General features: G+C 39.1%; 1 protein-coding gene across 1 annotated transcript; it reads right to left on the minus strand.

Moving 5' to 3' along the window:
- Positions 1-6522: 6522 nt before the first annotated feature.
- CNTNAP5 (contactin associated protein family member 5) lies at positions 6523-207066 on the minus strand. The gene is made up of 24 exons (XM_053983157.1): positions 207006-207066; positions 206484-206594; positions 198838-199031; positions 153672-153819; positions 146685-146888; positions 144582-144766; positions 140834-140977; positions 129880-130144; positions 127402-127551; positions 126159-126330; positions 112567-112673; positions 99509-99628; positions 86425-86625; positions 58986-59142; positions 50225-50352; positions 49873-50043; positions 47577-47795; positions 41562-41801; positions 40016-40240; positions 25062-25192; positions 23454-23538; positions 13700-13918; positions 8440-8511; positions 6523-7461 (listed from the first exon to the last, which is right to left on the minus strand). The coding sequence occupies exons 1-24, from the start codon at positions 207064-207066 to the stop codon at positions 7265-7267; spliced, it is 3906 nt and encodes a 1301-aa protein (XP_053839132.1). The 3' UTR covers positions 6523-7264.
- Between the last annotated feature and the right edge of the window lie 81292 nt (positions 207067-288358).

Consider the following 288358-nt stretch of genomic DNA (forward strand, 5'->3'; position numbering starts at 1 on the left):
GGAGCTCAAGTTCATTGCCTTATCCCAAATTTTATCCATAGTTTTGCTAGAAAACAACACAATTTCAGCGAATGCAACTCTTGTTGACAGCAGTAAAGAATGACAAACATAAGGTCCTGACTTGGATTCATGTACGTCAGCCCCAGTTTGCAGATCATCAAAGCAAGAGCAATATGAGGCTAAATTCATCTGTGATGTAGCTACATTAACCTAAACAAGATTACAACCAGGTCTGAAGCTGTGTCTTGTTTCTTTCACAAAGGGGGGTTTCAAAGCAGGTCAGGTATGACAATGTTAAGGTCTTCACTATCATTTAGATATAATGGTCTGTGTTACAGATTTCATTTGCAAAAATCACAGAGTATAGATTTTTATGACTGGATGTTTGAATAAAAAAATGTACCTATTTGCTCTCCTTAGCTCCTGAAACTTCAATTCCACTGTGTTGTGAATGGAAAGTGAGGCTGTGACTGGCTGTATCTAAGCTTTACCTAAGAAACAATTCTTCTTTCTTGACAAATATGGGTACTGCATTGGCAGCAATGACAAAACACATCAGGAAAGGATGTGCCTAAAGGACACAAGAAGGAGCTGTAAAGGGCATGCAAAAATGGATAAATAATTTCCCACGCAGAATTACTTCCAAATGGACTCTGTTTAGGGCTGTGGGATTGAAGTTTGTGAAGAGAGTTATGACTAGCATATCAAAAAGTAAGTAGTGTTGCAATGTGAACAGCAGTCAGTAGTTTAGAAAAAAGCTGCCACAAGCATCCTAAACGAGGGAGTGGAAATTCTCTAAGCAAACATCATTCTTTGGATCAACTGTTGTACCCAACATTTGATTAAATATTATGATTGTTTGAGGGAAACCATCTCCAGTTCTCCTTTGGGCTACCCAGGAGAGTTCCAGCAATCTAACTGGGGAGATTCAGATCTGGTATCAGCCAGAGCTTCGAAATCCTCTCCCATGATTGAAGCATGATTGAAGAGATGTCTGATACTTCTGGACACTACTTCAGGACAACTAAGACTATGTTTTGGCAGACTAAGTAGCAGCAATTCATTCAATGGCAAAAAAACCTACCACTGAAAAATACCTGAAAGCCTCATATCCACCTGATGGTTACCATGCATGGCTTCAAACAGTGTCCATTTTCCAAGAGCTTTTGCCTCCTTCACTGCCCCATCACAATGGTAGTTTGAAGTGCTAATGTCCTCTGTTCCCCTTAGATGTCACCACCTCTAGGTGACTACATTTCCACGGTGGAGTGCAGTCTACCTTCTGGTTGAACACCCAGCTGACATTTTGGTTTCTGTGACTGCCAGGAGAAAAACCATAATCTTAATTTGAATTGTGAAACAAGCTTCTCTGACTCCTACCAACAATTTGATAGCTCCACATGTTAAAGAAAAAGGAGGGATGAAGAAAACAGAGGTGAACTAGATATGGAGTGACACTGTCAACACAAACTGTTGCCTTAATCCTTCCTTAGCTCGGCTTGTAGACTCAGCACATTACAAACAACAAACAACGAGCTTACAAATTACAAGAGTTCACCAGAAAGTGTGCTTTTTTTCCAACTTTTGTTTTTTTTGTCAGAGTAACTTAGTGCAAAAGATCACAAAAATAAGCACCAATACACTGAAATATTCAAACTCTCAATATGCATGTCTTGAAATAAACAGTCAAAGAAAAAAGCTAATTCAGACCCAAAAGAAGAATGTGTTTAGAAGTTTCATGTACAAAAGTAGCAGGGAGGAGGGGGCCACCCACACTGAAAGAGGACATGAAGAACTTTCCACTAGGAAAGAAAGTGCATCAAACTGCAAACCCCAAGGGAACAAATCATGCTGTGAAGCTGTGATGGCAACCTGTGAAGAAAACACCCAAAATTTTCAAGGGCATGGTGCAACTCTAACTGTAGTTAAGCAAGAGGCTTCCCACCAACCTCTAAAGATGCTGGCTAAGGCCCTTGATTTGGCAGGGGTGTAACTATATCGCTTGGTTTGTTTGGTAAGTAGGCATTAAAAAACTGCATGAAAGCTTTGAAATAGCACTCACAAGGTCTCAGACTTTGCTCAGGTCTTTTACAAAGTGTTGTTTTCTGAAAAATAAAATGGAAAAAAACTCCTTTGTGTCTGTGAAAAAACAGCAGTGCAGAAGAATATTTGAAACTAGTCTTGTTCAGGGTAAACTTCATTTAGGTGAGAGCAACAGACAACAATGGCATGAGATGGTGGACCACAAAGATGTCAAGTTCTGCCTCCTCTACACTCTTGTTAATTTGAAGTGGAGCATACATGTCAACTGACTGGCTTCCTTACAGAAGGAAGGTTGATTTTGTTCTGAAGATTGGATTTATTTTTTCAGGGATTTATCTCATTGGGAACTTAGGGTTCCTGGATGGGAACTTATTATAATTTGAAAAGCCAGCAAGTATCAGACATAGCTACTTGGGGTTAACAGACACCAGGATATGACACACAGGAGACTTACATCCATCCTGGAGCTGCAGAGGTACCCAGTATCATCTCAAATGGCACCAGACATGTAGAAAGGCATCTGAGAGGGCCGAGTTAGCTTTAGATTCAGAAATGTGTGGATCTGGCTTCATGTATGCTATCTGCCAAAGCTCCCATGTGAGGCAAAAAGTGGATGTTGGATCTAGAACAGACTGAAAGGAGAATTATCCACTTCTCCAAGGATTACTGATCAGATTGTCACTGGTGAAACTCCATTTTCATGCATTTGGCTACAAGGAGATGTATACATTTACTAGGCAGAGATGTTTAGAGTAATTTTTAGAGTAATTTAGATGCAAGGTGTCCTCCTTGATCCCAGCTGTCACCTCAGTGAAAAAAAAGTCACTTGTAATACCCGTGGAGATGTGTCTACTGGATCTTCAAAACTATTGCAGAATTTGGATTCATAGGCAAATTCTGCTAGAAGTAACTTCTCCATTACCAGGAGACTACCCTGTCTCTATAATCAATGGAGAAAAATGGACATCTCTTGTGATTCATTTAATCTTACAGGATATTTGAGACATTTACCCTATCCTCACTAACGACAGGGCTGGCTGGACAGGACTGGATGACAATTGTGAAACAGACAGTTCGTAAAACCAAATGCAAAATGAAACAAACCCGAAAGACTCAGATAAAAACAATATCCAAGTGCTTCACAGGTCTTGGACTCAATCTTATCATCAGCAAAATCAATAACTGACTTCATTAGGAAAAGATTCATAACCCCTCACCATAGTGAAACAATATGATATATTGATTGCTCCTTGCCCAAAATGTGAAATATGTGATCAGCTAAATGCTAATAAAGACAAGGATCTCATTAAAATAAGGGTTTGGATTACACTGTAAAAATTGAGCAATTGATTAATAGGATGAGTTAAGTCTAGCTAGATCAAAATAAAGCCAGGAGAAAACATTTTATTTTTGTAATCTGGTTATAGTTTTAAGTTAAATATCAGGGGCATCTCATGACTGAACACACTCTGATAACCACACTGCTCTATATGTGTCATTTTTACAGTCATATTTACCCAGGTGGGAATTCTGGCTTAGCCCATATGAGTTAAAAGTATGTCTTTTATTTGGCTTTTTCAATGCAGACATAACCTAAGTGTGGAGCCATGGCAAGAACAAGAAGAAATAAAAACAGCGTACATCTTAAAAATTGACCCAAAACACTCACACTGTCTTGTTTCTAGTAAGTGAATATGGACAGATGAAATACTAACTGACAATTACATAGATAACTTACTTAGGACCAAAGTTTTATTTCCAAAAGAGAAATGGGACTCAAATTTCAAAGGTATTTAAATGTCTTGTAGTATATTAGAACATTCCACAGCAAGGCAGACACAGAAATTAATTTGAGTTAAATGCTCATTTTGTTTCGTCACTTAAGCATTGATCCACATCCTCAAGAGACTGAATTCCTTGTAAAACCTATCCTTCACCCAGGTGGCAGCCAAGTTAGTTGGAGTTAGCTTTCTAACATCCAGCCTTCCTTTGTTTTCTTTCCCTGGCATTCACAGAAAGTCCTTCTGGGCATCCAGCTCAGACTGCATGATTAAAAATCTTTATAAGCATGGCTATTACTGGTCGAGTCTTTTCTGGAAAACAGGAATTTGCAGTGCTGAAATACATATCTAAGATAGTTCATAATTTCACAGCCTGCCTAGCAATAATAATTTTATAGGTTATATATTGTATCACCAACAGAAAAAAAAAAAAATCCTTCTACCAGTCCCTTACTTTTATTATGAAACTCGTCTTGGGGAAGGAAAAAAACCCAAACAATGCCTCCAAACAACTCTTTGACAGTCTCAGGTTTTCAACTGAAATGAGATCTGAAAATTTATGTATAAAAAGTATTATCCTCTGGCTTTACTTAAAAATATTATCTAGAATGACAGCTTAAAGAAAAAGGGAAAACAGCCATTTAAAAAGAAACATTAACAAAAATAGCAGAAATGGCTTTAAATAGATGGGAAAATGAATTTTAGCTCTAGTAGATTTTTTCAAAACTGTATTTCTTTTATAAAAAAATATTAATTGCTTTCAACTTGTATTGAAGGAAGTCCAATTATGCCCTCACTAAAGAAAGCATTAGAACAAAACAAAAAATAAAAAGGAGTTTATATTTAGAGTACTTCTTTTAGTATATTTTAGCTATATTTAATAAGAATAATTTTGACATCCTGATTTAGAAGACCATACAAATGTGTTCATTTGTTCAGCCCTGCAGCATAAAAATCTTCCCATCTCAGTACATCCACAGGTATAGATGCACATCTCTATATACTCATGCATACATTCATATGAAGTTCTTTCTTTTTACAGATACACCCCAACCTAGCTCAATTTTCACAGTTTTACCTTCCTATTCCATTCTTCATGTAGCCAATTAAGGACATTAGCACATCAGAGAGGTCTCATACAGAGGCCATTTCAGAAAAAATGCAGGCAGAGGGGCCCATGAACTCTCCTAGTCCTCCCTTCTGCCATGCCAAACAAAGTAGCTTGATCTGCATGAAGGAAAGAGAAAAGATAATTGCTTTGCCAGGATTTTACTGCCAAAGACAAAGCAACATAAAGAGAACCCAGCTACTCAGTCCATCATTCCAATACTCATCACACAGAAACACTGTCAAATAATTGTGTCACCCAAACAGCCAGTGTGTGGCAAAACACCTGCAGTTGACCACGGCTGAGGAAGAATGGCACCAAACTAGTGTCAATATAGACAGCTTTATAAAGTTGCTTAGTGAAAAGTTCTGGTTATAGGGCTGGCCTCATACTCCTCTTCACATAAGAATAATGTCACTCCAAGACTGCTTTCTCTTCCCTGAATGCTCCAAAAGAAGTGGTAAAGAATCACCATATCCAAATAAATAAATTTATTTATTTATTCTTCCTTGTCTGCTCTCTCCTCTCATAAAAAAAACTCAAATGAAAATCTCGAATAAACATCTACATACCTTTCCAATGGACTGCCTAGAAAAACAGCACCTGTTGCAAGTGCAAGCACATCTCTAGTTTGCTGTGGGTTAATATCTCATACTGGGACTCCTTAATTTTTAATCTATGTAAAAAGAATCATGTGGAAACCCCAGGATGACTGCACAGGGCAAAGGAGGAGATTCAGCTGCACAATCAATTGTCTCAAATTAAATCAAGAGTATTGCAATGAATAAGATTTTTCTTCCCCTTAACTTTAGGCTTAATTCTACCACCAGCAAATTCTACATCCTCTTTAGAAGCCCTGCAAAGGCAGATGTCACACGGACATAACAGGGTGTTCAAAACCTCACTGGGTGGGACTCCTTCATTTCTTACCCTTAGGATGTTTGTGATTGAAAAGGAGGTTTTTCATCCTCACACTGTAACCATGCAGCACAAGTAAAATGGGCAGAACTTGATTCTTCAGTTGTGTTCCCAATCAGGAAAGGACAGAAGACTTTAAAGAAAAGGAGTGAAGATTAATTTGAAGTAGAGTCTTTGTGATCTCTTTGTTTCCCTAATGTTCTTCCTTATAAAGACGGCTTATCAAATATTCATCTTTTTACACATGACCTCAGACCTCTCTCTATTTAGTTTTGGAGAAGTTATTCCAATTTCTATGAACAGGAAGTACCAATCAATATTTCATGCAGTTTTGGGAGGTTTTTTTGAGCTTTGAGTAGTAGGATTTATTTGTTCTTTTTTTAGAAGAGCTGACAGAAGGTGTGAGTCATGTTAAAGATTAAACTATTTTGGTTTTTTTTCTCATCTATGTTCTTTTTCTTTTCCACAAGGGCAACAGCGTTTAACCTCAGTGTGTGATAATCCTCCATGTGGCATGAACAGGCATATGCTGCATTTCTAAAATTTCAGACAAATATAGAGCACCTAAGTCCTAGCAGCTTCCTAAACCCCTTGGAGATTCAAGCTACTATTTTCCATGCTTCAGCTAGGGTTATACTAGTGTATGCTGGGTCTACGTAGCCAGCTTTATGAGATGGAGGTGAAAGAGGTGCATGAATGATATTTATTGTTGATACATATATTGTTGGAAAAGTACTGAGAAGCCTAAAAGTTACAGTAAAAGGACAGGAGGTTGGGGGAAGGAGCTTAATGAGGACAGTTTTATTTTCCTTTATGTCATACCAGCTTTTCAACCGGTAGAAATTAATTTAACACCATATAAATCAATAGACAATATATCAATTAATAACATTTGAGAATTTGGCTGGTTCTTTATGATTATTGTGAATGAGCCCGTGAAATAAATCAGGTGTTTTGATCTCATTCTTTCCCTCTATCCTGTCCCAGTATCTGCAGAGCTATGTGTTCAGCTACTTTACCTGCACTTTACATAGTCCAGCTCTAGTGTAAAAGCAATGACTTAAATGGCTCCAGAAGAAAAATAACAACAAAAAAATGTAGGGACTTTGAAACATCGAAGAACTGACAGCAGAAACCAGGTGTGCATGTGGATCTTATTTTATGTAGGATGGGATAACATGTCTCTTGAGCTGCAGAAGTAAACTGTGATTGCCAGGTTCTTGTGCAGAGAATGAGGCACTGTGATTGTTCTCAGTGTTTCCTGTGCAGGGTGGTCTTTTCCAAATGAAAAAGAAGCTAGCAAAAAATGAGTGTTAAAAAAGAAAAAAATTCAAAAAAATTCAAAAAAGAAGGGAGAAAGGAATAAAGAAAGGGAGGGTAAGGGACGAAGAGTAAGAAGAAATTGCATTGTCCATCAGATAAAATATTCCCGTTTGCACTCGCTCACTGTGTTTTGCAAGTCAATGTCAGCTTTAAAGGAGCTCTCAAGGTTTTCCGGGTATTCCTTCTCCTTTTTCTGGCTATTTCGATGTGCTTGTTTGTGTTGATAGAGGAATCTGCTCATGATAGCAATGATGCAAAAGATGATGAATATCACAACTGCTATTACACCTGTAAAGGGGTAAAAAAGGAAGGATAGAAAGAGTGAAAACCAAAACAAAAGGCTCAGTTACCTCAAAAATGTGTTACCAATGCACAGCAGCTAGTTGGTATGATAGATCAGTTCATCTCAGTCCATACACAGCCACAGGCCTCTATCAAACCCTCCCTGGTAGTTTTTATTTCTATTTTGTCACCTTAAGAACTCTAAAAATAGAGCGTGTATTGATATAATTGACCTAATTTCTGTAAAATTATGTTTTCACTGGAAATGAAGTTAGTTTAGTGTGTTTGCTTTTAAAACACTAGATCTGCTCAAACAAATTCCTGCTCTTGTCATATTTTCTTCTGTGTTATCTCTGGGAACCTTGCATGAGCCTTGTACACTTTGGTTTATAGCTTATAGACCTTATCAAAGGCGGCTTACTACAGGGCATGCTATAAAATAAACAGAGATGTCTTCTAGGCCATTACAGGAAAATTAAAACCATACATGAAATTATGAGGACAATATTCCCCAGTATATAAATACTTCCATATGACCTGGTGAGTTCCACTACACCACCAGATCACAAAGAGCGAGCTCAGGAAATATGATACATGTGAATACTCTGCAAAGTATTCACCAGGGAAGTGCGTCAAAAAATTGCTACTTAGCTGGGTCTTAGAACACAGATTCACATGGAATCAGAGAACACCTGGAACTTCTGGAGATCATCTTGTCCAGATCCCCTGCTCAAGCAGGCAGGCAGACAGAGTTCAGTTGTATTTTAGGAGACTCAGGTTCCTGATGATCAATGTGTGACCACAATAATCCATAATGCAGTTGCTTACCTAGATACGTTCTAATAAACAGAGCAGATACAAGACCTGCTTCAGATTACAAAAAAACTCCTTGCAGTAGATTTCATGGAGCACGGATTTAAAGTCTCCTATATTTTTGCCTTGACAGAATTATGTTTTGACTGTAGTCTTTAAAAATGAAGTTACCTCCAATCACAGCTGAATCACTTCTGACTGCATTGGTGAGAGGTTCTCTTTCATCTGTCTTCCCAAAAGGATCTGCAGTTGGTTAAACAAAAGAGAACTTATTTTCTGTATCAACTGTTCATTTTCCCTGTGGCTTAGACAGAAGTATCCTCTTGCTCTCATGAATTCTATCTGTTTTCAGAAGATGTAATTTGGGGGATTGGAGAACTGAACCAGAAGGGTCTGAAAAATAAAGTGAGTTTGCAGAACAATTTTCTTCTACACCTCAGGAGCAAATTCTATGAAGGGTATATTTAAAAGGAAACAGAAAGTTTCACACTAACAGCTGAAAGTGTTGTTTCAGTTCACCAGAAGAATCAGAGACATTTCAACTAAACAGTCTGTTGGGAGCTTTTCTCAGTCAGAGATGTATTATTAACTTTTTTGTTGTTACCTAAGAAATTATATCAGACAAAAGCCAAAAGAAAGGGATGCAGGGCAGATTTAGATCTGACCTATACTTGTAGATGAGATATACAACTTGAATTCAATCCATGAAGAGAAGCAATCTCTGCTTGGGACAGCTTCTTGGAAGGGATGTTTTAATCTCTGTTACAGAAATGTAGTGGTCAGGATCAGAAATTAACTCATATTAAAGGCTCCTTGATGTTTGAGCTCTCTTGTACTCTGTCTCTAAATGACTATCATAGAAACACTGAAACAGCATGTCAGCTATCTGACTCAAATTCACATCCAAATCTGAGAGGTCAAGGCCTTCCTGACATCAGTGGAGTTAGAGCAGTGGACTTACTTTTTAGTCTGGCATGTTTCAGAAGATGCCCTGTTTTCTACTGCTAGCTGAATCCAGCTTTTTTGCACCTTCACATTATTCTCTTCAGCTTACCCTTTCCTTTGAAGGATTCATATTTGTCTGTCTCTCCTTTTTACGAGCCTCCAGGCTATCATACAGAGAATATACATAGGGAGAGAGTCAGGGATCACTGTCTCTGCTATGTATTATGTAATGCTCTGCCAAACTGATCTTTCTGATGCAAGAGGTGGAAGTCTGACTGAGAAATTTTGTGTTGCAAGGTTTATTTTAATTGAACATCCTCACCTTAGTAACAGACTCAGCCCCATTTTGGCATGCCATTGCTGAAGAGGATGTCTTTTACTGAAGCAAACAACAATTTTTTGTTTGTGCATCAAGACACCCTGAATCATAATGCTGGTGGGCTTTAGGTTCTTAAAGGGGACACTTTTTCCTCATTATCTATGTCACTGATAGCAGCCCCAAGGGGGTGCAAAAACATGAGCTTAAAAAAGGCTTTGATGTTTTAAAAAATGCAGCTCTTCTTGCAAGTTTTAGGGGTGGAAGGATTTCTGTTCAATCACACTCATACTGAAAAGATGCAGTCCACTAACTGAGCTACAGACACAAAAGGGACTTCTGGGGCCCAACTGAACACCTCCAATACACCCACTCCCACATGAATGGTAATCACCAGTTCCAGACTTGAACCCTCAGCTTGAAACCTATTGACAAATGTCCCCTTGCCTGGTTCTTGTGTGCACAGAGAGACATTCCCAAGAAACAAATAGTCATGGCAATGCTTCATCTCATCTACTACATTTGTGGGACTGGAACAGGAATAAAACTTTAATACACAAATATAGAATGCATCATAGAAAAGGTTAGACTGGAAAGGAAATCTGGGGTTATTTAGCCTAATCTCAGGCCTCTGATCATAAGCTCAAACAAGGCCAAATTCAAAATTAGATCACAGTTGGTAATAATTTTGTACATCATCAGTAGATTCATCTCACTTTATTTTTCAGTATACATGAGTTATATAAATCAAAACTAGTAATTTAGGTGTTTTTTTTTTTTTAATTTAGTCGAAGAGGAGAACAAACTTCAATTATTTTATACCCTAAGATGGCTGTGAAAGATTGATAGGGTGACTCACTTCTTTTCATAAACTAGAAGAGGTGAGCATTCATTATTTCAGACTGAAGATGAGTTAACTTTCTGGATAATTGAAGTTTGGTGAGATATTTTTTACCCCATCCCTCAGCTGAAGCCAGTGAATTCAGCGACAATGAAAAATTTACATCTTTTCTACAACAGTTCTCCTGTACTACAGAAAAAATCGCAACTGGAGCCAGTGCATGGCACTAGTCAAAAAGAGGCATGAAAAATTATTAACTATGTATAAAAGGTATGAAATCATTTTTTTTATTAAAGTAATATAAGATGTTATTTGTGCCTAAAAGATTATTTAAAATTGACACCTAATGCAATCAGCACTCCACTATTTTTTGGTTACCAGAATTTAAGCACTGAGAAAAAAACCAGAACAAATGTTGAAGAGCAGTTTCAGAATGGAAGCCAACAGCCATAAGCCCCAAGAATTATATTTTGCCTGAGAAATAAGATCAGGATACAAGGAGAGGATGGTTTGTTACAGTGCAGCAGATGGCCTGTAATAGCAGAGCCATCTCCACTGGGAACACAATACACTTCAAAACCAAGGAATAGCAATACTGGGTCTCATCTAAGACCTCAACAGGACATCCTCCTCCTTTTACATAAAACTGATGGCATTACAGCTTGATTCACTGAGGTTGGAAGCCCTGCTGAGGTCACAAGGCTCCCTAGAAATCATCTAGTCCAAACCCCTACTCAAATCCAAGTCTATTGGAGGAAGATTTCAGAGCTGTATCCATCTGAGTTTTGAAGATATCCAAGGATGAAGACTTTACTACCTCTCTGTGCCTCATACCACTCTTCTTACCAAGACTGTATCCTGTGGGATTCTTCCCAGCAGGTCCATGAGAAGGTCAAAGGTTGCAGTCATGCATTTCTGCCTTTTTTCCTTCCTCTGAGGATCCTCAAATTCACCATCTCATAGTTGCTACAGCCAAGGCTGTCCTGGCATATCCCTAACCAGTCAGAGCTTATTTGGAAATACCAGGTTCAGTACAATTAGCACAGTGAGACAGAAGTTCACTGTTTAAGGTGCCTTTCAGATGCAAATCTTTTCTGTGTAGTTCCAGATTTATGAAAGTATCTGACACTTTTTACTTTAAATGCTTGAAGAGCTGCTCTCAGAGGACAGGCAGCTCAAGACTCCACCATTCACACAGCTGAATCTGCTCTGTATTTACAGCAGTTTAATATTAAGAAAGAATACCACAGGAAAATTCTATTATCTCTATACCATCAATACAGAGTTCAAAATAATAAGATCTTTACATCTGCCTCAGAGAGGAAGGTGATCTGCAGATCTTTGTTAAATATCGAAAACCACAGTAAGTCACCTCTCATTTTGTGCTTTTTGTGCTTCCTCATCAGAAAAAGTGTGTTCAGATAACTGTGTGAATAGATTTTATTCTATATCTGTCTGTGATTAAACTTTTTTGAACACAAGTATTCCTTTCTGGAGAAAACAGCTTCAATTGTTTTCAAGTTACAAATATAGAAAGCTTTTTTAACACACTTTAAGAGTTTTCCTAGTGGGCTTTTTTGTTGTATCTGCACATTAGAATATCGACACAGACATGTACAGGCTCCTTTGAAGTTCTATTTTTCTTCTCAGACATTCAATAATGAGAAATTGGAAGTGATGAATTGCGATATGAGCACTAAATTTGAAAGTTAATCCTTGACTCTGTTTTCTTTTTATTTCTTAAAATGTGTCCTTTGCATGTAAAAATGTAATGCTCAAGTACATCTATAGAAATTATAATTTACTACAAATTGGAATTTTTTTTTAAACAAGAATCAACCACCCATTGCTTTTACTTTAGCATATAAAGACATGAAGTCTTCAGAGCTCACTTGTTCTAAAGATCTTATTCAGGCTTTAATCAAATCCAGTGTGAATAGTGAGACTGGAATGTCAGATAATTCATCACATTGAGAGGAAATCATATTTTAGAGCACAGAGTGACAAGACAGGCATAAGTTTTTATAATAATTCTGCATTTCTGATGCAACAGTGCTTAACCTTAACAATAGACTGAAACTGATTGTATGCTTTAAATATTTAAGTTTGAATACTCTGCTCTGTGTTCTGCCCTGAAGTTGTGAGTCTCGGGTTTTGCTGCTTTCTAAACTCCTTAGAAAAATTAGATCACTGAGGTGACAGATCACAGGGCAAAGAGTTCATATTTTCAGTATCATTGCCCATTCAGGACTCACAAGACACATTTGTCTGTGCATCAGAGCAGACATCTCAGACAACTCAGGCAGTGAGAAGGAAGTGGGGGGCTGAGGAGGAGCACATTCACACTGGCAGCCACTCTCCAGAGTAATCAGCAGCCTTTTTCCTATGCAGAATGCTAATAGCATCATTTGTTTTCCGCTGAATGTCTTAGGCAGAAGCTGCAGGAAATGGGGATTTGATGTAAGTACAAATGTGAAAGGAATTGTATTATGATCTAAACCAGAGTTTTATTATTTATCAAAAAGGATAAAGTAGCGTTATAGGTCAAGGGGCAAAAAACAGCCTTTAATTTGTACCCTTTTCTTATCATTAAGAATTCTGCCACATCCACTGGTGACTAAAGCAGCAACTTGATAGTCCCTGTTCATGGTGACAACACTTCCAGCTGCTCTCAGTTTCCTTCTCTGCATACAAATTCACATATGCAAAATACTTAAGGTTCCCAGAGGACAGCTTCAGGATTGCAAAAGATACACAAACGATTGGGATCATCTTGCTGGTACTGCTCAAGTAGTGCTCCCTCTCTTTAGTCTAAGAGAATGAAGTACAAGCATTCAGTGGAAGTCACACATGCCAAGGGGTTTGTACAAGAATTTTTGCTCATTTCTGTTAGAGTGGGAACAAATTTGAATTATTTTTATATGACTTCTATTGCTTTATCACCACTAGAATAGAGAATCTGTGTAATGTTTCTGTTCTCTGAGATCTGCAGCACCGGAATTCTCTGGAGTGGATAGGAATGACAAATCGGGTGCATAACCAACCTTTCAAAGCTTTTCCACTACAGCTTAGGGACTTTTTGTTTGTTCTAGGTAGGCAAGTTTTAGGCAATTCAGGAACTTAGTCTGAAAACATTGTTTCAGAACAATGACTTTTAAAGGGGCCTTGGCTAATCCTGATGCCCACCCTCAACACTCCTGATTCTGAGAGAAAAGGGAACTTCCCAGTTCCACTATTCATACTGTCACAATTGCATTACAGCGAACAGGAAGGAAACCTCACTCTACAGTATCCTTTAAACTCCCCAGTGCTCTCCCAGCAGGACATACCTGATGAGGAATATATTGTGGTTGCTGTGTTCACGTCAGCTTCCATGATGGATGCACAGTTGGATTCTGTCAAGGAACCTTTGATAGTCACGGGAGCAATGCTGGGATGGCGTAAGGCAGCTTTCAGGGGAGAAATGTGGTTGTACTGAACAGAGGACAGACAGCCAGTGAAACCATAGGCATTTGCCTTGGAGACTTCAGGGTCCAGGGACAAACTGTCTGCAGTGCAACAGAAAAACACTCTGGCAATTGACTGTTTTAGGAAGGCATTAAGAAAATGAATCCTCTTTTGCCTTACCCACCCCTTTTACATCTACTATCCAATTTCAACTGTTCAGGTTCTCCTTCAGCAGCCTACAAGTCCTCCCTGGCCTGACTCATGAGGTTCCCAAAGTCTTTTCTCTATTATGCTACTTACCTTGAATTGTCTTGCACATGAGAGCCTGCACTGCACTTTTATCCTCATCCATTTTCTCTACTAATGGACAATATCTAGCATATCATATTTACTAACCACAACAATGACAACAAAAACAACAACAGTAACAACAATAATAATACTAATACTAAGTAAAATAGCAACACTAAATACCATAGAATTCTGGGGCTGATCTTTTTAACCTTTTTTTGCATCTGCTAACAGCATCAGTTGCACATATATGAACCATACCTTCACACATTCTGCCTCCTCCACTCTTTGGATGAAAGACCCTGCTCTCTATTTTCTGTCATAAAATGCTTTATGTGGCCTGTCACTGAATGACTTGTTACCTCAGCTTCCCATCCTTCTTCAAGAGTTTATTATTCAACTTTTCTGAAGCACCTATTCATGTTACTACTTTTTTACTATCAGAGTTCCTAGGAATCTTCCTAGTTATTAGACAGGCTCTCACTGTACTAGCCCTATTTCATTAATAAAATAAAGAGTAAAAATATACCTTTTCTTATCTAAACCAAAATTAAAACAAATATCACTTTGTTATTTTCCAGCTTGTAGACAAAATAGCACATATAACTTATCTATTGGTATATGTTCAGTTAAATTTCACAAAGAGAAAGCAAATCAAAGACAAGGTTTTTTTGTTTTTTTTTTTTATATAATCATAGAAGGGTTTGGTTTGGAAGTGACCTTAAAGATCATCTCATTCTAAGCCCCTGCCATGGGCAGGCACACCTCTTACTGGACCTGGCTGCTCAGGGCCCCGTCCAAGCTGTCCTTGAACACTTCCAGGGATGAGAATCCATAACTTCTTTGGGCAGCCTGTTCCAATGTTCCACCTTCACAGTAAAAAATTTAGTTCCAAAAGGTTTTATATCAAACTTTTAAAATCAAAGACAGTTTGGGAAAGTCAGAGAAGGACAGTGAAGCCATTTTCTATTTTCTCCAAACTCACATTATTTACTTTCCAGAAATTGAAATTCATGCTGCTCAGAGGTCTCAAACATGATGTGCTTTATATCTAGGTCAATCAAACAAGAAAAAGCCTACAAATGCACACAGACACAGTGTCAAAACCCATTCAAAGTCTTAAAAAATACCTGCTATCAGAAAAAAACCCAACCTCCTAGCATTGAAAGTTTTGGGAATAATTCCAATGGCATTGGGAAATAAGGATTCCTAGCTTTTCAAGTTTGTTTTCAAGTCTTGAAAAAATAAGATGCTAAATTTTAAAATAAGGTCCAATTTTTCATTTTTATTCAAATACAATGGTTCTACAAGTGATCAGAAATTAGGAAAAAAAAAAGCCTTCTCTGAAAGCTGATACCACTATTTTAATTATACAAACTTCTTTTTTGTACAAGAAAATGCAGGGAAATCTCAAAGCCAGCCCAAATCACACATTATTTTGTGCTCAAGATCTGTGACTGTTATGCCATGCACCCAGAGGGAATTAGCCAAGAAAGACTTCTAATTATGTTTGAGTGTCTTTGTGGAAGTATAACACAGAAGAGTGTGGCTGTTTCTCAGCACAGCAAAGTACAGTACCAGCTTGCTCTCCCAGGAGCCTTACAGGAGAGATGCTCAGTTTGCAGAGCTGTCAGGGGCACAGCCTCTGAGCTGTGAGATGGGAAGGAATACAGTAAGGCTTTGCCACTGGAAAACCTGCAATCTTGCAGAAGTTCACATTTGCTCTTCTGAAAGTATGTAGGAATTGACTGCATTCAGATTTTTAATGAGATTTTGGCTGAGGTGTTATAAAACAGACAAAGAATTGCTTCCAAGTTCCTGCAAGAAGGTTTATATATACTAAAAGACCGATTTACCGTATTTGCCATCTTTGTTGAATTTATAAAACCCTTTGTAAACATTCCTACACTCAGCCTTTATTGTTTTCTTAGCTCTGACACAAAAGGTGAATTGGTTGCTATCTTTTATAACCAGGCAATCTACGTTGCTCTGTTCTACCCCGATGTGCAAAAAGTAAAGCCTAAGAAATAATGTGTTCCTCACTCATGGTACAGCAGTTTGAAAAGTCTAAGATTCAGTACTTTTCTAGGCATTTTTAAGAGTTATATTAAGGGTCAATTCCTTGAGCTTTTAGTCAAAGTAAGCTTTGCATAAGTAAGAACTCAGAGATTTCTTGTTGAAAGACTTTGAAATTTGAAAAAAAAAAAAAAAAAGATATCAAAAGAACACACCAAAACCAACTCCAGAGTCCTGTTAAAAATTCCACATGCATAGATGCAGTTTGCTTTATCATACAGCTTAGGGTGTGTGCCTAATGTCTGTCAGAAAGGAGGGCTTTCACTGTTCTCAACAAGAAAGCTGCACAACTTGGTTGTGAATGACTTGTGCTGCCCTCTGAATTCTTCAGAGGATAATGTAAATCTGTGATTATGACACGGTTAGCTCTATGAAAACTTATGAAAGGACTCTCTGTCCTTTGGAGGTTTTGCATCACAATAAAATGTTTTGCCAAAAGATGTTTTCATTACATGACACAGTGCTCAGTGAGAAAAGCAGCTCGGTGAAGTTCTATGGTCTGTGTTGCAGCCAAGGTCATAAGAAACTTCAGTGGCCTTCCTCTGACCTGGCAATGCTGGGAATCTTTCCACGCATTTCACTGGTCTGGAAAATCACACTGAATTGCTGCTGATGGCTTGGTTTGATCTTCTGACATTTTAGCATTTCATTTCTATTCCCAGAACTGGAGAATAAGTTATTTTGGCTAATTTCTACATGGAGAATAAGAAGGCAATCTTTTTCAGCTTTTAGTAATTAAACTGCTCATTCTCCACAAATTAAGTTTAGGAAGTAATTTTTAAGCTTCATCTACTGAGTTGTGCATAAGTTGGCCTGGCTTCTTGTTGGGTCCTGTAGCTGATCCCTGGAAGCTGTCTGCAATGTCACAGCTCAGCAAGCTTTATATTGGTTTTCCATGTATTTACAATGGCTTTCCATGATAATGAGGATTAAGTCTAACATGTGGTTGTCTTTTTTAAGCTTTATAGATTGTATCTATATTATATGTAACAACATAACTTATGTGCTGATTTATTCCTATTCAGAAAATCAGACATCCTTTTCCCCTGCTGTTTCACACCTCTGCCACATACAACACACTTGTTTTAAGATTTTAGATAAAGCAATTTTTAGTCTTTATGTCTCAGTAATGGGAAATTAATTTTCATCATGAATAGAATTCCACGAGAATTCTCTAGGACCAAGCATCGATCTGCTCAGTAATGAAGCAGCAAATTGACATAATAAGTAATAACAAGTAGGACAGGTAACTGGAATCAAAGAGAAATCAAAAGCATTATTTTTGTTCAGGGAGAGTGGGTAAAATACTCTTTTTCTAAAGGTATCAATGTGTAAAACAGGACCATAAATATTTTTCAATACATTTTTGTTATTTCCTTATAAACATTATTTTCATGTCACTCAGAAACTTAAACCTCATTTTGTCAAGGTGCTGAACAGGACTGGCAAGATTACTTGGACATTGTCACCAGATTTGAAGCCATGACCTTGAGATAAAAGACACTTGTAGTCTCCACACTCTGCACCTGTCTCAGAAAAGCTGACTACAAGGCATTGTGCAGGTACCTTGAAAAATGTGCTGCTGTGTCCATCAACAATCTCAGTAAACATTGCTGACATTAACTATCCACTTAGAAAGGGCAGAAATCGTATCTTGGGTTAGCCTGGAACCCAAAAACATAACTTTGGAATAATCTCATTTCCTGATGTCAGTCTGCCACAAAGACAGTGGAGTGAAAACCACATTAAGTTTTCCTGGTTACAACTGAAGTCAACCAGTTTGACTAACTTAATGAAAGGATGAATGTGAACAGGGGACAGGCTTCAGACATTCAATGCCCCCTCCCAAGCACTTCTGAAAAAGCAAGGAACAGCAACAGCAAAATAAAGGAACTCCTCATGAGGCTCCCCAGGAATGAACAGAATGCCCAGACCAGCTCAATGAGCCTGGATTTGTTTTGTTGCAATTGAACATTTTGTGCCAAGTGTAACATTTAAGGATTTTTGTTTCATTAGGCTTTGCAGAGATAACTTAAGGCATGCATTTATTATCTTTTCTCAAAGACAGTTTATCATTGAAAATGAGGCACTTGGAGTTGCAATGTAAAATCTGTTAACATGTCATATTTGACATGTGAATACTAATCTGTCACAACACAACCAGTCCTCTGCGATTCTGCACGGGCTGAAAACATAATCTATCAAAAGAAGAAAATATGCAAGAAGATGGAGAGATGATATACAAAAGCATATATTGATGTACAATATATGCTTGTCCCAGAAGCAGACAGCTAAAATCAACTCAAGTAGCAAGAGTTTAGTCTAAAAATAAAATTTCTAGGTAGAAGCAGATGACCTTGGACTCCTATTTAGGCAGCATTGTCATCAAGAAAACAGGCATTTAAGCATGATGTTATGATTATAGGGTAAATGATATTGCTGGGGAAAAAGTTGGACTAGATCTGGCCTCTTTTCAATAGAGATTTGATGGCATTAGTAGCTGACACCTTGGATTGCTTGGACTGCCTGGGGTAGCCAAACTTTGCTTATTTTAGGTCTTGCTATCTCAGTCTTTTATCTTATATAGTAATTTCCATTTTCCTTAATGCTTTACTATGCTACTAGGAGGAAAACCAATGACTTTTAAAGGCACATTAAAATTCACCTAAGATATCTTTGTTCACAATATGGTCTAAGAAATAGGTATTCAGGGTAAGAAGAGTCTGAAGTAAAGAAATTATCTTTGCAGTCACCAGAAAGTCCAGCCAATTTCTCTTGCAGACATTGTTGTATTGTTTAAATTGTAAATTGTGATCTGGTGAGCTTAAAAAATGGATTTAAGCATTTTTCATAGAAACTCTCTAAAAGGAGGTACTTCTTTAAGGCAACTTTTGTATTTCAGAGTCAATGACAATTTACCCCTTGTGATTTAATTATCCCATTATCATCTACCCCTATATAATATTCTTGCATGAGCTGCTCTGTGATCTCTTCAGTGTACAGATTCCATTTGCTCCTCATGAACTTTTAATAAGAATAGCTATTGTAGAAATCATAAGAATTGTACTGCACCTACATAATGATTTTAATAAAATTACTTTCCAGATAAACCTTCTTTTATGTACACTTTATATCAAAGCTGAATGACTCAGTGGAAACTTGAGTGTGTTTTAGCTCAGGGTTTTAGAGATAAAAAATATAATGTTCCTGTGCTAGAATACACAATGATTTATGCTACCAGTGTGGGACGATCTGCTAATTGATCACTTTGAAGACACAAATAAATTAGCTCAACACTAATAGGTTCTAAAGAAATACTTGCAACCATTTTCTTCAAAATCCTCTTGAATCCTTTCAGTCCTACCCTTTTACTCTGGTATTCCCACACAACTACTGTATTAAATTGCTCAGACACAAATACACAAACAATGAAATTCACTTCTCTGCATCAGAGATTATTTTTCCCAGGGATAATAATGGTGAAAAGACATTGTTAGACATGTTTGGGCACAGTACAAAGTTTTCAAGGATTCATAGAAGTAAACCCGCAGACAAATAATTTATATTTTCCACTGGGATAGTAGCTTTTTGTAGACAATACCTTAAATACATGCAAATGTGTCTCTGAGATCAGAGAACTACAAAATAATTTACGTTCAAAGACACCTCTGAAGGTCATGCAGTTCAATCCCTTGTTCAAAGCAGAGCCAGCCTCACAGTCAGGTCAGAATGTTCATGTGGTTAAATACAGCAGTATGATCTCTGCAAGGAGCACTTAAAGTAAATGAACTGGGACTCTGGTTAAAATTTCACTGAGGCTTTGCCATAAACGGTATGACCCACTTGGGGCCTGAATCCAGTGCTCACTAAAGTGCATGGAAAAACTCTGGTTGATACCAATGAGCTTTGGATAGGTCCTTTTGTATTCTGACTCTATATTTGTGAAGTAAAAATGACAACAAACTACAGGATAATAATATTTTTCTATTGCTGTTGGGTACAGTGAGGATGAATTCAACAGATGTCTGCTGGCTACTTGAATGATGCTTCCTTTTACTCCCTTGTCTTCAAAGCCACACTTATATTTAGATTGATTTTTCCAAGGCAGCTATATGGTCCCATTACTGTGTATCTGAAGAGCTCACAGCCTTTAATGCTTTTATCCTCCCAGCACCCCTCTGATACAGTACTGTTCTATTATCTATGCTTTACTGATAGAGAAGGGAGATAGTAAAGCTCAGGCTGGTTCCAGTGGGAATAAAATGCCTGCTTACCTTTATATCTGCCCATAAATGGCTTACCCAAGGTCATTCAAGTAGTCTGTGGCAGAGTGAGTGTCCCTATGTTTTGAATTCCAGGTGACTCCTCTGCCTAAAACAGAGGGGTTTTTTTTTCCCAGAATTCACAGCTGCATATAAGGCAGCCATTGATAAAAATATAGCCAGTTTGAAAAGGAGAAAAAAAATATTAGAGTGTGAGTACCTAAAGAAAGTGTAATGGGGCTGGGGTGGGGAGGGGTCGAAGCAGGAGAAACACTATTATTTAAAAAACTGGTCCTTTTATAAAAGTGCACTTTTCAAAAGTTCCAGCTGTGCTGAAATGACTATCATAAGAAAATCTGGTGAGGAAGGAGTTTCAAGTTTTCATGATATCCTGCTGGAATTCCTCTTTGAGATTTCCCAGTCAATGGAAAATTAATGGTGGAGTCAAAAAAGAAGGTAGTATGATCATCTGGTTAGGCAGCCAGGATCAGGCTGTTAGAGCAGACAAATGAGCAGTGGTGTGACAGGAGAGAGACAGATTTCCAGAAGATTATAGCATGGATATGTAGGACATGTAGAACCTAGAGTTTTTTACATGGTTCTCTTTCAGTGGACACTTAAATTTTCTAATGAATGCCTTTAGGTGTGTAACCTCAGTGGCATCCAAAATAAACACTACAGGAAGTCTAAGTCTACTCCAAAGCATCATATGCCTCTGGAGTTTATGCTTTGCTGAGGGCATGAGCAATAAGAAGGAAAAACTTGGCAGATACTGGTTTAAGTCGCCTGTATTCACCTGGTGAGCCATCATTAAAAGAAGCTATAGTCAACATTTTATCCATACAACAGGATAAATAATGATTTAACATACTTATGTAAGTTCCACAGTCCCAAAAATGACAATGTCTAGCTCTCTTCTTTGTACAACAAAGCAATACTTGTAACATTGTAGCAGTAGGAATTTCTGGTTTGGTTTTGTTGCGTTCTCTCATGGAATAGTGTGTAACCTGAGTAAGTTTGGAGAATGTAAAAAATGGTGGAGAGCAGTTGGTAGCCCAGATGGTTGTGTTACCATTTAGAGGGATCCACTATGGTAGCTGGTGGAATGAGAAAACAGGAACACTGCATTTCAGCAAAGGAAATGTGAAGACCTGCACTTGGGTTAGAAAGAACCCCATCCAGCAGCACTGGTTTGGGGCTGAGCAGCTGGTAAGCAGCTTTGCAGAGAAAGACAGCTTCCCAGTTGGAGGAAAGCACGGACTTACTGGAGTGAGTTCAGTGAAGGGCTGCAAAGATAATTTAGGGACCAGAGCATCTCTCCTATGAAGAGAGGATTGATAGAGCTGGGACTGGTTATCCTGGATGGAGAAGACTGAGGAAGGTCTGTGATTTTCTGAGGGCACAAGGACTCTACTCAGCATAGCTACAGCTGTGCGATAAAACCTGGAAAATTAAATCCCAATATAGAAGAAACAGTTTGTGGATATTCACTTAACATATGAAAAAGAAACTGGAATTAGGATTAGGCTGGAATTAAAGTGACTTGCTGGAATGCATTGTGTCATTTCCAGTATGGCAATAGTATTTCACCATCTGGATGGCCAAGTTTATGGCTTTAGTGTCATTACAGAATATGAACTATTGCTATACTAAAACAAAACCCCAATAAACTTTGGGGCAAGAGAGAAATAAAAGAAGGATAAAAGTTGATGGTGTTCAGTGGAACAGAATGCCTGACCTTTGGAGATACATCTGGGCTTTTTGGCTTTGCAACAATTTGCACTTTTGAAGTTAATCATATTTTTGTGACTAAATCTAGTTTCTCTCCATAATGCTGAGCTGCACCATGTCAGCTTGCTGGCTACATTTTTGAAGGTCTTTGTGCTACCTTCCCTCTTTCTGGTTAAAAAAATCCTTGCCTTACTGATTTGGTGTCTATAGCTTGAGTTCTAAGTAGAGGTCAGGATGAGTAGTGTTCTATTAGATTTTTACCAGTGCAGCTAAACATTGACAAAGTGGGAATTTTAGCTTAGCTCTGAATTGGACTGAAAACTGTCACGTTGCCAAACCTGTCCACAAAGGCTTGGAAGATGTCTTCATTCTGAAAAAAAAAAAACCTATTATATATAACTAAGGGGATAATCAGGTCCTGCTCTTAATCTACTTAATAAAACGTGATGCAGAGTCCACCACTGTCATTCTAGGGAGTTACACTGCACAAGAAGGCACCAGGGGATGTCTGTAGTGCCTATCTAGCTGCCAATCCCACAGGCCTCATGTGCTAAGAATGAAACATATAAAATTGCAATAGTGACTCAGATGTCAGGCTTGATATGGAGGTCCAATTTTAACAAAGGACTGAAATGTCTGTAAAGAAGGTTGTATTTAGAATCTTACTGGGAAAGAACAAGACTCTTATAAAAAGGAATATGACATACTTGACAATAAAAAAGAGCAGCTCTATTTTCTAAATTTCAGGCAGCGTTTTCCTGGTCTTGTAATGGCTTTGTAGTGTGGAGGAGTAAAGATCAAGAAGGTCCATGTACAGAACATGCAGAATTGTGGCCTAAGTGCTATATGCAATATTCCTTGCAGAATTCAAATGGAAAAAGACTAGCAATGAAAAAAAGGGCAGAGAAAATGAAGGCTCCATTGTGCTGTTCTTATCATTAGGAACCAGAAATGGCTGGAGAAGAGGAAGCTGCAGTCAGCAAAATGGTATCATGAGGCTAAGATGCTGCCCTGTACAGCCACACAGGCTGTATGAATCACTTCACTGGAGGGAGCAGTTGGAGTATTTAATATTGCAATCGATGCAAATAAGTAAAGCTGCCAAAGTTTTGCATTGATGTGATATATAAATAGAGTACTGGAATGCTCAGGGCAACTCTTACAGCAAAAACCATCCCAACAAACCCCCAATTCTATCAAAAACCCAACACACAGTACAGACTAATTCCAGCACTGTAACATCTCATGAATCAGGAGTATATTTTGTAGAACCTACCTGTGACCTTGCCCAAGGTGAGTGACTTAATGGCCTTAAAATCAGTCTCAGAAAAGTTGTGTTTGAGTTTGAGAACTTGATCAACCTGGAAAAGGTCAATAAAATTACTTCAGTACAACAGCACATGGACACTCCTAGATCTCATTGTACTGCAAACTTCTGGGAATGTTCTCAGCTGCCAATCCATTAATTCTGCCCCCAAGCATGATTCAGTTTCTAAAGATAGCAAAGTGGATGTGCTTTGATCTTAGCATGAGAAGCTGAAAGGTATACCAGAATAGTCATATAAAGGACTTTGAAGAAACTTCCCCTGTAGAAAAGCTTAAAATGTTTGACCCTGAAATCCCCCTGCTTCCCAAAATCCATGTCTAGTCACTTCAAAATACACTCAAAGGAGGCCACTCTAGAAATGTATTGTGAAGAATTAGCTCTGCACAGAAGAAAACCACAGAGCAGCAGACAATAGAAGACTGGTACTTGAGGAAAGCCCTGGCTTTTAGCATAACCCTTCTTAGATAATGAGGCCTACCCACTGTAGTTGTGTGATGTGTTATTTTACCACCCAGAGATGGAAACTATAGAGAGAAAAAAAAAAAAAAAAAAAAAAAAAAAAAAAAAAAAAAAAAAAAAAAGGCAGTGCTGTGTGTTTCTATCTTTTCATTCTATTCCTTAAGATACAACCTCTCTATAGACTCTGCCACCCTTCCTTGTTAAATGATTTTTGCCTAGATCTAGCAAACCTGTTTTGCAATATGGATGGCTATAATTAGTCTTAGAAGAAAAGCAGAAGGAGCAGCAAGATGGTCCTATTCTCCCTGCCTTGGAAAAACAGTTGATGCAGGGGAACAAGGCAGAGCAGGGCTTTTGTCCCTCATGAGGTTGTCCCACTCAGCATGGCTTGCTTCTAGTTTCTAGGATGGGGCAGTGCCATGCACATGGTGACTGCACCCTGCATTCCCTCAGCTTTTCCTTTTCTGTGAGAGGATAAGGCAGCTGGGGTCACATTCTCTCTTGGGAAACATACCCTAACTGAAATGAAATTCCTCAGCTTTTTCTTTTTTTTGCAGCTTTTCCATGATCCATACTGTGTGTTTCAATGGAGACTACAGATCACACAGACATTCCTAAGCCCCAGAACCACTTCAGTGGTCCAGATGAACTTCTGGCCAAAGGTGTTTCCTAATTCACAGTTTGTCAGAAGCAAGGGAAGGACGCTTCAGTGGAAAACACCACTGCTGGGCACTCTTTGAATAGGTCCAGATGGAGCTCTGCATGAAGCTACAGGGCTGTTCTGCTGCTGAATCAGTGTGATTCAGCCTCCTCCTTTGCCTCCTGCCAGTGATGAGGCATTGAGATGAGGGAGTCTGATTCCCAGAATTCATAAATCATACAATGGCTTGGGATGGAAGGGACCTTAAAGACCATCTCGTTCCAGCCCTCCTGCTGTGCACAGGGACATCACCCACTGATAGACCAGGCTGCTCAGAGCCCTGTCCAACCTGGCCTTGAACACTGCCAGAGATGGCAATCCACAACTTTTTTGGGCAACCTGTGCCAGTGTCTGTGGCCTGAAGTGTTATTTAACACTCAGCATAAGCCATGGAATACCTGAATGACAAGCTCTCTGCCTTCCCTGTTAATCTTCACACGGTGCAGCTCTCGGTTGGCAAAATTTCCAGAGTCAATGGTGAAAATGAGGAGCCCATCCTTACTTAGCTTGTATCGGACCTGTAAACTTCCTTAAAAGCAGAGAAAAATTGTACATATAAAACCTGTGTCAGTAATGTGATATCATTCAATAACTTTACACAACAAATATCTAATTTTCTTTTTATTGCTATGGAGTAACAAGGTTAATAAGTCAAGAAGCAGGTTGAAAGAGATCAAGCTGTAATGAAAAGTGTGACGAAAATAATGCACTGGAGGAGCTTTCCTTCCTACTGGGTTAACAAACTGCTATGGAAACACATAATGAGTAAGTAAGTATATCAAAGGTGAGTGTGTCTGTCTGTAGGTCAGACATTGAGCGCTGCCATAGCTGATCTACATCATCCTGCGAGGGATCACTTCCAGCAGAGGGCATGCAGGGCTTGCACTGCTCTGCTAAACTAATAATGCTGGGTTTTTATCATTTCTTTTCATCCAGATGTAACAGACAACACAGAAGACAAGTGTAAGAATTATAACTTAAGTTATAGGCCTGTACTTACATTATCATATGAAATAAAGAAGTACCTTTACTTCTAACATATTTGAAGGAATTAATGTAATTCATATAAAAATTAATGCAAACATCTCATTCAATCTTGCTATCAAAAAAAGCATTGTGACTTCTGATAAATAACAGTACCATAACAAATCAAAATGCACAAGGAAATGAGGAATCCAGTATGAATTTTAATCCTTCAACAAATGACTACAGGAAATGTGTATAGATTATAGATATAGATAGATATAGATGATATAGATATACACACACATGGAGCTACATATGGCATAATCTAAAAGAAAAAGGAACTATTCTAGTAAAATCCTTTCAAGCATACTTTTCTTGGGGGATTAGGTAGCAGAGCAAAACAACCTGAAATTTCTGAACTCTTTTTATGCATCAGCAACCAAAATTCATGGAACTTTAGTACCAGAGAATTCAAAAGCTTTTCAGGTGCTATTTTTAACTGTCTCCAAAGAGAAAATAAATGCTGACAGCACCCCAACCCTGAGAAACGATCCTGCATTTATTCCCTGTTCTGAAAATCATCAGGAATTTTTCCACCTCTACAAACCTCACAGTGAAGTTGGTAGTCCTTCAAGATGGAATCCCTAGTGCAGTTAAGATCATTCCCTCTCCTTTTCCCTTGCCAGGATGTTTTCCTCCTAAGAGCTGTACTTTAAAAACAAAAGTTTTACAAAATTCAGTATGTCCCAGATGAGCACTGACACTCTCTGGGATTTGTGGGATAGAAAAAAATCTTTCAAAATCAAGAGGGAAAATGAGAATGATCTACTAGGATGAAGGCTTTTTAGCTGATTGAGAAGTCTGCTGGACCAGGAGAAATTTTAAAGTGAAAAAAAAAAAAAAAGCTATAAAAGACATTTAAATTCTCACACATAGCTATGGACATTAGAGGGGAATTTTTGAAGACATCAAGGTCAGTAAAAACTGCTAAATTATTCAGTGTGATATTATAGGTCCCAATTCAGCTGCCCCAAATCATAGTGAACAGCTCCCAGCCCTCATTGCATAGTCAGGGCAAGGAGGTGCTGTCTATCACCATGACTGTCACACTCAAAGGTCCAAACCTAAATCACCATCACATTATCTGGTACTGAGTGGAAGGTGCATCAACAGGGATTAACAGTGTAAACATCTTAGAAACACTTTAGAAATACATGAGAAAAGAAGCCCAAGTGCAAGGATTTGCTCTGGGCAGTGGGAGAGCTGATAGAAAGTAGAAAGGTTGACTGGCCCTGCACACCACAGCCAAAATAACCACACAGAGTAAGATGGAACTAAAATATGGTAGTCTAACAGATTGGTCCAAAATAAAAATGTCTCAGCAGAAGCACTTTATAGGCTGCCTCTTACCTGGGGCCTTTACAAGGGATGTAAAACAGAAAATGGAACTGGGCCTGGACATGGTCTGTGACTTTAGTTTGTAAATGTGAAAAAACCTTTGCTCTTTTTGAAGGCTATGAACACACATGGATATAAAATTAAAACTGGTACCACTGTATGCAGGTGATCAATAACAACAACCAGCACGTCTGTGTTCAAAGGGACCCAGCATGACATGTAGTCTATGCAGGCTCTCAGCTGCAGCAAACAGGGATTTACCCATTGACTTTGTCAGGGAAGCACTGTTTTTAAACCAAAACCCACCTGTTCCATTTTTGGGAGACAATGGAGGAGGCTCTTGGCATCCATTAAGAGTAGAACTTACTTTCTAAAATGGTTCAATTTCACATCAAATCATGTAAAGAGATCAGTGAATAGAAATTTATTTTGTTAAATTGCTTTGAGTTCCAGTGGCAACTCTTTTTATGGACAGCTGCTCTTCAAAACTATTGAATTCAAGCTGGCATTTTGCCTGGGGTCAAATTTGTATTAATATAAACCAGAAGTACATGAGCTTATCTACCGAGGTGCTTTCAAATTTTCACCATTGTAGATGAGAGTTAATTTTGTCTTGCTTTCAATACTGAAACTTCTGTGTTCAGATTACAGTATAATTTTCCTGGCAGATTAAATTGTTATTTTATTACTTGACAAGTAAAATAAATGGATTGTTAATTAGGATTATTATTAAGAATTTTATTTTGTCCTCTGAATTTTGATTATCTGGTCCACTGACTTTCTCCATCACATCAGCCCAGTGTCAGTAACTGCAAATGGAAATCAGTGCATAAACCAGCTCTATTCTCCCTATTCTCTATTTTGCATCATTTTTGCCTCACAACAGGGGTTCACACTAATCATGAGCAGTGCAATTTCTGCCAGTCTTGTTGTAGTCATGCCTGTCATCCTCTTTTCAACTCTCCATGTCTGAGCATGCACACCTGGAGTATCATAATGCTCAAGCAATGCACAACCAGTTGCATTCCTTCTCTAATGTATGTTGAATTGCTCGAGCAGTTGTTAAGACAATAAGGGAGAGAGAGAAAAAGGAAAAGAAAGATATCCTTCTTTTGGCCTTGGGATGAAAAATTTTAGTGGGCACATTACCCCAGCAGTATTAGATAAGAGACATTCACACGATTATTGTAGTTATCCATCCCCTTCAGCTTTGAATTCTGCCTCTAGAGCAGCCTGAGTGGGGGGGGTAGGCTTAGCTTAGCCATAGAGTTAGCACAGCATGGCTTCTTTTCAGCACTTCCTGAGGAAATTATTCCATGTGGGCTGCCATACTGCTGGGATGAGGACACTGCCAGTGTCAAAGTTGGCTCGCCACACATCACTGTGCTCTTCAGTCTGCAACCTGCAACAATAAAATCCACGATTGTGGGGCTGAATGACATCCCCCTGATGGTATCAAACAGCTAAGAGACATTTTAACAGAATTCCTGGGGGTTCCCTTGTGCAGAGGGAAGTCCTGGGAAACAGAGAGCAAAGGGCAGTATTTATGTCATCCCATGCTGGTGACTAAGTCTGAGGTGGCTTTTCTGAAACAAAACACTCCTAGGACACTCTTTCAATGATGATGGAGGCCAGCACTTGTACTTGCTAGAAGAACACTAATGATCAGTGCCAGCATAACCAACCTCCAGGCAGCTACAGGAACAGCATGGTGCCTTCAAACTGCTTCTTTTTTTCTAAGGATAAGCTGCTGTAGCAGCTCTTATGTCTAGTGGTAATAAGGATACAAAACTGATTAGAGATGTCAAAGTGTTCAGTCTGAAGAACAAAAAAAAAAAATATTCCTAGACTGCACAGTGTGAAGAAATAGTGTGGCCATGGTGTTACATATTCTATGTCCCAAACCTGTGCTGATTGAACATGTCAACAGGAGAGCTGCCTTTCTTCTGTCTGTGTCTACAGCAGGGTCTGAGTGGAATGTCAGAAATAACCTGTTGGCTTTGTGGCCTATGCCCACCAACTTTACATTCATTCTGGACTGCCAAAGCTTGTGTTGAAAATCAAACAGTGAATTTTAAATCATCACCCAGAAAAGGGAAAATGTTACACAGAGTGTTCCAGCTCAGAAAAAGACTCCCTTGTTTGAAAGACCTCAGCCAGTGCTAGGTACTTGGCAACAAGATTAAAGCAGCTTTGCAGAAAAGAGAAATGGATTATCAGGAATTTGGTCTGTAAATCCATCATTCTTAAGTCAAATTCTTGTCACACATGTCACCAAGACCACAGGTCTTGTGTCATTTCATCTTGAAGGACCAAACAGCAAGGAAGGGAATCACATCTGTGTAAGTCTGAGACTTCTCTGCAGGACCTTTATTCATGGAAACTGGTTTTAAACAAGCCCAAATTGAACCCAATGACTCTCGCCAACTTCAACAGCACTTTTTAATGACTCAAACTGGCTGGAGCAGCTGGTGAGACATCTTGCTCTGCTCAGAGAAGCTGAGGTTAATTCAGGGAGCACATGTGGGTGGCACATATAAAACGTACAAATTTATCACCATAGTGTAACATCATTTATGCATTTAAACCAGGGCAGCTGACAACTCTCATTTGGGGTAAATGTGTATGCATGAAATAGTGAAACACTGCATTAGATAAAAGGGCATTGGACAACCCCTGCACATCTTGCTGCCTCAGAGTCACCCAGAAAAGTGTTTAGGAGTAGCAAAACTTGTTACAGCTGTCTCAAATTGGCAGTCACCCTTGTTTGACTGCTGGACTTTAACTACACCACCACATGCATTCTCCAGACTCACCCAAGCTGTAGCTAAAAGAGAAAATAATTAAGGAAAGCACAAATTAAACAAAGGATGGAACATATTAGTGAGGCTACTGATGTTGCAATTATGAAAAAAAAAATTAAATTAAAAAAATGTAAAGTATTGGTGCAAAAGACATTTGCAGCTCATGAGGTATAAATGTTTGTTCACTCCTGATTGCAGAACAACACATGCCACTTTTCAGTCATCTCTACCACAAAATATATCTCTGGGAACTTGCACAATTTCAGTGTGGCAGTGTCCCTCTTCATAGCCTAGATATTTAAAAATGAACCACCATTTTCTCGGTTAGGAGCAGCTGGCTTAGAAACATGTTCCTTAATTAGCAGCTTCTCCCCAGGGATATTTACTCAGTAAATTTACTCTCCATTGGAAGTGCTGCTGGTGATTTTAAGAACAGAGCTCATCTCTTCAGTGTCCAGTGGCATTTAACTAAGAAAGTACTTGCATTTATTTAGGGGGTGGCTCTTGCTATTTGTTTTGCATGGAAAAAACAAAAAAAACTGTTAAGCGTGTTTGCTGATATCACTACTCAGCTATTACACTTGCTTAGACATTACTGTTTCATAGGGTTTAAAAGAAAAATCCACTATTTAATTTTTTTCAGTCTCTTCCTGTAATAAAAAAAAAAAAAAAAAATAGAAAGTTATTTGAATGCATCTCACTCAATGCTTGAGACATTCAGGACTCAAGGATCATTTCAGGCCATCCTATATCTAAGGGAAAAAAAAAAAAAGAAAAACAACACTTGCTCTTCACATTGCATTTCTTCAACTTAGAAAAAAAAAACCACACACAGCAAAAGGAGCTGATCTGGAGGCCCATGACCTCAGTTCACTTTACAATCCTGCTAGACAGCTGGACCCAGATTGAGATTGTCACTTAAACATCAATAAATGTAGCTGGTTCCCTTACGTGACTGAGAAATGTGTTTAACCTTCACAGACACCTCATTCCCACCAGCTGCCAGTTGGCTGAACACAGACTGACCAGCAATTAACAAGGAATGGGCAGATGCTTCTTGCTTCAAAGGTAGAAAATATAGCAGACTCTAAAACATTACCCAGAGGACCACAGTCAGAGAGCTCGTGATGCACACACTGAGTGGCCTAAACACAGAGCTTATTGCAATGATTTTAAGGGGACATTTTATCTGAACAAACCAGCTCGTGGTGATGTGGCTGGGTCTAAAATGGGAATAGGGCTAACCCATGGATGTGGGAGAATAATAAAAACTGTCTCTCCAGTTCAGCTCATGGGGAAGCATACACAGTGGTGCTTTTATGTACCCTGGAGGCAATAGAGCGCTGCCACAATTTGGGATCTACCAGCTTGATGGCTGCTGTCTTCCTTTATGCCACAGTTTATCCACTGGTAAAATACATGAATGTTCATCCATTGGAAAATGACATGAAACCTCCAAGGCAGGAGCAATTTAAAAAAAACACTATTAGTCATTATCATTATCTCAACATTCATAGGTATTTCTTTTTGGTGAAGGAAGTGTTTACTGTTTCTTTTACAAAGTGATGCAACATTAACTACCATTTTTTCCCTGAAGGTGATTGAATATAAAGATGAAGAAGAGAAATGAGGGTTTCAGTTGCAGTTAAATCTCTCTGAAACCACCTGATTTCTGATGGTAAGTTTATTCTAGTAAATTTTAAACCATACCTTTTCTAAAGACTCTTTGAAATTTTTAAACACTTTCACTTTAAGACTTGTCATTAACAAAGCCTATCACAGAATCATAGAATGGTTTGGATTGGAAAGGACCCTAAAGATCACCTAGCTCCAACTTCCCCGCCATTGGGAGAGGGACATGGGAAGGGACACCTTTCATCAGACCAGCTTGCTCAAAGTCATATCCAACCTAGTCCTGTACACTTCCAGGGATGAGTATCCAAAACTTCTCTGGGCAACCCATTCCACGGCCTCAGCACCCTCACAGTGAATTTCTTCCTAACAAATCTAAACACACTCTCTTTCAGTTTGAAGCCATACCCCCTTGCCCCATTACTCCATATCCTGGTAACATGTCCCTCTCCAGCTTTCTTGTAGCCCCCCTCTAAGACCGTAAGGGGTCCAAGTCTCCTCAGAGCCTTCTCTTCTCCAGGCTGAACCCCAACTCTCTTCCAAGCCTGTCTTCACAGGAAAGGTGCTTCAGCCATCTGACCATTTTTGTAGCCCTCCTCTGGACTCACTCCAACAGGACCATGTCCTCCTTATGCTGGGACCCCAGAGCTGCTCGAGTGCTCCAGGTGGGATCTCACTATAGTGGAGTAGAGGGGGAGAATCCCCTCCCTTGACTTGAAGGCCACACTGCTTTGGATGCAGGGACCATGCAGGGTCTGGTTGGCTTTCTATCTTGTGAGATCATACTGCCAGGTCACCTTGAGCTTCTCATTAACCAAAGCTCCCAAGTCTTTTTCCCCAGGGCTGGCCTCAACCCAGCCTATATGTGTGCTTGGGATTGCCCACAGTCATGCTCAGGACCTTGCACTTAGCCTTGTTAAACTTCATGATATGAAGCCTCTGTGTCATACTTTTAGACCTGATACTCATATCTCTGCTCAAATCTCCCTTTCTGTCTTTAAACACTGGATGCTAATTGTCTCACACTCAGACATTCAGAAGGCCCTATGGTTTACTCACCTTTGTGTGAAGAAGAATCTTGAATCTTCCATCTCCTGCTATACATTTTACTTAAGACTCACAGAGCAGCCAGGATGGCAGGAAGAGTTTTTATGCTTTACCCAGTGAATGGAATATAAAGTATCATCCTAGGAATTTTATTCCAAAAGTTCAACCTTGCTTTGCAAATTTATGCAACATCATTAATGCTGTGTGAACAGCTCTTGGGAAAAAAAAGACCAACCTGTTGTTTTAATACCCTGAGAAAGTCATCCCAGCCTGCCCTCACAGAGATTCTGGCTCATTTTTCCATTTTTCCTAATATCTTTTAACCATTCTTCTTTCCATTTTGGCAGTACAGATGCCTGTTCAAGCAAGGACTTGTGTCATGCCGACCTAACAAATAGCCATTATGTTCCGCAATGAGAACACAGAAAAAAAGATGGTATGAACAGGAAAAAAAGAAGCAATTTGAGCACTGCACGATGCCTGAGCAGAAGAGCGAGCAATAATCTCTTAGACAAAACTAGTGAAAAGTAATCATATGCTGCTTCTAAAATGTCCTTTTCATTCTTAACTCATAATACAGGCAGCACAGAACTTTGTGGATTAATGGCTTTCTGAGGTTAATGATCCTTGTTTGTGTTGAGCTCTAGAGGAATTGCCTGGCTGATCAGGAATCTCTGGGAAATTTTCTGCTCCTCCGACCAGCAAGTCGATCTAAGGATTGCCTATTTCATGGGTTTTGCCAGTCTCTGTGAATGGAGATGTTGGATCCTTTAGTGAGTGACCTCGTGATTATAGCAACCTTTCAAAAACTAGCTGCAACCACTGGGATACAAAGAACTGACTCATGTTCTTAAGTCATCTAAAGGGAAAAATTAGAGACAGAATGAATAATTTACCTAGTAAAAATCCTTTTGCAAGAACCATATAATGGTAGCATTGTAATGACGTTTCTCTAGTAAAATATATGCTTATACATATTAACTTCTAGTAATATACCTTCAAATGCATACTTTTGTGATTTTTCACAAAATGATGGGATGGCTGAGGTTGTAAGGGATCTCGGGAGGACATGATGTCCATCCCTGTCCCACTAAAAAGACTCTTCAAGGGCAGGTCAGCCCTCCAGGGCCATGTCCAGGTAGCTTTTGAATACCTCCAAGGATGGAGACTGCACAATTTTCTAGGCATGATGTGCCAGTACTCAGTTACTCTCACACTAAAAGTCTCACGTTTTTGGTTTGTGCCCATTGCCTTTTGAGTGTCCTTGCAATGACATCTTCCAGTTCTCAGCACTTGTGGGTGCATCCCACCAGGGCCCATGGATTTATGTGTGCCCAGTTTGCTTAATGCCCAATCCCAGATCTGATCCTCTTTCACCAAGTGTACATCTACCTTGCTCCAGACTTTTGCCCTGCAGTTCCTGAAGGCCACTCCACTTGTAAAAACTAGGACATAAACACCCAATTCCACCAAGAAAGGCAAGAAGGAAGGAATCACCTGTTCATGATGCAGACAGGATAACTGATAAGCTGATACTAAATGGATACTATATGGAAAAATTAACATGTTAACAGGAACACCACATACAAGACAGAGGAGGAGATTTGTTTGGACCCAGACTCAGTCTTCCAGGTATTGGTCTCTCTGTTGTGTACAAAGAGCTGCACTGCTCCAAGGCAGCACTTAAATCAATGGTTCTGCTGAAGTACAGTGCTTAGTACACAGCTCAGTCTGTCCACAACACAGATAATCTTAAATTAAAAGTAACTGAAAATCGACACCTATCAATTTTCGAGGCTAAAGCTTTCAATAAAAGGAGTCCTGAAATACCCTTCTTTCAGAAATACTGGAGAGAATATATATATATATATATATATATACACATATACATACACACAATATATGGAGCATCTATTCAGACAGGACCCTCTGCCCTTCCTCTCATTCCTTTCAGGAAAGTTCCAGGGAAATCCAACAATAAAAATGACTTATCAGCTGGAAAATGTGAACTAGGAACTCAAGTCTTCTGGGATATAAACACCTCCTATAAGCAAATTGGAACACAGGTTTTCTTCCCAGCTGATTATCTTCAGCCAGTGGTCTGGAGTTTTATGCCAGGCAACAGTAAGTTCAAAGTCAGTCTGTACATAGCCAGAGCACAGATCAATTATTCAGCCTGTTCAACCTTTCCTGCTATACATAATCTAATTACAGTTCCCTTGTTTTCCCTTGTGGGTCTCCAGAACATCTATTGGCCCTCCAGTATGGCAAAATAATCTTCATGAGTACAAACATGTCCATGAATTCAGCTAATGAGACGGATCTTTCAGTTCTCTCCTCTTGGAAAGCAGAGATAGAGATCTGCCAGAGTCCTTGGCTGAATTTTATGGCAGCTTCTTCTTTCAAGTTAGTTTTGCACACTTAGAAATTTAAAGTGCCATATGCTAACACAAACATAAGACAGAATTGGGTTTGGGTGCCAAGTCCACCTTTTTCCTCAAAGACTTTTCAGTAGTGGATTTGAAGTGAAAACTCTAATCAGCACTCCTATTTTCTGTGAAGTGTGCTTACAGCAAGGAAACATCTAAGTGACCAGAGTGATTTCTAACAACAGAAGTCTCTCTCTTTAGATAAATAAGCTGACAGATCTCCTGCCACCCCAACCCTGCCTACTCCTGGTACCAAAGCCAGCTTCTCATTTAAGGCAACTGGGGAAAATTTCTTTTATATTCATCATCACTGATCAAACTGTCTCTGGTCCCTCACTAAGTAAATAACATAAGATTTCAGGGGCCAACTGCAACAGTTGCTTGCAATTATATTTAGAAGACATACATGCTATCTGCCACATAATGGCTGTGAACCAGAGTTAGACTGGGAACAATCCTCAGTCACTCAGTTTTTTGTCTCCTCTACAAAGCTGACTCCCACACTTCCCAACATCACCTTCTTTCCTGCTCCTGATCTGTTAAAAGTAACTATACCTGAACCTTGTCACCATTTCCCACTTCAGTCACATAAACTGTGCAGGTTGTTCAATGCCTCCTGCAAGTCTGTAAGGCACAAGGTGCTTTCAATAGAGAAGATAACTGCACAAGCAATAGAGTAGTCGAGAGGGTCCTTCTGAAGCAGTTAGTTCATGTTCCAAAACTAAGACAGGAAGGAAAGTAAGGAAAAGGAACCAGAAGATTCACCCTCTGAAATCCACACAAGTCCTATTTCCCATTTTAGTTTTGACCCATTGAACTTCAAAGTGTACAGTGTGAACAGGATCAAAAGATTCCTTGCCTCAAAGACTGAACTGGATTTTTTGCATCTCTTTTCTACTGAGTGACAAAAGCTTTGCTTGTTGGAGATGCAGCTCAACATACTTGAATGTAAAAACAATAAGAATTTCCATGCTTTCATTAGAAAAGCTGTTTCTGACTCAGAGACAGGAGAATATTACGGAAGATTATGAGTTTATAAGAAAAAATGAATCAGTAGCTTCTCACTGACAATATTTGCTTCTTTGCTTTTTTAGAGTGTTAACTCAGCTTACCTCTGTTACACATTGTGATTTCTTTTCCTATTCACTTCAAATATCAGCTGATTTCAATACTTTCTAGGTCAGGGAAGTGGAGCTGATATAAGTTCTGCTACTGTATGCTGAGTATCAGAGACTTAAGAATTACTTGAGATGTTTTCATTTGTACTGCTTTTTTTAACTGTGCCTTTTTCTTTGACTTTAATCTTTCCTATGCAAAATCAGAGTCTTGCTTTCCAAAAGAAATGGAGAACACAGCTCAGTGTGATGGCAATGGATGCTGGAAACGTGGAAAAAGAAAGAAAGGACTCAATTTGTTTAATTTCTTATGATATTAGATAATAAATACAGATAATTTTTCAATCACTCTAGCATAGTTTGAGATTCTATCTCCCTTCTTTGATGCTAGCTATCTGCTTTTTTTCTAGATTAGGAATCATATTGCTTCCATGAGAAAGACAACAAAACTGAGAATCAAGGACTTGTTAAAACAATTTCTAGACAATATATTTCATCATATTCATATTGCATTTGATTATTTGCAGGGGGGTAGGAAAAAATAAGAAAGGAGAAATGAAGTTTATTTCAACTCTCTGTTTTAAGACTTTTCTCTCTGATCATTTATTACCCTTAGGGAGCAAGGCAAAGATAATAATTCAAAGGTACTGGTTACTGTGTGAAACCATATAACTGCAAAAATGTACAGTGAAAAGCTAGCTTGGAAAAGAAAAAAAAATGCTCTTTTCTTGGTAGCATCTTCCCATGATATGGATCATTTCTGTGGATTGACACACTGAGAAGATGTTTACCCATATTCTATAGCTTAGTAACAGGCACTATAATTTGAAATTTCTACAGAACGAGATATTAAAAATGCCAATCATTACAGTACTGCTAATCTCTTGGATGTGGGGCCAATGGGACTACATGAGTTTTGCATGCACACCCACCCATATATGTGTACATGTATATGTACATATACACACACCCATCTATATACAATACATACACATATATATGTAGCTGTAATTTAAAAATCCATGAAAGATTGGAGAGGAAAGGAAGATGCTCTTATACGCATACAATTTTCAAATCACACGCATGATTTCACGGCATCAGGATTAACTAATGGAGGAAACAATCCCTATGTCATCTTTAAAACCATCAGCATTTGAAACCTTACCTGTAAACTTCTAGGACATGAGTCCATTGATCAGAGGTAAGAACAAGCTCTGTGGTATGGAATATGTTCTATAGGTGGAAACTGCTTCTAAGTATTATATCTATAAAAATTTACTGAAATCAATAGGTTTAGGAAATGTTTCACACCTGACTGAATTAGACCATAGCTGCCTATACAAGTTAACTTTTATATAAGCCCTTTTAGTATACTCTAATTATGAATAATCCTTGCAAACAGTTTCACTTCTTTAATGTCAAATATTTAACAAGAGAAGTCAGAAGTAGGAAAAACATTCTTCTCATAGTCACTTTTATTAACTAATACTTTGCCTAGTTATTTTGTGCATAATAGAAAAGAGGAATAACAGAATACATGAGTAGTAGCTTCAAAAATAGTTACAAAAAGTGAAGTATTGAATTATTCATTGACTGTTCCTACATATTTTTTTAACAAGTGGAAAGGGACTTGGGATTATGGTAAGGAGTATTACTCCAGAGTTTGTTCACCTCCTAAGTGAGAATGCCCATTCCCATTTCTTCAGGAGCCTAACCTTTATTTAACCAATCAGCTATCCAGCAGGGACCTGCTTATGTCCTACTATACACTGTCAGACTCAGCAAGATTCCTTGAAAGTGAGCCAATAAGAGAGAAGGAATCACACTCACTTTTAATGCTACAAAGGACATTGATATTCATAGTCCAGTAACTTTATGGCAAGCATAAACCTCTTGGAGGAAGAAAGAGTAACATATCTGAACACTATTTTCATTGGAATAATTTCAATTCCAACAAGACTAAAAAGTAAAAGGACATGAAATTTAATGAATTATTCCATTTGGGAAAAAAGTCAAAAAAGGGAGAGAATACACATGACTGAAATGTCTGTCTTGTAAAAATGTCACAGAAGCATGCACTGAGTAATTCTGAAGGAGATTTTCAGGAGTTAACAAAGGTCAGCTAGTTATCTTAATCATTCTTTGCATAAAGTGCAAATAAAGTGCTACACTTTATTGTCCAGAATTTTGGAGCCTGATGTCTCACCAACCCTCTAAACAACTGTTACCACCATATTGCAAGTGAATAAAAAGAGGTGCAGATCTGAGGAAAGCACCATGGTTTGTACTGCCTGACGGTGCCGAGACCTGCTCCACCTAATTTCCACATGTACTGAGAGTTCCTGTTTCCATCTAAGTCAAAGGGAAATGATAGGACATTTGCAGCTGACAAAAGAAAAGGTCATTTTCATTGTCTCAAGCTCTGCTCCTGCTGAGCTGCTACAGGACATCCTTATGTCTTGATCCCAACCCCAAGCACAGAGACCCCCTTCTAGAGCTCCACAATTATAGGTTGCTTATAGTGTATTCCATCAATAAAAGTCAATTGACTCATGTTTTTAAGGTCATTTCAGACTACTCTGGCAGCAATAAAGGTGATTTAAATGATATTACATTGTGATTAACTTTAGGGCTATTTCCAATTGCCTGAGTGGCATCAATAGACCTGAGTGTAACTGAGAAGCAGATTCCAAGGTTTTACCACAGCAGGGGCTAACCTCTATCACCCTGGAGCTACACACTAGAATATTCATACATCTGAAAATCATAAACACATGTCTACAGGAGCAAATTAGAGATGGAAATCTGGGACTGGACAGGAGAGGGTTAGGGTCACCTCAGGAATCCCACCTCCCTGCCAAAGCTTCACTTGGAGTAGATCTGTTCACGCAGTTACTATTCCAGTGGCCTCTCCCAGGGATTAGGGTGCCAATCCACTATCCCATGCCAGCCTCAATGCTAGCCACATGACATAACCAAGAGAGAAACTACTGCAAACTCCATACTGAGAAAAAAAACTTTTTTTTTTTTTTTTTTTCCTATGGATTTTTTTACAGTACTTGAAAGCTTACTTATTTTGGAATTTTCAAGGCTTCAGAGTGGTCTGGATCATTTGGTCAAATCTACATATTCAGCCACATTACATTAACTTTCTATTGTTCTGCCACAGGCCACTGAGTCACAAATAAGCTTACTCATCACTTGCAGTACTCCAGTGCCTGATAACTCTTGGAAAATTCAAATTTCACCATTTGTCTAGGATGATGTTTGTCTGGATTGATTTTTTTGAAAGCACTGCAAGGACTCAGGAGCCCAAGTTTTAATGAGAAGACAAAGGTATATGCCCCTAACATCTTTACACATTTTCAAAAAGTACCCACATTAAGTATCTTTAAACAGGAAACAGGATTACACCTCATGTTTGGGTCAATTAACCGAGAAAATTTTGACATATCCTGGCTTTAATATTTAGACAAAATGGCTTTATTCCATTGAAACAATCCAGTGAGGAGCAATACATGTCCCAAGAAAGAATGAAGGATAAAATTATAGTATATTTCTGCACCAAGTGCTCTTGTACATACATTGTATTTCTCACTCCCTTATCTTGGTGGCCTAATGGATCTCACTATGGAATAAATAGCAAGGAATTGCTATTGTAAAACCTTGCCAAATGGAAGTCAAAACACATTTTAAGCCCCAACAACATGATTACTCAAAGACTGAATAGGCAAGTGTAGCACTGAATGCCAAATAAAGGGACATAAACAAGAGCGATGGCCATTTCACAAACTGAACACCATGAAGTTGATAAAGTTGAAGACACAGAAATGAACTTAAGTGCAGAATTCTATACTATTCTCCCACAAGAAAACCCTACAAACAAACAAACAAACAAACCCCCGAAAAACTTCACAGAGTTGCATGGGTCTCCCTTGGGTAGCAAATCAAGACTACTTACCATTCTTGGAGAGAATCACAGCCAAATATTCATGAAAGTAGGTGTTGATGTACAGCAGAAGGCTTGGAGTGTGTGCCGTGAGAAAGCTGAATGCAATATTCTCCTTGGACACGACAGCATCCACATAAATGGCAGAGCTTGAGGTGCTTGCATTCTTTGTGACAGGATAAGGTTCTTGGAAAGTATAGGTAACAGAAGTGCCAGCTTCAAATAATGCAGACACCTCTGAAAGTAGATATAAACCAAAGGAATTATTTCAGCTACTGCATTTTCAGATGTCCCAGGCAGGAATGGACCAGAACTAACTGCTTCAGAAGTAGAACACTGCAAAACACCCTTGATCCAGCTGACATCACCCTTCCTTCACTTGTACAACAGTGTGTCCTTCCTTGCAGATTGTTTGTCTGGCACAGAGAAAAACACTATATGGAGACATAAACTCAACTATTTCAGTGCTGGAATCAGAATTCCACAAGATGGAACAGCCCAAATGTTTGTCAGGCAAAGAAATGCTTTGTTCACCATCTTCTGATAGTGTCACGAAAGGCAATATTCTCTGTCTTGCCCCAAAAATAGATTTGGTCTTTCCAGTCTCCTTTTTAAAGAAATTAATTATGAAAGCAACACTTTGCCCAAAGACAGCCAGTAAGAGAAGCTGTCTCTGGGAGCATCAAATAAAGAGAAATATCTACCTGTGCATCCTCAGATCCTTAGAACTCATGCTTCTGTTTTCATTAAACAACTAAGCCAATTTACACTAGCAGATGATACAGCCCATTTAGCAAACCTGTTGCATTTGTGAGGTTGGGGGACAGCCATGGAAATTAAAAATTCACACTGCACCTTGCTGTTCCTGAGTAGTGATTTTGTTAGTTCCAGAAAGCATGTTCTATAAAAAATTAGATATTCCATATTTGCCCTGCTTTTTTCTGGTGTTGACAGCATCTCCTGTAAGCCACCAGAAAGTTTCACTGAGGACACATTCACCAAAGACTGAACCATGCAAATCAGTTTTCTCCTGAATGCTTCATGCTTATTTTAAAAATTTCTTAACGTTCGGGTGAGTTGTTGCAGGAATGGGAAAAAAAAAAAAAAACAAACAAAAAGACTACCTCTTTTTTGACACATCACTGCTCTAAAACTTTGTAAAGAAAAACCTTAAGGATTTGTTAAGGTGAACAAAAGAGGATGAGGTTTAAAAAACAAGCAACCTAAACATTCAGACATGATCAAACACTTGCTATAAAACATTTCAGCCCTATTTCCTAATGTCTGGGGACAGTTACATGCAATGGAATACAGGAATCATAGTGAGATATAGTGGTAAACTATGGTACAACTAACACCATTTTAATTTCTGAGACCAACAGAGAAGTCAACAAATGGAGGTGATGGAGCCTGCTTAAGAAAAACATTTAAGAACACTGAAGGGACAGCTGATTATAGAACAACTTGAGATGTGGGGGACACCAAGCTGACATGAGTGAAATGGTGCGGTAATTCAGAGTTATTGCACAAATAACTGGGATCAAAGCTTGCTGCCTACCCTCCTTGCAGAAAGGTCCTTCATAGGCCGAGTTGGTACAGTCACAGAAGTAACCATTATACTTTTCCACACATTTTCCTCCATTATGGCACAGGTTCCCATAACTGCTGCAATGTCCTGGGCATCCAGGTTTTACACCAGGTGTCATTTTAGCTCTCTCCTCCAGGTCAAGTTTCTGTCCATTTAAATGTAGAGATCGAATACATCCCAAAAAGCCCTTCCGTCTGGAAGCTGTTCCCCCTGATAAAGAGAGAAAAATGGACATGCACGTATTGATGAGTCTGAACAGTAACCAAAGCCATGAAGCTCAATCCTGAGGTACACTGAGGTACAAATATGAATCCACAAATTAAAAACAAATACTATATATCAATGCATACAGTGGTAAAATATGACAGATCGACAGCCCTGGAAACTAAAGGTGTCTCTATTTTTATGAAAGAACTAGAAAGCTGTATGCGACACTTCCTTTTTGCCATTCTTCTCTTTTTTGGCTTATCTACTGCCCTGTCTGGCATTGAAACCACAAATTCATTTAGGAGAAAGATTAGCTTCTTTATCTTATGTCTGCATATCATCAAATACATGAGAAAACCAAACCGAAAATGTTGGGGTTTTGTTGGTTTTTTTTCCTATTTGCTGCCTTAGTACAAACAACACTCTAATCCCACCAGCAGGAGAATTGTACTTGCTGATGAGTCCAGATAGCAGGGATGAGTCATGTTCAGCACCAGGCCTGCTGGCTGAAGGGAAATGACTTGAGTCTGAATTTATGCATGATTGCCCAGCCTGATGTGTTGCATGTCAATGGCTGTTGTAAGCCTGAAACACAAGTTCAGTTCACAGATGTGTTATTTAGTACAATGGTTAAACAATTGCATTTCTTCCTGGAGACCAGAGCTGTATGCAAGAGGGCAGTTCAGTCTCTACAAGCTAACTAGCATCATATCTGTCAAATGAAACTGCTAACAGTGTTACAGTAAAGGCACTTTTCCGTAAGTGGTAATCTCTGAGAATGATAATAATGATGATTGTTGAAGTTCTCTATGAAAATATAACCATTTTTCTTATCATACACTTTTTCTTTTTGGCAGTTGCCAATGTTTTGCTTTTGAAGATACTGCAATTTTGATTGCTGCTAGGAAATCTAATTCTGGTTCAGGAGTTATCAGCATTTGCAGACTCTTAAAAGCTAGCTTTATTGGTGATTCTCCTGCAAAAGTAGTATGAAAGAAGTTATTATTCTTCTGTAGAAATTGGCTCTCTTTCATAGTCTACGACTTAAGAGATTACATCACTTGATAATCCCTAGCAGAAGAGCATTTGTTTTTTTCTATAAATTAATTAAAGCAAGACTTCTGCAAACTAAAGAGAATGCAGCAACATTCTGAAAAGGCATGGTGTTCTACTACACCATTCTGTCATACTTTTCTTTCTGGAACACTAATAGCAGAAACACTGGATGTGAATTAAAGCAATTGAACTATAGATAGTATGCATGAGACACATTTCTTTCATGCTCATTTCAATGCCTTTCTCAGAGAAATAAATATTTTCAAGTTTCTCTTTAGCTAGCTATTGTTTTCAGATGAGCAAATGTTAGCTCACTTATGTTAAAGGCCCTCTGAGGACAAGAATCAGGCTTTCTGCATTTGCTGCACTGCACACACAATCCTTTTGTTTGAACAGTAATCAAACAAAAGCAAGACCCAAAACAAAACATACCACACAGATTTTTCAGTGAAGTCTATATAAGTAGAAATGGGATTTCTCCCTTTAAGACTACTGGTTACTCTGTTCTCTTTTGCATTGGAGACCACCACAAATATTACAAGGATGAATGAGAGTTTCCTTGCCTCCTCTCTGCACACATGCCAATCCCAGCTGTACCATACAAAAAATGAGTAAAAATTATTGCTAACTGTTCTACGGGTGTCATGTTTATTGCACTACTCATATTCTTACTGCCCTCTAAAGCACTATGGAAAGCCATGTAAAGTTTCTCACTCTTGTCTTCTATTTTCTTGAGAGTATACAGCTTAACACAGACCAGCTATATGATCCGAGACACATGCAGCCACACAGCATTGATTAAGCAAATATATTGCTTATTTTGGACAGTTTTCTTCAATTGACTAGACCTAATCTTCATATACATTCATGCAAAGCAAAGGAAAAACTGAAAACAAACACACTAAACTCTTCCCCAAATTAGGCTTTGCAAATTCTTCCAACTCTTATACGAGCCTGATGGACTAGAGACTTTAATGGATGAGAACTAAATGTTTTATTAAAGAAAACATATTTTAGGATAAGCCTAAGGACCATAAACACCAAGGTTAAGGGTGTATTTTGCTGAGTAGAGGTAACAGTCAAATGAGCCAAGCTGTTCCCAGCAAGGTGTTTATGCAGCTGAATTTTTGTGAGGAGCCCTTGGGAAAGGAAGGGAGAGTCTGAGAGGAGGGGACAAGAAGCTCACAACTGAGCATTCACAGCATAGCTTGGTTTCACAATTGGCTAAATAATTAACATTCTAGCAATGAGTTGAGGATTTACTTTAAAAAAAAAAAAAAAGGACTTTTTGTTAGTAGAAACTGGATTAGGGAGGCTGAAAATAAGTATTAGAAGCATTTGTGTAACTGATACAAAGAAAAGGAAAGGGCAGAGAAGTACAGGAATCACAATCAGGAGTAGGAGAACTTGCTATGGTGTTCCTCAGAAGACCTTGAAGGCTGAAATATATACAAAACATACAGGATACACGAAGAGTTAGGCATTAATTCCTCCTCTCGGCCTCCAAAATATTCCAAGGTGTCTACAAATGCTTTTAAAACCAACAGCAGTAAATAAACTCCTTGTTTTCCTATCATTCCTTCTCTCTGTCTCCAGAGAAAGTTTCTCAGATGTTGACTTTCTTTGGGTTTGGACTGTCTACAACAGACAGAGGATATTCACCTAAGGATTCATTCCTTGCTCAACTCCTCCCAAGACAAAAACAGGAACACAAACGCTTAGCTTTGCTAATTTCCTGAATGTACCAAACAAAAACTTCTGACCAAAGCTTTGTACATCAGATTGATTTCTCAGGATTTTTATTTTGCTTCTCTGATGTTACCAGTCTGAGTTCAAATCCTATCCTCAAAGTGGTCTGTGAGGACAGCCTTTCCCATCCCCATGATGGAATCTTATGCTCATGCCTTCACCAGTAGGTAAGACAGGGCTTCATCTCAGACCACGCCACAATGACACAACTACTCACAGGGAGAGCTGCACTATACAAAACCATGTCACACATACTGAGTGCTGAAAACGACTGTCCATTGAAAGGAATGGTTTTTGCCTGCCCCGTCTGAGCAAGTAATTTGCTGAATTGGCTCGTTACTGGACAGTTTGGTGCAGTTGATGTTACTTAGCTGCACATTTGTTTGGGGTTTGCTCCTTCTACTGTACTTTTTTCAAATTTACAGAAGAAATCTGGCAAGGTACAAGGACATCCATGCTCTGACAGGATTATAATGCAGCCAGAAGCAGTTAGCACCCAAGAACTACTAAAAGAAAATGAGAAATGGTTTTCTAATTCCTTTCTAACTGCATTAAAATCCAAGCTTGTTTGAGTGTAGTGGCAATGCAAAGTCATTTTTCTCTTCCACTTCACAGACACACAGAGCTATCTCAAAAGCCTGCCACACACAGTCATTAAGGCTGGAAACCCCTTAATCATTGTCAGTATGCAGAATACTGCAGAGACAAATATATTGTAGATTACAGGGGGAGTAGGGAGCAATATTATGTGCTGCTGCTTCTGTCCTTTTTACAATGGTGTTTATACATTTATTTTTCAGATGGGTTAAAACTCTCTCTGCATGGCTGAGGTATTAAATCAGTAGCTTTTTATTACGAGATTCAAATGAGACTTTCAGGAGAGACAAACTATATCTCATCTGTGTATTGCTGGATTTCTGCCACCTTTCCCTGGAGCACCGAGGGACAAATAGTGCCAGAACCAGGAGGCAACCCAGGTTTCCAACTCTTCTGACAGCTCTCAGGAAAACTTAGCAAGTCACAGATAATTCTAGCCTTCAATCTGGCAGAGTTAAGGCCTGAAAAAGCACTCCCAACCTCTTTTTTTTCCCTGTCTCTTTTGTTCATGGTTCAGTAAAAGTGTGGATGGACGACAGAATGCAACGTATTTATTGCACTGTGAGTACTTTTCACCTCTTGGCTGAAATAAATACCTATATCCTAGGGTTTTCTGTAAACACTCACTACAATCAGAATACAATCAGTTGGAAGTCCCTGCTGGTATCAGGGACTAGCTTCCAACCTATTCCTTAAAGCATAGCTACATTCAGATGAGGTACAAATTAATTTCTCCACCAAAACCAACGGGACTTTTTTGGCAGAGCTGCTCTCCATCCACTCAGTCCCCAGCTTGTGGGGATGCTGATGCCGTTCTGCAGCAGGTGCAGGGCTTTGTGTTTGTCTTTGCTCACAAGGGCTCCTGTTGGCACATTGCTCTGGTGAGGTCCTTAAAAACCATGGATTTTCATGACACAATTCATGAATTATGTCACTTTAAAACCACCATGAAATTCACACAGGTAACTTGTTTATTTTGCTGAAGCTGAGCAGCAAGCTTACAGGCAGATACTGCTTTTCAGATGTGAGATGGCAAACAGTTGATATATATGACATATCTAATAGATGACCTATGATTAACCCATCATATTTAGTCCTTTAGAAAGAAACAACCAAAAAACCACGAAGTCTATTCAGTCACAAATTACCTAATTTTCCTAACTGGAAACAGTATGTTGGCTAAATTTCTCTGATGTTTCTAAGGTGTCTGGCAGCCCAAGCTTGCTGCCTCCAGGCCTGGCCTCCCACAGAACATGTTCTTAGGATCAATGTAGTATTTGAAAAACAAGTGATTAGCAGCATGCTTCATACCAGAAAACAGAAACCTTGCACTGTGATAGTCTTAAGCCTCCTTTCTGTGTGTTCTCCTCTCCAGCTGAGTCTAACAGAGATCATTTTAGGTATAAATCAACAGCTGTGTTGGAAGGACCTCTGACATTGATGCAGCCATATATATTTATTAACAGATTAATTCTTTACATTCAGAGCCCAGTAATTACTGCACACATACACAATAAAAAGATCAAATGAATACCCTGAAAGCTACTTAAGTGTAAGAGTATGAATATAGAGGTAAACATTATTAAAATGCATTGACAGATTGAAGTTTGCTACAGCATTTCAGCTAAGTAAAAAAATCCATTTTAGTGAAGGAATCAGAGGTTACCTGAATGGCCCTGCATAAGAACACTTACATCCCACTCCATCACTGAGCAGATTACTCAAAAAGACAGCATTTGAATATAAAAAAGAGATAATTCCCTTCATAACTCATTATCATCTTATCAAAAACAAACTAGTTCCAATCCAGGTTTCTGTGTGAGGGCAGTAAGTAAACAAAATATATGCAGAGATTTTTCTTTCCCCTTTTAATTTTCTTTTTTCCTCTTTGAAAAATCACTTTGTTTTGACTGTGCTCATACTTCTCTCACTCATGGACTCTCCAGCCAAATAAGGGTTTTGGTGGGCATGCTTGACAGAATAGAATTTAAAGACCATACTGTCTTCAGGCTTTGCCTCAGAAATTTATATGACAAATTTTTGACTTTTGAAATGTGCCTAAAGAGACAGGTCACATTTTTTTTACAGCATCTTACACAGCCAGTGCTGCATAAGAAGAAAGGTTATCAACTCTTTGGTAATAAATACATTTCAGGAGTTTGACCCCAAAAATACCATCAAGTATAGCGTGGTTAAACTACAGTTTGTGCTTTGTTGTTAGAATTGTTTAGGTTTACTTCATGTTGCCTGTGCAGGAGTAGAAGAAGAGAAAGCAAAGTCAAGCCACCACATGCAAGCTCGATGGTGAGATAAGAGCATTCATCACCAAAGTATTTGAAATACTGTTATCTACAGGAACCCTTGGATTGTCCCTACCTACAAATAACTGGCTGTTAAGCTGCAGGCGGAAGTGTCCCTCAGCAGGGGCCTCCAGGACCTTCTTGGGGAGGTTGTCCACCTGCAGAGAGGTTTGCTTGAGGTTCCTCTCTGCCCGGACGTAGTGCCACTGGTTGTCATTCAGGGCTGTGGGAGACTGCACAGTGGCTTCCGTGGGGCCATTCCCAACATCTATGGAGAAGGTGATCTCCTTGGGGGCTGCAATAGATAAACAGATGTGAAGAGGAAGTGAAGGTCTGGATTAAATAGTGGTTTTGACATCAAGAAATCTTACGTCAATATGGGGTCCATTAACTTTTATGTCAGCAAATAGTACAGGATCATTTACCTCCCATCTCCTACACAGCAGCTTATACGTAAATTTAAGCCTGCAGCCTCACTGTTTGATCTCTGCTGTGATTAGGCTTGGTTGTGGGTACCCATCCTTTTTTTGCTATAAAAATCACAGTGCTCTAGAAATGGCACTTCTCTTTTTGAAGTAAAAGTGCCAAATGCTGCACAAAAGTCTCATAATGGTCCCAGAAGATTTTGGACAAATAATGATGGGAGAAAGGATGAAGATCTTTTCAACTAGATCTTTTCAAAATGCAGGTAATTAACCATTACATAACTTGGCTGCATGTGGTGCAAGAGAATCCTACAAGCATTTGTTTGCCTAAATCTGACCCAAGATGCACAAAAAAAACCAGGTGAGCAAAGCTACTTAATAGGTGATCCTAAACTAAAGCTGTATATATAAAACACATCTAGAAATAATAAGGCTCCTAGAAACAGGACAATAGTTGAAAAACAAAAACGACATAAAAGCTCCATAAAGGAGTCCACCTTCCTCTGCTGGAAGCCTGAAAGGGGCTAGAACTTTTTAACATTCTTGCTACTGATTATTTTCCTCTTCCTAAAATGCTAGATGCACTACAAAGACAAAGAACCAGGTCCACACATCACACAACCAGACGGGTGTGGGCTGAAAATTCCTAAAAATCTTGTTATTTCAAGTCCAAAAAATTGGATAGGTCTGGTTTTGGAAGCTGTTTCTTAGATAGTTAAGATACGAAATGCTCCATAGGGATAGACAAAGATCTATTCTGAGCACCTGCATCTGCTAAAAAGTTGTTTCCCTTTGAAGCAGCTGCTCCATGGAGCTTCCTTGATACGAGGCCTTTAGGCTGCAAATTCCATCTGGCAGCAAGAAGCACAACAACAAACTACTGATGAGAAGCCTAAATCTAAATGATTTTTTCCCAAACTTTTAAATAACTCATTTCTCTAGGAGTACAGATGTAACACACATCCAGAAGCTTTCACTGAACAATCCTCTTAGTTTACAGCATTTGTTATATTCAATGCCATTTTTACTTCTGCATCCCTGAGAATAAAATGCACTACCCTGAAGTACAACCAAATTGGACCTTGATGTGCAATTAAGAGTAAATCACACCTCATTACCTTGTGATAATCCACCATGACATTTACCACTGGTTTAATGAATTGAAGGGCCTTGGGGCCCTGTTTTATTAAATTTTATTTTGGGGTTATTATAAGCATATTATCAAATGCGTAGCACTCAGTTTGTTTTCCCTAAGCTTGACAGAATTTGGAATACACATGTCATATTTCATGTCAAAGCTGCTGTACTCTTTTGTCACTAATAAATACTTGAAGTCATCGCAACAGGAGTGAAGCAAAATCTCACTAATTAAATTCCCTGCTATTTCCCTTATACACTGAGTAGCAGTTACACTGCACTCACTTAATAGATTTTGAAGTATTCAAGATCCATTACAACTGTGACTAACCTGTATTGCATTAGTGTCCTGTCCTTCAAAAATTCTCACCTCGTAGCTGCACTATACATACTGAGTTCCTTTGAAACACTAGGGCTGCATCAGACTGAATATGTTACTGATATGAAAATAAAAGTAACCATCAGAATGGCTGCATTAAATTTTTCAACTTTCAACTAAAAACAGCCTATAGGTACCAGTAGTTTTTTCTCTAAAGAGCAAAAAATATCAGTGTTGGGAAAATAAATTCATACTCTTGTTTAAGAAAGATAAATCTAGCCATAACAAGATTAAGTGTAATGAACAAGTCTATACAGGGAAACTCTGGCAGGAGAGGTAGGTAAGTCTTGATAAAAGAGTCTTTATGTCTCCATCTTATGATCTCCAGGCACTTCCAGCCATCTAAAAATGGCAGCAAATATGTCCTTCCCAGTTCTCTGCATCTGTCAAATTGGGCAAAACCACCAAGATTCCTGAGCAGTGAAACTTACAGCTTATTTCAATTCGTATGAAGTCTTTAATCCCAAGGTTTTCCAAGAATACCCCGGACACAGCGGTAGTTTTGAAGAAGAAGGAGATGTCCGCGCTGACCTCGGCGTGGAGCGTGGGGAAGTGCAGGTAGGAGGCCTCCGTGTTGAAGGAAGCAGCATTCCAGAACTGCCCTGCAAACACAACCCCCTTCTCTATAGTTAATTGGCACAGGACAGCAGCTGCAGGCTGCATGTAGAAAGCCACCTTTTATCAGAGAAATAGTCTTTTTTTAAAAAAAGACAACAACAACAACAACCACAACAAAAAAGGAACATTCTGTACCAATGGAAATTGGGAAGAGCTAGTACTCACTGTCTCCATAGCAACGCAAAGGGCCGATTTTCCAAGCAGCCTCAGAATTTGATCTGTTTGTGTCAGTGATCACAATCTGAGTTACAGGCAAATGGTCTTTGAAAGCAAGGAGGCCAGTATCGTTTGTCCTGGATTTTAATACACAAACAGAAAGAGACAGATTAACCACAGACAAACCCTTTCAGCATTCGTCATGTAAGACAATATTTAAAAGATGCTTACTTAAAGAGCTTTTGCAGAATTACCTGGAAGAATTATGACAAGTACACACTGTTTAAGATAAATGTGCTCCCATGTATGCTCTACCATGCAATACTGACCACTGAAGACACCATTTGGATACACGATACTGGCTGGGCTGGGCTGTAAAGCGGCTTCAGCTGTGCAGAACAACTGTGAAGCCAAGGAAGAGCACTGCCATGCTGACTAATGGGCATTAATGTAAACTGGGCTCTATGGGGTTTCCTCAGCAGGATGTATTTGCCGTGGATCAGGTCTAAGTCCAAGTCTGCATTTCTGTAAAGTTAGCTGGAGACAGATAAGGGTGTTTTATGCTGGCTTTATGCTTTACCCGAGCAGGAAGAGGACAGGTGATGCCTGATCCAGCCTGCTGTTAGCAAGGGGAAGCCAGACAATTACTGATCCAGCTTCAAGATGGCTGGGACACGACTGACCCTGCACACTGCAAAAGTAGCTGAATTGGCAGAGTGAGTCAGACTGAATTGATCCTTTGCACTGCACGCTGGGGACATTTTGGTTCAGCAACTGAAATAGTCAAGGCAGATTTACTGCATTGTCAAACTTCTCATGTTTGGTTAGCTGGGCTTGTTCTTCAGCTGCGACTAACTTACACATGGCTGCTAGAAAGGAAAAGGAAGTTTGATTCTTAAAGGGTAATTTCTTTGTTTTTATTCTGAGTCAGTTGGACAAAAAAGTTGTCCTCAAAATGCAGTGTAGTGTTTTGTGGCAGGTCCTTAAGCCGACCGAGTGGCTTTGGCTCTAGCAGAGTACACAGATGTGCATTCATCCCACTGCACTTCATGAACCCAGCTGAGTCCCTCAGGTACCAACCCTGACCTTACCAGAGCAGACCTGCTCTTTTGAGGTCTCTCTCTAGTGACTGATAATAGAGAGATGAGTGCTACTGAATCTCATCTCCACAGTGATGTGTTTTTTCTTCTTTTCTCCAAGTTAAGGTTTGCTGTACATCTGGGCACATAAGAGTGGCAGAGCATGCTTCATAGAACCAAATCTCAACAGCTTTGGAGAAAGGATCTCTACCTCTGTGCAGCCCAGCAGGGTTTGGACTCAACTCACCTGTCTGCTTGTAGGTGAAACACTACATCCTGCACATGGGGATGGCAACACATCCAAAATACCAGTAACCCCAAATTTATACCCACTGCTCTTCCAGGCAGGTGTGAAACAATGCCTCAGAAAACACATATCACTATTAGAGTGATGACAGTATTTGAGAGTCTAATGTCCCAGGCAGGATCCCAGACCTGTCCATATCCTGCTTGTAATGCCTGCTTCCATAAGCTCTTGGTGTAGTTCCAGTTACAGGAACACACACAGACTTCTAGCAAAGAAATAATCAGGACAAACACTGCAGCTGTGCTCTGACACACAACCTCAAATGTTTGCTTGGCTAAGTGCTCCACTCTGATTAATGTTAGACAAAAATAGGAGCATTTTGATCTTTTTCATAAAGGCTGCACACATTGCATTTATTTTTCATTGCTTATAATTGCATGCAGCATAGTTAATTGTCTCATATTGCCAAGGGGAAAAGGAGAGGTACCCTCTCAGACGCTAACATTTTATTCTTGCTCCAGTGGGTGTCTGACATGCAAATAATTACAGACAAAGTGCAGCAAGATGAAATTCCCAGGCATGAGGCAGAGTAAGGCCTTGAGTATAGACTCAGAAGGAAAACTATCATGTGTGAAGCAAAGGTACCTGGTCTCCAAATCTCTTCAGGGCAGACTCTCAGCATCACACTCAGCTTATTGTATCAATATTTGAAAGTCAGCGTAAATACTCTTAACAGATTATTAAACTACTGTGACAAAAGCTTAATTATTTGAGTATTAGGAAGATAATTAAACAGGGTATTCCAGTGATGGAGGAAGAAGAGTAGGCAGAATGAATGAATAAAAGGCAGAAAGATGCATAGCAATGGGACATAAAATATTCAATATACACATGAGTAACTAAGGTGGTGTTTTCTTTTTTAAAATAAATTTTTTCAAAAATTGCAAATATATTTAGGGAGGTTTCCTGCAAATTTATTTAAATTTAGAAAATGGTGCAGTCTTTTTACTAGCTATGATCAGCATTAAAATAAAAATCAGTATCTTTCTACAGCTAGCACTCAAAATATCTACAAAAAACCATGAAATGGTGACATTTTAAAGATATCTATTCCACATCTCTGAAAACTGCATTGCTTATTAGATATTCTGCTGTACTGCATGAAGTTCTTTTATATCAAATTTTATGACTGAATTTTTACTACTTATATGCCAGTGTCACAGTGAACTTTAGTAGCATAGCTCAAGTGTGAGAGAGAAATATATTCTAGAATTAATAAAAATCTTCACTTCTTTGTTAATGCCTTGAAAACTCAATCAAGCTTCTCTTCAAACTCAAAAAGAACATTTTATGCATTTTGTTCTCTCACACATGGAAAAAAACCCTCATATAATGATATGTATTTTCACACAAGCAGACACTGAAATAAAACCTATCAGAAAAACAATCTGTTCTTCAGAGAACATGTCAGTGTGAGGAACAACATATCTATTATTGTAGTTAATTATTATTATTATTTCATAGTAGGAAATCAAGTTTTTGGTGAAAGATCAACACCTAAGTGATTTTAGCTATGAAAAGCAGAAAAAAGTGGAAGACACTGTGAGTGTTTCAAATTCCTGGTATTCCTTAAATTGAACTTATTTCAGACTCCATTTCTTACAAAGCACCACAATTCCTCTTCTCTATGTGCTACACCATGGCAGCCTCTCAAATACAATGTATTACTCCTGAGAGAGGAGCAAAAGAGCTTCATGTACCTGTACAATAACTTCCTGGAGGCACTGCTGTGGCACTACAAAATACAAATATACCAGAGTTTGGACAAAACATTTGAAATTTTGCCTGAAGGGGGCCTGGGGATCACTTTTCATGCACTACACTTTTCAAATAAAATTTCTATTTTCTGATAAAAAGCATCTGCACTCTGATGTGCAAATACATGATTTTGTCTTTTAAACAAAAGTAAAACCTTGTTACATTAATTATTTTTGTATTTGTTCCCAGAGATCCTTTTTACTTATATGTGTTTTAATTTACCACTTCACACACTTGAAACCAGATTATATTTGCTTTTCCACAGCTGCTTCTCAGGTTAGCCACTACTTTTTTTTCTCCTTAGTGGATTTCACATAGCACTCTGTGGCTACCTCCACCAAGCACACCCCGTGTAAGTTAAGTCCTGATTTCACAAGAATCAAGGCTGGTTTTATCACTTTCCTGAAAGGAGTCCTCTCCTCACAGAAAATGGTATGAATAAATTAATAACTTCAGAAACTGACCTCCTGCTTATCAGACTTGGCACTCAATTTGGCACAAAACCAGATGAAAATCTGAATGTTTTGAGGGTGGAAGCAACACTCAACAAATAGATGTTTCTCTGAGCTCTTTGCATAAAGGATAGTGTCAATTTGTCCTTTCCACAAGCAAAACCCAAACCAAACAAATCCAATAATGCCCTTTAAATTAATCACTGAAATATTTTTGCTTATGGGTATTAAATACAGTTGGATGTCATTTGTTTATCCATGTCTGAAGATTAATGCCTACATCTAAACAAAGGTCTTCCTCAATAAGCTATGAGGCAAGTCACACATCAAACAAATGCTCTATGTATGGACCAATTTAAAAAAGATTAAAATAATTTCCTACTAAAGGTGATAGTGCAGCAGCTGGGTCCTTCAAGGTGTAGTAAAGGCAGACTCACATGTAAATGACAAATAACTATTTGGATTATAACATTACAAAACTATTTTTCTTCCTGGCTACTTCTAAAAGTGTGCTAAACAAACCCTTGCTCGATGGTGTTCTAGCAGTGTGAGCCATCATAAATTGCTAATCTCTAGGTAGCCATTTCCATATTTTTTGTAACAGCTGGTAGAACAGTGGTGCCGTTAAATATAATTTATTCTCATATGATCCCCTATTGGTATGTTTTTCTCTTGCACATTAATGGAAACTCTGGCAGGATCTGAGCCTCAGTAGCTCAGATATTCAGTACAGATTTTCAGGAATACCGTACATTTGGGGAAAAGAATACTATCATCACCAGATGGCAAGGAAACTCATAAGGAATGGGCCCATGACACAGGCTTCCATCAGGAACAGTTTTGAGGCCTGTGCAGGACATATAATTAATAATCCAAAGGAATACATTTTAGTTGCTATCTCACCCTTGAGCCATATCCAAAAATGCTTTACTGGGTAAAATAATGTACACTCACGATAAACTAAAAAACACCAGCACAAGGGGACATACCTAACAGTTGAAGGCAAGATGTACTGCCTATATTTGGCTGAATTAAAGATACAGAGTTTGGTAATTAGTGTAATGAACTGATTCTTGACACCTCAGGGACCTGCTACAGTCAGCTCTCTGCAGGCAGCTCTTCCCAGTTGTTGACAAATGTAGTCATGAGGCAGATATCCAAGACAACTCTGTACAGGCCAGGTCACCTCTGGCAGGGGTTATTTATAAGCTCACAGGCTCTCTGGAGTTGTCTGCACTGCTTCTCAGGGAATGGATTCAGTGTGGGATAGTGGTTGAACAAACAAAACCTGTCAAATCCGGGCTCGTCAGGGTTTCTCTGCCCTTTCAGTTTTATCACCCTGGCTCTGGCATAGCTTAGCACAAATATAGCTCATCCAAGCAGGGCTTCATTCACTTCCATTTGGCTTTGCTCCTCCTCAAACAAAGCTCAATGTACTCATTATACCTCTGGGAGACAAAGTGGGTCTGACAATTGTAATATCCACCCTCTACTTTGTTCCCCTTCTTATTGTGTCCTGTGGTTTTCCTTATTCTTTTAGTGCCCCAAAGCCACGATACAGAGGTGAATGCATGTTACTTTGAAATGGCAAGACTCAAAGGTTTAGTTCCTCAGCGAAGAAGACTGTTCTGGAAGACAAAAGAGGAGGATACTCCTCCAGTTTGAACAATAATACTGCATAATAGAAATAAAAGATGGCCAATCTAATTGGCTAATTGTTTGAAGCAACACCATCCACCATACTTTGCTGAGATGCGTGAGCTTCTTGTACAAAATGATTTCCGAAGATGCTTATCTTCTGTACAAAATAAAAAGCTGCGAAGTCCTCCAAATTCACAAGGTTTCCAGGTGAATACCGTCAGCATGGCTTGGTTTTATGACTGGCTTCAGTCAAGGGTCTGCATTTGAAGTGGAAAATGGATTCCAGATAGAGAGACCAAAGTAGCAAAAGGACTTCAGGACAGTCATGTGCTTCACCTCAGCATGAAAGAGCTTCCTCCCACTTAAATGCAAGGTTTGGTTAGAAGTAAGACCTTAACTGCCAAGGCAAGAGAGTTTTGCTTGAGATGAAAGACAACCTGGGAGAGGTATTTGAAGATCCAAAAGATCTCATAACACTATCCTGTAGTGTATTTCAGTAATGCTTTATTCTTTAGGCCAGTTTAACACATTTCCCCAGTCAAGAATGCATTTTTGTTTGAAACAAGGTGTATATTTTGAAAGATATATCTCATCTATATAGAACTTGTCCCAATGTTTAACCATTGTCAGTGTGGGGGAAGAGAAAGACAGAAACAAAGAATTAACATTTTCTGAACTAGGTGTAGCTTCAGCTTGAAGCCACTGGATTTTTATGTATGTTTCCACCCACTAGCAAGTGCTTTCAGCAGTCAGAAATACTTCCTTTTTTTGGCAGCATGCAGCCAAGGCATGTCTAACACTTCTTCTGATTCCTTGCTTGGGTCAACAAGAAGGGTGAAGTTGCAGGTGCCTCTGCTTCCTCATCAGAGATCTGCCATTCTCCAGAAAACACCATGAAGATGCTCCACTATTCTGAAATGACAGATTTCACTGTCATCCTACTGTGGAGTTTGGAAGCATCATGAGCCATATGGAAAAAGATACTTATCTGTACAATGCTTTAATAAAAACAAAGGTGAAAAATATAAAAGCCTTCCTGATCTAGAATGCTTAATTATAGATTCCTATTCATCTGGCCAGGGGGACTAACTTGATGTCAAGTTAGAGCCCAAAAATAGCAGCTGGCTCAGGTGTCTGCTCAGATATAATTTAAAAGTCAGCATGCCTGGAAGTGCATATTGTGCACTGCCATATTGCTGCTCCTGGCACAGGACTTTGTCATGTCTACTTTCCATTGTTTATAATTCCTTTTGCTGCTTCTTCTTCACTCAAGATTTAGTCTAGGGAAAACAAATCAAAGCAAAATCCTAGGACTGTCTCCTCTTCAGGAGGATGCTTCAGATGCTCTGAAGAGTTCCTACCTTGGAGCAGCATGATTTATCTAAAAGCAGCAAAAATGATTTTCTGGTTTTCCACTCTGCAGCACCCATTTTATTTCATGCTGAGGCAAATAAATGCATCTACTGCTGTCTTGCTCCTTCCACTATAATGTATAGCAGGTTAAAGTCACAGTTCAGATCTCAGCAGGTTTCAGATTCGAATGCTCGTTATATATCAGGGGGTCAGTGTTCTAGCAGGGAAACACAAAAGCAATCTTCAAGAGGCATGAAAATTCTTATGTTTAGAAACCCTTCATAAAGGTCAGGGTTTTTTTAGCTTTTATAAAGCCAACCTTCAGCTTAGAATAAAATTTTCTCATGGATTAAAAACCTAAGCAACTGAATCCCCAAACCAACAAACAGTAGGCAGTTTAGTGGAGGTAACTTGTAAGCATATTCTGTTATTATCATGAAATTAGGAGAAACAAGTAGCTCTCTGAGCTGCCAAGCTTACAATGCATGATTTCCAACATCTTTCTCCCATGAGGGTTTTCCAAAATCTAATAAAAGCGTACGCTTCCTTAACTTCCTTCTTGTGGGCATTAATTGGCTTTTTCCTCTCAGCCTGGCATAAATTTTCATAGAATGTGTAATTTGTAATACTTTTGAGACTTCTCCTTCTCTGTCCAAGATGTTTGAAATATGTCTGCTTGTTCAAAATCACTGGGGGGTGTGTGGTGGGAAATGGAGATAAACACTCACACCATAACTTGTTTAGGTTTCATTTCCCGAGGAAACTCAGCTGAAATATTAAAAAACTGCATTTAGCTTTTACCTTGCATTGGTTTGTACAACCTAGTGCTGTGGTGCACTGCAGTCTAAGACTGCAACCCCAGTGTCTGCCAGCATAACACCCTGCTCTGCTTGAGCAGTGAAAAATGGAACGTGGATTATGAAGAGAGCCAAGCACCAGTAAAAACAGATGCTCGTGATGCTCATGTGCAAACCTCCTCAAAAGCGCATCTGATAACCAGACATTAAAAAAAAGACAGGTTATCATGACAGCCAGGCTATTCAATACTAATCACATTCATAAGCCAATATTTACATAAACATCTTCCTGAAGAAATCATACAGCTGTAATTTTTGAAAGTGAATAGTGACCCCAGGGATTCAAAGGGTCTAAGCAAATAATCACACTGTCTAGAAATCAATCACACAAAAAAAAAGCCCAGCACTTACAGTGACAAGTAATTTCTGATTTTTTTTTTTAAGACACCTTACCATTCCATTCTACTCATTTTAAGTGAAGGTTTCACAGGGCTAATTCAGACAGTGTTTCAAACACAGCAGCCTATGACAGCAAGACATTTCTTGTCTACTTCCATTATTCATAATTTCTGAACTACTCAAGGTTAAAATATCTTTTTTTTTTTTTTCAGATAAAGGACAACAGATCCTATCAGTGAGTGGTCTAGAAGGCAGACTGAGTGAGCAGAATTTTCACATGTATGTTCACCAACTAGCTCTTGGTGGCTGGAGTGTCTCTGAAAGTGCAGAGAATGACAGAAGATTTTGAGGTGGTCTTCCCAGATTCATGCAGCATCAGAGCATAACAAAGGTCAGAACCCAAGGAAAGCTTTGAATTTTCATGCTGTGACTCTAAAACTTCCTATGGAGACTGAATCAGAACCTACAGAAGCCAAACAGCTCTTCCTATTGACCTTAAAAATCTAGAGATCCAATGTAAAAGAAGGTTAAGGCACATTATACTGTTTCATAAGAAAACTATGAGATTGTTTAGTAGTACATATTTCTTGTTTAGCTATATCTGAATTTTGCTCTCTAGGCCTCAATTTTCTGCTCTGATGTACACCTATGAGAAAAGCTCATAGAGCCTTTATTCATGCAGTGCTCCAGTTGAACCAAACTTTTAAGCAAATAAAATTACCTGATTTGGCATTCAACAAAAAAGATTTTTTTGAAGACCACCCATCCCAGCAACCTGCTTCAGCCAGATGTCTTTGTTCAAAATAGGAATTTAAGGTGAAATCAGAAGTCCAAATTCTAGTTTCATTTTCATTCTTATCAGATTATACTCAAGCCATTCAAGCTTCCTGAACTGTGAAGCAGGAAAGATTTAAGTCTTCTTGCCCTACCTCCTATCCCTAACTCTTCACACAGACACTGCTATACACATGTTAAAATTATTACCATTCTTCTCTATCTGCATCACAGTTGCAAAAATATCTCATATCCAGACAACTTTCTTCCAATCCACAGGCACACTGTTGAATGCCTGGAAGCGATCCTCCCCAGTAAAGATGCTTTTCATTGGCACGGCCAACCCACCAAGCAAATGGCACTCCATCTGGATGAAAGGGAAAAAAGAGAGGGGAAAAGAGAAAGAGAAAGAGAACTTGATAAGCACACTGGATTCTCCCGAGAATGGAGGTGGACATGTTAGACAATACTCAAGGAAAAGATGCAAACTGCAAAGTAATAAACCACAAATTTTGCCCCAAGCGCCACTTTATGGAATACATGTTGAGAAAGCAGTGATTCTGTTGTAATCCCATTTGGTTGGAGATGCAGCTGTTCCCTTAGGGCTCACGTGCCAGTTACTCACGGGAACCTTGGCCCCTTTCAGCTGCAAAGACTTTGGAATGGTGAAGCCAACACCAGTGTCTGCACCAGCTGTGTCCAGTGGTTTTTGTGTGACACTGGGGGGTAGATCTGATCACTGAAGGAAACTGAAAACAATTCTCCTGTCACAACTCACACCGCACAGATTGTACTGTACCACACAGTATTGGACAAGGACCTCTTGTAGTGTCAGCTGGTTTTGCAGGAGTCTCTAGCTCTTGATCAGGATTTCTTACCTTAAGAGTCTGACATAAAGAACAAAAATCTAAAGAAATAACACACTAACTGATATATTACTAAGAACTTAACACAGTTCCTCTCAAAACTAAGACTAAAATTTTTCTTGGTTTCTCAGGGAGCAAGATTAGGAATTTTAATGTGTTGTCCACAGGTGGAATTTGCAAATGTAAAGCTCGATAAGATATTAAAACAGGTAGGACATAAGTGGGAAAAAAATATTTCCCTGCTTGGGAATCAATTTATCTCTGGGAATCAATTTATTTTCTACCTACAGGAGCTTTAAGATTTATGTATTTATATAAACCAAGACAGTTTTTTTGTTCACATTTCAGAATCCATTATGCATTAAGCATTAAGTATTAATAGTCAGATAGAGTAAGCAGAATCTGATGTAATGAAATTCACAGATGACCATTTTCTACGACTGACTTTGTCTTCCAGCTCAGCTAACTTTTTCATTGACTCCTTAATCCTTAAATCAAGAAATGTAATCAGTTATACACACAGGTAGATGGCAAAATTTAACAAAACTGACATATCAAGATTTTTTGATCAAAGGAGCTTGGAAAAATAAACTGTATGGCTAATGAAGAAAGATGCATCAATTTATTCTTCTGTTTTTCTAACATTACTAGTAGGGAGTATTTCTCATTATACAAGGCAAGAAAATCTAAATTATGAAATGCAATCAAGGTTAACTGTAGAATGTAGGAGACTAATTAAAATGAGTTTTAGAATCACTTGGCAAAATTAATTCATATTTATTTTTCTTCTAAGCTTAGACTGCTGAACTGTAAATTCATGAAAAAAGGAAAATAAAAATAGGAAGAGCAATTCCATTCTCATGATACCAACAATTAAGACATGACGAATTTGACCAATGCCCAGAGGTACTCATTAGAAAAACACAATCCAAGTACATCTAAGGATTCATCTTACAAAAATGTACACATTCATTTTAGACCTCCTATTATTGTCAACACATTTGTATTTTCTTTCTTTTCTATTCAGCTGATCTTCTTACAGAAGTTGATTGCTGCAGCCAGTGAAACAGCCAGAATATTACTGGGGAATTACTCAGTAAAGCTTGGAATAGTAATGTTAATTGAATAAAAGGGTGATTTGTCTAGGAGTAGAAATAGATATACAGAAGTGCTTAATCTAATTTTAAAAGTGCCCATTCTGGAAAAAAAAAAAAAAATTAGATAAAGATAAATTCTTCAGGCCAACAGCAAATAATGGTGTTCATTAATCAAATACAATCTGTGTCAGTTTCCTTTGGTGGAAGCCATTATATACTTAAACATAACAGTGAAATAAGCAATCCTTTGTGTGTATTAAGAATAAGTAATTTCCTGACGTCTTTTTCAGATCTGTTGTTATTTGTTTCATTGAGCAATACCAAGCAAACACATGCACATTCAGATTTATGGTATAGACTGGAGAAGTGGTAGAAGCACCACAGTTTGAGTCATTTACAACTAAATTAAATACAGTGCTAAAAAATAGAGCAGTCAACATTGTAAGAAACAATCTCAGATCGACAATGGAACAGGCTATAAAAAAACAGTGTATTTTCCAATATTCTATTTATTAGGCAGAGTTCTGCCACCTTTACCCAAGACAAGTTGATTTTTTTCACTAACTAGTCCCCTAGAAATCAATTGTAGTATTAAGGAAAATTATGCCCTGATTCTTCAAAACTCTTTTCCACATGCTTAGTTTTTAACACATGAGAAATCAGAGCTTTTCAGCAAAGCTCTTCCAAATCTACAGTACTTCATCAACACTTGCAGAGTTTAGGAATTCTGAAACTTACATTGTATGTCATATACCTGTAATGTTGAAGTAAAGCAATACTTCACAAACAATGCCAATCCATCTGAGTTCTTTACAGAAAGTTTACACCATTATACCTTGGCAGAGCTGGAGCATGTCTTTCACTGAGATTGAGTTTGGCCAGCTTGTGTTGATTAAAATTCTTTCTTCTGACTCTGTAGATTTGTTGCAGAATCTTCACTTCTGTAATCATGGTACTACAATTTTTTCGAAGCATTATCAATTTTCCACCACCTCAAAATGAATTAATTTCCCTTCTCTGGTGAAGCCACAGACCAAATCAATGACATTAAGCAAGGATTTAAAATGACCCCATCACCTTATGGTAACATAAGTCAGTAGAATTCTACTTTAATATTTCTAAGCTAAGAAGACCATTAATAAGAAGTGCTACTAATTCTTCATTATGTGCTTACACTGCTCCTAGGAATGCATCATTTAGTAAAAAATGTTGTCAAAAGCCTACTGCACAATTAAAAGTATTCTTTTCAATGCATTTTCTTCTGTTTATAATGGAAAAAAAATCCTCTCTAAGAAAAAAAATTTAATGTTCTCTTTGAACTCCATGCTATGTGAAAAAATATCCCAAACCAAGCAAAACAAGCAAGTGCCAAGTGAATAAATTTACCAATGGTAGAACAGTGATGAGTTTATTTCCAGTCATTTTCTTCTACACTGCTTAAACTGTCTTAGGAAGATTTCAATTTTGATAGCAAAATCTTCAAAAAGGCAATTTTTGGGTTGTATTTCCTGCAGTGGACAGATGACAGTAATGTCATTGTCTGGAAGCCTCTAGAAACAGCTGTGATATTTACACTGCTGTTTTTTACCATAATTTAATACAGTATTATAATAAATATAACATAAGCATAATATAATAATATGACTAATATAATGATAAAAATATATAATTATAATGAATTATAAAATAGTATAAAAGAACTGAGCAGGCAGACCATATCATGTATCAAACCAAGTACTCCTTTGTGCTGTTGGGCACAGACTATATAAGGTACTGCTGGCACAGATCTTCTGAAAGAATAAGGGATATCATCTTCTGTGTATTCTCTATTCAACAGCTGGGTGTGTGCACCCAAAGAGCCAAGTAAGACTCTGGAAACCCTGACACATACAATACTGCAGTACATGGACAAGAACTCAGTTTGTGTCCATCCAGCAAGGCAGGGAGGGTCAGGCTCCTCTCTGCTGTCAGTTCTCCAGCTGATTTCCCATATCTGCTCCACCAGTGTGCTTACCTCAGCTGCTCATTGCCAGCTCCCTGTATGGAATCTGCCTCAGCAGCAGCAATGCTTCACCAGCACCGTATTCTTCACCAGCACAGAGGCTGAGGACTATGGAGAGCATAACAGACACGTGGAACTGGTTTCCAGAGATCCTTAGGAGATGCAGCATGAGATCAAATTCACCTGCATTGCGTATCTGCCTCTTCTAGGGACAAGAATGGCTGAATATGTAGTTGGTGTCCTTCTACCAGCTTAAAAGAAACTCTTTTCTTAAATCTCCCTTATACTGACAGTTCCCTCATTTTCATATTAAGAGGCATTGAAATTTGTTGCAATACAAGTTATTTTCAAAGGTTTAGGTTTGCTTATGTTTTAAATGGCATTTTTTCAAAAATTATTTGCTTAGGCACTCAGAAGCTGAAGGAGTGGCAGAAGCAGCATATTCCAACAGCATTTATATACATTCTATATATATCACTGTGTGTATAAACTCCAAGCAAATTCTGTGGACTCAGTTTGCCTTTATACAGGCAGAAAGTCTTAGTACTGACTTTTATGTTTATATAGTGTGACTTAAAACAAAGCCATGCATTTTTAGAAGTATTATATTTAAAATATTTGTAAAGATTTGTATGCATGATTTGTCAGTTTGTTCTTGCTATGGCAACAAACAAAAGTCTAATTATGGAAACATAGCAAGATAAATTGGATCCTGTGTTAAACTCCTGTGCTGTATAAGCCTAAAGTCTGACACAGCACATACCCCTAAGACAGCCAAGGTTTTTGGGGTACCCAAGTTATTGAAATAGGTCAGTTAAAGGTCTTTTTCACCACTACTTCAGGTCAATCTATTTGCATTTGTCTTTTGAAAGACTGAAAGCATATTGTATTCAAACAACATTGTCTTGGCAAACTTCACGTTCATTTTGTCCTCCAAATTCAAACCAAGTTAAGCAGAACTGAATTTGTAAAATCTTACATCTATAAATTTTACCAATGAAAATGTAAACTAATTTACATCTATGCTGTTTTCCCTTAAAAGGAAAGATTCACATATCAAGAGGTAGTGAAAATTAGGAAAATACTGATTGCAGAATTGCATAGAGAAATCAAAGCCAATTCTTTGAAATCTCACTCAAAACCATTAAATATCTGTTTGCACTAACCACCTCAACAGTATCAAATCCTGCAAATGGCTCACCTGATACATTGAATAATATGTGAAACAAGCAGTTAGCAGATTTTTTTCATGCAGATGTCTGTATATTTACACACGCCTATGAAGCAATTTCAACCGAGTAACTGAATTCAGAGGCTGTCAGAGTACAAATTACCATCTCAGATAATAATTTTTTTAAAAGGCTCTTGAATAAATGGACAAAGCAGTGAGAAGGGAAAACTGACTTAATATTTTTGCAAGGGTTTACCAAGATCTTGTTTGCTCACACCAAATTTTTTCCCATCATAACATTTTTACAGCCTTTTATATTGGAATTTTTAACATTCAATTGACATAAAACCAAATTCTTCCCGTTTGGCCTTTCTACAGGGAAAAAAAATACAGTTTTGATAAACCAAATAAAAAGTATTTAAAATAATTCTGGACAAAACCAGGAAAAATTGGAGAAATATTCCATACTTAGTTGAAAACACATAATTAATACCTTCTTAGAGGCTGTTTGTTCAGTGAAGAAGTCTGTGGTATTAATGACTCAGGATCTGTATTGGTTTAAACAACATCTCCCACCACAGGGAAAATAAACTGATAACTCAAAGCAGGGTGAGCTCAGGCTGTGCTGCATTAACCACAACATGCTGCTCGTTCTCTGAAGGGGATGCTGAGATTTAACAGTGAAAATGCTGCTCTTTGCTTTACAACCCTCAGTGAGGGTCTCGTGGCTCTGGCCCTGCCACGTGGAAGCAACACCCACCCCCCGAGATGTCAGGCTCTCTGCACCTCACAAACAACCCTGCTTTTAAGTCAAGATCAGGTTACCTTGGGAAAAAATATGTAATATGGACCAGGAAAAAATGAGAATCCCCAATGGCATGGTTCCTTTGAACATTATTTACTCAGTGAGGCACCGAGTCTCCCAATTGGTTTTGTACCACACTACTCTGCTTCCATGGGGACACACACCATGTTTTAGGCCTGTCTCATCTTTTTTCAGTACAGACATAATGACTATCTAATACTTCCTTCCTTTACTTTAAACCTTCCCCATGGTAATCATATCAGTTTCACAGTCCTTTTTCTCTCTTAAAACTATAACCCACATATCACTGCCCTAATTTTCAGAGATGACAAACATGGTTGTGTTGGAAATCACAGTCACTTTTTGTATTGTGTACCAACTGTGCCAGCCAACATTGCTAAGAATCTCACTGAATTTGATTAAAATTTCTGGTCAGGTTCTGTCATTATTCCAATCAGCCATCCAAAAGTGAAGTAGTCCTGCAAATGCCAGTGGAACTACCCAATGGGCAAGACCACAAAGTTTGCTGCTCATTCTAAAATTATTTTGTTAAGTGTGGTTAGGAAAAGGGAGGAAAAGGCAGTGCTTTGCTGACATTCTGTTTCTTGTTATACAGCTTTGCTGCCAAGGTGCACTGCTTTCACAGAGTCCCAGGCTGAAGTAATTGCTTTAAAAAAAAACAAAGGAAAAACCACATAGTAGCATTTGTCTGCTTCTCTTAAGCAGAGAAACTGCTCTCCCTGTAGAGCAGCTGTTACCACAGTGTGCTCTGTTCTTCTGCAGTTGTTAAGATACTCTCATAGATGAGAATGGGCAGAAAGAAGGTAAATAAACATGGACCTTTGCTTCTTCTACATTTAACAGGAGCCTAATGAGCCAAACTGCTGAGCTGCAATGACAGAGTTAATGCCACTGCACATTTGGAGTGCTTCAGCAAAAGCAAAATCATCATCAAGCCTTTAAGAGACAGATTTGAGGATGAGCATAAGGATTCCAAACCCAAATACTTTTAGATGCTGAGGAACATTAAATCTACATTCAAACTACAATTTTGTGCCTTATGAATGTCCCAGCTGAAGGCCTAAGAAGGCTGAAAATCATTATGAGTACTTGCATTCTCCTCTGCCAGCCCAGGCTGGGTTTTTTTCTCAATAAATTTCTGGTCAAGTAACAAGTTTCCTGAAAGATGCAAGTGGGACTCCAGCCAACAACAGAAACTATGTGAACAGCTGAAGGCATGCAGGGTGGGAAGGACAAGCAACAACAAATAAACAATCCAAAGAAGATTATAGCTTTTAGGGACAAATGACAAAACAGGAAATGGCATCTTAGAATCCTCAGCAGTTTTGATGAAAATGAACTGGATATTCTACCCTGCTGAAACAAAAAAATTATCTAATTTCCTTTATTTTCTGCATTCGAGCTCACCTTCACTTCAAAATTCTCCCTCATGCTTTCAATTCCTTTTCCTCTTCCTCATTCCCCTTTTCCCATTTTCTCTGTTTAGCCTAAATCCTCCAGGTAAATTCAGATAAACAAGCCTGACACTGCCTTAACAGATAAGCCTATGACCTTGATGCATGTCCTGCCACATCCTTACTCTGTACTGGGACCAGAAACCCATCAATGCTCTGGATGCAATTGCAAGTGAATAATGACCATGGATAAGCCACAGTGGGCTCCAACACAATCCTGCCTGGGCCAGAGGAGCAGCTCCTGCTCAGCAGATGTCTGGAGTTTTTCCCCTGTGTCACAGGTATACCCAGTAGGAATAACGGCAGTAAGATGAACCCATCATTTCTTGTCCTCACACTGCTCAACCATCTCTTCTGTGTTCCTTCTCATCCTCATTACCAGCATCCTCTCACCCATTTCCACTGGAATGCCACCTCGTGAGGCAGCTCAATACAGTGCCCAGGAAATGGTCTTTCATTCTTAATCAGCTCTTCTGCAGAAGTATAAAAATGGTTAGTGAGAACAAATAGTAGCAAGTGCTGAATTAACAGATTAATAAAGAGAAGATAAACCAGATTATGTGATTCCAGTTCTTGTGAAAGTGCTATGGGACACTGAATGATCATGTTTGATTTTGGGGCTCTCTGCACCTGCAGCAGATCAGCACTCCTCAGTGGTTCTCTAGGGCCCGAGGAAGACAACAGGAGTGACATTTGCAGCCACCTTGTAGTCAGACAGTAACACAGCCACTCTCTCTGTGTCCTACTGAAGTCTTATCCACATTATTTTATGAGCTAACTGGATGAGGTACCCACATGGAATGGAGAAAAGCATGGAAGAGATGAGTGAGTTTATAAGTTTAGACAGATCATATGCTCTTCAAAGCTTTCTTTTTAAAGCATTTTATAATGGATGTGAAAGAGCCACAGGGAAAGGCCACAGGAAAGAGAGCACTGAACTAATGCACCTTATAAAATACTGCAAGGTGGGAGTAGTAGTTTATCACAGCAGTTTTTGCTCTTAAATGCTATTTAAGTTTTCATAGATGAAAGCACTTTCAGAGGCTAGAAATAAGATTGCAGAGGACAGAGGGGAATAGTTGAAGCATCAATGACTATGAATGATGCAGCAAACCGTAAACCAATCATTTCACCACAAGTAAACTTGGTATTCAACTATTGTTCATGGAAATGTTGAAGTGAGAAAACTTTTACAGAACAGTAAAGCTACATTATAAGTAACTGTCCCAGGAAAGACCTCTAGGAAGAAACACTTTGTAGCTTATTCATTTCCTTTTATTTTCCAGGAATAATAATGGACAGATCCAGCAGCCAGCATAGAAGCCTCCAGCTCCAGTGAAATCAGGGTAGCTGTGCAGATTTGCACTCACCGAGCATCAGGCTGTTCACGGGAAGACTGAACATCTGAGGCTGGACAGGACCTCTGGAGACAGTTTAGTCCAGTCTCCTGCTTCTAACTGTTCTGAAACAGATCCAAGATGTAAGAATTCCTTAGAAAAACTCTGTGGCTGTTACTGAGGGCAAAAACACCATCTGCAGGTATGCAGCAAGTGATATGCAGGCCTGAAGGACCTATTTTTAAAGGTGGTAAAAAAAAAGAAGTTATATATTTGATCCATTTACTCTCGAATTATCCATCATGACAGCTCAAACCATTGGGACTGGGCATGGATGAAGAGTAATGACTTTAACTGCAGCACTTTGTACCTTGTGCACTCCACCTGGTGCAACAATGGAGTCCCCAGTTCTGCACAGCTCCCAGGCTCAGGTGCTCTCATCTGCCTACCAGCCCGAGCCTTTCACCAAGAAAGCCCAAAAAACCCCAGGGAAACAGCCTGGCCTGCTAGTGGTCTGTAAGTCAGAGTATAACTCAGAGCAGATAGCTTGTTTATGAACACAAGCCAGCTGGAGTAAAGTTGAGTTGAATTAATCAAGGATTAATTCAATTCTTGCTAGAAATCATGGACAATTGGCTGGATTGCACCCACAATGAGATATAACTGGATAAACTAGAAGAAGAAAATAGATAAAAAGGGGACATTTGGGACATCTAATAGGAGACTGGATGAGTTACAGAAAAACATGCTGTGGAAAGCAATCTTTGCTTAGTCCTTTGGGAGAAACTACATGCACTAATAACAGTTCTTCCCCACTCCTTTATTTTGAAAAGTGTCTGAGTAAAAATGGAATTAACTTACTCGACAGAAATGTTTCCTGTATATGCAGTTTTAACTACCAGCATTAATAATGAGAAAATGACCCTTAGTATTACTTGTTTTACCCCTGCTCATATTGCACCAATACAGTCACTAGTGGCTCAGATGGACTGTCCTCAGATTTGACAACCCTCCACAAAAGACAGATTAATTTTGTTCTCATTGCACTTGCAATGGCAGCTTCTAGGAATAATAAAATCTAGATTCAGGTATAGATAATCTTTATTAGCACTATTGATTCATGAGGCAACAAGAACACACCTTGTCCTTCAGCTCCCAGGTTAATACAGCACAGCTGACAGTTCAAGAATAACATCTATTTACATGGGGTGAATCTGACCAGAAAGTCATTAGGACAATGTCATTTCCACAGTGTGCCTTTTGGAGTGTAACCATTGGCTGGCTCCTCTAAGTGGCTGATAATGACTACTGAATTTCATGGCTCAGATTGATCTTAAAGAAATAAGAAAATATCATCAGTAAATATGCTGAATATCTGAACTGGAGTAAAAATAGAAAACCAGCCTTAATAGAACATAAATTAGAAGAGATAATAACATATTACTAATCACTTTAAAGCTGGAATCCCTAATTAAATAAATTAGAGGATTTTCTTAAATAGAAGCACTCTCAGATATTATTAGGATGGTGTTTCTGTTTTGAAAAGACATCTTTGGAAAATGAGATCACATCTCAAGTTCTTTATCTCAAGTCCTGATAATAATATCACCTGAGCATTTTGGGTAAGAGGGAAGTCCAGTATCTTTCCCCATGCAGTTGTAGATAAAAAACCCTAAGTTTGGGGGTTTTGTTTCTTTTGCTTTGGTTTCAGATTTTTATTTGGTTGGTTTTTTGTTTAGTTTAGCTTGTTTGTTTTTTAATGGCAAAAAAAACTGGGAAGTCCCTGGGAAGAGCATGTAATATATCCATTGTCTTCTACAAGACAGGCATTGTAAGCAACTACAAAATGACACCAACACCCAAAACATAGCTTAGAGAATAATATAACCACATTTCTGAGCGTTACACCAATTATGAGACAGCAAGGCAGCTTGGACAGCATAGAAACCACACTCTGAGCCTCTCCTCCTATCCTTTTGTCACATCCCTACTGAATGGAAATCTCACAGGGCCAGTGGAACTGGATTGCTTATTTTTTGTCCTCAAAGAGTGTTAGTTGGCAAAAGAGTTGTACTTCTTATGATCAAGAAGTCCTGCAGAGCAGTGCAGAAAGTCTGGTTTTAAGCTTTATACAAAAAAAAACACCAACAAAAAACCAACAAACCAACCAAAAAAAGTGAACAAAAAACCTCCCAATAACTTGTTGAACTGTGTTCCAGTATCTCTAAGAGGCATTACTGCAACTCATTAAACTTCTTTATAGTCTGATGTGTTACAACACATTACAGAGCAATGGTAAATAAATAACTGCTGATTTGACACTGCTTTCAACTGCAGAGCAATTCTGCTTTCCTCAATGTTACAATTAATGTCAGCAGTTAATGCCTTAAGTGGTGGAATCGGAAACTCAGCTACGATAAACACATGCAGTCAGATTTCAACTTAAGGATATACCCAAACTGCAGCATGGCGTTAGTTCAGCTGTCTCTGTCTCAGGCTGCAATTACAGTTCTGTTGGTCAGAGCAGCAGGGGCACCATTTGTCATCCTAAGGAAGGCTGGAGTGCTGTGAAATTGGGCACTTTGGAAAAATGCAGCTGTAGCAGAACATATGTATAGGCAAGACCATGAAATGAACTGGCTCCAAGCCAGCACGTAAAGGCAAAAACAAGAGAATGTAAATGAAAAAAAAAAATCATAAAACACTGTACTCAGAAGATGCTTCTATTGATATATCCTGACCAGCCTTAAAGGTCAGGATGACAACAATCTGTCTTCTCTGTGGGACTGCTTAATCAATTTGCAGCTCTTTTTTCTTCACCCTGTTAGCAACAGGTTCACATCTTTCAAATAGATCTTCTATTTTTGCTGCTTAATTGGTCTCAGGTTCCTGTGTATCTCTCTATGCAGCTATAACAAACATGGGTGTGTATTTACATTCCTGCACAGACTGTAGTGGATAGAATATGAACTGTTCAGCTCTGCTCTGTAGCTCTACTGTCACTAACAGAGATTATTATGCAGCTGAAGACAGTTTTCTGCTCCTGGAGCTGAAGGAAGAACTGAGCTGTACTTTAGCACTGCAGTGAGTACTGGAATGGGTAGAGGCTGCAGAAGAATGGCAACCATGCAGCCTCAAGAAGCCCTAGTCCTTCCTCTCTCTCCCAAAGCTGAACAGGCCTATGTGTCTTCTGTACTTAATGGTGACAGAAAGAACCAGCACGGGAGCCATTCTATCTACAAGCATCACAAAGTCAGAATCAAGAACTTTACATATGAAATAACTCTCTACCATAGGCCTTTCTTCACAGCTGATGAGACAAACAGTTTTGTGGGCTGCATCAATGCTGTGAATAAAAAGTCCATAAGACCATCACATCCATACCAGCTTTCCTTCCAACAGTAAGGCTTCTTAGTGGAGTGAACTTTCCTCTAGCCGAGTACAACTTACTACAAATCCTTACTACAAATCTTTTACTGGCTTGAAAAGATGCAGGCATCTCTGTCAGGTAGTGGTGTTTGGGTGGAAACAACACAACTGAGGCAGGTAAGCTTTTCTCTCAGGCTGGTGTAGGATTTTGACCAGGTATTAACACATTAGAGTTCTTCAAACACTGTGCAAGAAGCAACAGGGATCAGTCACTTCCATTTAACTGTCTAAATAATTTGCCTGCTTTCTTTTCAAATATGGAGCCCTAGGGGGACAGGCATCAGGGGAAATGAAGTAATGAACAAGATCAGACCCAAGCCTCATATTTAAAATTATAAATCTCTGAGGGGCAAACTTCTTTTAAAAATATATGAGAGCCCCTTCCCTCCAACCTCTTCTCTCTACAGATATGCTCTATGCATATGTACACCTCCATATTGGAAGTTTTTCTATGGAGATTTCTGTTAGGAAATTAATAAATATGAGTTACACATTTATGGCTGTAACACATTTTCTCCCATCTGAAGAGCAGAACAAATGCAAAGGCAAATATTACCCTGATGCACAGTTCATTACAAACAGACTGCAGAAACAATCAGCAATAAGCCATCTCCTGCAAAGAAAAGGGACAACTTCCCTCCCCTAATCTCAGTGCTATTTTTCTTCCCTCAGTGAAATAGCATTTAGCAATGTTGATGTCGTGCCGTATATTTTCTTCCACCCACAGGCAACTGGCCAAGGTAAGGTGCATTTGCCCAGAGGTTTAGGTAAGAGGTATCTGTATAATGCTGTAAATTCAGAGATACAGAAAACTGATGGTTTAAAGGAAGCCACCCGTAGCACAGGAATAAATGCATTTGTCTGAATTTAGGTTTCTTTTCTCTTCCACATTGCAAGTAAAAATTTTAACCATAAAGCTTTGTTTTTAAATGGAATACGTACATGACACCCAAACAGCTGTCCTACTTAGCACTACTATGCAAACATCTGTTCACATTCCTGCATCCAAATAAGAACATTAGCTTGCAAGTCTCTTAGACTCAGATTAATCTTTATCAAGTCCTCACAGAAAACAAGGGGGTGGAGGCCAACAACTGCATGAAGTGGAGGGAAAGGAAATTCTTGAGCTTTTTTAGAGAATTGATCCTTGGAGAAAAGATGGATGATGGAGAATACAAAAAACCTAGGTACATGCAAAAATCCAACATTTTTCGGTGTGATTGCTTTAATGGAAGTCTCCATTCCTTTCTCTTCGTGGTGGTTTCCTACTTCATCATGTATTTTAACAGCTTGTTTTATAATTGGACTCTGTGTCAAATTTTTATCCCTCTTTATGCAAACTGTCCTTTGAAAGTTCCAGGGTCCCAGACCTGCTCCTGCTGAGCTAAATGGGATTCTTGACATTGAGGTGAATGGAAACAGGACTGGGAAGGCTGTACGCCTCATTAGATACACGATTCCACAGCACCCTCTAAAATTCTGCTGAACTCTCCCTTTCAAGCAAATAAAGCTGGTAAACTCAGAGGCCATGAAATGTCACTATTATATTTCAACACTTAAATACATACCTGATGAATTAGCCATCTTCTTGCCAGGCATCTTAGAAAACTGCAGCCCCTGAGGGATTTCCCCTGGCCGTTACCACTTATTGCAAAGTCAAAGAGAGAAAGCTAAGGTTATTGTTTTGCCTGTGGAATCAAAATATGCTGAGAGGGCATGTTAATCCCCAGACTTAGAGGTTTATTGCATTTCTAATTCACACCTAAGGTCACCATATGTCAAGTAAGTGTGCATTCTGCTACCATGGCTACTGCCATCATTTTAACTCTAATGCTAAGTAGTTCTAGATTGGAACAATACCGACTTGGAAACAGCCTAATTTAGTGCTTATAGCAGAAGTCTGGTCTTCTGATTAACGATGGAAAATAAAATGTTCTGGTTCTACCCTTGCATTTGTCAGACTCTCCAAAATCACACAAATGATTTAAATACTCTGAACCTTTGTTTCCATATCAGAAAGTCAAAGAACAAAAAGGCCTGAACAACAAGAGTAAACAAAGCTAGTACAGCAACAACTGCATCTTCTTCATTGAGGAAGCATAATAAATTAATCAGTCTGATGAATTTTCATTCAGCATTTAAAAATACAGTATGAGGTTTGAAATCTGTTACTTGTATCCTGACAGCATCACACTATGGTGGAGATGCTTCCCTTTGCATAATGCATTAATGTGAATTTGACCACACAATTGTCATTCCTTGTCATTTAAGTAGTCTTACAGTTAAGCAGCCATAATTGTCCTTTGGGTGTTATCTTAAATACATTAAAAAAGAAATTGAATGCTTTCACCACATTATAGCTGGGACACTTTTTCAAAGCTAATTTCTATGTCTGTGAATTATTCATAATACACTTCAAACAGGCTCTTCTGGATAAGGTAATTGACCTTGTCTGCATGAAGCACCTACTACCTTGCCTTGGGATAATTTAATCTACGATGTGGTCCATTATTCAAATGTAATGTCTTTTCATTAGGTTAGGCAATATATTATCACTCAACTAGTCACCTAATTCTGCATTTAGCGTATTCAAGTTTTCACTTTTTTTGTTATAGGTTACACTCATCATAGGAATATCTCACATTTAAGTAGCATGGTGCAACAGTAAGACATTCTCTTGATAAATGGAAGCAGGACTTTGAGGACTCTAATTTCAAGATTTGCTTGTGCATTTTAAACCTCAGCTGGCTTTGTGTTTTCCATGGGTGAAAGCAGCAAAGGGTATTTATTCAGTAAGAACTAGTTGGTGTAAGGTCAAGACACAAGTACAACTAATGCACCCGATGGCAGAAGTTACATAAGTTCAAATACTCTTCAGTGGAAACACTTATATGTTGATAAAACATATGCTAAATCATATGAATGACACATATAAAACACTTGCACACTTTTATTTTGCTGTGTAGAGAAACCCCTGGTTGATCTGCCATGTGAGGAAACAATTAACAATGCTGGCTGTAGCTCAGGCTGGCTCTGAACCATTGCAGCCTTCCCTTTACCAAACCATTATTAGGACCCAATTGCCTGCTACATATTCCCTTGAAAGATCTTGCTCAGTGAAGACTAAAGTAACTGAATATTTTTTGCATATGTATGGAGTGAAATCTCTGAGAGAGAAAGCTAAACAGTTGAGCACCCAGCTCTCTCCTGTGTTCCAACTACTTTGAACCACTTTAGCAGAATAAAGCGGCTCTGAATCTCTGGTTTTAGTCACTGACAAGGTCCTCCTGCATGAGTAAACTCTTGAGTGGCACAGTGATCTGGAGGAGCTCCTGCATCAATCCCACTCCTGGCTCCAGCAAATGGCCAGAGATGGTATTCTAATTTATATTACACCACTCCAGTAACCAGGCTTAAAGATGCCTCTCCACCCCTCTCTACTTCAGTATTGCAGGATAAACCTCTGCAAGAACAGAGTGCTGTCTTTTTCAATCTATCAGTGCTGAAGTGTATAGGTGCTGATTATAAATACTGCATTAACAAGCTATGGATGAACATGTTAGCTCCTCTAAATATCTGAATATTTTAAAATGTTTCTGCATTTTAGTTTGTTTTATATTAAAGTGGAATTTAATGAAAGATGTAAAAAGTAAGGAGTTAATCCACCATTTTACTTGCCTAAAACAGTACAAATATACTGAATCCAATGGATCTGATCCTGCATATCTTTGAGCTTTGTAGTTTTTCAGTTGAATCATTCGTTACTGTAGCTTTCCATTAATAGAATGTTATGATTCTGTTAGCTATTCAAAGCTTTTTAATTATGTTATATAAACACAGTTCAATCTCTGAATTGTTTATCCTGATTAGATATTGTTTGAGTGTTCACTTAAAATTACAAAGTATTGCTTTAGAGCAGAAATAAAGGCAACGGCGTCAAAGATTTCAAGCTGTTAGAATGAACATTTACTCTGAAGGTCATTGGCTGAATTCCTACTTGCATGAACATTCAGGAACAATCTGTTCATGCCTTGGAAAATTTCTGCAAAGACAAAAATCTCAGTATCACTGTCCAGAATGATATAAAAAAATAGTTATGAAAATTATCAAAATGAAACTGAAATTCCAGTAGAACAGGAGTGAAATAGGTGATATTTATAATTTTCCATCAGCTAAAACAAACCAGCCAAGGTAAGTGTTGTTCCAAGCAAGATTACCTGCAACTGGCCTGACTGCTAGATCATATTTCACATCGGTCGAGTGCCTTCCATTGTGTAACCACAGTTGTGCACATTGATGGCTCCTGTCACTATAATATGGTTATGTTTACCCATTAGTTTCTGCTTTTGTGCCACAACCCAGCAACTGTGCTATTACAATTGTTCTAATGGTCTGTTTCGCTTTGTTCATTTACCTATTAATTTTGGCAATGGCTATTTCATGGAACATAAATTTCATCCTCTGAAAACATGACAACCTGTAGTGCAATATGGTCAGACAGATTCTGGAGCTTTGTATGGACGTAAAATGAACTGTCCAGGGTGGCATTTTGGAAAGGACATACCTCCCTCTGGAGGCATTACTTGTATGTAAGGTGATTACTTCAGCACTAACAGGATGCAATTATTCACTCAGTAAAATTCCGCCTCTATTAAATAGGTACATCTAATGTTCTGCAGATTGACTAGTGGCCCTAGAATGTCTCACAGAGGTAGTAAACAAAATGCAATGCAATCTCTTTTTATGAATCCAGAACATAAGTGTGCACTGGGAAGGAAGTGACCAAGAAAGCTGCCTCTGCTTTGAACGTGGAGGCTGTGGGGAACAGGATCCCAAAGCAGGACCTAAAAAGAATTCTCATTGCAGGAGAACCTTTCCCAGTTCAACAGCAGATATTAGAGCTGCAAAACAAATGGAGCAAATTGACTTTGCATTGCCAGAGAAAAAGCCAAAGGGACCTGAAATAGAGCCTACTTTAGAAGATAACTTAGCATTATCTGTTATCTTAGCATTCAGTCATACAGATTTCATTCTGGGAAACAGCCCCTAAACTTCTGCCACACCCCAAAGTGTCAGTCTTTGATCAAATTTCATGTGGTTTCATATAGATAAAATCTGAGACTTTGAAATCACAGTGACAAATGGGAGGCAAACAAGTGCTAACATACAGAAAGCCTTTACCTCAAAGGACAAAAGAGTAACCAACACTACTTTGTCTTGCACCAGGCCTGACAATATCCATGTGGCCCAAAAAATGAATTACAGCCAAATTCCGCTCTTCTTTTTCCTCCTAAAAGGAGGAAAGAGGATTTACACATATCTACATAAATATAGAAACACATACTTTCCCAAAAAGAGAGAACTCTATCTGTATGAATACATAACTTTATGGACTCTTCTGACCATTTGAATCATCAGATGAAGGAAAAGTTAGTATTTAAAACAAATATATAATGAACTTGATGTTATTCTTTTTTCAGAACCATTTTTCAGATCTCTGGTCATTTTTTAAAACAGCTCATCATAGGCTTGGAGTCATCAGTAAAACAAATCTGTCAGACCTGAACTAGGTTAAGTAACAGAGAACTGAGAAAAAGAACAGCCAGGAACTGTTATCTTTTTCTTCCCATCAACAAATGTTACTATGAACATTTTGATCACATTGAATGAGACAGCCTGAACAAAACTGATTGCAGTCTATACTCGGAGCACTTTTCATGTGCTATTAATGTTAATATACTGAAATCACTACATGTTATAAATTAGACATGGCACTTTAAACTTTTTGGAGAAATGGAAGATTTGGATGTGGAACTAAGCATCCTGGATAAACAAAAAGTTAGCACACAAAGACAGGGACTGAATCTAGCACAACAGCAATGGTCCAAAATCTGTGAGAGAACAGTGGGTAGTGATGAAGTTCAACTGAGTTTAGGATGAACGTTTGGTTTGAGCTTTTGTTCCTGTCCTGGAAGGAGAGAGACATTTTTGTATCTGGCATGGTGAGAAAATACGTACATCTGCATCTCATTTTAGCCCAAATTAAGATTGCCTTTTAGCACTAGGGCCCATGGAGTGGGTCTCTATTGATTCTAGCAGGCTTTAGATATTAATCATAATCTGGTTTTCTAGAGAAATGAGACATATTGAAACATTCTTCATGAATTTTTGTGCACACCTGTGTCTATTGCTCGAGTAACTCAACAACCCACTGGCCAATTTCAAGAACATTTGACTGAGAAATACGTTTCTACAGGTTCCATATACTGCCTAAGCAGAAAACAGGCATTACTGCTAGGAAAGATCCTCCTAGTACTTAGCCTAAGTGAAGGTTGCAGTGCATTTTCATTCCTCTGTGTATATAAAAAGTTCCATACAGAAACTCAACACCAAACCACAAAACCAAAGGAGAAATAGCAACATTTATTACTCCACCAGTTACAGTGCAAAATCACAGCTTTCTCCCCTTATCTGGCTGAATACAACAAAAATCCCATTATACCCCACCTGAATATACCATTACCTTCTTTGCATCTTCACATCTTCCCGCTAAATCACCAAAACTGTGGTGGCACAAAAGCAAATATATCTCTAAGGATTGACATGTTCATTCCTCCACTAGTAGCACAAGGGCAAGGCACAAGAGGTACCTACAGAAAGCTCACACTTGGAGTGAAAGACATCAAAGGTGTTCAGCTGAGAGGAAACACTTGTATGGTTCTTTTTTGTGGCTTCAAGAATTTGGCTATTGGTTTTAGAGGGGTAAATTTAAATCAATCTAATGGCTCATTCCAGTTTCAGGTAAAATTGGTGTCAGTTGCAGCCTGATGCCTCAGTTTTCTTCTCTGCTAAACAAGAAAGCTACCTTTAGAGGAGAACTGCTTAGATTAATTGGTTAATCTTTCTAAATCATAATGTTAAAAAAAAACAAACCTAAAACAAAAAACAAACCCAGAAAACTTTTCTTCTGAGGCTTCTGAATTCTGCTCTTGAGAGTAAAGGAAGAAGGCTCTTGATGTTGTTTTGAGTCCTAGACAGATCAAGTGGGAATACACGCCTTGGCTAAACCAGTCTGATTCTTTCTCTTCTCAAAAGGACTTGGAAAAGATTCAGGCTCAAAAGCTTTTTCATTTTTGTTCTCAATCTTTTGGGCCAAGCAGATAACGAAAAAGCTTCTCTAAAGGAGGTTTTAAAGACGTTATTTTCTTTCAGGTCACCACATCTTTCTAGCTACTCGTCAAGTCTCATTCAGATCTGCTCTTCTCCAGATCAGTCCAGGTTGGGGGGGATGCAAACAATTCTAAATTGCTTTTAGGTGCTTCTGGTGAGTGGAAGAAGTACACAACTTTTTTTCCCAGTGTCTGGAAACTTTTTCTCAAAGTATGCTTGCTTATCCTCTACATTTTGGGGAGCTCTTTTTATAAAAGGAATTAAGAGACACTTAGAAGAGCTACTTTTATGCCCCCTTTAACACCAAATAGTTCATGTACGAGTATTTAGTTTAGTGTTTTGCTTACGGAAGATTTTTGTTCCCTTGTTGTTTGAACACCAAGTAATGTCAAAATGCCACCTTCATCTCATAGATTCTTTTCTCCTGTTTCTGCGTTCACACTTTCAAACATGAAAATGAATTTTCCACAGGCTACCTTTCAACTGCAATGGGGGTAATATTCCTGGATTTCAGATTTACAAGCAGTGAATCTGAGCAGTAACCTAATTATTCAGAGCAAAACCTGTCTTTTTTACCATAGAGTTGCATTTTCTTTTCTGCTCATTACTTATATGATTAAGTTATGCTGTTGATCTTTTGATGTATAGCCTCCTAATACCTCTGTTTTCCTGGACAGGTCAAACCAGTTCAAACAAAGTCTAAGCATAGAGGTTCCATCCCATCTGATTTTCTGCAAGTGCCTTGCTATGCATCTAATTTCTTCCCCAGGTCTAAAACAGGAGTCAAATGAACCCAAAACACACATAGAACTGAGAAATTACAGCCGCAAATGCTCTTTTAGCCTCAAAAATAATGTAAATATCAATAAAAATTACTATTGCCATTTACTATTGCCACTCATGTGGCATCTCGGTGGAAGAGGTTAGATGCTGAAATTTACTGCTGAAATTTACATCTTCTGCTCTGCAAAATCAGAAAACATCACTCTCTGCATTGGCCCAAATTTGACAGACAAATTAGTTTAATGTCAGTAAGACAATCTGAATCTAATGGAGCCCAAGATGTTTAAAGTAGGACAGCCGAAAGAAGCAGACAAATGGGAAGTGTGATGAGAGCACACTCCCTGCTGTGGCTCTAATGAGGGAGAAGGCACATTCTTCTGCTCAGGCAGCAGTCCTGCTTTCTTCCTTGAATGGAGGACAGGTTGCTGTCATAGCTAATGACCCACTAATGTAACAAACCATGGATTAGCTGTTTGTTTCTAATCACCATTATTTATTTGTTGTTAACAATATGCTGAGTCCTGCATATTAAAACAACAACAAAAAAAGGAGGCTATTACTGCTTATGCTTAAGGGAATGTTGGCTGAAATAGCTTGAAAGAATTCTGTCCTTCTTCCCTTCTTCAAACTGTGGTAAGAATATTTTATACAACTGGGTCTCTCAAGCCAGAGGTATCATTAAGATGTGTTTGGTTCTGGCACACGTGTGCCCCATAAAACTATCCATTTCCAAACTCTTATTTGGACTGCAGAATTCCCTGAACTCAACGTTTTGGCCTTACTGAGCTATGAGCATTTTCACAATCCCACAGGTTTCACAGGCTGAACGAAAGATATCATTGACTTTACTTCAAACCAGAAGTTCTTTGGGATCCAAACACCCAAATCAACAGATTGTAGAGGTCAGGTCACCACCGACTTCCTCATAGAACCACCAATAATAGTGTATTCAATGAATTCCAGAATTCAGAATCAAAATCTTTAGTCTAGATTTACATTTCATTTACATGTCCTATGTACCTTCATTAATACCCCATGTCAAGCTTCTTGTATATTGGAAAAGATAATTTCCATATCAGTAAAAGACAGTAGATCTATTTGGTTTGGAGAGCAAGTATATTTTCTATGTAAACTGTAAAAGGCCTTTAAGTGAAATTAAATTTGATAAAATAAAAAAATAAAATAAAATAAAATAAAATAAAATAAAATAAAATAAAATAAAAGTATAATTCCAAAATTGCTCCTTAGACTTACAAAAATAAATTTATTCAAGGAAGGGAAAAAACCTGAAACAAACACACAACAAAAAAGCAACAGAGATACCCAGTGACAGCACAAATATGAAGGATGTATTGGATAAAAGCAAACAGGAGTTAACCATAGAAGAACCTCACTACTCCATCAGTCCTCACTTGAAGATATGTTTTTTTAAATTCACCTGACATGTTGTGTCTAAAGCAAACACAGATAATGGTGCTCCAGTGTTTACTGGAGCCATCCCAGGAGATTCCTGCCCTGCTGGTGTCACTGCAGAATTATGTCAGGTAGCATTAGAAGCCTCCCCTCTCCTGCAGTGAGTTTCAAGGAGGGAACATGCCTTCCTTCCACTGTGTTAGAAGCCATCCAGTGTATGGTTGAGCAAGGATTCATTCCCATGTTTTTCCCATCATTTAGTCTCTTGGCTGCATTTCAATCTCAGGGAAACACATCAAGACTGGATGAGAAGTAATAGCAGTAAGTAGCTGCCATTCCTTGCTTGGCAGCTATAGCACACTCTACCTCCCTGCCAGCCAGGGAGGATAGTAGAGGGAAAGGAGAGTAAAGGGTCAGAAACTGGGATAATGATATTTCCACTACTCACAGGTGTGTGCAAGCTCCATGCCAAGTTACCTCTGCCACGCCACAGGTTTTGTATTCTGCTTAGACTTCCTGCATTTTAATCAGCTGTACACAAAAACCAACATAGCATCTTTAAATATGGCCTCTAAATCTCTCCCTACAAATAAAGGGGGGTGCATTGCATTACTTTGTTGAACTCTGCTCCAAAGTCTCCAAATATAGCACAAGTTGTCTAAAAGTGTGCTTGTGAGAAGCTGTCACTGCCACTTTGGGGGGAGAGATGAGGTATGGTGATGGAAACACAGATGGAAAGTCAATCATTCTCAAAAAAGGGATCCTATTTACCCAAGAATAATCGCAGCACACAATCCACACCTGCCATCCACTCCTTCAACACAAGCCACTTTTTGAGGGCAGACTGCCCTGTTCTATGTTATTTTGTGCAATGAAAAATAGCCTCCTGGTAATGCAATAACAATTTAAAGTTATTTTGTACAAGAACAAATAGTCCCCTGGTAGTGCATTAACAATTGAAACTACTGGAATGATAAACTGGAAATTATATTTAAAAGGCATAAAATACTAGTGGGCAAAAACCCATTGGTAAATGACTGCTTGTTATGGGTCATTTTATATCACCTCCTGATATAAATTACATCATCTATGTAAATTACTCCAAGAGAACCCAGACTTCAGACTCCTTTCTTCAAAAAACTCTAAAGTGGTGAAATCTTGGTGCAAACCATATCTCAAAAAACTGTGGGCACTTCAGGTGAAAAATACTAGAGTTAGTAAAAGTCCTAGATGAGTAACTAAAAGCACTATAAAAGCTCTGGATGAGCACAAAACTGTGCTCCACTGCATCCTGTAATACAAGAACTCAGTGCACTGAGAAAAACAGTAGTTAAAAACTCATTAAAAAATGTAGTTCTGTAAAACAGCAAGTGGGGAACTCCTGGAACTTGCTTTCCTAGAAGGCCACAGGGTAGGCAGCCTAATGAAGTTCAAAAAGTGATTAGACAAGTTTATGAACAACAGATCCATAGTGAATACTAAAAGGGATTGGCAATAGCTTAAACACTAATGCCCTTATCTGAGCAGCTGTGGGTGATGGGGACATATTGAGGGACGTGCTAAAGACATCAACTTGTGTGCTCACCTTAACTGCATCTTTCCAGCAGCCACTGCTGAAGGCAGGACCCTGCAGGACATTTCTTAGCGCTTTTTGCTCTCACATCACTGGCCTCTCCTGGAGCTAAGGAGGGACCCTGCACAGACAAAGCTCTAGCAACATACAGGGCATTGATAAAGAAAAAGGAAAGTTGACTTCTCTCAGCAATGGAATTAAGTCCAAACTAAGAAACTATGATGTGTTCCCTGCTCTGAGGCAGCACTACATCTTTCCCTCCAATAGAGAGTTACAAAATGCAAATGCAGTTCACCGGTGAGGGCAACCAACTGCCTGGTATGAGGGGTCAGACTGTGGGACACACCTGGTACAGCTTGGCACTGAGATATGGGACTAGCTGGGAACCAAAGTGGAAGAGAGGTGGTGGAAACCTGGGTGCAAGTCATATAATAGTGGGACTTGACAGACCATAAGTTCAGGGAAGAGGTGTGTAGTTTAGGATGGATGTAGTTTAGGTTCAATGTTTGACATCAAAGCTGAAGGTGACGTGGTGTAGGAATTCTACTGGAAAGAGAAAAATAAGAAAGAAGTCAGGAATTACAGACATTCCTGTTTCTTTGATTTTGCTGTTGGACTGATCTTTTCTCAGTCCCTGCCTACACAAATGTGCTATGAACTTGACAGACTGTCAGCCAAGTATTGTAAAGCAAGCTATGCTGCCACTGATAGAGCCATCACTGTGCTAAGTCCTTGATAAGGTGGATGTGAGGAAGCTTCCCAAGTGACAAGCATTTGAATCCACCCACTGCTTCTAGAAAACTGAGCAAATTCAGTCAAGAGCTGGGGGGCTCTTCAGTTAATATTTTCATACCTTCAAACATCTTGTATGTTAACAGCTTAATTAAACATGCACACACGTGGCTATCCTTGTACACATACTCTTTCCTTAGGTATTGCCTGAGATGCTCCATAAAGAAAGAAAATCAAAGCCCTGGGGGGCTACATTTCCTTTCATATTCTCAGAATACAGAGAGCACATTTAGAGGCAGCTCAACCTTCCTGCCCATCCTGCTCCTCTCCTGCTTGCCTGACTTGGCCTCTACTTGTAAGGGTAAGTCTCCAATCTTTTTCTAAGTGTGGATTACTTTCCTAATTAATGCCAACTGTCAGATTTGCTCTGGTTATGTGAGTTTTTCTCCAACACGTCTGGGAAAGTCACAGGAGGCTTGTGATTTCTGGTCATACCAGTTTCTTTTGCCACCTTCTTAAGAAAGCCAGCTATGCCTTGATGAACAGACATCTATTGCAGTGTTCACAAACCTCCTGAAAATCTGTCTGATGGCAGAGATGTACAAAACTACAGTTTAGGGCAATTTAATTTTTGCTTTCAAAGACATGCTTGCAGCTAAACCACAGCATGACAGGGAGAGCCAATAAGGCTGTTCCAGACAGCAGGAGGTGGAGATGAGTAAACTCCTCTGCCAACTGCCAGATTGCATGTCTGACACATTGCAGATGTAAATCCAAGAAACTCAAGGGGGATACCACGCTCAGTCACACCCGCTGAGGATGTGCCTGTGTCTTTAGGGCAGGAGGGATTAGCAAAAGAAGAAAGAGAAATTCCTTGATATAAACTGTAACAATTTTAAGCAAGCCAGGAGCCTCCCTGGGCTTCTCTCTGAGGCAGCCCAGAATGCCTTGCTTGTCCCATTTGCCCCATGTCAAAGCTGTGAAAGCCAAAATTGCTATGTAACAACATACATCTTTGCACTATCATGCAAAAGGAAAGAGAAATGTTTTTACTGCTTCTCTGTGAAACATGACAGTATTTAGATCCTGAAGACAAGGATTTGGTGTGTTGGTGCTACCAGCTGCTATATCCTAACCATGTGTTCCATGTCCTTGTGGAAAAAAAAAAAAAAAGAGCAAAGCCTAGAATGAGAGTAAGCTCAGCAATGGATTTGATTTCTTTGGAAATTCTTTGGATTGGATTAACCCTTTGGCAGAGGAACTTTTATAACTTTGTCAAGAGTAGATATACTTGTGGAAGATGCCCTTCCATCAGGCATTCACCACTGGGCTCTGTGCAGAGGTAATATTGAGTGGAGACATTCAGCAAGCTGGATTAGGTCAGGTAACATTTCCTGCCAGCCTACAGATGCAGTATTGTCATTAATACTGCATGGGCATCGCATATTGAATTCTACAGTCAGGTCTGAAGTGTTGCATACTAACAGCAATTACACATTAAGATACCCTGAAAACACAGAGGGAACACAGTGCTTCAGACATCCAGAAGTCTAGGTCAAATGAAGAAACAAAACCCAAGAGTTTTGATCTTTGTTCTGTTTCTCTGACCCCAAATCTGGCAAAAACAACACAGGTGAGAACCTCCTGCAGCAGGTCCAGCAAAATACCCTGAGGTCACTCAATTTGTATCTCATTTTCAAGTTTAGAGTGGAAATTCCTTAAGTCCTAGAACTTTTCAAGACATCTATAGCACTACTTGGTCTCTAGGTTCCTCTGTAATACAACAGCATTTTGCTACAAGATTAATATCAATTAATAGAGCTTGGGGAAAATAATGCTTTTCTACAAAAATACTTAATACACAGGTAAGAACGAATTATCCTTGTCATTTCAAGAACTGAAATCTTATTTTTGAGCATGTTTTACATCTTTCCAAATTTAAAGCCGTAGACTACTGAGAAAGCTCAGGATGAGAAAAGGAAAATTTGGAAGTGTAATTAAAAAACATACTAAAGGAAGAAAAAAAGAGGGAAAAAATAGTGGTGTCTACCACATGCACTACATTGCAATTTATTTTTTATTTTATTTTTTTATTTCTCAGATGGAGCTGCAGAAAAGAATAAATGAGTTGTGCAGTTCTTGTGGTTTAACTGTCAGGAGCACAGTGGCACTGCACCAGCTGTGAGAGCACAAGCCAGACTGCTGAACACCATCCCCACATCCTTTCCCTTGAGGAATCAGCCACAGCTTTGGTCCTGGAGAAGCAGAGGATGAGCTGCCTGTCAGGAGCCCTCTTAGCCAGTCTGCCTGTTTGATAGCTTTAGCCCTGAAGATGCACGGTTTACACACTGTCAATTTACACAAGATTACCTTTACTTTTTTTTTTTCCCTCAAAAAAAGTTTTGGTTCTCAGGAAGTGCCCCCTTAGAGAAGCTTTAGAGAGGTCCCACATACAAGAGGCATCTCAAAACCCATTCATAGTGTATATTCCTGCATACACATGACCAAATGCCTCACAGAAATGTGCAAAAATAAACACATGCAGACCTGCTTTAATATTGTGGCATTCATCCTTGAAAGAATATTTTGGAAATAGCCTCTGTGGGGTTTTATCTTTAAGCCATATCAATTGTGTTGTGGGATACAGAAGCCAGCAACACTGAAAGTACTTGTAAGACATCAATTCCACTTCTTTATGAGCAGTTATGCCCACAATTTTTTCCCCTTTGTGCTCTACTGTGGATGCTGATATTAACATTTCATTCTTTAAAAAAAGATTAGCAATACAAGCAATTGTTGGCTGGTAAATCTGTTTATAACAAAAGACATAATTCACAGCTTTTAAAAATAAACTGACTGTAAGGCATTTGATTACTGGATCCATAAAAATTCAGTGTTAAGAGTAACTTTGCTGGAACCGGGAGGGTTTTGACACATCTCATTAGGCAATATGGTTTTAAGACAATAGAAACTCCTACTGCAAACTCCCCTTCAGGCTTTCCATGGTCTTTCTTCTAAACTACAAACAAATTTAGGAGTTGCTAATAATCAAAAAATCACCAGGACAATATAGATATTATAAGTAACAGAGAAGACTTTGAAGTCATTCAGAAGTCTGCCCTTAATTTCATTCATTTCTCCAGATAAATAAACATAAAATCCTGACATCAAGACAGACTTGACTGGAAGCCAGACATTCTGAGTGGCCACTGGAAGTTTGGTGCTGCAGAGAAACACAAACTGATGAGACCCTCTGCTTCCTTTTTGCTGTTACATTAAGACAAGGGAAAAAAATACCGTCTAGTGTAAGGGGAAAGTTAGTTTTGCCCCAGGAACTGTACTACCAAGCACTTTGAACACCATATTCAGGGCTGTGGGACTCAGAAGAGGTTACACCCCTCCCCTACATAATATTATGAGTCTGGAGCAATCTAGATGCTTTTTATCTTTAATATACAGGTAAAAACTGTAAATGAAGAAACACATCCATTTGCCATCAGCTAAATACACTTCTTGTGGTTTCTAGGTAGCACTTTCAATCGCAGAAGTTTTCAGAGTCTGGGCATGCATGAACTTACAGACTGAAAACTCCCCTGCAGAGTTCAGACCCTCTTGCACCAGAGCACAGGCACTGCACAGTAGAATCCAGAATGGTAAAAGGTCTTTCACTCTATTCCATATTGCTACTATTAATTTGGGGGTTTGGGGTTTTTTTCTCCTTAGCTGTGGCGTGGCCTCTACCTGCTGTACAACCAATAGGAGTTAGGAAGGAAAGATCTGGGATGGTGGCACTTACTCGGGGTGTTGAGGAGCCGTGACCTCCTGCAGTGGTAGGCTGCCTCCTGCTCGCAGTACTCGGCACTGTTGATCACGGCCTCCAGCTGCTCTGCACTGCTGCTGTAGTTGAAGGACATGGTGTAGGGCTTCCCTGGACCAGCTCCTTGCACTCTGGTCAACCCTGTGCTGTTGTGTTGCACTTCAGTCCAGATCTTATCTTCTGTTAAATGAAAAATGATTGAATGTGACGTTAACAGCAAAACACTTCCAACAAGCAGGGATCACAAAAAAACTGAAATATAACGTTTTACTGCAGTGCACAGACCATCAGCAGGACCTCAGGCTCCAAAATGGGCACTTTGTGATGAACACCAACAGGTCTGTCTTCATTAAAGGTCAGTGTGGCCTTATCTTAAACAAAGATGTTTCTCCCTGAACCAGCTCAAGCAAACACTACACTGCCTGCTGAGCAAGACAGAAGCTACAAGCTTCCTGGGAAGCACAGGAGACCTTCAGCTTCTTCTATTACCAGATATCTGTATAAAATTAGATACTTTTCAACTGTCTTTGTCCCTGATAGAAAACACATAGTAATATGGCTCATGGGGTAACATTCACCTTTTGCCCGAGAGCACAGCCCATGCTGTTGTAACAACAAATGGAAGCAGAGAACTGCAGCTGATGAGCTTGCAAAACTCACCGTGAGCAGGAAGCACAATCTCTTGCCAGAAAGTTAAACTGAGAGTATGTTCTTACCACCCAGCTGGAAGTCAGATCACTCATTTCACTCAGTTCTCAGATTTTTCTGCATATAAGTTGAGTGATGCCCTACTTGGATGATGGTACAGTACACCATATGACTTGGCATCTGTAGTTAACTCTAAATATTGATGCTTTTCCATGCTGGGGAGCCCATTCTCATTTTCTTCATTGCATTTACTGGCAGAGCAAGGGATTGTGTAAGTCACAGAAAGCAGAATTTAGGCTTAAGCATAACCTGCACCCTACAACCCAGCTCACAATCAGCATTGAGGCTGGCATAATGAGAACACCACACTTAGAAGCAATTAGCTTCCAGGGAGGCTTTTTCCCAGCTGGTTCTGGTATAGCAATGGGCAAGGTAGAAAGGACAACCTGAACGGCCAATTTGCTGAGCTGACACAGAGTTAAAGACGAACTCTTCAATGAGGATTCACAGGACTGAGCCCTGCATATGCCCAACAATATTAGTAAAATGCACAACCAGCAAATTTCCTCTTTATCAAAGACCCTGCTTGCCTAGGAAGGATAAAAGATACTGACAGGGCAAAAATTTAAGGCAGCAATTTTCAATCATTTGATGAGAAGGAGATTTCAATCTCACTTGCAGAAACACACAGACAGCTACAGAGGAAGAAGTAAGATCTAGGCAATAGATTTCTATTTTGTTATTTATGCTTCATCAGGGAAACCCTAGATAACAATGAATCATATCTTTTCTAAGCTGATCTTAAAAACTGTGCATTTAAGGATTTGGATGGTTTTATCACATTCCCTGTCCCGAGTTCTTGCAGAGCCTGAGATTTCCAGTAACTCCCCAATACACTGGCGTGATGAGCCCAATAGCTCTGTGGACACTACAATGCATTGCAGTCAAAGTATTTTTTGTTGAGCTACATATATGCTACATATATTACTTCAACAGAATGCTAATAGGTACATAAAAGTCCTAAATTTGTGCAAAGACACAGATGACTTGATGGATTGTCATTATGGAGGCATTCAAATGACAGGCGAGTAACAACAACCATCTGGAGACTATCAAAGAGGTCTGTTCCAAGACCTGGCTGCAAGTGACAGAGAAATTAACTTGCATTAACTGTAAGGACAGTTTACACACAGCAAACCGCACATTCACTCACAACCTTCTCATCATTTCTGTGATGGTAGGCAGAAAGTTTGCTCTTATGTCTGCAATTCTGTGGTTCTTACTGACTTCAGGGAGCTGCTTGTGGACCTTTGGAGTTGGAGCTCAAAGAAACATTGCGGCAATATTTCTTTGATACACAAAAGTCAGATTAAAATAATAAGAAATACCACAAATTTATTGCTTGTAATACTTGTCCCAGTGGTTGTAATCACAGTGAACACTGTAGCACAATACCCTGCACTGTCCTGCACATATATTGCTTCAAACACAATATACTTCAATGACTTCGTAACAGACATCTTGTACATCTTAAAGTAGCGATCCTTATTAGCCAGTCCCTCTGTTTTCTTTTGCTCTCTCAAGGCAATATTCACAAGAACAGAGTGGATTTTTCAGAAGCAGCTGAGGGTGAGTTTACTTTCCTCTCACAAAAGCTTACAGAAGTTTAACTTCTGCCTTAACTGAAATATCTACTAATAAGACAAACACTGAGTTGCTGATAATGTGAGACATAAAATCAGGAGAAGATGGAATATACTGGTTGTTGAAATTCCAGATGGGCTGCCAAAAGCACCTCCCTACTGAGAGTTCTGACCATAATTTTAAGAAAATGCAATAAAATCAATGCTCACAATAGTAGCTACAGTGCTGCTCAGGAAGTAATGCAGCCTAATGCTCTAGTTGTAGAGTGGTTAACACTGCTGTACTTTCCAGGCTGTGCATCAAGAAAGGTGCCGTGTGGGTGCCTGAAAAGTCAAAAGCATCAAGAGCTAGCAATTTAGAAGCAAAGAAGGAACACTAGGAAAAGCTGATTAAAAATAGCATTGCACAAAGCTGTCTTCCCAAAAAAAGTGTTGGAAATATAATTAATTGACATGCTTGAAATGAGGTTGGACAAGGTATCAGCAAATATACTGTAAGCAGCCAGCACTCATTAACAGGAGTGTTGGACAGGCAATGTGACAGGTCTTCCTCTTATCTTCCTCTGTGATTGTTCATTAATTTTCAGCAGTCCTGTTATCATTACAGCTGCACACAGCTGTCCTGAGATCTGAACTTCGACATTCTAGACCTGCTTTTCTCCACAGGATCATTTAGAAATAAGTTGACCTATTTTCCATCCTCTAGTTTACAAAGGGAAAGGAAAAACAAATCAAGTTTCTTTCTGTATTCAAAGTAATTGTGATTTAGCAAGTACATCAGAATGGAGTTTAAAAAGTTATAGCAGAAGAGAAGAATTTTGAAGTTACATTTCAGAGATTTCCTAATCTACACATGTGCCATGGTTTGACACTGGCGCAATGCCAGCGCCCCCATGAAAATGCACCTTCCCCAAATAAATGTTGTGAGATGTTATCAGGAACAGAGCAGAGCAGGCCCAAGCTTAATAACAAAGGGAAAAAAAATCTTTATTAAACTACTACTACAGAAAACACATGAACTAAATCCAGGATGAAGACCTTTTAAAACACCCCTCCTCCTCCCAATTTCCAAAACACCTACCATGAAACATCACCCGGGATTCCTGATCAAATCACCACCCTTCAGATAATCAGTACTCAAACTATCAAGGGAGAGAGAAGTCTCTCTCGCACCACAGACCCCCCAGGAAACACAGTTGCCACCTCCTGTGTTTCCCTGTCACACATGGCAACAGCCCGGAGAAAATCTGCCAGTGTGACACTCTCCATTCCATGTCACAGTGCTCTCACCACCGTGCATGGACAGACTGCTCATAGGGCTCCTTTAAGGATGCTTTGCCACGGACCCAAAGATACAACAGTTCAGCTTCTCATCCTGGGACTACAGTCCCCCCCCATTTTCCCCTGGGGCCAAGGGTCCAAGAACAGAGATCATCTTCTTCCCAAAGACAGAGGGCATCACCATTCCCTCCTCAGCTTTCTTCGGTTCTTGCCATTCCTGCGCTGTTTGAAGCTGAAACAGGTCTCCTTGGGTCACCACTGCATCCCCCTAAAATGCAGTCTCCATTGCAGGAGATTCTGGTTCAGTCTATGGCTAACAAGAAAAGTCCAGCCAAAAGCTACTTCATCATCTCCTCCCACCTAAATATTTCTTCTTCTAACATCTCAGGTCCCGGACTGTCTCTCTTCCACTACAAATCAAGGAGGAGTAATATTTTACAAAGCCCTCATTTCCTGGAAAGGGTTAAAAGTTCAGACTCCCTGGACGGCTGATATCTCGGTCCAGCATTCCTGTCTCCCATGCTGGGCATCATCCCCCCCTTCTCCTTCTCCTCTGCCGGCAAATTTCCAGGTGCCGCCAGGCTCTCTGTCACTTTCCCTCTGGGCAGGGGGGAACAAAGGCATCTCCGTTTCTCTCCACCCTTCCGTCCAGGAGCTGGCTGGGTTCCAGACCTTCAGCCCCCTGGGCCTACCTGGACAAGGCCGCGGGGCTTCCCCTCCCCCACCCAGCCTGAGGCCGGGCAGGGGAGCGTCTGCACTCTCTGACGACCGGAACCAAAGAGACGGTTCCCCTGGGAGTTCTTGCTTTTAACCCCCTGTGTTCTCAGAGGCGTGTCCATACTTTCAGTGGTCACTCCAGGTGCCAATATCCAAACCTGACCACTGATTGGTTTGACCCAACTTCCTGGAAAAAAATTCACTTCCATGTCAAACCACGACAACATGCCTAGTCTTTTAGGCTTAATACTTCTACAGATCAGATCTATGCTTTAGTGGTCACTTCAAAGTTTCCCTCTGTGCTTCACCTTTGAAGTAAAAGGTACCCATCAGTTCAGCTTCTCAAAAAAGATCTGTGTTTTTCTCGTTGATCTAGTGGCAGGAAAGACACAGCCACCAGCAAGCAAACCTCGGCTCTGAAGGACAGCTCAGCACAACACAGATAGAGCTGGCAGCAACAAGGTGAGAGGAAGAAAAGGAAGTAATCTCAGTCACACTTCTTCCCGCTTCCCAGGGAAAGAGTTTAGAAAGCAGCACATGAGGTGTAGAGGGGTGAGGCAATGCATACAAAATAAACACAACCTGCTACAAGAATAAAGGATTGCATTAACATCACAGTAAAATAACCACAAAAAACAAACTTCCTTCTTTCAAAAGGACTCCATTTTGTTTAAATGCAGCAAGTGAGACTGAAATTTAAACTTTAGATTGCTTTGGACAGAGTAGAAGAGCCAACGGTGTTCCCTCCTGCATCTCCACTGGTTGAGAGAGAAGTTACTAAGAGCTAGAGGGCAGTAAATCCTTGAACCATTCCATGACAATAGCAAGACCATTGCATCTGCTTCCATAGATCAGAAAACCACTCAAAAATAATCTCAACATTTCTTGTGAAGAGCATCACCTTTCAGATCAGCCCTTGGGGTTTATTCAAATCCCATTTTCTCCACCTCAAACTTGGCAACAGTTAGAAAAAGATCATTCTGTTTTCTCAAATTCACTTGCACAAGTTTAGCTAGGGCTGCTCCCAAAATATCACTGCCTGCTTCAGTATGAGGTCAAGGCATCCTACCCTGACTACTTGAATGGCAGGTCCTCTGAAGCCTCCTGACAATGATCTGTGATCTGGCACTTCAGGCAGGTTCAGAACCTGTGTGAGACACGTAGCTGCCATCTGAATGTGCCCACAGATCACCCCAGCAAACAGTGCAACAGCTGTCTGCACCTGAGCTCCGGGTTTGGCATTTACCTTTAGAGGCACACCTCTACACCAGTAATGCCCACAGCTTTTGAAAATGGGGCTTCTAATACTTGTTCCTGTTTCACAATACAAGGATTTTTATTTATTCTTCACTCTACTTTGTTTACATTATGTTTTTAAGCAATGACACTGTAATTACAGGTGCAAACCAAGCTGAATGCAACCACCTCCTTCCAGTCATTTCCATACCTGGAAACCATTAAACTACACAGAAGAGGCTTTCGTCTCATGTATTTCAACTAAGAAGTTATCATTATGTTTTTACATCTGTCAATACTACACTTTTTTTTTTCCTGTTTACTCCATTTAATGAGCTCTCCTTGCACTTACAAATCTGCAATGAGAATTAAAAAGCTGTTGTCCAGGCATAGGTTACTGTTAATTTTTATAACTCCATTCTATTCTTTTATTACTTTCTCAGCTTGGTAAAATTTCAAACTAAACACAAGCTGGAAGTTATTCAAAACCAAGTAGGAGACTGCAGCCACATCTTCTATTGTATAATGTGGAATAGTTTAATGCAGCCCTGAAAAGCAGAATTCCTAAATGCTTGTTAAATTATTTCCATAATTCAAAGGTGACAATGCTTTAATTTCAGGGTAATGCTACAGCTTTATGACTTCACAGTTTTATTTAATGGTCCAATTCACTAGGATATTATGCTGTCTGCATTTGGCCCTAGGAGATGTTTTTACAGCATGGGACTGCAATGCATTAAGCACATTTTAGACTCTCGGTTTAGCCTAGCCCATAGTTCTATCATCTTGCTGGAAACCTCCAAGTTGCTTTTGACGGCACACAAATTAAATTGTGGGAAATTAGAGCAGCTGGAAAACTGGCTTTCAATGAATTCTGTATTGTCTAATTCTCATTTTTATTCTTCAACTTGAAATATCCCTGTAGAGAGCATTCCACCCATACAAACTGCATCATTCCTTTGTGATTTAGGTGGTTTGTCACAAAACAAGATTATTCAGACTGATTAAATTGCCAACAAGCCAAACATACGGTAAATGCTACATGAGAGAAAAAAACAATTCTCAGAGCTCATGCGATGCATTTGTTTCATGGTGCTCCACACTGAATGCCAAATTTTATCCTGAATGCTGTACCTACAACTAAAAGTACAACCACAAATAAGACAAGACTTTCCTTCTTAAATACTCTACTGTTCTAAACTGCAGTGGCAGGTCAACCCAGCTACCCTAATATACACTCCCTCAAAGGATATTAAAAGACCAATTTCTTATCACAGATAGGTTAATTCACTCACTCCAAAATGTTTTCTGAGTCTTCCCTGAAAACATTCATTGCTATTTTTGTATCTACTTTTTTTTTCTGGTGGCTGACCCAGCAGTACATGCCTTTGCAGCTTGTTTTCTGCTCATGAGCTTCCTCCAGAGTTCTGATTCAGCCACATCCATCCAGTGCAGAAGCACTGCAAAGCATCAAGGCAACTCTCAGCAGAATGACCGTGCCTGATGTCTCTGATGGATGACAACAAGACACCTCTTTTGTGACATCTTGCACCTTCCTCCCCCACGTTTTGCTGAAGCCCAGAGCAGGCAAACCACTGTCATGCCAGCCTACTTCCTGATGCTCCTCCATTTCAGTAGTTCCTTACTTAATACAGGGTATCTTACAACGAGCAGTGAGAAATATTCCTCTTCAAAAACTGAAGAGGCAGTCACTGATCTACTTCTTAGTGCTAAGTGGACACTTCTCCACTCACTGTGCTTCTGACAACTCTGCAGTCCTCTCTGCCTCAGTTTCCTTCATCTAGGGTTAGTGTTGAGAGACACAAATCACGTTTCTGCTGTTTCACATAACTTGTGATGGCTCAGACACCTGCATGAGTCTGGCAGACAAGAACAGCCCAGAGCAAACAGCTGAAGCTGTTCTTCAGCTGCCATACCAGAAGGGTGGGCATGATACCTGCAGGGGTGTAGCACAGCAGGGGACACCTGTGTCTGGGGCAAATGGATCCACCCCTTGCAACCGAGACAGCTGGAGTGACTTGGACAGAGCCACAGCTTACTTCTAACTTCTAAGCACTCCAGATGTGGCAGGAGAGAGATTAAGTTGCAGTAAACTTTTGTTGAAAAGTAAAGCCTAGAGAAAAATATCTAGCTATGTTCTTCAGTACTAGAACTTCCTTAGGGGCCACCTGAAAATGTGACAGTGAAGGTGGCCTTCAGGACTTCTGTCATGATGCTCATCCAAAAAACAATTTCATTGAAAGCAGAAAGGCAGCTGTTGACAGCACAACGCCTTTGACATAATAGTCACATTAAAGATTTTTTTCATTCTGTAAGGTTCTGGAAGAATATTTAATGAAAATTCAAAAGAGAAACATATCAACTGTCAGAACCACTGTGTGCCAAAAGACCTGTAGTGTTTGAGGGATAAACTGTAAATCTTTACGGGCTGCCTTTAATCTAAACAGTAGTAAATCATTTGTAAGGAATTTCCATTTGTTGTTTTCTTTTGTGATAAAGTCAATCATAACTACAGACAGTCAGCCACAGGGTAGAGGGAGTTTGACCGTTTAAATTGTTGTTCCATAATCCTGTAGCTGCAGGTATGAAAGGCAGAATTAAGGGCATGACCTCCTCCTATCTGTTCTTGCTTCAGCCTGCTTGGGGGCAGCCCTCCTCTTCACACAATAATTTCCCAAGTCCATAAAAAATGCAAGAAGGGCTGAGTACATGGTGTCTCCTGTATCCGTATAATTGCTATTCTGTAAGCAGATGAGCTGAGATTCACACATGGAAACAAAGGGAAAGATGGATGTAATGGACAATAATACAACTGATTGTTTTAGGAACATCAATGGGGATATGTACTATATGGAAGAATAAAAATCTTAATCATTGTTAGCTGAATGAAAAAACAAAGGACGCAATTTGTAAAAAATTACAAGTATAATTTTGATGATCACCTTCACATCTTATTAGAATCCCTTACTTTTTCTGATATTTCAACAGTTTCTACACAGTTTTTTGATACAGAGAAAATACAACTTTCTTTTTCCTGCATCAGAGAAATTAGCAGTATTTGCACTTTGAGATGTTTCAAAACAGAAATTATCTGCAACAAGTAGAGATGTATTTTTGTTAATTAATGATTTTTTCACTATAGCAGTTTCAAAAACAGATCTTGGACCAGTAACAAGAACTGAGATAAGGTTGCATCTTCCCCCAAACTACAATCCTATTTTTCTTCCCTGGACGAAAAATAAAGGAAGAAAGGAAAGGAAAACTATTTGAGGACTGGAAAAATATCTGGCAAAGATAAACTGAGCCATTGATCTAGTCATGGCAATTTCTAAGCATTATTGATTTGATAGTCCAGGGTCTGAATACTGTAAAACAGCATCAGTAGAGAAGTAAAGTGACAGGATGACTCAAGTGTACTGCAAGTAAATATTTTGTATTTCAAGGGTAAAATTTACTCAGAAAGAGATGAGAAAAGATCATTCCACTTTTCAAACAGGACAGCAAAACAAGCACATGGATGTAGATTGCATGTCTATGCTTTGTCCTGGAGAACATGGTTATTAGCATTTACGTAGTACTCCATACAGACCAATAGATTTCTAAGCAGCATGAAAAAAATAAGCCTCACAATAATAGAAAGACTGACAGACCTGAGGTTCAGAGGGTCTATCAGTCATCTTTTCTATTGACCATTATGAATCTTTAACTAAGATTAATTCAAGTGGGCTGATTATCAAACAACCAGCATACAAGGAAAATCTTTCCCAACCCCGGTGGCTGTTCGCTACCCCAAAATATGACACAACACATTCGTTCTGCACTTCACGTCAAAAAGGTGTGGCCATAGACCCCCATGGATGACTGGAGACCCAGGAGAAGTGAGCATAGCTAGCTTACATTCCCATGTGGATGGCCCTGGAAACATGCCAGATGTGTTCCCAGTGCACCCACCCCAGTTTAATAATCCCTGCATAGACCTATTCACATCCTCGTGGTGTCCTTCATGGCATCCAACTGCATCCAGTCATCGCTTGGGCACATACATTTGGTTCACTTCCCCACACACAGATGCATATTTGGTGTGGATTCCTCAGTGTTTCTTACAACTGATGAGTTTCCCTGTGAAAGTGACTTTGCTCTGTGTACAACAGGTATATAAGGTGAAAACAACATTATGTTAATAAGGTGCTGTCTTTTCCTTTTAGATCTAGTTTTGAGGTTTTTGTCTTTCACTGTCATTGAACTGTCTCTCTTCTCCTATTGTAAGAAAATTAAAATGAGCATTACTTCTGTCAGTGAGCCCCATTCACTTTGAGTCCTCCCATTCTAAATAGTTCTGGATTATTTCTTTTAACCTCTCTTTGTAGAGATATGTTTGTAGAGATACCTTTGATTAGGCACATTAGTGTTCCTGACAACCTCCTATTTCAACAACATATTTTACCTTTAGTAGAAATAAACAGCCCCCAAGGTAAGATCCTTTTGAAGTGCTTCATATGCTCTTCTCACTTCTTGACCAATAAGTATGCTATTAAGTAGTAGCATGTCATCAACAGTTTTTTGCCACCTTGCTTTTTCAGCCACTTCTTCAGGTAGTGGATAAGTACATTTACCCACTCTAGTATCAGCTATTCATCAGATATTCTGTGACACTACTGTTAAATTTCTTACCATGCTGAAAATTGACTTTATATTTTTTAATACTTTTTTCCTTTTTTTTTCTCCCTGTAACATTTCCTTTCCCTTATCTCTCTCGCCCTCTTTGTATAACTGTCCAATTTTCTCTCAACACACACAATCACAATTTTCTGCTTTATTCAGAATTTCTATACAGCAGTGGGCTCTCAAGTTGACAGGCTTTAAAGAAACCACTGCAACCAGAAACACAGTAAACTAACTTGTAATGTTGATATTTCAACATAGAAAAAAAATAGAAAGAACTTAAATTAGAATTAGAAAAAACTTAAAAAAGGTAAGTGAACATTAAAAAAACACTTTTCTTTAAATGCAATGATGCTGCTCATTTCTGATGGTCTGATTTCTTCCTTGAATTCATCCTTCACAGATTAAAGGCACTGTAATTCCCAGAAGGCATTACCTCTCTGCACCTCCACTTTTAAAAACACTAAATGAGTCATTGCCCTGAATTTTCCATTCCACCTCCAAATTCTTTGCTTGAACACATTTTGGGCATAAAGAGGTTACTGCTTCTTGAACTGTAGTCAGAAAGAACTGCCAGCCTGTGTAAAATAAAAGCTTTATTTAGCCCAGGAGCCCACCTCTGCCTCTGAGGGTAAAGAGATACCCAGGGAAGCCAAAAGGTTTTCCTGAAGCTAATTCCCATTTCCCAATGGTCTTTTCCTCACAGCTGCCTGAGTGGGAAGCTGCAACTAAACCTCCATGTTTACTTGCACCTTCTGAGTCTATCAGACAAAACTGGGGCTTTTTCCAGATGGCTTTTATTCCCTCTCTTGATCTATCAGTCTCCTTGCCGTTCTGTGGTGATTTCAAGATTAATTCATTGCATCAGGAAAAAGCAAGCAAAAAACTCCCAAATCCCATTATGTAATCATTTAGGTGTCCTTTAGCTCATATATGATGAAAAATAATCAATTCCTATGTGTTTTCTCTATGCCACACATGATCTCCAGGCTCTCCTGTGACAGTTCCCCCCAACTATCTTTTTAATTTGTTTAGTCCCCCCACACATGGAAGCCATCCACGTTTTTCCATTCACAGGAGGTGTGTTACAGATTTATGCCACTGAACAATAATACTTTTTCTGTTCCTTGTATGTACCCAGTGTAACAACACAGAATTTCGTCTTTTGCCTTTCCCTGAATATAGAGCACTTTCAGAAAACTAAGCAGAAGCATCATCTGAAAAAAGAAACAAATTAAGAATCCATCTCTGTGTACACAAAGCAATTTTTTCCTACTTTGCACTTAATCAATTACTGTAAACAATTTTTATGAGAATAACAATAAAAGAAGTTCCCGGAGAGAGAAGAAGCTCTTGTGATTAAGGCACTCAAACCATATTTAGTTGACCCAGAAACATAAGTTTGCCAGTTTTCCCCACCCCCACCATTCTCATAACCAATTTTATAAGAATGTCAGCAAATTCATTAAAGACAGAGAGAAAATCAGGTATATGCCTTCTGGATTTCTGCCGGATAAGGTTTTTTTTAGGAAAGCAAATGCAAGGTGTTTGTCAAAAATCCTACTTCTTCAGCAGAGATAAAAAGCACTGATAATGTTTTGATCACACATATTTATATGATAAATAATAAAAATGAGCACATTTCCCATTCTGAAGATCAAGGAAGGATATTCAGACACAAAGGTGAAACTCTGTTTCAATTCTTAGGAGATTCAACAGCAAAGAAGACACATCTTATTAAATATTTGTTACACTTGAATAAAAAACATACTTAATAATTAACTGTTGTGCATTTAATTAACATAATCACTGCCCAATTAAATAAAAATGAAAATTTAATTGGAGGCACTTTAAGTACAAGGAGATTAAGGATAAAATATGAATATCCTGAGTCCTCAGTTTTCAGCCCTGAGGCTGAAAGTGAAGTGTGGAAGTGATATGTGGCAAAGTAGTTCAGCCAGAATTAGCAATTTAGAAAGGGTAATAAAACATTCCTTCATCTGCATCTGGCCACAGGAAGCAAAAAATGCCAAACAGGAGACGGTGTGGGAAATTTCACCTCCATTTCAAATATAAAAAGCAGAAAGGAAGCCCTACCATCCATCCCTATCCACAATAAGGGCTGTGTAATCTCTTCTCATACTCGTGGCTTGACAATCCTATATACAAAACAGGACCCACTTAAGGGGAGAATTTGCCAGACAGGTATTTGTTCATTTGAAACAATTCTTTTAAACTTACGGAACTGTAAGGTTGAAAAGCCTCACCCAACAGGTCACCTTGCCAGGCTCTTGCTCTGCTACCCATCTCTTCAGTGTCCCCTCTCCTAAGACAATCGTGCATTCTCCACTGTACAAATACCAGGGACAATCAAGGCTTCCATTCCTTGGAATGCCAAAGGCAGCACACTTGTATGAGAGGATGTATTGCTGCCTACATCAGACTAGAAGGGTTTGTAGATAGCTCAGTGAGAGGAGTTTAATAATAATTCCCAGATCTAGTATTCTAATAAAGCAGAGAAACCATTCAATTACAAAAGAATGGTTTGGATTCTAAGTTTCTACCTCTTTAGTAAAAAACAAACATATCATCAAAAGTTATGATATTATGAAATGCCCTTTTAAAGGTGCAGACACTGTTGTATATATCACTTGTCAAGGCAAGTCCTTCAAACATTTAAAAATCACTTTTACATGGATCTTACTTAAGGAAATGTTTCAAAGTGAAACCTTGGTTACAACTTCTCTGCTTCTTCCCCACTGCTGAGCTGTATTATTGACATATCATTTTACTAACACCACCTCAAATCAAATTAGACCCGACATCAAGCAGCCAAGTCAAGGTTAGGTCAGTACCTGTTATATTGCAAAAAACACGGAGCGGTCCCAGTGGTCCACTTCCATCAGAATCGATGTAGAACAAACCTGATGTCTTCCCTTGGTGTCGGTAAGCCTCGCAGGATTGTTCATAGATAGCTTTAAAAGAAAGAGAGAGTGACTGAATCACAGACAGAACACAGACAGACATGTTTTATACAGGAGTACTGTGTTAATTATTGTCATAATATACCCTATTAGCACACAGCTGATTAGCATGTGAAATCCTACTGCATTTGGGCCTGAATCCATGCTCAAAATCACACATTTCTTTGACTAATTCCTTGAACTTAATGCATGCTGGCTTTGAAGATACAGGTACTTGCTTTATTTTGATTAAAGTATGTAAACAAATAAAGGGATATGAACTTTCAAATGTGACATATCTAGTTATGGAGTGGTACATATATTCACCCTGTATGGAATTTCAAGGATATACCTACATACACACAGGTACACGATTTACTACCTAGGCATGCACTTAAGTCTTGCCAACACAGATAACAGATATTTTTGCCAGTCCTCACCTTCCCTGAAGGATAAGGTTAACAGGAAGCATTAAAGCCCTACCATAGTCTACTACCCAAATGAAATCCATTGTCCCCCAGCAGAAAAGCTCAAGCTCAGACATGGTCTCCATCCTAGGTTATGTTTTTATGCTTTAGACCTAATTTTATACAACCAACTCTTTCTCTCTGCTTATCAATATTCTTCCCTCAGAGTACCAGTGCCCATGAAAATCCAAGTGGTTAATAAAACAAGTACAGCAGGTCACCAAGAGCAAGAAAGAAGGAAGAAAATCCCACAGATCAGTACAATTTTTGTATTTGAGGTATATTTTCAGGACAGTTACACTGTCACTTCATATGAAGCAAAGTGAAAACTCCTGCAGAGAGGCAGTCCAGAACATCAGAAAGTCACATGTATGATCCTGGACCTTGAACAACAACCTTAAATCTCATTTCAGGAGAGTTGATTTTTTTTCTCCCTACCTGCTTAAACACTTACCTGATTATACTGACCAAATTATTCTCTGTAACAGTTTATAACTGCTGTGTTGAGGCTGTAAATACAACTGCAAAGTTCCCAGTGCTTTTCATCTGAAAGGAACTCGGGGAGCTTTGCAGATTGATGGTAGGCCCAGCACTTCCTCACCACTTCCAAACACAATCCCTGCAGAAGACTGCAATTGCTCCACAGCAGCAGGAATAGCTCCTTGCTCTCACTCCTGTGCACACATGGATTCACATCCCTCCTTTTCCCTCGTTCCCTTAAAGAAATTTCTCTAATGAAACTTTCAAAAAGGCATATATGGTAAGCCCTGAAGTAGCCTTGTCTGAAGAATGCTGTAAAATAGTTCACCACTTAGATATTGGACATTTCTTCACTTCTGCCAACAAAACAGAACCACAGTTCTAGGGACTCTGGTCCAAACTGATTAAGAGTCTCATCATTCAATCACTTGTACACTCACCAAAATATGCTTTTCCCTTGCACACTTCTTGCCTGACCAGCCATCACTGAGTGCTAAATAAGCACAGCACTATCCTTCCCAGGGTTAAGAAGCTGCTCAAGGTACTCAGCACCTGATGAGACAGTGCCTTAATTAGCATCCATCCTATAATAAATAGAATTAAGAAAGCTTTTTCCTCACAGCCTGATGTATTCAAGCATGGCAGGAGGCCTGAATATCTCTAAATTCCCACTGTGATAGCTGGCCAAGAACACATATTAAATGCAAGTTAAATAAAATCCCCATACCAGAACCCATTCTTCCAGTGTTCACAACCTGAGGGGCTGACAGAGTCCCTGAGTTGCAGAAGTGCTGACAGAAGCAGTGGGCATATGGAGGTCAGGAGAGAGATGGTAACAGGCAATTAAGTAAGCAACCAAGGAATCATGGTTTGATCAATTTGCAAAGTTCTTAAACTGCAGTTCACTTAGTGAATTTGCTGTCATCATCGTTACAGGACACTTCATCTTGCCTCATTAGGGAATATGCCAATTGCTTCCTCTGAATTGTTTGCTGAGTGTTTTTGAAGACAAAGGATGGTGCGAGGGGTAGAGACATAAAACAAATTTGTTGTCAGTGAACTGGCACAGCAAATCTCAGTCTTCATCGCAACTTGTTCTTTCTAAGAAAGAACTTCTTGATTGTCATTTTGGCTGGAGCCCAGATGTACATTTTTCAAATTAGTAAGGAAAGATGTGACGATTCTGCCATTAATAATGTGGGAAGAGTCAAACAGAGCTGATCTACTCACCTTTAGATGTCCCCTTTGTCCCTGTAACTTTAGGAAAAAAAAAGGCTATACAGAGCTAGAAATCAGGCTAAGGGTGCTCAATTGATATAAATCTGAAAAGATACACAAGCTTCCATAAAACTACAGTTATGTCTGCCAGAAGGAAATCCATCCTGGTATGTTTGCTTCAGTTATATGAGAAATCCAGCACTACATACTGGGAAGTAGCAGAAGAAATGGGAAAAGGTCATAAACCTCGAGCTCTGGCACATAAAACATATTCCATCATGATTAGTGAAAAGCAGCTTTGGTGGGCAGTTTATTTTGTACCTGCACACAAAGTTTCACATGCCTGTATCTGTAGCACTTGGTACTGCACATTTCTAGACTGGAAGCAGATGGGCCATTGATTTTAATTTTCTTTTTTGCTATGTTTTTCTCTATATAATGCATCAAGAAGAAAATTAGGTTTGTTTTTCAGTCACTGGCAGATGCCCATACAGACATTTTGAGTGCACCAACCACTCCGAGCTCTGCTTAACTCCTTTGTGGTCTGAGATGATTGCTTGCTTCAGAATAAAGTTATGCTATTCCATTTGCTGAAAAAGGCCCTGTTATGCCAGTAACAACAACTTGAAGCCATCTTTTTGGGTCCATGAAATTCAAGATCTCTTTGCAGTCATTATTCTCTTTTTGCAATCAGAAATATCATATGAAAGTAAAAAACAGACAAACAGCTGTGACTGTTAAGACCCCAGAACCTCAACTTTGAAAACTGCCTTCATATTTATGTTCTGTTTTGTGTCAGGCTTTTCTGGTGCAGGTGGAGTTGTGTTCATTTTGGGAAAGCTAGGGAACCATTACTGTAATTGTCATTAAAGAGTCACCAACCATTTAGGCATATAAGGTCCCACTTTCAAAAAGCAAGCACCAAAGTTAATGATGGAACTATTGACAGGTAAACACATTTTAATGGCAAAGAGCATTTGTAGTAATTGCATCTTTTTAATAAAGGAGAGGTATTCATCAGTTCATTCAGAGTAGAACCCACCATGAATTTTCAAACATTATTTTTACCAATATTTTAAACATTGTAGGTAAATAAAATTTGAAAATAAATTAGTGATTTTATTCTTTTAATGAAGTACTTTAACAGTCTTTATACTTTTCTTCCTTCATTCTCCTGGATTTTTTTTCCTGTTGTAAAATGTTCACCCAAATGGGACCAAAATAACAAAAACAGCATTCTTGATAGGCTATTCATGCAAAACTTATTTTCTCATTAAAATACTTTTTAAAAAGCATGATTTCAAAAATGAAACCTTTAGCTTGTCTTTTGTTTCATAGAAGCAAGATCAGCTTTCCTTCTCCAACCCTCCCAGTTGGTTTTTTTTTTTTTTTTGTTTGTTTATTTCTTTGGCTAATTTTGATTAACACCAGCCACTGAAGATAAAATTATGGTTTCCAGCACCATTTGTTTCAGTGGGCCAGAAACACTGAAAATCACAGTTTAGGAATTTGAGCCCCTGCTGTTTCCTCGGGCCCTTCTGGGGCGAGCTGTGCTGCCACGCAGCAGCGGCACTGCAGCTCCCCCAGGCAGCAGGGTGGAGCAGGTTCACTGAGCTGCATCCACAGAAAGCGATGTCAGCAGCCCCATGAGCCCACACCGCCCCCTGCAAGCTCAGCCTGGACCTCACAGGAGGGTATGGCTGGTAAAAGCATTAGGGTGAAGTAAAGCACAAGGCAAAGAAACAGTGTAAAAGGCGTCACAGGGCTCTTGCTGGTAACTGGCTACACCACGAAGACCAAACAAGAAGCAGCTTGACTCCAAGGTCCCAGATTTAGTACGGGACACGACATCAGAAATATCCGTTTTTCCGTTTTACTTGGTCACAAAGGATGTCTTTTACTGCCTTTTTTTTTTTTTTTTTTTTTTTTTTGCCAGAATCACTTTTAAGTTATAACATTGGATATCCTATGCTGACATTTTTGCTCTATAAGAATTCTTTTTTAAAGGCTGCTGCTGTGTTTCACAAAGAAATTTAAAATCCTCCCAGAGCTGGCTGCTGAAAGTGATGCAGCCTGAGAGCCCCATTCCTTAGAGCAAGAGCTGCTTCTCTAAGTAAGTGCTATCTGTGCTCTTGCCTACCCACTAGGATGGGCTGTGCTGGTGGTGTGCAGGCATGCACTGCACTGACAGAGTTCAAGGTATCTATCTCCCAGCCCCTTATAATCCTCTGTAAAACAAATATACCAAATTTCTCCCTCAGGTATCTCTTTCAGTCTCAAGTATCTCAAGCTGAACTAGCATTTCAGATCAACAGCTCATCACATCAGAACATTCGTTTACAGCACTGCTTTACTCACTGATCATAATGCCTGTCTTTTCCTTTAGTTCTCACTTTTCATCTTCCCAGGTGCTTAGGAAATATTTTGTCAAATTTTGATCAGCATTCACAAAATAGACACTTTATCCCCAGTCAGAGCCACATCACCTAATTCTATGTGTTTTCTCATATTTTCTGCAATATAAACAGTCTTAAGGCTCAAAAATCAAAACAACATTCATAAGCTCAAAAATCAAAACTATGGCTCTGAAATGTATACATCCCATGTTTTTTCAAGCCATACACGACACCCCCCACAGAAATATCCTAGCAAAACTATAAATATTCACTTTGATTGGTCATGGTTCATGATTCAGACTTCAGTGTCAGAAAAGCATTTTCAGATTTTAATATCATTATAATAAAACTATTTTTGACCTTTTGTGTATAAAAACCATACAGAATTTCATTTCCTAATTTCTGCATCAAGACCCTTATGGCTGGTTAGCCACAGCACATGCAGGAGCTCTCTGTTACTCCACAGTCAGGTCTAAAAGGACTGGGGTCACTCTTGGTTTGGGTCTGCAGTTGAAAATTCAGCCTTTATTCAATATGCTTCACAAGCCTGAAAGGTTTTAAATATGAGCAATTGTGTCACTGTTCAGTTCTTTGAAGTATCCTGAACCTGATAATCAAACTGTTCTAATTACAGTCCTTAAACCAGAGGTGATTTTATCCCTGCCATATCTGAAATCTATAACAGTAACTAAGCAGAAACATTTCCAAGGTCAAACTTTGATTTTTTCCAATACAAAATCTTTTTTGCCCAGTTTTTCACAGACTGCCCCTTACTATATCGATATCTGGCTTCCAATCTTACTTTTGCCCTATGCAGCTCACCTGCAGTCTCCATGGCAGCCTTTGCTAAGCACAGGCTTCCTGTTCTTCTGTGGAGTTGCTCAGCAGATGAGCCTTTAGATGGTCCCAGTTCCTAAGTTCTTAGCTCTGTTTCCTTTGCCCTGATGTTCCTAACTTATGAAACCTCTGTTCTCTTTCAGGCCACTTTTTTGGTTTTTTCACCTCCAGTCCTACTTTGGCTAAAAAAGGAAAGGTTATTCTTTGTACCAAGCCCTGAATTTCTGCAAATAACCCTCAAGAAGCAACATATTTAAAGCCCCCTCTTTTCAATGGGTGAATGAACCTGCTATTCACCCAACAAGATGCACCTCTTCCCCCACATTCAAAAATCCTGCTTACTGTTGGACTCAATGTAAAGGTTACAATGACACTGTTCAGTTTTGCTGCTGGGAAGACCAGGCAAGGTAAACCTCTCTCTGCTGCACCCAGTAGCATGTTATTAATGTAGATATCACCAAGAATGTTAAGTTCCATGTAAAAAGAAATTTGTTTCTTTGTTTTTGTTTTTTTTTCTTCAGAGGACATTTCCCTTTTCAGATTTAATGGACACCAAGATAACTTTCCTCAAAAAATAGAAGCAAACCTTAAAATTCCCCATATTTTGTTCTGACTGTATTCCCAATTACTTTGGAAATTGATTTCATTGTATGAAATGTGAGCTAGGAATTCAGAATTTGAGCTGTACTAGTTATGATTACCAAAACAAATCCTGTAGTATTCCTGCTTCAAGATTAGATTCTCATAATCTAATAAAAGTAGCTGATAATTTTCAATTTCTCAGAGGGAGATACAATTTTATGGTGATATAATAAATAAAATACATTAAAAGGACCTAAAGAACTTTAATTCTTGATTTCATTGGGAGATGCTGACACCATCCACTTCTTAGCTAAAATGTAGCAGCAGTGAGTTGCTTTTATCATCTCTAAAAATTGTAAAGTCATGTAGACAGAATACTTGCAGCAACATAATTTCAGACTCATTTAATCATATTGTAATTCTTTCCACCTTAGACAAAAAGAGTAATAATAACCCCTATAATGGTAATTATTATTGTATTCAGAGGTGAACTTATGTACTGGTTAGACTGGAGAGGCCAGTAAGAGCTGGGGATTCTGCCAGGATATTCAACCAGCCCTGACTGACCTTGGGAAAACACATATACACAAATGCTGAGCAAATTAAGTATTCTCAACAAAATGCTCAGAGCTCTTGGAAGCAGATCAGAGATGACTATTTCAATCTCTGCTCATGTACCTTAGGCCTGACAGATCTGCTCTTACAGACTTGGAGTAATGAGCAATGAACAAAAGATTCTTCTAAATAAAAAAGAAAGCAATATGTAATGGCATGTTTCTTATTTCAACAACAGAGGGATTAGTATAGCAATGAACTCAGGGAATGATCATCATTCTCACCCCTAAAATACAATTGTCTTGTTAAATGCCAGGAAAACGAACTCTCAAAACCTGGATTTTGACAGCTCTGCTCTTGACAGAATAATGCAGTCTCTGCTGTGACGTGCCTGGATGGCAGACGGCTCATTTTTTTCCTCTTTAAAATATGTACTTACTCATCTGGTAAAGAATATGTTATTTCCATAGACAGAATTAAGATGCTTTTTACCACAGGGTCTCCTAAGTGGATGTTCAGGAGAGATACTCCCATTTCACCTGGTTGTTAGACAATCTCCTACCATCCAAGTTTAGGCTCCGCCTGGCCAAGGCATGTCAAGCCATCCTCCCCTGTCACTTTTCTGTTGTGGCTGGAAGGTGGCTGTGACAATCACAGAGCCCAGCCTAGCACTGGTGCAGGGTCACCTGCAAGCCCTGCTGCTGCAGGAGAGCAGCCAGGGAGACCCAGAGCACTGCAGGGGCAGTGTTGGAGGGACAGAGTGACCAAAGAGGTGAAGGATGCTGTGCAAAGCTTGGTATTTTGGTCTTGCTGGAAAGTCCTCATGTCCCTTGGGATGGTCACACCTGAGGATGGCTGGCTTCACACAGGACTGAGCAAGTGCCCCATCAGCTCCCTTCTGCAGGAAAGTCCTGAAGAAAGCTCCACATTCAATGTGTTATTTATAAGGAAATCTCAGGCAAAGGGAAAAACTTATTTTAAATGAACACCACTGAAGGGAAAGCATTAATAACACAGTAACTTAGTACAAAATAAACAATGAAAATTCATATTTCAAAAGCATGGTGTGAACAAAAATATATAGGAACACCAAGTACAGTACTGAAGGTTTGATATGAATATTAAATGTGTTTTCTTTAGTCAAAGAAAACCAGTGTGTTTAAGCACACATGGAAAAAAAGCTGTTCAAGAACCTCAGACAGGAAAATTGGCTACTCAGGACATGCAAATTGCACTACCAAACTCACTAGTAGGCATCTATCAGACTGAAACTCTCAAAACCTCATTTTCCCATCCAGCAAACTGTACACATCTCTCTACCTTGGAACACAGGAGAATTACCAAACCCCCAGCTGGCATTTTAAGATGCAGCTCCAGTACTGCTAAAAATCTGGCTGAAGCTATGTTAAGCTTTTCAGATAAAGAAAATGATATATGCAGTAAGCATATTAATATTAAAAAATACACTTTCAAAGCCTGAAGTTATGTTAAGTTTATGCCATATCAATGACTATATGACATTTCCATTATTGGATGACTCTTCCCTCCAGCAATTACCTAGGCCAATAAGACATATGCCTGGATGTGTGAGATAGATCACACACAAAAGCAAATACCCAGAATTAAATTACATTCTGTTAATTATCACCTTGCAAAGTTTTGTGACATGTTGACAATCCCAAAATATGAGGAATAAAATCATTATTTTATATTTCTCAACATCTTTTGTATCAATGTTCAGCACTCTTTGGAATTAAAAAATTCATGAAGACTAAAAACCACCTGAAAATTATCATAAATAAAAATAATAGAAATACAGAAGGGCAAGACGAGGCTTTCTAAGGGATTAGAATAACTCACTGAAAGATAAAATTACTGATCTTTATTTTGCAATAAAGTTATAACATTCTGTATCTCAGGGCCATTTTACACTGGTCTACTGCTCTTACTGTCACATGATAATTACAAGAATTAATAATATGAGATGAATGACTATGCAGCTTTTAAATTATGCTCTTTCAATTAATACATACATTAATTTATATATATGTATATAGATATATAAAAATTAAGATCTGTAATTCATTTACCTAAGATTCCCCCTATCTCTCTTCCCACCTATAATTTTGACCTGTCCTACTCTATGTCTAAGCTAGGACAGCCTCCCTCGACAGCTGACAGACTTCAGAGGTGGTCCATGAACTTCCCATGGACACCCCAGCTCACAGGGAAATTAGCTAAGCTCTGAAAGCAGCTCTCACTGCTTTTTACGTATAGAGAGAGACCAGACCACTATCTTAGCCTGGATGTCACAGTACCAAGACAGCAAAAGATAGATTAGCTGAAAATGAACATTACATTATTATCTGTTTTGCTATGGTTTACAAATGTAATGGATCCTCTCCTATCTGGATTTTATCAGACTACTCCAATACCTGACAGATCAGCAGGCTACCCACCACACTGGAGAAACTGGGAAGGTATCTATCGCTAAAAGGCTTCAGCTGAGCTCCTCTTGCAACCTATCTGAATGCAAGCTATGTGAAGCACATTTAAAAGATAAAGCAAAAGGCAAAACCATACATTTTAGAGATTGAAATACGATTGTATCCTCAAAGCACTGTCTCAGCTACAGATAAGCTCAAGCAGCAATAAGTTTCAAAAGAAAGAGCCCACACAATTTTAGTGGATGATATAGATCACACACCTCTTAATATATCTGCAAATTGGATCCTATTTCCAACAGAGATAGACAAACTAAGGCACAGCAAAACTCTTACACAATGAAATGTAAATCACCAACATCTGGCTTTATATTCTGTAGGGTTATTCTATGGCTCCTGGTTTCCCCAAACTATGGGCAGTGAAATGGGCATCTGGAGACAGCAGCAGTTCTACATTCACCATCAAATTGCACAAACTGCATTTGTGAGAGCAAGACAGAGAATGTGTGTTGGGGTTTCACAGCTACAGAGAGTACAGAGATGGAAACACAAGTGCTTGTCAGTGCTGTGACTAGCCAGGGAGAAGATGTGAATTGCACTGGAAGATGCAATGATGAGAGGTAAATCCAAAAGGGGAAAAAAAACCCAAGGCCAAAACAAGCCACAACAACAAAAGACTTGGAAAGCATCGATAACATTCCATGTGGCACCTGGCAAAGGAGGATTAACTGTGACTAAACAAAGAAATGTGCTTATGCATCAGGCAATAAGCTTTGCAGGAAACTACCTGTTAGAAAACACTGAGACTAGTGAAACCCAGAAAACATAGACAGGTTTTAGCAAGATTTTACTTGCATTTACATTAAAGTTCAGAGGAGAGTGGAAGCAGGACCAGATGACATTTCAGTGTGAAACTTGTCTGCACAAAATAAGGGACAGAACCACAGCCTTTTGAGTAGTGGACCCTTACCTGGACCAGGCAGATTGCCAAACATCCTGTGACAATTTAGGAGCTTTCAGGATCAGAAGGGGTTTGGAGTGAACAGGAGGATACCTGAGGTTCAGGCAAGTAGCTACCTCCAGAAGGTTATACTAAGGACATGCCTAGAGCCAGGTAATTTTTTCTGTGTATCTTCAGATGCATGCTTTTGCTTCATACACACATCTTGAATTTCAACTACACCTTTTCAGACATGCCAGACACAATTTTGTCCCACATATCTGACACGGTCTTGCAAACACTATCCCAGCTGTGTCTTCTATCAACTTACTGTTCTTTTCTGACACCGTCTAATTCCCTTATGTTGCATCAAATGCAAACTATTTATCTTTGCTTTTCATGGCACATTTCCAACCTGTTTACTTGTCATGACTCTGACATTTGCCTTGTCAAAAATGTCAAACTCCTCTGGCCACAGCCTTATATTTTTCAAACAAGCACATTATTGCTTTCTCCCATGTCACTAAGCACTCAATTTCTTCCTCTTTTTAATCTCTACCTTATGACTATTTTGCTATAAGAAAGCCTAGAAATAATTATGCACCTGGTAGACTGAAACTGCCACCTGTAATGCTGATGAAGCCTTTCTAGCATTCCATCATCTGTGCCAGCATGTTTTTATACCCTCAGAAACTTAACTGCAAACTCTTTGGAGAAGAGATAGTATGTATTAGCTGTTGCTCACAGCAGGATCCAGTGTGGTCTGTGAATATTTGGAGCTAAAAATAAGATGGCTTATGTACTAACTATAAAATGTATTTCAATACTTCATATTTGACGACAGTAAGTTAGGGGCAATTTCTCTCAAGATCTCAGTTCTTAAAATGAAAAGTCTCCCAATCTGAGGTGGTAAGACATAAACCAATTAAATCTGGCTTGCAGATGCATGCCATGCAGTTCTTCCTAAAACCATGACAAAGAATGGGTCTTTTTATTGTTTTCAACCAGTGGCACCCACGTTTTACCATACCAAAATGAGGTAAAACCTATGGTAATGTAACTCAGACAAAAAAGAAATCCAAGCAACACTGAAACAATTCTCATTGTTTTGCTTGCAGCAGATTGCCAGCTAAATCTTTCCCTTGCTGCTGCATGGATTTGGGTCTGAAGGGCAGTTTAATAAAAGAAATAGCCTCTCCAAAGTGGTATAAGTTCAATTTCAGGCCTGTCAGCACCAGTATTCTAGAAAAATAAAAATCTCTTGAGGTAATGTTTCAAACCATATGAAATTAGATGTTTTACTTTGATAGAACTACACTGAATTACGTGATTGGAGAGTTTCCTATACATTGAGGATATTCTGGAGTTATGCTGTGATCAAATCTGTGCCTTTCATTCACCTTCTAAAAGGTACTCCTGCACATCAACCACTATCAGCTGAAAGTGATAAGGTCTCTTGTTCTGCAAGTTTCGTATCAACAGTCTGCATTTGCCCACTGGCTTTGAGTTGGTGTCATTGCATATTTCAAATAGATGCATGCATTTCTCCAGACTAATGTTGCTGTTTATCAGCACTGCTTGGCTCACAGGGTAGCCGCCTCCACAATCTAGCTGGAATCAAATTAGCTGTTGATAAATCAGTTGTAAATAAGTTGAGCAGCTGAATACTTGTACATCACAGGTGTGCACAGCTTAACACAAGAGCTTCCTGAGAAACTTTTCAGGGTAGTTTCACATCAGTGACTTAAGTAACTGCAGCTATGTATGTGTCTTTGAAGGGCAGACAAGAGCTGACAGAAACAGGAGGCTTCACTAGCTCCATGGAAGTGTCTGTGGGGAAAACTAGTCATAAACCAGTTCTCTGTGGTATGAGATGGTCTCCTTTGGACAGGAGCCACACTGAGCTGGCACAGACATAGTGAGCCTCAGGCCCCAAATTAATACGACAGCACAGATGTAGCCCAGAGTTGACTGTCCCTAATCACCTTTGACAGTCAATAGTGACAGTTCTCTTCCTTCCTCCAAGGAGCCCCTCCCTTCTCACCACCTGATTTGGCCATCTAGTTCAGTACCAGTCATCAGTTGGTATAAATACTCTGCTATTTATACAAAGCCTCATGAGCTTTGAAGAGTTGTGATGCCTTTTGGAACAACAAAAGCAATGGACAGAAAGTAAGTCCTCTTTTCCTTCCCTCTCTTCATCTGGCTTGGTGTGATTTCTGCACAAAACCCTTGGCTTCCTTTGTGTTCACAATGGAGAGTTCAGGTGATAAATCTATGAACAGATCTCTCAACAGAATCTCTTGTCAGCTGCATACCCCACAAATGCTTTCACTGTTAACTAGCAAACCATTAAAGTCTCCAAAATGGCAGTATGGTTGCTAATATTCTCAGCTTCAAACCACTAAATACCTTCTCGTCTGCTTTTTAGTTAAACAGGGGAAAAAAAAAATCCATCTCACCAATGTCATCCTATCTGCAGTCCAAGTGCTCATCAAGCATCCAGAGTGGTTACAGTTGTATTCCTGGAATTGTTATTCTTACTCACAGGTTTTTTCTCTTTGTTTCCTTTGTTAGAACTGGAAGTTTACCTTCATTTTCTATTTTCCCTTTTAGTCAGCTGTATGAAGAGGCTTTATTGTGGCTTTTCCTTTCTCTATTTTTTATCAGAATCCACAGCATTTTGTGCCTCTACTGTTTGATGGGGTTTTTTTAACCTTTAAAACACCTTAATATTCCTTTTGCTGTGGATTTCAGTAGCTGAATTTTTCTGTATTCTTGTAAATAGTAGCAGCCCAAAAAATAGTTCAGCAAAATTTCAAAATCATAAACTGTTGGAAACTGGGTTCTTGCTACATGGACTTTCATATGATCTAAAAACAAAGCCCAGGGTAGTAAAATTGATCTAAAGCACCAAACACAGATTAAAATCAGCCAGCTCAGGCCAGCTAAATTCTACTAAATGTCTAATGACCACTGTGATTATGATAAGAATGTAACAAAAATAAAAACTGTACGTGGATTTACTTACAGTTGTGACAGGTGGCTCCCATGTAGCCTGTATTGTTACAGTCGCAGTAAAAGGTGCTCCAGGACTGGGAGCATTTTCCTCCATGTTCACAGTAGTTGGGTAAACATCTAAATGGAGACATTAAAAAATGTAATTAATTATAAATATTTCTCCAAAAATAATGTGCTGGGGGAAAAAAATCAAAACCAACAGAACTGTCTCAACTCCTCATTCAGGCAAGAATTTCCTAGGGCTGAAATCGCTGTTTAATGAAAGAATTATTTTTTTTCTCTGTGATTCACGTCCAAGCACTGAAGAAAACAACATTCAAGCTATCCAGAAGATAGGTAAAGATCACACTAAATAAAAATATACCACTTGTTAGCAATTAAAGTGTCATGAACTTTCTGACCACAGAGCAAGACAAGTAGCAGGTGAAAATGCTACTGGAATCTTGTTCCAAAGGAGAATCCCCTGTTCTTTGATTGAACAGGCACCACTGTTATCAAAATTAGGCTAAGTTACATTTGTGGTAACACTAACAGCATGCAAATCTCTGAAGTGAGAGGAAAAATATGCTTCAATTATGAGTTCTGTACTCTCTTCCTCATTTTAGTTGGTGTGCCTCTGAAGTATTATTGTGAAACAAATTATTAAAAGAAGAAAGAGGCACAACAGCATGCAGCTCAGGAAATGAAGAGAAATAAAAGCTGTGGGAGACAAATTCAATCTCCAGGACAAGAAGTGAATGCTGATCTGAACTCCCCTGGTATAAATGCAGGCAGTGCAATGGAGTTACACCAGCTTAAATGGAAACAGATTGTTCTCTTATTTGCCTTTTTTTTCATTTTATTTTTCCCTTCTTACTGTATATTAATCTCTTTTACGCAGTATGTCTGACTTTTGAAAAATAAGTAACTTGTTTATACTGCTGATTCAATTGTGATGGGTGGGTGGAGAGGAAATAGGCAATCAATTTATCCTTTACACTACAGAACTCCATTAGGATTTGCTTTGCTGTAATTTGAGCTTCAAAACTCTTTCAGTGCCCAGATCTTTCCAGGGTGCTAGTGTGAAATCACTGATGCTACCTTGATTTTTTCTAGCTGAAGATGTGGTTTTATTGCAGTTCATCTTATCCCTAGGATTTTTTTTTGCATTCAAGTATGTATATTGCCCTTAGCAGTGGCTTTCAATCTGTTTCTTCTAGATTACTTACAATTAAAACCCATTCCATGCAAGCAAGCAGAAAACTTGTATGTCGCTAACAGCCATCTTCACCAGACTTCTGAGCCTCATCAGCCAAGTTTTCATCAATTTACTTGAGTCCAAGGCTGTTTGGAGCTGCCAAACCTTGACAAGCCAAAGGAACCTGTTCATGTGCCCAGAGGCCTGTCAGAACAACCTCTTGTCCTCAATATGCTCCGTGCTCATTCATCCAAGCTTACATCTATTCATCTCTATCAGTGAGTCTAAGATTCATTCCAGAACACAGGTTCACTTGATCACTACTTATACTATTATACATAAGATTATAAAGGTCATATAACAGTATTAACAAGAAAGATTATTTTTATTAATGCTTGCTCATTTACTGCAGTAATTACTTATTACTCAAATATGAGAGGAATAAGGAATTGAAAAAAAAAGTATGTTACTTATAAATATCTGCAATATTTTTTAAAACATTTCTAAGATATATTGGTCTTATAAAAATCATTGTCATGGCTCCTATTAATCATTGAGCTCAAATACAAAATGAGGACAGAGTATGAGAATTACATTCCTAGTTTTCTAGCTCTCCAGGAAGCTATTTCTACTGCTGTGGGAGAATGTCTTGTTTCTAAAATAAGAAAGAAACAAAGGGAAAGGCCAAAACCTCTGGGTTTGCCCTACCCTTATAAGGTAGGAATTCTGAGAAGGGATGAGATTTTGGCTTTTAATGGTATGCTGGGCAATCATCTATCAGTCCAACAGCCTGCTGGTACAGTGAGAGCCCAGCCAGCCCCTCTGCCATCACACCTACTCCTGGCAATACTGAAATGAGATATAAAGCTTTGGGTCAATGCTGAAGAGAGCAGGAGCAGCCTTCTGGGATGGTGCAAACAGGACTGTGTGATGTGCCCTGCACCCTGCTGTGCCCTGCAGGACCCTGCCAGCCACCTGAACCAACAGCTCCCCAGCAGCTTCATTCCAGAGGCAAAGCACAGGAGTACAACAGCTCTGTGGTGCTACATGTGAATTTCACCTGTGGGGCACATTTACTCATATTTGTACTTCGGTGGTGCCTGCCCTTGCCCTCAGCACACTGCCTTTAATTCCACTTGCTATTCAGTGATAAACATTCCTTTATGTCACTGTACAGCAGCAGTTTTATTCACATCACAGGGAGGCTGGTGAGAAGGAACATATGATGTTAATAGAGCTCTTTGGAGAGATAAAAAGAATAGTGCTGTTTTATTATCATAAATTACATCATCAGTGTAAAGGACAAATATGCTTTTTGCCTACTTTAAAATACCTTTAATTAATTAACCCAATGCAGTAGAGCTAATTACTAGCCATTTGTGATTTGCCAAAGGCCTGTATTAGAGGCTTAGCCACATTTATTCCCATGAAACAGTTTCCTTTTAAAGACTTTACAAAGTTGAAGGTCACTTCTTACTCCTACTTGTCTTATGAATGCAAACACTTTTTCTTCTCCCAACAATGCACAAAATGCAAGTCAAACTAACCCTGTCAGCTTTTAATGATATTCATAAATTCAGAATTAAATCTTTTTTTATTCCTTAGTCTATTTGCTTTAATTAACACCAACTGCATTGATCTTGTTTTTGGTCAGATAACTAACCCTTCTAAGAGCTTATGAAACAAATTTCTTTGCAACTCTAATAATTACCATAATCCCATTCTAGCTGAGCAGTTGTGTCTTAATTAGAAGCAATTTTTTTCCTAATTGTGAGAGAACTCAAAATTAAGAAATACCTACAATTAAAATTAATCAAGGCATGAATAAGTCACAGATGTTGGATTTATGAACTGTCCTAGATCCTCATGTTGAAAGATTTAAACTCATGTAATTTAAAATATAAATTAATATTTGCATTCTAGTAGAAACAAACACTTTCAGCAAAAAATGCAGTGGTATCATAGAACATTTCCTAGACAAATATTTGTATCAGGCAGCCCCTGACCTATTTGCAATTGAAACGAACAAACAGCTCAACTCAATTTTTGCAAGCAACGTAAATGAGACACTTGAAAATGTATGGATTTGCCTAAGAAAGCTTGTGACAGACCAGGGACTCTGATCTTCCCCATTTATTCATATATCACAGTGAAAAATTATTATTTAAAATAAAAAAGTGAAGCAAGTAAGTTTTCCCCTCATCCAGCCAAGCTAGAAAATGCACACCTTAGCCATCTAAATAAGCAAAATGCAGAGCCTGCACAAAAGCTTCACTGTCCTTGGATGAAACATTCACCTCCAAAACCGTAGGTGTGCTTCCTTTGAAATCAAAGGACAAACTGCACAGACATTAGGGGGGAGAAATTCGGGCCTTTGATGGGAATGATGAAGAAATAACAATGGCAAAATTACTTGAGTCGGAAGGCTGAAGGAGCTCTATACATTTGATGTTACACTTGACTGGAAATAAACCCAGTGTACTTACAATAAGCACCTCTGAGATTTTGTTATAGTCAGCACAATACACTCAGCACTACCCTCGATTCCTCCTAAGTAAAGAGGAAGGAAAGGGAGCCATCACAGAGAGAAAGAAAAAAGGAGCACACCCGCTAAATATCAAGAGTGTATATATACATAGTTTTCAGATGAGCACTGAGTCCCTAAAACTTAGCAATGCTGTAACAAAAAATCACATGAAATTTTGGAAGACTACAACAAAGCATTGTCTTAAATATTGTATCAAATTCATTTTATTTCAGCATGTTTTCCTATTTACAGCCAGCAGATACTTAATTTATAATTAACAAAATTTAACATTTAAAGAGATGACATCATATAGTAGACATATAAGTCTGATGAAACTCATGGTATTGCTGTAACAGACTATATTTTGCTTTAGTAAAATGGTGTCTTTCCACTAAACTCAATAGACTGAGGCCAATTGCAACTACATGGATTTCAGCCCTGCTGTGCTGAGCTGTAAATCTGGGAAATTCCTTGCCAAAGGTTATTTTTGATACAAGAAATGGCTTCAAGGGGAGACCAGACAATAATTTCAAAGAGAAATTTAGCAGTGCTACCAGACAGACAATGTGTAACAGCTTCAGAGGTTTACCAAGAGGAAAACTAATGAAGAACCAAGAGCATCAGAAAAAAATATTGCAAAAGCACATCCCACTCTTATTTTGCTCTGGATGTCCTTTTGTGGTAAAACGGTGGGTTAGGTGTCCTTAACTACAGGAAGAAAAAAGAGCTACCAGAACTAGAGGAAGAGAGAAAAAGTGTGTAAAAGCAATATTACAACAGGCTGCAAAATAATTAAGACTCTTCAGACCTCTGTTTTTCCTCAGCAGACATTTCCTCCTCATCACCACACATTCTAAATTCTCTTTCCTCTTTCAACTTTAGAAAACTGACCAACAACTTTCTAAAAAGTCTGTGGCATTCTTTATTTTTTATTTTTAAGTCATCTACATTTTCTTTCCCAAATTTATTATGTTATGAGAACTCATGGAGTACAAAGAGTACAAGACTAATGTGAACAGACAATTCCTCTTTTCCATGATGGAGAAGTCTATCCTACTGAATTGATGCAAAAAACAAACAAACAAAACAAAACAACAAAACCTCAATAGTTTATAACAAAGGTTAGTTTTTCTTCTTTACAAGATTTGCAAAACTCAATAAAAGAACTTCTAAAATATATTATTTCCACTGTTGATCACCCTGGTTCTCAGACCCTGCACTTGCATACCACTGTGAGACCAGCATTTAAAAGATCTGAACACTGATGCCAACAGCCCTCGGGCATGTGAGTAGCACAGAACTGTGGAAGAGGTTGTGTTGGGACTGGCACTAGTGAAGGAAAAGCCTGTTATCTGTGCCTTAGATAAAAGGCATTTTTTAAGGTTTGATTGCTTTGTTGTTAGAACACCTACATTTTTAATATAGGTAAATGTGCTGACAGTTTGGCTTAGCATCAGCAGAAAGGATTTTATATAAATAAATTTGAACAAGAAAAAAGGGAAACAAATAAACCATCCTGTACAGACAGCTGTTCCATTTAGAATTCATCATTTTACAAAGCAAAAGCAGAAAAGCCATCTGCAAAAATCAAACAAACAAAGAAAGATATGATATTATATTCTACTTGCTTCCCCATTATCTGGCCTTTAATTTACCGTGGCATTGCACATCCCATGGATTTTTATTCTAAAGGAACAGCAACAGGAGAGAACTCTATTCAGGTTCCCCCCAGACTCAATTCCACACTCAAGTGGGATTTTAAAAGCTAATAAATTAGCCCCTTATCTACTTTCAAACTGCATTCTTTCTCCACAGGGGTCTCATTCAGCACAAATCCCTTCTCCCACCCTAGTGAGAAGTCCCTACACTCACGGGGACAGAGCTGAGTTTCTCCAATTTCAGCACCTTTCCACATGTAGAAGTCACTGCAGTTATAGAAAGGTGTTCAATCTGCTCAAACCAATTTTTTACCTACCCTCGACAGGATTTACTGAATGATACTGACAAATCTGAAGCATTTGTCTTTATTTTGCTCTGAAACACAGCACTTATACAGACTAGTGAACACTTCATGGGCCTGGATTGTCATTTTCTGCAGCTGGTATTGCATGTATGAAACAAGGACAGGGAAAACACCATTAAGGAAGGGCAAAAAAACCAATTTATGGCATTATCCAAATAATGTGAGCATTCCTTTTCATTCTCATTAAAGAAACACAAAGCCTAGAAAACTGCCCCCTCCTCAGAGATAGTATTTTCCACTGTAACTGCCTATTTTTTTCCAGGAATTTGCTTTGTACAAATATTTTCTTGTTGCCTATCACAGAACAAGAGCATCTGACAGTGTGAAGGTCATATCCCAGTCCAAGAGCAGGAAACTGTGCTACATGGTTTTATTATACTTCATTGTCAATCAGCCCTTAAGCTATTGGACAGAAGCTCTGCCATTACCAGTATTATTCAGCTGCTTTAAACATTAGAATAGATATGAGGAGATGAGGGAATGCTCCTCAGAATTACAGGGATTTTAATTCCAACACCCAGGCTTTACATGCCTGTGGGTTTGAATTTTTTAAATCTGTCTCTGCTTTTCTGCATCCTGTCCTTCCATCTTAAAATCTGTGTGGTATTGAGAGGATTTCCAAGATCACATTTCAAAATGCTACCTACAAGGGTGTAATTCCAGTAATTTAGTTCCATTAGTTAGCATGTCTAATTTGTGATTTAGGTGCATACTTTAGGGAACCACCTAAGAGAGTGTTCAACTCTCCCAGAACATCATGCCCTCCTCTATTTCTAATACTACTTTCTTCACTGTATAGTGATCATTACAAGGCATTAAGTCATTAAGGTACATTTTTCCCTTTTTCATTTCCCATCATATAATACAGTTTCGATTTAAGATACCTTCCCCATTCCATTTCCACATCCATTTTCCATTACCCAAACCTCATTCCAGTGTTCTGTTTTGGTGTAGTACTTTTTGAAAACTTTTTTTCCATTTTCCTTAATTAATATATAAACTAGATCAAGACAAGAAACTTCAGTAGCCCTGAGCTATTTGTCCACTGAATCCTAAAACAGGCAACAGAGACAAAAGATAAGGGGAAAATTTTCACTCACAAGACTGAAGTCACCTATTTAAGGTGAAACAAAACATCAGAAGAACTACTTATAACCATCAGACCCCTATAGCTAGCCAGGACAGTCTCTCCTGCAGCATTTAAAGGAAAAAAATCTAGATCTGGGTATCAGCAGCTGAAGGTGTGCAGTCCAAATGTTTTGTTTTGGCTGAGGATGGAGACATAGTTGGGCAATTCTCAAACCAAACTTGGGATATACGCAAAATCAGAAACATTTTGAAAAAGGGCACAACATCCCCTCTTATGTCTTCAGTTCATTTCAGCTTTGATCACCATCCAAATTCAAGGAATGTGACTTAAAAACATCCCACTCATTGCTATAAAAGCAAGAAGGGAAAACATAAGAGGATTTCCTGCAAAGAGAAAGCAATATGCACTATAAAATAATTGTCATTTCTGCAGAGAAGGCACTAAATACTGAAGATAGAAAAACTATAGAGAATGAAAAGGATGGATGCCAAATTGGAGGTTGGGGTTTTTTAATTATTCTTTTTGCAATGCACTTCAGATATTTATGTGGGGTTAAATGTAATACTAAATGTTTGATTTTTTAATCCCAGCCTGGGACTCTAACAAAAAAATTAAAATTCACTGGACATAATTAGCCAGAGTATTTTTTTCACTTGCATGGCCAAGCTAGGGGGTGAAAGGATCATATGAAGTTGGCTTCTGCTGCAAGGCATGCATTAAATCTAAGAGGAGAGTTAAGAAATATAAAAAAACACTATACTTTTATCAGATTTATCCTAATACCCTTCACCTGCAATAGTAATTAATTTCCCAAAGGCCCATTTTGACAGTAAAACACACGAAGCAATGTTAAATTCAGCACTAAAAGTAAAGGAAGAAAAAGTAAAAAAAAAAATTATTTCTTACAAGTAAAAATTGATAATAAAATATAATAGAATCTACAAAGGAAATAGGCATAAAACACATTTTAAAAGGTCAGTTCTATTTAGCAAGGAAAAAGAACACTTTAAGCTAATTTATTTAGAAAATACTATGAAGAATTTTCACAGATAAAACACAGGTATGGATAAAAGAACAGGGACTAAGGACACTATTTGTGCTCCACAACGAAGCAGTTGAGAAAAGCCAACTCATGAATCAACTCCATATATTTCTACCTAATGGAGTAAAACTGTAAACACCAATCCCATCACAGTGATTATTATGGATACCACATGCCCCTCTCTCCATTTGGATTGGCTGGGAGAATTGGAATATGCAGATGAATCTTGGTTTAATGAGGACGGTAACGCCAATGTGCCTGTGTCTGCTTGCTGATGCTACAGAGATGGGACCCTGCCAGGATTCAGAAGAAAATATCTGAAGTCAGGTTTGTGTTCCTCGTGGCACATTACTGGAATTCCCAGGATGTCCTGTGTCATCCGTCCATCTGCTAAGGTGAATTCAACACGAATATTTTTCCCTCCCCCTCTCTCCCAGGTCACTTAAGGGAACTGAAGTCCCTTGTGTTGTCCTTGACAAGTACTGTCAGTATTTGCTAAAGCAAGGGCAAGGTGCCAGCCAAGTAAAAATAGGACAACCCAGGCAGAACTTCATCAGCGCAAAATCAACATGAGCTGCAGCAATCAGATTAAAGTACCTCAGCAGCTGTAGGCAGGGAGAGCAACACATCCATTATCTATGCAAACTTGTGAACCTGAGCCTAAAGAAAAGCAGGATCTGGATACCCTCACAGTTCCTTTATGGATAATGACAGGCTTAACACATAAAAGGCTTTCCTAATCCGAAGACAACCCAGTCTAATGTATTCAAGTGCAAATCATGTATAGGATTTATGACAATAAAACTATGGGTGTACAATACCGTGCTTCTCCATCTGCTTCAGCCTCACCTCTCTCCAGGGAAACTGTCACCAAAAAGTCCATCACTTCAAGGTATTTCAGTTCTGGCAGGATTGACAGAATCATAAAATTTCAGACTCCTTAACAGAGTTTTCTCTGTCACTGGGCAACAGAAATACCTCCTCCTTTGTGATGGGGGGCTGAGGAGTTAAAAACATCAATGGAACCAATGTCATCATTATGGCTGTGTTCCAAGAGTATTTGCCTCAAAAGCCTGGTGAATGTAAACAATTTTCCAGCACCACCTTGTGGGGCAAAAGAGACTATTTCCATATGAGGTGCCAATTCAAAGGAAAAAGAGACCACTTCTCTACTTACAACAGCTCTTCAGCACAAGTTACCCCAACAGCAATGCCTCCTAAGCACTTTTCCTTATAGACTTTGAAGGAGCTGGTAGGGGAAACCACACCAGATCTCACCTGTTTGTGTACATACAGTGTGCAAGAACTCCTGCAAATGGAATTTTCTTCTCTGAGACTAACACCTCAAAGCAGTCTGTCCCACTGCATTCAAGAAGTGCATGAGATTAATCAAGCCATGCCTTCAGGCTCCAGGCAATACTGCAGCCCTTGCTGCTCTATTCCAAGGGGTCCATCTGTGGTAAGAACAGCCCGCCTTGCTCAGCCCAAAGGGAGCATCTGTGCTGTATGATGAAGGATTGGGAATCTACTGCATTTCTGGACTGAGGTTTAATGATTTTCTGGCACATTTTCCTAATAACCATGGTAACTCTTGAGCTGCAATATCTCTTGAGTCCACATTCCTGCATCTATTCGCTGAACAGGATGCCAACCACAGCAAACAACCAACTCAGCTTCAGGACTGGAGCTAGTATTTCTAGTCACAAAATCTGGCATTCAAGCCAATTGCTGAATGGGAAATCCCAGAGCTTCTCAACTCTGTGGCCAAATTCTCAGCATCTGCATATTTGTTTTCCTACCCATTTCATTTATTTTTAAATGACTGAATTTTCCCCAGGCTATGCCTTCCATTGTTGGCCCACACACAGACAGACCCACACGCCCACTATTTCCACTGACACAAAGGAAGAGAAAACACAGTGCAGAAGGTATTAGTACTTAGCAAAATGCACACTGAGATTCAAATGTATTTTGAGATTATGATCTCAAACACAGCTATGATGCAATATATTTTGGTTTTGAGCAACAGAGGTACAGAGAGCTGCATGCAATGAAAACAATGTTTTAGAAACAGTGAGGGACTTGGACTTCCTAGTCCTAAATTTATCGTGTCCCTCCAGACTTGCTTCAGATCAACAGTGCCTCTTCTTCAATTTCCTTACTCTGACAATGCCACAGCAAAAATGCTGATGAAATAAGTTCAAGAGCATCCCACTGAACACTTTGCCAGCTTCCAGCCATCTGTGGCTTATGAATTCATGTACGCTTTACTACCTTTTTCCTTTACATTTGACCTCTGCAGCATTTAACAACATCCAATTTGATGTTGTGTGAGATTTGAACTTATGAGAAACTGCACATTCTTTATTATTCACCTGCTGTTCCTCATCACACAACCTTGCCCAGCTCTCTCTTCTCCAGGCTGAAGAGCCCAAGCCTATTTCATCTCTCCGTGCAGAGAACAGTTTGTAGCACATCAAAGAACAAAGTGTCAGTTTTAGAAACAGCCATGGGGGCTGAATGACAGACTTACAGACTGTGCAGTCAGAGCTGCACACAGCACCTCCTCTGAGTGGCCCAGAGAGGACACACTTCCTGCAAAGGGCTGGTCAGGCCAAGGAGGAGGTCAGTGAATACATCCAGCTGGATTTGCATTTCATCTTTTAGCAACTAAAATAGAGGGTTGTGAAGGCATCCATACAGAGCTGTTATCTCGATTTACTAGGGGGAAGATGCTTCTGTAGTTATCCAGTGCCTCAGTCCCTGCCTTCTCTAAACTTCTCAGCCTCATTTACACCACATCTGAAAGAGAGACAGGCACCTCCAAGAAGTCACAGGACCTCAAGAAAACAGAGAGACAAATAGAAGGAAATCAGGTTACTTTACATCAAAGAAAAGAATACCACTAACCATAATGGAGTTTAACCACTATTCTAGACGTCATGAAATTTGTAAGAGATATCCCAAAAAAAAAAAAAAAAACACCAAAACAAACAAACAAACAAAAAAAAAAACAACCCCAGAGCAATAAATTCTGCAATCACTTAGCTTTCTTCTGAGTTGTAAAAATGAATCATGTGTTTTTTAGAAGTAAAAAGAGCAAATCAGGACATATGAATAGGATCTGCTGCTCCTTCTCTTCCATTTCATATATACCTATATCTATCTATATATATCAGGTTATTTAAAAAAAAAAACCATAACTTTGGGCTACACAGTCCCTCCTCACAGCTGCAGTGCTGCCTTAGATTATCTAGAGATACATCGACCAAAATGAGCTTTCTTACAGGTCTGAGACTTTGTGAGCTGAATTCCTGAAACATTTTTCCCATTTTTTTGGTGGTTTTTTTGTTTTTGTTTTTTTTTGTTTTTTTTTGGTGGTTTTTTTTTTTTTTTTTTCATTTATGCACTGTTATTGTTGACATTTCAGAACCCCCAAAGCAAGAACAAGGCACAGCTGTTCCAGCTGCAGGAAAAGCCAGAGAGAATGCAACAGAGCTGGAAGGAACTTGGAAGATCACTCAGTCCATGCTCACACCCCAAGGCAGGATCACCCACACCCATGTTCATTATTTCTCACAGACTCATCTAACTTTTCCTAAAGCCTCCCAGTGACAGAGGCTTGACAGTCTGCTCAGACAGTCTGTGCCATGGCAGCTCTCCTATACACCCTGGGCAGAAAGGATGATTATTCCCTTCAGTGCTGCAGCAGCCTTTGAGTATCTAAGACACTTATGCTGCCTCCCCTCAGCAATCTCTTCTGGTTAAAGAATTTAGTCAATCTGAGCTCTGTCAGTCTTGGTGCTGTGACCACTTCCCCGGGGAGCCTGTTCCAGTGTCCAAAAACCCTCTGGGTGAAGAACTTTTTTCTAACTTCCAACCTAAACCCCCTCTGATATAACTGCAGGCCATTCCCTCAAGTCCTATCACAGGTCACCACCACAGAGGAAAGGTCAGCATTGGCCCCTCCTCTTGCCCTCACTAGAAGTTGTAACTGAGTGAGGTCTCCCCGAAGTCTCTTTTTCTCCAGGCTGAACAGACCAAGTGCCCTCAGCTGCTCCTCACAGAGCTTCCCTTCAAGGCCCTTCACCATCTTCACTGCCCCACTTTGGATGCTCTTTCAGGTCCTTCATTACATCACACATAACTTTTTTTGTCTGTGTGATTGATATATTTAACAGGAAAGGTGGCATTATGTAAAACAATCCCACTCTTTTTATGTTTGGATCTTTGCCCTAAATAATTTTATGGTATGATCACAGACTAATACTTGTCATCCTTGGGACACTAAAGAGAAGGAAATATTTTCAATAGTACCACTGAGTTGCACATAGCCTGGACTTGGTGACAGTGAAGGCACTGGAGATGTCCCACAGCACCTCTGCATCATACCAGAAGAGTTCTCTTTTCTTTCAACAGCAATCACACAAAGTGCTTTTGAATGGTCCACTCAATCTTAAATAATCTGTTTTTCCCACAAAACAACAAAATTCTCAGTTCCCAGGAAAGATAACATCTTGCTTCCTTTTGTAAAATTAGCTGTATCTTTTTCCATTCTACCTTGGAATGGTTGAATTCCATCTACCATTTCAGACACACCAAGTATGAAATTCACATTCCCCTGAATTCAGTGGAAAGAGATTTGATCAGCCAAGTCAGTAACTTCTCCATTTAAATTAACAAAAATGAACATACAAAGATGAGCACAAAGGTCTTGCATCACAAATGTTTTGCCTACTTATCAAAAGACTGCAGCTCCAACAGGCTGATCCCTCCTATAGGAAGGAATAATGGAAATCAGCTGTCCACTTCATCTAAGTAACATGTCTGAAAAAAAACCATTAAATGCTTACAGTCCTAATGCATTTCCAAAATATCCATATTACTCCCCTAACTATTTGAAGCACATGAAATTTCCAGCAGTTTCATTTCTACTTTTCAGAACTTAGGTAGATTAAAAAAAAAAATAAAAAAAAATAAAAAAAAACACCAAAAACAAAACCCAAGAAAAATCGAAGAACCTCCTATTCCACATACTAGCTTCAAAGTACATATTTCCATAAATGATTCAGAAATATTTAGACACTAAAAATTCATAAGAAGCAAAAGCAATTTACAAAATACTTTTAAAAAAATTGGTTTCTTATTTCCTCTCTGCTGTTTATGGGAAAATCTGGGGTTCCTGTAAGGTTTCATCTTAGGAGGAATGCAGATCTCTATTTAAACTGAAATGTCTCTCTGGCAGATGCAGACATTCCATCATTATATTGTCCCACTGAATGGGCAGTATTGCACATGAGATGTACCATATCCTCATCATGAACGTGCTGTAATGGCTAACAAGAAAAATTGTAGATGATTTATTTAAACAGAACCAGCTTATATATTAAGGGTATGACATGTTCTGATGAATCAACTAATTTTTCCTTCTCTTTCATTTCCTCTAGAACTTCAAAGCAATCAAATGTTGTTTATGCATAAAATTTAATCCTTTCACCAATCTATAGTTTGATTGAATTTGCATACTCTATTTCCTACAAGTCAATGTGAAGAGAGCCTCATGTAATTGAAACCATTTCCCCTCCAGTCCTCCTATCTTTGTTGCAGTATTTTCTATTAGTAGCTCTATTATACCTAATATCTGTAATGTTGGCAGATTAGAATTTTCACTTAATGCACCCTGTATTTATAAACCACCAGGATGAAAAAAGAACAAATACAAGAATGAGGAAATAATAATTACCTGTCTTTGATGCCACACAGATCAATGTGTAAATCACTAAAATTCCCCAGGGAGCCTTGCTGAACTAAAATGAGGTCCTTGGGCTGGTTATCAATAAAGATGAGCCTCATACAGCCTTGAAAAGCAGTAATGGGATTTAAACACTGGGAATCAGTGAAATTGTCAGGGCACCCTGTGGGAAAAAGAGAAGAGGCAGAGAAGAATATTGGAATGTTCAACTATTTCTGCTGGGATTTCCTGATGCAAGAACTCAGAGGCTTATTATTCCAAATGTTTTTATTCCTTCTGCTATGCAACCTCCTGTGTTATAAATCCTCCAGTTAGGGGAAAAAAGAAAAAAAAGAGAGAAGCCAGCCACTGAAAGTATCACAATATGAGGTTTTCACCTTGTGAAACAAACTTGTGTTGAGCAAAATCAAAATGTGATTTTTTTCATCACCTTTAAACTCTACAGTTGATAGAAACTAAAACATGAGTTGTTAAAATAATTGTACAAAGTATAAGGGTTAAATTCTGCTGCTGAAGCAGCATTATGGGTTAAATTCTGCTGCTGAAGCAATGTGCAGATGGAATCTTGTGGGCAGCAAGAAACCCATTTTTATCTGAGTTTCCCCAGTATTTAGACAGTTCTGAGGTCCAAAGCCTCCTGTACATCCTCACTTAGTGCTGCATCCACAGGGTTTGTCAAGATCAGAACCATACTACAGTAAGCACTACACAGAAATATATTGAAGACAGTTAATGACATTAATGATTGCAGTCCACACCAAAAAGCAGAATATAGTATTTTTCAATATTTTTTTCCCTTTTCTAAATTGAGCTAAACCTACCTTCATTTTCCACAAGAGCTTTGTACATAAATACTTTTGAAGATTTGAGTCATATGTCACCTAAGCTCCAAGAAGTCACTGAGCCTGTCCAGAACAGTGGTATCTACAGGATTGCTGACAACATTAATAATTCTAAAGCCTTTTAACCAGGAAAAAAAAAAAAAAAAAAAAAAAAAAACCAAAAACCATGGTTCTTATAGCTTTTTAGATTTTGCATATATTGTCAGACACATGTAGATACCCATTGACTACAACTACCAGTACTACACCCTTCAACCAGTCCATAGTGCAGAATGCACTGCAATTTAATCAGTTCTTACCTTTGCTCTTAGCTGCAAACAGTGCACCTAGGGAGAACTCTGTGGTGAGAACCTGAGGATCTGCATCACTAAAACCTCCCTGAAACAACCTACCTCCAAAATAGTAGCTGTTCCCCGAGTAGATCCTAGAGACAGTGGTTGCATGGCTGGCGGTGGCAGCGTCGTTATCCAGTGTCAGGGTAATGCGATGCCTTCTGGCATTGATGTTAACAGAATGCCAGAGCCCATCGTGGAGATTAGTGCCTGGCAAAAAACATGTACAAAGTGAAAAAAAGACATGCAGGAGACAACTGTGTTCTTCAATCTCCTCTTGCTTCCAACTTGTGACTGCAAATATGCAGCTGAGCTATAAAAAGTGAGAACTCTATCTGAGAAGAACTCATTACCTCTGGAAACAAGCTGGCATAGAAGAAAGGGCCCAGGAAAAGGGAAGTTTCGAGAGTATTTAAATAGGTCATCTCACATTTTGATCTAAGCTTGTACTACTGCAGGCACTCATCAAGCTAGCCCAATCCTTCACCTTTCTGGTAGCACACAGTTACTATTTTGGGGGCGTCTATGTGTATCTTCAGTCTGTTGGTAAATGCTTACAAGTCCAAAAGTGTGCAGAGATCTCTACTGAACTTCTGGTACTAAACACATGCGTGAGGTTGCAGAGGATTAGATTCAGTGAGACATTCATAGCCTGTTCTCAGGCTCCAACCTGAATCCTGACTGACTCCAGCAGGTATCAGTAGGATTTGTGTTTCTTAAAACCCTCCACCACCAATGCAGCACATGGTACTACTAATGGATGTACAGAAGTTGGATTTCTGAGAACTGGGATTGTTGCTCTGACCAGGAGCCTCTAAAGTTTGAGGGATATACTGTGCAGTCTTCTTCTCTTCTAGACACTCACGTGAAGTGGGAAATTACCTGTCTTGTTTCCTTATTCTGAAAATCAGTGCTGCATTGTGTGTCTCTTGAAATACCACTACAGAGCTACAAAGAAACTCCACATCCTCTATTCTGACAGCCATGAGAATCAGTGGGCAAGCTTCTGAACCCACACACAGAGGTGCAGATCAAAAGCAACCTAATTACAGTTCAAAATATGCTACCATCAGGCTGAAGTCACTGAGATCAGGCACAGACAACTAGTATTTACTCCCCACTCTAACAGAATATTTTTGTTAATGTTGCTTTCAGAGAAAACAAACAAGCACTTAGGAACACAAAAGAGGTGAGAACAGTTCAAAACAAAATAAAAAAAAAAGTGGGTGTTAGCTGTTTGTAAAGCCATTTCATCATGAATTTCAAAATGAAATTTACTCAGTAATGGCTGTTAACACGTGCACAATTGCCACAGAATTAGAGTCTAGTTTTCCAAAAAATGGATGATTTTTCAACTAGAAGTGCAGTTTGAAATAGAATATGTTGTTGAGGTTTGAAACAATTAAAAGAGGAAATAGATCCCATTTGGGGAAAACCAGGTCCATTCTTGAGCAAGCAGGAGTTTATTGTGTGTATCTGACACCTGCAGAAGATGGTACATGCACTTTCTGCATATTTCCCATGTCCAAATAAGTAGTTAAGCATGTTTGGATAGGCTGGACTCAGGTTCATTATTTCAGAACTACATAAAAACAAACGCACCCAACCAAATATTGACATTGTCTCAGCTTTGTCAACAATTTCATTAGGACTGCAATAAAGGCTGGAATCTCAGTTTTCAGTGTTCAATCGCAGCAAGCTATGGCTGCAGCAATCGACATGAGTAAGGATAGATGCAGGGCTGCCTCATTTTCGATCATAAAGGGGAATGAAACATGCATACAGAACAGCTCTGCTTTGACAACTCTGTCAGTTTTTTATCTCTGCTTCTTTTAATAGATACATCTGCCCTCTTTTAGTCTGTACACAGAATATTTTAATATTACATGTTTCTAAACATCTACTCTTTTAGAAAATATATTATTATTGTCGTGATTATCATCATCATTATTATTACTATTATTCCCCCAAATTTTAAATCAGAGAGGCAGCCCTATTTTACCCTCTTGCATCCCACCAGCTTCACTACACAAAGCAACTTGTAAAGTGACTAAGAAAGCCTGATAGGGAGTGTAAGAAGAGGAAGCCCATGGTCAGCCTCTCTTCTGAGTGCAGCATAAAGGGGGAGTCTAAAGCTACAGTCAGAGAAAGAAAATCAGCTTTGAGCCTCCCTTACTTCTGCTGGGGAAGGATGCTGTGGCTGAGCTGGGTCCCAGCTGATTTCAGCAGAGTCTGAAGATGGGAACAGGAAGGGCTTCATGTGACCTGACTGAAGAAAATTGAGTGTGACTGCTTAAGAACACGGAGGCTCAGCTAACTGTCAGTGAGATTGAGTCTGGAGATTTCAGGATGCCAATTTTCCAAGCTTAGATCAAGCTGTACAGAGCAGCTTTAGCACTGGAAAGCAAGAGAAAATTTAAAAGAGAAAGGAAGATTGGGTGTTTCCTTATTGCTTGATCCTTTCATCCCATGGAGCTGAACCTTTGTTCAGCTCTCCTTTTAGAAGGAGACAAGTGAAAGTAAACAAAAAATAAACACCTTCAGAGATTTCCACTGGGTTCTCAGTCTCCTTTTGAATTAGTAGCATCAATCTCCCACCATGGAGGTAAACCAAGAGATGTCCTGAGTTTTCAGACAGCTCGGTGAACAGAAGTAAGCCATCTTTATTCCATGTTCGGAACTGGAAGCTGACTGACAAGCCATCAATTTGAGCAGTGCCGGGCAGCAGCAAGTAGCTTCGACTGGCGCTCACAAAGGTGATAGGAACAATTTGTGGTTCTGAGCAAGAAAAGGTCACATTCCCCTGGGGAAAAAAAAAAAATCAAACATAATCAGCATGACTTCTTTTTTCAGTCATCCCAAAACATCTTTAGTTCAATAAGCTCAAGGCTGAAATAGGTATTATTATTCAGACATATATCTCTGGAGATCAATTGGAAATGTATCTGTCCATGTTGGGAAAACATATCTAACTTCAAAATTTTACTTTTATCACAAATGTTGAGGATCAAAAAACAAAACATTACTTCTTAGCAGTATCTAAATGTAACCAAATGTCCTTATGAATGCCACGCCTTAGTTGATTATCTCAGTCACCCAGCCCCTTAAATCAATTTGCCATTTGCCCAGAAGAGAAGCACATTTACTCAAAGCAGTCTGCAGAATCTGCACTAGCTTGTATCACTGTAGTTGATGGAAGAAATTACTCCATCAGTGTGCTCAGCTACTCTAGATTGCCCCACCATGTTAATCAGGCCATGGTATAAAACATTAACAATATATATAAATCCAGGATGCACTTTAGGAGCCACGTCTTTCAAAGCCACTCCAGGAGAAGATTGTTGCAGCCAGCTGCTTTGAACACGGCTGCTTTGTAAAATACCAGCTATAATCTGATAAAAACATCAGAGTGTAAGGCTTTCTCCATGATAACACTTCTCATCAAAGCCTGTACCTCACTCTAACTGGATAATTATAACGAATGGCACTTGATGGATGTGCGGGAAGTTGCATAGTGCTTGGGGAATTCCTGCCTGCAGTCTCAGACAGATGATGAAACTGCTCCCTATCACTTTCAAACATCTTTCCAGTCTTTATTTTTTAAATGGAAAATAAGGTGCCAGAAATAGACTAAGTTATCACTGGATGAAACAATCCTTGATAGATACTTATCTATATGGAGCTATCTGCACAGTAGCACCTGAATGCTACCAACCAGATGTGGCAAAATGAATGCATGGGTACATCATATTACAATGTGCTTTGAGATATAATCCAAAGCTTATCTGAACGCCACTGAACATTAGTCAGGTGGGAAGTAGGATGGAAATTTAGTCACAGACTTTAAAAAGTTTCTACTGCGTGCTGGGATTTGCTGCATGAAGAGATGGCACAAACTTTTTTTTGCTATTGTTACATTTCTACCTCAGTTTTTAATCAAAATTCAGGCCAGAAGTCCTGTCCTGACACACGATCAGCAAAGAGACTGCAAGGCCAATGCTGGGACATATGGTCAGGAGCTGCACATCCCTTCCCTTGTTTAACTTCAACTTCAGCCTCTCCATTTTCTAAACTGAAGCAGAACAGGTATTATTCCACCCACCATAACAACAGACAGCTGGAAATGCATAAAGGTGGTACTGAAATATTCTGTGTAAATGGGATTAAAGGTGCATTTGGAAGACAGACAAGAGGCATGTCTGCCTTTTGGGAGGGTTCTTTTAATCAGGTATGTTCATGAGGTGTGTTCAATTCAAAAACTGAGACCTCTGTGATGTAAGGGTGATAAGTAATTGCAGTCAGGACTAAAAACTAGCCAGGATTTGTTAAAAAAAAAAAAAAAAAAAAAAGAAAAAAAGTTGAGTGAAACAACTGATGCCACAAGAAGTTACATCAATTCAACTAATTTAGAAGGGAAACACCTTAAAGCAGTATTCCAGAGCAAAGCCAGATGATGTAGTTAATACACAGCAACAACAGATGCTGACATCCTTACACTGACCAACCTGTTTACCTTCCTAGAGACAGGAACATGAAAAGCTGAAAAATTACATACAAAACTGTTACTTTGAAAAATGTCCACTGAAGTACAATAGGTTCCCTCTAAAAAAAAATGTTAAATTTGCCGTGAGTGTTATTCTCAAACAAATTATTCCAGCAGGTCTAAGTCAGAAAAGTAAACAGCTCCCTCTAAACCTTCATCTGATCATGAGCATTTTGCTTTAATTGGCAGCAGTTCTGGAACTCTCCAGGGTATATGCCAGATTTCTGGAAGACACTTGATTTTATAATTGAACTCAATTTAACTGAAAAGTAAAAGCTCATTGGCTAGGAAATGGGATATAAGAATGGTCTAATCCCTAGAGAAAACAAAGGAGATGCTCAGCTCTACCCAGCTGCTGGAAACTCTAGCTATCATGTGGCATTTGAGAATTCCATTGAGTCCATCTCCAGACTGATTAACGACTCCTCTAACAAGCAGTGAAATCTTAACAAAATAGCTCTTATTGTTCTTACACGAGAAAACTTCAGAGCCTAAAAATGCAATGAAGATACTTGCAATTTTTTCACTGGCTGCCATGACAGCTGTCTTAAGAAAAGAGTAGAAGCAGCCCAGATTTCTGCAGGCAGGGTACAGCTTTAGAGGTGGTTCTTGTTTAAGTGAGATGTTGAATGAACAGGCAGCAGCATGTTACAGCATTTTAAAGAAGAACCAGAGCCTCTCCTATTAAAAGAGAATGGAACAATACAGTTGCTAAGTGATGAGGATAGAAGTGGATTATATAGAAAATCCTCTGAGCCATAAACTTCATCCAAAACTGACTGGAAACTTTCCAGTGACTTCTGTGGGACTTCAATAAAACCTGTATAACTTTAATGAACCATTTCAGTCTTTTCTGGCCTTTCTTCATGTAGTATTATGTACTGTTCAATGAAGAGAGAAGACAACACCTCAGTCAGGGCAGTGGGTAACAAGTTCCTTATACATCCTCCTTGCTCTCAGAGAATACTAATCAAAAATAATATGCACTTGGGAAATTATTCAAACTGACAGCTGAACTGCAATTCTCAGCACTTAGCCTACCAGAGGATCCAGGCCAAGATCACAGCTTGAAAAGAAAGAACAATAAATGAGTATTTCTGAGTTCTCATTCTACCTGCAGGTTAGAGCATCAAATGGGCACTTAAACTTTCCTCATTAATCACTCTGTGGATACTGTCCAATACAAAGGGTATCTTGCTTTCTGCAGAGAATTACAAAGGATCATTTCATATGACAGGTAAAGGGTCTAAGGTCCCAGGCCTGGCTGAGATACAAATGTGGTAAACTGGCAAGAATATCTCCAGCTTGGAAATTGGAGGACTACTTCTAGCTGTGAAGGGACTGAGTTTGCAGATGAATATACAAGGAGAGTAACAGAAGAAAAAGGTGACCTTTGATGCAGTTTTAAAAGGATAAGATGAAAAATTGGCATTCAACTCTGAGAAACTTGATTTTCAGAATGAGGGAGGTTCCTTCAAGCCCCGTTTTTAAATTACCTCTCTCTAGCAGAACAAAGGTCAGGAGACCCACATATTTCAAGTACTTCCCAAGACCATGCTGAACGCTACATGAAAAGCAAATCAAAGTGAGATACCAGCTCCAGCCTTCTGAAATACTTCTACAAACTGTCTTCAAACAGGATACAGGAGCACCAAGGCACACAGTGTTCCTTCAGTTAGGACGGGTCCACTGAGTGTGCAACCAGTCTATCCCAAGAGCAGGGGACCAGAAGTTCCTGTACTGAGATGGGTTTCTGTTTCTCTGAGAAAAATTTCAATATGGAAATCTGATAGCTTTCCTGATCCAAGTTACAGTGAAACTGATATGGCCCTGTGGTAATCAATCTTATGACAGAGAACTGCCCTATCTCCACTTACTGTAGGTATCATGAATTCCAATAAAATGTTAATTGTTTATCACATTGATTTAAGTTGTTTACATAAAAATAATATTCCCATGGAGAGAAAGTAACATTAAACAAAAAATAGAGAAGGCTTAGAAAAAACAGAAACATTGTGACCACGAAGGAATCAGGGATTAGATGCTTGGCAGGACCTTTCTGGATGTTCTTTATCTCAGACTCCTAAACTGACTGTGTCCCTAGCGGGAAGCAGAACAAAGGATTTTAGCATTTTATGCCCATAGTAACTGTACATTACTGTTTCATTACATGGTGCAATAGTTAAGAGATGCTGAAAAAAAGATGAGAGCAAATACAGAAATATTTTGGAAACATTCTACACGTTTTTTCTCGGAGAGACAGGAAAACAAGGAAAAAAACCACAGGAGGAAGCACCCATATACAAACAATAGTGACTATTTCATATTTTCTCTCTGTGGTGTATTGACTTGTCTGGATGCTAGGAAGAAAACCCTCTTGTGTCAAGAGAAAGGCAGATCAATAAAGCAAAAGCAAAGGCTGCACACAGAGGCAAAGGAAAACAAAATACTTAACTTTTACTTTCCATGAGCTACTTCCTAGGAAGCAGGGCTTCAGCATGTGTAGAAGTTGCTCCGCAATAATGAATGCCTCTCCTCTTCCTTTTTCTCTTGGTTTTTATTACTAAGCAGACTCAATTGGTGTGGAATATCCCTTTGGTCAGTTTGGATCAGCTGTCCTGGCTATGTCTCCTCCCCAGATCTCACCCACACCCATCCTCCTGGTGAGGGGGAATATTCACTTTAAGCAACAAGTAGGAATGAAGCCAGCCTTTCAAAATCACCTTGCTAGAAGTGAATAAAATAGATGTCTAATATCAAACTGGAAAATTATTACAGTCCAAGTCCAATTTTTGCTCCACTTCAAGGTAAAGTGATCTACAGCTTATTAGTTTTTATTGCCTAGAACAAAACACAGCAGCAAGGAGATTTTTTTTTTCTTCATTATTATTATGAAAACAGAACCACATCTACTTTAAAATAGAAAAGTGTATAGAAAGCAATTCCTATCAGCTTTTTTCTTTTTTTATGTATTAATTTGCTTTAATAGATTTTCCTCTTTTAAATTCCAATTATCTGTGTATTGTAGCACACCAGCTTAAATGGCTGGTGTGAGCTGCACACAATCCAGGCTCCTGACTGTGATGGGCTCAGCTTCTGTAACACCAAGTGCCAAAGAGTTCCTAAGGCCTTACCAATTGGAATAAAACCTTAAAAATATACTAAAGACTTGGCATTGCAGAAAATTAAATTTTCTCCCATTTTCCTTATCCCCTGCTAGCTCCTATGACAATAATTAGCAATCTCTCTTCCTCTCCTACAGGGACTAACAGCCTTATCACCTCCCACCTTGAAACATCCTCCTCTGCTCAGCAGGCACTAACTGCCCTATTCATTCAATTTGACTATCCAGATAATGTAATAAATGAAATCCTGAACAATTGTTTCTAACCTGTAATTTGCTGAAGTCTGATGACTCTCAAAAAAGCCTTGCTTGCTCAGAAACATGCCAGTTTTTTCTGCATGTCACCAGTCTTATCAAAAAATATGGTCTCCCTCCCAAAAGACTTGCTTCACTTGTTGTCATCACAACTATCAAAATCCTAACACAAAGAAACTTTTATATCAAGGAGAGTTTATTAATGCAGCTATGTGCTGGATTATACATCTGCATGCTGAAACTCTTTAGAATTGTGGACAAAGCCAACTGAAATCAATGGGATAGATGCTATTTAAATAGACTTTATTTCAAGACCTCAATTGAAGTGACAGACTTAATTTCTTTCAAAATAATCCTGTTATACCCTTCATAAACAATAAAATAGAATCTTAGAATGAATGTTATTTATATAGACTTCCTTGCTATTCCACACTGCAGGTAGAATGCAAAGGAGACTCCTCTGAAGACCCAGAGACCACACAGAAAGACAGAAGAAAATATAAAAACCTATTTTTAAAATAACCAAATATTTCTAGAATCTCAGTTCACCTGCCTTATCTAAAAAGTAACAAATTCAGTTCTCTTTTTAATCGTGTGACCCAACACGTCCATTAAATAATTGAATAAAACTTTTTTTTTTTAAGAAATTCAACTTGGTCCACAGGAAGTTGTAAAAAATGTCACTAAAAACTTCCAACATTTTTAATATAGGATTCCTATAGTCTTATTGGAGCGCAAAAAATATGAAAAAGAATCTAACTTGTGATTCTCCAAATCCTAGGAGGGGCTTCCACAAATCCCCAGCCGGATGTTCACAGATAGATCAACACTTGCCAGAGCACTTTGGTAGAATGAGACATTCGCAGACAAGTAAATTCTTCTCAGGATAAAGGTATCTCAAATCAGCTTAACAAAATAGCATGTTTGGATTCTTTATAAAGAGAATGAATTATTAGTTTACATTCTCCTGTCACTAGGTATCTTTCCTTGCTCTTTGATGCTGGCAATTGGTTATTTCCCCAAGGCACTACAGTGATACATTTACGTGTCACCCCATCCCTCACTGTGCTGAGCTGTCACTCTCACATTCAACATGGCAGGCCAGCGTAGAAATTCAAGTGTATCTGAGAGCTGAGAACTTCTGCCTTACAGTAACCTGCACTCCTCTCGAGCCAGCGCAGGGTTTGCTCTGCTAAACAAAAATGCAACTCCAACTTCTATTAGCCAGAGGTAATGGAAGAGAAAAGGAGATCGTGTTTTTCTCAATTTCAGTAAGTAGGGTGGAACATAAGACCAGACACGGCATCTTTTCATGACTTCCTAATTTCTTTTCATCAGCTAGACAACTTCCTATTTTGGCATCACAAATCAGTGAAGCACAAAAATAACTTAAGACCCAGGTCATAGGTCACATTCTAGCAGTTTCTAAAGGTGCAGCCAGAATCTAGCATTAAGTAACCACTGGTGGAAAGGATTCTATATTTTCAGGATGCTATAGCTATTTTTTCTCTTATCTACTCCCTCAATCAGATGCATTTAGCAATTCTCAATGGTTTATCTTCCTAAAACTTGCCCCATCTCTTCCTACATCTACATAAACTCTGAACAAGTACAAAATCCCTCAATGAAGACTTCTCCATCACAGATTTCAACAGAACAAATTTACTTCTGTGAAGAACAATTTCCCTTCTGCTTCCTGTAAATGTGGCTCTTGCATATTTTCTTGCCCCTGCTTAATTGCCCAAGAAGTGTAACTGCTGTGCGATTTCTCATAATGAGCAGTCTGCACTTCTCTTGTGCTGAGAAGACATTTTGTAAATAGGGCAAACCTTTAGATTACTATTTTAAAGCATTTCATGAGGTTTCCCAAGGGTCTACCCTAGGACCATGACAATGGTTAATTACAGAAATTTAGCTTTTCATAACCTTTTGCAGTAATCACTTGGAAAGCACATAAAAGATTCCATACCATTGCTCCACATTCAATGATCAAGGGAAGGGAAAACAAAATGAACCAAAAACCCCAAACAAACAAAACAACAAACCTTCCCCTGCCCCCCCCCCCCCAAAAAAACCCAATCAAACAAAAAACCAAACTAAAGAACCAAACCAACCAAACAAAAAAACACCAAACCAAAAAAACCAAAGAAACTAAACCCAAAACACCACAAAGCCTACAAGATGCCATCAGGGACAGAAGGAACCCTAGAGAGAAGAAAGATCGCCTGTCCAAACAGACAGTGCTATGTAGGGAGGTTAAGTATCAGGCAATACAAAAATGGAATTCTGAAGGCAAGTTCCAGTTCAAAGAGACAGGCTGCCTCGTTATCTTGAGATGCCTTCTCAAGGGGATTCATTGCAAGTCTGGAAACTGCAAATGAGTTACAGAAAAGAACAGGCAGAATGATAATGAGAGCCACCACCCAAGAGTACAATACATACTACAGCACTCTGTTATTGACAGCCTGTAGTTTCTTCCTCTGACTTTAAATGCAGCTGATTTGGGACCATTATTTATACGGGTGAGGAACTACATCATAAGAGGAAATCTATACCTCCAAAGCTGGTGTATCATTCTTCTGCTCGTGTGAAAGATGTCAAAAGTAAAAAAAAAAACTCAAAGCTGATATGTATGAAAACCCCCAAGTTTTGCTCACTGACTGTGGCAACATTCACAAAGGCACAGAGTGAAGCAGAGTGAGTGTTGAAGTCTGCCTGCCTTTGGAGGCAAAAACTGATGTCTCTAAGCATTAATGGCTTTCTAATCCCAAACCAACCAGTTTATCATCAATTATCTTTTGCTAGGAGACAAAGGTATTTTGGGGATTCACAACACAGAACCATCTCAGGTGATCTCCAACTTGTGGAGAGAGAATGTAAATATGCAACATATTTTTGGAAGGAGTAGCTCCAAGTCTCTGTTACATTTAATTATTCTTCTGTGCTGATCCTTTCATTGCATTTCCACTTCAGACAATCTTAGTGACTACGAAGACATGAAGCAGAGAAGCTTGCAGCTCCCTGCAGATAGAGCTTGTTGCTTGAAAACCTCAATGCATTTTGAGTAAAAGCATTTAGTGCAGAGTAACTCTGGCAGGCAAAACACTAGATTTAACAAGAACAAGTTATTTTAATTTGAGGAAGTTAATTGCTAATGAGTGAGGAAGAGTAGAAAAGGGAAACAGGATCAGCCTGAATAACCTAGAAGTTCCTGAGAGTTGCTAGAAATAGCTGGGATGCAAAGAAGGTTGGAAAACAGATTTACAGAGCCCATTTCCAATAGAAGAGTGTTCATCTAAGATTATGAGGCACTCTGAGCATGACAACCTTTTCATGCAATGTCCTAGGGTGACGGTATGGTGTTTGTATCCCAAATCGTGTGTTCTGTTTATGCCTGATATTATGTTCTGTGCCTTCAGGACTGACTCTGAAAGTGAAGGATTGTTTTGTCTTGTTATCAGCCGGCTCACCTCCCCCCATGGTCGGTGTCTAGGAGAGTCTTGGCTGGCTTGGGCTTGCTTGCTTGCTGGCTTGCTTGCTTTTGCTTTTGCTTATTAGTTAGTTTAGCTAGGCAGTCCAATTTTTACCCTGCACTGTTTCTTTTTCCCTTCCCTTTCCCTTTCCTGAATATCATCTGAACCTGCTCTGGACCTGGACCTGGGAAACATCAAGAAACACCGAGAGTCTGCATTTTGTGACCTGCAGCAGCCATCCCCAGCGCTGGAGACTGATAGCTGGGCGACCACTCCCAGGAGAGACTTTCTGAATTTGTCATCTCTTCAGAACGGTGAAAGGGTTTTGTCATCTGGCGTTGATTTTTTTTTTTTTTTTTTTTTTTTTTTTTTTTTTTTTTTTTTTTTTTTTTTTTATTGGGGAGTGTTTTTGCTTGTTAAATAAACAGGTTTTTTCCATTTCTCTCTGAGGAAATCCTTCCCAAACCAGGTGGGGGAGGGGCGGTGGGGGGTTTGCTTTCTGGGGGCTCCTTCCAGTGGTGTTCTCCCAAATTTTGCCCTAAACTAGGACATGCACTTTGCATACCCAAGTGTCACAGATACAGCACAGAGCAGCTCATAAACCTTGAAAAATGCAGTAAGCAGCCTGCCTCTGGAAACCATGCTATTTAAATCATCACTTATGTGAAAGAGATTGAAGGGTAGAGGCACATCCCCACTATCTGAAATTGAGAGAAGGAGCTGGATTCCTGGACTTTTCATCTAGCGTTGTCTGAACCAAGTGTAGTGATAACAGAGTTTCACTGCTTGGAGCCACTTACACCCAGACAATGCCCTTCTGAGAAAAAGTGCATTGCAAAATTTTGCTCTTCCCCTTTAAAAAGGCCTTCCCATTATCCAGCCAGCAAAACAACCAGCTGTTTAATGACCTAAGAAGCAGGCAAGGGCTCTTTGCTACCCCATTAGAAAGTAAGCTGAGGGGAAGAGCAATTTAACACAGTTCATAGGATTTCTGCCTTTGAGTCCTCAGTCAGAACAATCAAACTCAAGATTATTAAAGCAAAGTCTCTCGGTCCCAGGGGAGTATCCTGGAGGCAGTCTTGACTGCCAACAACACAGTGAGGAACTTCTCACCCATCACCTTTCCATTTTCCAGCTCCCTGCCTATTCAACCTTGCCCTAGGCAGGGACAGCACAGAAAGAACTTCCTTGGTCTTCTGGCTTGCTTTGTTTTAGGTTCGGTGTATTCATACACATTACAAAAACTAGAAGATGCCATGGGAGCCAGAAGCAGTTTCATCTCCATGTTCTCCAAAGACACAGTGTTAGCCAAAAGGCTTTTATCAAAGCACAGCGTAGGAGTGAGATAAAAGCTGAACAGAGTTGAATTATATACAGTTTGTCAAGGCTGTGGGAGTGTAGTTCACTCTTCTTACAAAATAAAATGTTTGTTATTTTTGTGATATACATAAATAGATCTGTAATTTTTGACACTAATATGTGTTAAGTTATATTTGTGGTTTATGTTATCAAGCTGGATAAGACCATAGTTCCTCTTGCTTTACCTCTACCATTCCACATTTAGAAACAGTAGTACAAAGTCAATGGTTCTGAGAACTGCCAATACATTGAATATAAGGAGCAGCAGAAAGGAGACTATTTCCAGTGATAACAGGAGTATTTTTCTCCTCTATAATATGAACTGAAGTATCAAAGTAGAATTCTGCTAGTGCTGTACTTCCCAACAATGACAGAGAATAGTTCAGAAAATAAGATTTTATCTGAGTTAACCAGGAAAAAAAAATATCTCTGACTTCTATCATGCCATTAAATATACACATTTTCGTCTTGAAAAAAATAATTAAATGCTTCCCCAAGCAAATTCTATTACACCAGGAAAATCAGAGAAATGCATTGGTTTCCACATAGGTCTTCCAATAACTCTCTCTACAGGAGCCAGTGCTGGCTGGTGTTAACCTCAGCAATATCATTTTAACAAGCTAATTATCCCCACAGCTATCCAAATCTGAACTCTACTCATTCAATGCAGCCAGCAGCACCAAGAGAGCACAAAAAGCATGGAAGCAAAGAAGGAAAGCACATGGTACTGCCTCTTACCACAGTATAGATCTGAGGTTTGCGTCTTTTGGCCAGGTCAATTATATTGACTCCATTGTAGTAAAGGTTCTCAATGCACCCATGGAAATTTTTCCTCTGAAAGGTTCCTGGTTTCCCCGGGACAGGAATCCCACCGAAACTGAGCTTTTGGAAAGAATAAGAACAGCATTATTTATAATATTATATATATATATATGTATGTATATGTATATATTACATTGTGTTATCATCCCAAAAGCAGGAGAGCAGAGCCCCACTCCATACATCCATTTGGAGTATTATTTAAGAGCCAATTCCCAACAAGAAGATCACTGGGAGCATGAGGCAGAGCCTGGCCACCTCTCAAGGGAAATTACAGCCTCCCATTGCATTCCTGCTGCTGGAGAAACACTTCTGGCATAGAGAGCTCACTGCTTTGGGGCAGCTCTGAAGTGCCTTGGCACACCAACCTAGTGCCACCAGCTCCCCTCCCAGGAACACTCACACACAAGGAAACCTTCCCATGGTGTGCAACCCACAACCCCACTGGCCCAGAGTGTGACACCTGGCTGCAGCCCACAGAGCTCAGGAACCTCTGAGTGATGGGGGAATTAATTCTCCATGCCCTCAGAGCTCTGGGTTTGCCTGGGAGCTGCAGTCACTCCTTTCCACCAGGCAGGCACCTAAGCAGTTCTGGTTTTAGCCAGGGGGAGGGTACTATCACATACACAAGCACCCCATTTGCACCTTGCAATTTCACTGTGCTTTGCTCTTTACAATTGTCACATGTGGCATTGGGACTGAGCTTTGTTCTGCAGGCTACACATTTGCACAAAACTTCTGCTGTGCTGTTGTCTAAGTACTGGGAGCTGTTAACACTGTGCAGGTTACAGCTCCTCACTCAACTGGAGGCCTGAAAGTCCTGGGAGGACAAAGAGCCTAAGAAAATAAAGCTGCTCAAATACAGCATAGTTGTTTAGATTCTGAAGAAAAGAAAGAGAGTAAAAAGAAAGAAAAACCCCACAACTCCAAAAATTCTGATAATCCTACCTTCATTTTCCAATGGCACAGCTCATTTCTAATTAACTTTACTAACCTTTCTGGCAAAGCATTACTGGTGGTGCCACTAAAGTTTTACTCATTTTTCCCATCACGGCCAGCAGCACAGTGAGTGATATAATGCAGGTGGGGATCCTGCAGCCACCACACTTGATCAGGACCTGTGCTGCAATCCTGCTGCATCCACTGCAGCAAGAGCATGCACTGCTGTGTGGCACTGCTTACATGCTGACAGTTCCTGGAACCTGGTCAGCCCTATTCCCCTGTCACAATTCCCAAAGCCTTACCTCAGTTCATTATTACAAAAATAAAGGGCAATTTGGGGGTTATTTTTCCTCCCATTCCACCTAACAAGCTGGGATACATAAGCAAGTGAAACCTATCTGGGTAACCTTGAAAACACTTACTTGAAAACAAGTTCTTAATTAACTTTCACCTCAGTTGTCTTAATTGATCACTTCAGAGAAATAAAGAGTGAACAGACTGCTACTTTACGTCACTTGCAGGTTTGTTATTGGCATGAGGGCTTATCTGGTAGCAATGTTTTGGGTTTTTTTTTTTTTTTTTTCCCCAGTGAGAATCATTAGTTCTTTCTAAAACACCAGACTTTCCTACTTTCATGTTCTATTGTTCAAGTCTCCTGCTTAGGGACTCTGTACCGGGGTTTCAAAACCAAAAGAAAAATCAATATCAATTACACCAATGCATTATTAAGGAAACAGTTTCCTTTGTGATTGGTAATAATTTTAATTATGAAAGTAATGATTTTATTACCCTCAGTAAGGCCTTTAATCCCTAAAGTGTACTGAGATAAACTTTCAGTAGACTGCATTGCTGCAATGTTTGACTGAAAGACTCAGTGCAAATGGAGAAAAAACACACTGTGAAAAACTAAGCTCAGGGGACAAGATCTGAGTGCCAAAGTGGTTGGTGGTGATGCTGATTTACAACACCTGAAGATCTTTTCTACCATGTTCCCTATTTTGGAACATCTGGAAAAATGTTCTGCAAATTAGATTGGAGCCTGAGTTTCCCTTAGTTGGCACCAAGCAAGAGGTAAGAAATTTTATTATTTTGAAATTAGAAAAGTTGATGACTCAGTTATTTGGCTTTTCTCATCTCTGTCTTAAAAGCAGTTACATTTGTGGCCCCTAATAGTTCAGTCTAAGGCTGTTGCAGAATCCCACTGTTCCAAGTGCTGTCCCTACTAAATGTGCTCATGATTTGGTAGAGCAGTGCCAGGGGACAGGTACCACTCTCTCCACCCTGCTTTGTGAAATGCAAAGAAAGGAATTTCATCTGGAAGATGAGAGGAGAGAGCAGGTACCTGCCACTGCTGAGCCGTCTGCTTTTTTCCCTTGGGTGTGTTGGAAAATTATCCTTTCCAGAGAAATGAATTCAAAGTGCAAAGGGGGAACTTGTGGTCTCTGAAGCAGTGAACCGTGCCAGCTCAACACATCCAGACAGGGTGATGGCTCTGTGCAAGCATGACCCTGAGCCTTGTGGGCAAGGAAGACTTGGCAGACAAGCACAAGGGGATAGAAAAGAACATGGGTAATTTGCACGCAGGTGTGCGTTGATGGCGACCAGACGAGCAGCTGCCTTGCATACAGATATGATGATATAGAGGGCTTTAAGGTATTTTTAACAACTATCATCCATAAGCACTGAACTGCTGGGGTGATACAAACTGCATTCTGCCACACCTTGGTCACATCACAGGGGAGCACACCAGGCTCAGGTTTATGGGCAGGCAGGACGTTTCCTCTGCTCAGTTCTTCCCTGCTGAGCTGCTCTGGCTCCCTGGATCAGCATGCTCTGCAACGTGCTCAGATGTGAAGGGAACTTGGTCAGAGCTTGTGGTTGTGAGAGTCATAGAATCACAGAATTACTAAGTTTGAAAAAACCTCTAAGATCAAGTCAAACCCAGCACCTTCACATTCGTGACTAGAGCATATCCCCAAGTGCCACTTCCACACACCTTTGGAACACTCCCTGAGATGACGATTCCACCACTTCCCAGGGCATCCTATTTCAATGTGTGACCACCCTTTCAGTAAGGAAGATTTTCCTGCTATCCAATCTAAACCTCCTCTGCCACAACTTCAGGCCATTTCCTCTCGTCCTGTCATTTGCTACCTGGGAGAAGAGACAGATGCCTATCTTGCTAAAGCTTCCTTGCATTCTGGAGGTCTTCCATTCCTAGTAGGAATACAATAATTTTCATCTGTTCATCTCTATGTGGAGAGCTGTAATTCAAGCAAATGGTGTCTTGTGTGCCACAGTGTCTGGGTAGAGGGACAACTCAGGGCTGGAATCTTCACAGTCATGCTCAATTCAATGCAGGGATGGTGCACAGTGATGCCATTAAAATCATATTGGAGATTATAACACAGATGCTCCCTGAACATTTGACTAGAACCCAGGCTATGGCTTCTCATTTATTCAAAGTCTGCCATACTTTGAAGTATAAACATAATGCAATGCCTATTTGCACAGATATTTGCCACTTTCTGATGCTGGCATATGTGGAGTTACACTGACATAGTTTATGCTGGTAAAGTATGAAAGCAGCTCTCTAGGAAGGAAATATTAAATAATGATCTTTGCTGGAAAGAAACAGCTCATAGGGTGGCTTCTTTCCATCATATTAATTTTATAGCACTTCATACCTCAATTCACAGGTTATAACCTAAAGGGCTTCACACACCTCATAATCAATATCCAAGTGATCTGAATCTCCCTTTGTTCGGAAGTGCTGGGTGTGCTTGTCCACTGTGAAGTTCACTTGCTTGTTGAAGCGTTCTATGAGAACTGAGTGCCAGTGCTGGTCATCCAGGAGGCTGCCCAAGGTGACAGATGTGTGGCTGTTACTGAAGTGCAGGTTGGAGTCCCCTGGAGTGGCACAGAGAGGCAGAAGACACCAGAGTTACCTCCAGACTCTTAACTGGAGCATGTTGACTCAAGGAAAGCACAGAGCAGAGCTCCAGGATGCAAGCCAGAGCTCTTGAAAACTGATCCTTTTCAAAGACTGCCTTAGATTCCTTGGGTCTCTTACTCACATACATGTGTGTGTATCACCCCTGCCACACACATATTTTTTCCCCGTGAAATCCTTGTGATGAAGCAGGAGGTGTTACAGATGCTGCACTCACACATTGCAGTAGGCAGGGCATTACTACTTTTTCTGTATCCTTGGCTCTGCCAGGCCTTTTTGGTCCTGGTAGCTGAAGAACTTCCTTTGGGTAACGCCAAAATCTTCTGTCTAATCACATCAACAGACCACTCCTGACATTTCACTGTCAACTCTGTGCTTTCTGCATTTTAACAAGAAAATTGTTAAAAAAAAAACCAAAAAAAACCAGCACTAGTCAGGGCAAAGCAATGAGTGTTTTGTTCAGTTCAAAATAATTCTTAAACCCGGCCTAGCTCTCCAAAAGTATAGATCACAAATCATACAAATATTTAGGCTGGTAATTTTAACTCAGTAATTTCAAGCATTCTTCTGTTTTCCAGCTGGCTACATGTCTGAGCACTTCAGTGACTCTCACTGAAAGGGAGTGTGCATCCTTTTTTGCATTCCCACAGAATGAAGAGAACACATGCTCCAAAACTGCCAGGCAAGATGCAAGCAGATTCAAGAGAAGTCATCAAAACCCTTGCCCTTGACATATGAATGCAAAAAGAGGACCTGAAATGGCTAGAATTTTGTACACTTGGGGCTACAGCTGAAGAAAAAGCCCAACTCATCTCAGAATACACATTCACAACAGTATGTCCTCTGGAAGAAGTTACATAATATGATTAACTGTAGTATATTCTTATCCTAGCACAAAAAGTTTGTAAGAGGACAATTCAGTGGGGTAGATTTCCCCATTGAGAGTTTCAGGATGTAGTTTTTTGGTCCAAGTAACATCCAAATCCCAAATCAGAAAATGATGCATTATCATTTCCAATCTTTACTGAAAAAGAAAGAAGGAAAGAAAGAAAGCACAACTTAGGGACTCAACAATTAATGAGCTTATGTAAAAATGAAGTCTAACAGCTGTGGAAAATAATTACTGATTTTTAAAACAAACATAATTAAGCACAAGGGGAAAAATGTCCAACTTAAACCCCTCAGCATGAGAAACATGAGTCAGCAGAGACTGCTGAGGCCAATACCATGGGACACCCACAGATGAAGCCACTGAAGATTTTGCAATAAGGCTGGGAGAGGGAGTATGATCACTCCTACTCCAGTAGTCCCTACCATTATCAAAGTGCTTCAGGAAAAAAACCACAAGCATCCTTCTACAAAAAGAAATTAAGCCAGCCTTTCCTCTGATGCTCTGATCCAACATGATCATACAGCGATAGCCTTGCAGATATTGAAGAAGGAATATTCAGTTTTCAGGAAAGAAACACACAGCAGTGTGCTCAATGTTTTGACCAGAATGTTATCATTGAAATTCTGTATTCTCAGCTCAGCTCTTAAACACTGAGTGAATGGAAAAACATTAGACACAAACCAAAAATAAACCTTTTCTGCAGTCCAAAGACCACTTCCTGAGAATGCTGTTCTTAAAAATAAGACCACATATACATTAAAAAAAAAAAAAAAAAGGTATGTGAAGAATTAGAACTAGCCATTGAGCAGCTCTGCCTTGCTCAGCAATAGTTAGAGAAGCCAAGGTCTCTTTTTGGATCAGCTACCATGTCCTGCATGACATCAGCACACAGAACGTTCTGTTGATATCAGCTGGAGTTTGCAGGTACTGTCTAATATAAATAATAGATTTATATGCAAACCAGTAATCCCAATTACCCTTACCCAGGTTGAGGTGCAAGGAGAGCTTTCCTTTCTGCAGTTCCAAGGTTATGTAGTCTCCACGTTGTCCTTCTCCATGGAATAAGACTCCATCCCCCTGCATGCTCTTGAACTTCAAGGAAACTACATCTTTGAATGTGCTCATAAGCTTCTGATTGAACCTGTAGAGAAGTGAACTTCTGCCATCAAAGTCTGCAATATCTGACTCTGGAAGAAAGAAAACGGCAAAATGGCAAGGAGGGGCAGCATCAGAAGAGGGACTGTATTTTTTTCAGGATCTTTTCAAATACAGTTTAGAGACAGGTATTGTCCTGAGTGTACATCCACAGGATGTACAGGTCATTTGAGCAACCACATTTCACCCATTTCCAATCCTCTCCCTCTGATGGAGAAAAGGAACACGAGGATAAAACCAGAATCCCTCTGCACTTGCCTTCCTCATACAACACTTCTCTCTCATTTAACTTTTGAGAACAGAACAGGTGCCTTCCATCATATTCAGATCTCCAGAACATCCCTTGCCACATTTGCTGTTCATCTCAAATGCATTCAGGATGTTATTCATTACTTTGAACACTTCAGTACTCCACTTTTGTAGCTTCACAAGTGTCTGTTGAGCTGTTCCTGCATGTCAGCCATGCCTGCATCCACCTCTGCATTCTGATAAGGATCCCCTCAGCCTCCGAGGGCTGGCTGCTTGCTTGAGATGGGCATTTATCAGCCATATTTCTGCATGCAAATTAACTAGGCTGGCAGGAATAGTCAAGTATCAATTCAAAAAGCTTTTGAAGAGATTTCATGGGAACTGGGCATCTAAACTGATTATACACCTTTGAAAATCCTATTAGAAACATATTTTCCCCTTTAGCTAGCCTCTAAAATCCCAATCATTCTGGTAGGAAACAAGCTTTCTGTTCCTCACTTGCAATTAATATTTTCTTTGGCAGCAGCAGCTGCCTGCAGTACTCTCTCTACTTTAGAAAGTAGTCTTCTAAGCAAAACATATTTTTAAACAAAATTTTAAATGTATCTATAACCAGAATATTTCAGGTAGCTTTAAGTACTTTTAACTAATCTCTTTTACACAAACATCTGACTGACATAGATTACTTCAATTCCAATTTCTATCCAACTGCAATTTGACATGATTTATGAATAAAGTATCAATTTTGTCAATTGGTATTTTTTGTTGTTAAGAAAAATATTAAGAATTAATAATACCAGACAATGAAGAATTTCAACAGAGGTTTACTAAGCTACATAACTACTGAGGCACACGCACAAAGACATGTAACACCTTTCTAGTGCCCAAGAAGAAAGAATGTAGACTTTCTTTGCAAACCATACATTTCAATGATAAACCAAAGCTATCAGTTTTCTATTTTCTTCTAAAAAATAACTGAGATCAAGACTTCATATGATCAAGACTTCCAGTCAGCAACTGTATCGTGATTCAAATCAGTAATTTAAGTCACCTAAACTGCATTGAGAGCTCTTTTAGCCTTTTAAGCATTAACACTAGTTTCATCTGCTCCTTTTTAAAAACCAAAACTAATAAGAGCTGGGGGGGGGGTTAACCTTTTTTTTCTTTCTTAAAGAGGTTTGCAATTAAAAACTATTAAAAGCTCAGAAAATAAAACAGCTGCTAACGATTTGTTACCATGGAAACTACCATGAAAATTTCTGCCTGTCAGTATGACAGTTTGTACAGAAGTTTGATGGCACGCTTACAAACTTGCAGGGAGCACAACGTTTCAATTTGATGCAAAATTCTGTAACTCCATGGCCAACTTCATTCCAAATCAGAAGGCAACTGATTTTTTTAATGAGAATAAAACAACAAAGAAACTCAGTCCTGGGGAAAATTCACTCTTGAATAAACTAAGACCAACTTCTTATCTCTGATGTCAGAATTATAACAGGCTGTTTCCCATCATTTGTGGAACAGTTGCTAGTTTAAGAATTATCACAAATACAAAAGTATTCCTGCCATCTGTTTTTAACTTCTGAATTAGGTGTTATGAAACAGCTTCTTCAGAATTGCTGACTTCTCTCTATTGACACCTTGACTGCCAGTTTCTATAAAGGGAATTAAATTGGTAGTTTAGTTCTTGTGAATTTCCATTAACTACATTAAATACTACAATTTGGTTAAAGTAAATCACAAGTGTCTTATAAAAATGGTTTCATTTCAACACAGGCAACAATTAGGAAATAGCTTATAAAGAATTTAGTCTTTGATTTTCAGAGCATTTTGCAACTAAAGTTGATTTTTCTCCTAGCTCTGAAAACCAAAGGTACTGCAAGAGCAAGGTTGCACTGATTCATTGCTGCTCAAAAATTGGCCCTTTTTACATTTTTTTCCTAAGATCCAAGGCTCCAGCCAGTCTGAATTCACACTTCAGTTCTTGTTCTTAACTCTCCACTAAGCCACAGCATAACATGATTTCTTGAAGAGCTCTACTACTGACATTTACAGAGTATATCACAAAGGAAAACTTGTTTCTGAAAAGCTCTGCTCCACTAATTATCAGTTGTGAGCACATTGGCCAATAAATAGCCCTGAATGAAACGAGAATATGTCAAATAAATGCTAACACTGGCAGCCAAAAGTCATTAGTGGCAGTTTGCATGACAACAAATCGTTGGTTCCTGTTAAAAACAGCCACTCCAGAAAACCTGCTTAGCGTTTGCTTAGTGTTTATTTAGTCCATGTATGTCCATAGCCCTCTTGCAGCAAGAGAACGAGGATCCAAAATGTTTCAAGTCTCAGAAAATCTGTAGTAATAACAGACTAAAACACAACATGTGATTTCATCCTGCACTGCCTGCTGGTGTTCTTATGCTCCCTTGATGACAGACTTTACTCATTCTGGGCTCTTCTCTACATTGTCCTCATCAACAAGGCTGTTGACAGGCTGGCAGCAGTATGAGAGCACAGAGCTTACTCATGCAGCAATCTGCTCCCAGCAGCAGAGAGGATATACAGCCATACTCAAGAAGAAACTCCTTCCTCCTCCTTACTTAACAAAGATATTCTAAACCAAGAATCACTCTAGGAACAGTTGCCATGTGAGATGGGAACTTTCAGTCTTGCACTTGCACCAGTGAACGGAATCTTTAACTCCTGGCAGAAGGGAAGAGGACAACTCCTGGTCTGAACACGTGTCCCCTGGCCAGTCACAGCTTACTGGCTTGAATGACCCTAAAGCCATGCCCACCTCCCTCTCAGATGTGCAACCCAAGGGATGAATGTGGATGACTACTTCAGAGGTGACTGGTCTGCCATGCAGCTTTATCCCTACCAAAAATCTCTGCTTCATTCGGGTAAGCAATCATTTGGGTTTTTACCTTGTGCATTTGATTACAAACACAACTGGTCAATGACCATCAGACATTAAGCAGTTCTCTGCAATGAGTTATTTTCTATCTCATAGGAAGACAAAGGAGAGGATGAAGGAAGGTGGGGGGAAAAGAAAAAAAAAAAAAAAAAAGAGAGAAAACAAAGAGAGAAAAAGAATGCAGTAAAAATATCATTTAATAAAAAGGCACAATATCAGATCATATTCCCCAAAGGAATGACAGCAAAATATGAGAAATCAGAGTCCCGAACTACAAATGAAGAATTCTGCTCTCAGAAGACACCCTGTCTCACACCCTATCATTGTTTCTCCTGTGGTATCCCAGCCTGTTAACTGCACATACACCCAATTCTGCTGATGCACCTTGGGCTGTTAACCAGTTATAGAATATGATCAGCATCTTCAATGCAGCTATAAATCTTATCCTATGAAAGCAATTGTACCAGCAATTTTCTTTTTTCTTGTGCTAAGCTTACAAGACTTTTCCCAAGTATAAAGATACACTTCTTGCCCCTTGCCACCTCCAGCATCAAAAGCAATTGGTTTGCCATTTGTCTGAGCATGTCCTCTGCTGCAGCTCTGCTTATCTGTTACAAATACACTGCTGGAGCCACTGCTGCAAAGGGATAGCAAGGGCTTGCATGGAACTTTCCACAGAACTCATCATCAATCTTTTTCTGAACAGGAAACATTAATGTATGTTTTCAGATCATCATCTCCTTCCTATTTCAGTGCCTATTTTGAGGATACCAGATGAGATATTTACAGGAATTTTAAAAAAATGTAATCAATTTTCATTTAAATAGATACTTTCTGAAGAAAGTAAACATTTAGCAGGCTATCTGTGAATTACAGCTTATATGATGGCCTTGGAGTCCTTTATTCATAGGAACTTCAATATGTACAGGATAGGATCAGGTACACTCATCATCTGAAATAGCTTTTCTGTTCAAAACATTTTTTTATTTTTCCAAAGAAACAATATCAACTGGCAGCCAAACAGAGGGTGAAAAGAAAAAGGGAAGAAGGAAAAAAAAAAAAGACAAAAAATGAAAGTTCTTTTGTTTGACAGGGAGACTTGAGGAATAAATTCCTAGTAAATTATTTCTAGCAGAAGCAACAAACAACAGCAAGTGCCATTCAGCAGCAGCACACAAACGTAACCATCACAGGCTAAGTTACCCACTTTGGCATCCAGTGCACACAGCAGGATTCCTCAGTATGTTTTGTTGCTGTGTTCTGGCAATGTGTCACCTGGCAGGTGACCTACAAGACCTGATGCCTTTCATGTGCCCCCTACTAAACAGTCATCATGAAAGCTGCACTTGCAAAAGTTAGCACAAGATTGTGTTCCTGGGGCCACTTGAGCAGACAATACTGTACAGGAGAGTCATACACCAAAAATTATATAACAGAGCCTTCTGCTGCCACAAGACCATCACATTAACCTAAGAAGGCGGCAGAGAACCCATAAGTGGCTCTTAGAGATGGATTTGTATCACCTGATGCTGTTTCTACTCTCAGCATCACTTCCCTTCTTTCATATGCATACAGACACATGCATGATGATGATGCACATTCAATATATTTGTTCTTCTAGTTCAGTTTCTTTCCTGGTTTGTTCAACAGTCTGTCTCTAGAAACTTAAGCTTGGTAATTTAATTTTTTTTTCCTAGATTATTAATATTTTTATGTTACAGCTGAACATAGTGCATGAGTTTGTCTGCTATCAGCTTTAGAAAATGCAGTTATGTAGTTGTACACCAGCTCAGGATCTGCAGCAGATATTCTGTCAGTATACCACTAAAGATGACATTTTATAAATGATCAAACATCTTTCGTACAGTGCTGGTGTGTCTGGGTTAGGAGTAGCCAAATCAGTAAAACTATACAAGCACAACTTGTAGACAGGTATTGCTTGCCATATGCAATTTGCCAGAGAGAAATATGAATGGCACATTTCTCTAAATGGAATTAATATTTCAACACCCTGTAAAAGTTTTATGAATCCCTTTATTTCTTTTCTGGCTCACTTTAATCTCATACCTTAATTCTGCATAAGCACTTTTATTTCCTGCAACTGCAGGGTACAGGACAAAGACGAAGACTTAGATGATAACACAAGGCAGCTCAGCCTACAAGTGATTCTGAAATCTTTGTTTCATAGAAAATACAACCACAGTCTGACAAGAAAGTAGTGCTCATATAGTACATCACATGGACTACCATCAAAAAGAAAAAACAGCCACAAAAGTTTCAATCTTCCCAAAGGTCAAGTTCTAGCTGTTAAACAACTGTTTGGACTATACTCTTTACTGCAGAGGTTTGGAAGAAGAAGCTCTTGAAAAGAGATTAGCTGGCTGTTTCAGAATTATGTCACCAAAGGCAGTTGATTTTGAATTTCAGATTTCAGTTTACATGTTCACTAATATACCTCACAAAGGTCTCTTGCCCTAATGACTGTGCATCAAGACCAGGCAGTTGTAGGTCAGTCCACAGTGCCTGTGCAGGTGGAGAAACAGCATCTAGGAGAAGCTGAATAGATGTGATAGACCTATATAGAGACCATAGGAATCTTCCTGTGAAACCATGTGAAGCAGTCCTAAGATCCATGTGCAGTGACAAGGCCCCAGAGAGTCCTGGAGTTGTGCCTTTGTTCAGTGGGAACATGTGAATGAAAAAGTTTAATAAACTCTTCTTTCATTTAGCCTAGATAAATTTAGGTTGTCTCCCAAATAGTTTTCATGCTTATTCTGATACAGCCCATTATCTAAGGAACAGATAAGGACTTAAGCTAAATGGGGAGATGAACGAGTACAGTGGTGTCACATGATGTTCACTTGTGCCATACCATGCTGAATTTATCAGAAAAATGCTGGCAATCCCCTGAACTCTCCACAATAAAATCTCCCCCATTTCCAGCAGCATCTCAAGTCAGAAAAATGAACACAAAGTCACCTGAGAAACAAATATTGGACTTGTATTTCCTCATGAGTGGACTTCCATTTTCTGCAATGGAGCAGCATCAATCCTTTTGCCTTACATCCATAGTCTGCCACAGTCTGCAGCACTACGACAAGATTTGTCACCAAAACACCCCAAGCCAGCAACATTTGCAGGCTGCTCCAAAGCCCAAAACACTACAGATCATATCTTCAAAGACCATCTCATGTTAAGAGTGGCCAAAGAAAGCTGTTGTGTAAAGGCAATTAAATCAGCAGACAGGTTCTCTGCACTCTGAAGCTATAAAGTCATCAGCCCCAAACACAACCAGAGCTGCAGAATCCACAGCACTTCACAACTAGGTAACTTGCCTTAAACTCACAAATGAACTCTTTAGGCAAATACAGCCCTATAAAGCTCCCAATTATCTTTGTGACCTCCAGTGGGCAGAAGGTTTTGCAGCATCTGACTGCCTGGCACTCCCAGAAGCAGCAAATTGCTGAGTGAGATGGGCAGCACATCCCTGGGCAGAAAAGCAAGAACAACTGCTGGAAAAAATAAACAACGACAATGTGTTTCATGCTACGTTTTAACTCATAAAATTTTTACTGCACTCCTTCCACAGCACCACCAGCACCAAGTAAAAGCTCTTTGACAAAATGTGGGTTAAGATGCAGCCACTTACTGTAAGAGCAGCCGAAGACCTCAACTCTCAGTCCTATCCGCCCACCAACATTCCACTTCAGGGGGATGAAGCGCAGGAATCGAGCTTTCATGGAGTGCAGCAGTTTATGGTGAACCACACTGTCAGCATTGCTGTTCCCTGTGAAAACCTGGAAGGACAAAGAGCCTTGGTGAGACATTAAGCAACAAGAGGGGAATGCAGCACTCTGAACAAAAGCTGTGAACTGTCCTCCCTCTTCACAATTCTTAGTCTCAAAAATTACTTAAAAGTATTTAAATTGATTGTCAAGTTTTCTGCTAATTGCTGCATCTCTTATGAAGGGAAACAAGGGAGACAGCAGCACTTCAGCAGAGTGGGGGGATGTATACACAGAGTTAAAATAGCAGGTTGTAGATGGAGATGATACTGAAGATGCTGCACAATTTCTCCTAACCCAGGCTATTCCCATACACTGTAATGCTCCATCAACCCCTAAAATAGTCACAGTGCTGTCAGCACAGTGAAGGACAGGGCTTGATTTAGCCTTTGGTGCACTCACGGAAGCACTAAATGATAGACACAAGCCACTGAAGTTCTTGAGAGTCTGGGAAGAAGAACAGGACAGTGTACTTCCAGATACCCAACAGAAAACTCAAGCAAGGAACAGGAAGAGATAAAAGCCTGAGTAAGTACACAGGAGAATCAGCATTTTGACTGTGTTTTGCATCCAAGAGAGTTAAAGTATGCAAACATAATAATTTAATTTCTTTCCTTACCTATTTAATTAATTGCCAGCAACAGCAAGCCAAAATTAATGGCCCTAGTCAGAATTACAACTCAACAAGAGGAAATTCTCTCATGGATGAAGAATGACCGAGGGATTTTACAGACAAACCTTCAGAAAAACTTCCAAGGCTGTATTCCTGCCTGAAGCATTTTCAATTCATTTTTACACCCTTATCTGTAATATTAGCCCAGGAATATCACAGACTTCTTGCAATCCTCAGAACATTTCAGTAATTCAGCTAGGATTGAAATTTGAAGCTAACAGTTTTGTAAAACATGAAAAGCAAAGAGAGAACATACAAAAACATAATCTCACAGGAGAGCCATATTTTTAAAAGAGGTCCTGCATTTTGTAGGCATAAAATTTCATCACAAAAAGTTGTACCAGTTTAACATGCTTCTGCAGTTCAAAAAGTGGCACCATTCACCTACACAATGTAATTGTGAGCAAAATTGGAATAAGCCCATTAAAGCACACTTACAATTCATTTTGATGGTTGAAGGATGTGTTAAAGAGATTAGGGGTTTATATCCACTCGATTTTTTTTCCTCAAATACAAGCATTCCAACATTTTTCCAAATGTTATTATAGATGGTGTAAAACCTCAAATTCAGTGTATTCTTGTTTTACTAAACTCAGCATTCAACTGTTTTATTGGAACTATATATTAAATAAACAATATTCTGGAACATTTCTAAGGCACAATCCTTTGCAACCATACTTTGTTTATTTCATTTCACCTTAAAAACTGTAACTTGGGGAAATTCTCTTTTATATACAATAGGCCTTATTTTCCACCCAGTCATGAATGCAAAAGACTACATATATCTCCCTTCCTAAAACATTCTTTGCATTTCATTGCTGTTATTGCCTGCCTCTGAAGATGAACAATATTACTGAAATGATCTCTCACAATCTCAGTTACCTCTTTGAAAAACCACCCTTCAAAACTGGTGATCATGCGCTGGTTTTGGCTGAAGTGTAGTTAATTTCCTTCACAGTAGTTTGTATGGGGCTGTGTTTTAGATTTGTGCTGGAAACAGTGTTGATAATACAGAGATGATTTAGTTATTGCCAAGCAGTGCTTGCACAGTCAGTGACTCTTCTGCTCCTCATCCCACCAGTGAGGAGACTGGAGGGCATGGGAAGATGGGAGAGGTCACAGCCAGCTGGGGTCACCCCAGCTGGCCACTGGGATACCCCATCCCATTGGCAGCATACAGCACAGCACAGAGAGCTGGGGGAAGAAGGACAGGGGGATGTTCGGAGTGATGGAATTTGTATTCCCAAGTCATCATTACGTGTGATGGAGCCTGGCTGTCCTGGGAATGGCTGAACACCTCTCTGCCCTTGGGAAGTTGAGAATGAACTCCTTCTTTTGCTTGCAAAAGTGTGGGTGGTTTTTGCTTTACCCATTAAATTGTCTTTATCTCAACTCATGAGTTTTCTCATGTTTAATCTTACAATTTTCTCCCCCATCCCACAGAGGGAGAGTGAGCAGCTGTGTGGGGCTCAGGTAATGGTTGGGGTTAATCCATTACAGATCTGTAAAATTATTTCCACTAGGAGCTTATCAGGCTGAAAAGGGGAAAAATTTGGTTATCCCAGTTGTCCTCAAAGCTTTGCTTTTCTTATACCTCTACTTCTGAACTTTTTATGCACAAGGTCTTGTTTGCTACAAATATTATGTGACAGTTAACTAACCTCTCAAATTAAGCTATATTATTTTTTTAATGGAGATTCTTGTTGATGTTAATTCAAAGTTAACCAAATACAGCAGATATGTTTTGAGGAGTGGAACAAACAGTAGTTCTATATGTCCTGATCTTATTTATACTGTTTTTCACACAGGAACCAATTTCAAATTCCAGCAGAGAGTCTTTCAGAGACTTTTTTCCTAATATTTCAATTGAAAAAATCTTGTTCTTCTCAGTAATGAAACAATCAGTAGAGAGTAAGCCTCACAATCACAGCCATGGCAGTCCTCATATTTTTAATAAGACACTTATGGATATAAGTATCTTAATGCATAAAGGAGACTCTTGCTTTCTGTTTGTTCACTCCAAAGGCTCATGTCCTTGGAGTCCTGTGATTATGTAAATGTCTCACCTTTAATAAGATAAAAAAGAAAGAAGAAAAATAACAAAGGGGGAACAGAGGGTTTCTAGTCCTCCCAATTGTGAAGAAAAGCTTAAAATGCAGTGACTAGAGTGAAAGTAAAGGTGAAAAGTAAGAGACAAAAGAAAAAGTACACCTTAATACTGTGAAACAAGCTCAGGTGTCCAGCAGACTTTAGGGACTGTGCCATCAAGGAGGCTATGGTTTTGCCAGGGAAAAGACTCACAGCTCTACCACTCCCCCTGCAAGCTGATCTCGCTGCCTACCTGCTGGCATCTCTGCTAGGGATCTTCCCTCAACACCTCAAGCAAGAGCCAGAATTATTCACATCCAGCCTCCAGATCAGTTAGTTCACTCCAAACCTGATGGGTGACTATGCAAAAAAATTCTTCCCACACTGAAAGAGCCACAGTGGTAAAAATACACTATTCAGAGGTCCAATACCGCCCTTACAGCGCTTTTTTTTCTCAATCTCCTCGAATAAGCAAAGAGTTAATGAGCCTTTTGGAGAAAGGAAATCCACGGCAATGCTGTACCCATTGATCTGTGCCTACGAGATGGTTCTGTGTGCTGCTGGCACATCCCTGCTTGCTGCTACTGACGGGGCATCACTGTGTGTGTGCCTTCAGGATTGCTCTGATTTTCCCTTCCAACTCCCACCGCTATACAGATCACCTTTTGATGCTTTATGGACCACCTGTGGGCTGTAGACCATTGATTGAATAATACCAATTGCCACAGACGGTCACTTGAAAACTTAAGACCCACAGCTGACACAGAAAAAAATCCATCTATTAAAGGAGATGAAACTAGGATGCAGTACCAGATTTCACAGCCCTGGAGGTTCAAATATTGATTAACAGTAAACCTATTGGTGAGAATGGCAGAAGTCCTCTTGAGAAATGGCCTCTATTACAACTTGTTGTTGATAAGGATTAATTCCCAGGACCAAAATGACAAACAAGTGCAGAAAACAAAGCACTTGCATTTCCCATGCAACACAGTTGCTCTGGGAGGGAGCACAACCCTTCAATCTGTGTCTTTTAAGAAGCCCTGTAAACACAACAGACGGATGATTTACATGGGAAATTCTGCCTCTGGCATTCTATGGGGCTTATAAATCAAAGAGCTCCATTAGTGCCAGATTTTGCCACCAGCTTCTTGAAGGCAAAAGCTTTTCCCTAGTGCCAGTGGCAGCAAGGTTAACAGCTGGCCAGGGCTGCCCCTCAGACCAGGCTTGTTCTCACAATGCCTGGCTGCACGGTGCTCTGCTGTGACACAGACCACAGCACCACAGTAATATTTTATGAAGCTTTTTTATGAGCCAGCAAAGGCAGGTCCCACTGGCATGAAAAGGTGAGGGGAGAGCAGCTGCAGTGGTTTGGAGCAGGGTCCAGCCGGCTCAGTGCTGCCTCTTGGGCAGCAGCTGCCAGCACGCAGGGAAGAATGGCAATGAGACAAGCATACACAGTGCTCCTCCCAACGCTCAGCTCACCTAGTTCATGGATTATAGTGAAAAGGACAAAATGGAATTCCAGTTTAAATGAAAAAGAAAATTTTGAAAAGAAGCATAAACCTCAAAACTGCTGTTGTTGCCTGGAATTTGCATGGAGGAGTCCCTCAGTAAAAACAATGATCCAACTAAATGGGCTATTTTAACAACTCTTCCATTCAGAGGGATCCCCAAAGCTTTTCAAGGGCATTGTGGAAAGGGAATTTTCAGGAAAATGTCACACAACTGTGGTGAAATAGGACAGTTGTTTGATAACCCTGAAAGCATATATTTATTTCTTTACCTCATGCATTAATTCAGAGCTATGCCAGATCATACCAGTGAGACTTGATGAGCTTTAGATCATCCTTTGGCCAAACTCTTAGACTGGTCTCCACCTCCCAACAGTCAAGTGGAAATTGGGTGCAGTGTCTGCTCATGAAATCCTTGTTAATTCAAAAGATAAGATCAGATGCAGGACTTTATCTCAGCCTCCTCCAGCATGAACTCTCTGCACACCAAATGGCAACTTATTTACAGACTTGCAGAAGGTGGTTCCTGTAATGGCTCTGCTGAATACATTCTGCTCTCCCACTTTGTTAGATGGTAATGGGATGGGCTCATAATGAGTATGCAAGCAGCAACATCGGCACAATCCTCAGCCCTGTATGGTGAGCAGGCAGACCTGAGGTTAACTACCTTCTAAGGGAGGTATTTTAAGACATATGAAAAACTCTCATTTCTGCCAAAGTAACTCTGATGAGCTGAATTGAGGGGAAAGAAATAATCAGATTATATATGTGCAGAGGGCATACAACACAGATGTTAGCAATTTACAACATTTCAACCTTCAGTAAAAGAAATACAAGCACAGAAAAGAGCACTCCACCTTCAAATCTCACTTGTGACATCAGAGTGTGCTGTCTCCAGTGCCTGAAGAACAAGGACAAGAGGGCACTTGATGCAAGCTATCCAGAGCTTAGTGAGGGAACCAAAGGGAGACAAAAAGCAGCTAAGACTCTCATAAATCCCAGAACTTATGAGTAAAACAATGTCATTCTCCCCTTTAAACTTCCATAGCCAGATGAGAAAGATCATGAGGTAGGAGTTTGAGCTGTGATACAGAACATACTTCCTGGGGAATGACTCCCAAGTACTTGAGTGTACATGCACTTTAAGGAAAGAATGAATTTGCAATGAAGAAACAACATGAAAATATGAAAGAAGAAGGAGAAAGCATTGCCTAGCTTTTCACATTTTTTTCAGGCTGGAACAAACTCTGACTTTTACCTTCTCCAAAGGGATTTCAGTTCTGCTGAAGTTTGTCTTACCTGGACTGCAACTCAGTGGGGCTATTAGGTGTGGGTACTAAATCCAGGTTTGGAGGAAGCGAGTGACTAAAACCAAGTTATGGCAGGGGTCCTAGGTCTCTGCTTGTATATGTGGAAGAGACCAAGGGCTACCATGACAAGGACATTACTGCCATAAACACACCATATGGAAATACAGCACCCTCTGATTTTAATGGGATGCTACAGGGTATCTTTTCACAGAAAAATTATACTGCATCAGTGTTTGCTAGCTGCACCTTAGGCCTGGAAAGGTTTGTGGCCACAAATTTCTGCAACAATGAAAATTAAAAAATACATTTAGTTTCTGCTGCAAAACAAAAGTAACTCTCAGTTCACGCAATTGTAGAAACTCGTCCCTTTCACCTCAGCTCAGCCCTAAAACACAAAAAGATATAAAAACTAAAATATGATTTCAAAGTCTAAATGTTTGGGTTTTTTTCACATTTTACCATTTTCTGCATCCTGTGAATGCCAGCGGTGAAAAACGTTGCTTTGCTTATGTAATGGAAAAAGTCCTGCCTAACACGTCAGGCCAGAACTGTTAATATCTTGTCACAAAGCAACACAGTGAAATTGCATTGCTGTCATCTCCATTGCCCTGTGACCAGACTGGGAGCTGCGAAAAGCTCCTCCTTGTTTGGAGGGTGAGTTCAGTGCAGCTGCCCAGCTCAGGAGTTCACAGCAGGGAGTTGTTTTCTTTCAGCATCTGGCCTTAATTTTCTTTTTTTTCTGTTAGAGGGGGCAAGACCATGGGGAGAAGGAAAGGATGACAAGGAGGACTGCCCAGCTCCTTTAAGAGCTGAAGTTTAGAGATCTGTTTTCAATACCACACAGCTACATTTGGTACATGGATGGCAAACCTAAGTACTTTGCTTTCCTACCTCTATTTTCTCAAAAGGCAAGTTAAATTTTATTTCAGTATTCTTTCAAACCTTCTGTAGAAACAAAGTAAATTTACTTGGAGGAACTTGCTTGCTTAGGAGAGTAAATGGGAGATTTTTCCATCAATTTAAGCAGGTTTCAGCCTGAGCCCAAGAGAAAACAGCTGTCACCCTGGTCCAGGGACCAAAAGCTGGAGGGCAGGTTGTGTCCACTTAGCACATCAATCACCTCTGAGCATCTCTTTCCACTTCATGTCTCTTTCCTATAAATGCACCATAGTCTTCATGACAAAAGGTAAACAGTTATTTCTGGTTAACAGCCTTCTGAGCTGATTTGCCTGTTTCCAGACTCATGCTTCAGCTTCCAGTTTCAATACTATGACTCAAGCCAGTCTAAACCCTATCCTACCTTCATAAAAAGAAGCCTCATTTCTGCTTATGTTTCTTCTTTCCCAACAGCAGTTACATTTTTCTTTGTGAAACACCCATCCTTGACAAGAACCTCAGAAATAATATCCCCTGGCACACTGTCAGACAATAACCTCAGAAACAATATCCCCTGGCACACTGTCAGAGCTGCTATTAGGGAGGAGCAGGGGGGAAAGAATAGAAGAGGCACCTGTCAAAATTCTCCTCCCATAACGTATTATCTGAGGAAGTGACAGCTTTCCATCTCATCCCTTTAACAGAAAAAAAAATCATCTACAAAGAGGTAGTTAAACTTCCCTACACAGCAAGGATTAAAATGACTCCTGATCCAGCAGGAGTCCTACTGGGACTGCATTACACTTGTTACTTACTGAGGAGCTGACTGCTGTGCTCCAGCAATGCAGCGTCCACCTGGGCTCCTGAACCTTATTTAGACACCTCTGAGCTACCAGCAGTTTCTGTACAAGTAGGGGAGAGGAGATGCAATAATGTATCAGGGTCCATACTAATTCATCACTTCCCTAAATGATCTGCTCAAGTGAGAAGGTTATTTGCTGCTAATCCACCCCATTACACTGCGTTCATACCTTTCTGTCTGGTTAGTTGCTTTCCAAATACAGGAACAAATGCTGTTAACAACATCATTAACATCAGATAGATGACTGCCCAAAGTAAACTACATTTATATTAAGGATGCTGCTTATTATCCTTTTCCTGACAGTTGGTAGAACTGATCACAGTGTTTCCAATAAAACCCATCATTTTTACATCATCAAAATATTTTGGAAGCAAAAACATTAAAAAAAAAAAAAAAAAAAAAAAAGACTAGCCATTGAGACAATCTGTATAATATTCTTTTCTAAATTAGTCTGTATCAAAATGAAAAAATATATGAGTAATGATGGTGACATTAGAAAAATGAAGTTTCTTGGGTCCCTTAAGGACAGTGAAACACTTCTATTTAGACCAAATAAAATGAAACAAAGTATCGGAGAACTTCTTAACCCTTTGCACATTTTTTCCCCCTGTTCTGATTCACCCCTAGAAAATCCTAATTTATTTTCTTGCTTTGTTCAGTACCACCTTTCTATACTGAAATGGACAGTTTGATCTTTAAACAGTTCGAATTAGTGTCAATCTGTTTCCAGAGTCTGCCAAACTGTATCTTGGCAAAGTCTGAGATTCTGTATCTGCCAGAGACCTTTCCCAATAGGCAACATGGGTACAGTGATCTCTTTTAAAGAAAAGCAAATTTATCAAATGGATAATACACGAGTTACATCACTTGACCTCAGGATGAGAAAATGGTCTCTGTGTTCTTCCATTTCCTCATACAGATGTAGCCCAAATGCCTGATCCAATCTGTAGTTGGGCAGGTTGCCCTTCTTCTTCTTCCCAGCAGTGAACCAAGTGCAATTACCTTACCGTACTGAGACATCCTTTGCATACATATGTGAAGCTTCATCTCACAAAACTGCATTACATTGATGGAGAATGGATCCCTATCTTTAGATTTTAGAATCAGCTTTGTCTTTGGAGCACCTGGAGGTGAAGCTGTTATCATTGTTAATATCATCACTGCTACATAAATAAATAATAATAGAAGCAAGAAGCAAGCAGCAAAATTAAACCTGTAAATTACAAGTCTAAGCTAAAAGTCGGCAGCTAATTCCTGCTTCTGTTCAGCCTCCTTCACTTTATCTTAAAGGCAATCCTACATAAAGATAGTATTTTAAACTAAATCACAAGAAGGATAAATATTTCCCTAGTACCTTGACTACATTAACCTTAGCCAACAGACTGAAACTGCTCTTCTGCTGCCAACACTAATCATAGATTTCAGCTGTTCTACATAAATCTCATAGAGACCTTCATGCTTTACATTAAATTAGTGGGATTAACAATGCAGTGAATGTGTTTATGTCTGGCAGTGTTGGGGAGCTCTGGGAACATTCCCTGTGTTTAGCTTCATCAAAGTACATTTAAATAGCTGGTGCTGTACATTCGGTATCTCTCTGGTTGTAATTTGCCAGACGGATCCAGCAAGATGACACCAGAGAGGTGTTAGTTATTCCATGCAACAGTGACCTCAGATGAATACTGTGCTTCATTATCTAACATTATTTTGCTGTTATAAGGTTCCATAGCATTTGCATTTGGATCAGTAAAGTAATATCCTGTGAAAGAAGAAAAATAGGTAGGCTTGATTTTCTCCAGTGTTCTATAAAGCACTGAAATGCAGGTGCTTACACACGTATTTTTTGTTATACCCTCCTCCCCCATGCCCTATAGCAACTTCCATAAGGAAGAAAAGACAAGTTATAGTAGTAGGCAACTCCCTTCTCAGGGGAACAGAGGGTTCAATACACTGGACAGATCCTTCTCTTATGGAAGTCTGCACCCTTCCTGGGGCCTGGGTTAAGGACATCTCCAGGAAAATTCCCAGCCTGGTATGGCCCTCAGACTATTCTCTGAGACTACACTCAGACTGTGGGTGGCAATGAAGCCACAATCCCACCCCTCAGAGCAGTGAAAGCATGCTCATGTACATCAGCCATAGTCTTGGCCCAGTCAATTACACAGACTTGTCTCTACCACAGGAGGGCTAAATTTAATTGTTATATTTTCCTCCTACAAAACCGTTACTGTAATGCTTGCAGCATCCTACATTTGAGTCTTGTCATTGCACTTTCACATTGAGGTCCATCACTGAACCACATTAAATTAATCTTGAGGACACTAAAGCAACTTAAAGAAACCACTTCTCTTCCTCTTGCAATAAAGTAAGATGAGCTTTTTTCAGCATCTTGGCAGGCAAATGTGCAATGTCTTCCAAATGCATGTCTACCCATTAAGTTTCAACCACACATTTCATTATGCCAACCACACCAAACCTCAGCAGTAGGCTCTGAAGATCATGATGTTCTTTAAACTATAGCACAAAATAAAAAGTAACTTTCTGTTAGTGATCCAAGGAGGAGGCCTGAAATTCTGACTCTGAAGTATAATTTTTTGTCATGCAAATAACACCTGTTACTGTTTTTATGGTAGGACATATGGGGCGTCATGATACACTTGGCAGGCCCAAGATCACATCAGACCATCAATAAAAACTGTTCTACTACTTTTATTTTAGAAATTAGAAGATTATGGAAACTTCTCAGTGAGTTTGAAATTTCAGCGCTTCAGATTCTGAAATGAGCATTACCCCCATCTGAATGAACACAAGAGAAGGAAGGTTGAAATAATTGCTTTCAACAAGAGATGCAATAGATGTTTCTGTAAATGTGCAAATTGGGATGCATCATACTGAACTGTCCCTAGGACCTTCAATAAGAGTTTCATTCTTGTCCTTTCCCCAAGGAGGATCATCCTAGAGAACCTGTTTCTCTCTAACAGCACTCTCTAACAGCAAGGTGTGTGATGCTGCTTTTTGTAAGCTGCCCTTTTTCCTTTCCATTCCATATGATTTTCCTTAAATCATAGCTAGACAAACACTTAAAAACTAGAAATCTTAGAAGCCTCTCCAATGGTATCAATATTTCCCATTTAAGTATGGCAAAAGAGGTGGGAGTTGAGGAGGAGGGGGAAGTATGGGAAAAGAGGAAGGAGTTGAGGAGAGAGGAAATCAATAGCTCCTTAACAAGCCCTTCTGCTGAGGTGTGAAATCTAGCACACAGGGCTCTTTTATTCTTTTTATCTCCTGATCATAGGTGAAAGAAAGGATCCATGAATAGTATCCATGAAAGAGTTCATCTTTAGAACAAGAAATAAGAACACCTAACATCTTTTGCAAATATTAAGATGAAGGCATTGTGCTTAAGGTGTTTTTCTTTTTATCTTGAAAGTAGTATGAGTAGCTACACCTTGAAAAGTAACAAAGAAGGGAAGAAAGAAGCAAGTGTTTTTAGACAATGCAACCCACAGAGAGGAAAATTAACCTATTACAGGATTTCTTTTCAAACTCTTTGCACACAGCGAGGCCTGAATAATAAGCTGGGCTAGGATGTACGTTCACAGTTCAGTCTTCAAAGATGAGCTGGTTCTCTGGCAAACAGAACTGTGCAAATATACAAATTTAACTTCTAGTAAAGAAAGACACTGATATACCCTCAAGTGCTTCTGCATCAATTCTACAGTCTCATGCACATTTGAACTCACAGCTCTGCAGTACGTTCTGCAGTACAGCATTAATGAACACCTGAACCAGTACCCATGTGGAGAACACACGGCTTTGACAGCAGTTTCTTAAAACACCAGTAAATCAACACATTATTAATAAAGGAAAATGCAGCACTTCTACAGGCTCCCTGACCATTTATTATATGGTATCCTTGGAGAGTGTCAGATTAGCGTTTTCAAAGAGTCCAATTTCTCCCCATACAGGTGTTCATGTGACTTCCTGAGGAATGAATTGTGCTAAAGTCCATTGATTACTCTTGATTACAGGAGAGAAATGGACAAAATGCACTAATTTTAACCAGTAAAGTACAGCCTCAGGAAATTTAGTCTGAGCCTGTCAATACAGGTCTCTATGGTTATGTCAAAGGCACATGTGCTAACTCTGGAAATGTAACTAGCCTGGGTTATGCCTTGTGTGTTCAAAAACACATCCCAGCAGACATACGAGTGGAAAGCAGGCACATCAAGGAGGCAGTAAAGGGTACAGAGTTTGTAAGGATGCAGTGGGAAACACTGGTAAAGAAAGGTGCTATGTTTAAAAGAAAGGCTGGAAGCTAAAAGGGACAATGAGTTACTACTGACCATTCTAACATCCATACGGACTGAAATTCTTCCACGTTAGTGTGTTAGGTCTGGGTTACCAAAAACATGAACACGTGATGTTATTTCATTTGCTGGTACATAAGGCATTAAGATCCAAAACTACAAGCAGAGAGAAGCCTGTATCTGAATAGGGAGTGTAATTGTCCTATGATTTTAAACTCCAAATTTTAGAAAACAGAAATGCATAATTGCTGGAGTTGGCAGGCAAGGTACCCACGCCACGACACAATGGGCTCTTTAAACTTAACCAGCACTCAGGATGAAAACACTGCTATAGAGGAGCTTCTCTGCAACACTGTCCACACAAAATTGTAATTCAACACATAAATACAGAACTACACACAAACCTAAAATATTATTTTAAAGCAGAGATTAACTTCAAGAAACAAAATACATAAAACCTACAATTTGCTAGTTAGAAATTAAAAGTAACAACAGGATAAATTATTTTGAGAACCATATAAGTATTTTAAAGTCACCATATTGGAGATTTAAAATAAATCAAAAGCACTTTTGCTGAAAACAAATTTCTTTAAAAGGGAAGAAGTAAAAACCATCTGGTAAAATCAGAGACTGAGAAGCTATTTGAAGTAGGAAGACTTTCCTCTAAAGAGGTCACAAGTAAAGAATAAAAATGTAAGTACAGAATACCAGCATAACACAGACCTTTAAAATTTCTAAATAATTTGATAAAATGCATAAGAACCAGTAATTAATACCTTTCCGAACATTTGATAAGAAAAGAAAGAAACTGATAAAAATGCTTCAAGACAGCCTTGAAAAAGACAAGGCCATCACTGAGATGGTGAATTAATTCTTTTCATGAGAGCAGAGTACAGGATACAGCTTAGGGTATTTCTAACTCTAAGCTCTTTTTCAGTTATGGGTGAGAAAATTATTTTCAGTTGAAGTACCTAATTAGCAAATAAAAAAACCAGAGAAAATCCACAAAGATCAGTTAATACTCTTCCACAATTTAGAAATTCAGTATAAAATTGCTCAACTGTTGGCTGTGATGGCTATCCTATCAAGGGAATGTACTTCATTAGCAGAGAAACAGAAGGTGGCAAATACAAGAGCATGTTTTAAGAAGCTTTAAGACAGACCGTGGTACCCACTTACAAATAAATTTACGAATTATGAGAAATTATTTTAAAAATCAGAATAAACAAACAAGCAGATCATTATATAATGACTAAAAGACATCTTGTTTTTTAAGAGGAAATACAGACCTTACAGATTTATTATTAGCCTTCAAAGGAATCAGTTTATGGATTGATAATGATGCTGTAATTGACGCCATGCACTTGCACATCCATCAACATTTGTTGAAAACCAGTGAAAGAAGAAAACCAACCAAACCAAGCTCATATATGACAAAATAAAATGTGCAATTTTGGGGATCTATTCTGATACTCTGGCTTCCTAAATGTCATATCAAAGAAAACACAGAGTACAGAGAACTAGCACAACTCGGTGATAACACAAAAGTTGTTGGCTTGTGAAAATAAAGACTGACTGAAAAGCTGCACAAGGATCTGATTGATATAGAATGGCCAGGCAGTCAAATGGAAAATAAAGAGGATCAGAAAATGTAAAACACCACACCACACAAACAAAATAATCCTCATCACATAAGCCATCTGAAATAGCTTGAAAATCTTTTACTCTCATTCAGGAATCCTGAAGCCTTGTAAACTGCTGGATCCAAACATCAGTTCTGGACTTAAAAATGGCTAAAAACCCAAAGAAGTTTTTAGGAATTGCAAGAAAAAGAAGAGAGCCAGCCATCCAGAAAGCACTGAAATTGCTTTATATATTAACAGTTATGTGACCCCCAACTTAAAAACTGTGATGCTTTTGTCTCTCCATTTCACAAATATATAGTTGAATTGGAAAAAAAATATAGAGAACAGCCATAAAGTAGGCCAATGATATTAAATATCTTCAGAATGTTGAAAAATTAAACAGACAGGGATTTTTTAGCCTGAAAAAATTATGTCTGAAGTAGAATACAACACGGAGCTATAAAATCATGAATAACAGACATAGCAGGAGATTGGGGAATTATTATTCATGTTTACTAGAACATGAAAGCCAAACCCCCAAAATAATTTTCAGAAAACATGTGGACCCAGTAGCTTTTATTTTACTAGGGATTTCTAGATGTGTTTTCTTGTCAGATTTCTAGGTCTGTCTATATGAATTGTCAAATCCATTGCTAAATTTTACTGATCTCTTCACCAACTCTCTAAAGAAAAAAACAAAACCTCAGAAACCACAAAACTAATAAAACATATAAGCTGTTAGATAAAGGGGTATATTGAGATTCATAATTATTCAGTGTCTCAAAGCATATGCTGACAGAAGAGTTGAAAAACATCTATTTATTTTCCCCCAGTGAAACATATTAAGGAAATTTCTTATTTGAAGCTGGTGACATTTTATAGGAAACTGTGAATAAATGGGAAAAAAAACCTGCAAAAACCGAACGAATTTTATTTCTGAACTATTTATTCATTGGCTCATTTTCCAATAACTATTCTGAACAGGAGAACTCTGAAAAATGATAAAAATCTAATTTAATTTCAAAGTTTCTCTTTGAAAAATGTCACCAAAAATGATCCTTTTCCTTGAGCAGAAAACCCAATACTGACACAGGTAGTTTTTCAAAGAGAAAATTTATCCGTAATTTGACTGGTCAGAACCAGGGATAGGAACTGCAAAGTTATCTGGAGATCAAACACAGGCCTGGTATCGTGGTCCATCAGTTTCCTTCCCCTCCCTCCTAACCACCCACCCAGCCTTACAAACTCTTATCTCATTTAGGAAGATCCAGTATCTGAATGGACACTACTGAAAAAAAGATATTGTTAGTGCTCATTTTAATGACATCCTAACTTCCCAGAATACATTTATTACTTTAAACAGACATTTCTGCCTCAAATTCATCCAGAATTAAAGAATTGAAGATTATTATTTGAGCATTTTCAGACAGCTCTTACAAAAAAAAAAAAAAAAAAATTATCTTTGGACTGGACGTATCCTGCAGGTGTCCCTCCTGGGGGTGAGGGCATGGGGGATTCCCCAAAAAGCTGCCAATTTGCCCAGGTGGCCCAGTTTCCAGCAGCATTTTAGACCTTTATGCCAGCCAATGTGCACAAAGTCAATTGTGAACATCTTAGCTCCCCCAACGCTCCCCCAACTCTGGAATACTTTAATTATGCTGCAATACCTACCCCATGTTCTTATGTTGGGACAAACCGAAACACTGCCCATCAGAGAGAGCAGAAAGGGAGAGGGGGTGTGTGGGGTGGGGAGGATGCACAAAGATTCATCCATCATCACCATCACATTTTGACAAAACTGATGCTACAAAAGCAGCACCTTTCTTTAATACATCTGATTTTATGCCATTATTCTGCCACGGCTTAGACAAGTTCAGCTGCACCCCAGCAAGGACAATCACTTATTCATCCTCCAAATCTCCAAGATGCAGAGCTTTATCTCAGCCACCAGGAAGCACCTCTCTTGGCAGCTCTTGGGGATTTGCTGACTTACTCCAAGGTTCTCAATCCAAATGTTATTTCCAGTTCCAAATCCAAACAGATGGAGAGGGACAAACTGGGGAACACTCCAGCTTCCAGGCCTTACAGCTACACTACCAGCCTCCTCTACCCAGCAGAGAACAGCTGGCAGAAATCGGGAGGGCCAGGATACACTCCTTATATTCATGGGAGCTCCCATTATCTATAAGGAAAAGAGAACTGAACATTTGAAGCAGATAAACTCTTCTTTCTTTCATTTTGTACCATAAAGGTTGATAGAAAAGACATGGTGTATTTCTAAGGGTGTATTTCATTCACCCTAACCACCAGTTTTCATCACAGTTGAGTCAAAAATCACAAACTCTGCCCCTCCTTTGCGTAACAACCCAAGGCACAATCAGATCACCCTGAATACAAACTGCTTCAAGCACCTTCATGTGCTGCAGAGAGCAAGTTCCATGTCTGGTGCATAGGACAATGTGTGAGTTGATCTGTGCCTCACTCTAGAAGAAGGAAATAACAACACAGGGCCAGGAAAACCCAACTGTGAGCTCTGACAATTAAAGAAAATTAAATTGAAGTGGACTTGTAAGATTTTGGACCCATGTTACAAACCAACATAACCTGTGCTGATGATCCCATTAATTATGTATTATTTATTAATTAATTTCTCTTTCAGTGAGGTTGATTAAGCCAGTCCCAGCCTGAACTACCATAAAACTGAGAGATTTCTATCCCCTTAGAGAAATCACAAAGGCTTTGCCAGCTGACTTGGAGGTCTCTTTAAAGGACAGACTGTACCATTTGATAGCTTTGCTCTGTCATGATTTGTTACAAAATCATAACCTCAAATCAAGGTTCTACCAGGAACTTCACAAACCATCTTTATTTATCTCTTGCAAAATGAACCATTCATAACTGGATTGAAGGGGGGTTGAGCAATAAATCTTGTTAATTGCCTTCAATCAATTAAAACAGATTTCTGTTATTTCAAGCAGGAATGCTTGGTTTTGTTTGTTTGTTTTTAACTCAGAAGTAAAATGTTTTATTTATGTAAAACACCCTAAGAAATTCAATCTTCTGTTGAATAAATCCTGTACTTGTAAATAGAAAAATAAAATTTATGTCCATATAATCCAACAGGATTGAGAGGTGAAAGAATTGAAGAAAAAAGACAAGGCAATGAGAATGTTCAAAACTGAGACTCAGTCTTTTAACTCATATGATTTCATATGTCTAGATGTGACTTTTTAGGACCCCGTCTTCATTTCTGCAACTTTGGCTAACACACACTCATCCTGCAGATGTGTAAGCAAAGGGTTCTTCATGTTGACCCAAGAAACTGGAAAGGGCTGTGACATGACCTGTGTTTATTTGTTATGCTGATGCTACAGTGGCTCTCAAATAGCCACTTGGACTCCTGCAAAAGACTAACTGCAATATAAACAAATCCAGATGGCTTTGTTTTGACATATGTAAAATCTTGAATCTGCCATTGGACTGATGTGGAAAATCTCTAGCTTTCCACCATCCAATTAAATAAAAATAGCCTATTTTTACTGCTCAGGCAGATGAGCACACAGCTCTCAACAGGGTAATATCCAGGGCATTTTAAACTCTCTCCAAAGATCTGGAAATCCTAAATGCATACATTTTTGTATCCCCATTCTGGGAATGCACATAAGCCCTAGTGTTGAAAGACCCATAGCAATTAGGTTAATTGACATTACATCCTATTGCTCCTTCCTTTTAATCTGGCAGAAAAATCATCTAGCCCCAAAAGGAGTTAATAATACAACATTACAAAGTGCTTTGTGTCTGTAATAATATATTTCCTCAATGCATCATGGGAACAATGTGCTTAATTGGATTATGTAAGTGGAAAGGTTCTGTGATTTTTTTTTTTTTTTTTTTTTTTAGCCTTCCAAGTTTTTTCTGTGTTTTCTTGTGCTTTTTGTTTTAAATATTAAATGCAGGAAATAGACTAGAACAAGAAAAAAATGAAATAGGTAAACAATAATGTGATTGTATCTTGTTTCTTAAATGCATTACGCTATGAACTATCAGAACATAATTAATGCCAACTTGGAAATATGAGCTTTTTTTCCCCCTTTTATGGGGGAGAGTGGGCATGTGTGGGAAGTGGTGTACAGCTGTCATCAAAGTTCCTCAATTCCAAGCTGTGAAAACCTTACCTAACCTACACTGAGGAGTTGAAAACCTTTGCTGAGGAGTAAAAGTCTGCTGTACTGACTATGTGCAATGCTAGTTTAGGTCACTGAAAGCTCTGCCTATCAGACTCCCTCTGATGACTGACTCTAGCGTTACCCAGGGCTAGAAAAGCCATTTCAGATGTGCCTGCAGCAACCACTGCCAAGGCTTTTGATGCATCTACTGCACCACTGACTTGTCTCAGTCATGTTAACCCAACATTCTCCACCAGCCCTTCACAGAGGCTCTGCCAGTCCTTGGCTTTCTGCCTGTGTGCCACAGGAGGCTTTTGCAACTAATTTCAATCCAAATCTTGGATTTGCAAGGCAAGATGGGTTGAGAAGGTGTGAAGGACACTGTTCAGCAACAAACAATGGTTAACACACTGCTGGGAATGTACAAAGCCAGCTCACCTCTCAAGGTTTATACTGATCTGGACAACAGTTCTCACAAACCCATGCTACAGCTGCTGAAATATGTACCACCTTCTGAGAACATGATTAAGGAATGTCACTAAAACGATTCTCAGCAATACATTCTTTCATCACTGAAGTTCTGCTCATTTCACTGGGACATACTTTAATATACACTTGAATTTTGGTTTCATAGAATTGGGTTGGGATGGATTATCCATTACAAAGATTATCTAGTTCCAACCCCACAGCCATAGGCAGGAACACTTTCCACTAAACCACGTTATTCAGAGCCCCATCCAGCCTGGTCTTGGCATTGCTGCAAACAGAAGACAAGGCATATCGCTGTAATCACAACTCCTCTGTATATATGCAGAATGAAAACTGGTGTCACTTGCATCTAAACCCTTGTGCATTCCACTTTGTGATTCAGAACTGTATTTCTTCAGTCACAATCATTATGTTTTGGGTGGATGTGGCTGTTAAAGTAATATGCAATTTAAGAAATGATACTGTAGCAAAGCAGTTCCTACTAAAACAATTCACACTGCAGATAACAAAGATGTTCTTGCAGTCTATTTTTAGAAAAGAAGCAATACTGCTGAAACTGACTTTAGTGATGAAAAGTTGTATTAAAAGGCACTCAGGTAGGTCAAGGGGATGGACAGCAAACATTTTTAAAAAATGGAACAGCTTAAATTCTTCAATGTGCAGAAATGCAGACATATAGTATGAGTTTTTCCACAACTCTTTTACCCTCCATTGTCCCTTGAAATAGTGTACAAGAAAATGCATCTAATTTATCGCAGTAATATGACATCTTATAGCACCTAAAATTCTTTCAGGCTAGAGCCTGGCACCAAAATTTTCAAGATAGCAGCATACTCATTCCACCTATCCTACAAACTTCCTGCTTCCTGGTATCTATGATTTTACAATTTCTTGTGCTTCAGTGCTCGTGTATCTTACAGTTACTCTGTTTTGTCCTTAACAACTTGCCAAGTCTGCATAATACTCAGCAATGAATATGAAAATATGAATTAGATTTACCATTATTAGAGACAGTCAGGAAATCGTATTTCCTCTCAGAAGTGATCTCCACTAACAGCCTAGCCTGTTCTGTACACATCCTGAGGTACCCACAGAAATTATATTCCTTCTATGCCATTGAACTGCTTCTCATTCTGACACTACAATCACTCAGCTCTGGCTCATCCCGGGCTGCACAGCAGGAGGGCTAATTCAGCATTCCTGTGTAGTGCACTTCCAAATGAACGCCACAAAGTGACACGCTTAACTGCTGCTTCCCCAGCCAATTTCAAGTCACTGTGATCCCTCTAAGGTGAGGAAAAGCACATGAACCTCCAGTGTTGACTGAACTGAAAAAAAACCATCTTTCTAGCAAAAGCATCATGTTATTCTTCTATCAAATAACATTGTTTTCTCTTTTTTCTTAAAGAAAAAAGAAAATCCAGCATGATTTTCAGTGTCACTGAGAAAAAACATTTTGTAATAGATTCTGTTAACTTTGGCATTTGTCAGTTAAGATGCATTATACAAGCAGACAGAAGTATTTCAGAATTAGACATTGCAGTTATTTAGCAGGTTAAATATTAGGAAGAAAGTTTACCAGTCTGTAGTTTAACATTCCTGGGCTGCTCTCAGGGTGGGCCCAGTCTCTCTGGTGATACCTGAAGTGCATCTACTGAGCTCACAGTTTAAGTGGATATCTTGGCCTTGTCTCAAGATGCTACACTGACTGCTTACCCATCTTTCCCCTGGTTCTACATCCCACTCCCATGCCAACAGAAATTAACTGCATAAACCATGAGGCATTTCTAACATTCTCCAGATCCAACCCCCTGGACTGAACAATAAGAGGACACCAGGACTCACAAAGCCATTTATTTTTTTGCCATTTAATCCAGACAGTCCCTGGGTCCTGACTTCTCATCTGTCAAAGAGGGGTAAATAATACCTTGTCAGTCTTTTTCACCTACTTACAGCTTCTCTTCAGGACAAATCATCTCACTTGATGGATGTTCCTGGTGCATGGCAGCACACAGCTCTGATCTTAGCTAAGAACTTGTTCTACACTTTTTAAAAAATCCTATAAAGTAATAGCAATGTAGAAACATATTATCTTTCTCTCTTGCTAGAGAGCCATTATCCAGAGTCCACCAAGCTATTACCACTAACTGCAGGTGTCAAGAAACTTGACATCACTTGAAAGAGCTAAAAACTGAAAGGAAGTGCTATAATTCAATTTTAAAATGGTTTTCCAGGTATACAGAAACTGCGATGGCTAAACAGAGGATGACAAAAATGGATAGAGGAGTTGTGAAGTTACTAAACTTGTAGAATATAAATAGCTTGTGAAAGGAAATTAATGGATTTTGATAAAGAGAAGAATGCAGATAGGCAGAAAGAGAGAGAGAGAAAGAGAGAGAAAGAGAAAGAGAAAGAGAGAGAAAGAGAGAAAGAGAGAGAGAGAGAAAGAGAGAGAGAAAGAGAGAGAGAAAGAGAGAGAAAGAGAGAGAGAAAGAGAGAAAGAGAGAGAGAGAGAAAGAGAGAGAGAAAGAGAGAGAGAAAGAGAGAGAGAAAGAGAGAGGGAAAGAGAGAGAGAAAGAGAGAGAGACCTCTAAGAACCCTCTTGGATGTTGCATAATATTTGTATGGAGGCCATTTTAGGGGGAGCCTCTCACCTATAAATTAAACAAACACACAGTGATAGATCCCAGTATCCTGTCACATTTACAGTTAGAAAAATTAAACAAACAAATTCAGAGTCCAACATATCACCTAAAAGGTACAGAATCTTTACTTACTTGAAAAGAGAGACTTCAGCAATTTTTGAATAGGGTTAAATAAAATAAATATACTGGTTTCAAAGGATATATGCTTATTTAAACCTGGGGTAACTTTTACCTCTTTGACATGCTGCCTCCCTAGCTAGAAGTTAAAATTACTGACACACATTGGAGTGTCACATTTTAGGGGATCTAAGTTAAATTATTCTGTTATTATTCTTCCTTGTAGCTGCTCCTTTGATTGAAGCAGAATTAATAACAATTTGCATGTTAAATTCTTTATCACAGACGCAACATTTCCCTCCCCAGCAAACAGAATTTATGTTTGCAAGGAGGCATCCAAGGGAGGATAAGGGCACCTCCAGGATTACATTCCCCTTGGGATCTGTCCTCTTAGACCTTGACCATTATTCAAATAGTTTATCCAACCCAAAAGATTGCAAAGTTCATGGAGCTGACCAGGAGAAACAATATCAATTTTACTGTGGCTGTTCATCTTTCAAAATTATCACCTTGCTTCAGTGGTCTTTCTGAAAAAAACTCAGATCTAGTTTTTCAGGGCCTTTTAGCAGTGATCAGACAAGGAAAAGCTAGGTGATACTGCCTGCTGCAGACATTCAATAGCAGCAAATATGGACCTCTCATCCTAGTTCTGAGCCATGTAAGACTCAATAAAATCACACAATCAGGTTTGCTTCTTCCACTCTTACTTGGTTTCTTTAAGATACCAGCATGCTTGCACACTTATACTAACACATCCATCCATCCACCATTCTGTGTCAAAAATATTAAGGCTGCCAGGCAGGGGGAAAAAAAAGCTTGAAAGCATCAGCATTCATTTCTGTAGGTTCTACCATGAACTCCTCCCCTCCTCTCTGTTATATGGTCATTTATTATTTCTGCAGGACCCAGGCTTCAGCCAGCAGTGGAGAATGTTTCTGGAGATCTCCACTGCCAGATGCAGTTCCTCAATAAAGCAGGTGTTCCCACTAATATCTTCACCCTTGCATAAATCTGGGGGGGGGGGGGGGGGGGGGGGGGGGAGGAGGGGAGAGGGTGTCACAGTAAATGAGGAAGAGGAGAGGAAGGCACAAAAAAATAACAGTTTCATTCATGAGGCCTATGAGAATACACTTTAAGCCCACCTGCACTTCAGATATGGAACTACTACAATTATGAGATATCAATTTTATGGAAACAAACTAAAAAGATAATGAAGAGAGTTTTTCTATAATATTGTTTACATTTCATCAAAAAATGCTGATCCATAGGAACAGTTCCTATAGTCTATGACAGCAAGGCAGAGTAACTGATTTCAAGGCTTTCAACCACAATTTGGAAATTTTAGGCTCAAATCCTTATTGACCCTTATGCACACCTGGAATGTGGGCATTTAAATAGGAATCTGTAAACTTGTTTTGAACTATGCCTTAAGGGATAAAGCTCTGGCTCACTTCATTTAGTGCTGGTACCTCTCTCCACTTGCTTAAAAACACTAATCCTCTTATCAAGAGATTGATCTGGAAGTGAGAGAGTGGTTTTAGTGACAGGTCACTCCTGCCTCTCAAGCAACTACTTTGCCTTAAATTATTTGCAGAGGCCACCTTGTGGACAGGGTATGAGGAAAACCACACAGATGGACATGCCAGGAAGAAGGAGCAAGCACGACTTCACTCATCAGCAAAAGGCTCAGGCTCCAGCTGCCGGGACTATGCCTGTACACCACCCAGTGACCTTAAAATGCAGAGCAAGTATCCATTTCTGGGAATAGAGAAGGCATTTTATTCCAATAGCTACCTCTCACTATCATCAGGGTTGGTCTTTCTGATTCATAGCAACAATTTTAAATGTAGCTTTCTACCAGCAAAGAGAGAGGCTCAGTGCCTTAATGACACATCAAGGGAGGCAACAACTCTCCTTGGCACCAGGCATGTTCTTGCTCTCATTTGTTTGTATCTTTTAACAGGTCAAATTCTTGTTTTCAGCCTATGTGGTGGGGGTGAGAGGGAGGATAAAAAACTATCTAAAATGCTGAGATCTGATTTTTTTCACCAGGTAGTATATGCAGCTTAAGTAAATTTATATTTTTCTTCATATGCATATAAACTCATTAAATAGTTTTATTTGCTTTAAGATTCCAAATTAATTTATGATTTTTCCTTGTGACACAATTAACTTCAAAAAATCATAATAACCCACTATGTCTTTTGGATGGTATTAAAATAACAAATATTTGTAAAATAAATTTTCTTGTGAAGTACACAAGAGCGTGTACTTCACACGGTGGAGAGCATAGAGTGAGTAAAACTTAAGATGGCATATTGAAGAGAAAACAAAATATTGAATAGTTGCTCATTAATTAAAGACTATCTGGTTTCTATGCTGAAAGGAATGGAGGATGCTGTGCAAAAAATAGTTTGTGATCAGGTAATTAAAGCCCTTCACACTGCACACACATTAGGGGGTCTAATTAAGTTTGCAATGATATTTTCTATCCTTCAGGTTTCTAACTTCATAGCTTAATAATGTTCTTTAAACATTTATTTTTCATTTGCAGTAGCTCTCTGCAATACCCCAACAAACTAGTTACGCATTAAGATGTTACATATAAACGTATCTGCTTTTGATCTTTCTTAAAAGAATTTCTCAGTCTTTCTCTCAGACCACAAACATAAAATGAAATATGTAGCACTTTCTTCCCTACCAGGAAATTCAATATCTCTTTTTTTTTTTTGCCCCCACAGACACTTTCAGCCCATAGAATATGCTGTGGGATCTCCATATTCATTCCACTCCAGCTTTGGAGTTAACAGCTAAAGAGCTCTCAGTTGCACAAGAAACAAAGTTGCTGACATCTGTACCACAGATCTATAGATAAGGTGGGATTACCACAGAAAACAGCCTTTTACAAAATTCTCTATCATCTACAGAGTTCTCAGCTTTTCTCTATGACCTGGGTAAAAACAGGGAAATCTTCAGCCCTGCTTTGCTTCTTTCCTCACTCTTTTACAGAACCAATTTAAAGCAAATGTTGTATTGTTAAGTGTGAAGTACGCAGACGCAGGAATCTTCCAGTCTGTGAAATACCACTGGCCTTCCTTTGCTTCTTTATCCTAACAGAGGAGGAAGCTTTTAATACTAAACTTTAAAAGCATTCAACTATAACCAGTTGTACTCTAAGAAACAATCAGGTGGAATTTCCTGGGCAGAAACTGATGCAGACGAAGTTTGACCTGAAAATGAGGAAGAATTTCTCTATTGTGCGGTGACCAAGCACTGGAACAGACTGACCAGAGAGGCTGGGAGTTGCCCTCACTGGATGTACTCAGGAGCTGTCTGGACACAATCCTGTGCCATGTGCTGTGGGATGGCCCAGCCTGAGCAGGGAGGTTGGACCAGATGAGCACTGTGGTCCCTTCCAGCCTGACCCATCGTGTGAAACAGGATACACGCCTCAAAACAGAGGTATCACTTAGTGCTGTGCTGATGTACACCACCTTTCAGCAACATACTTAAAATCTTTCCTTCTTTTCATGAGCTCTGCTTTGCTCCAGCAGCCAACAGGCCCAGATCAGGTGCCTTTTCCTCTGCAGCATCTGGGGGTGCTGAAGATGCCTGGGGCCAAACTGCCCAGCCCCACACTCAGTGCTACTCAAGAAATACAGAGTATTAGAACTAATATCCACACCCCTTCTGCAGAGCCTCCATCCCTCCCCTAGGATTAATAGAACCAACCACACAGTATAAAGTACAGGTTACTTATACATTAAAGAGAGCAATGCTTATAAATTACCTCTTCTCTGCAGTGGACAGTTACAGCCAGCACATCATCTTATCAGTAAGATTTTTCTCCATCTAATTCTATTTGCTGTTCCTCAGTGAATATCAACAATAACTCATTTAGCTTTAATGACATTAAAAGTAGAGACTGTCCTTGAGATAGCATCTAATTTTTCTTTATGAAAGCCAACATAAATTCTATGTACGAGGTCTCTGACAGCCTGGTAATAGAGGTGTTGTTAAAGTGAGCTAAAAATACAAACCAAGATAAAAAAAAAAAAAGTATCTTTCAGAGGAATCATTAGAGAAATTGATGAGGTCTGTTTGCTTTTCTTGCAGTCTCTGAGGACATATTATGTATATAAAGCATGGAGCTAACACTAAGTCTGCCACACAAAGATACTAGTTGAACAGATCTTGACCTTTCCTTCCATCTACGCAATAAAGATAAAGGTTATTACAGGAGTTCTGCAAGAGCCCCTTATTATAATAATCTCACACTTAATATGAGAGTTAGCAAAAGTGTAGCCATTTTTTCCCTTCTAGGTATCCCTGTGCAGGGGGGAAAAAGTGAATAAATATGGCCCTGAAGACCTAGATCAAAATGCAAATACTTAACAGACTAATGCTGCCCAGGCAAATAGTTCTACTATTTCCTAACTTCCTAACTTTCTACTTGGCTTTGTAGCCTTGCTATTTGCATTCATATATAGTTGTGTAGATGAATGCAATTATTAATAGATTTGTGAGTTTGATATGTACAGCTGAGTGTTCCCTACTGTGAATAACAAAATTACCAGTACAGTCAGGGATTTGGGATCTGGGATTTAGCCCCTCTAATTTCCTTCCATCCATGATCTCACAACATCCTTGTAGTCCTCCTGAGTTCCCTGCCATTTTTCCAAATGACATAAACTTTCCTTTTTAACCTGAGTTACAGACAAAGAGAGAACAGCAGCTGAAAACAGAGAAGGTGCATCACAATAATCAAACCACAGAACTGCTTAATGCAGTGTGGTGACAACACCAGAGACATTCCCACTGCCAATTCCATCAAGGAAATGCCAGTCTACACCCGCTCTGAAGAAGACACCTCAGTCTTGGTCAAGAACATTCCTCCAGGTTGATTAAATATGGATGGAAATTTTATGTTCATATCCCAAGCAATGCAAACCTTCAATTGCTTCATAATGGAAAAAAAAGAAAGTATCCGCTGAGTGGACAGTTTTGTGGGAGAGAGAAAACACCAAAGTTGCACAATTCTCTGGAGTAGCTACTACCAGAAGGGAAAGTATAAAGGAGGCACACACCAGGCTGTGCTTAGAATGATATCAAATGGTATCACTGATTTTGCTCAGCACTTTTCTGTGTTTGAATTACACATGTAGCTCAGGAATATGAGGTCAGCATTACAGCTTGCCCTGTGTAGCATCAACTTAGAGTAGCAAGAGGAAGAAAACTCGATTTTCATGGGACAATTTTCTTGCAACGTCTTCTTGTTCTGCCATCTCTAACTGTTCTCCTCAGGGAAAATAAAATACATGTGTGGAATTCTTTTCTAATATATTTTGTCAAGGACATTAACTACATTCTTATTTTTACTGTCTGTGGGAAAAAACAAAATCATCCTATTTACATAAAAGGCTAATGTGAGACAAGAGCTGGTTCCTGGAGCAAATCAAAATCTTGTAGCATGCCAGCAGTATATTTCACCATCATAAATATTATGCATGACTTTATAGTTTGCTACACACACATCAGCCTGCAATAAGGAAAGGGCATCTTTGAAGTTACCAGTCATGACTGCTAATAGACTATTTTTACAGAAATCCCCACTGGAGTCTGAAAATGCAAATTCAGATGCTCTGCCTGGACTGCAGAACAAATGAGCCTCAGAGGCAGCCCCACTGCCCTGGCCCTCCATTTGTGCCCACTCCTTTCTGAAGTGCCTGTGCCCCTCCAGGCCAATGCATCCAGATTTCCAGTGGCAACAAGCACACCATGAAAGGTGTCAGGGAGGAAGATGGTGTGGCTCATGCTGATATTTGGGATGGGAAAGGTCAGGGTGCACAGATAAATGTGCTTTACCATCTCTCCAAAGTCCTGCATTTAGGGTGGCTGAAAAACCCTGGGAAATCTCTTAGTTCACATCTCTCTTAAAAAGCAATCAAATACATCAGTTTATTTCATCATGAAGGTCTAACCTATTTTTAAGAACAGTTTTCCTCTATTCTGTTAACAAAAAGCCAAGAGAAAAGAGAATTAAGCTTTGTGCAACTATCCAGCCAAACTGTGATTAGACATGGAGTAGTACCCAAGAGTAAATTATTCCACAAATAAACACTGAATTGTATTTCTGTATTTGACTTCAGCTTTCTGTAAGTCTTCATGAAAGTCTTTTTTTCTGTTTGTGCTCCAGTTTCTCCAAGTTTGGTTCCTGTTCCTTTGTTACTGGGTAAGGACAGTTAACAGTGTACTGAGCTTTACAGTAATAACTCTTACACATCAGTTTAAAACAAAAGAATTTTTGTTACTTCAAATAATTGGAGGGAAAGCCAGTATTCCTGAAAATGCAACACAATACTTTTGAAGAAAATAATGATACACTGTAAAGTGCACATCAAAGATAAAGTAGCTAATTAGCTTGAATAAAGATTTGGTGCACCATCAAACTACCAGTGCAAAACATGACTTTCGTAAATGTTATCTGGAGAAAGCTGGTAGGAAAGACCTTAAAAACAAGTTTCTAATTTAGAGTGAAAAAAATTGTACTTTCTGACTGTTCTGGCTTGCTGGTTCTTGTTCTGCCAAGAGACAGCAATTTTCTCTGAGTCTGCAAACACTAGCATTTTAATAGCCCAGATGAGTAGTAACCTTTGACAGGTTTGGGCAGATAAGGTGGAATTAATGTCAAGTTCTTTCTGAAGGGATTTATTTACCCTCTGTTTTGTCACGGATATTAAAAGGTCAGATCCAGCCCTGATCGTGAGCATCATTATATATCTCTTAATGCTTCCAGGACACTTGGATCATGAAAGCTAAAAAAAAAAAAAATTACAGCTAATGTGAATATTAATTGTGTGGGTATCTGATAGCCTCAGGAAGAGGAAACATCTCCCTTGGACACCTGGCAAGAATACATTATAAATCTAGACTTACATGAATCAAGGCTAAAATTTAAGCAAACTTTGTGAAATGTTGCAGTGAGCACTTACACAGAAGAATATTAATTTGAAACTTGGTGATTAGCCAGCAGTGATGCAGGAAAGTTGAAGGTCATGATTTTGGCCAAAAAGAATAGAAAAAACCAACCAACCAAAAAAAATTATAAAGGCTCAAAAATAAAAGATAGGACAGAGAGATTTTTGTACTACAAGTAAATCTTGCCATGTTCATTTTCTAAAGTGAGTAATAAAGAATTATTGGTAATTCTAGATTCATAATTTATTAATAGCACTGCAGGACTACATGTTGAAAATTGATAAAATATATTCATCAATACAGTAATAAATTTAAGTGGCAGCACATAACTTCAGAACCTCTCAACTGGGTAGCCCTAATATTTTGTCAGCCCAACAAATCTTTTTCTTCTCCCTTTAATTTTCAATTAAAAAAAAAAAAAGAGATAAAGCCTTATCCACAGTGTTTTCAGCCCAAAAACATAAATCTCATTGAACAACTATATTATCTATTAAAAAAGTTGAATAAAGCTTTTTTCTCAGTTCCAAGAATTAAATATAGTGAAACTTAATACCAAGAAACAACAAACTTTTAAAGATTTTCTTAGCATCCATGCACACAATAGGATCCTTTGAGGCCAGGAACTTCTACCTGCACTGTCCAGTGTACAACTCTCTCCTTGCTGCAAGTCCTACCTCTGTGGCCAGGATGTTAATGAATTACCTTCCCTGTCCAGCTGCCCAGGAGCCACCCTGGCAGTCGCACTCTCACACCTGAGCCGGGACTGTGGCGCATTCGCAGCTGCGCACCCAACACTCGCAGTCAGACCAGGTTTCCCTAACACCTCTTGAAATAATTTCATCTTGATCCAATAACTAAATAACAAAATAACAGCTTGAGCTGGTGTCTCCGAGGGCAGACTTTGAACAAAGGAACCTCTGGGCTTTTATACCCTCACACTCTAAGGCAGGAAAGTCTGGGGGCTGTTGGCTCCTGCCCCCAAAGCTCCACCTGCAGCTGCTCACTGAGATCCCTGCACTGGATATGCTGCGCAGCAAGAACTTGTCACTGCCTTGCTAAAGGCAATCCAGGGGATGTCTCACTCCAGTACAAATGGTTTCCATGATGAGAACAGCTTAAAAAATGGGACAGCACTGGTGACAGAGTTACCAGGTGTCCCAGCTGATACTGGAGCAATTAAACCCCAAGCTGAAGAAAGCAAATTCTGACTAACCTACGGCATATTAAAACATGAATAGCATTATTCAGTATGTATTTCCAAAGAGGCCTTTAATGTTTTGCCCACTGGGTAGCAGGTTCAGAACTGCCTCCAACATTACCAGAAAACTGCAGCACACAAGGACTAATGAACCCTGGAAATGACCCTTGGGATCACAGAATGAAGTCCAAGGTCACATATAACAGACACAAATAAAAGCCCTACTTACAGCTTTCGTTTTGAGAACAGTAGTGGACCAGAATTTTCAGTTGTATCCAAAAGTCAAAGGAAAATGGAAAAATTCCTCTCTAGCTATGTGATTATGTTCTCTAGAAAAATTAGTATACAAAGACTTTTAGAGAATTAAGCTTGATGAAACCAAGACTTTTTTTTCCTTGGTTTTTATTCCTGCAATCTTGAGTTCATAGTATTTCTTATAGGAATGGTACTAAGGAATTCCCTTTGCTACTTCTTAAAGTAGTGAACTCTATTTTTTGTATGCACTACATTAATGTTTAGTAGCTAAGTGGCAACAAAACCTGTGCTATAAAAGTTAATAAAAACACTAAAACAAATAATATGTAAGGAAATTACATCCAGCAAAGCTGGTAGAAGGGCTAAATAATATAAGCAGCAAAACTACACTGAAGAGAAAAAATTGGAAAATAAAGGTAAAAAGAAAGAGGGAGAGGTTCCATAGAAGGAACTCTACCAGTCTCTGTAAACAGGGAAGATGACTCATTGATCTAAATAAACACTGAAATCTGCTGATCTCCATGCAAAGCAAACACCTTCATTGGGATAACCTTCAACGTGCCCCACAATAGCACCTATTTTAATGCTTGCAAATTTTCTAGCTTTCTTTTTCATACATAGTTTAGCTTTTTACTGAACTGCAGAAGTACAGTACCTTGCCTCAAAGTATTCTGCTCATCCCTCTCAAAAAAAAAATCAATATTTTATAAATATGGTTTTAATATATTTCTCATTACCTTCCTGTTCTCCCTGCTATTTCACTCATATGCAAGTTCAGGGAATTTTTTGCTGGCTCAGGTGTTTTTCCCAGTGTCACTGACCATCTCACACCTCAGCATGCCACAATGGCCCAAGAAATCTGTGTCTACAGCAGATTTTTAAAGAAAAGGTCATGTCTACAATACTGAATTAGCCCCCAAAGGCACACTGATTAAGCAGCCTTTGCTCCTCTCTTGCCCCTGACTGTCAGCCCTGCTAATCAGTAAAATCAAGCCTCTAAGCTCTCATACCTATTATGTTCTTCTCTTCCTTTTTCTGGGAAGGGCAAGGCAAGGAGTGACAGCTCAAATGTGAGATAAAAACCAACAAGCAAACAAAAGAAATGCCTTTTGTTCCCCTATACATACTTCTAAATGCTCTGATTTAACATCTGTAAAGGACGTACCTCTGAAGCCCCACAGAGGAAAAGAATAAGTGACAGCTCAAGTTTGACTGAGTGTGAAGCCAACTTGCACAAAGTTACTCCAAAGTTTTGCAGCGAGCCCTGAAATCTAAGATGTTGAAGGACACAGCTGCAGTTCTCTAAGTGTAGAGACTGACAGAGGTAACCATTTATGGATCTTAGCAAAACCTAGAAGCATTTGCTCAGACAGCAAGCAACTGAGTGGATTTAACAAGCAGGATAATAGCTCAGGGTGTCATTTTGATCTGAATACATAATTAAAGGGGATCAAGAAAAGGCTCAGGTTTAGAAGTGGCCTTGAATATCTGCAGCCTAATTAGGATTGATTTTGCCAATCACTGCTCAGAACATGACTCTTCTGGTTGCACTTGTTTCCAGTAGAACATATCAGCTGCCTAGAAATCAGCATAGCTTCCACAGGCACTACCCACCTAGAAAATAGTGTGGGTTCAAACCTGGCCTATGATGCTTAGATACAAATCCTATGGGCTGCTATCTTTTAGCTTTAGATTACTCACGACAAGTGCAATCAATAAGGCTTGTTAGCCTGAGGCTCAGAAGGGCTGCAGCTGTTTTTTCATCTTATCCTGCATGTGTAATATGATAGGGCAGTGAGGGGGCACAGATGAAGTGGCTTGTTATTTATGACAATATCAATCAATGCACTCTATTGCTAAATGAATTAAGTAGCATTGCAATAACTGGTTCTTCTGCTGCAACTTTGGTTTTTAAAAATTGCACAGAAGAGTGATATTGATCTGCCTAAGTCAACTGCCATTTTATTTCAGTTCTTTTGCAGTGGAACAGAGTCCCTTCTACCACTGCCGAAAAATTTATGTAACCATAAAACTAGATTCATCTAAAAGCTCACTAACGGATTTGAGCAGATTTAAGCCTTTGAAATTTAAAGGGGATCCTAAACCTCTCACGAAAACATCAGGTTGACCAAGGAGACTGGACACTGACCATTCAACACAAAGGTTCCCCAATTTCCTGCAGCCTTGTTTCTCTGTATACCAGTCAGATATTTTGCTGCTGCTTCTAACGTTCTACCTCCTGAAGGGGGACCTACTAAACAGGCAGTGGTCACTAATGCCAGCAGTTCATTACAAATGGAAATTTGTGATGAAATTGGGAACGAATACAAGATAACAAAAACCAGCTTGGGAATGAAACACCTGTGCTCATTTGTAAGTGAAGGACTTGGGTTCAGCTCTGCATCTCATCTGAAGGAAGGCTCACCATGGAGCCATCATTTCTCTCATTATTTGCCACTAAGAGAAGAGTCATTTCATTCTGGCTCACTGGGCCAGAAGATCAGAAAACCACAGGGAACCTGAATGTGTCTCTGGGCCACAACCACTCACCTTATCATGGGAATACCTCAGGAAATGAAGCATTTGGTGTTGATCAGCTGTGCTTTAGTCCCCAGGGGAAGTCCAAGGCATACCAAGACCTAGAAGAATGACTCAAGGTAGCAAGAAGGATGGCTGCACAGAGATAAATGCTGCAATTGCAGCTGTAACCAACTATTAAGAACATGGAAAAAGTTCAATCTATTTGCCAAATCTGAATTACAGTGACCCCATTTATATAGCCATGTGCTTGAAAGCTAGCAGGTATAATTGGGCCAGGAAGGTAGTGATTAGCATATGATAAAGATGTCTAATTGCATGATTTAAGACAAATTGATAACAGAGAGGTCACAGCTCACTGTCTATGGCTGCTAGACATGTAGGACTGCCTGCACTGCTCCTTCATCTGTGACATTTTGTTTATCACTCTGCCTGCTGCTACCCAGACAAATAAACCCTCTGGGACCATTTGATGCTGTATTAGGTTTTGTGCTTGAATGCATAAGGGTCCCTAGAAGGAAGCAAGAGGATTCTAGTTACTTTGTAATCTTACAGACAAACAGCATCAAAATTGATATTCAGCTTAACATGGAATTCTGGGCTAGTATCCAGGAATTTGCCTGTGTACCTGGACATCCTTCAGTTATTCTTTAGCATGCCCCTTTCTTTTCACCTCAAAGTCAATGGCATTTTTAGTTTTGGTAGGGTCTATTTTTTGTGAAGGATAGAGGGCTTGGGACAAAATATTTTCTGGCTACAGAGCTGTCAACAGCACAGTCAAGAATAAAATGGCTTCATAAGTAACAAGGGCTTTGGAGGCTATGAAATCAGATTATTTCCTTGGATGACAATATTAGGATGGAGACAACCAGGGAAAGGCTTTGGTGGGCATGAAAACAAACATAAAGCCTGAATCCCCCTAATTCAATCTAATTTGGCCACTGAACATCCAACAGATAAAATGCAGATAAAATGTAGAAAAGGTGTGTTTTGAAGTGTGAATCAGCTAATTTTTGATGGCTTCTGTGTGAGGGTTTAATTGTTGGTTTTGTTTTTTTTTTTTTACCTTTTTTAAAAAACCTGGAAGAATAAACAACTACTGCAATCAATAATGAGGATTCTGTCAGTGTAGATCAGACTTTGATTTGGTGTATGCAGCTAAAGGAAATTTGCTTCCTTCCCCCTCCCTTTTACAACCAACTGTATGAAGTAAAAGTCTGGACTGACTCCAAGGGACTAAACCAATTATGATAAATAGCTAAATTTGTGAATATGTAGAATCAACTGATCATTGCATAATTACTTATACTCCCAAGGCTATGGTAAAAATGTGGCAGCAGAATCATCGTTATTTTCGTCACAGTAATTATAAATCATCATCGTTGCATTTTTGCAGATATGGCTGGAAACTCTGCCTTCCCTCTGTGTCTCAGATTTGCTTCTCTACTGTCCTATGAATTTAAGTTATTTTTACACATATACATACATGTGCTCTGCATGTTTGCCAATAACTCTTGAAACCTGCCTTAAATATCTGTGAGTCTGTAATTTCATAAGAATATTCCTTGCAGATCACCATTTCTGTTAACCTTTATAGTGATGTATGTATAACCACATGCACATATTTCTCAGGCTGGAATAGCGCACATATTTTACAGGGCTATAACCAAATAATGTCCATGGACATAAACCAGTGTCCATAAACATCAATACCATTATAAGCCTTCAAATACTAAGGCTAAGCACTAAATGCTGACCTCCAGCTTGGCAGAAGGAAAAGAAGAAGCAAAGTTAGGTGAAGGATAGTGTGAAATCAAGGCCTTATTTCATGGCAATGTGCTGCTGCTGCAGTTTGTTTTAAAAATCAGACTACAGATAGGCATTTGCTTCTAATGGCTCTGGCCATCCACAAAGTGTAGGCAAGAAGAAAGCTCCTCAAGATGAACAAATTGGCAGAGAAACCGTTTTCCAGGGAAGAAGAAAAAGGAGAAAAAAACAAGCTCCAGAGCAAATAAGACAACTAAGTAAGTAACTTTCAAGTTCAGCAAGTACGTAATTGCAAAGCCCCAGTCTACAATAACTTATGTTGAGCACCTAATTACAGGTGTGGGATGAAATCCTGGAACCACTGGAAGTTTTATTACAGAGTTATGTGGAATCAACATTTCAGATTTCCTAATTTCTAAATTGCTATGCTTCATGGCTCATTCTGTAAATGTAAATGCATGAGTTAAGTGCCCATATGTTTGCCAGATCACAGGCTAAAACCTTCATTCAGATGAGTAGTTGCCTGCACCTGAATAACCTCACAGGGTTTAGAAAGCACTGTTCAAAGTCAGTTACTATTTGCTTTAAGTAGAGGTATCAGGAAGTGTCCCACTAAAAAGGAGGTATTAAGACCTTCCAGAATCTCTATAACTGTCTTTAGATCCTTTTCCCCTTGATAATTCCCACTGAGAAATTAAACATATCACTGAATTCTATAAATAAAGGCTATCTAGGTTAATCTCTGCTATCCTCTTCACTATAATATATACTCCAGCTGGAGAAGCAACCAAAACATAAGCAGTCTATTGTGGCCCGGTCTAGTGGGACAGAAGAGTAGTTAAGGGAAAAAGTAAAATGAGAGAAGAAAAAAAAAAAGAAAAAAGAGGGGAAATGGCATTAAGGATAGGCATGAAGATGCCTTTTTCATTCCTGTAGTACTCAACACTCCCTTTTCCTGTGAGGAAATTCGGCCAACACATCCAGAAGCTACTAGACATGACTTCCATGGCCATCAGATTTCAAAGAGTCAGTTTCTTAAAGGGTGACTATCTTTCCCTTTTTTTCCCTTTTTTTTGTCCCACAGGTTCTGCAAATAGTAGAATAGAAGAGCACATCAGAATGTCTTCTCCTTGCTATAGTATCTAAACTTGTGATTTGCTGCCAACAAGGAGTTGCTACCTGTAAATGTGTCAATCATGAACTATGTGACTACAATACAAATCACAACTACTTGAAATTTCTGAAATCTTTCTATAGGGATAGCCCTGGCTTTTGCTGACTGAACTTTGTTATGGTTTGTTGGGTGTAATTTGTTAATGCTAAGTGCTCTCTGCAAAAGTCAGCTGCACACTTCAGCTGTCTGCACTAATGTAATAAGAAACTTGGGTTCTGACTGGGATCTAACTCTGCTTTAGACATTACAAAACTGTTCTCAACACTAAAACCAAGAGTTTTGATTGCCCTTTCAGAGGCAACCAAACCAAGAAAAGGTTGCACATTTCAGTGCACTAATCTCAAATCTTCATCATAAATCATTAATGGATTTGGTAGTGTGCTAGTGAATTTGTAACAAGAAATAAGCAGAAGTTAGAAAGTGTAAAGATATTAGAGAGTGCTTATGAAGGATCACATATTGATTGTACATATTGTATAAAATCCTGAATACATACATCTGCAACACAAATTATAAGCAAGGAAAACTACCCATCGTGAAGACACATAATGAACAAAGTGACAGATGCTTGAACAATAATTCCATTGCAAAACAATGTAAAAGCCATGATGTGGAAATCTCTCCTAAATCTCTATAGGATAGTTTTTATCCAGAGGCTGCTTTATGGGAGCAATACCGATGTGTGCCCTCTCCCTTGGAGACAAAGTCTTTTCCCTGAAGTACTGCGCGATGCAAGAAGGCAGTATTTGTAAGGTATCCTTCAAGAGCATGATTCTTAGTATCTGCTCTCCTGACTAAAATCTATCTCTATTAATTTACTGAGTAACAGATCACAGAAGGCTTCTTGGGAGACATGTTTTCAGTATTTTCCCTTTCCTTATCCTATTTAACTTTTTTTAACTCAAGCCTAAATGAGAAAGCATCTGCTGAGCATATGGAATTTACAAGTATTACCATTAATGTATACTGCTAACATTAAGATTTTTCCACCAGGCACACAGATATTCTAACTGGCATACAAACACTCTAGGTCTGAAGGACTCAGCAAGGACAGCTGTGGACCAGCTCTGTAGTGCAGCATGAGCATTTGTGCCCAGAGGAAAATAGAAGTTTGGATCCGACACAGAGGATGTAAAACACACTTTAGATGCTTACAAAGTTGTCCTGTGTTAGCAAACTGTATAATAGAAATACAAAATCTGGATCCAGAACACAGACTGCCATTTTCTTTTGATATTACAAGTAAATTCCTGCCCTGCAATCTTAAGAATCTCAGTTTTTCTCCAAAGCACCCACAGAAAAGATTTGAAAGCATCAGCCAAACTTGGCTATCATGCCAGTGCCAAAAGGACCTGCACCTCTTGGATCCATGGGGATTTATGGAAGGAGAGTGAATAGAATTGCTAGTCATTGCCAGAATTGCTTTAGTCTTTAAAACAGTTCCCAAGCAAAAGGTGTAAAGCTCTTTTGGATAAGCTTTCCTAAATTAACTAGGACAAGTTGGGATGCTTTCTTGACTTTCTATCAAGACAAAGACTGTCCTGAGGCAACCATGACATGGATTTTCAAATGATAAGTCTAATTTCTAAATGGAAGTTATTTTAAATGAAATCATTATTTTTGTGAGCTGAACCTAAACTTGTAATACTCCAAGGCAAAATCTTTCCATATAAATTCTCCAAAAAGTCTAACAAACCTCATATTGAGACAGCTAGAATCTTCTCCAGAGAAGATTTGTCCATTCTTATCACTCATATGGGAGTCTGCATATTTAAAATAAAAATGTGGCTCACCTTTAGTTTCCCTGAGCACAACAGTTGACTAGTTTTTACTTGAGTCAAATCTCATCCCTCCTTCAAGCTCTAAAGGTGTCTATATATGGAACCTTTCATCACGTTTCCAGAGCTGAATTTTTACCCTCAACTCTCAATATTTAAGAATATTTATTCCCTGAAGAGTAAAAGTCCTTCAAGTACTGCTATGTCAGGATTTACTCTTTACTTTGGTTTGCTGAAGTTTATTTTCATGTTTGATTACTAACCCCAGAAATATTAACTAACTCAGTAGAGCAGGTGTAGGCAGCTCCCCTAAAGTGTCAGATACACATAAAAAATTTTCAGCTATGTTAAATTTCAAAGGAACATGAACAGGCTTATTCATTCCACAGATAAATTTTGTTCTTACTTATTTGTACCTCAAGGGATCTTCTAAGGACTTCTATCTTTTCCTATTCCTTGAGAAACAGCTTTGAGAGTCAAAAGTACAATTGGTATACAAACTTCAAGATTAATGATTATAAAAGTGTTTTGAAAGTTCTTATGTACTAAAATTTGGGAGTCACCAAAAGATGTAAAATATGCACTACACATCTGGAAAAGCAATGTATTAAAAGAGGTCCTTCATAACAAGAATAATAATTGACTATGTTTTAAAATATCACTATTTTCACTAATTGTTCTTTGTTTTATAAATAGGGAAATATCTAATAAAGTATATACAATATTTATATTGTTTCTATATTGATCATTAGAGAAACACTGTTTCCAGACTTGGAATATCCCCAGCACAGGCATGTGCAGTTAAAAAATAATAAATCTCATAAAGTGAATTTCTTAATGACAATGAAAATAAATAATTTTAAAGCTCTTTATGCAAGGTAGAACTCCCTTCTTCAGCCTAAAAAAATAAATTCGTATTAGCTGAAATGACTAGGGGTTTGGGAGGAAGGATTTCTGCAAAGATCATCTTTCCAGCACTGTAAAGATGATGTCACTACAGAATTTCTTGGTTTACATAAAAGCAAAAAAAAAATATTTCTTATCAGACAATTCTAATTGTGTGCCTACACTTTTTTTTCTTCTTTTTTTTTTTTTTTAATATATAACAAGGTCACCTTAGCTTACACATCAGTTAAGAAGAAAAAGAAAAAAAAGGCATTGGCACCTGAGTTCATTCAAGGAAGAACATTTCATTATCCTCACAGTTTAGGGATCCCTGATGGGAAAGGGCCCCAGAGACAGCAACAGGCTCCTAATCAGACCATAAAGGAGCAATGAAGCAGAATTTCCATATGACCAAAGACACTTGCAGAACATGGGACCTTTAAGAAATACCCTAAGAAAATTAAAGTTTTAATAAATCAGGGTCCACCCCATAAATCATCTAGACCCATCTGTTTTTCCATCTTCCCATGCCTGCATTGCCACTATGCAAAGATCCAATCTTAGTTCTGAAAAAAATTTCTGTGAAAACAATACTTTTTCAAGAAAGTACCTCAGAAACAGTTTGTAGGGGCCTCTCTGCAGCTGATGGGTGTCTAACAGCAGGAAACACTGGGTAGATTAACCCAAGGTGGAATACAAATCTGCTAACCAAGGAGAAAAGAAGAGGGTGAGCAGAAATGAAAGACCCTCAGTTTCTGCTGCTGCTGACTGAAGGTGTAATGAAACTGTTCTTCGTTCCATCTTAGATACCGAAGCTCTGGTCACTGACTGTAGCGCTCTAGCTCTCCATCTGTCTCTGTCTCCCCTCATCTCCATTCCTCTCCTTTCTCCTCTTTCCAATCACTTTACAAGTATGTCTCATCACTAAACCTGGTGTTTACACAAGATCACAACCCTCTGCCAGTCCTGGAGGGGTTTGCAATGGTTTGTTCATTGCTTGCCTCTCTCTCTCATGTACCATTTTCACTAGCCACAAGCAATAGATTTCTATTTCTCTGCTCATGAGTTTCTCACTACAGGATTAATCCAACATTTAGAAAGGGTTCAGAGCAAAATCAGTACAATCTTGTAAAAGCTACTGAAGACCTGAACTCTACAACTCAAACCAGTTTATCTATTTGGATTAATCTAATGTACTAGTGAATCAGTAGTAGTGAAGTGACACACTTTTTAGCAGCAGGAAATTTGTCTTATTTTACAGTACATAACAGTACAATAAAAGTACTCTTCTTAGTTGGTTCCCCACAAAAGAATTGGTTTTTCAGACAGCTAGAGTCACTCATTTACTCCAAAAATGTACCAAACAACTGCAAAGAAACTCACTGAGCTCTGTAGACATATGGATTATATACCTATTTGTTCCATATTTATTCAGACTTTGTAAAGGCACCTATTTAAGCCTTCAAATGTCATGGAACATAATTTGCAAACAAAAATAATGAAACTTGGTCTACTGATATAAAAGAGTTGCTGGCTAAACTCCACCATCTAAGAGGAAATGTTCCCTATTTTCCACATTAACCATCCTAGCATACCATAAATAAAATTTTCTCTCTTAGTAGATGCCTGGAGGGGAAACAACAGCCTTCTGACTGTGGCAACCAAAACTGCTGGAGATAATTGGAAGACACTTATGTTTTGTGACCAGACATCACCAACCAGACCCATGCCAACCACTCTTCCCATTCCAGTCCATTAGGGCAACCCTATGGAGTCACACCCTATAGATGCTAGCACAAAAGCAGCAGAGAGACAAGATTATGGAGAATATCCAGAATGTAAGAAAGAAATTAGAGAACATTTCTCAGCCTTCCTGAAATGGTTACAGAAAATATGCATTTCAGGCAATTTGCAAAGGTATAAGACTAGGAAGTCAGTTACAACAGCACAAACTGTCAATAACCATGTTCCTTGCAATTTTTTCTGGGTCAGAGTGAATTGCTGCCAAACACCATGCACAGAGAATTCCTGAGGATACTGCTGATGGATAACATGTTAGTATCAGCATGAAATTTATCTAGACTCCACCTTAATATCACTTTACAGTTAACCAACGATAAAAGCACATTATAAGGTCATGGAATTCATACAAAATTCAGTTAGCTTAAGGCTAACTCCAATATCTCGACAGTAAAGAGTTACTTGAAATCTGTGTATATCCATTTTATTCAGACATAAATCCATACAGAGTGCACTTAACAAAAACAGATATACTGACACGTTGAATTATCCTCCCAACAGAAGAACTGCCCTGGTGATATCAAGAAAGACAGATTTCCTGAGAATGTACTCAGGAGGTCACGTCTGCAGCCCAGTTTGTGAAACCAGAATTAGAAGCAAATTAGTAACATCCAAACAGCATCTCAGAATCAGGCAGTGTTAAATCTGAACAGTCCTAATTATAACAAAGGGATAATGGCTGACTCTTCAAAATCTGTAATAACATAGCAATGAAAACTTCTGGAAAACCTTGCTTCCCTGCAGCAAGGCTGAATTGCTTTCTTCATTCCTACTTGAAAGTAGCAATTGGCTTTTTGTTCCTTCTTCTTTTCTTAGAGCAAAGGTGATGGAAAAGGAAATAATCCATAGATACTTACTGCTTAACACCTATTTGACTGGCAATAATTACTGTGCATAAAGGAGTTTAAATATATCTTAATACTAGTATAGCAGGAAGCTTTATAACAAGACAAGCAGAAACTCATTCTCTAACCCAAGCAAACAATGTGGGACTTCTCATTGCTACATGTGGAAATTTGTTCTGGTCTTGCTTGGAGGGTGTTAGGACTAGGAGCTAAAAGATGCTTTAGAATAAATTAGCACAATTATAAATCTGACAAGAAGATTAATATTCTAACTATGTTCACAATAATTAATTCACCAAAACAGTTCCAGAGTCATTATCCAGCTAGGGTGGAATGGGAAAGTTTACAGCACCCCTGTAGATTTATAGGCCAATTAAGGGTGACCCTCCTCTAGACTTCATTAGAAAAGTCTCTGGTTCAGCAAAAGCTTACACGTGCAAGCAAGAAGTTTCCCAATGAAAGGGAATGCAAGGGATCTTTGCCACCTCTATTAAACACTTTTCCTGGTCCCCTGGAAATTACATATTCCTAATGCATCCTCAGCCTCCTGCCAACTCTCCAGCCCTTGCACAGCATCCTTGCACCTGCGAGAAGCATGACACCACTGGGGCACTGCTCCAGGAGGGGAGCTCTGCTTTATTCCCTGCATGACCAAGGTGTCATGGTCCAACACTAGAGGAGCACTTCAGATCTTCTGATGCAACTCTGAGGTTAGGGCTTACAGCCCCTCTTTCACACAGAGCCATCTTCTGCCTTCCATGTGCAGTGGACAGCAGATTTATCAGAACATTCACCAACCAATTCAGCTGATACCAGCTGACCATTGCTAACCAGCACACTCCTGCGCAATGTGCACTAGATGTGCATGGGACTGCACAGAGTGTGAACCATCTCCTTGCCATCTATGCCATTTTCCCTCTTCATTGCCTTTCTGCACTGATTCATTGTTCTAATATAAAAGCCTTCTCTGCTACTGTCAGAGAAGTTTCCCTTTATCTCCAATTCCACAAGCTCTCCTTCTCCTTTCAAAACTTTGTATAAAGAACATCTCTTTTCTCCTTTTGTTGCATACATCTATGCTTGTTTCATCCCTTCCTTTGTGCCTTCCTGCATAATTGTGTTTTTCAGCTTTGTAAAGTATTTTTCAATATAGATAGCATAAAAATTGCAACCTAAAATGAAATAGCATTGTATCACAACCCAGACTTTTTTTCCCACTAAAATACAATTTGGGCTGACTCAAGCTGTGATGTGTATGCAGGTAAAGCAAATTCTGAATTATTCAACACTTAAAAACACTGAAAAATCATTTACTTGTTACAAGCAATAAGATTTATGTTTTATGTCTCCCAATCAATAGCTAGTATGTCCACACATAGCTGATTTATCCATATTGAAAATATAATTATAAGTCTAGTTTGCTCTGAACCACAGAGTCCTTTTGTAACAAGATTATTTAAATACAAATGGGGTTGGAAAATTGGTTTTAAATGGCTAATCTGTCTTGTCTTCAACTCCAGCTGCAGAATTTACTAACATAATAAACACAGGCTGAGTGAAAACTTAAAAGGTTTTCTGATTCTCCCCGCGATCTGTCTATGCAGTCCTCATTAACAGGGAAGTTGATGGGAGCTGTATGCAAGCTGGAAGAGGAGGATAATAAGCCTTGTAATCTCTATAAAGAGAAAGGAATTTTTACTGGTGATATGTCATATATGCTGGTGTGCAAACATCTTTCTTATTGGCAGCCCAATAAAGAATTTATGTGCCCAGGTCTCTGATGCACTACAGAACATCTCTGCTGTATAGGTGGACCAAACTTATATACCCACAACAACTCCTCAGAGTATCAGAGCACTTGCAATAGGGACCATCAGACATTCCTGGGATCATTAAGAAAAGTTTCATCTGGACAGATTTACTTGGGGATAATTGAAGGCCCTGCTGCCTTCCTGCTGTTCCCACCAAATGTGGTCAATGGCCTGGTGATATGCAGCAGGGAAAGGCTGGGCCAAGCATGCTCCTCCAAGAGAGCACTGCAATATCACCAACTGGGAACACACCATGGCTTTCTCTCTCCGAGTCATGCACATAGGCTGGGAGAAAATGCAGATCAAATCTGACATGGGTTGAGTAGAAATAAAGGATTGGTAACTTGCCACCTCACCCTGATAGAGGAAACTACTGCCTTAAATCATTCGTTGACAGACCATCCCATCCACCCTAGGGAAAAAAAAACACACAAGGGAAAATGCTGCTTTTAACTGTTAATTTTCTTCATACCAGTGTCATTGGTATGGGGGTCTGGTTTGGGTTTGTGCTGGAAACAGTCTTGATAATTGAGGGATGCTTTCATTCCTGCTGAGCAAAAACACATCACTGAACCAAAGCCAGCACAGATAGAGATTCCCAAGTCTGGAAGTACCTACACTTGTGACAGATTGGTACAGTGTACACTGCCACAGACTGTGACAGTGGAGGCTACCCTGGGGGGCTGCTTTCCCAGCCCTGTGAAATGGTCCACTACCTTAAGTCAAGGTCAAGGTTCTCTCCTAGGGGTCTGCAATGCAGAACTTCCCTTACAGCTATTCAAGAGTCAGATGTTCAGGACAAGCACCATGTTGTGCTTGTCCTCATTTCATCCAAGGGTCTGAAAAAACCTTTAACATTCAGCTGGACAGCACACTTCTGTGTTTCTTCTTAGCTGGAAAAAACCCTAAGGAAAGGATAACTGCCAATAAAAGAGGAACACTGCATAATTGGAAATTATAATTCTGTACATGCTTCTGAAAGCCTCTTTGGCTTTTCTCTTTGTGCTCTAAATGGCTCTCTAGATCTAATTTAATTCAGTGAAGAAAATTCAAAAGTGCCATGGAAAAAAAATCAGCTTTTTCTTTAGTTAGAATAAAAATTGTACAGAAGGAATTCTTGATCTTCATTAATTCCATGGGTAGGCATACAAGCTCGTAAGTGTTAATGAGACTTGCCAGTTTAGGTGGACTAAAGTGTCTAATGAAATGTCAAATCAGCCGACTTTGGATTTACATTATCATATATTTCCACCACGAAAGTTTGGTGAGGCATCCTAACAAACCTTTCAAGCCCTCTGGGAACATGGAGCAAATGGTTCTTCTGGACTGGAATTATATTACTGGCTCACTTGGTCGGTGTGACTCCTAGAAACTAAGGTAATGGGAAAATTATCCAAATTCTTTGTTTCCTTTTCCACACCCAAAGTCTATTTCATTTTCCCTAATTATATAGGAAATTATCCTCTGTAGTCTATGGTGGTTTCCATTAGAAACATGTACAAAAATTATCTCTCCAGAAAGTAAGCATCCAGGCCTGCTGAGGCTTTGGAAGTTGTGTCAGTTTCTGCACTGAATCAACTACATGCCTGATCACTCTAGTAAAAAAAGAGAGCCCAAGTTGCTCATAATCCTAATTCATTGTTGCATGCTGCTAGGCTTGTTCTTAGTCTCATGTGCAATATTAGGTGCCAGATAAGAAACTCATAAATTGAATCCTTATGGCATTAAGATTTGCTGTGGTAAATTCTATTTGTTGTCTTTTCAAGTTTCCCTTTAAGAAGAAAAATTTAGAAAAGAAAATAAAAGTTCAAGTTTCCAGAAAGAAAAGGACTGAAAAGTTTGGTGTGTAATAAAAAATTAATTTGTCCTAATACAAAATGTTAACAAGCCACATAATATTTTCAGGCAAAGAAGCACTTAACTGACACCGAATCTGTAAAAATATCTCAGTATGGATTTCAGATTCCCAGGAGTGGAAGTCAAGAGACAGATTAAATGATCACTATATTCACTCCAAATTCCACTGCTTTTAAATATATATATATATACATATAATATATACATACATACATATGTATATGTATATGTATATGTATAGGTATAGGTATATGTATATGTATATGTATATGTATATGTATATGTATATGTATATGTATATGTATATGTAAGTATCAGAGCAAAGACAGCCTAAAATAACATTTTAAGTGACAGGTGAAGCACTTGACAACTTTATGACCATCTTAAGACTACAGTTGCTTTTCTAAGGGAAGGATTTCATTAGCTTTCCCTGAATCAAGCCATGATAAAGCAAAGTGATGACACAATGGATTATAGATGCACAGAAGTTCACCTCCCTGTACATGCATCTCCACTGCCACCACACACCTGGGGAAAAATTAAGCAGCCCTTCTCCCCTCTTCCTGCTGTACCCCAGCTCTCATCACTCAGTCATTATGTTCTGAAAGCAAAATCTGCTTTTGTGACACAGCATTTAAGCAAAGTATTAACCAAAGGAAAAAAACATAAGTGCACTTGTACCTTAACACACTCCCCTTTATTTTCGTGAAGAATCTGTTTCTTTTAATGCCACACATTTTCATGCTACCAGGGTTATTGATGCACAGAACTTCACCACAGAGCATAGGGAGAATCCGACCATTTTTTTACCCATTCGCTAACAATTGATGTTTTCTGTACAAAAGGAAAGCTTGTAAACTTTTCCATCCACACCTGTGGTGCCACTGCTGCCCCCATGCACTCCTACCAACAGCAGCTGGCACAGCCACACACTGAACTTGTGACACAGCAATGGTCAAGTCTGCATCAAAGTATTAGAAAAAGCCTTGATCATTTTTAGTGTGTCTCCTAAATCATCCCACAAGCCATGCTGCAACTCCAGCCTTCTCCAGCTGAGGAGCAATTTACCACCCATCTTCCTCAGCATGATCTCTCTTGTTCTGGCCAAACACGTATAAGGCATAGAATTAATTTTCATCTTTCCTGGAGAAAGCACGGAGGTGATTAGCCCCATTTACCCTGGTGTGCCTGAATCAGAGCCAACCAGGCACAAAAGCACACAGGTCATTTTAAGTGCCCTGATCATCCTCATAGTCTGAAAAAGCAATGTACTCTTGAGGGCCTAAGCTTGTATTACACAGACAGTCGGTGACATAACCCATTTAGATCAAACACCCCGTGGAGTCGCTCAGGTCTGCTGTCTCACCACTGCAGCACTCCTCGGTTGTGAAACCAGAGCTGCTTCTCCAATCACCCAAATAAGCCTGACCCAGAGAGCTCTGGGGCCAAAGGCACTGCCAGTTCAGACCTACCCACACGGCGTCGTCCTGTCTGTACTGCTTCCAGTTGCGGCCGGTGTCGCTGAACATCAGCGCGTAGCCGGTCACCCAGTCCGAGCTCCCGTACCTGCCCTGGGTGGCCACTGCCACGATCTCCACTCTGTCTCCCAGATCAACCTGCAGCCACTGCTGCTCGTTGGACTCCAGCGGGGACCAGCCACCAGCTCCTGAAAGATTGGATGGGGAGAATTTAGATGACAATGACAGCACAAAAGAATTATGCTTGCTAAAGAACCTTTAAAGTATTTCAGGTCATCACAGAAGACTCTACTTGAGCATGCAGCTGTTTTTTCATATTTTAGTATTAGGAAATATACTACATGAGGTATGCTTCCATCAGGTTATCTCCATTAACCTAAAGTTCCTGAGCAATTTTGAATTTCTAAGACATTTTAAGGAAATTTATTATTTTTCAGCTGTACAAATATCAATGAGGTTGGCACATGCTCAATCACCCAAAAAAAAAAAAAAAATTCATATCTATTCCCTCCTTGAAGTTCAGGGAATGTGGACTTGTAACTTGCAGTTTGCTTTGATATTTTCCTTTTTGCTATGTTCTGAAAGAAATGCAAAATGTTAGTTATTTTTATTTGAGCCCTATTAAGTATTTGAAAGAATTGTTTAATTACAGCTTATAAATGCATTTCAGATAATTTGTTGTAAAGCTAAAAACCATTCGATTAAACAACTAAAAGGAGTGCCTTCACACTGGAAAACAGGCTGTCTCTGACATGAGCTTGTAATTCATGTTTGTCCTTTAAAAGTAAAAATTTGCAATAATCCTTGAATTCCTTCAGAGGTTAAACAGGCCTGTGGTAACACCAAGCCAATGAAACAGAACTGCAACCACTGCATGCATTTTACCACTTTGCTCACTACAATAAATGGAAGAAAATGGAAGATTATGATTAAAAAGCAAGTCATTCCAGACTGGAATGTATTATTTTATAGTCTCCTGCTTTCTTTTACACCCTAAAATTACAGGCTATGTTTATTTTCCTGTAACTTGTTTCTCCTTGCACACATTTATTCTCTGCATACACCTGGTTGTCAATTCAGCCTCACCAATAAGCAACCAATGCTGCTATGAAGAATACAAGCCATCAACCAAGTAGCCAAGACAGCAAATTTTGAGGCTGCCACTGCTTCTGCAACGCAACACCCTTTTGTTTTGTCATTATTAAGGAAGTTTGGAAAAGCACTCCAGCATGTCTACAGTGAACACAATCACATTGGGAATAAAATTGAACATATCTGTCTCAAAGTTGCTCCATGAAAAGTTCATTGAAGTGAATAGAGTTGAAAAATTAATAAATGTGGTTTCTATCAATGAACTCAATTTCAGTAACTCTGTACTTTTAACAAACATCTTTTTCTTTTCCTGGATGGTATTGTACTTTCTAGCTCACAACTGAAATCCCTTTGTCCAAGTGTAGGTGTTAGAATTGTCATTATTTACAATTTATTAATATAGGATTTATCTGAACTCCTGAAATGGCACCATATCTATTCCATACCTGTATTGTTCCTGCTCCCCTGGATGACTCAGCCTCCATTCTTCTACAAGAACTCTCCAGGGAAAAGAGTTTGCAACCAAACCAACATATACTGATTCTTAATGCCATGATTTACCCTCTTCAATCACAACAGAAGTCGTCATCATCACTGATAATTTTACCTATCTTAAATAGAATACTCTGTCCTATGAGCATGCTATGAAACACCTAATGAGAATACTAGGAATTTCATCACTGTTTTGTTCTTCAACTACTTTATAGCTCTTTCAATTCCATACCTATATATAGCTTATATAAGACTATAATGCCTCCTGTTAAAAGTCCTAATAAGGTTACCTCTCTCACCACATTTTTTTTTATTTTGATATTTTAAGTGTCATATAGAAAGTATGTTGTCTACCTTTAAGGTACAAACTATAGAGCTGTATTCAAAGACAGCAAACTACAGATTTCTCCTACACACAATTGTGACTTATTGCATACGGGAACCAAGGGCAAACTTCCTTTGGATTGTAATATCCAGTATCTAAAATAGACTCTGAACACAGTAGTTGCTGCCTTTTTTTTTTTTCCCCAGTTTTATTCCAGGAACTGATATGATATAAAAATCTGCTTCAGAAGTTCTGGCAAAGTTGTTCCATTCACGACTCAAAAGAGCCTATTCTAAATGTTTTCAGCACATATTAAAAGAAAGTTGTCATTTTCATCTTTCCTTCATTCAACATAGAGAATGACAACTAGATGAAGGAAAATAACTTATAACAAAAATATTTGGTGAGTTTTCCATTAAAAAACACAAAAATTTTGCTTTCTATGTTCTAGTTTATACATAAGTTCTTAAGCCAAGCCTGCTAGCACAGATGCTTCCCAGTAGTATGTCAAACATCATAACTAAAATATCTGCTTTATGCTTTCTCCCTTCTGCTGCTGGAAGTGGCAGGAATGTGATACACTTTCAACAAAAGTGTTTGGCTTCACTGTGCACTGCTATTTTCCAGCTTGAGCGCAACACCACAGGCTTCTAATTTTGAAGTCAGACAAATGATATACACTGAACAGAAATTTGGGAGATCTGTGCTGAGCTTGAGCCCTAAAATCATAGATTGCATGGTATCTCTGAACTGCATCTCTCTTTACAGGACAAGCACATTTGTCTGCTGGGCATGTCACTCTTTAGATGCAAGCACTGCAGACACAGCACTGCCACCTGCTCCTAGCATCACCTCTCCAAAGCTGGTCTTCCAAGAAAGATAACAGTTACAGGACATGACTTCACAGAACAGCAGCTGCTTCATATATTTTTTCCTGTGGAGAAACAAGCCCACTGTGTTTCCCCTCTCCCAAGCCTTCCACCGTTACCATTTTCTTGCTGCTAGTAAGAAGGGCGGCTAAAATCTCTGCAACAGCAAAGCTGCATTGGCTGCATGACTGAGGGCAGAACTGAAGCTTTTCCCACTGGGCCTCTCTCACTTCTGCTAGTAAAGCAAAGATGTAGCTTCTGCTTGCTTCTGTGGCTATCCCAAATCCTCACCAAATACCAAATACTGCTGTGAGTGTCAAAAATCAATAAATGTTCTTTTTTCTCCACATTTACTCCGTCGTACAGAGCAGGTGGCACAAGGGATACTGGCATTTTTTCCAGCACAGTCTGCACACTTCTTTTATGCACATCATTCCTGACAGTGTGTCAACAACCCATCCTGTACATTTTTAGTAAGTAGCAAAAAAGCACAACCAAAGCAGAGCAACTATTTAGAGCCCTTTGCTCCTCCACCCACCTTGATGCTTGCCCTGTGGACTGTTTCCCAGCACAAGCCCAAGACAAAGGACAAGAAGGCTCTAATAGGCAACAACACGGGCCACTGAAGACACAACTTAGAGAATATCAGTCCTCTGAACAGACACAAGCATAACCCAGCATCTTTTTCCTGCAATTGGGCACAAACATATTGAAGAGGACCATATAACTTTTATTAACTGTGGCATAAACGCAAACCAGACAAAAATTTGGCTTTGACTATGCCCATCAGATCTGCACGCGTGTTTTAGGTGTGTTAAGATGTCACATTGTCTGTCACACAAAAACAAGAGATACAGGATGCTCAGTATTTCCCCTTTGAGCCCACCAGGTACCCACTGGCATCAACAGGATTCTGCACATTGTACTACACCATCATTCCTCACAGCTCACACATTTCACATCTTCTGGGGATCATTTCAAAGGAGGCATTCAACATGGTATGGTATGGTATGGGGAAAACACCCCAGTGGAGAAACAATACCACAGGAATCTGATATATTGTTCATATTCTCCATGGCAACAAATCATAATGTTAGAAATATGTGGAGAGCAAGGATCTGATGGTTTCTCAGTTGGAGACCCATATGATTATTAGAAATATGATCAAATACATTTTTTTCTTTTTCAGACTGTTCATACATTTTGCCACAGTTGTTTCAAAAATTGCATTTAAGCCCACTGTTACACAGTCAATGATTTCTGATGTTCCCCAGGGCTGCTCAGGATGCCCATACTTATTTGTAGTTGATTATTACAAAGCATAGGGAATTATTATTTCCACCCTACCTGCCTTGCAAACAGCTCAAATGGCTTTATATATAGCACTAAAAACACCTGAACTTCCCACTACGACTAAGTGCTTCCCTGCTGCAGAATTTTACTTTAATGCCCAGATCAAACACTTCCTGGCCATAAAATAAATTCTTTTTGACATGATATATGCTTTATATTCTCATACGTAATTGCATATACTGACTACTCAGGCTGAGAGCTAATATGAACTGAAAAATCTTAGGTGATACAGTCATACTGTAGCAATTTTCTTATTATTTTTCATTATTTATTTACTGTATACAAAGAAGCTGATAAATCCCTCTCATGGGAAAATAATATATTTCATACCTCAGAATCATATTTATCAGAATTATACTAGCTCTTTAGCATTACCAGTACAGAGTTATCAGCATTTTAATTAAGTGTTTTCAGCTGTTCACACAAAGCTTTACTCAAGGGTACTTTGGGTTTGTTTTTTTAAATGGCACATTCCACTACTGCAGGCCTTTTTTTTTTAAACAATAGCCTTTTACTTATTGTTATCTATTATTGAATAAACTTGATGAATTAGAACTTTGTCTCAATAAAGGACTGGGTTATGCTTTATAAATTCATCTTCACTTGTTGCATTCATGTTTACATTAACAAATATATTCATCTGGCTTTCTACCCACAGGCTCTGTTCCTTGCAGCATTGTCTTATCAATTACAAGCAAAGCTAAGCCAACTCATCAAAACATTCAATACTATCAGAAAGCTACAGCCCAGTCCTTGTTAAGAAATATTATTTCCTGTAAAGATATCTACTATTTGCATTCAAGTGACAGTCAAAGAAAGTTTCTACAGCCACCATCTACCACTGCTTGATCCTCCAGCCCAAGGTCAGGCACTGCTCTGACAAGAGGAGACTTAGTTCTCTTCACAGTAGCTGGTACAGGGCTAATTGTGCTGGAAGGAGTGTTGATAATACAGAGATGTGTCTGTTATTGCTGAGAATTGCTTAAACAATTACACAGGCCAAGGCCTTTTCTGCTCCTCACACCACACCACTAGTGAGGAGGGTAGGGGAAAGCAAAATTTGGGAGTGGACACAGCTGGGACAGCTGACCCCAACTGACCACAGGCATATCCCATCCCATACAGCATCATGCATCATTTCCAGATGGGGGATGCAGAAGGAGGAAAAGGGGGATGTTCAGAGTGATGACTTCCCTAGTTCAGAGTGATGACTTCACTTTTGTGATTCTCTGCCCCATCCTACCCAGGGGGAGCGAGTGGCTGTGCAGGGCTGAGTTGCTGGGGTTTGTCTAGGACATGTGCCCAACGTGGGCCTCAAAGGGTTTGAGATAATTACAGATTTGAATGGAATGTACTAGATTGAATTTCCAGCTGTTACTGCTGGTTAGCTATTAATCAGCTGCTTCTGTGTTTGCCATGAGGCTTGCTTCCCTTACTGCTTATTAGAGTCTACTGCTCATTAGTAGCTACTTTCGGCTTTTGCTGCTTGCTGTACTACTTATCATCTTACTGCTGGGCCTGGGAACATTTTGATAACAGCAGTGCCCATACTTCTGGGCTGGCAAGTGGCCAGGGCATCTCTGCTGCTTCTGTGCACTGGGCAGGCTGGAACTCCAGTGTGAATTCAAGCCAAAGGACTGTGACCTGTGGGCGAGTCCCTGTGGTAAAAGGACAGCCCAGGTGGCTGTGGCTCTGAAGAAGCCCATCCCAGAGCATGTACACCTCAAAGTGCCTGTGGCTGTGGTTACATCTGTACCACAGCTGGTACCTCTGAAGGGATTGTGGGCCAAGGGTAAGTGCACACTGGAGGAGGCACTCCCTGAAGCACCGTGGCTGAGCATGAGGCCGTGCTGGAGTATGTCAAAGCCCTCCACAATGCAGGGACTGCAGCCATGGGGAAGGTAGGAGTAGGTTTACCTCTGAAAGGAACAGTCCTTTCAGACTGTTTTACCATGGCTGTGGTAAAGCCATGCTGGAGGGAGCAGCTGTGTGGAGCTTCATTGTTTTTGGGGGTTAAGCCACAGCAAGTCCCCATATGAACTCTGCCAGCACTACAATTGCACATTCCTGCACAAGTCCATGCAGCAAAAGAATTAGACAAGGTAGGGTTTAGCTTCTAGGTGCCTGTGTTGGCCTCAGCTCATCAGTTATCACATAAGCATTCAAAACATGAAACATTAGTTGCTGAAACAACCCTCTTACTTAGGGCTTGGTTTCAATACCCTGTCTTCTGTTCCCATGACTAGTGCTAAAAGACAGCATGGATCTTACCAATGTGATACTGGATTGCTGAAAAACTACAATATCTTACCCCTCACTACATGACAAAAGTACTGTGGGGCAGTTAACTAAGACCTATTTCAATTTCTGACCTTAAATTGAAACCACTGTCATAATTTCAAACATTGTTAGTATCTCTTTAATATAGAGTACAGCCAGAGCTTGACTTGCAATACTGATCTTGAACCTCTTCCTCTTTTCTACAGATAAAATTAGCTATTAGAGCCATCTGCACAATCACATAAGCATATCTATTCACCATCTCAGCCAGCAGTTGGAGACAAAGGCAGGGCAAACTCAAATATCATGCTCAATGTTTACAACTTTCTTTTTTTGAGCAGTAACCATATGACCTTTTATTTGCTGAGGAACTCTGGCTCAAGAGTTCAAATATGATATTGTAACTCCCATCTAACACTTCTTTAATGGCCAAGCAACTCCTTATCATTAGTGTCAAGCGTGTAAGAGAGAGCCCTTTACTGTCTTTCTACAGATTTATCAAACAGTGTTTGATTAAAACACACTTCAGGGATGTTTAAGAATGAAAATTCTGATAATTTTCAATTAAAATCTTTTTTCTAGTAGTCATCTTTCTAGTGTTTCCTAAAATGAAATTCATATGTAATATGATAATACAGGTCTTTCCACTTTTAGAGGCTCTACCTTGGAAGTAAGATGAGAGCTGACAATCCGAATTTGCAACAGGATATCAAATGATGCCCTAAATACTGCCAACTTCTCCTTTCTGGTACTATGCTTCATATTCACAGTTCCACCTGGTATGTGAACTCATTATCTGGACCTCAAACATTCTTGATGGCAAATGTCTGTAAAGTTGTTTTTCACGTTCACTATTTCTGCAGGGTTGTGTAATCATTGAATTCCACTGGAATTTTATACCTAGTTGCTATTGTCTTTAACACATTTTAGAATAGGGTCTCAAACCTAATGACCTTTAAACTCTTAAAATATGGGAACTCATTCAAAGCAAAAAGACTGTCTGAACTTCCTTAATGATATCTCTACAAGAGAAGTGGAGATCTTCAAAATTAATAGAAGCTTTCTATAATAAAGAAGGAAACAGCTCCTACATAGTGCACTCTCAGGAGCATGAATTAATGGCTCTATTCAGCTTGGCTCTGAATGCACTGCATACAAACAGCATAGAAACGTATTCTTTGTAAAAGTGATTAAAATGAATAGTTTAGTATTTTATACTGCAACCTTACCATCTCGCCTGTTGAGTTTTGCAAAGCTGGGACTGTGAGTACTGAAGAGCTCAGAGGAACTGGTAAAGGCAGCTGAAGGTAAGGGAGATACCAATGCATCATCACAATTATCTAAAAAGGAAAACAAAAAACAAAACATCACATGAGCAACACATATGCCAACTTGTGCTAACTCTAGGTGGTACTTTTTCTACTTAGTAGACAGAGAGTGGACACACAGCACACTTGTGCTTGAATTCACATGTGAGAACTGAAATTAACCCTCCAGAATGTCCCAGTATGGTGGGACAGCAACCACATGGGAGTTGCTATTAAGACTTGAATGCTTGAAAAACTGGAAAATGTTGTCCTTCCAGTGAATGAGATTTGATTGTCTACCCTGCAGTTAAAGAGGGCATTGACTCTTGTTGCAAAAGCCACTGGAAGAGCACAGTAATGCCCTGGTAGACCTTAGAGAACACCCCAGGTGTTCTGTGTCCACTACAGCTTTTCCACAGAACAGGTATGTAATGTAGGAGTTACAACTTCGTATTTTTGTGTGGAAGTGACACACAGGAACATGCCACGGGGGCTTTTGCAACATGTAAAAGTGTGTCCCATGCTTCACAGATGTCTCAGGCTGAACTAAAATCTCAAAATCTGAACATCTCCATCATTTCTTCCCCAAGCTCACACAAATGTGCAGGGCCAAATTAGCTTTGTTCACCCACATGAGCAGCCTCTACATTTCTCCCCTCTTTCTTTCACATTTGCTTCTGAGGACAGATGGGCTATGCTAATACTCAAATGGAATTTTTGAGCCCATAATGTTTGAACAAGGATGGAATTAAATAAAGTAAATTTTCTCATTACAATGCTGTCACATAAACACTCAAGAACATAGTGCAGGGTTTCAATAGGGAATAATAATAATAAACCCCTCTCATTTTTAATTGAATCTCCCACGGAGCAAACATGGACCTAATTACTGGAAAAGGCCCGCAGGTCACCATGATCTCAGGCCACCAAAGTGTTCTTGCACTCCGAGAGTAAATATGCAGTTTGCAAGGATTGGGAGGAGGGGGGCAAAGAAGAGCTACAAAAGACAATAAAAGCAAAACTTGCTTGATAGTTATGAAAATTAATTTAGATTATTCCAAACCTGAGTGACACCTTTTCCATACTGAGACAGATTACATTAAAATATTTCTCATCCCTTTCTACAATGACTCTCTAAAACAACCCAGATACTTTTGCAATCAAAATCCATCTCTATATGAAAGAAAATCAATGCGATCAATATAATTTATATCAGTGCATTGAATGACAGATGTCAAAAACCAAACTTCTATCCAAAACCCTTTCTACCTCTGATTCCCAAGAGCAAAAAGGCCTAGCAAGATCTGCAAGATAGATAAATTAGGGACAAGTCTGCACTGATGCTGTAGCCAGGAGGATAATTAGCTAACAAAACAAGTATCATGGTCCTAAGCAGATTCCCTATGACTTACACCCTTTGAATCTCAAAGATAATTTCTGAAGGTTCTGTGGAGTGCTTGAGGTCTCCTGGTACACCACGAGATCATGCCATAACTGTTCTATTCAGACTTAAAAAAGTCCCAAACAAAACACCTTTAAATTTAGGGTCTTAAATTCACTGTCAGTCATGACCTGAACAGAGATTTAAACAAAGATTGGAAATGGTGAGTTCATGAGAGCACTGAATTCACCCAAACTTCTGCATTCTATAAAACCAGCAGAAGGATTGGGAACCTCTCAAAAGAAAGCCCAAAATCCTAGTGGACAGATCTGCAGGACTATTTAGCAACACTTAAAACATGAGGCTGGAAATAACTGAATTCAGAGATTTCACTTTTAACACTGTCTAGATTGCTGACTCTCTTCAGCTCCCTGTGGTTGCTCCTGGGCCATGAGAGAACTCAGCACATCAATCAGCCTGTGACCCAGTTGTCCACCACTGATCCTCAAAGGTGGGACTGGATACCTACAGGACACCAAGTATCTCAGCATCACAGCAAGAGGAAACCATTTCAGAGCAACACATTTAAGGTTTTCCCTGGGACCTCTAGAGGCTCCAGGCTGAGAAGTGACAATTAGCTCCTGTAACTATGAGGTGCTTTGTCTAAATTTCCATATCCTCTGCTTCTGTCTCAATGCACGTCCATCTGTACCTCTGCTGCTACAGAACTGCAACATCATTTCCACACTAAATTTTGGGATCCTTATTTTGCTTTGTTCTAAAAAAGAAAGGGGGAAAAACAGAAAGAAAAAACCAGCTGAACTACAGCTAGGAAACCTTTCCTGAATTAATATCTAAGTATAAAAACATGTAAGTTTAAGGCTTCAGGATTTAGGACAGCATTAAAAAATTGATGATAGTTCTGAGAGCACCAAGACTAATACAGCCCAACTTTCAACAGATAAAAGAGCAGCGATTGATTGACTCAGAGTACATGCAGGAATTTCCTCCAAGTGAAGATTATTTTTGAATGGATGCTCTGACAAGATGCAAGGTCACTCTTATGCCCTTCACTCAGTCAAAACTAACTTTGCACTGAACCAAGAGCTCTGCATGCACAGACCTTCAATACAGAATGTGGCACAGTTTCTACATGCCAAATGAAATTCCAGAGTACAGCAAAGTGCTTGGGGAGATGCACCAGTCAACTTGTACAACATGCACAACAATCCAGATCACTTGCAGAACAGCCCTGATACATCCCTTTCAGAGATCCAACATACACACATTTGAGACTGATATTTCTTTGTAAAACTTAGCTGAAATAGGGTACAGAGTTCAAAAAGGTGAGATGCGCATGTGCAGCAAGGGTTATTCCATTAGCCCTGCTTTCAAGAGAAGGCAATATTGAAAAGCAAACAAACCAACCACCAAAGACACACCTCTCAAGATTAAAAAACTGTCCAAGAAAGGATGTTACTATCATGTTTCTTTTTGTTATGGATGCAGACAACATAACCCCCGCTTGATGTGACAGAAAAAATCCATTATTTCTGGTGCTCCACATTCACAGCTCCTTATCTATAGTTCCTGACCAATTTCTCCATTTGCTTTGGAAGTTTGCCTGTCAGAACAGAAACTTTGCTTCTTGGAGTTAACTGCATTATATGCCTATTAAAAACATTGGTTTTAACAATTAATAATTCTACACTACAGAACCACTTAAAACATCTGGACACTCACAAAAGTGCATTTACTAGCCAGTTTTCAGTTTTCTCCTATGTTTTCCTTGACAAGATAATTAGCAAATAAATAATGAAAAAGAGGGTCTAATTGTACCTATAAACCAACTGTGTTATGCAAACCACACAACAATACAGATGTTGATTTGCGTTTGAGAAAAGGTTGCTGACCTTGAACATGCCAGCATCTGAAAAACAGTTAGTGACAGCATTTACAGTGTTATGAGTGTTACTAGAACTTTCATAAGCAATCTTGCTTCTGGAATAAAGAAAAAGAGTTACATATATCAACCTGAATTTTCTGGGGTTTATTCACTAATGATTTTTAGAAAAAATGATAAAATTAACAAAAAAGGAGAAATGAATCTACTATCCTTTTTATTTTCATACTATGAAGTTGTTTTATTGATTGGTTTTGATTCTTTTCTTGTAGCTTTAATTACCCTCCAAAAAAACCCACAAAGAAATAGCTTCTCTCTCTTTGCCCATGTATTTTAATTTTTTTACAGAATGCTTTGGACAATCCCACAAATATAAATGTTATCAGTCCAAAATCATTCAAGTGACATTTAGACACTAACTCTTAGGCTTCTTTGAAATATGTCAAATACCAGCTTTAGCTAATAGTAATGGAATTGGAATTTCAGAGAAGGCCTTTCGCCCAAATACCTGATTAAGCTTTATATGTTGTGAAGGCCTTCAACATCTGTGACATGTATGAAAAAATAACTGAAAAACATGTATCCAAGGCCTAGAGAGACAGTAATTCAAATGCTCCTGAAGAACAGCAGGTTTTTCAAATACAGGTAACATATTATCAAAACAGAGTTTGCACAGAAATCAGAGATTCAGACTAACTTTACTAGTTCTTCCAGGACACATTTCACACTGGTGTTGGCTTGGCATGATCCAGTTTATAACCTTCTTCAAAGCTGAGACAGCCTTCAGCAGCAGCAATTGGTACAAATTTAGAAAATTTCTGATTAGTGAGCACTGAAGACATTTAGAAAATCACAAACCCTAGAAACCCATCATGGTCACACTATTGCTTCTTAGAGCAGGTCCTCTGAAGAGGATCAGTCCCTGGAACAAAGGCAGGGTCATTACAGGTCCAAATTGAGATGTGTTAACAAGCCTGTACTGCTCTAATTTCCCTGGTGCACCTGAAGAGCCAGTGGGACAAAACACATTGATTTCCACTTGTGAAGGCCATCCAGAAAGGTCACTAACATTTCCTGAACAAAAGCTTTGATAAAGAGGACACCATCAGTCAAACATCTCCAGTCCCTGGGCTCCACAGATTTTCCAATCATCAGCCTCTAACTGCTTTTGGTACTGCTGTACCTGCACCAGGACAAACATGCAGAAAATCCTTTACTGCAAACTTTGCATTTTTTTTAAATGTGGTAGTACATTGTTTGTCAAGATCTCTTATCATTATAATGAGTAACGACTTATACTGGTACTTACACCAACAATCTCATATCACCATCAATGCAAAGTATCTGACAAGCTACAGTAAGACTCAGATCTATGCTGCAGCTACTCTATTAGCAACCACAAGCATCACAAAATAATTAAAAATACCATGAAAGCAGCACTCAGAGTAGGAACATGGGACTGGTGTCACCCAATGATGCAACTGAGGGAAGAGTGGGGGACAGGACGTAGCATGCAAACTATTAACACAGCCAAAATTGCCTCTTCTCTGCAAAATACAAAAATTGAAGATGAAAAGGGAGAGAATCACAACCCAGAGAATGGAGTGGTTAGGTGCCATGATGGAGTCAAAAAGACAAATTCAGAAGAGGGTAACTGTCATGCATCCTGCTCTATCACATGGTAATGAAAGCATTTTGAGGGAAGGTGCCTCCTGTAGGTGCTCTACTTCAAGAACACAGGGCCTGGCACATCACCAAACAGCTCCTGCAATAGACTTTGCTCATACATCTCTGCTGAAGCAGATACAAGAGGTGCAGTGAGGGCAGGAGTGCTTGTGGCCAGCTGTGCATACCACCGCTTGAACCACAGTCCCCAAATTTCAAAGGAGTTTAACAAAATCTTGCCAGAATCACATACCTTTAGCATACTGATAGCTATTTAAATACAGATATGTCCATTTTTTAATAAACATGAAGGAGATTTCAGGGTAAACCAGAGGCTTTGTAGCTTAGTCTTAAGAGGTCTCACTTGGAAGTTAAAGGTATATTATTTCAGTGAGACTTTTGTTGCCAAGATATAATTTTATTCATTATTAAAACACCAGCAGAGTTACAGATGGTACTGAAGTTAAATTGTGTGCATCATTTTGATTGCAATTGTAAATTGTCTCCATACAGGGATTTGAAGTTGAAAAGATTCACTGGTATTTATAGGCTAGATAAAATTCCTCTTAGCATTATCCACTTAATGGCATACTTTGTTTTAAAGATGTAAGCCATGCCCTTTTGTACCATGCCTCTTAACAGTCCTCAGGAGTGACCACTGATGCCTTTCACTTCATCTGTTTTTCTCCTGCCTTCTGTAGGTACAATTCTCCTTTGAAAAGGCAAAAAATACATACTGGGTCTTACTGTGGAAATTAACCTTCACTGTTGTAGTCCAATGAGATATATGTGCATGGGAGAAGGATGGGATTCTGTGAGGGGTAAAAAAAACGGCATGTACAAAGGACACAGGAAGTGCAGTAACATGGAGTATGGCTACAGATTTGGAAGAGATTAGGAGATTATTTCTGTATCACCAGCCCCTACAAAAAGCCTCTCACAGGAACTACCACCTACAACTAGGTTCTACTATCAGTTTAACAACCTTAGTAAATAATGCTTGAAAACATGATGAGAAAAAAAAAAATAAACCCCAACCAACCTGTTTTTCTGTAAAAAGAAATTCCTTCTTTTCACCTTTTTTTTTCTAGAGACTGGCTACACGTACATGCACAGCTGTGAACTCCATCTGTTAGCTGAAATGCATGGCATATTTTTCAAGATATAAGACACTAGAGAAAGTACTTAACAACACAATGTTCCTTTTTCTTTTCGCGCTATACTGCAAATAAACGTCAATAGTTAAGCTAATCATGAGCCTTTCCTAAGCAACTGTAAATTACATAAGTGTTCTTTCATATGCCTGTAAAGACATAAAAGTATTACTCAATCAGTGCATTTATAGAGTATCTTTTATGATACAGTGTGCACGTATAACCTTGTCTCACAAAAAGTGGTCAAGTCTAATTTTGAATGACTCAAGAAGCTCTCATAAAACTGATTCAGTACTGGGTCTTATCTTTTTACTGAAACAAGCATGTCTGCCATGTAACTCCTACTTACAATAATGAAGTAGAATTGCATTTGAGGAACAGAGCGACAGGGCTCAAACTATGAATTTCAAATAGCCATCAGTGCAGTTCTAGTAAACTAATATGCAGAAGCAATTCTTGTTTTGAGAGGGTGAAAGAAATCAGACTAAGCCAATTACCAACAAAATATAGTTAAGGAGGAATGATCTGAAGTTAAAGAAAGAAGTGTTCTCCAATTTCAGCTCTGTCATAGTCTGTGTCATTTAGGTGAGTCATGACTGCAGCTACAAAATGAAGGTACCATCACTTTATCTTATACCACATGCTTTTCATTACATCAGAGGCTTTTTGTCAGACAGGAATAAGCTGTTGTCAATGAACAGCAAATCCATCACAGAAATCAGTTTTTGACACTCAGAAATTACTGAATCTGCTCTATATGGAAAACAAAAAAAGGACCATAACAAAAGGATGTGCTGATACAGCTTTCCAATATTTATATTTCAGTGAACAACCAGCAAAAGCATATTATCATCCAAAGCTGTGATTTACTCTCAGCAGTGTAGCAGCAGTTGCCAGAGATTCTTACTACTTTCTTCTCAGAATATAATACTTCTTGTGCCCATTTGCCTCTCCTTTCCATATCTCTGATATCCTGTTAATGTAAGAGTGCTTTGATCTTTGACCTGAGAGCAGAAACCTAGAAAGCTGGCACAACAGATGAAGCAAGTTTTATACCTGAAGTCTGCCCTTTTGACATTCAACACACTTTAAAGAAGAGGCAGTATAAATCCCCTCACACCATGGTAGGGAAATGTATCCTGAGATTAGCTTTCTGTACAAGAAAACACAGGCAAGTGACTTTGTAACCACAGGGCAGTTTTTGCTACATTATAAAAAGAAAGAAAAATCCAAGAACATGGAGACCCTTTTCTCTGGCCACACAGCATCACATTATCACAAGCATTCTTTTTACCTTGGCCTGGATGAGATTTGTTACTCATGCATTTCAAACAAAGTTTGAAAGTTTATTTATACCAAAGATCAAGACTGTCTTTTAACATTTCAGAAGGTTTAGCAGCACTTACAAAAAGAGAAACTTGATGCCTTTCAAAAGCATCAGACTTTGCTACAAGCATGCTCTGTTCACCAGAGGCCATCAGTGAAGGAGTTCAGGGCATCATCCATTAAGCCATGAATTCTAAAAACAGAATAGTATATACTTTTAGATACCATAATACAATTAAAACAACACTGAATTTGCAGGAAAAAAAAAATGTTAATGTATATGCACCCATCAGCAAGGCTGCCAGGATCATTCTTAGAAGAAAAACACAAGAATGATCAGAGCCAGCTGGTCTGAGTTCTATCGACAGTCACCTACAAAAAATCAAAATGCAGAGGGGCACAGCAGATTTTCTGCTGATATTACTCAGTGTTAAAATTGTTCAGGAATTCATTGGTGATGCAGTTTTTCTAAGTTTTCCAAATGAAATTTTTTAAATGGAATGTAAACACCTGTTTCACTGAGAATAATGTTTATTGAGGAAAAACTCAAACAAACAAGCAGGAGGGAAACAAGAAAAAATTCTGCACAAATGAAGCAGTACATAGGTTATCATGACTAGAACATAAAAACCAGTTTGGAAACACATGTGCTTTATTTGCAGGTGGGAGAAAATGACCATTTCAGATACCTAACACCACTAATAAAAAAAATTATCAATTTTCTAGTAAAATTTGGAAAAATAATCGTTTCAATGATTTAAATAGAGCCATTACATCTTCTACCAATTAAGGTTCAGCAAAATGAGGCAGAAACATAGTGCTGACTACTTAGAATCACAGAAGAGAACCACAGAATCATTAAGGTTGAAAAAGACCTCCAAGAGCATTGAGTTGAACCTTTGACTGAATATCATCACATCAACTACGCCAGAGCAGTGCCATGTCCAGTCATTTCTTGAACACTTCCAGGGATGGTGACTCCACCACTTCCCTGGGCAGCCCATTCCAATGCTTAACCACCCTGTCAGTAAAGAAATTCTTACTAATGTCCAACCTGAACCTCCCCTGGCACAGCCAGAGGCCATTTCCTCGTCTTGTTACTGGTTTTCCTGAGAGAGAGGCCAAACCCCACCTGGCTGCAACCCCCTTTCAGGTAGCTGTAGCTAGTGATAAGGGTTCCCCTGAATCTTCTTTTCTCTAGGCTTTTCTCCCACCTCTCCAAGCTGAGGAATATTTCCTACAGATGGACATTTATGCTATTCTTCACCTTTTGAATCACCATAAAATGTAGAGTGCTTGTGGCAGCACTGCTGCAAACTTCAGTGGAGCAGCTCAACACCAACTGCTTATCACCATCACACCTGTGACTATGGACCCTAAGATCAGACCTGTAAGTGAAGACTCTGCTGCCTTTGTGGAGATGTACAGTGTAGCTGGGGTACCTTAAAGAAGAAAAACAAGAATCCAATTACCATGACAGGCTTCCTTTTGGGGAGTCACACAATTTTCACTAATTCACAGATGAATGCAAGAAGAAAAATTAAGGAAGAATCAGCTCTTTGTAAGTTCTTGTCTTGTCCTCTTCCCCAGCATAGTACCATAGTTCACATACTCCCAGTTTTTTTGAAGTCATACAGTTTACCCCCACCTTGGAGCAAGACCCAGGAGTATCTGCATAGGTGCGATGCTTCAATCCCATTCTCTCTCTTTTTAACCCAGCCACAGCTTCAGAAGAGCAATGAGGTTGGACAACATCCATCATGTGGGAAACTCAATCAGGCCGCATCTTTTGCCTTCCTAAAGATGATGCTTCTGCTCTGGTTCCCATGGACCTCTATGGAAAAGGGCTCATTTATACAGGCAGACCTTGCAAAGACTTTCAGACTGCCATAACTTAATGCCATAACTTTGTCTGGTAAGGTTATATTGTGCACGTCTATATTTAGAGCTGCTATCTGTAAGCAAACAACAGAGGCAGATTGTGGAATGCTGATGAATTTCACAGGCATGCCCAGCTAACAATGCAGAGCAATTTAAAAGCCATCAATAACCAAGAGGTTGTCCCCTGAATTTTCAAATCAATCATGACAAAATGAATTCAATTTTTATTTTCCCTTTGAATCTTTGGTGAACTCATGGATAAAACTGATTAAAGGGGAAAGAATACACAGCATGGGATTCACTAAATGTGTTCTGTTTGGAGGGGTTCACTAAATGTTTTCAGTTTGGAAGAGAGTCTCTTCAAATTGTGCAACATGCAGGATGGCACACTGAAAACCAATTATAACTGTGCGAATTTCAGTGCATCCCATAAGGCTGAGAGAATGTTCAATTTGCAGGCTGTGAGCAAGGATTAACAGAGATGAAGGTAGCAGTAAGTGCCCGTGTACTATTGCATTTAAATGTAATGTCATTTCAAGGGATGATAAGTAATCATTTCACGTCTCAATAACCTCCAACAAAACCACCTTATTTAGCCCCGAAACACCAATTTTTAAGACTCTCCTATGCAAGTTAATGGTTTAGATAAGGGACAGGATTGAAAAAAGTACAAAATTCTCATTTTAAAGCAAGGTGAATGCAGCTTTGATGTCAGTTTAAAGATGAAAATTTTCTTCCAGGCATTTCTTAGGGCACTGTGTTCTCTCTTTATCAGTCATAGTGGCATTTTTAGTGCCATAGGAGAAAAGCAACACAGAGATCTCTTAGGTTTAACATGATAGCAAACAAGCAAGACAGTTTATACACAAACGTTTCTAACTAACTGATTATTTTGAGAATCAGTATTTGACACTATATTGATGCTACAGTCTTCATTACAAATTTATGCAATCTTAGGCTCTAATCCCATGTTCTGAACAAGACTCATGGCACTATGACTACAGTCCTCAGCTTTTACATTTCTGTAATTCTGGCCCATAACTCAAACCCACTTCATTATTTCTGTCATTTTATTTTCTTTGAAGTGGAAGGTATTTCCTAACCCTCTGCAAAACATATCTGCTAATTATCATGATAATTTGAACCCATATAGTGTTTTCTGCATTGTTTTTCAGAAACAGACAGTAACTCCTGAACACTGAAGGTGGAGGAGAAAACTCTCATAAGCTATGTGAGTACAGAGTAAAAGAAGGGCGCATACCCAGAACAGGTAGGACTGTCCCCATGAAGATTATGCAGAACTTGTTCTGCAGCAAGTTCACATACATTAATAACAGAATTAATAAATAACAACTATAAAATACACTAAGGGTTGCTGTGTAGTATTTCTTTCACATAGGAGTAAACAAAGCCAGAATTCTTAAAAATTCTTTAAAAAACAGTGAAAATTCAAGCAACTAAAAAACCAAAACAGCGAAAAAGAACAAGATGGCAGTTTTGATTTAAAGTATTGATAAATGCATCAGTTTGAACACCAGCAGAACTCTAGCAGTCACCTACCTTTTATTTTTGTCTATAGAGGCCATTTTTCATCCAACAAGCAAAAGGGTTCACTTTCTATCAGTAGTCCTCCTTGTGAGGAACTTTGCAAACAAAAAAATGTAAAAGTCTCAATTAAAAAAAAAACAAAATCAAACCAACCAAGCTCCTATGTTTCACTGTACCCTGTCACAAACAGTATACAAACCTGAGCTATCTTTGCAAAGTTACCATAAGAAGCCTTTCTAGATACAGTTGTCAGATGTGGAACAATTTGGGCAATAATTTGATAACTTTATTTTCAGATATGGCAAACAGATAACTCCCTCATGCTCCCTAATTGCATGTCATTTTTAGACAGATCAAATTCCTTCAATACTGAATGACTAGCTCAAATACTTTCACATATAATTATGGTTCAATCCAGACACAATTTTTAAAAACAAAGCAACTGCATATATTAGGGTAATAATCTTTTAAACAACAGAGGAAAGCTCAGCTGTGTATTTTCTTACTCACTTTAAGTCAAATTCAGATCCTGCTTGGATTTCTGCTGGTTCACATCCCATTTTAATACACAAACTCCCACAGGTTTTATCTCTTCAACAAAGCAATTAATAAACTGTGACTCAGGCCATTAAAGGTTTGTTTTATGCCCCTCTCAATCTCCTGAGATAAACAGAAATTGATGTTTATTTTGAGCCTTTTGAAATCCAAATAATTTCTGCAAAGTCCTGCAGCCCTGAAACTAAAATCTAATTACCTGCAAGTGTTTGCAGATGTAAGTATACATTCAAACTCTCTCTTCTATGTGGCAAGCTTTTTAAAGATCAAAGAGTTACCTCTAGCCTTGAGGCTCCTTATTTGAAAATGCACATTAACATTTAATGGTGTCACATTCCAAAGCCCTACACATATCTTTGAAACATATCCCTCAGTGGTGGAAACAGCTTTCCCTGCTGCTAGCACTAATCAAAGGGACAGGAATATGCTTTCAGGAGATCCATGGCCAATGCCTTCAACACAAAAAATGCAAAGCCTGGTTATCTCACAAGCAATTATTTGCAGCATGGTAACCCAGTACATCAGCCCAACAAAAAGGTGAAAGACATCCTTCCCTTCAATTCTGCCCTGGAGGAGTCAACAAGCAGATCTTACTGCTTTCCTTGCCATTGAGGAGGATCACTCATGAAACTCAGAATCAAAGAGTGGTTGAGGTTGGGAGGGAGCCCAGGAGATCACACAGGGTTCCCTACAGCAGCTTGCCCAAGACCAGGTTCAGACTCACGTTTGTCTTAGCAAGGCTCTTCCCTAATCCTTAGGGGCAGTGAAACTAGCTTGAATTTGTAGATTCAATAAGTCTATCCTTTCATACAACAAAATGTGGTACTCAGGAATAACAAAGTTCTTGTGGTGACCTGATGGGCTTTAAATTGGAGAAACTCTATGAAAACGTTCCTTCTGCATTCTACTAAGCTGAATGGAATCAGGGGAACTCCAGATAAATTATTTTTCCAGGACACAAGAAAAACTTTAATATGATAATAACATCTCTAAATTTGTGTTTATATGATAATGTAGAGCATTAAAGAGATGATTTTGTGGAATTCATCACATTTTTGAGGAAGAATTAAGCAACTATGCTAATAGTTGCTTATATGTAGGTGTTTATCTGTGTAGGTTTGTTCACTTGAAAGGCACACCTAAAACATGGAATGATTCAGGGATATTATTTAAAAATTGAATGGGAGGGAGGCATATAATTTGTTTTTTAACCTCAGGATGTTTCAAAGTGCGAAAACAAAGAAAACAAACTTGTCAGAATACTAATTCTAAGGCATATCCTCTGTTTCACTTTTTATTAACTGTATGAATCATGGGTTACCCAAACAGCGCTGAGGTTGGACTACGTTATTAGAGACCACATAAGACATCACACTGGTTTCTGCTACTGCTGAAATTGCTCCTTTCACCTACATGGTAATAAAGGGAATAATGAGGGAAAAGTATAGAAGCCCCTCCTAGCAGACCCATGAAGCTCCAGAATGACCTGACAGCCAGTCCCTGTCACACACACACATCCCTGGAAGGTTAAGTGGATTTTGATGAAGCCATCAGCTTCAACTGCAAAGAGCTTGAGCCAATGCCAAATGAGGTCAAAGGGATTTTTTTCCCCTCCATTAGCTTCAATGAGCTCTGAATAAAACCCAGTGGGCTCCAGTGTGCCTACTAATTGTTAAGGGAATTAGAATTCCAGTAAATCATTACAACTATGGTCACTTGAAACCAGAATGACAAAGGCATATTACATGATCCCCTGCATACCTCTGTGTGAACCACTAAATTCATGCTAAAACCATGATAATGTAGCAGAATTTAGGAATATCACCTCAGGCAATGCAAACCAATACCTACTACACCAGGTTAACGCCTGTTCTCTTGAATTCCAGAGCAGTAATACCTCACAAATTCAAGTGAATATTTGTGTGCCCACATCAAACCCCCTAAAGAGCCTCTCCTGCTCTCAAAGGTACTTTTCACAAAAAGATTTTGAAAAGTCATGTCTATTGGTACAAAGCAGAGGCCAAATTCAAAGGCCATGAGACTATATGATTTATGAGTAAAAAGTGTCAAGTGCATAAATTTTATAAAGATGTATTTTTTAGTATATTATTATATATAATATATACTAGTACATAATATATATACACACAATAAATTATTTTTTAAATAAAGCTAGGCCAACTTGTTAATCAAATTCACACCACAGTGCCACACAAGCTGTTGCCATTCAGATTTCACACCGAAACATTCTTTAAACATTGGAGACCAACACGATGCTGTCAGCCTTTATTTAGCTATTACCTGGAGGATGTTTATAGCATTTTGTCATTACCCTGGCTAATGCTGAAGCACGATCAGAGTCGTGTTATTCCATTTCAGTTTTTTGCCTGCACCGGTGTCTCCAGAACAAGGCCACGTCCGTGTGACATTCACGGCCACGCTCTGCAGCCGCTGCCCGAGCTGGGCAATGGCTGTGGGCTGCACACAGCAAACCTAGCCAAGCCTGGTTAAATGAACAGAAGCAAGCCCAAGCTTGTTTGCTATTCCAGCTGTAAACAGCAGTCCTAAGTGCAGTAGGGACCTCACAGGGTAGCAAATGCAGACAGCAAAGGACCCCTTTGGAATGGTGCTTTATATGACATAAGGCATGGCTTCCCTTCCTCTGGCGGGGCGCGTTACTTTATCCCCATGCTGCAGAGATGGAAATGAGGCAGGAGACAAGGTCACACAGAAATCATTTTGGTTAAGTGGGAACTGAACAGCCTTCCAGAGTCCCTCAACACTGAGGAGCTTTGCTTCCATTACTCTTTTTGCTTGTTCTCATAGAACAACAAGTCATTTGAAACTCAACAAATGCATGAAAATTGCCAAAATTGAGTCAGGGAAAAGGATGGGAAAACTAAAGGAGAATATTAAGAATACAGGCATTAGGAGAGTTGAATAGGACAAATACAACAAAAATATGACAATCATGGACAGTTATAGCCGTCCATTTTTTAGAAGATCTCAGATCTGTTAGGATGATGTTTGAGTAAAGAAAAATTGAGTACTATGAGGATTGGTAGAGTGGAAGCTAATTTAGGTATATGTCTGGTGCTTAGGTTGATTAGGTCATTCACAGCCTGAAGCTTTCTGGCCATAATAAAGCCTATTCCAAACCATCCCTGCTGTGTCTCACTTCTGTTTATTTGACTAGTTCTGTTCAAGGTCCAGATTTGGCAGAGCTTCTGTTTCCCCCAAAGTGCACTTCATTTTCAACCATCTGCTAAAGACTCCAAGCCCCTTCTCTGAAATTTGAAAGATTTAATGACAATTAGCACAAAAATACTCTTTTTAATTTTATTAACAGATTGTAGAATCAAGAAAATTCACAGGGGAAAAATGTATTGAATAGCATTGCCTTTCCCCATCACTAGACCTGCCTACCAAGTGGTACGTACAAGGCACATGTGGGTAGCTGCAAAGCACTTTGCATGCAGAGCTACAACATTAATCCTGTAAGAATAATCACAACAGCCAACTTGTGCTATCATATAGCTTTACTGACTCCAGTAATACCTTGTAGAGATGCACTAAGCCATATGCAAGTCATTCAACAGAATCATGTTATTTGTTTTCAAGTCCCCTACCTCTGGCCAATCTGCCAGCTCCCTGCCTCCCCCTCTAGGTATCAAATTCAGTAAGTGTTATAGGAAAGGATGTTCTCACACTGCTGGTCTGAGAAGCTCAAGGGAATAAAACTTCATCTGGAAAACTTCATTGCTGCATGATACACACACTATAGGGGACAACTTCTATATTTTGGATAATTTAAAATTTTTTAAAAACAAAACCACTTAAGTTTCCTGAGAGAACCATAAATTCATGACATTTCTATATAGTCAATGGCTTTCATTTCTTGGAAACTGCATTTTTTAAAAAATACTCAGTGTCACTGCAGACTCTCAGCTTCATACTAATTTATGTCATTGGCAACCTTTAGAAACTTGACTTACACTGTTAATGTAGTAAAACAAGGCAGACATGTAATTATGCCCTGAAAATAAAATCTTTTGTAGGCTTTAACAGCATCTCAAACATTAGCTGAGTTAGTTCCACCTGTCAAGTGGTCAGACAGGCATTCTTGAAACATACCTACTTGAGAGTGTATGTCCAACTATTTCTATTTCTTGTAAAGGAGAAATTATCTCTTTTGATACACTACGAAGCCAAAATATTTAATTTTCTTTCCAATTAGGAGAGACATCACATCTTTCCCTCTGCAGGTTTGTACCCAACCCTGCCTTACAGACTCAATGGAAAAGTACAGCCACAGTTTATGGCCAGATGTATTTATGACTCAGATTCCACTGTGTCCTCCTTATGCCCAAGCCACTGATTCTGCACAGGACCATCCAGATCAGTGCAGCTCAAGTCTGCTCTCAGAAACAACTTCTCCATGAAAATCATACAGACCAGAACTATTCAGCCAGAGATGGAGGAAAAGGAGCTTTTCAGAAAACTTGGCACACAAAAACAATCTAGAATATTTTGGGAGTTCTGTTTACTTTCCAGCCCTCTGAGTTATGTAATCTGAAAACCTTACGTTTCAATGGGCTACAGATACAAAACAGAATGTGAGTCGCCTGTGTTCAAACAAGATACATTTTTACTGCATTCTTACTGCAAGCACAACTTAGTATTTTTTGGAAGCACCAAGGGAGAAGGTTGGATTTTGGAGCTAATGGGAAAGCAACAGCTAATAAGTCAAGCCACTGCAGCATGAAAATACGACTGGTGCAAAATTAGCTTCTGTATTTCCATGCCAACCAGAGTGTGTTTACTCATTCATAATCAACTTTTTCACACTTTATGTAGTTGAAATGGATTTCTGGCAACTTTTACTATCATAATACTTTGCTTAACAGCAGAGACCCTACTAAGAAAAAGTGCCTTTTGATCACATAAACAGAGACTAGGTCTCCATGTCCTGCTTTCATATTTTGTATTATTATTAAACTCCTAGCAAACAGCTTTGGTTTTAATTTATTCTATTAACCAAGTAAGCATTGCATAGTTTAACAAACACCCTGTAAAAATATAGGCCATTTATACAAGAGGAAAAGTTTTATGATTTTAGAACTTGTTTCATTTTGAAAACGAGTACATTTCCAATCCTGCTAACCATTCTTCCTCCATACATTCCAAAAGTTTTGTACATGCAGTATCAGTAGCATTTACTTTAAACAAACTCATATATTGTTATATTTTCATATCAACTTGGCATGTGAAATAATGTATACCTATATCTCTCTAAAATTCAGACTGGGTATTGAAAAAGCTTCAATCAACAACTAAGAAAAGTATTGCAGTCAACTAGAAGTATCCAACTGTTGTTTGAACAAATGTCAATATACATATCTTCATTCCCCTCTTGGGGAAAGAGACCTGAATAATGCATTATTAAATCCCACAGATATTCTAGAAGGAATTTTCACTTGAATAACTTGTTTTAAATAAATATCTTCAGTGATTCTTTTTTTCTTGATATCTCATTTTAAGACCTTACCCTGGAAGTCTGAATTATTATTTTCATCCAGCTGTGTGATGGACCTGCTATTTACATGTTTGACATAAGAGAAGGTTATTTTTCTCATTTCATCATCTGGCTCAAACAAACTAGAAACTGGAATCTATTTTCAGTTCAGACCTGGAAAAACCTGGTATTCTAAAAGCAAAGTTTGATTTTTAAACATGAGAAGTTGTGTGGGTTTTTTTTTTGTTTTTTTTTTTTTTTTTTATGAAATTTACCAAGCAATATAATTTGCATTGTCCTTAAAGGTTCTCCAGGACTGGACTATGTTTTATTCTTACTGAATTCTTATTACTTATCTTTTATACTTGAAAGTGGTTGTTTCTGTTCTAGATGACTATTAAAATTTCTAGTCAACTGTCTTCTCCCCTTTTTTTGCATTAAACCACAGGTCCCTCCAAACCTCTGGAATGCAAAGGTCTTTTACCTGTTATTCTGAAGCACTCTGCAGCCCAGCCACATCTCAGCATGCTCTCTGGAGAGAGATGACACTCTCGGAGTCTTACCCAATAGCTCCTTCCTCCCTTCTTCCCAAAAGATCTGGGAACAGCTGGTTTCACAATGGAAGCTTATGTGACAACAGAAAGCCTCCTCAGAGAAGAAAGTCCTACCACTATTGCTTCTGGCTCCTACTTTCCCTCATCCTTGGAAAGCAGCAGTGGAAGCCCCTGCACAGCGTACTACAGCAAAGCACCTTTGTTCCCACCTTTGCTGCCACTGGGATGGAGAAGCCCCTGCCATAAGCCCTTCCAGGACCCCCAGCTGTGTCTTTACAAGGAGACACTGCAGTGCAGTGCAGACTCTTCGCAGTGCAAAGAGAGACCTCTCTCCATGACAATGTGCTCCGAGCCAGAGCTCATCTGCTTTATCTTTTAGTCCTCCACTGTAGCACACCTTCATTTTTGCTAGACTTGCTAAAAACTGAACCATCACATAACACTCAAAGTAAGTTTGCCTTTAGGCTATTTCTTCATGATTTTGGAGGTGATTTCATCAACAGCAAAGGTTGTATTTGCTGTATTTGCACCAAATACTGTCACCAACTTTTTCAATCCAGACATTTCACTGCAGGCTTTGTTTCATTACCAACTCAAAAATACACAAACCCAGAGACCAGAGGATTCATACTTGGGATTATTCACAACTGGCTATTAATGGAGGCATGGTGGCACGGAAAGAAACTCCTATTAATGCATCTTTATACAGTCTAGCTCTGTATCTAGATCTGTGGATTTCTGAGGATTGTGTTACCTTGTTTAAACTCCAGAATAACTCAGGCTCCACAACTCTGCATAGTTATCCTTACACCAAACACAACAGATTGTTTTGTACAAAGTACTTGAAAACTGATTCAAGGTCTGGGTTGTTTTGGATTTTTTTAATTGATAATTTGTCATTTTTTTACTTGCCTGCTTTTTTTTTTTTTTTAAGAGTATAGGTGGGTTTCTTTAAGAGAAGAGCAAATAACAAAAAAAAATTAAAAGATACAAGGAAGAATTTGTAGTATTTTTTAAATGCATGCCGAACTACTTTTTTTTTTTTATGTGCAATCTCATGCTTCCTTCCTGCACTGTGAATTACTGTAATCCAATCATTATTTTCACCTCTGCACATTTGCAGGGTGAGCACTGACTATATCTAGCTCCCCTAAAGGCAATTCTGAAAATGTTCCTTCCTGTACTTTTTCTGCATAAGAACCCTAACAAACGTGTTATTTAAAGATGCCCCTAAGCCTCTGAACAGCAGTGCTACATAAAAGTACAAAAGTAAAGCTTTGCTGATAAAATGGGGGGAAAAAAAGTTGAAAAGGGGCTTGTGTTCATGATTCAGCCTCTTAAATTAAAGAGAAAAGGCATATCCCTATGAACCTCATTCCACATCTTCCATTCAATCCATATCAGTCAAGATCTCCAAACACTGACACGCCTGTGTTGCACTGCAGACTCTGGACTACTGCTCATAAACAGCCAGGAAAACAGGACATAAAGAGATGGATTAAGTTAAGTATTTTCAATATTAAAATTAAGCTATTATATTTGGTTGCTATTTTATGGAGGGAAAAAAATGCAGACAAAAATCCACCGTGGTGCTGCTGCCATACAAAGCTGAAACCATCAGTGAGCCATGTCAATTCTCCCCTAGCAAAGCTAGCAAGGTTTACTTTTAAATATCTTGCAACTCTGGAAGGAGGAGGTCTGGAACCATGCATGGAGAGTGCTGCTATCTGCCAGCACCAGTAGAAAGGCAAGTAAAGAGGGAAACAGTGAGAAATGAGCTTCAGTTGAAGGATGTATTTTTAAAAGATGAGTGACCTGAGACCCCTCTGCTCTGACTGCAGCACACCAGGATAGATTTTTTTCAGAGTATTATGACATGATTAACCCAGAGAATCCATTGGTTCCCTGCAAGCCTCACAGACCGGACAACAAGCAATAAAAGAGTGATTTGGGTAGAGGAACAGCTATCAACAAAGCAACCTGCTTCCTTCTGAACTCTTCCACGAGGCCCAGAAAAATGATCAGAAAACTGCAGATGTGGAGACCAGAGACAAGAGGAAGTTTTCTCTCAGCACTCCATGGATCAGACTGAACTTTAGAGAATTTTATGATCAATATAAAGGTCAGATAACTGCACAATAATCTAGATTATTGCCCCACTTCCAAAGAAGTCATAAAAAGAAAAAAAGGAAACACTCAACATATTTTACTTTAAAAAAAAACCAAAAACAACAAACCAAACAAAACCCCCATATTTTCTTCACATGTGAAATGCATAAATCATCTGCTTCTCTTAAGCAGTATTTTTTCCTTTAACTCCTCATCTCACTTTTCTCAGGAATATGACTGATAAAGTAAATTAAATAAGCAAATTAGGAAAAAAAAGTGCCTGACTACTTTGAGAACAAAATATTGTTAAAATGAAAAGGAAAAATAAATTGCCCACCAACAGAAACAAGAAACACACACAGTTTAGAACATCTGAAAAGTCTAGATTTCCCTTTGATCCAATATCATCAAGATGCAAACACCTGTTGACCCAAGAAAGCAAAAGACTACAAACATAACCAACGAATACTCTAGGTCATTAATCGTTCCTATTTCTTTCTTTTTGCCTATATCCAATAGAGATATGATGCTTCTCCTCACAGAAATAGCAAGATGTAGCAGAAGGTATAATTTTTTTTGTATAATTTTAGTATTTTCACAGGGAACAGAAAGTACTTTAAAAAAAAAACGTAAAAAAAAAGCACAGCCCAGGAACTCATTAATAATTAGACACATCCTCTGCTTAACTTTGTATCCGCCAAAATGCAACTCCTCATCGTAAAGTTATTTTTCACACACCTAACTTCTGGACTTTTGAACTCAAACACTCACAAATGCAACCATCCACTTTCTCTTAGCACAAAATCAATCATCTGTCACTCCCAGCAAATTGCACATAGCCCCAAGAGTTATACAAGCCCTGTAAAATGCTTATAGAACCCACACGTTTCTACCTCCAATTTTAAATGAAAACAGTTTAAAGGGGTTGAGTAACATTATGGCACCTATTTCCACCACTACCATCCCCCACCAAGAATCCTTCAGTTATTTTTAACTGCTCTGCTATTTCAGTTGCTGGGTTTTGAAGACAAACACCACGGAGAGGCTTAAACAAAGAATATTGCAAAAATTGCTCCTGGCGAGAACAAACAGAAACCAGTAGAGTGGTCAAGATGTTATGAGGGCTAAATTAAAACAGAAGATACACCCCATCCTACAAGATTCTTGCCTGTAGAGCTACAGTTGAAATTCTGTACATTACTACTAGCAATAAACTCTTGGGGTAATTTTCTAGCAATGTCTTCTCTTTCAGCCAATATAGTTCAACATAGCTTAGCACAGGGAAGAAAGCAACTGTTTTTTCTGTATCAGTTTATATTTTAATGTTGCACATTGAATTTAAGGATGTTTTTAATGTTGCCAAATAGGAAGCTATAACAATCCCAAAAGAATGTTCAGCAGCAACAACTTACAGCAGCAACAACTTTGCTTGGCCAAAAATGCCTCTGGGTTTGTTTTCATTTGAAGGGTTTATCTTCTTTTTCTGATAGGAATAAGCATTCTGGGTGCTTGGATGAAAAGAAGGATCAAGTTTTCAAAAGGTACTTTGCAGTAAGAGGTTACCTATATACAACCTAAGCAAAGGGCATAGGAATACCAAGTCTTTTGCCAAATGATCACAGAGTTTTGTAACAAAAATTTTATCTAGAGGTTAGCATATGAGTGAAACACTAAAAAACAGCACAAAGCAAAAGAACAAAGCCTACACTGATAGTGCAGGACCCCATTCCCAGGACAACAGTTCTAGAAGAAATACAAACATCTTCTTCTGTCACAAGGACAAAGCCACAAGGGCAAGAAGGTTGCAGCATATCATATATACCCCCGTCAGTTCCTGCTAAACAAAATGAGGGCAGAACTCCATATTCAAAATTAGTCAAAAAACAGAAAATAGGCAACAAGCCAGATGATGATTTATGGAAACTGTAGTCAACAAGATTTGGAGACAAAGGGCCACACTGTAAGAGCTGAAGACTACAGAATACCATAAAGTACCTCTCTAGAAACTAGTTTATCACCATGATCAAGAGGTACACTCTCGGACATGATAAGCCATTGTCAATTTGTGTCCTTTATTCTCTGCAACAAGTCCACTTGGATGTGCTCAACTCGATGCTTGAAAATTCACAGATGTGAGAGAATGAAATCTATGACTGCAGGGTACAGACCCTTTAAAAATCGACTTGCTTAAACATTTCGTAAATATCACCTTCCCCTTTTGTAAGATCTTACTTTGATTTTTATTACACTATTTCCCCTATATATTTAGGACTTAAAAACACCTACTGGAGGCTCTCTAAGTACTTAGGGAGAACAATTAGTTCACAGGGGAAAAGCAGGAGAGTTTTAAGATCCCGTATCTTCCTGGAGCACAGGCATATGGTTAGTTTGTATATTAAGAACAAATACCAGTTGAATAAAGAAGAGCTTTCCCCCATGCAGAAATCAGTTCTTTTCTTAGAATAAGCCTCAACTGAAGGCAAATAAGACTCATTTTCATATGTTTTGTATCAGTGGCTCAAAACCAGGCATATTATTGCTACTCCATTGTGATTATCAATTCATGCAGGGATGATGCACAGTAAAACACAACACAATCCTGCCTACACAGAGTACATCATACTTACAGTATGACAGGAAAAACTGGTAATGATTGTAGAGGAGATGTCAGGCCCAGTTTTTATATTTACATTTGGGTAGGCTCAGGGAAAGCAATGCCTCAGGGAATGTGAACAAAATGCAGATCATTCAGGTTCATCCCGAGAGTGTTTCAAGCAATGCTGGAAATAGAAGCTCTACAGCTGCTACTATTAGGAAAACCACAAAGGTGTTGAAGTGCCAATGAATATCACTCTTGAGGGGAAAATACACCTCTTTTGCTACCTGTGAAACTTTTTCAGTTCCTTAAGGCTGAGTGCTGTGCCCTGAAGGACGTGACTTAAGTGCAAGGACAAGCTCAGGAGATGAACTCTAAGGAAAAGCCACGCATTAATAACCAGTGCATGCCAATGCACCCAGCAAACACGTCCTGTAACCTTCCCTCTTACTGGGGAGCTCCCCAGGACAAGCTGAGCTCTCACTGCAAGCTTTATTGCCTACAACCAGGCCCAAATATCCTGTCCATACCTTTCTGACTTCCTCCCATAAGAGAAGCCTCAAAAGGTGGGAATTTGTCTTTCATTTCCCTACAACTAAGCCTGTGAAAATCTACACCCTTCCTGAGCTTTCTTTCATTTGAAGGTTAGTTTATCACTTTGGGAATATTTAATTTTAAACTGAAATATTATAGAAAAAAATTCCTGTGTAGCCCTAAATGTGATGGGGTGGGGGAAGAGGAAAAAAACACTCTAAGAATATATGAAACAATATTTTTCTTTTGCTTTGCTACCTCCTTTCATTACTATTTTCTACCCACTTTTAGAAACAGAGGTGTTTCAAAGGGCAGTTACCCCAGTTAATATTTTTCTGAAAGACCTTTTTTTCCAAATCACATGACTAGGCGATCACCTCATCAGAAACAGCACTTTTACTGTGGTCCTATATTAAAGAGATTACATTTATGTCCAAAAAATTCTTCTACAGTGCTGTGCACCATATCTCTTTTTTTTTTTTTTTAATAGTTCTTCTTTCAGGAAAGAGCTATTGGTCCTAAAATACCTGTGGGGAAAACTGCGGTATGTGTTTTGTTTGGTCACTGCTTTAATTTATTCAGGCATTGAGTAGGAGAACAGAAAACCCAATTTCCTCACTGAAAAAAATTCACTGAAGCAACAGATAGAACCGTTTATCTCCATCAAACTCACCTATATACCCTGGCAAATCAGCTTGTCTTAATGAAGGCTGTCTTTGCTGATTTACCTCTGTGCACCAGTTATTACCTATAGCTATTAAAGAAAAAAAGAAAAGAAGCTGCATCTCAACAGTATCGAAAGTTACTGCATGTGCAGGAAATTGTGCCCTCTCTCTAACTCATGCTAGCTTAAAATGTATTTGCTACCACAGATATTTTTGCTAAAAAGTAATATGGATCTCAATTATTTTAAAGCTTATTTTAGCTTAAGACAAAACTGAACACAGAGTTAAAGAGAAAAAAACAAAACAAAACAAAAAAAGCAGTTGATTTAGATTTGTACACCTCTTTAGGTCTGAGCAGGAACTAGATGCACCACATCACTGTCAGCAGAGCAGTGAATATTTTCATAGTGAACACTGAGTGGCGAAGTAGAGCTTCCCACAAATAATGAGAGCAATCAGAGCACACGGGGCTGCAGGCAGGGAGCGAGCTCAGTGGAGAGCACTTCCAGGCGATTCCTTGCTAGAGAGAAGTAAGTAAATTCAGAAACACGTTTAGAGCTATTAAAGGTGCTATAACCAATCAGCTACTGCGCTTTTTTAAACAAACAAAAGGGGCAATGTCCCAGAAGTGCCAGGATAAATATTTGTGAAATGCCAGTTGAACCCTCCTGGATCTGAAGTCTTTCATGACACAGCCCCAGGATCCTTGGCTACAGAGGGGCTCCAAGCCACTCCTCTCAGCGGAGGAGAATTAAAGCCTGGGCAATGAAGTCTGTCGGGTGGATGACACAAAGGGTCATTATCCTCAGGAATTCTTCTACAGGACCACTCATCTTCACTCATGTTGGAAAACATGTAGTGAATACAGTAGAGAATAGAAGAGAAAGGCAACTGCCTTTCAACCCTCACCCAGGAGATCTTGTAGCTGTCTGAAGAAATAGCAAGACAGTTTCTAACAGGAATTGCTTTGAAGAAGGGTTAAAGCTTACAGAAATTCACCTGCTATGTGCAGAGTAGAGGCTCAGCTTCAAGATGAGGAAGCACAGGGGTTTTGAGAAGGGTGGCCTCCCTGTATCTGCCAGGCAGCAAGGGGTTTCCTCACCTTAGAGTGTGTAAAAGTAGCTTCTGTTCTCACCTCCACATTCATCACTGACCAGCCTCTGGAGCCATCACCACTTCTCCAAAGAAATCTGAAGTAACATCGTATCATATCAGCTTTTGTTTGTGCATGTCAACACCAGCTACCGCAAGATCCAGGCTTTAAGGACTTAGTCCTGAAAACACTTTAGTGTCTTCACTACCCTGGAGTAGTAGCTTTTTATACAGATTTTGAGCAAAGGAACTGCAGAGATATCTTAATTAACTCCTTAGAGGCTTCCCAGCATGAAGATGGGATACAGACTAGTGTCAGCTCTGAATTATCCCTGTTTTCAGTCTCCTGTGTACAAGTCATTAAGTTATCAATTTGTTTAAAGGCGTAGTTTGGACAAAAGGAATAAGAGTATAATTACTTATCATAATTGATTACATTAGTTTTAAAGTCAGCTTTGGATACAAGAAATTTATTTTTGTTTTTACATCATCTTGTTTTCTACTTAATTGCTGCAGAAAGCATTTTCATCCAAACAGCTGAAAGCATGTGTTCTTTAAAAATCACAGCAGGAACAATAATGAAAAAAAGATTACATTTTTATTTCTCTGCCAAGATCTACCTAACCTGGATGAAGATCTTAAAATGAATATTCTATAATATGCATGTCTGCAGGGAGGAAAGATGAATGAAGCCAGTCTGAGGTAAAGTACCAGCTGTTGAAATCTAAAAATCAAATTTATCATAGATACACCAAAGTTCTGTTAATCCTCCAAAAGCCATGAAGGTTTTAGGAGGGTTTTAGTGAAAGGAAATTGAAGCATTCCTGCCTTCAGACAAATTAGGACAGAAAATCTTCTCCTATACTTAGTTGGTCTTGGATTATCAGATTCAAAATGGTATCTAAACTTCTATTGTCACTCACTACCGAGGTCTGCAGAAGATGGTGTTTCCAAATGCTTTATCATTTTTGCAAGTATTATAAGCACAAACACACCTGAAAGCCAAGAGATTTTATATTTTAATATTAGTAAAATTCTCTGCTAACTTACATGCATGATACTGATTTACAGTAATCTTTTAAGTGAGGACTAATAAATATGTATGACATTCATAAACAGAAACATGGCTACACTTTCTTCCAGATTGCAATTCACTTCAGCAGTGAGAAATATGACTTGAGGCTTTTAATTTCTTCTGTTTAACAATAAGTTATGCAGAGGCAAACAAACTAGATGTCTGCAGTTTCTAGTCTCAGCTCACACTGCAGAAAGAAGACATTGTGTCATGGTATTGTACAAGACTTGAATTGCATTGTATTTCCAGTTTCAACCAGGACCTTGAATCATCCAAGCTGAATGAAGCTAGGAATACCAAGAGTATATAGTAAAGTATATATTTAATTCTTTTGAATGTGTTTTTATCTCATTTTAAATGATAATGCTGTTCTTCCTAATAATAGTGTGAATCCCATGCAAAATATCAATATATTTCCACATCTCCTTCAAAGACAAGCTGTGTTGCTGGGAACCCAGCCTGGCATATTTTTATCCTCATGCCAATTACTTTAGTCAAAAGACTTACTTGACAAATTTAGGAAGGATTTATTTTTATTTAATGTTCAACAAGCAAACAAGGACAAGTCCTGAACAATTAATGAGATAGTAGAGGATACTGCAAAAATATTAATTTTTTCACAATATTTTGAGTCAATAGTACTGAAGTTATCACTTTTTTTCTTCTTTATATTTAATTCCCTTAAGGTATAATACTAGCAAATGGAAGATAAGATCACCTTTCTACATTTCTAGAGCTGTCTGGAAATTTTCTGTCATGAATTCCTGCTTATCAAAGCCAATTTCTAGAGACTCTCAGTTTTCCATGGAGTATGTTTTCTTTGATTGAAAACCAAAGTGAAAACTGACTGCATCCTTTAAACTCACCAATTCTTTTGTGTCTATTTTCTTGTTCAGCAGACTGAACTCAAAACTTGGAGACCCAAACTGACCCTTGCTTTCTATCCAGTTTGTACTTAGGTTGCTTCGGTATAAATTAAGAAAGTAAGAACTAAAGGATGTGACCTTTAGTTTGCAATTACAGAATTTGAGATTATATCAAGAGCCCTTTTCACATAGGTTTGCTAGTTTTTCCACATAAATACCCTTCTTGTTAAACACAGCAGAAGCACCTGGTCAGATTCTTCAGCTGGCATTTTTCAAAACTGCCCCTGGGGTTTTGTGTGACTGAGCATAAACATCCCCTTCTATATTGAGATGCTGACACTGTCTGTTAGACCTTTATGGCTCTCTGAGAGATACAAATCATCCTAAAGAACATATTCTCACCACATCAGAGGTAGAAAACATTCAGTGTAAGTATGAGGTATGCCTCAGTCAAGTAAGAGTCTCGTTGTGAAAAGGAGAGAAGATGTCCAGGTAACTAAATTTTCCTTAAACTACAATAGCCAACACCAGGCAAATAAGGTTAACTTGACCTCACCTCAAACAGTTCTTGGGTGTAAATATATCCATTATGTAGGCACAACTGCACAAAGCATATGGGGCTGAAGCAGTAGTTCCACATTTTCATTCTTGTATTTATCACTAAATGCTATTTGTGACCCACTAGATGTATGAATACAACTTTAGCTCACTTACACTACTGAACACCTATCTCACATATCTGTAATTTCAATGCTAGCAAACTATCTGCAGCCAAGATACGTATTTAGAAGCAGCAACCATTCACTTGCATCTCAGCTGTAATGCAAGCCCACAAACTCTTTGTTCCAGTCTTCATAACTGGATTTAAATTCAGCTTTTATTACAGCTATTCTGTAAAACAAAAGCATTTCCATAATAGCAGGTAAAAAATGTAAGCACCTGCACCCATAAGAATGTACATGCATTCTGTTTTTTGTGGCTGTTGTTGTTCACGTGTAACGTGCTGATGTACAAATTTTACAGACAATTCACATATGGGGTTTTGGGGGAGATTCATATTGAAGGGCACAACAGTGCCAGGCTGAGTCTGAATGCTAAAATGCTGAAAACAGCAGCAGACCAGAATTAAACATGTGACATTTTAGATCAGCAACATTTGAGGACAGCAGCACTGAGGAAAAATGTTTTAAGTCAAATCCCAGGTGATACTCAGGAGGGGAGGATGGTGACATTATCAAGCCAATTCCTCAGCAAAAAGAAGCTCAAGGTTCCTCTGACTAAGATAAGAATATGACACACTAAATTTAAATTTTTAGAGCAATGGTAAATTTTAAGCTGGTAGAAGGAGAGTGATTGGCTGCAGTGAAAATTATTTTTTTCTCTATACTTAGAGAAAAAAGTAAAAGGTAGCCAGAGCAGGACTAATTTTCCCCTTGTAGAGGTTGTCCTGCTGACATTATTTCCACCTTCACCCTGACATTCAGTCTCAAAGCTAAAAGACTGTGAATAAGAAGGGAAAGATGCATGAAAGAGAATAAAAATCTCAGCTAATTCACAACTTTAAAAATGAAACAACAAACAAACAAAAAATTTTTTCTTTAATTTCTTGCAGGCTGCAAGAAAATGCTAAATTGTCCTACAGGCATAATCTACTTTCTAATTGAAATATATGCAACTGTTACAGTGCATTGGATTATTAAATGTAAGTCAGTAATACAATTTGCCTTAATGATAACTGTATAATAACCACAATGAAATATCACATATGATGTTTTAATGAGGATTATGGCATGTTAATTTTAAACTGAACAATAGGGCGTGTAATGTAATCCATGCCCTGCGTACAGTTCAACAGCTGCCAACGTGTTGGACTCATTTGTACTTGTGCCTGGCATAGGTAAATAATGACCCAATTACAGAGCTGCTTGGTACAAATATTTATGATGCCAACTACTTTTCAGAACACTGAATTTAAATTCTGAGGGCCCCATTCTACCATTTCCTTGATCTTTTGTGCTTCTACCATGAGGACAACATTTAAAGCCCCAGTGTTCTTCCATTTATCTATTTTAACTTGGAAGCACATAAATCAACTACCCAATATGGACTATATTGACTGGTCTAAATAAAAGTTTTCTTTTCATCCCACATGTAAAGTTTCAGCAAATGTGGTATTCTTCTATACTACTGCACAGGTCTGAAACCATTTCCACTCAGTCATTTAATCAGTTCCAAGTTATAAAGGCAGGCAATCATTTCATACGATCCAAGTACAGTTTTTGTTTCCACTGCTAATATCATCCACAGCAAACAGTTCCCACAAAGTACAGGACTCTACAGTGGAAAGACAAAAGATGAAACACAATGAACTGCTGCTCCTGAGTGAGCAGGTGTTGAAGGTTCTTACTAAAGCACTGCGGCACCAAACTGGCACAATTTCAGTTCAACACCATCAGTTCAACACCATCAGTTCAACACCATCAGTTCAACAATTCCTACAGATTCCAGGGACTTTGAACAAGTAAAAAAAAAAACACAAAAAAGGTTATTCTGAATTCCAGGCCAAAACAGCCATGCTTTCTAGAAAAACCTAGAAGCTGGAGGTTCAGGTAAAGATGGAGTTGTATGCATAAATGACCTTTTGTTTAAGGGAAAAAAAAAAACCAAAAACTCAAAACAGTACAAAACAAGCAATACAAAACCAACCAACCAAAACTCTCCAGACCCTCCCAGGAGCTCCCAGGAAAGCCATGCAGAAAACAGTCCTTCCCTTGTAGCATGGTCACACCAAAGTGCCTTCAGCTTGAACTGAACCTTGCTCTGCAAGGCCCTGGCCTTTGGGTAAAAAACAAAGGAGGTTGCAAACCTTGCCGGCATTGATAGTTTGCTTCTCTGTAACCCAGATGTTTGAGCCCCTCCCTTTTCAGCAAGCCCCTTGATGGAAAATGGCATCAACATTTTATTTTATTTATTAAAAAAAACCCAACTATCATACACCCCTCTCTGTCATTTAGAAGTAAATTAAGATCTCTTTCATCACAGGAAGGCTAAGTAGCTGAGTTTTCAAAAATCCTTCCCTCTCCTCTGCATTTTCAGATGATTACATGAAAAGCAGCAGACTAATGTAAAACAAAACCTTTTCATGCTAGGAGGATATTTTAGTAGAGCTTATGACATATCCTGTTTCAGCTGAAAAAAAAATACCAAAAATACCATTAAGCAGCACACACTCCAAAAAAAAAAGAAAAAAGGAAAAAAAAAAAAAAAAAGAAAGAAAAAAAAAAAGCACCTATCCCTACAAATACATAAGAGGAATGACCGACATTTGTCTCCCAGCTTAACTGTAAGATAAAATACAAAAATCTAAGAGGGTTTTTTTTTTCTGTTTTTTCAGGATAGAAATATTTTTTCCAAAATGGTGAAACATATTTACATGACTAAATGCTTTCTTATATCCCTTCAGTTCTAAGTTCTAGCATGTCTAAAAACAAGAACAAGTAAGAGGAAAAAAAAATTTATATTTCACCATGGCTGAAATTCAGGAGAGGTTTTTCCGTATTTCTGCCCTTCCTTCCCAGAAATACACATCTTTACAAGATAGCATCCACAGATATACCACCCAAACCCAGCAGGTTAATTACAATTTTTCCCCCCATGCCAGTATAAATTGTTTTAATTGGAAAGGAAACCTGAAGCTGTAAAAGACTTCATCCTAACGTTTAAAGCAAAGAAAGTTGAATTCACAGGAGAAATAGAATTTAAAATACAAAATTCATTTACATGAATAATTTTGAAGAAGCAATAATGAATATGGTGAAAAAGATACCATTATCTTTCAGAGACTTGATTCTGATATATTAATTTTTGGTGGCCTTTCTTTAATTTAAAAAAAAAAAAAAAAAACAAACAAAAACAAACAAAAACCCCCAAAACAAAACAAACAAACAAACAAAAAAAAAACACACAAAGGTTTTATTAAAAGGTCCAACTCAAAAAGAGAAAAAATACCCTTTAACTGATTGTTTCCATATCCAGTCAACTGCTTCCAAACTGTTACAGTAAAACCTACAGTAACTACTTCTCTTTTCCCTTCCCTCCCCAAAATTGCCTCCTTTCTCTATTATTCTAAGAGGTCATAAATTGATACAGGGATGTGCAACTTTCTTCTCCACACTGCAGACAACAAGTCAGACTGAAGAAACATTTCTACAGGCAACAGCACTGGTGGTAGAAAGCTACCAACTTACCCACCTCAGAGCCACAAAGCTGCTGAGCTCTTACCTCAGCACAGCTAGACAACCTCCCACCAAAAACTCCTAAAAACACCCCAAATACATCTGGGTTGTAGATGATGGACACAGTACAAGATGGCTTTCTTCCACTGCCAGTCCTGCTTCCACTTAAGGTTCTGGCTGGTGTTCAGACACAGCAGGAGCTGTGTTCCTGAGAGCTCCTCAGCTCCCCCAGACACACTGTAATGTGCTCAGGCCCAGCTCTGAATGAACATAATGGCTGTTTTGAATTATTCAGGATTTTACAAACAGGTCATAATGTAGTTAAACATGCCCGGAATGAATATGGCAGAATGTGGGTTCCTATAGACTTGAAAAAGAGGGGCTGTGTGAATGTTTATTATTTGTTTCAGCAGCTGATTACTTTAGAAGAGAGAAGTTAAGCTCCTTGGAAACATGCTTGACTTCTTTTGCAAATACTGAGCAACTGCATTACAGAAACACAAATGGTACTGATACGGTCAATGTAAGAAGGTGAGTGTCCAGCACAGCAGATATTCTTTTGCATAATTCTGAGAGCAAGTGTTTTCTGTTAAAAATCTATGACCAGAAAATAGAATTCAAGGGAACCAGTCCTTTTGGTTTCCCCTCAAACACAGTTTCCACCTTCAAGGCTTGCAGGCACTCAACTCTATCACAAGTAACTGGCAACAAAAATAATCTGAACTCTCCTTCACTACTTGATTTCAACCTTTTGGAGCATCTAAAACTCCTTTGACAAGGGCAGGCCAATAAGGAGCAAGTAAAATAGGAACCATCTGAGCTTTATCCTTCCAGACATAAGGCACCAGACTGACTGAATAATGTATCCTCTTCACAAGCACCCAGCCTTTGGGAAAGAAACTGCAAAAAGACATCATCCAGGACTGGAAGGTAGGGAAGATGCATAGGCAGCTCCATAATAAAACACCTTTTTTAAGAGGAGCTTATTTCCAGATGAAGCACATAAACAACAACATACAAGACAAACATGATACTGGAATATTTTATGCTGGGCAAAAGTTGTTTTCTCAATGATGCTACATGACCAAGAAAACTGTTTTTCAAAAGGTTTCATTTCATTTTGTAAGATATACAAGCCTCTGTTACAACACTCACAGAAGTTGTTATTGACATAGGAAACAAAACTTTCTCCTCACTGCCAATTCCCTAGCAATTATAATGCAAATAATTTATCAACCAAACATAAAAAGAACTCTGCCTTTCTCTAGATTCGGTGAAAAAAACACAAACCAAAACCTCACGACTTCACTGTGGAGACTGTCACCAATTTGAAACTGGTTCAAAAGCACTTTAAAAATAAGAATTTTAAAGCATACACAATAAGGTAACACTTGTAAGCTTCTGAGACAGCCCAGACAGACTTCAACACACTAAAAAGGAGTGGGTTATTCTCTGTAGTAGAAGGAGAACACAGTTTTTATGTATATTAAAATTTTGCATTTGCTCTTGAGACATTGCCCTGCATAATACAAAGGAAGAGTGACAGCCATGGAAGGCAGCCATGGAAGATATCAAGGAAGAGAAGCACTACAGACGTGATACATGTTTAAATGCTTTGGAAAAAAGACCCCCTTTTAAGAGTCAGTTACTATAATTTTAAATGTTTAAACATGGAGTACAACAAAATTCACTTAATATGTTTTTGCAAGTCCCATGTTGCATCCTCAGTATTTCAGAGCATCTCACACTACAGCATCTAATCCCTAACTACAGCTGCTCAGAATTATAGACTATTGAGCTTTGAGGATTTCACAAGTGATTTTCCCCTTTACATCTCCTTTCATTTTGCAAGTTGATAATTCCGTATCAGAGTGATGGGGTTTGATCCCATACTACCTTTTGTCACACAAAGATTGTATTGTCTGTAGATCTTTTGATGATCATCCTTAAGCTTGCTTGGAATAGGATATTGTCAGTCAGGCACAAATGAAGCAAGGCTTTACTGTATATCCCTTGTCCCATCAACACACTTTGAGCCTCTGAAGGATTTGAAATATATGGAACAGTAATAGGATGTACACAACAATCCACTGAGCTGAGGGCCTGGCTTGCTGTAGTAACCCAATCTGGAAGTAATAAATATAAGTTATACCTCAACCAGATCTGAAGTGTGAGGGGGAGAGAAGCACACACCTTCAATGGTAGCAGGAAAGATGCTGCTCCACATAACATCTTTTACTTTGGAAGATTAGCTGGTGACTTTCTTTCTCAGTGTATCCTGGATTAATTTGGGTGAAGGAACAGACTTTTTCCTTAGGACAAGCACTCAATACACACAATAACCCACAGCTTCTCTTGACAAGCAAGCATTAAAAGGGTTGCATGCTGTTTAAAGTAACAGGTTAAAGAAGCAATAAATACTTTTGTGAGTAGCTGTATTAGAGACAGGAAACACCACTGTTCCATCCCTTTCAATATATTTTGTATATTTCTGTGCTCACCTGCTACTTCGTCACTCTGTGGTCTGGATTCCTTTCAGCCACTGCTTCAATAACCGTGGTCCAATACCATCAGATACAACTCCCCATCAGTTAACTTGTGTGCATGCTTTGGGACCAAACCACAGCTGCAGCAGGTCAAAGACACACATAAAGCAGTACGAACTCTGGTGACCAGGCACAGATCTGTGTAACTGAAGTTCTACATAACTCCTCCCCTAAACAACAGACATGGCCCTTCAGAAATATCTTCCCTTGGGGCACCAATAAAAAGCACTAAGTAATGTGCAATCCTACTGAAGCTAAAGAAGTTACTGCTAGCATAAGAACAATTTAAGTGAAAACTCAAGGAAGGAAGTGTTATTAGTAGCTGCCTGGTTTTCCTCTTACCCAGCTCAACAGCTATAGCAGCCAGGCAGGTATTTTTCTACATTTCCACCATGATGGGACTATCTTCAACTCACAAATTAACTAGCAAGGACTGGTCTAACAAGCACTCACTTTAGGTTCCAAGTGCAGCAACAACTACATAAATCAGTTCTTCACTTCTCAGAAGAAAACTAACCTAATTACACTGTGACATTTTAGCTGAAATAATAAGAGGAAAAATAAATTAAAAAGGGAAAAAACTTACCTCATAAACAACTTATTTCATAGACAATACTTTTTTTTTCATTCCTTAATGACATTCTACTGCAACAAACAAATTCAGGTGCTCTTCCTCCCTAAACTAGTCATTTATCTTTTAATCTTTGTGACTTCTCTTTTACTAATAAATACTGCAAAATTTCTCTCTCTACTGATGCAGCTCACTTATTGCCTTACTAACTTTTATTACAGCTGAGACTTCCATAATTCACTTTATTTCTACTCCCGGTTCCTTTAGCTAATAGGCATAATTTCTCTTTTTTCTTGGGGCAGCAAACAGAATATCTTCTTAGCATGCCTCATTATTTTTGACACCCATCTTTTCCAGTGACGCATACTCTGCAAGTCCGTGCTCCTGCTGTTTTTGTTAGCAGCACTATACATTTGAAGCCTCTTTAGGCTCTGGTACATGCACTGCAATCTCTGAAAAATTCATAAAAAAAAAAAAGAAAAGAAAGAGTATACACATGGGCAAAGAAGTATCTGCTGTTTGTCCAACTTGTTGCAAACATTCAAAAAGCCCCTAGCTCCCAAGTAATTATGAAGACAGCTTGAACAATTTAAATATTAAAAATGCATTTTATTATTTAAGCATTTCGTAAGAGGAGCATGGAATCACTGCAGCAGACAAAATCAAGGTACAGTTGGAATTCCAAGTGCACAGTATGCTGTCAAAAAGAAATAGAACTTTCCTGTATTTGGTACAATATAAATTTGCAAACCCTGTAGCACAAAGAGGGAAATTGCCTCATGTTAACCTTAAGCACAGGGCTCTGTAACAAAGCTTTGGTCACAGCTTGTGAACTCCCTGCTTTGTAGCCATCATAAATTCACTGCCAGTGTCTACTGAGGTACCATTCTGTTCAAACTCAGATCAGCTAAGAATTTTGAATTATTTTACAAAATAAGCAAGTGTATCTTCCCCACCTCAGCCAAGCCTTGGTGTGTATTGCCTTGAGTAACTGTGTCACTAATACAGTAGTTCAGGATGAAAAGCAGGAGTTTGGTTTAGGGGTTTTTGCTTGTACTGGGTTTTTTGAGATGAGAGATGAGAAGAAAGAATTGAGGGCAAAAAGAGATAAGATGAGCATCCAGCCTCCTTGATTCCCCCAGAGATTCACATGCACACAAACACCAACTGCCAATTTATGATTAAAGAACATCATCTTTTAATGATGGGACAAAGCTACAGCACCAGGACAGATGCATTTGTTTCTCAAAACATACATTACTGAAGCTGTGCCTCATTCCTTGAGAGCTGCTATGGTGGCATTGCTCTCAAAATGCTGCTGCCTTCCTTAAGAGCAGCAAGAGCAACAAGAGAGCAGAGATAAAGAGGATTGCTTATCACATCTTGGTCAATCCCCATAGTGACTTCAGTCCTGCTTTGGCTTCCCTAACCCAAGTGAAACTGTCTCTGTTACCTGGCCTGTTCACAGATTAACCTTAGTCAAAAATCTTTCCTACTGTCTGATAAGGGCCACAGTTTCCAAACTGCTTCATTTCAAATATACTTTCTTTTACATGCCATAGAAGACATGTCAGTTCCCCTTCCCTCCTCCTGAAAAGGGCTTTTAAAATTCTAGAGTTCTTTTGACCTTCTAGTCTTTGGTAAATTAAGGCTGGTAACCCATTTGAAACTGAAGACAAGAACATAGAAGTTAACAGCCTCCCTCATTGCTTTCTGAGCACCACAATGTCTTTATCTGTAGCTATTATACGCCTGTCTTGATTGGGTTTCACACAGATCCCATTAAAAGTTACAGCACTAAGCACTGATGCAAGATGTGCTTAATAAGAGATCCGTAGTTAGATGAGCTTTTTTCCCCAGCAGATCCCCTCCAGACCCACAGTTACTGTATGTTATTAGTCAGAGACCAACACTTCCCAGCAGCTGCACAAGCTCCACAAACTTCATAATGTGACTCCACACAGAAGCAAGATCTAAGCAGTTCAAAGCTTCAGAGGCTGACTAAATAACCAACTACTGAAGAACAGCACAAAAACCACCAAAACAGTTTAACTAAAATGTCTTTTATTTGTGTCATCATCTCAAACCTCAGGTCTAAATCAACCCAGGATAAGAGAGCATTTCCAAAATGCCACAAGACTGCACTGAGACATAAAACACTTTCCAAACAGTGATTGCTGGAAACTGGGGCTCCTTGCTTCTGAAAACCACCACCTTTCCCACCAGGTGCCCCACTCAGAAGAGAAGCAGCACATCACTGATCTTGTACAGGTACAAGTCTCTTCTTATCCTGTACATGGACTCCATGTTCTTACTGGTTTCTCAGTCTGTGTCTCACTGCTGCATCTCAGCAGCTTTCTCTCTAAGGCTTTTCCCAGGCCAGGTGTTACCCAGCCTTCAGGCTGTGAGCTAAGCACTCCATTACTAACTACAACACTATTGCAGAAATGGGTGGAATGCAAAGAGGAGCTCCTAGGGACAGCCTGGGGAGTCCTGGACAGCTAGACACTTGAAGAATCAAGTGAAAAAGAACAGGTGAAGAAAACTTGTTAGCAATCTATCTTCCTCAAGCACTGGGCAGTACTAACCAGGTGCAGTGCTCCAAATGATTCCAGCATACATATCTGAAAATAAAATCCTGTGCTCTGGACTACAATGCAGCACTAGAGAGAAGCAGTCTTTACTTTGCAGTGCCCTATCTGCAAGCCAACATCTCAACATCAAATTTAAACCTTTAATACAGAACCAAACACCTCAAGAGGCTCCTGTGCCAGAAGAGACCACAGAAATTTGGGTCATGCAATAGCGTGAAACCTATTCCAGAGGAACATTTCTGCTTGGTCTCCATGTCTCTGCATACTCAGTGAGATTTTACAATAGTTCTCTTGGCTTCCTTTTCCCCCATACAGCCATAATCAAATTTACTAGACTTTTCTTATTTCTTCATTACCTCTTACAAGATTTGAGAAAGGACATTCATCCCTGGATTCAATCCAAAAACACACTTAGGCATACTTGAAACGTAAAGGACACAAGTGGTTCAACTGTAGTCAGTGAAATAGAGCATACACCTAATTTTCATAACGCCAGCTGTCCAGCAAAGTCCCATCTTTTTCCCATTTATTTCATTAAATTTTAAAACAAAATGAAAACTTTGACCCTTCTTGAAATTATAAAATGTTGTTATTCCTTTGCAAATAAATATGACACAGGACAAAGCTTTTGGACACAACATCTAACTTAGAGGAAAGTAGAAAATCTGGTTTATTTTCTCTCCTCTAAATCAAGCTGTACCACTTGAGTTGTAAGATTCTTTCTTTTGACCCTTTTCTTCTCAGAGCCACAGTCCCTGTTCAATTTCTCTTTTCTGATGCTCTGTGGTGGGATGAGAAAAGATGCAGACAGCAATACATCATGTGTGACATAAATGAGCCAGAAAGCCTGATTTTGGTAAGAGAACCAGCACACTAAAACCATGAAAAATCCAGGTTTTTGAAGCACCAAAGCATCTCCTATATAAGTATTTAATAGATCTAAAACATTTGGAATGAAATGGTTCACTAAGTGTTCCTGCAGAAAGAAAATTATAAAGATGAGCTTCTGGGCAATCTTATTTTACATTGAAAAAAAGTCTCAGACAAGGTCCTTCACTCTGAAAACATTGCAAACATACAAAATATATATATTAAAAAAACCCCAGCACATCCCAGACAATCTTTAAGAGAATTAAATAGGTGAAAAAAATTAATTAATTTCAAAGAAACACAAAGGCCAGGAAACTTAGTGATACTGTCAAAAGGCTGCAACAAAAGGCTGAATGCATTTTATTTGCAGTATGTTTGATTGTGCCCAGCTCGTTCTAGATGTGTGCTATAAGAATTTTGGTTTTACCTGATTTACATGCATCAGTTATGGTAATTACATCCATGACACATACACGTACTTTGTAGCTGGCTTGGCTCCCAAATTTATGTCTGATATTTATGCAATAGGATGGAGGCAAAGGGAAAAGACATATGCAGCTTGAGACGGCTAAAACAAATTTTTCTGTAAGAAAATTTTCAGCTGTAAATATTCACACCATGTCTTATTCTGCAGTTTCTTATCCCCTATACTTCCTATGGCACTGAATTCTTGCTCTTTTCCCTTTATCTGAGAGCTTTTTGAGAAGACTGCTGTTGGCTACAGATTTTCAGGGGTTTTTTGGGGTTTTTTTTGCTTAGAACTTTATTTTTCTTTCAGTTGCATTTGTTCATTATAAAATTCAGGTTTTTCTGTTCTTGCCCTCTTCCTTTCCCTGCCTTCCTTTCCTAATTACAAGCAATCCTGCAGTTTTAGATCTGCAAGTGAATGAAACCATCCTCAGTTAGCAGATACTTCCACAGCAAAACATTGTTCAGATGTGCTTTGTTAGGCTGAGCTACTGATTGTTATAGCTCCAGAATGTGTCCTAATTTTCTGAATAATGCTTCTGAAACACACATGCATTAATATAGGTGCAGGAAGAAATTTTCATACTCCTGCAGTGATCTGTTTCAGTTGTGAAATATGGTATTTGTTTATTTACAGAGCAAAATGATCCCATTCCAAACATGAGTTTGTTCCTTCAGCTCCACTGAAGTCACTGCCTGACTAGCTATAAATTAATACATTTCACTGCAAAAATATGTTATGTACTTCTTGGTGACATGATAGATGATTTCATGATGTGTTGGAATGTGTACCTAATCATCTAGACATAATGGAAATTATCATATGGCCTTTTAAGTCCTGTAAATTACTTTCTTTATAACCAGAAAATAATCGTCCTGGTTGTTTCTCACTCACTATGGGACTCTGAATTTTGCAGACTTCGCTATGCCGGATCTGTTTCCTCTCCTCTGGGCTTTAATTACAGTGCCTCAGACATTTTATATGTGATAGCCAAGTAGGACAAAGATGTCTCTACTCAGATTTGTCCATATGTTCCAAGGGCTACAAAGTTGTGCCTACTTTGTGATGATCAGCCTCTTTCAGAAGATCCATCTTTAATCTGACATAGCATTCTACAGATTCATATTTTTTAAGACTATAGGTAGAATATGAACAACACTGAAATTTATCAACAACTCTCTGGTTTTGGATCTTAACTGACAAGTGTGATTGCAAGTGGAATAAATTTATTTTGCACTCACTCAGGAAATCACTGTTGGGAGATGTAATACAGCATAAGGAAGAAGTATCCATTTTTTCAAAACTATTAGGCGGTACACTCAAAAATATACTTTTGCTTAATGCACAAAGGTCTTTTCCATCAAAATACAGACAAATGTAGCCATGCTGAATTAATTCTCAGTGGTGATACTCACTAAGAAAAAAATAACCAGAGGAGGAAAAAGGGACTACCCTATTGCACATGGCAAGAGGACAGCTGAAACCACAAATCTGGCCCTGCTGGACCACCTGTGGTTCTGTTTGTTCCATGAATCAGGATACTGATACAAGATAGTTTCTATATTTATAACCGAGGGAAATCATTAGTAGTTAGGCAGTGGCAAACTTCCATAAAAGAGAACAACGTAACAATTTCAGAAGGTTGTGGTGTTTTGTTTGGTTTTGCACCTACTTCTGAATTTTTGGCAATATGTCCTACTGACAAGCCCTGGGTGTCTGTTTCATACTAATTATTTTCATAGTGTACAGTTATTCACATGGACTCTGCAATTATTTTCCTTGGTGAGCATTTCTCTGATGTTTTAAAGAAGGAACAGTACTCATTAATAACTCCCTATTAAATTTCAAAACTTTTAGTTTTTCAAATGAGCACTGCACATTGCCAATCTGACTTTATTAATGAATCTGAATTATAGAATGTATTTTCACTTAATTGCTACTCCTTCTCTACTACTGCAATGTATAGAGACTCTTCCCTGCCAAAAGTGCAATGGAAACTAAAGCTAAGAAGTACAGAAGGTTGTTTTTTTTTTTTTCCAAGACAGCAGGAAATATATGTACAACAATTTGACAGGCAGTAATTGCTCTTAAGATACATGGGAAAAAAAGAGTCAGTTAAAATGAGTAGTATTTACATGGACAAGATGTTTATTTTTACATTGATTTATTTGCCATATGCAGTTATGTGAAATGGATCCAATTTCAATTCTCTGAATGAAGTAAACCCACACATACTGTTCAAGATCATGGTGAGTTTTCCACTGAAGAAACCATGAATATAGCAATACCATCTTAATTATGTTGCTGTAGGACATGAAAATATCAAAAAGATAAATTTAATCCTTGCCATGAAGCTCAAATAACTGCACTGAGGAAAGAGGAAATAAGATTAGGGAAGAAAAGCAATGCCCACACACACGCACACACCCACATGCACTTGTTGCCAGTCCTTTGTAAATCTCAAAATCACACTTGCCTGAAATGTGCATGACCCAAAAAGCCCTGAAATTATGTGTAGGATGTAGTCATTGTGAGATTCAAGTGTAGGAGGAAACACAGGAGAAAAACTGAGACTGACTCTGAAAGAGAATCTCCCCCTGTTTGATTAAGTCCTCAGTGTCTTTGGACACTCCAACAGCACAGCTGATCCCTTGATCTGAACCAGCCCTGAGCTAGGCAGCAGGAGTTCTGGGGTCTTAAAAACACAAACATCTAATAGATAATTATCCAACTGATGAGGAGATATGTATTTCTTAAGTATTTCCATTTTTCTACTGGTTTATGTCCCTACTGATAGTTCATAAAATAAACTTGCTGCCTTTTAGTATATTTAAGTCAGAAAATTATATGATCTGCAGAGGAATACCAAGAGGGAGCTAAGAAAAATAAAAAGGGAACAAAGGCAGCAGATAGCAAATAGTTCTGTGCTCTGTTAAAGCGGGTTTGCAGATCCACATCTACAGCAGAAATCCAAAAGCAAAAACAGAAGTCCTAGAATGCACTTGTCTATTTACAGTTAGAGTACAATGAGAAGGGATTTGAGACACCTTGCACAATGTACTTCAAGTGAACATTTTGTAGTCAATTCCAGACATTATTCTACCTGCTTCAGACATCTACTCCAAAACATTGAAATGACTGAAGAGAGGTAATAACAGGTATAAAAGACTTGAATAACAGAAAAGAGATGTTTGGCATTGTTTGATCTCTCCTTGCCTTTGGTGGCATTACAAAAGCAAAGCACGTGAGATTATTAATAACAGGTAGCAAGACCCCTAAAAGGCCTCCATATCAGTAAATACAAAACCACTCTACGGAGAGACTTTTCTAGGGGATGGCAGAATAGATCCTATCCCACTGTTCACTGAGAATGGAGTTAATTTATTGGGATTTTACATAGTGATTTTCTCATTCAAATAACCTTACATAGCCTATCCTGAAAGCCACTCAGAAGTCTAATGGTGCCAAGTGTGACTGCCTTGTACTGCCTCCAGACTGAATGTTTCATTTGCACTAAATTTTTTGCACTAAACTTCATAAATCATCACAACTTTCCAAGTAAGTGAGCTTGCTCTGAACCTAAAGATAGACATAAACGGAGCAGAAGTTAATCTCTCTATCTTCACAAAACTCACCTCTACTGAACTGTTATGAGTCTTAAAATAATGCCATCTGTTCCTCCTAGGAACTTTAATAGTAACTCACTGTAACGTAGTTAAAACCAAACAAGTCCTTGCTGAAACAAATGTGTCAAATACAAAACTAGGAAGAGGAAATAAAATAGATGCTTAGTGCATTGCTACTTTTCACACCTGATAGATGAGCGTTGAAAAAACAATATTTCTTAATAGGTTTGTTGTTTACTGGTAAAGTTATTAAGAACTCACTAGAAAATAATTACACTCATGACCCAACGATTTCAATCTGCTCAACGTGAAGCTGAAGTTAAACATTCATGGGAAAAGGCTTTACTGCTTGGCTACAGCAGAGCACATGTAAAAGACCCATACAAATGGGACTCCCCTGTGCAAGGGTATCAGGGCTGTGCTTCACAGCAGGTTCCTCAGGATAATCTGTGAACATCTACTTCCACAGAGATAAGCAATCCTATGACATTTAGTCAGTGTGGCAATTATGGTATTTTTTTTTTTTCTTGTATATGATCTTTATGTATTTTTAATGCATATCTCCAGACAGGTTCTCACAGTGTGGTGAAGAAAAAACTCCCTCAAATCCCTCCAACAGCATAAATGAACGGGGGGCATCCCACATAGGGACCCATGAGAAAAGAAAGGTGCCAATGTCACCAGCTGGCAAAGATGTTTACCTTAAAAATGGCAATGACAAACTGAAAAAACTGATAGGAGGTTATGTGTGAGTAATAACTGAGATTCTGTTCCTGGCTCTGCCCCTTCTTTTTCACAAGGGTCAAGGCAATCCATCCATTTCCCCCTGTATAAAATTTGGATTAGTAACGTTTATTAATTTACCTTAGAGTTACAGAAAAGATTAGTTAATATCTGTGTGGTAATGTGAATATGTCAAATGGGCAATAAAGATTAAGTATGCTTCCCACCTCCATCAAGAGGCAGCTCACACCCACCTGTAATGTGTGAATTATGTATTTAACATTTTAAAGCTTCTTTCATAAATCACTCCCATTTGTCCAGAGGAACACAGATGGATTCTTGAAAAGCCCTTACTGGCAGACATGCAAAGCACCCAAATACAGGCACAGATGTAAAGCTTGATACATTCATGCAGGAATTTTAGATTCCCATGGAATTTGCTGGTATGTCATAATACTGAGAGGAAAGAAAGAAAATATTTCATTTTTTGGGCTAAACCCACTAAGCTTCTCCAACTGGAGAGAGGTTGTTTTTTTTTTTGTATGTCTCGTATGTTTCACTTGCTAGGTGTTTGGAGTTTTGTGTTTTTTTTTTTTTTACACACACACACACAAATGGAGGACTTTAATTATGTATTGTACAAAATGTTGCTGAACTTGTCTAAAGTCAACCTTTGTCTCTGTGCCATCATTATAAGATTCATTTTATGGCCAGCCAGCTAATAAATAAATAAATTCAATGCAGTAGTCTTCCACATAATGAAAGCTTCCTATATATTGTTCTCAAACTACTTCTGCATTAATGAAAACATTATTACTAGCCACAGTCGAAGTGCAGTTAATGTAAATGCCATGAAGATTCTACTCATTTTTTTCCCCACAACTTAATTGGGATGGTGAGAGTTTTAGTAGCTCTGCACCTCTTTCTCCTAAATGAAGAAAATCTCATCGTCCTTGTAATTCTTACTTTCATTACAACAGCAGCATGAGATGGATTAGGTCCCTAATGAGCCTTCGAGAGAACAGCCCTGTGAACTTGCTAAGGCACTGTAGTGAGAAATGTACATTAGTTAGGCTTTGGCTTTTACAAATTAGCAAAAATTCAACATGAAAATTTCCTCCCTTCATTTTCCCACCACATTTTGAAATGCAAGATGTGGAGAAGAAAACAGACCCATGAGCAACTGCACCAAAGCCTGGTATCTGTTGTCCACTAAAAAGCATCCTTTTTTCCCTTTATATTTTAAGATCACTCCAGCAATGATTTTAAACCTCAATAAACTAAAATTATGCATTAAATATCTTCATGCCATTCCATTTTCTTTATTTATTCTGAAAGACAGTTTTTCTCATTTAGCCACATAAGCAGAGGCTAAGAGCAGGGCTATGAATGTGATGGGTTCTATAGTAGTGGAACTTGTGCCCCTGTTAGTAGTTAACATTGGGGCAGAACCTTTAATTTGCATTGGAAACCTATGTAAATGTGTGATTCAGTATCTGTCAAAACAAAAAATGCTGCTTTCTTGATCTGAAAATCAAGCCACTGGAAAGATGAGTCATGGTCTAGTGACCTTGAAGTAGGAGTCTGTCTTACAGAGTGACCCATGAAATGTGAACCACCCAGTGTTTTTTGCCTGTACACTTTGCTGGGTAAATTTCACTGAATCATGACAAGTGCAATGACTCCATCTCCTAGCTAAACCCAAACTCGGACCTAAAAATTCTTTTAAAATTTGATAATGCTTCAGCTTTTCTCTAATGCTGAGGGAAACAATGTGTAGTACCTCTGACTACACCTGTTCCTATTATGAATATTCATACTGCATTGTTTACATTACTACACTAAAGTAGATGTGCGAAAAATAGAAAGGAACAGAGGTAAAGATATGGGGAATGTACTTTAAAATACAGGAACATTTATTCTGACAGGAGAAATCCCTTTATACTTCTCCAACTATTCCTGGGGTATGTGTGTTCAACTAAAACAAAGTTTTTATCCTGAAGTAGTTTCTGCAGTGAGAAAGAACAAGCTTCATCTTGGCAGAGAAGACAAGATAACAAGGGTTTTCCTGGGGCACCACTGAAGTTGATTTTCATGAAGCATGGATTTTTCCACAAGGAAAATACCAGGGATCAGTGCAACAACTGCCAGACTCCCTGCCTCCAGCCCTTCTTTAGCATTTCTAGCCCCTCTGTGCCAGTCCCTATAGACAAGGGCATGGCCCATCTCCAGAAGTTCAGTCCTGACCATTGAAAAGGTACAACATGAGGATGAAACACAAAGGAATTTGTTGTAAAAAGACATAGGCCCCATGAGACTTTTGAATCTACACAAGGTCAAAGTCTTCTTGCACAGCCTCAGTAAATCTACTCTGAGAGGACCCCACCAGGATGAGAACCACAGGTGAACCTGGTGGAGTGCCTGCCTCTTCTCACTAAAGTAATTCCACAATACTAAATGTGCTTCCAACCAGGAAAAAACTTTTTCCTAGCAGATAAATTAGAATAAAGAACATTTTAAAGTAAAGAAGACTTAAGATATAGTGACTAACAAGTCTCCCGAGGTTTGAATGGCACATTATTTCCCTAGGCCTGTTGTCACTCCAGCACATATTTAAAACATTAGCAGTCTTCATGTTACAAACATTTCTTCACTGTCTCAGGTCCCTAGAAAAACTATCCTACATTCCCACTAGAGCATGGCTGTGTATCTGATAAGTGCTCTTCCAGTGGCCTGTAATGTTTGCAGGTATGTCACTCTGCTTCTCTCTCATGTTGTCTAGCTGCTCATCTCTCTTTCTTTTCCTCCAGCTGGCCCAGATATGCTGCAGGGAAGTTCCACCCCCTCTCTCTTTCCTCTTCAAAAGTGCAGAGTCGGGACAACAAGCAGCCTTCAATACCGCTGTCAATTCACACTTCACAGACCATCAGAAAATCATGCATAATCCTTCTACAAGATTTGAAAGTTCAATTGTTTTCAGGCAGAGTAGTGTTTGAAAAAGTTCTAACAATGACCATGTTTTAAAGTGGCTTTGAAAATGAAAGATTAAATGATGTAACAGCTGACAGCTGTATCAAAATTGTTTTCCAAGCAGCAAGCCTGTATCAGAAGAACCAGTTTTTAATCAGGGAAAAATAATTTTCTGTTAGGGAAAGGTTTCAGAAGTGTAATCACCACACTATCCATTTACCCTGATAAAGGCTTCCCAAGCAATACAAGATACAACCTGGCAAGACAACCTCATTTTTTCCCTGAGCTTGAGATTATTTCATAATGTAGGCCTGTTGGAGAGAATCCAGAGGGCCACAAAGATGATCAGAGGACTGGAATCCCTCTGCTATAAACTGAGAAAGCTCAGTTTCCTCAGCCTGGAGAAGAGAAGGCTCTGGGAAGAACTTAGAGCACATTCCAGTACCTGAAAGGAATTACAAGAGAGCAGGAGAGATACTTTTTACAAGGGCACGGAGTGACAGAACAAGGGGCAATGGCATCAGACTGAAAAAAGGCATGTTTAGGTTATATATAACAAAGCAGTTTCTCACTATAAGGTGGTGAGGCACTGGAATTAGCTGACCAGAAGAGTTGTGGATGCCCCATCCCTGCAAGTGTTGAAGGCCAGATTGGATAGGGCTTTGAGTAACCAAGTCTAGTGCAAGGTAACCCTACCAATGGTCAGGGAATTAAAACTAGATGATCTTCCAACCCAAACCATTCTACATGGAATTTAATGTGTAAAAAAAAGGTGCTTTAGTGAGCTTTTAGAATAGAAGTGTCCTGTTGGCATCCTGTTGCCCTCTGGAAAGGAGATGGTGCATTTTAGAATGAAGGCATGCACTCTCTATCAGGGGATGAAGAATCATATGAGGGGGAAAACACTGTACTGTGCAGGCAGGCAGTGTTAAGAAAGTTTCTTATCTCAACTAAGTTAAAGACTTTATCTCAAATACCTTTTAATCAAGTCTGTGAGAAAACATAATTTAAACATAGTTACAATAATTAAAAGTTTAAAAAAAAGCTGCATTCATATGATCTCAGCCATCTAAAAAAGTTTCTAAAAGTACCCAAGTTTTGGTTAGATAAATGCCAGCTCTCAACCACATTTCTTCAGCATTATAACACATCAAATAGTGCTAGCCAGACATCTAACAAGAAAGATGGAAACACAAGGTCTTCTCTTTGAAGATCCTCTTCAAAGAAAGCTGAAGAGGAAGCAATTAATATTCACATCTACTAGGACATCGATTGTAAAATTCAGACAAATATTTATTTTCATAATGACACGTATTTGTGTGCGCTCAGAGAGCACCCTAAGGCTGCTCTGTCCATATATGCAGAGAGACACAATGTTCAGTGTCCTCCAGAGAAGGGAAAGGCACCTGACATCAGCTGCTCCAGGCTGCCTGACCCCTCCTTAGGGCATCTCTTGCTCTCCATATGGCAAACAATGTCAAATTATTTAACGTGGCATGGGGAAATCCAAGCATCAAATCCCTTCTCCCAAGCCTCCCTTGCAGGCAAATACTCGTGGTCAGATCTCAGCCCTCTTCCACATAAAAGCAAAGTCAGAGACTCTCAGGAACCGCAGCTCTAATCACTCATTACTCAGTGTTTTGACTGAGATACTTTATTATGTAAAATTAAACCAATTTGCAGTATTTCTAATGCCTCACAGTTTAATTAGTAATATCATCTGTCTGGGCAAGCTTTTGTCAATTTTGTGTTTTGTAATTCAGTTTGTAGCTGTCTAAACACAGGTCCTTCACGAGTTCATGTATTTGCCATGAATGAAGTGCACGTTTATATGGGGGAAGGAAACATCATTATAAACTTGGTTAGAAAGATGCTCAGCACTTCAGATGCAGTCAGAAGTGGCTGTAAACGTTGCCCCATTTTCTGCATTTATTTTTCCTCGGTGGCTTGCATAGTAACTATCAAGATTTTTCTAAATGGCTGCTCACATAGTGATTTGGAATCTGGAAAAAGCTAGACCCCTCTTGCTCTACACAGCCCACTGCTAGCAATTTTCCCATGTACATATACTCTGAAATGCATGGAAGCTGAAAAAAACCCAGGTACCTTTCTGCATCCACACTGCCTGCACAGTGCTGACAACAGTAAAACCAAATACTCTCCTTGGCAGCAAATCTTAACAGATATAACCTGGAAGATATCCAGGAAAGTGATATTAGTAGCACCAAAAGTACAGCTCTGATGGAATCATTCTTCTGATCCTAGAAATGCTTTTGAACCTGCTGTTCATTGCATTTCTCACTTGTTCCGTTAACATGGGAGTAATTGAATAAAATCTGCTTGTTTTGTCAAAGGTGAGAGCATTCCTTCTAAGTATCAAGGTAAATTAAAATCTGTATCCTAAATCTTTTGCCAGAGTTTAGGGTTGTGATGAATTTATTTTTTTTTCTTTTGGAAGTAAAAGTTATATGACAAAGTACTGAATAAATGGAAAAAATGTCTGGAGGAAAAAAAAAAAAATCCCTTCACCTGAAATACTGCTGACTGGTATTTATGGCCAGTTCCTGGAAGCAGTGGCCTGTGCATCAACTGTGGTCCTTTATTCCAGTCATGCAGTTCACAGAAAGATTATTTTTCATCATATTATTGCCAAGGAATGCTAACATATCTCTTAATGTGCCCTGTGAAATCTGTTTGAGAAACCTTCAGAAAGGGACAGGTTTCCTTCCAGCCCAGATGGTGCAACCCAGAGCTCACAGTACAACCAGTGCCAGACAGTGACAGAAATGGTCTCTCCTTCCATCAAAAATGTGAATTAGAAATAAATGTCAACATGGATATAAATATATGGAAATGTGTAACGTGAAATGTCTTTTTCACATCTCAAGATGTTTTGGAGACAAGTTCCAAAACACATAAAGTGTAAGAGGAAAAAAATATAGGTATCTTTTTTGTAAGCATATAAGAGAATTCCTTCTGAAAGTACCCTGGACCCCTGGGACAGCCAGTTTGGAGCTTTCCTTTGTAGCTCCTCAAACCCTGTCCCTGCCAGCCATCATTCTATAATTCCTTTGTATTTCATGACACCACCCCTAAACACATTTCCTAAAACCACTCTTACTTTGTTTCTTTGTTTGCTCTAAGGGACCTTTGCGAGTCATACGACAGGAGGGAAGATTTAACCAAACTCCTAAAGGATAATGTCATCTTTAGATCATGCTCATTATAATTCATAAGCACTTCTCCACTTGACAGCTCTTCAGTTGCAGTTTCAATCTTGTGCTAGTTTTCCTGAGAGCCCTTTTCAATTTTCCACATTGCTAATGGAGCCTGAGGCAAAGCTAAAAATCATTTGGGCTTCTTGAAAGGATCAATAATTTTTGTGTGCTGTGCATTTTAGAATACATTGCATCGCTGACACAAGCGCTGTCATAGCAGTGATAAATATAACACATCAAAGAATGTCAGAAGTTTCCACAAAACATTAAAAAAATATTCAATAACTACCTGCAATCCCATGTGCAGCAAGCAGTGTTAAGTATATCAGAGACAAAAAAAAAAAAAAAAAAAAAAAAAAAAGACTTAAAATAAAGTTATCAGAAAAGTGATTGCATAAATTCTTTGCGAAACATTGTCATTTTCCCTCTGTCTTGGCTTACGCAAGATAAAGGGATAGAAGCCCTAAGAGATTCACTATTTTTAGGTTTATACCAGAACAAAAGCTGAATGAACTTTTTTCCAACACCTATCCAAGCAGTCAAGGATATCTGATTGAGTGCTAAGACATGCTATACTCAGCTCAATAAATTATTCGTTCAGCATCATGCAGAGCAAATTTTATTTTAGGTGGACAGCATTTCACTTACAGTTCATCCACTTACAAGACAACCAAAGGACTGCAGTGAAAGAAGAAGAAGGAAAGCACCACTAACACAGAGCTGTGTTCTCAATTTAAAACTTCTAAAGAAACTGCTTATGGAGCATGCTGGGGCTGACAAACTGAGTGCTAACTCTGCTCGTGCCTATTTAACCCTTGCCAAGACCATGTTACTTAGAACAGGTTGAAGCCTCAAACAGACTAAGTGGAAATGTTTATTTCTCAGGGAAAGCAAGGTTGAAGCAACAGTAATCAGACCATATAGCAAATGTGGTTTTACATAAATGGTTCTCTCATAAAGACACTGCAGGTTCAGAATATAAGGAAGGGAAGAAATATAGCAAACATTCTTTGCTGCTCAAAGGCCTTTCATAAAAATATTCATTTTGACCAATTATTGTTTAGGCATGCCTAAGAAACAACAAATTATTTTTAAAAACAGGTGCTACATCTCCCTCCAAAATTAATTATCAAAACTTTCAATAGATTCAAAAGCTTCTTCTTTTCCCCCTTCCAGGAATGAAAGAATGGGGAGAATGCAGAGAAACTGTAACCTGTTCTCTGCATTCAGAGAACAAAGTGTCACCGTTGTATTGGGTCCAGTTCATTTGGAAGCATAAATTAAGCCATCTCATTGTGAATATATGTGCAAAATACAATTTTTTTCTTGTCATCAGGTGGGAAAGCCTATTACCCTTTCCCCCCAGCTTGTCCAATCTGCTGTACAAGCAGTGAGAGACCAATCCCCATCCTGAGGGAGGTGTTCTGTATGATAGGACAAGCTGTGCTTCAGTTTTTGGATCCAGAATTTTGGAAGGATTCCCCACCTGGGAATATCTCTGATTTTTGGTGTTGGGAGGAGACTGAGAGGCTCTGTGTGACAGAAAAGGAAGCTTCCCAGTGGGAGAGGGCTGGCATTGAAGATGGGAAACATGGAGAGTACTGCCCACACCACTCAGTTTGAGAAAGGGCACAAGTGGAGCTCTACATGAACTGGGGGAGCACAGGTGGAAGGACTGAGCAGGAACTCACTCTCTTCCATGCCAAACGATGCACAGAGGCTAAATAGAGGGTTACCTTGAGACCCACTTAGCCTGCAATTAATGATGATTCTACTCTCCCTCCAAAGGCAGGTGTTGTAACTCTTCATTAATCTGACTGACCGGTCTCCTTCTCCCTTTTGATTTAAATAAAATTTGTGATGTAAAATATGAGATTAACCTATGGCTCACACTTGAATCTTTTTTCCCATCTGTAAAGGGAAATTGCCTCAGTTCATGATGCAGAAGTCCAAATAAACATCTTCTATCCAGGGGCTTCTTTTTCTCTGGCTACATATTTCTTTTGCCTACTCTGTTCTTTTGCCATAAACCTAAATTGTTGCTTCAAAGTTTTAAGAGATGTACCTTTAATAACTCCCACATTTATTCCTCATTTACTGTGCTACCACCCTTTCATCAGACCAGCTCTCTTTCATCATTGTTTCTGAGCTAATTATTCAACATTAGCTGAACTGAACTGCATTTACAATTAATTAGATATTTCTGATCCAGAGATTATAATAAGATGCAATACTTCTTGGATTTCCTTGTGGCTTGTTATGTGCCATGTTCTCATGGTTTAGTAGTATGTTTAAATTTGGCTTTGAATACCATCACTGGGAGCAATTTGTACAAATAGCACAAATTGCAAGACATGAAAGATAATTAGAGTAGCAATAGGAATCTTTATAGCATCACCTGATCAAGCCAGCCTGCTAAAATGATGTTGACAAGTCTCCAGTCACTTTGGTAATACAGGATTGAACCCACTATCCGATAAAAAGGGATTGAGTCCATTGCAGGCTAAATGGCAGAGATTCCTAGTGGGATGCATTACAGAGACTGTAAAAGAATTGTTAAAGAAAAGAGCAAGAAAAAAATCTGACACACGTCCCCAGTTTTTTGACTCGTACATTTCCACTTGCATTGAAATTTCATTTTTATGTTGAAAAAATGGAAACAGGTTTTGGAGAGAAAAACAATTATCAAGTATCTCCTTCCCGGTTCTTTATTTCTCTCCCTTCAAATGGAGGGACACATTTTCTTTCTAAACTACTCCAGCTCTGGAAAAATTACAAAGGTAAGATATGAAATAGGGGATGGGAGAAAAATCAGGGAAATAAAAGGGGGTAGAAGAGAAAGTCTAACTGTTTGTCTCTTTGAACTAATAATAAAACTAAATGAGAAGCCCCCTTTTTATTAACAAATCAAACTCATTTCTGAGTAACAAAACTTTTCATTCCAACTGTCAAGCCTTTGCATATGGAAACGCTTTAAACATTCTTAGCCCATTTCTCCAATGGGATTCTGTGCACTGTATAGATCATTTCCCTGCAGTTTTTTCTCTGCATACTTTCTCTCTGTTAAGGGCTTTTGGAGTCTATGTCCCTATGAAAGGGTAAAAGGGGATTTAAAACTCTTTCTTCTTCATGTCTCAGATTACCTCTGAGAATTCTCAACACAGAGTTACAAAAATCCACACTTCATTTTTAAACAAAATTTAACTTTCACTGTAAACTTCATCCTTCTCCTCAGTTTTCTACCATGATAAATAATGCTTTGAGACCCATCATTTTCTGGGTATCTTCAGCTACAGTCACAGACTCAAACTAGACCCATGGAGTAATACCTCCCATTCCTAAAGCTCTACACACTTTAACATTTGCTAATTCCCATCCCTCAAGTCTCAAAGAGACACTAAAGTCTAAGTCTGAGTTCTGTGCTGAAAACAGAAGTTAAATATTGTACAGGGAAAAAATATTCCATCTTCAATATTGATTGTTTTCTCTAATTCAGTTGCTCTGTGAGGACTGCTTGACTTCACAGAGAAAAAGTTTTGGAAATCCTGCCATAATGCTGTTTTCTCCTTCCCAGACATTTAAAAATAAAACAAAAAAGCTGCCATCACTGCCCAAATATCACACTTGTATGCCATCCCTGACATGGTCAATCTACCAAGACACATGATACAGGACTGAAAATCTGACCAAGGCCACATAAAAATGTTAACAAAGACATGTTTAAAAGATGACTCTGATACAAAAAGATTTATGGCAGTACCAATTGAGAAGTATGTCCCAGTTCATCCTGCACCAGTATTTTTCTGGAGGATACATATGTACACAAACCACTGGAGAGAGATGCTACAACCAAAATCAAAATAGCACAAATGGGTTTGTATTATTGGCAGAGACGAGTCTGCTGCAGCTCCCTATGGAGAATGCAAGTCAATAAGATTAGTGATGAAAAATAAGACACTGTACAAAGCCAGAAAAGCAAGCATGAAGACACCTGAGGTTAGCTGTGGATCATTGCCCTTAATCCTCGTGTTTGCCAACAGAAATGAGCAGAGCAAGCCATGGGATATTTACATCCAATACACCCATGGATACAGCACAGGAAGGGCCCTGGCACAGGGCATTCACGGGGCTGTTTGGGGGCACCTGCTTGTTCCTTGATACAGAGTGGATCAATGTGTTGCTGTAGGCACATGTGTGCTTATGAATATTCATGGAAATCTGCTTATTTCATATTGCATTTTCACTATTCTGCTTTAGTAACTGCTTTCCATCTTGCAAGAGGAAAGTTATATGGATTTTTGAACATGACAGTTCAAACTTTTTATCTGTTTATCTTCCTTAATAGATAACCTTAATTATATTCTAGGCAATTTCCTATTTGTGACTAACTATGCCTCATTATCAGAAAAATTATTCTTATATTTGTCTTTAAAAATATGATAATACTTTAACCCTGAAACAAGTGCACCTTAAAACCAAGAAAACTAGAATGTTTTATAAAACAAGGTAGCTACATCAGAGAACCAAAAAGCATGTCCTCCTATCTTGTGAAAATTTTAAACTTCAATGGTTATGTGTGGTCATTCCTCTCTCCTCCCACTTCACTCTAAAACAGAACATAAATTAAAATAATAAAACCTCTATGCAAAATAAGCTAGGATTTGGTTCAGATCATTGGAAAATAAATTGAACAATAAAAATACCTATTAAATAAATGGAGTATTTTTAATATGTCAAAACATCCCCTGATAAGTATTCTGTGGCTTAACTGACTCAGCACTTTTGAGAAGAGAACAATAAGATTAAAGCACTACCAATCCACTCTCCCTACTTCTGTAGAGTACGCAGGAAGATCCAGCAAAATGTGGGTATAAAGCTGGCAGTTTGCTCAAGCCCACACAAGAAATCTTTCTTCTTAATGACATTGCCCAGCTGGCTAACTAGCTGCAGTAATTTACAACTCTTATTTCTGCATTAAAAAACTATATAGTTTTCAGACAGGACATGTCTGTAGACTTATCTAGGCTTGATATATATATATAGATATTTATGTCTTAAACTGTAAAACCTTTTAAACCATTCTAATCCCATTAATTCAAAATTTAGTATCTGATTTATTTTTTTTAGATGAGATGCTAAATGCATCCTACAGAAATGCTCAGGCTCTGCTTCATATAGAAGCAGCAGATAAGATGTGAAGAAACTCTCATGTCTCCAAAGAACCACATGATATTATTTAATATAGCTCTGCACAGGCTTTTGATCATTTTTGAGCATGAACATTTGAAAACTGCTATAAAACCTACCTGTATGTGTCTATAATTTACTTTTGAGTACATATTAGTATATATTCTTATACATATATACATAAAGTATAGATAATTACCTTTGAATATTTATATACATAAACACATTTATACTTGGGTGCAAATATAACAGCATTAAAAGGAAACAGGAATGAACTTTGAATGCCAGGTTCCACAAAAGTTTGGACCTCATGGTTTGGAAGAAAGGACTTTCCAGAGCCAAGAAAGCAATAAAGAGAAGAGGTGCTAGGCTGGAGCAGATAAAGCAGACTCTGCTGTCTCTGAGCTCCCCATTCAGCCTGAACATCTGCAAACCCCATCTGCAGTTTCAGATAAAATTATGTGTTTTCCTGCTTCCAGCAGGGTTGCGTCTCTTCGCTTGGAAGGTAATTTTCCTGAAATCAGGAGTATTTCTAGCATTTTTCAGGATTATTATTGTCATTATAATATTAAAGGATCCTTGGTTTTCCTCTTCTTTATACTTTATGTATACTTTCACCATAAAACAACACTTTGCACATTATTTACCACTTCTAATAGAAGAGAGGCAGGATTGCATCTATCAGCATGACACAGAGTTGTAGAAAAATGCATTTAATCTTGAGGAAGAAGTACCAAGATCTGGACACAGGATGGACGGCAGAAAACCAGGAGAGCCTACGGCAGTAAGGCTGAAGGACAGGGAGCATCCTGAACTTAAAAGTGGTGAGAATTAGAGGGATCACAGGAGAAAAAGCAACTCACCCTTTGTTTTTTTTTTTTTTACTTTGAGACACAGATTAGTCATTGAATCAGAAGGCTGAGCAGAATAAGCAAGAGGAAAAGAAAAAAGGGAGGAAAAAGAAGAGGTCAAGCACTTGCAGTGTGACTGAAGACAAGTTGAAAGCTAGCGAGAGAACTGACTAAATGGCAGAGACAGAAATCAGAGCACATCGCCTGCATAAAGGTCCTTCTGGATGTACTCTTTCTTCTTATCAGAAACAGCAGCAGGCTCTTGAGCAGAGAGCTTGAAGGTGTAAGGGTAACTAATGATGCCCCTTTCTAGGCAACTTCTTTGGTATTCTTAAAATCAGACTTAATCAGTACAAAGAGTCCACCTCTGACACCACAGAAATATTTCAGTGCATGAACTGTAGAGTGAAACAGTTTAAGTTTAATCATGGAGTTCCTATAGCTCACCACAATGTCTTTTTCTTGGTAATGCAGAGCACCACAACCTCACTAGCCATCATTAAATGAGAAATGATAGCAAGTCTCAAATTAGAGTAATTCTTGGAAAGGATTGCATACAAGTCAAATTCCTAATGAATCATCTTCAAAAAAACTGTAAATGTCTAATTAACCAGGATATTGAAGCTAGTCAGTCTTAGAAAATTATTCTCATCTCCAAAGAAAAAGAGTACGACAAAGGCAATAATAAAACATAAAAATTGAAACTGATGGATTTAATCAGGAAACTTTTAATACAGCACCTCATTTTTTTGTTTTATTTGTAACAAAATGGATTTCTATAAAATCAGCAACATCTAAGATACTATCCTGCTCTATATGAAGTGCTGACAGCATGCACACCTACAGCTTTTCTGTTAAAATGTAAGTGTACACACAGAAGTCAGTAGAAGGATCTGGAGGTATTACTCAAGATCAAATTTCCAGTGAACTAAAGAGTTGGCAGAATTTAGGAACAGCATCTTTTGATAGCTCATTGTCAGAACTGAGCATTCATTATTTGATTTCAAGATGGAGGAACTAACATTTAGACGATACAATGAAATAAATAAAAATAAGTTAAATTCCTTTAAAAGAAGGGGAAGAGACACCTTACATCCATCAGCTCTACATACTTCTTAATATTCAGTGTCAATTAAGATTTATAAATACTTTTCTTACATTTGAACCATTCTGGCTTCTGATCCTGTTTACTGGAACACTGGACTTCAATGAGCACACAGAATACTAAGTTCAGTTTACCATTGCTTAACTGTGTTATTGCTTCTCTAAATGTTAAGCTAAGAATGAAATCCTCTGGACTGAACTGAAACATGTTTATATTGTAAAACACAACCTCAGTAGTCCTAATGAGATTCTGTAGCCATTTACTTTCCAAACTACAAAGGCGGGTATTTAAATGTTAAAAAACAAAGCATCGGCCACAGAAAATGTGACCTGAAAAATGAAGATAATTTCCCCAAAGATTCATAGAAATAGCTCTTGAAGTGCTTCTTCACTTGTTATTCCATGAAAACTGACCAACAACCTTAGAAAACCATTCAGCCATTTCTAGAAGACATCCATCTGAGACAAATCCTTTACTGACCTGAAAAATACCAGCGCTTGCCTGTTTATAGGGAGGTCTTTTCTATTACCTTGCTGATTTGACACACTTGATTCTACCAGAATTTCAATATTTGAGGGACTCAGCTTTTACTCTACCTGAAATGATACCACAATGCCCAAGTAGCTGGATATTGCCAGATCTGGGGTCTTTGACAAGACGGTGTAATTGAAATTGCTTTACCCAGAAAAAAATAGAGGACAAAGTAGGGGAAGAGAAGCCATTGCTGAGTCTCTTGCTATCAGGAGGGAGAATATTGAAAACAGTACTTGTGCAGATGGGAAGGTCCAAACTCATGAATGACGTGGTCCTATTTCTCCTATTTCTTTCCTATTTGTACCTCAATACGTTCCTTCAGAATCCACCACATTTCCAAGGCTCTGGCAGAGAAAAAATAGACATGACTTATTATTCTGAATTCTCACTGAATCTCTTTTTAATTAAACTTTTCCTTCCCCCAGGAAAGCTAAAATATATTAAAAAAAAAAAATCAGATTTCTGACTTAATAGAAGCAGATTCACTTTAAGCCTGATTTATTTGCATAACTCAGGACTGTTTCACTTTGTTCTGATCTTCTTGGTCACTTGAGTGAATGAAATGAGGCAATGTGTTATGTGCTATTTATTCATAACACACCAAGTACAAGCACAAGATTTATTTGTTCGTACATGTAAGAATATTGCAGGAAGCAATATTTCTGACAAAACTATCATGGAGTGGGATAATCACAAGGCAGCATTTGGCTTTAAACATACTGGTGCTAGCCTCAGACCCTTTTTGGTACTGTCCTTCATACAAGAATGGTCTCAATGAAATATATGGACTTATTGATTAACAAAATGCTTTGGAGTATCATGAATTAGTCCTGCCTTCTTTCATATGTTTATGAAAAAACCTCAAAAGTAGGTTACAGATATGGAAAGGAGGATGGCTTTTCCATCACCATTATTTCCTAGCTGAAGAAAATACAAATATATGGATGGTGGATATCTAAGAACTACTGAACTCTTACCTTCAATATCAGCTTAGTGAGTTTCCTTTTTCTTAGTTAAGGACTATGCCAAAAAACTTCTCATTCCTTGAGAGCTGAAGGTTTAGTTTACTAGTTCCAGACTACAAAGGTCTGGATGTTCTCATCAAACTAGCTATTAAGGACTGCCACCAGTCAGTGATATACAAATTTGACAAAGAAGCAGAAAATACATTTGCATTCATACAGAGCCTTCAGAGCAGAGACTTTGCTGTTATCACTGGCATAAAGAGATCCCCCCACTAGGATAAAGACCTTGTGCTTCATACTCACTAACACAGAAAACCCATTCCTGTCCTGAAGGAGTCTAAATCAATTACCCTTCTCTGTGCATCTCATGGAAGAGAAGAACAGGCATTTCCAGCTGTGAACTGTTTTTCTCCCTGCCTGAACACTGAAATAAATGCATGTCTTTGAATTTACAAAGCTTAGCTTGAACATGACTTTATAGATTTGCTCTGAATTTCCTTTAAGCTAAGATTATAATTTCCCTTAATGTAAGAAATAAAAGGGATAGCCCTTCTTTTGTGCAGGTCTTCTGTCTATCTTAGGACAGTATTTTGTAAATATATTTAACTGATACTATTCTTCAATTTTACATGAATGCATCATTTTTATCATAAAATTTTAGTTTAGTACCCAGGCAAGCAACTTGGTGCACACTTACATGCTCTTGTAGGGAGATGCAAGGCAGCTCTACCTGCATGCCACATAGAAATTACTGGAAGGACACACTGCTCAAAAAAGATGCTTTGCTGGTTGTCAGCCAACGAGCCCATAGCTATCACACTGAAGACTTCATAATTACAGATTTACATCCAGACCCTGTGAAAGTTTCTGCGTGCTGACCCCACTAGAGAGGGCCAGCACAAGCACAATGGTTCGGAGACTCCATTACTCATGAACACAGTTGGAAATTTTAAAAGAAGCATTATTGCTTATATTAAGTTACTGCCTAGCATAAGAACCTCTTTCTCCAGCCCCTGTTGGCAGGTGAAAGTCTGCATACATGTGAACATTTAGCCCTAATGAAATAGAACACGTAAACTCAAGCTCAAAACAATTAAGCACATCACCTAATGATGCCTGGGAAAGCTTTCAAAAAGTCAAGCATCAAGCACAGGCCTTTCAAATTTGAAGAAGGTGCCTCTTCCCTAACACCCACACTTTCATCCTAACAGTAAGGAGGTTTATGTTAATTTTCACATGCTACATTTTTCAGTGGAGCAGAAAAACAGATAATTTCACTTATAATTGTGGCGTACCCTGGTAAAGTCTGTCAGGTGATAGAATACTGACCTCAGTGCCTGTGCTAATTAGATGAAATTGAAAAAAAGCCCAGGCTCTATAAATCAGATTCTGCTAAGGTTAGGATGGGTGCAAGATGGAGAGGGTAGGAGGAAAATCTGTTCTCTTATAGCTCTGACTCATTCTCTGCTTGCTATCAGAGAATGGTTTTCAAATCAGGATTTCCTTATTTAATTCACAGAAGCCATTAATGCCTGGACCAATGGCAAAACTGGTGATGTTTGGATCAAGGCTGTCAAGGCAAGTGAAATAACACATATTTGTGGTGAAATGGGATGAGTCATGGCAGTTGACACCACCTCCTTACAAGTTTAAGTGAAAAAATTACTTGTGTTCAGCGAGCAGGTCTTTTCTCTCTGTTTTCTGCTGAGGTCTCAAGGAAAGAAGCAACTTCCTTTGTAAAGGTTGGCCTCATCTGACAAAGCCAGCCACAGCTCCTAAGCAAAAGCACAGATGAAAAGTACATCCCCACTGCTTGTCTGAAAAACAGTCTGGGCATTTGCAAACACTTGGTTATGAATGTGGTCATGTGAAGGAGTTAGTAATCCCAGCTCCTAATGGAGCAGTAAAGAGACTGCTTTGACTGCATGTGCAGTCTCTGGAGGAGGCCCCAGGAAACAGAAACAGCTACCAAGCAAAGGTTTCAAAAGGAAAATAGTTCATAATTTGCAAAAAAAAAAAAATTATTTTATAGTTAAAATATTTAACATTAGTAATTTAGCAAGCACATGTACCTAACATTACTAACAAAAAGCTAGCTATATGTTTTCTAGGAAAACATTCTCATCTGTGGACCCAGGAGCATCAGCACCATGAGTTGGTATTTGCCTGGAAGAAATACCATTGGACTATCAGCTTTTCTGAACACCTAAAATGTTTTCTGTAATGCTTGTAAAATGCTGGTATCACAGTGTAATCCTATATATTACAGTGGTGTGTATTCAACTCAACAGGAGAGTTCTGAAAATAGAACAATTGTTGATAAAAAATGCAAAGAAGCGTGCAAAAGGATGTGCAACTTTAACTATCTGTATTTTCAGTAAGTTGCATACAAGGTTGGCACAGAATGTGACAATAGAACAGGTCAACTCACTCTCAAATGAGGAGCTCAAAAGAAACCATTAGGAAAAAGAATAGTTCTTCCCACTGTTGAACAGGTACAAACACAACTTGTATTGCATGCATTGCCAGACAGATTTTAAGGAAAATAAACTTTGCAGGAGAACAATAAAAAGAATCTGCATGCTGGATGAGCAGGCCTCTGAGGAAAAAATGATCTGAAATTCAAGTACAAGTCATTGCCTTAATTTTCTTGAAATTTAGACCAGGTCCTAGATGAACTGAGTCTGCTCAAGAATTCAATGAAAAACTGTCTAAGAATAATGAGAATTAATATTACATATAAGATGAGCTCTGTACTTAAGAAGCAGAGCTGGGAAAAGGGAATTTGATAATCCATAAATATTTGAATGCTGCAAGCTACATCTGACTGAAATTCATCAAATTTTCATTTTCTTTTCCAAACAAACAGTCTCTGTGAAAAATGCCATAGCTGTTTAATCTTCCTCAGGGTTGCTGAAGGAGGCTCTTCCTCTAAAATTAAAATGCAAACTATTTTACTACAAAATTAAAAATAGTAAAACAACATAAACCAGCCCCTCTGAACTTTTGGGGGGCAGTTAGAAAGCAATCCAATGGCACTGTTCTTTCTGTGTAAGGTTTCTCCCTTCTTTCTGATGCTCTGTTTAGTGTTGACATAGGAGGTGCACCAAGGGTTGGGCAGCCTAGGGGTAAAGAGCCTACCTAGAATCCAACACACTCAAGTTCACATTCTGTTTTTCCAGAGACTTCCTATGTAGCTTTCACAGAGCACCTGAGCTCCACTGGAGCACCAGTCCCTTTAGGGGCACTGATGTCTCCTTCCCACTGACATGTCCATCCCAGAGGAGATGGGCAGATGGCCACCAGGATCATGCGAATACACACATCACAGCATGTTCCAGAGCATGTGCTCTGCCCAAGAAATGCTCACTGTAGGTGTTTTTCACAGGCATGTGGAGACCATGAGACTTTAGAGTCACTAAAAAGCCTCCATTCATTTTCATTTGAGGTTGTCTGTGCAGGATTACTTAGATTTAGGATTTATAGGATTATATAAGTGCACTTACGCAAGTTCTCCCAAGGCCAGGTCTAGAGGACAATATCCTGTGAACAGAAGCTCCTTCTCCATTGTGTTTGCCATTTCTATTTGGTTTAGCTTACCCTCTGCACTGTTCCTTAGCTCTTTATCCTGGGGGGCAGGCGTTTATCAAAATCTATTAAATATTTAGACCTTTATATAGCAAGTAATGCTGCTAACTTGTTTGATTTAAATTATACCCCACTGGCAAATCAAATTAGAGAAGATTTGAGAAAATCTACCTTTTAAAACAAAAGCTGATTTTCTCCATGTTCAGCCATTTGTGGGATTAACTTTTTTAATGGGTTTTTATGTGCACAGTGTTTTTGTTTTCATGGATACTAGGAGAGGATGAATTATTCATCAAGGGAAAAAAACATCTACAACATGCATTTTCACAGCTTATTTGGTCTCTTTTGTCCTATTCATAAATCAATCCTGATTACTACAAATGAATGTGCTCCCACTAAGGGTTCACTGATGACTCACTTGGACCATTAATTTAGACCTCTTCACTGAGTGCATTAGGAAGCTGCCACTGGTAATAGGAAACTGGAAGAACATTCCTCATGACCTCCTCTCTTTGCCTGCACACCCCAGACTCCTTCTCCTGCTCCTTTTGTACAATTTTATAAACACAAGACATATTCTCCAGTTAGAATATGCCATTTCCCCTCCTGCTCCAGAGACAAATTTGTATGAAGGGAGGAAAGAAAATTATATATTAATGCCCAGCAGGTTGCTTTTATGACCTAGGAGGAGAACAGAGAGCAGTGGCTCAGTATCTACATCCTAAGTGGGGGCAACTGATGCCTAAACATAAAGACATCACTGAATTGTTATGGGAATGACTACAGATGTCACTGGTGGCATAGATCAGAAGGCATTTATCTCTGCTCCTGAAATGCTGAAGAGCTGTCATCAGTGAAGAACCATTGTCATCGAGGAACAATGCTTCACCATTTAGAGCAGTAAACGGAACAAGCCAATTCTTATCCAGGCAGCACAGAATTTATCAACTCCTTATTGCCCAGCTGGGAACAAAGAGGATTCTACCCATTTGAAAATTATTATTATTATTTACTACTTTATTGGCAACACAGTGCACTGAATAGTTTTAGAAGAAAAATTTATGCCCCAGAATTCCTAAGGGTCAACACTCAATCTTTCTCAATACACACAATAAAAGAGAGAAGGAAAACACATTTGTTTCCTTCCCAGTCCAATTGCTGCAGTGCCACAGTGGTTAGCATTGAACACCATTCTGTTTCATGTACTGGGGCTCTGTGCTGAACCCTAACTGCCAATGTCAAAAGAGAAACATTCCTCAGAATGATACCAGTTATTCTTTGCAGCTTCCACTGCTGTGGTTGTTGCTGAATATCTTTTGAATATTTTCAAGTACCAAGCTGAACAGAATGTCATGTGTCCCACTGCAACTCAATGCTCTTTATGCCATAACAATATCACAGATCCCAAGCAATTAACAGTTTGAAAAAGAGTACATTAACACCAGCTACTAAAAGCCTTTTATAGTCTTGAATGGTATTCACTGATCAATTGCAAAGTTAGCTTTTTCTTGCTACTACTCTTAGGAATTCACCTAACAGTGATGCTCATTAAAAATACCCTTTAACCTCAAATTCAGAGTTGTACTGTCCGGCGTGGGAACAGTGAAGGCATTTTACAAGTTTATCACTGGTGTAACGTGCTTTATGCTAAGACAGGAGGGAGTCACAAAGACTTCCCAGCAAACCTCCAGCACCTACATCCTACTCATTGATAAGCCAGTCTCTATCAGGAATCTGGGCTACATGTTCCAATACAAGCACATGAGCATAATCGTGGAGCTGAAACACCCTCCAGACCATGAGTCACAGCGGTGCTGGATGCTACTTTAAATTTAGTTACTTGGATAATCTCCATTCACATCAAAACAAATTGTTAAGCTGCTGTTATCCAAAGCCTGTTTCACCAGGCTCAAACTGAGGGTTCACAAGAAGCTTCCTCCTACCTGCTACACACCAGCACACAGGGCTCTGATTCCAAGCCTCACTCCTCTCTGATCTGGCATGTGCAACATGAGGACAAAAGATGGGCTGCCACTGATAGAGAAGAGACTAGTTCTGCTTTTGTGACGTGAACAATTTCTTGACTTTTGTTTCTAACACTAAAACCTTCTCAACCACGAAAAAGTCTCCAACTTCATATATGTTTGAAAAAGAGTAGACAAGCATCTCTCTGCCAAAATTATTTCCACAGACAACTTCTGCCATAGAAGAAAGAAAATTTTTATCACAGATGTCCATGAATTCACCACATCCTGTTGATTTGGCTGCAGCACACACGTGGTAATTGGATTATTCAAGGACTACACAGGTTGAGATCCCTGGTGTTGCATTAGAGAATGCAAAGTTAGAGAAGTCTTTATTATGGTAGAGAAACACTGCATAAAATAAAACCTGCCATTGCCACATTGTGCTCTGTACCTTATTTTCAGTTTAAGTACTATAATTGTACATTCAAAAAACCCAAAAGATCAGCTCTGAAGGCCTCTAATTGATAGGTTACAAAATACAACATAAGAGAATGAATGTAAGAACCAAGACTCTGTCAGAGTCCAGGACATCCCTCTGTCTGTCTCGAGACCCTGGCAGGGGGCTTGGAGACCTTGGCACAAAGTCAGAAACACCTGTGGCTTCAATTCTAGCCCATGGGAAAGGTTGCCAACTCTGTATGAGGAATTACAAGCCACAAGGGTTTGAGTAGTGCGATAGGTGAGTTGACACAGGCTGAAAAATTGGAATTTTAGGGTTTTTAGAATGTGATTCAGGAGTACAAGATGGAGGGATTTGGGCATGTCCTAGCCTTCTTCTTGTCCTCCATGTCTTGGTGTGATGGTGACACTTTTATATTGGCTTAAGGTAGAGACACACTGCCTAACATAGATGATAGGTATTGCCACAATATTATAAATATGGTACACATAATTTTGAGTATAAAACGTAAACACCACCCAAGGCAACAGACTCGAATGCCCATTTAGTATTGTAGATAGGTAGGCTCATACAGACTTCCACTGCTTTATTCTGAACTTGTATGATAATCTCCAGGCACAAAGTTCCGCAGGAGATGAACCAAGTTATCCAAGTTCCAGCATATGTTTGTAAGAACATAGAGAAAGAGCTAGCATGATGCAAAGGAAAAACACAGCTAGAAAAATGGGATTCCTCCTCTAGAATACAGACCAAGCAAGATCCTTCATGACATTTACAAATTGCTTCATGCCCTCTCTTTTACTAAACTACCGTCCTTTATTTTTGGAGAAAATACCAGCTAAAGTATTAAATATTTTCTGCATATATCAAAATATATCTGTGTAAAAGGGCAGTTAGATCACCACACTATGAACTACCAATTTTTTTAAACTGCTTAACGGAGCAGATAATTAAAACTACAAAAATCTGTGCTTTGCCATCTTTTTTTTTTTCCTCTAAGTTCTATATTGATTTAAAATATCAGTTGCAGTCATCTAGTGAACAAATGGCATTACTAGCCCCAGAGAACCTGCACAGGGCAATTAAAAAAAAAAAAAAATCAGTGACAATATTAATACAAGGAAATTAATAATCAATGTTATCAGCCTAGCACTGTGTACCAAGAAAAACTAAAAATACTGTTTTTCTCTAACTCTACAGGCATGACAAAATGTCTGCTGATGCTTTCTGCCTTACCAAGTGATGCCTTCAAAACCTTCAGGAACTGCCTGTGATTTTAAACCTTTATTATATCATTATTATATTATTCTCTTCCCCTTTCTCTTAGTTTGAGTAGAGGGAGCTTAGTTAAAAGAAAGAAAAAAACAGTTCATGTCCCTTAAAGACTTTACTGAAAGAAGAAGGAAAATGTTCATACAAATCTACCAGTTCTTTTCTCTTTTGCACAGACCCAGAAGAGATAAGTCCATCAGGAATTACAGGAATTACATCCTACAGAGACAATATTTGTATCAGTAAGGCCACAGCAGACTGAAAATGTAGATGCTACAGAACTAGAATATCATTCCCCTAATTCTGAGAGTGGAAAAAGACAGCAGAGTTCTTTATTATTATTAAAAAAAAAAAAAAAAGAAAAAAAAAAAGGAAAAAAAAGGCACAGCAGGTTACCTGGTGCCCTGTACAGACAGCCCTGGAACAATTGGTAGGATTCTAAAGGTTGGTAGGCAAAGGGGAAGGAGATAGACAGAGAGCCTGGCATGTGTGAGCTGGCACATACACCTTCCATCCTCTGTTTCCCCCCTTCTTGTGTCTCTTTCAGAGGAGGGGGTAGGTAAGATTGTAATTCAAGTTTGCCAATAGAGCTGAAAGCCAAGAGAGCTGAAACCTGTCATATCTACAGAAAATCCATTCTGGGGGTTAAAAATAAACAAATGCTACCTCACACTCCCACTGCTTTCAGATTCCTATTCATTTCAGTTTTCAGATATCCAAACTCCACTTACTTCAAATAGCAGCAGAGAAAGGAGAAGAAGGGGAAGAGGAAATGAGGACTAGTCCACGGATTTAGAAACTACCACATATAGCAAATATGAATATGAATTAACCACAGAGAATGGGACACAACCATGCCAGATGGGATCAACTCAATTGACCCCTAAGGCTTTATTTTAGCTACTTGGGTTCTCACATTGATTGTACATTCATCTCTTGTTTATATACACACCTTCAGTTTCCCATTGGTAAAAGAATGATTACAGTATTTAAACTTCACCAGTCCTACATGGACTGGAGTGCTGGCAGAAGCCTGTACATGCCATGTGCAGGGAGAGCTTCACAAGTAGGTTGTTCTACCCACCATATTTTACACTTGAAGTCTATACTTTGTACAAATGTACCAAACACATTTGAAAACAAATTCTTCTTGCTGTTAATTTATAAGGAAAAACCTGCTGTATTTGCATGACATTAAGAGGAAAAAAAAAAAAAAAAGAAAATGTCCAAGCAGATAATGTATTGGATGCTGAGATAATAACCCTGGATGGATTCCTGTAGCTGGCAATGCCATCTGCCTGGTGGATGCAGAATCCAAAGACCTTTTTAGTCCCTGGAATGACCATCTTGAGACTGATTCACAGCCAGTGAGCGCTGATTGAGTCCAAGGGACTGAAAGCTAGATCCTGACAGGTATGCAAAGAAGGCACCCACCAGCTGTGGGTCATTCACAGCTTTTCTCTCAGGAAATTTCGTTGTTTTGGACCATTTCTCCATTGATACATCTGAAGGTATGAAAAAGCTAACATTTGTGTTCTCCCCCTCCCCCGTATGAAACTAAGAAGAGGAAGGCATCTCTGAACATTATTCTCTTGTTAAGAATATTTAAGTTCTGGAGGCAGAGGAAAAGCCTGAGATTTATCTGATGCTCTTTACTCAGCCTGCAAGCACACAAGGCACAAACCAACAATCAATATTCTACCTTATTTCAGCACAGCTTTTCAAACTTAGCATTTCTGACCACACAGATAGAAAGGTCACTGTTTAAGAGACCTCTTGCCTTTGCCACAGTTGATTCAACGGGTCTCATTTGTGCTGTTACATAAATCCCAAACACACCCTCCTGATCTTGATGGCCTCAAATATCCACAGTCAGATTTGCTCCTGTAAGTTTTCACTTACACTTGGCTGACTCCTGTGCAATTATCACCACTGCAGAGAAAAGAAGGCTAAAATCAGAGTGAACACTGGTTGTCTAAAATAAATAAAGAAATATATAATATATATAACTTCCATGTCAAAAAAAATATATTTTCTTCAGTATTTTTTCAAAATAAATTTAAAAAAACAAACGCACATTGCCTATTTTTAACTGAACAGTCCTGTAAGGCCACATGGAAATCTACTGCAGAGTAACGGACTGTACCTTGACCATACATTTCTGCAAGAACTTCACCAGACAATCTCATTCTACTACACATTGAATTTCTGCAGCTTTGACTGACACTTATGACTGGGTTTAAGTGAAAGGTTTGAAAGTCTCCTGATCAGCTAGTAAGTGCTGGTGAAAAGGGATAAATGTTAGTGATGCTGCAGGTGGCAGAGGCAATTGTGTTCAGGAACAGAAACAGGTAATAATTTGAGAATAACTTTCACAATGAGAGTTAAAAGGCGCCACTTGACCAGGAGGTGTTTTAATCTGCTACATCTTTTCAGGCCATGTGTGAAAAGTCAGTCAGGAATGATACATGGAAGGGGGAGGGAGGCATAAGATGTAAAATAGCAATAGGGGACATTTTTAAAGATACACAACACTAAACTGTGTGGAAGATCACTAATGGCTCCTGCAATTCTTTTCTGCAGCTGTGCCCTGAACCGATATAGAAAAGTGCTTAAGAAAAACATGAGTTCATATCTCCTTTCATTTTTTACTACTGTTCCCTCCTTCCAACTTTAAAATGAAAAAGGTAGGGGGAAAAAAAAGGGCTCAACAAGTCTAGACTCAAAGCTACTAATGTTTTCAGATCACAGAATATGCTGCTAAAGGGCAACTAATTTGTTATATAGCAGGCAAGGCTTTGTGTCTCCTTGTCTATCTGATAAATGTTGAAGTTTCAGTTCTCCCAGACATCATATGCCACACATTTTCAGTGTTACGTACATGGCTACTTATTCATTTTCTAGTAATTAATATCCTGGGGAGAAATCCGATTGCCACTCTATTTACCTAATTTAATAAAATATTGCAAAATGCAAAGTGGGAGGAATGTGTAATGTTTTATTAGCATTTGGCAATTCTGATCTTTCTAATGATGTCTACTGACCCCTAGCCTGTAGCTGTGTTTCAAAGCAGTTTCTTCACCAATTCTTTCTTTAATTAAAAACTATTACCAAAGAGAAAATTAGAATCAAGTATGTCAGTGACAGAGAAGATTTTTACTTACGCAGGACTTTAATTTTACAGTAAATTAAATAAGTGAGAAAATAATAATTTTTAAGAGTTTTATAATTTAGAAGTAAGGGAAAAAAAACAAATTAGATTAAAGACATATTAGATATTAGGAAGAAAATTAAATGATCTGCATTCTCCCCCCCACCCCCATGCATAGTCCTTTTCAACTATAAATACTGTCCCCAGTTTTGTTCTTGTTCACAAAATCTGTCAGAAACAAACCTGCTGAAGTTATTGTGAACATACCAGTACTGGCATCTGAATGCAACTCCTTTGACCAAAGTATTCAAACTGAGGAGGGTGCAGAACCCATCCTTCTCATTTGCATTTGGGCTTTCAAGTAGAAGCTTCTGACAGTCACCTGCACCGAAGCTTCTCATATGTGGAATTCGGTTATTTCCTTTGATTACTGGTACCTGGAAGCTCAGTAACCCTTTAAAGCAATAGCACTTTCACACAGCTACTTGAATATATTTCAGGATACTGCTTCAGTATTTTAGCCCATATATAAGCTTTCTTGGCCCAAAACTGAGGAAAAGTGCACAGCCTCCCTGAGCTCCAACATAAGGAGATGATTTATTTAAGCAGGTGATGAATTTTCATACTGGGTGCAATTATTGAGGTCCATGCGAGCACACATAGATCTTCACATGCGAATCTAACGAGGTTTCTAGGGAACTTGTAGCTATTACAGATTCACAGGCTCCTTCACTCAGCTCCTGGGAAAGCACTTACAGCTGATTCCATGCTAATTCATTGCTCAATGAATAAGTAAAATCTGTACAGTATAATAAAACCATTGATCATCGTGCTTTAAGATTGACTCCTAAATATTTAGGAAGCAGCGCATATTCAATGGAAATGTTTATTGGCACTGTGAAATTAAACTGTCACCCGTGAAATAGTAAAACTCATTAACGCGGAGTTTCTTTTTAAGTGTTAGGAATTAACTTTATGGCCGCATCCGTAATGGCAAGTCTCAGCCTTAAATCGCCTGCCATTCAGGATTCGCGAGCGATATTAAAACATATTAACCGTGATTTAATTGACTGGAAATTAAAGAAGACAGAGGAGGAAAATACAGGAATAGAGAAGAAAGAGGCCGGGCCGGGCTCTTGGGAGGAGGCGGACGGACGGACGGACGGACGGCGCTGCCCGCGGGGCTCGGCCGGGGCAGCGCCGCCGGCGGGGCAACAGCGCCCTCTCGCGGCCGCCGCGCCCCCGCCCGGCCCGCTCCGCCCGACGGGCCGCAGGGGAGGCCGTGCCGGGAGCCCCGCTCCCAGCCCCGCTCCCAGCCCCGCTCCCAGCCCGGCGAGCAGCCCACGGAGCGCCGCCGCCTGCTCTGCGCTCCAGGGCGCGCCGCACCGCCGGTACCCGGCTGCACCGGGTTCGCCCAAGTGCGCCCGTAGAGCCGCCGCCGCTGCCCGCCCGCTGGAGCGCCGCAAAGCCCGGCGGGCAGGGATGCTCCTGCCTGCGGGGACCGACCCCGCAGGGCCGGCAGAGATAGTGGCGAACTTACAAGCGGATCTCCCGGGAGAAAAAAAAAAGCGAACGGCGATTTCCCAGCCAGGAAATGCTAGGGCAGCAGGAAGGGCGAGCACCACGCCCCGGGACACAGCCGCACCCCCCCCCGGGAAGCGCCCAGGGAACCGACGGTACCGCCGGGCCAGGAGAAGACGCTCAGCGCCACTAGCGCTGCTCCGCCAGGCTGGAGCAAGGATGCGCCCGCAAAATCGCGACATCCCCCGGCCCCTGCGGGAAGGACCGACCCTCCCCGCCAGGCAGAGGCGCGACCCCGGCCCCGTCCCGGCCGGTGGCCCGCAGCCGATGCACGGCGAGAGCGGCCACTGACCGCAAAAAGATGCAGCCAGCGGAAGGACAACAAACCGTGCGGAAAACCCCGAGCGGCTCCTCGCAGGCTCCAGCGTCTCCCGTTCACTCCCACATCCACACCTGCAGGACGGTGGAGAGCAGTCCCTCCATCTGGCCCCAACTTTGCATTTCTGAGCTCCATTAGCAAAGCGGAGCCGAGCTAAGTTTCTCAGAGGTCATGGCGCAATAACCCCCTTTTTCCGAGAGTTACTCCCCATCTCTTCCTCCCGCCCCCGACCCAACCCCAGGCAACTCATCACACTCCCGTTACTCACAATTTGTTGCAGTTAATCCCAGATGCCATAAAGTGAAGAGCAGCAGAGTGAAGCCCCCGAGGGCTCGGGAATCCATCTTCAGCCCCGGAGGGGGAAGCCAGCCGCCCGCCTGTCTCCCCTGGTCCCGGTCTCAGAGCTCCTCTCAGCCTCTGTGCGCTCGCTCTGCCTCCACTCATTTACTCCATACAGCATCCAAGCACTCCGGGTGAAGGGAAGCCGGGGCCGGCCGGGGGTCTCTTCGCAGCCCTTGGAGGAGCCACTCCAGACGCCAGTAGCAGTGCCCGAGCCGAGCCCGCTGCCCCGACTAACGCCGCGGCGATTCACCTTGCTAGCAGCGGCTGGGTGGGAAGCACCAGCCGCTCGCTGGGCACCTCCTTATAGGCGAGAGCCGCGCTGCACTCCACCTCCTCCCAGCCCCCTGGAAGTTGCTCCTCCTCGCCTTCCAGGGAGGATCCTTACTGCAATCTTCACGCGTTGTTGATAAGCATCAGAGTCACGGAGTAAATCAGATGCCTGGAGAAAAAAAAAATTAAAATATTCCTTTTTTTTTTTTTTTTTCCCCTTTAGATAGCACTGTAGCTGGAACATCTTAAAGATCCCCGGCTCAGATGTTTGTTTGCTTATGAATACATATGTTATATACACATACATAAAACATACATGATATCCTGGCATGTACAGAGCCCGACGAGCCCGACGAGCCCCATCCCCGCTGCCGAGGCTCAGCCTCACGTCCAGGGAGGGGGGATGAGCCTCGGACGGGACTGATGCTCTACCTGCTCTTATGTCAAGCCTGGTCCAGAGCTTCCCTGCCTGGCCCTCCCAGAAAGCGATCAGAGGTGGCCCCAGGGCTTCCAGAAGTGCCGCGGGGAGCTCTCGTTAGCGCCCCCGGCCTGAAGAGGAACGCGGTCCCCGGGATAGCGGACCCGGAGCCGGACCCGCACCAATGGTCTGTGCCCCCCTCCCGGCTGGCGAGGGTGATGCTTACAAAAATCAGATTTCCTGACTGATTGACTGATTGATTACCCGACTGCTCAGCAGCTGACCAGGCCAGGATTATCTTCCCGAGGGGTGTACAAGAAACCAGAGCTGAACACGCATCCTGCCCTCCCACGGCGGGGTGCGCGCCGGCGGAGCGCTCGGAGCCGCGCCCGCTCCGCCCCGCAGCCGCACGGGGGGAAGGCGCACCTGAGCCCAGGGACTTCGGCTTGATCACTGCCGAGGTCTAACCTTGCTGCTTTTTTGCGGCGTCACCCGATATCAGTAGAGTGCTGCATCAAAGTCAGGCCAAAATTGCATTAGCGATTCCGCTGTAATCTGCAAGGAGAGTGTGTTTGGGTGGTCTTTGGGGGTGGGGAGAGGGAAGCCGATGGTGCTCAGCCATAATCTCTCACAGTGGCAAGGAATAATCAGAAGAAATAGACTGTTCCCCAAAGCCATCCTGACCTGCCAACGGAGAGTGGAAGTTTAAATTGCTGGCATGCTGTAAACCTCATTTTAAAAAGCAAGGAGGGTAGAGAAAAGACATTGTGCTTAGCTATTAGGCACTAACTATACCAGAGAGGTGTCAGGGGGACATCTTATCTTTAAAGAGGTAGTCAGCTTGGAAAGCAAAAGTCCACATTTAAAAATTGACCTAATTATTTCAGTTTCTGTTGTTAGAAGTGACACAAGGTTAAACAGGAAGGATAGCTGCTTAGCACCAAGGCTTTCAGTCGGAGTCTATAAAGGATTTAGTCAGACAAAACTAAGACTTAGGAAGAACTTAAAAGCTTAATGAGCTCTACAAGTGTTTAATTTTTGACTTCTAACACATCTGAACACGCCAAGGTTTCATCTTTGCTCATGCAAAGACCTGACCCAGTTGCTCTACACTTGTGTCTGAGCAGAATGAGATTTTGGAAATTAGGGGTGGCAGTCAGACCGCAGCTAAGTCATCTACATGAAGTGTCTGCTTTCCCTTACACAGGCCCTGGTGGAGGTACTAAACTGATCACCCAGGAGAGCTTTGTGCAAGGGCTCAGACACCCTTGTGTCTGAGCAGGCCCATTTTTGAAGGAAGTGAGCTCTGCTCATTTCCCTCAGCAGATGGGGAGAGAGAGGGTCTCCTATTCATGTTTTCTGATCCTAGTCAGAAACATCTCATCTTCTCCATACCAATCATACTTGGTGACTCTGGCCCAGGAACTAAGTATTGCTTTGCTACATTAGGCCAGGAGGCTGGAGTACTGAGAAAATTATGCTATGAACTTGACTTTTTCGGGTGAGTGATTAAGTTTTAGAAGTGCTAGCAGTGCTTCCAGAGCTACCACTTGAGTAAAGCTAAGCAGTAGAATACATCAGAAATCTTAAACCAGAGTGGGTTTTCTCTGGAGACACAAGTCTTTGACACACTCACAACCTTGCAGCTATGTATTCTGAAATTAGCGGTGTTCAAAAAAAAGAAAATTAAAAATGGGGAGGGGTGTTCCATGCTTTCCTTTTAAAAAATAATTAAAATTTAAATAGACAGTGTTTCAAATCTTTTCAGTGTCTCTTTAAACTTTCTGGCACATTGGTACACTTTTTAACTGACTCACAGAACTAATTAGTGGCTTGTTTATAGGAAAACAGATGTGGAAATGAATTATGCAGGCTAATTAAAAGCTATCAGTAAATATGAGCCCCATCCTACAATGCATCCCAGTGGTCACCAATATGGATCTGACTGCAGAATCTGGACCCAGTTATAATATTGGTTTTCAAATCACCCTTGTGAGACACACCTCTTCCATAATCTCTTTTGTATCATAAATGCCAGGCATTGCCTTAAGATTTGTGAATGTTTGGGTGCAGGAGCACTACAACTGAGAAGTTATGACCAGAGTGGAGGGCTACGCAGCTGTTTGTTGCAGGAAATTATGTAAATAATGTCATGTTTAAGGGCTTTTTGCCAGCAAGAATTTTATTAGAGTAAATTTATTAATTACTATTAAAGCTGTTCAGACAAAAACTGTGGCTCATCATCAATTACAGATCTGAGTACCCTGGATTTTGGGAAAACCCAGTTGTTTATTTAATTTTGGTGTATCTGGATATTATTCAAAATCACAATGACGGTTGCCACTGAAGGTGTTTCAAAGCCTTGGCTATGAGTGGAGGCTTTATTACACCTATAGTTATTAGTCCTCTCTAACTCACAGTTTTTAACTCTTTTCCAACTCTTGCATTCACTGTGGCACATTTTCTTCTCCTTAATGAAAGCAAAACTGACCTTAATAGAGAAGACCCTGATTTCTTTCCTTTCCGTGTCTGCCTCTTTTTTGATAAATTTCATTTATACCCTTTTGCCAGTCACTCGATGTTCACTCCCTGTTTGTTAAACAAGGGGAACACACCAATACCTCCTCTTGTTCATGTGGCAGGAGGAGAAATATCCAAATGTCTGGCACCTGTTCAGAACCTGCAGTCACGGCGATCATAATTTCAGGGACAATGCCAATCATCATTAGGTCATCTGGGGCTGTACTGAAATGGCTGTGTGAGTTCTTGGTGAGAAAGCCTAACATGGGATAAGAAATCGGGTTCTTACTCTCTGCACCCCGATGGCAGCTGAGTGCCCCTGCTAACGCTGCCCAGGACACAGGCAGGGCATGACCTGCATGATGGGAAGAGGAAGACAAGCAGCATTACACCAATAGCTGGTCCCATCACAGCCTTACTGGCTTTACAATGCAAGCCACAAATTGCTGAAATTGAGCATTTAAGTTTTTTTAGCCTCAGTGTCTTCAAGTCTATTCTACCAGTCAGAAGCCTTGTTATTTGAGCTGAAGGAATCATTTGTGGGAATTAATGAATAGGAGAGCAAAGGAAGGACATGAACACATAAGGAAGAGTAGGAAAAGCTCGCTGGCACCAGGGAAGTTAGGGAATGTATTTTTGCATTTTGAAGGAGAAAGCTTTTTTATTTAAATGTTTATCTGAGGAGGCAAGTATATCTGTGATCAGATAAACTTGTTTTCTTTCCTAGAGTCAGTAAACAGCATTAGTACTGCTATAACCCTTGTTGAGTTTGTCACTAGAAGCAATAGCAGTTTAGTCCATGAATACAAACAATCCAGCTGTTTGGATAATTGCAGCTGGAAGCTTTATCTCTGACCCCGACAGTACAGAATCCATGGAAGGAGAATAGCATTACATATATGAAAACTTAATTGTACATGGCTTTGGAATCATATATTGCAGTTTCCTGTTGATAACTAAGAATTTATCTGAAGAATATGTTTCCCATCAAAAACTCTAAAGGTCACATAAAAAAACCTTGAAGGTCATTTATTTCTTTTTCCCTTTAAATATTCTGCTATAAATAGAAAGGACTCATTCATTAAGGAGAATATGTGGGAAGCTTTCATAAAACACACCAACCCCAGCCAGGTGAGTGCAACAGCAGGCTGCTCATTATCCTTGGATAGATCCACAGCATACCTAAGTCCAGAGGATAGGAAAATGTAATGATCTGCTGGGATAATCTGATGGCCAGTAGCATTTTTGAGATGCATGCTGAGATTAGGTAAAAGAAATCAGATGTCAAGCTGTGCAGCGATTATTGGAAGACAAAGAACAAAAATCACCACTTCCTCCCCCTCGCCTTCCCCCCCATTATTTTACCACTGTCTGCTGGTATTATTGCTTTCATTACATTATCTTGTCTGCCTATGAAGACACTTGTGTCAATCATGGCCAGATACAGCTACCGGTCTTAAAAGATCAATAACCTGAGTAAATAATAGTACAAATTACTATGGCTACAAATTACCTAGGGACTGAAATAGGCCTTATTTGGGCCACACTCCTCCCTGGTGTGATTCCAGTGACATTGTGCATTGCAGTGCTGGAAGGAGTCGCAGAGGACACAGCCATGGTCTGCTCTCTGTGCTGGTTCCCTACCAAACACAGTGGTCAGCTCTAGCTGGGCCACTCACCATTGTCTCCCTGAGCAATGCTGCTTTTTTACTGAAATGCAGCATAATCCTGGTGCAGTTATTGGCCCAGGACCAGCTTTCCACCAGTGTCCAGTGAAGAGATGGACTTCATGAGGTGTTGGCATAACTGCAAGCCCCATTCTTGTGGTGTCATCAACCACAATCAGCCCTGACGAGGGAACTCATACACAAAGTAACACAATTTTTTCTCCTTGTTCTGATGCCATACAAATTAGAATGAAGAAACCCCTAAAATGTCCCTGGATGGATGTAGTCCTTGGAGTACAGCTAGCTAACTAATGGGAACATAGTGGAATAAGGTCTATGAGTCTCCCAGCTGAGGTCAAAGCCTAGCATCTGTCTCACAATACTTAGAAACATCAAGGCAAACAAGACCAAAAGAAATTACAGGAGCTGGGGAAGCATTTAGCAAAAATCTCTATTTGATAGGCACCCCATTTCAGACTACAGAGTTGGAAGGGAGGAATGTTTTCTGTATGAATGCCTTTTTCCATACATAAAGAAGACAGCTTTACTTGTCACTCATTGGTGGCTATCAAGTCTCCGTTTTGCAGAGATTCAGTCATTCAGTGATGGAATTATAGTGTCTGCCATGTCACCAATGTGAGTAATGACATAATGAATAGACACTGGGATAGATTTTCAGAAGCGATTAGCAATTCTGCATGAACAACCAAAGTTTCCCTTAAAGGGCATTTTTTTCAGAATGATTTGGGCCTTTACTTGTTCAGTGCCATGATCTGCCTGTTCAAAAAAGACAGCTAAAAGGAGAGGCATCCAAAATCATTAGCCTCCATTGAACATTTTCACCTCAGTCTACCACTAATCCATAATCTCATGCTTTAGGAGAGAAACAATCACCTGGGCCTATATACATAACAAACAACTTTGAATGTCTCCATGATTTTACTGAGGAAGTTTTCAAGGAGTGAAAAAGAGAGCTAATTTCATCAAATAAATCATTTGTGACAAATGGCTCATCCAGTGCTTGCACTCAGAAAATTATTATTAGCAACAGCTGGGCTGGGTATGACAACCTATATTCAGACATTCTTTTTACTTTTCTGCCCGTCCTTCACTAATCTCTCATTGTGGATGGAGGTCAGAGAGGAGTGAAAAGAGGAAAGTTGTGTGGAAGCTAATGCAATCATTAGGTCATTTTTAACCTTTCTGCAATTATCATACAGAAGGAGTCAACTGAGAATAATGAAAGACAAAATGGTAATTTAGACTCCCTTGAAAAAGAGGAAGAAATGAATATACCTTGTCTCAAAAGCCGTCAGGATTTCTAAATTCAGTCCTGTGGGAATGAGCAGCTCCTGAGCACTCCTGTGTTGCTCCCTTCTCAGCATAGGCACAGGATATTCAGAATCTTGGGCCCATGTTTTTGCAGATACCTGCCTTTCTAAAGGCTGATGCTGTAATTTCTTTGATACAGACATTAAAGGACATGGAACAGAAAATGAAATTAATAGAGGTTCTTTAGTCACAGTATCACTGACCTGCTTCTAGACAAAGTACTTGCTGAGGGCTGAGCTGAAAGTTAATCTGGTCTAAACTATGAAAATTCTCATTTAGTTATGTTGTGTATGTGTGTGTATATCTGTATACACACATGCATATATACATATATATTTGTACATAAGTATATACAGACACACAGAAATCTGTGTCAAACAGGAAATCAAACAAGGTAAACTCACCCCTCGCTAGGAGATCCATTTATTTCCTACCTACTGACTAAAAATGTTTATTTCCTCTAGGAAGTGAATGCATTTGCATCAAAACGAAACAGTTCAGTGTAGACCTACCACTGTCTTTTCAAAGCAAAGTGATTTTAACTCAGTGAGAGAGAGATGATTATAAAGTAATGTGTAGGCCTGAGTCAGACACGCTCATCTTACTTCTGACTGCAGCCAGCTTGAGGTATAGGAAGCCTCTGCTTTCTGCCAGTCTGGATTGCACACTGCACTGGAGATAATGAATCCCTCCTACTCGCTAAAGATCTGCTGACAACATGAGAATATTAACGTATTGTAACTAAGTACAAGGGTGGATATTCAGGGCTTCTCTAGTAATCAATGTATTTTGCTTTCATTATTACAAAAGCAATAAGCGATTTGAGCAACCACTATCAAAACTAAGCCAAAATTAGAAGTCTGACTTATTTTTTTTCTGACTCACAGGGTCTGTTTTTTGCTTGTTATAAGGACAGTTATATTGGATGGTGGTGTAAATTCCAGGATAAGGAAGAAAATCAAACTCACTACTGAGAATTTTTATGCTCAGGATTTAAACTAGAGCAAACAAGTCCCACCATGTTCCCATTAAGGAGGGGGAATCCCAGGAGGCCAAACTTCTGTGCACTTACTAGTTGTGTGTTGAATCAGTTGAGGTTCAGGCAGAAAATGTGCACAAATAGTCCAGCCTTCACAAAGGGAGCTTTCTTGGCTGTGTGAAGGGCTGAAGACCAAGGAGTGAAGCGCAGTCAGCTGTGCCCTGGAGTTCAGCTAAACCCCCGACTTTAACCTGTCATCTACACAGTGTGAATATGAGCTAAGTTTGAGCTTGAGACTGGATTCAGACTCATTTTCAAGGGTTGCAGAGATGTATCCAGGATCAAAAGGCAGGATCAAGTCACAGAAAGAGTGTGGTAAAGCTAGGATGCTAGCCCAGGTTCTCTTTGTTTTCTTAATTGGATTCATTGTCCCACATTATCTCTCCAGTCTGAAAATCGGGTTCATAAATGTAACAGCTCAAGAGAATTATAGCCATCTGTGGCAACAGCATACAACTCTAATCCTATCTGAACAGGCAGCAAAATACAGCAGAGATATTTGACTTTATTTCTCCATCTTAGGAGTTAAGATGTTCATTGCAGGCAGATCCAGGTAGCAGAGAATCTCAACAGTGAAGGAAGGTCACAAGCATGCAGCTGTGCTCCATAAAAACCTTCAGCATTGTCTAATATGAAGAATCAAATGTGGAAATGAGGAATATGTATTGTTAGTACTAATGTAATTGAATTTATTATAGGCAACTTAATTCCCAGAGTGCAATTATAACAGATGGATGAACAAGATGCAATATATTGTTCACTTTATGACAATGATCACATAATTCCAGCCTCAATGCTTTTACTGTTTGCATGAAACACTGATTAATAAAGCTTTGAAAGGCTGTCAGACAAAGATATATGAATGTGTGATACAAGTGAAATTACTCCCCAGTATAAAATCTAGGGAAGCTGTATCAGGGATGAACATGATCTATTCTGTCCACTAGGTTCTCCTTGACAAAGGCTGAGCAGTGACTACAACCAGCTAAATCGTTATCCTCCACTTTCATTCTTTTTTAATCCACTTTTTTGTCCATTTACATCATGAACCTTTGAGAAACAGCCACCTTCCTCCCTATCCATGTCAACATGTGCTGTAGTTCTGACCCCACTGTGAAGGTTGTAGAATCACAGTATTACCATAGGTCAAGGATTATACAAACAATTAGCACTCTGCCAGCACAGCAGTGAGCAAAAGTCACAATATCAAAAAAGGAAATAATCACCAAGAGCTTAGGAGGATGAAGGGTTAATTCGTTTACCACAAACCCATGTCACTGGAGATGCATTCTGTGGATTAACATTACTGATACATCCATTTTGTTAAGTGGATACAGTTGTCTGCTGACACTGCTTCACTGGAGATGATTGTATTATTGAGGTATCTCACAAAAACTGATACCAATTCCCGTTAGGGATTTTAGCAAAACTACAACCCAGCTTTTAAAATTTTGAGTATTTTGAAATTAAAGAATGGACCATGTAACAATCATTTTGGTTCTGAATTAGAAAATGTATTTCTTAATAATTGTATTATTGGTCAGTTTCAGAAGAAAAAGGGATGCTTAATGAAAGATCACATACCTGGCTATATCTACGTGAAATCTTTCTCTATCACCTCAAAGATGATTGAAATGAAAGGTCAAGGTTAAATCTGTGATTTTGAGGTAGTTAGGTGATATCCCATGACTGAAGTTTATGCTTCTGGTACATAAGATTTATTTTTTTCTGAGAATTCTTTAATTCCCAAATCTGCTGAAGATGCGCTATTGCCCTATTGCCCTTGGGAACTGCTATTTTGAAAACTACTACTTAAACTTTCTGGGTTAAGCATCCCCTAATGGAACTGTATATAGCTCCACCTAATTTTAATGCTCACTTACAGCAGCTGGATGTCATATGGTGATAAAATGAAATGCAGTATCCAAATTCTATCGGTTTCATATAAGGTTTTATGTAATTTTAAGCTATCTGGAGAAATTGGGAGTGTTTAGCTTTGGGAACTTTGTGTTACCTTGTCTTACACTGATACAAGGGAAGATAACACCAAATGAAGGGGTCATGGAGCAAATGGATTTTTTTAAGTCTGTGCTAATCTTCACAGGTTTGTTTGTTTCTTTGTTTGTTTTGGGGAATTTTTTTTTTTTTTTTTTTTTTTTTCTCTTTCATAAGCTCTTCCTAAAGTATAGATGATAAGTTATTTAGTGGGAATAATCCTGTTAGGAGGATAGTGTTGTACACATCCATCTCTCCATAGATCGCATGCTACAGGGACACCAACATTTGAAATCAAAGAGTGATATCTTGCTATCTAACCCTAAAGAGAACTCCAATTTATTGCATTCTATAATCTGTATGTGTGATGTCAAATCATGAAGCATAAACTGTAAAGCAGAGATGAGAAAGACACTTAGAAAAAGAAAAGTTTTGTCTTTTTGATAGCAAGAGATTTAGGGTGAGAGGGCATCATACAACATTCTCAGTAAGCTCTCTACTGTTTGGCTTTTAGTCTGCTGAAAGACTAAACTACATGCCTCCCTTCTCTACTAAATACTTTTCTGAAGATAAACAGTTCTTTTATTGGAACAGGAGATTGCATAATCATTGTGAAGTCCTTGAGCTTTCCACTGGCTGCAGACTTCTCTGTTCAAGTCCAGATGAGTTATACAATGTAAAAATGCACTTGGTAAGTTTTTCATTGACATTACTAGGAAGGTGTAATGACTGTCGCTCTGATGTCAGCGGGAGGTGCTGTCAAGAAGGGTAAGGAAGAAAAAAAACCCTTTAAACCCCCTGCAGACAATCAAGAAGAAATCTTGTACTCTTGAATAATTACAATTCTCAAGGAAAAAAATAGACTTGGATAAACCTGGAGGCACCTTTATATTTTTCCTTTTGAAACCTTCCATCTCCCTGACATTACGCTTTGCTGTTCTGTCATTTCTGTCATTGTGTCATGCTGGGATAGTTCTTTCTTCAAGGGGGGAGGGAATATATTTGGTCCAAATACCCCACTGTGCCAATATTTAAAACAGTCTTTGTTGAGACTTTTTAAAGAAGTCTTTTAATGAACAAACAGATATATTCTTTGTCTGTTGGAAGAGAAGCTGCAATTATCAGGGGAATTTCATTTCAAATGGCACGTACATTTTTCATGTGGGCGGTGAGGTAGGAAGGCATCTCAGTGGTAGGTTACAGTCATGTTTGTTATGTACTTTGAATGTTACTTTTCTGCTTTCAGCATGGTGCTTTTTTTTTTCTGAGGTGCACAGGAAGCCTGGAGCAGTAAAGAGCCTCCCTTCCATGCCATTTTCCCACTTGTTAAGAAATTATGACTGAAATTGCAGTTGTGAAGGTATGCAGTCAAGGAAATTGCATCCCAGGGAAGTGTCATGTCTTGCTAAAAGTTATTGCTGTCCCTTTGTCTAGACAGAAAATGGCTGAACAACTCTCTTGTGTTACTCTGTTCCTTCTGGTTCCTTCCTGTATGGATAGTTTTCTCTGCTTTCTTTCTCATTCCCTGTCACACTATGGCACTTGCTTAAGATGTAAAAGAAGGAAAGGAGTAAAAGGAAGTAACTTTTATTTCTGACTTTGCAGTATATAGAGTTCTAAAAGTGACAGTGGATTGGAGGATGAAATTGCCACCTCTCCAACTACACTGGTCAAACTAACAGTCTATCAATTCTCTCTTCCTACAAAGAAGAATGCAAAACAATTATTATTTACATGAACACCATGTGAGAACTCTAGTAGTAACATGTAAACATCAGAAGGCTTGGAAAACTTTTAAAAGAACTTTTAAAACTTTTAAAATAACAGGGCGACAATTCCCTTTCTTTTTATCACTCCATCCACATCTTTTTTCATCTCAAGTAGTTCATGGACCAGTCAGGTCATGTGCCATCAAATTATGCTCTTCCTTATGACCTTTTTGGATCTCATATCATTCTCAAAACCATGAATGGTGTGATTTGGTTTTACTTTGTTTTGGTTTGTTGGTTTTGTTGGGTTTTCTTCACGTTTGAAATTGATGTTGCCTTTAATTACTTCTTCTTCCCTGAAAGTCCGTTGTACTGTCTGTATTGTTTCTCTCTCTGCTTTCTGACTCCATTACTGCTCCTCTAGGCTTAGAGAGCTCCAGTGAGAGCTCTGCTATCTTTAGCTTTTCTTCCTGTTCTCCAGTTTGGGAGAAACACTTTTATCCCACTAGCAGCAATTTCCCTATTCACTCTTTTTCATTTCTTTGCATGTTGCCTTGTTATTACTATCTTTACAAACCTGTCTGCACCTGCCCTTCATTTAAAAAATGGAGGGCAAGCCATGTATCTTGCTGCATGGAGGAAATGCTGCTGATAGAAAGTTGGAGGGCTAAAGCCAATGGCTAAAATGCTCAAACTTTTCTATGCAAAATTTCCCTACAACCTCGTCTTTTTGATCTATGGCTGTTTTATGACAGTGAAGCAACCATGGATTAGATTCATCTGGCCTAGTGCTTCCATATTTCATCTCTGTATATGTTGAAATGTATTTGCTATTTGCTGCATATATTTGCTATCGCTCCTTTGTATTTGATGAAGTGTTTTTGCCAGCTTGCAAAGGCTCTTTAGGTGGGACTCAGCAGTGTGAGTACAGGCACAAAATGTTACTTTAACCATTGTGGGGTTTCCTGTTTGGCCACCAGGAAAACTTCTCCAGAAGGGTGTGAGGCTGTCCCAGGTTGTGTGCTCCAGGCAGGTGGCTCGTACTGCTGCAAGATGCTTTACCCTTCTGCAACTGAGAATAAATGGCTGTCACTGACAACGCAACATCTCTCATCTTATCTTGCTATCTTTAGCTTCCCCTGGAAGCTCCTCAGGAAATCAGAGGAGTCACACTTGTGTGGAATCCAAAGGGACAGACAAATTATAGCAAATGGGAGACAAACCCGCACTACAGAGCAATACTTTCCTAGTAGAGCAATACTTTCCTAGTGCTAATACCTCTGA

Source organism: Vidua macroura, chromosome 7 (assembly GCF_024509145.1).
Source record: "Vidua macroura isolate BioBank_ID:100142 chromosome 7, ASM2450914v1, whole genome shotgun sequence".
NCBI lineage: Eukaryota > Metazoa > Chordata > Aves > Passeriformes > Viduidae > Vidua > Vidua macroura.

Coding starts and splice junctions, on each gene's coding strand:
- CNTNAP5 (XM_053983157.1), bottom strand. CDS start 207,066: ATGTTGCAAAAGCCCCCGTGGCATGTTCCTGTGTGTCACTTCCACACA. Junction 23,539..25,061: donor GCAGAGAGCTTGTCATTCAG/GTATTCCATGGC, acceptor GACCTTTTCCAG/GTTGATCAAGTTCTCAAACT. Junction 8,512..13,699: donor CACAATATATTCCTCATCAG/GTATGTCCTGCT, acceptor AACCAACTGCAG/ATCCTTTTGGGAAGACAGAT.